The sequence below is a fragment of the Thalassophryne amazonica genome, chromosome 20, assembly GCF_902500255.1.
Source record: "Thalassophryne amazonica chromosome 20, fThaAma1.1, whole genome shotgun sequence".
NCBI classification, from domain to species: domain Eukaryota; kingdom Metazoa; phylum Chordata; class Actinopteri; order Batrachoidiformes; family Batrachoididae; genus Thalassophryne; species Thalassophryne amazonica.
The window spans coordinates 19,254,739-19,538,654 of NC_047122.1; the positions used below are offsets into that span (position 1 = coordinate 19,254,739).

The following is a 283,916-nucleotide window of genomic DNA, read 5'->3' on the forward strand; positions in this document are numbered from 1 at the left end:
TTTTAAACTCAGATAAAACTGAAGTTATTGTACTTGGCCCCACAAATCTTAGAAACATGGTGTCTAACCAGTCCTCGTAGGACGTTGCCTACTCGGGCCCTAATAATAACAAATAATTATGTATGACACATTGTGAGGTAAATTGGCTGAAGCTGAGTTACAGGTAAATCAAATAACTTTTTAACTTAAACTTAGCCTTAAATGCACGGGGTAATGACAAGGTGATGAAGAACAGGTGAGCAGGGGCGGTCCAAAGTGGGGCGTGGAGAACAGAAGGGAACCACCCACCACCAAACACCCAAGTAACAGACAAGAGGAACCAGTGACACAAAACCCCACGCAGAATAAGACAAACACAACCCTAATCCTAATCCTAACCCTAATCCTAACACCATGCAGAGGCCAAGAACAGCTCCCCAAACCAGACAGACAGAAATAACAAATTCACAATACAAGATAAACCCAAACCTGACAGTGGAGACATAAATTTCTGTTATTTTGGAGGGGATATTTTAGGGTAGAAAGCTCAAATATTAAAGTAGTCATGTGTGTAAAATTAATACATGCTTCAATAGAAGAATGACTCATGCTTGCAACAAAATTGTTACAAGTTCAGTTATTATTTATATCCATCATTTGGGTTAATGTTGGGCCTTAACCAACAGAATTTTAATATCTGTAGGTACTTTCAAAGACAAACATTTAATGTTTGCTACAACTCTATTTTGTGACAAAGCACAGTTTAACCAGTCTTAACGAAGTGTCTCAGGCATAGAATTCAAGGCAGTAACCAAGGAGATAATTGTTCCTCCCTGAAAGATAGATTGATAAAGCGTCTAATGACAGACATTTAGCATGTAAGGGCATGTTTATTCAAATTGGCAAGTCATGGATGTTTTGTATAAATTATATTGCAGCCTGCGGTGTTTTGATGTCAAATTTAATTATAATTTCAGGGCACTTCTAAAATGTTAATAATAACAATAATAATAATAATAAAAAAATGACTGTGCAAAATTTTGTGGGTTTTTTGGGGGGGAGGCAATCGGTGGGGGTCTCGCCCGGGGAGTAATTCAGTGTAGAACCGCCACTGATGATCCTGTGAAGTTTGGAGGCAAAATTTCAAAAATTGTGACCAGGAAAGTTGTTTTGATGATTTTACTGTTTGACCTTCCTGTCACCTTGACCTTTGACCTTGATCCTGTGTGCTCCATAGGACTGCTATATGTGAATTTACAAGTATCTGGAATGTAAACTGTTTGCTCCAGAGTGAGCTATAGGTTAAAAAAACAAAACAACAAAAGCAATGATTAGCCCCCCCCCCCCCCCCCCCCCCCCCCCCCAAAAAAGCAAACAAACAAATACTGCTGATCAGATCTTGTCAAAACTCGTTTTGGCATGATAATAAAAGAGACAGAATACTAAATATTTTATATGGAGAGATAATACATGATCTAATTTGTGCTGCACAGAATAAACTCATTAAAAAGTCACTCCGTTGCCGTGTTTTATTTCAGGGCTGCAGTGTAAACACACACCAAAATAATCCCGAACAACATTTGAAATTTAAACCTGCAAACCACTCATAGTCACTTAATTTCAACTCATTTTTCAATGAATCTGCACATTGTCCAGATGTACAAAAACTGCATATTTATTGACATTTAAATGAATTATAATAGTTTTATTAATACAACAATATCAGGATAAATACATTTCAAAGTGCTTTACAAGAACAAATTTACATAAACTACACATCATGAAAACAGACTAAAAACTGGTCCCCAAGAACCTGCACAATTTATATGTAAAATATTATCATCATACAAGTTAAAAATAAATGTTAACTATAAACTACAGAAAAGAAGTGTGTTTTAATATTAGATGTAAAAGACACACCAGGACTGGACTTTCTCACTTTCTGTGGTAGATTATTCCAAAAGATGGAAGCAAGATAATAAAATTGTACGGATGTATTTGTATGTATTTCAAAATCAAAATCAAAATCTATCCATTATTTTATGAGAAAGCAAGAAAAATCACTCCCTCTTCCTAAAGAGAAAAAGAGAGAGAATGGGAAAGAAAAATACCAAAACTTGCAATTCAGCTGTTCCATTATGTTTTGTGGAAATGAATTTAATTAAGTGTATATATTCAGAAAAAAAAAAATCGAATCACAATGTAGGTCATCTGAAAGTGTTGTCCAAGAGCAAGTAGACCACATATTTTTTCAGCAATCGCAAATAAACAAACAGAAAAAAAAAATCATTAATTCCTTGGTGGAGGTAAATAAATGTACAGACCAGGAGTTCATGTAATTTCCAGAATGACTGTACATGTTGTGTTTTACCCCCTGTAACAGATAAAAATTTTCAAAGTTAAGCGTAACCTTTCGGTTTTCACCTGTCATGTGATGGGTTCAGTTTTATTGTTCGTCTGACTCTGGAAAGTCCCAGATTGCCAGCACTTTTTATTATTCTTTCTTTATTTACTAGCGTCATGGTTTTTGGAAAGTTGCCGAACAGGTGTAAAAGCACGGCACTGTGAAAAAAAACAAAACAAAACACCAACACCCTCTGTCGGCACCGAAAGCCCTCACTTCATCCAACAAATGTCGCCATTTCATCTTTGATGTTGCAACCACAAAATGTCGACGTGCATCAGATATGTTGTGTTTTTTTTTTATTTTCGGTACACTTGTAAATAGCTGCAAGTTTTAAAACGACACGATACATCAACAACCCAAGCTGGTTTTTCCAACAGTATCACACATTAGCCTCAAGAAATGATTTAAACATTCTGTGCCGAAATCTGGAAGAACTGATAAATATTCAGTGTAACAGCTGAAAATTAATCCGTCATCACTAAAGAACTGATAAGGTGTGTGTCAGGCACCAGTGAATCGTGGGTAATCCTTCCCGCCTGTTCATGTAAGCCAACATTTCCCTCCATCTTAATGTGTGTCGGTGAAAACCAAATGGTAAAATGGCGGCTCCAGAGTGGACGTGTCGCGGTACGGCATCGTGCGCCACCAGCAGCTGAGCTGGAAAGTCCCTTCACTGTTATTCTTTCACTTTCTTTTGTTTGTGCTGGATGCTTGAAACCAAACCCAAAGCAACTGAAAGCATTTAATCTTTGTTTTTCACAGCTTGCGTGCACGTGCACTCCCTATGTTTACAGCAAATTAATCATCTCATCTCATCTTCAACCGCTTTTCCGGGATCAGGTCGCGGGGGCAAATTAATTATATGTCATTTTATTGTTTCGACATTTAGACTTTTTGCTGATGATTCTCTCCACACTTTGGTTTACGACCTGTTACTGATCCCCCCAAATCAAGCAGATTTTATATTTTAAATTCAGTTCCCTCCTTTCGGTGACATGAGGCTCTTCCAGCCTTTGCTTGCAGATCTGTAGAATGATGAATGCAGCCATGCACAGAACCAGCACACGCTCCCAAATCTGACCTGGGGTGCAAGTGAGAGACAGAAATAAAACTCAGTGTTTGTGCACTATTTTTATTTAAAAGTGAGATCATCTAATTAAAGGCTGACATCTTTTGAAATGGATAGTTTGTGTCAGGTGACGGGTTTACCTTTGGTCTTAATCAGCAATAAACTGAGTCGTCTGGGAATAAAATGAAACAGTCGTGTTACTCCAACGCTGTGAAAGCGTCTGTTCCCCCGTGCAAACCAAAAGTGACCAAATAACTCACGTGACACACAAGAAAACAGAAATTATGAACTTTCTTTTTCTTAGTTCATGTGAGCTGAACTAAAATAAATAAAGCAGAAAATTAAGTAAGAATCTGAAAAAGCAGACCTCCAGGATTTGAGTCCACAGAGAACAAGTGACGTGCTCGGATTCAAACCTGCAGTCGTGTTCAGTTCAGTGTGATGATCATTAACTCACATCAATACCTACCAGAGGCTCCAGACATACAAATATGTACGTACATTTCAAAATGTCCTAATCATAAAGAATCATTTATCCTTAAAATGTTTGTAGTTGCCATTTGTAAGATAAAGTTTAAAGCTCTCTCAGGCACAAGTGGAGGAATAAAACAATGGAACACTGAGTTTATTGTCTGCTATCTGCAGCTGACAGCTGAATGCACCTTACAAATAAAATAAACCTGCTCAACATGCGGTAATGTCTTTTTTTTTTAACTTGCTGTGGCTGCAGCAGATAAAACACGTGATTTCTGGGAAACTGTGGGATTAACAGTCAGACGTTTCACAAACAGCTGAATAACGGCTCTTTACTGCCATCTATAGACTGTAATTAAAAATGCACCGTAAATGCAGAAACCTGTTGGAAGATTTCTGTTTGATTTGACTTTTCCTGCTGACCCTGATGACCTGGTGCACGTGAGCAGCATCGCCCACTGCTTCATTCCTCTTGGTATTTTTGGCTGGGCTGGGTGAGTATCTGACCCGGTTCTCGGGCCGAGCCGGCCGGTCCAGTCAGCCTTGCTCTTGTGCAGTGTTTGTGTCTGTCTGATTCATTATTTGAGGCCTTTCCAGGATTCTGGGGCTGTTTGACGACCGTTAGATCTTCAATTCCAGGAATATCTTAATAGAACATCACTGTTCTATTCAGGTTTTTATGATGGTTGTTTTTCTTGCAGTGTTGAAAATGTTCCTTTATATATAAACTCAAACTTTTTCATTAAACATTATATTTGAAGCTCTGAAAGTCATTTGTGGTTTGTGTGCGGGACCACAGGAAACTGCAAGTGACACCTGAAGTCATGTAATGAATAAACCATTTATTTCACTTCACATGAACACAAACACATTACTTAATAATATTTATTTATTATTTATATTATATTCAATTTTTACAAACATCTGCATTATTCTAAAATTGCTGATGTTGTAGTACAGCATTATCTCCACTTGAGGCAGTCCTTCCCAAACAGTGGGGCGTGCCCCCCTGGGGCTCTTGGGCGGATGGTATGGCTGGCAGAGCCACAAAGTGTGCCGCCTTGGAAAACTGATCCACAATCGTGAGGACCACAGTGTTCCCCTGGGATGTAGGCAATATCGTAACAAAGTCCAGGCAGATGTGGGAATAGGGGCGACTCAGTGTGGGATGCGGGTGAAGAAGCCCAACAGGAGGACGATGTAGAGATGTGCCCCTGTCGCAGATGGTACATGCTTGAACATAGGCGCGCATGTCCGCCTGGACTGAGGACCACCAGAAGTGACGATGTACTAGGTCTAGAGTTCTGGAGATTCCAGGATGGCAAGCGAGCGTGGAGGTATGACAGAAGGTGAGGACTTCTGATCGGCCTTTTGGTGGAATGAAAAACTGCCCGGGAGGTCCTCCTTCAGGATCCGGATGTCTATCTAAGGCCTCCCAGACGACTCTCTAAAATCCCAGGTTAGGGCCCCCACAACCATGGAATGGGGCAGGATAGGGTCCAATATGGAGGGAGGAGCCGAGGTCAAACTGTTGGGATAAGGCATCTGGTTTTCCATTTTTGGTTCCTGGTCGGTAGGTGAGGTTGAAATTGAATCGTCCTAAAAACAGAGACCATCTGGACTGACGTGAGTTGAGTCGTTGAGCTGTTTTGGTGCATTCAAGGTTCTTGTGATCAGTCCAGACAGTGAATGGGATTGCGGCTCACTCCAGCCAGTGTCTCGACTCTGCCAGAGCCTCCTTGACCGCCAGGAGTTCCCAGTTACCAACATTATAGTTTCTCTCCGCAGGGGTCAGCTGTCGTAAAAAGATGGCACATGGATGTAGTTTGTCATCTGTGGCTGCCCTCTGAGACAGAACAATATCAGAATCAGAGGCATCAACTTCCACTACAAACTGGTGATCCGGATCGAGATGGATTAAGATAGGGGCTGTGGAAAACTGGTGTTTGAGGTCCTGCAAGGCTTTGTCAGCTAGCACAGACCACTGAAAAGGACCTTGCGGGGAAGCGAGAGCTGTGAGAGGCAAGGCAGCTTGACTGAAGTTCCAGATGAATCTACGGTAAAAGTTGGCAAAGCATAGAAACTGTTATAACTGCTTTCAGGAGGACGGAACCAGCCACTGAGTAACTGCAGTGATTTTACTGGGATCTGGCTTGATTGAGCTGGGAGAAATAATGAAACAGAGGAAGGAAATGGGAAACTGCTGGAACTCACATTTCTCAGATTTCACAAACAACTGGTTCTCCAACAACCGCTGGAGTACTAGGTGCATGTGCCTGGTGTGTTCACGTCATTGACAAGTGCTTGAAAGGTAGCAGCAGCATTTGTGAGGCCGAACGGCATGACCAGATATTCAAAATGCCCGAGAGGTGTGTTGAAGGCGGTCTTCCATTCATCACCCTCCCTGACCCGGACCAGATGATAAGCATTCCTAAGTTCTAATTTGGAAAAAATAGAGGCCCCTAGCAGGGGATGGAATGCAGAATCCAATAGGGGGAGTGGGTAATGGTTACAGACCATTATGGTGTTCAGTCCCCGGAAATCGATGCAGGGGCACAGGGTGCCGTCCTTCCCGACAAAGAAGAAGCCTGCCCCCAGCGGGGACGAGGAGTCCCGGACACAGGTCTCCATTGCGTCACGTTTCGGTCATGATAGGTTGTAGAGCCGACTGACTGGATACTTCGCGCCCAGGAGCAAGTGAATGGCGCAGTTGTAGGGATGGTGCGGGGAAGTGACAGAGCATGGTCCTTACTGAACACTTCGGCAAGATTGTGATACTCTGTGGTAACTACAGACAAATCAGGAGGTGAAGTGGCCTCCTCCTTAACTATAACACTGGGTGGTACGGAAGATCGAAGACACTCAATTCAATTCAATTTCAATTTTTTTTTTTTTTATATAGCGCCAAATCACAACAAACAGTTGCCCCAAGGCGCTTTATATTGTAAGGCAAGGCCATACAATAATTATGTAAAACCCCAACGGTCAAAACGACCCCCTGTGAGCAAGCACTTGGCTACAGTGGGAAGGAAAAACTCCCTTCTAACAGGAAGAAACCTCCAGCAGAACCAGGCTCAGGGAGGGGCAGTCTTCTGCTGGGACTGGTTGGGGCTGAGGGAGAGAACCAGGAAAAAGACATGCTGTGGAGGGGAGCAGAGATCGATCACTAATGATTAAATGCAGAGTGGTGCATACAGAGCAAAAAGAGAAAGAAACAGTGCATCATGGGAACCCCCCAGCAGTCTACGTCTATAGCAGCATAACTAAGGGATGGTTCAGGGTCACCTGATCCAGCCCTAACTATAAGCTTTAGCAAAAAGGAAAGTTTTAAGCCTAATCTTAAAAGTAGAGAGGGTGTCTGTCTCCCTGATCTGAATTGGGAGCTGGTTCCACAGGAGAGGAGCCTGAAAGCTGAAGGCTCTGCCTCCCATTCTACTCTTACAAACCCTACGAACTACAAGTAAGCCTGCAGTCTGAGAGCGAAGCGCTCTATTGGGGTGATATGGTACTACGAGGTCCCTAAGATAAGATGGGACCTGATTATTCAAAACCTTATAAGTAAGAAGAAGAATTTTAAATTCTATTCTAGAATTAACAGGAAGCCAATGAAGAGAGGCCAATATGGGTGAGATATGCTCTCTCCTTCTAGTCCCAGTCAGTACTCTAGCTGCAGCATTTTGAATTAACTGAAGGCTTTTTAGGGAACTTTTAGGACAACCTGATAATAATGAATTACAATAGTCCAGCCTAGAGGAAATAAATGCATGAATTAGTTTTTCAGCATCACTCTGAGACAAGACCTTTCTGATTTTAGAGATATTGCGTAAATGCAAAAAAGCAGTCCTACATATTTGTTTAATATGCGCTTTGAATGACATATCCTGATCAAAAATGACTCCAAGATTTCTCACAGTATTACTAGAGGTCAGGGTAATGCCATCCAGAGTAAGGATCTGGTTAGACACCATGTTTCTAAGATTTGTGGGGCCAAGTACAATAACTTCAGTTTTATCTGAGTTTAAAAGCAGGAAATTAGAGGTCATCCATGTCTTTATGTCTGTAAGACAATCCTGCAGTTTAGCTAAATGGTGTGTGTCCTCTGGCTTCATGGATAGATAAAGCTGGGTATCATCTGCGTAACAATGAAAATTTAAGCAATACCGTCTAATAATACTGCCTAAGGGAAGCATGTATAAAGTGAATAAAATTGGTCCTAGCACAGAACTTTGTGGAACTCCATAATTAACTTTAGTCTGTGAAGAAGATTCCCCATTTACATGAACAAATTGTAATCTATTAGACAAATATGATTCAAACCACCGCAGCGCAGTGCCTTTAATACCTATGGCATGCTCTAATCTCTGTAATAAAATTTTATGGTCAACAGTATCAAAAGCAGCACTGAGGTCTAACAGAACAAGCACAGAGATGAGTCCACTGTCCGAGGCCATAAGAAGATCATTTGTAACCTTCACTAATGCTGTTTCTGTACTATGATGAATTCTAAAACCTGACTGAAACTCTTCAAATAGACCATTCCTCTGCAGATGATCAGTTAGCTGTTTTACAACTACCCTTTCAAGAATTTTTGAGAGAAAAGGAAGGTTGGAGATTGGCCTATAATTAGCTAAGATAGCTGGGTCAAGTGATGGCTTTTTAAGTAATGGTTTAATTACTGCCACCTTAAAAGCCTGTGGTACATAGCCAACTAACAAAGATAGATTGATCATATTTAAGATCGAAGCATTAAATAATGGTAGGGCTTCCTTGAGCAGCCTGGTAGGAATGGGGTCTAATAAACATGTTGATGGTTTGGATGAAGTAACTAATGAAAATAACTCAGACAGAACAATCGGAGAGAAAGAGTCTAACCAAAAACCGGCATCACTGAAAGCAGCCAAAGATAACGATACGTCTTTGGGATGGTTATGAGTAATTTTTTCTCTAATAGTTAAAATTTTGTTAGCAAAGAAAGTCATGAAGTCATTACTAGTTAAAGTTAATGGAATACTCAGCTCAATAGAGCTCTGACTCTTTGTCAGCCTGGCTACAGTGCTGAAAAGAAACCTGGGGTTGTTCTTATTTTCTTCAATTAGTGATGAGTAGAAAGATGTCCTAGCTTTACGGAGGGCTTTTTTATAGAGCAACAGACTCTTTTTCCAGGCTAAGTGAAGATCTTCTAAATTAGTGAGACGCCATTTCCTCTCCAACTTACGGGTTATCTGCTTTAAGCTACGAGTTTGTGAGTTATACCATGGAGTCAGGCACTTCTGATTTAAAGCTCTCTTTTATAGAGGAGCTACAGCATCCAAAGTTGTCTTCAATGAGGATGTAAAACTATTGACGAGATACTCTATCTCACTTACAGAGTTTAGGTAGCTACTCTGCACTGTGTTGGTATATGGCATTATAGAACATAAAGAAGGAATCATATCCTTAAACCTAGTTACAGTGCTTTCTGAAAGACTTCTAGTGTAATGAAACTTATTCCCCACTGCTGGGTAGTCCATCAGAGTAAATGTAAATGTTATTAAGAAATTATCAGACAGAAGGGAGTTTTCAGGGAATACTGTTAAGTCTTCTATTTCCATACCATAAGTCAGAACAAGATCTAAGATATGATTAAAGTGGTGGGTGGACTCATTTACTTTTTGAGCAAAGCCAATAGAGTCTAATAATAGATTAAATGCAGTGTTGAGGCTGTCATTCTCAGCATCTGTGTGGATGTTAAAATCGCCCACTATAATTATCTTATCTGAGCTAAGCACTAAGTCAGACAAAAGGTCTGAAAATTCACAGAGAAACTCACAGTAACGACCAGGTGGACGATAGATAACAACAAATAAAACTGTTTTTTGGGACTTCCAATTTGGATGGACAAGACTAAGAGTCAAGCTTTCAAATGAATTAAAGCTCTGTCTGGGTTTTTGATTAATTAATAAGCTGGAATGGAAGATTGCTGCTAATCCTCCGCCTCGGCCCGTGCTACGAGCATTCTGACAGTTAGTGTGACTCAGGGGTGTTGACTCATTTAAACTAACATATTCATCCTGCTGTAACCAGGTTTCTGTAAGGCAGAATAAATCAATATGTTGATCAATTATTATATCATTTACCAACAGGGACTTAGAAGAGAGAGACCTAATGTTTAATAGACCACATTTAACTGTTTTAGTCTGTGGTGCAGTTGAAGGTGCTATATTATTTTTTCTTTTTGAATTTTTATGCTTAAATAGATTTTTGCTGGTTATTGGTAGTCTGGGAGCAGGCACCGTCTCTACGGGGATGGGGTAATGAGGGGATGGCAGGGGGAGAGAAGCTGCAGAGAGGTGTGTAAGACTACAACTCTGCTTCCTGGTCCCAACCCTGGATAGTCACGGTTTGGAGGATTTAAGAAAATTGGCCAGATTTCTAGAAATAAGAGCTGCTCCATCCAAAGTGGGATGGATGCCGTCTCTCCTAACAAGCTTTGCCAATTATCTATGAAGCCCACCTCATTTTTTGGACACCACTCAGACAGCCAGCAATTCAAGGAGAACATGCGGCTAAACATGTCACTCCCGGTCTGATTGGGGAGGGGCCCAGAGAAAACTACAGAGTCCGACATTGTTTTTGCAAAGTTACACACCGATTTAATGTTAATTTTAGTGACCTCCGATTGGCGTAACCGGGTGTCATTACTGCCGACGTGAATTACAATCTTACCAAATTTACGCTTAGCCTTAGCCAGCAGTTTCAAATTTCCTTCAATGTCGCCTGCTCTGGCCCCCGGAAGACAATTGACTATGGTTGCTGGTGTCGCTAACTTCACATTTCGCAAAACAGAGTCGCCAATAACCAGAGTTTGATCCTTGGCGGGTGTGTCGTCGAGTGGGGAAAAACGGTTAGAGATGTGAATGGGTTGGCGGTGTACACGGGCCTTCTGTTTAGGGCTACGCTTCCTCCTCACAGTCACCCAGTCAGCCTGCTTTCCCGGCTGCTCGGGATATGCCAGGGGGTAACTAACGGCGGCTAAGCTACCTTGGTCCGCACCGACTACAGGGGCCTGGCTAGCTGTAGAATTTTCCACGGTGCGGAGCCGAGTCTCCAATTCGCCCAGCCTGGCCTCCAAAGCTACGAATAAGCTACACTTATTACAAGTACCGTTACTGCTAAAGGAGGCCGAGGAATAACTAAACATTTCACACCCAGAGCAGAAAAGTGCGGGAGAGACAGGAGAAGCCACCATGCTAAATCAGCTAAGAGCTAGTAGCTACGCTAAGCTAGCGGATTCCTAAAAACACGCAAAGTGAATAATGTGTAAATAATTTAGAGGTGATTCAGCAGAAGGAGTGCTTTAGTTAAGGCACGTAAAGATTACACTGGGAAACAAATCGTAATCTAGATAACTAGATCAATCTAACTGCGCAGATTAAACAGCTAACAGATACAGAAAAACACCGCTGTGCTCCGGAACAGGAAGTGATACAATACCGCAGTGAGAGCCAACCACCAGTCGTGGTGGCAGACTTCGCTCCACTGTGTAACTTCCCCGGTCGGCCAATCAATCCAGGGATTCTGTTTGACTACCCAGGGATGACCTAAAACCAGGGGGGATGTAGAGGAAAAACCAAAGAACTGGATCATCTCTCGGTGGTTCTATGACACCACTAAAGTGACTGGTTCGGTTTGGTGGGTTATAGCTGGAAGTGGAGGGCCATCTAAGGCATGCACAGGGGCATGTCTAGTGCTACCACTGGGATGCAAGAATAGGTTACAATCATGCAATCCAGAAAATTCCCTTCAGTCCCAGTGTTAATTACTGCTGGGATGGAAAGAGAACGGTTATTAAACAAAAGAATACCCGGAATTTGGGTGCGACCGGATTGAACACCCGTGAACGTTATCTGGCTCACCCGTAGCCTGGAGTCTAAGGATGAGCATTGGTTTTTGGCTGCAAGGGGCAGGAACTGATAAATATTCAGTGTAACAGCTGAAAATTAATACGTCATCACTAAAGAACTGATAAGGTATGTATCAGGCGCCAGTGAATCGTGGGTAATCCTTTCCCCCTGTTCACGTAAGCCAACATTTCCCTCCATCTTAATGTGTGTCAGTGAAAACCAAATGGTAAAATGGCGGCTCCAGAGTGGGCGTGTCCTGGTACTCGTGCACCACCAGCAGCCGAGCTGGAAAGTCCCTTCACTGTTATTCTTTCACTTTCTTTGTTTGTGCTGGATGCTTTAAACCAAACCCAAAGCGATTGAAAGCATTTAATCTTTGTTTTCCACAGCTTTCGTGCACGTGCACTCCCTATTTTTACAGCAAATTAATTATATGCCCTTTTATTGTTTCGACATTTAGACTTTTTGCTGATGATTCTCTCCACACTTTGGTTTACGACCTGTTACTGATCCCCCCAAATCAATCATCAATCATCTTTTGAAATGGATAGTTTGTGTCAGGTGACGGGTTTACCTTTGGTCTTAATCAGCAATAAACTGAGTCGTCTGGGAATAAAATGAAACAGTCGTGTTACTCCAACGCTGTGAAAGCGTCTGTTCCCCCGTGCAAACCAAAAGTGACCAAATACCTCACGTGACACACAAGAAAACAGAAATGATGAACTTTCTTTTTCATAGTTCATGTGAGCCGAACTAAAATAAATAAAGCAGAAAATTAAGTAACAATCTGAAAAAGCAGACCTCCAGGATTTGAGTCCACAGAGAACGAGTCACTTGCTCGGATTCAAACCTGCAGTCGTGTTCAGTTCAGTGTGATGATCATTAACTCACATCAAAACTTTTTGCACGCCACAATCTGAACTTTTTATTTTATTTTAAAGGAGGAAACCTGTTTGTACTTCATCATTCCAGTGAGAACGTTTGGAGAAATCGTGTTTGTAAAATGTTGATGGTCCTTTAAGGACATGGACCACAAACTGTCCAACGTCCGTAAGATTAAAGAATGAATGTTTTACTCACTGCTGTTAGACCACATTTTACTCAAACAGTGTTAAAATATCACATGATATTTGGTTTTTGCTTTCTGTACACCTTTAACTGCAGAGATGTCTTGGTGGCTTCCCTCACTCCTCTCCTCGCTCGGTCAGTTATTGAGAACTGCCTCCTTCAGCCAAACAGCACCAGACTGATTGCAAATGTTTGTGTCCATCCTGACGTGTTTACTTTGTCCAAATATTTATGGAAAATGGATCGACTGTATAAAAATGTCTACAGTTCTTAAATGTGATTTTTCTTCGTTTCTGGATGTTGTTGATGTTGACTGGCCTCTACTGGTGGTTGGCTCTCACTGTGGTATTGTATCACTTCCTGTTCCGGAGCACAGCAGTGTTTTGCTGTATCTGTTAGCTGTTTAATCTGCGTAGTTAGATTGATCTAGATAACTAGATAACGATTTGTTTCACAGTGTAATCTTCACGTGCCTTAACTAAAGTACTCCCTCTGCTGAATCACCTCTAAATTATTCACACATTATTCACTTTGTGTGTTTTTAGGAATCCGCTAGCTTAGCGCAGCTATTAGCTCTTAGCCGGTTTAGCATGGTGGCTTCTCCTGTCTCCCCTCCACTTTTCTGCTCTGGGTGTGAAATGTTTAGTTATTCCTCGGCCTCCTTTAGCAGTAATGGTACTTGTAATAAGTGTAGCTTATTCGTAGCTTTGGAGGCCAGGCTGGGCGAATTGGAGACTCAGCTCCACACCTTGGAAAATCCTACAGCTAGTCAGGCCCCTGTAGTTGGTGCGGACCAAGGTAGCTTAGCCGCCGTTAGCTGTCCCCCAGCAGATCCCGAGCAGCCGGGAAAGCAGGCTGGCTGGGTGACTGTGAGGAGGAAGCCTGGTTCTAAACAGAAGCCCCGTGTACACCACCAACCTGTTCACATTTCTAACCGTTTTTCCCCACTCTGTGACACACCCACCGAGGAACAAACTCTGGTTATTGGCGACTCTGTTTTCAGAAATGTGAAGTTAGCGACACCAGCAACCATAGTCAAATGTCTTCCAGAGCCAGAGCAGGCGACATTGAAGGAAATTTGAAACTGCTGGCTAAGGCTAAGCGTAAATTTGGTAAGATTGTAATTCACGTCGGCAGTAATGACACCCGGTTACGCCAATCGGAGGTCACTAAAATTAACATTGAATCGGTGTGTAACTTTGCAAAAACAATGTCGGACTCTGTAGTTTTCTCTGGGCCCCTCCCCAATCGGACCGGGAGTGACATGTTTAGCCGCATGTTCTCCTTGAATTGTTGGCTGTCTGAGTGGTGTCCAAAAAATGAGGTGGGCTTCATAGATAATTGGCAAAGCTTCTGGGGAAAACCTGGTCTTGTTAGGAGAGACGGCATCCATCCCACTTTGGATGGAGCAGCTCTCATTTCTAGAAATCTGGCCAATTTTCTTAAACCCTCCAAATCGTGACTATCCAGGGTTGGGACCAGGAAGCAGAGTTGTAGTCTTACACACCTCTCTGCAGCTTCTCTCCCCCTGCCATCCCCTCATTACCCCATCCCCGTAGAGACGGTGCCTGCTCCCAGACCACCAATAACCAGTAAAAATCTATTTAAGCATAAAAATTCAAAAAGAAAAAATAATATAGCACCTTCAACTGCACCACAGACTAAAACAGTTAAATGTGGTCTATTAAACATTAGATCTCTCTCTTCTAAGTCCCTGTTAGTAAATGATATAATAATTGATCAACATATTGATTTATTCTGCCTTACAGAAACCTGGTTACAGCAGGATGAATATGTTAGTTTAAATGAGTCAACACCCCCGAGTCACACTAACTGTCAGAATGCTCGTAGCACGGGCCGAGGCGGAGGATTAGCAGCAATCTTCCATTCCAGCTTATTAATTAATCAAAAACCCAGACAGAGCTTTAATTCATTTGAAAGCTTGACTCTAAGTCTTGTCCATCCAAATTGGAAGTCCCAAAAACCAGTTTTATTTATTGTTATCTATCGTCCACCTGGTCGTTACTGTGAGTTTCTCTGTGAATTTTCAGACCATTTGTCTGTCTTAGTACTTAGCTCAGATAAGATAATTATAGTGGGCGATTTTAACATCCACATAGATGCTGAGAATGACAGACAACACTGCATTTAATCTACACTCAACAAAAATATAAACGCAACACTTTTGGTTTTGCTCCCATTTTGTATGAGATGAACTCAAAGATCTAAAACTTTTTCCACATACACAATATCACCATTTCCCTCAAATATTGTTCACAAACCAGTCTAAATCTGTGATAGTGAGCACTTCTCCTTTGCTGAGATAATCCATCCCACCTCACAGGTGTGCCATATCAAGATGCTGATTAGACACCATGATTAGTGCACAGGTGTGCCTTAGACTGTCCACAATAAAAGGCCACTCTGAAAGGTGCAGTTTTGTTTTATTGGGGGGGGGGGGATACCAGTCAGTATCTGGTGTGACCACCATTTGCCTCATGCAGTGCAACACATCTCCTTCGCATAGAGTTGATCAGGTTGTCAATTGTGGCCTGTGGAATGTTGGTCCACTCCTCTTCAATGGCTGTGCGAAGTTGCTGGATATTGGCAGGAACTGGTACACGCTGTCGTATACGCCGGTCCAGAGCATCCCAAACATGCTCAATGGGTGACATGTCCAGTGAGTATGCCGGCCATGCAAGAACTGGGACATTTTCAGCTTCCAAGAATTGTGTACAGATACTTGCAACATGGGGCTGTGCATTATCCTGCTGCAACATGAGGTGATGTTCTTGGATGTATGGCACAACAACGGGCCTCAGGATCTCGTCATGGTATCTCTGTGCATTCAAAATGCCATCAATAAAATGCACCTGTGTTCTTCGTCCATAACAGATGCCTGCCCATACCATAACCCCACCGCCACCATGGGCCACTCGATCCACAACATTGACATCAGAAAACCGCTCACCCACACAACGCCACACACGCTGTCTGCCATCTGCCCTGAACAGTGTGAACCGGGATTCATCCGTGAAGAGAGCACCTCTCCAACGTGCCAAATGCCAGCGAATGTGAGCATTTGCCCACTCAAGTCGGTTACGACGACAAACTGGAGTCAGGTCGAGACCCCGATGAGGACGACGAGCATGCAGATAAGCTTCCCTGAGACGGTTTCTGACAGTTTGTGCAGACATTCTTTGGTTATGCAAACTGATTGTTTCAGCAGCTGTCCGAGTGGCTGGTCTCAGAAGGTCTTGGAGGTGAACATGCTGGATGTGGAGGTCCTGGGCTGGTGTGGTTACACGTGGTCTGCGGTTGTGAGGCTGGTTGGATGTACTGCCAAATTCTCTGAAATGCCTTTGGAGACGGCTTATGGTAGAGAAATGAACATTCAATACATGAGCAACAGCTCTGGTTGACATTCCTGCTGTCAGCATGCCAATTGCACGCTCCCTCAAATCTTGCGACATCTGTGGCATTGTGCTGTGTGATAAAACTGCACATTTCAGAGTGGCCTTTTATTGTGGGCAGTCTAAGGCACACCTGTGCACTAATCATGGTGTCTAATCAGCATCTTGATATGGCACACCTGTGAGGTGGGATGGATTATCTCAGCAAAGGAGAAGTGCTCACTATCACAGATTTAGACTGGTTTGTGAACAATATTTGAGAGAAATGGTGATATTGTGTATGTGGAAAAAGTTTTAGATCTTTGAGTTCATCTCATACAAAATGGGAGCAAAACCAAAAGTGTTCCGTTTATATTTTTGTTGAGTGTATTATTAGACTCAGTTGGCTTCGCTCAAAATGTAAATGAGCCCACCCACCATTTTAACCGCACTTTAGATCTTGTTCTGACATATGGCATAGAAATTGAAGACTTAACAGTATTCCCTGAAAACTCGCTGTTGTCTGATCATTTCTTAATAACATTTACTTTTACTTTAATGGACGACCCAGCAGTGGGGAATAAGTTTCATTACAGTAGAAGTCTTTCTGAAAGCGCTGTAACTAGGTTTAAGGATATGATTCCTTCTTTGTTATGTTCTCCAATGCCATATACCAACACAGTGCAGAGTAGCTACCTAAACTCTGTGAGTGAGATAGATTATTTCAGCAATAGCTTTACATCCTCATTGAGCACAACTTTGGATGCTGTAGCTCCTCTGAAAAAGAGAGCCTTAAATCAGAAATGCTTGACCCCGTGGTATAACCCACAAACTCGCACCTTAAAGCAGATAACCCGTAAGCTGGAGAGGAAATGGCATCTCACTAATTTAGAAGATCTTCATTTAGCCTGGAAAAAGAGTCTGTTGCTCTATAAAAAAGCCCTCTGTAAAGCTAGGACATCTTACTATTCATCACTAATTGAAGAAAATAAGAACAACCCCAGGTTTCTTTTCAGCACTGTAGCCAGGCTGACAAAGAGTCAGAGCTCTATTGAGCCGAGTATTCCTTTAACTTTAACTAGTAATGACTTCATGACTTTCTGTACAAATAAAATTTTAACTATTAGAGAAAAAATTATTCATAACCATCCCAAAGACATATCTTTATGTTCAGCTGCTTTCAGTAATGCTGGTATTTGGTTAGACTCTTTCTCTCTGATTGTTCTGTCTGAGTTATTTTCATTAGTTACTTCCTCCAAACCATCAACATGTCTATTAGACCCCATTCCTTCCAGGCTGCTCAAGGAAGCCTTCCATTAATTAATTCTTCAATCTTAAATATGATCAATCTATCTTTATTAGTTGGCTATGTACCACAGGCTTTTAAGGTGGCAGTAATTAAACCATTACTTAAAAAGCCATCACTTGACCCAGGTATCTTAGCTAATTATAGGCCAATCGCCAACCTTCCTTTTCTCTCAAAAATTCTTGAAAGGGTAGTTGTAAAACAGCTAACTGATCATCTGCAGAGGAATGGTCTATTTGAAGAGTTTCAGTCAGGTTTCAGAATTCATCATAGTACAGAAACAGCATTAGTGAAGGTTACAAATGATCTTCTTATGGCCTCAGACAGTGGACTCATCTCTGTGCTTGTCCTGTTAGACCTCAGTGCAGCTTTTGATACTGTTGACCATAAAATTTTATTACAGAGATTAGAGCATGCCATAGGTATTAAAGGCACTGCGCTGCAGTGGTTTGAATCATATTTAGCTAATAGATTACAATTTGTTCATGTAAATGGGGAGTCTTCTTCAAAGACTAAGGTTAATTATGGAGTTCCACAAGGTTCTGTGCTAGGACCAATTTTATTCACTTTATACATGCTTCCCTTAGGCAGTGTTATTAGAAAGCATTGCTTAAATTTTCATTGTTACACAGATGATACCCAGCTTTATCTATCCATGAAGCCAGAGGACACACACCAATTAGTTAAACTGCAGGATTGTCTTTCAGACATAAAGACATGGATGACCTCTAATTTCCTGCTTTTAAATTCAGGTAAAACTGAAGTTATTGTACTTGGCCCCACAAATCTTAGAAACATGGTGTCTAACCAGATCCTTACTCTGGATTGCATTACCCTGACCTCCAGTAATACTGTGAGAAATCTTGGAGTCATTTTTGATCAGGATATGTCCTTCAATGCGCATATTAAGCAAACATGTAGGACTGCTTTTTTGCATTTACGCAATATCTCAGAAATTAGAAAGGTCTTGTCTCAGAGTGATGCTGAAAAGCTAATTCATGCATTTATTTCTTCTAGGCTGGACTACTGTAATTCATTACTATCAGGTTGTCCTAAAAGTTCCCTGAAAAGCCTTCAGTTAATTCAAAATGCTGCAGCTAGAGTACTGACAGGGACTAGAAGGAGAGAGCATATTTCACCTATACTGGCCTCTCTTCATTGGCTCCCTGTTAATTCCAGAATAGAATTTAACCCCTTAACGCCTGAATTTATATAGCTGTATATAAAAAAAAATGTTTTGTGTCTGTTTTTGCCTTTAAGTACATGGTAAATAATGTTGAGATTATTCATTTTTTGCACAAAAAATAAATAGTAATTTTGGTATTTTGGTAATAATTAATGTTATAATGTTATAATAATAATACTGGTATATTGCAAATTTGCGAGAACAGGTATACTGGTCAATTTGGTATGTTGCATATTTGAGTCAAATATTGTAGCATATATGCGACAATAGGCGTTAAGGGGTTAAAATTCTTCTTCTTACATATAAGGTTTTGAATAATCAGGTCCCTTAGTACCATATCACCCCAATAAAGCGCTTCGCTCTCAGACTGCAGGCTTACTTGGAGTTCCTAGGGTTTGTAAGAGTAGAATGAGAGGCAGAGCCTTCAGCTTTCAGGCTCCTCTCCTGTGGAACCAGCTCCCATTTCGGATCAGGGAGACAGACACCCCCTCTACTTTTAAGATTAAGCTTAAAACTTTCCTTTTTGAAAAAGCTTACAGTTAGGGCTGGATCAGGTGACCCTGAACCATCCCTTAGTTATGCTGCTATAGACTTAGACTGCTGGGGGGTTCCCATGATGCACCCAGTGTTTCTTTTATTCACCTGTTTTTGCTCTGTATGCACCACTCTGCATTTAATCATTAGTGATTGATCTCTGCTCTCTTCCACAGCATGTCTTTTTCCTGGTTCTCTCCCTCAGCCCCAACCAGTCCCAGCAGAAGACTGCCCCTCCTTGAGCCTGGTTCTGCTGGAGGTTTCTTCCTGTTAAAAGGGAGTTTTTCCTTCCCACTGTCGCCAAGTGCTTGCTCACAGAGGGTCGTTTTGACTGTTGGGGTTTTTCCGTAATTATTGTATGGCTTTTGCCTTACAATATAAAGCGCCTTGGGGCAACTGTTTGTTATGATTTGGCGCTATATAAATAAAACTGATTTGATTTGATTTGATCAATACCTATACCAGAGGCTCCAGACATACAAATATGTACGTACATTTCAAAATGTCCTAATCATAAAGAATCATTTATCTTTAAAATGTTTGTAGTTGCCATTTGAAAGATAAAGTTTAAAACTCTCTCAGGCACAAGCGGAGGAATAAAACAGTGGAACACTGAGTTTATTGTCTGCTATCTGCAGCCGATAGCTGAATGCACCTTACAAATAAAATAAACCTGCTCAACATGCCGGTAAAATCTACCAAGCAGCCCAATTCCACGGGACAACTGCAAACCTGGCAACAATGATGAGCAAGACAATTTAATTTGAAACTGTTTGAGGATGTGTGTGTGTGTGTGTGTTTGGGGGGGGTCTTAAACAATAACAGCAACAACAACAAAGACCTATACACTGTAAATAAAATAATTTTTTAAATTATATATATATATATATTTGCCCATCAGCCAGGAGCCTGTACACTTGTCAGTTCTGAACAATAGTAACACTCTGTATGTCAGTGTGGAAACAGCGCCCCATGCGGTGATGTCTTTTTTCTTTTTTTTTTTACTTGCTGTGGCTGCAGCAGATAAAACACGTGATTTCTGGTTAACTGTCGGATTAACAGTCAGACGTTTCAAACAGATGAATAACGGCTCTTTACTGCCATCTATAGACTGTGATTAAAAATGCACCGTAAATGCAGAAACCTGTTGGAAGATTTCTGTTTGATTTGACTTTTCCTGCTGACCCTGATGACCTGGTGCACGTGAGCAGCATCGCCCACTGCTTCATTCCTCTTGGTATTTTTGGGTGGGTTTGGTGAGTATCTGACCCGGTTCTCGGGCCGAGCCGGCCGGTCCAGTCAGCCTTGCTCTTGCGCAGTGAAGAAGCCCAACAGGAGGACGATGTAGAGATTTGCCCCTGGCACAGATGGTACATGCTTGAACATAGGCGCGCATGTCCGCCTGGACTGAGGACCACCAGAAGTGACGATGTACTAGGTCTAGAATTCTGGAGATTCCAGGATGGCAAGGGAGCTTGGAGGTATGACAGAAGGTGAGGACTTCTGATCGGCCTTTTGGTGGAATGAATAACTGCCCGGGAGGTCCTCCTCCAGGATCCGGATGTCTATCTAAGGCCTCCCAGACGACTCTCTAAAATCCCAGGTTAGGGCCCCCACAACCATGGAATGGGGCAGGATAGGGTCCAATATGGAGGGAGGAGCCGAGGTCAAACTGTTGGGATAAGGCATCTGGTTTTCCATTTTTGGTTCCTGGTCGGTAGGTGAGGTTGAAATTGAATCGTCCTAAAAACAGAGACCACCTGGACTGACGTGAGTTGAGTCGTTGAGCTGTTTTGGTGCATTCAAGGTTCTTGTGATCAGTCCAGACAGTGAACGGGATTGCGGCTCACTCCAGCCAGTGTCTCCACTCTGCCAGAGCCTCCTTGACCGCCAGGAGTTCCCAGTTACCAACATTATAGTTTCTCTCCGTAGGGGTCAGCTGTCGGGAAAAGAAGGCACATGGATGTAATTTATCATCTGTGGCTGCCCTCTGAGACAGAACAATATCAGAATCAGAGGCATCAACTTCCACTACAAACTGGTGATCCGGATCGAGTTAGATTAAGATAGGGGCTGTGGAAAACTGGTGTTTGAGGTCCTGCAAGGCTTTGTCAGCTAGCACAGACCACTGAAAAGGACCTTGCAGGGAAGCAAGAGCTGTGAGAGGCAAGGCAGCTTGACTGAAGTTCCAGATGAATCTACGGTAAAAGTTGGCAAAGCTTAGAAACTGTTATAACTGCTTTCAGGAGGACGGAACCAGCCACTGAGTAACTGCAGTGATTTTACTGGGATCTGGCTTGATTGAGTTGGGAGAAATAATGAAACAGAGGAAGGAAATGGAAAACTGCTGGAACTCACATTTCTCAGCCTTCACAAACAACTGGTTCTTCAACAACCGCTGGAGTACTAGGTGCATGTGCCTGGTGTGTTCACGTCATTGACAAGTGCTTGAAAGGTAGCAGGAGCATTTGTGAGGCCTAACGGCATGACCAGATATTCAAAATGCCCGAGAGGTGTGTTGAAGGCGGTCTTCCATTCATCACCCTCCCTGACCCGGACCAGATGATAAGCATTCCTAAGTTCTAATTTGGAAAAAATAGAGGCCCCTAGCAGGGGATGGAATGCAGAATCCAATAGGGGGAGTGGGTAATGGTTGCAGACCATTATGGTGTTCAGTCCCCGGAAATCGATGCAGGGGCACAGGGTGCCGTCCTTCCCGACAAAGAAGAAGCCTGCCCCCAGTGGGGACGAGGAGTCCCGGATATAGGTCTCCATTGCGTCGCGTTTCGGACATGATAGGTTGTAGAGCCGACTGACTGGATACTTCGCGCCCGGGAGCAAGTGAATGGCGCAGTTGTAGGGATGGTGCGGGGAAGTGACAGATCATGATCCTTACGGAACACTTCGGCAAGATTGTGATACTCTGTGGTAACTACAGACAAATCAGGAGGTGAAGTGGCCTCCTCCTTAACTATAACACTGGGTGGTACGGAAGATCGAAGACACTCGTGGTGGCAGACTTCGCTCCACTGTGTAACTGCCCCAGTCGGCCAATCAATCCAGGGATTGTGTTTGACTACCCAGGGATGACCTTAAACCAGGGGGGATGTAGAGGAAAAAACAAAGAACTGGATCATCTCCTGGTGGTTCTATGACACCACTAAAGTGACTGGTTTGGTTTGGTGGGTTATAGCTGGAAGTGGAGGGCCATCTAAAGCATGCACAGGGGCATGTCTAGTTCTATCACTGGGATGCAAGAATTGGTTACAATCTTGCAATCCAGAAAATTCCCTTCAGCCTCAGTGTTAATTACTGCTGGGATGGATAGAGAACGGTAACTAAACAAAAGAATACCCGGGATTTGGGTGCGACCGGATTGAACACCCACGAATGTTATCTGGCTCACCCGTAGCCTGGAGTCTAAGGATGAGCATTGGTTTTTGGCCGCAAAGGGCAGGAACTGATAAATCCGTCATCACTAAAGAACTGATAAGGTATGTATCAGGCGCCAGTGAATCGTGGGTAATCCTTTCCCCCTGTTCATGTAAGCCAACATTTCCCTCCATCTTAATGTGTGTCAGTGAAAACCAAATGGCAAAATGGCGGCTCCAGAGTGGGCGTGTCCTGGTACTCGTGCACCACCAGCAGCCGAGCTGGAAAGTCCCTTCACTGTTATTCTTTCACTTTCTTTGTTTGTGCTGGATGCTTGAAACCAAACCCAAAGCGATTGAAAGCATTTAATCTTTGTTTTCCACAGCTTTTGTGCACGTGCACTCCCTATTTTTACAGCAAATTAATTATATGCCATTTTATTGTTTCGACATTTAGACTTTTTGCTGATGATTCTCTCCAGATATTTAAATCACTGAGCACACTTTGGTTTACGACCTGCTACTGATCCCCCCAAATCAAGCAGATTTTATATTTTAAATTCAGTTCCCTCCTCTCGGTGACATGAGGCTCTTCCAGCCTTTGCTTGCAGATCTGTAGAATGATGAATGCAGCCATGCACAGAACCAGCACACGCTCCCAAATCTGACCTGGGGTGCAAGTGAGAGACAGAAATAAAACTCAGTGTTTGTGCACTATTTTTATTTAAAAGTGAGATCATCTAATTAAAGGCTGACATCTTTTGAAATGGATAGTTTGTGTCAGGTGACGTTGTTTGTGCAGTGCAAAGCATCAACCTTTGGTCTTAATCAGCAATAAACTGAGTCGTCTGGAAATAAAATAAAACAGTCGTGTTACTCCAACGCTGTGAAAGCGTCTGTTCCCCCGTGCAAACCAAAAGTGACCAAATAACTCACGTGACACACAAGAAAACAGTTCATGTGAGCTGAACTAAAATAAATGAGGCAGAAAATGAAGTAAGAATCTGAAAAAGCAGACCTCCAGGATTTGAATCCACAGAGAACGAGTGATGTGCTCGGATTCAAACCTGCAGTCGTGTTCAGTTCCGTGTTATGATCATTAACTCACATCAATACCTACCAGAGGCTCCAGACATACAAATATGTACGTACATTTCAAAATGTCCTAATCATAAAGAATCATTTATCCTTAAAATGTTTGTAGTTGCCATTTGTAAGATAAAGTTTAAAGCTCTCTCAGGCACAAGTGGAGGAATAAAACAGTGGAATTATAGTAGAGAAGCTTGAATCTTCGACTGGACTGGGTTGCTTGACGCGAGGACGTTTCACTTCAAATCGCAGAAGCTTCCTCAGCTAAAATTCTTGCTCTGGTAGTCTGACTTCTGTCTGACTCTTGTAGAGAAGAATAAAACAGAAGCCAACAAAAGCTGGAGTTTTAAACCTAACCAGACCCCACCTACCGAGAGGCTGACTGCTATAGGCTAGTGACTAAACAATAGCTCTAATTAGCAACTATTGTGCTGTAGTTAGCACACCTAATGGCAGGACATCTGTCCCTCTAATGATGGGATGGATGCCTTTCTGATGGCTCCCTTGATGACGTGAATGACTCATTACCATGAACAAAAGACTGAAACTCCTTTGACCTGAGTACCCCATTGTAAACAGGGGATAAAGTGTGTCTCAGACCCCCTCCCCGGTTAAGGCTGGGTTTCAAACGTTTCACAAAGAACGCCTCCTTGACCTCTCTCTCAAACCATTTCTTCTCTCTGGCTAATATTTTAACTTCCTTGTCCTCAAACGTGTGGTTAGTGTCTTTAAGGTGGAGGTGAACCGCAGACTGAGGTCCACTGGCGTCCTCTCTGCGGTGCTGGTATAGCCTTTTGTGTAAAGGTTGCTTCGTTTCACCTATGTAGTGTTCGTTACAGTTTTCCTGACATCTGATAGAATACACTACATTGCTCTGTTTGTAACTAGGGATCATGTTCTTAGGGTGAACTAATTTCTGTCTCAAGGTGTTAACCGGTTTAAAGTAAACTGGGATTTTGTGCTGTCTGAAGATCCTCTGTAGTTTTTACTCCTGCTAAATAAGGGAGAGACACTCTTCTTCTTGTCTCTGTCTCCTGTCTATCTGGTCTCTTTGTCATCTGGGACTTCTGCACTTTGTCCAGGGACCATCGTGGGTACCCACATACTGTGAGGGCTTTCCGGACATGTTGTTGTTCTTTAGCCCTTCCCTCTGCAGTTGTGGGCACCTGTAGGGCTCTGTGTTGAAGCATCCTGATCACCCCAAGCTTGTGTTCAAGGGGGTGGTTTGAGCCAAAGAGCAGATATTGGTCAGTGTGAGTTGGTTTTCTGTAAACCCCTGTCTGGAGCTGCCTGTTCTCTCCAATCATAACATCACAGTCCAGGAAGGCTAAGTGGTTGTTTCTGGCATCCTCACGTGTGAACTGGATATTGGTGTCTACCGAGTTGATGTGTTCTGTAAAGTCCTCAACTTGCTGTTGCTTGATTTTGACCCATGTGTCATCAACATATCTGAACCAGTGACTGGGAGAGATGCCCGTGAAAGACATCAAGGCTGTCTTCTCCACTCGCTCCATGTACAGATTGGCCACAATGGGGGATACCGGAGACCCCATCGCACAACCATGAATCTGCCTGTAGTAATTCCCCCTAAACAGGAAATACGTGGTGCTGAGACAGATCTCCAAGAGTTGGCAGATGTGGTCTGGTGTGAGTTTGGTCCTTTCAAGTAGAGACACATCCTCCAGCAATCTCTGCCTCACAGCTGAGACGGCCTCAGCAGTGGGGATGCAGGTGAACAACGATGTCACATCAAATGACACCATAGTTTCATCTGCCTCCAGCTGTAGGTCCTTGATCTTGTTCACAAAATCTTGTGTGTTCTCCACATGGTGGTCTGAGTTACCCACTAGAGGAGCCAAAATCCACTTGAGGTACTTGGCCAAATTGTACGTGATGGAATCTGTGCTACATACAATAGGCCTGAGTGGCACGTCCTGTTTCATAAGTAGCCCGGTTCAATGGGACAACTGCAAACCTGGCAACAATAATGAGCAAGACAATTTAATTTGAGACTTTGTGTAGTTCCTCAGTCCAGCCAAAAATCACGTCAGCTTCTCATCTGAACAGTTCTTCATGCATCCAAATGGCAGACAGCGGAGTGGATTTTGAGTCTGTGTGTATGTGTGTGTTACAAAAATTAGCAGCGTCAGTTAGCTCTTTGTCTCCGCACGCATGCGCACACAGACTCAACCAGGTCGGCGCTTCTGCGCGCGTGTACGACCACGAAAAGACTGTGTACATCCTCAGTGCAGCAAAAAAAAAAAACAAAAACATGTCAGAAATTAGTTCAGCTTTTCATTCCAACTTCCTGCCAACATCCTCCAGACACCACAGTGGATTTGCTTTGTGTGTGCCTGCGTGAGCACGTGGACACATGCACGAGCACGTGTGACGTGTGCATATCCTGCAAATACTGTGGGAAAATACATGAAAGGCTCAAGTGCTTTTGGGAAAAAATACAAGAAATGTGGCAAAGACAACCATTTTGCAGTTACATGCAGAAGCAAGACAGGAGTAAAAGAGCACAAGAAAACAGTTCAAACTATAGCAGAGACCAATTCAGATTCATGCAAGGACATAATGACAGTCACAGCAGTAACGTCAACAGCGGCAGAAGTGAACAAGATAGGAGAGAAACGCAACGGCAAAACTGAGCAACTGTTTGTGGGCATGATGATTCATGACAATATTGTGAACTTCCAGACTGACTGTGGTGCAACCTGCAATGTCATTCCGATCAACCTGTTGAATCCAGATGTGAAATTGGAGCATATGGACAAAGTATTAGTTATGTACAATAAGTCAAAGCTGTGTCCAACAGGCAAGTGCAAAGTTAAAATGACAAATCCAAGGAATCAGAAAAGGTAGAGTCGAGTCTCAAGTTGTGGGAGAAGACTGTAAAACACCTCTACTAGGCCGCAGTGCAAGTGAAGCAATGAAACTCATTCAGGTCCAATACGACAACATTTATGCACTCAACAGTATTGTGAGTAAAGAGCCAGGGACCAGCGACATGTGGCAGTTTTAAGAAATAAAGACTGAGTTTCAAGACATGTTTACAGGTGACAGCTGCTTGCAAGGTGAATATAAACTGGAAATTGACACAACTGTGCAGCCTATCAAACTCCCAAAACAAGAAAGAAAAGTGGACTGAAGTTCAAGTAGGGTTTATTAACTTGAATAAATGTTCATACGGTTATGTTCAGAAAATAAGCAAAACAAATTACTGTATTTTATATTGTTCAGTAACAAAGGATGCAATATTTTGTTTAACTAAGAAAAAAAAATGCACTGTGAACACTGATAGAACATTATGTTTTGTACTATGATGTAAATAAGTAGCAATATATGCTGTTTTGATAGTTCAGGTAAATGGAACAACATTGCTTTGAATAATTACTTACAAAGAATACTTTGTTTTGAAAAGAAAAGGGATGTAGCAATAGGAAATGCTTTTATGTTCTTGGTTGGGACCCGGACGAGTTACACAGGCTGAGGAGTTCTGTGTCGTCGAGCCAGTCTCTGAATAAAAGTTCCTTGTGAGCAGGATTAATGCTCAAACGTCCAGTTTGTAGAGTCATTGACAGACAGATACAAGCTGATATATATATATATATATATATATATGTGTGTGTGTGTATGTAGCGGGATGAAGGTCCCGGGTCCTGATTGAAAAGACGTTCCCGCTAGCTTGGCTAACGGGGACGGGGACTTCCCCTTTGGTTGACCTGGTAGAGGAATGGTCTTTAGTGCGAACCGTCTGGGTTAGATCCCACCGCCGTCCCGGCCACAAAGATCCTGCGGTCACAGGACCCTCTAAACACGCTGTCTGTCAGTGTGGAAACAGCGCCCCATGCGGTGATGTCTTTTTTTTTTTTACTTGGTGTGGCTGCAGCAAATAAGACAGGTGATTTCTGGGAAACTGTCGGATTAACAAAATCAGGCGGTTTATAAACAGCTGAATAACGGCTCTTTACTGCCATCTATAGACTGTGATTAAAACTGCACCGTAAATGCAGAAACCTGTTGGAAGATTTCTGTTTTGACTTTTCCTGCTGACCCTGATGACCTGGTGCATGTGAGCAGCATCGCCTGCTCCTTCATTCCTCTTGGTATTTTTGGCTGGGCTGAGTATCTGACCCGGTTCTCGGGCCGAGCCGGCCGGTCCAGTCAGCCTTGCGCTTCCGCAGTGTTTGTGTCTGTCTGATTCATTATTTGAGGCCTTTCCAGGATTCTGGGGCTCTTTGACGGCCGTTAGATCTTCAATTCCAGGAATATCTTAATAGAATATCACTGTTCTATTAATTTGTAATAGAATATCACTGTTCTATTCAGGTTTTTATAATGGTTGTTTTTCTTGCAGTGTTGAAAATATCCCTTTACATATAAACTGAAACTTTTTCACTAAACATTATATTTGAAGCTCTGAAAGTACAACCCCAGTTCCAATGAAGTTGGGACGTTGTGTAAAATGTAAATAAAAACAGAATGCAATGATTTGCAAATCCTCTTCAACCTATATTCAATTGAATACACCACACTGACAAGATATTTAATGTTCAAACTGATAAACTTTATTGTTTTTGTGCAAATATTTGCTCATTTTGAAATGGATGTCTGCAACACGTTTCAAAAAAGCTGGGACAGTGGTATGTTTACCACTGTGTTACATCACCTTTCCTTCTAACAACATTCAATAAGCGTTTGGGAACTGAGGACACTCATTGCTGAAGCTTTGTAGGTGGAATTCTTTCCCATTCTTGCTTGATGTACGACTTCAGTTGTCCAACAGTCCGGGGTCTGTGTTGTCGTATTTTGCGCTTCATAATGGGCCACACATTTTCAAAGGGCGACAGGTCTGGACTGCAGGCAGGCCAGTCTAGTACCCGCACTCTTTTACTACAAAGCCACGCTGTTGTAACACGTGCAGAATGTAGTTGCAGGGACGTCCCTGAAAAAGATGTTGCTTGGATGGCAGCATGTGCTGCTCCAAAACCTGGTTGTACTTTCCAGCACTGATGGTGCCATCACAGATGTGTAAGTTGCCCATGCCATGGGCACTAAAACACCCCATACCATCACAGATGCTGGCTTTTGAATTTTGCGCTGGTAACAGTCTAGATGGTCTTTTTCCTCTTTTGTCCAGAGGACACGACATCCATGATTTCCAAAAACAATTTGAAATGTGGACTCATCAGACCACAGTGGGCGTGAGTCACATGACATGCTGTCAAACGCCTTTGTCAAGCCAGTGAAGGTGTTGAGAATAACACCAACCATGTACCTTTTACAATGTTTTGAGTTGTACTTGACGCTTTCTTGCAATTGGTGGACAGTGAAGATCATGTCTGTGGTCCCTCTTGCTGGTCAAAAGCCACTTTGGGTTTCAGGAAGGATGTTTCCTGCTAGTCGTCTCAGATAGTTATTGGCAATCTGTGCCAGGAGATGCCACAGTGGTTTCCACAGTCAGACTTGTCTCCTTTCCACTTGTAGATGGTGACAATCATTAATTTATTTCATTTATATAGCGCCAAATCAAAACAAAGCTGCCCACAAGTAAGGTCTAACCTACCAACTCCTAGAGCAAACACACAGGTGACATTGGTAAGAAAAAAAAACTCCCTGTGATGATATGAGGAAGAAACCTCAAGCAGACCAGACTCAAAGGGGTGACCCTCTGCTTGGGCCATGCTACCGACAGGTGACAATACAAATATAGAGGAAATTTTTGGAATTCCATGCGGGCGTACAGGACGGGAGGCTTGCAGAAGAAGACACCCACTCTCACTTCTGGATGGAGCAGCACCTCAAACACAGAAAAAAAAAAAAACAGAATCAGGCGGCAGAAAGACAATAAATAAGATATATTTTGTCAGCATAAGCAACAAGAAAAACAGAAGAAATACTAAGGTGCTCACCGGCCACTAGCCCTAAGCTTCACGAAAAGACCCAGACTTTAGATAAAGTTGAGACTGCGACCCGCTGTGTTTACTAATAAAATGAATTTAAAAGGGTAGAAAGCATCATATCATACTATGCAAGTATGCTAGCGATACGAAAGGGAAAATAAGTGCATCTTAAAGTGTAGGTGACATGATATGTATGTTTTTTTTTTTGTTTTTTTAGTATTTCTGAATAAAATTAACAACAGTTTGAAACTTATCCTTCCCTGGTGCACAGTTATTGAAGAGATAAATATTCGTATTTTGAACTGTGGCCACTAAAATCCAGGAATTTCCTGGTGAGTCCCGACATTGGAGAAGAAGGAGGAAGTGATATCAGCACCGGAACCATGATCTTAATAACCCCATTAATTTATGGATTAATTTATGGATTTTTAACAGGCTACTGACAGCCCCGTTTCCACCAAGTGATTCAGGGTCAGAGCTGCACCATGTTATTGGTGTTAGAATGGTTAATTCTCGCCGGTGTTTGTCCTAAAGTAGTTGTCCCTGTCAGAACTTGCATCCCCTGGCACGGGAGCGCGCACTCAGTGCAGCGCTTACAGACGTTCTGCAGCTCTTACAAACGATTTCCCCTGATCCCAGACAAAAATAACAGCATGTTGGCTGTTCAATACATGACATTAAAAATAAGTTTCATAATCTTTTGATGATGTTTAATGCATGTGTGTCTTCACTTAACACGCACGACACAGAAAACAGGTTGTCCAACAACACACCGTAAGACGTTATTTAAAAACAAAAAACATGCTGTTGGCTAGTTCAAATGACATCAACGTAGAGGGTATTTCAACATGGCGGCGCCCTCGGCATTGAGTGTTGCTGCTAATTTTTTCATCTTTAAATGCCTTTTTTGAAAAGCAGCTCAAAAACGTGGCATAGCCGTGCCCGAAATTATTTCCACGTGTGGGAAAATATTTCCACTGTGTGGCGAAATTATTTCCACTGTGTGGCGAAAATTATTTCCACCGACGCTTTTCGCCACACAGTGGAAATAATTTCGGGCATGGTGGAAAAATTTTTGCAGTCTTGGTAATTTTCTGTGTAGGGTGGGGATGATAAAAACTTAAGTGGCCTCTTTTTGTGTAGCAAACATCATAAAACATTCAAATGCCATGGCAAACAGAAATAATCTCTAAGATTTGTGATTTCCAAAACCTGCAAATTTAAGACAGAATAAAATAAAAAACAAAAGTCCACGTGTATTTATCCTGTTTTTTCTCTGTCATGTCATGTCTGCAAAACCTTCAATCAGTCCACTCCTGAAAATAGTGAATGGTAAAATATGCCAATTTTCAATAATGAAAATCACTACCTATATATAAAACCACACTGTAAGATGTTAATAAAAAAAAACACGCTTTAAGACATTTATGACCACTCCACTGTCAAGATAATTCAATGATTTGCACTCTTTCTTCAGTTCAGTTGGTTTATTTGACATTAAAATATGAACAATTATAAACTGTACACTCTTGTACTTGTCTGTGACTTTTTCTATTTAAAATAAAAGATAAGCAGGCAAACGTGATGTGGGTGGTGGTTTGTTTTGGTTTACAATAAATAAAATTCAGCTTTTACACTGTAAAAAAAAAATCTAGTTTTTACAGAAAAATTCTGGCAGCTGTGGTTGCCAGGGCAAGTCTATCAAAATTAAAATTAATATGTAAATGGTTTTACACATATCGTATATATTTATGTAAATTTTACAGTTTAAATCCGTAATTTTGATGGTCTTTTTCATGTTGAATTGACATGGCCAAACTTTTTTTTTTTTTGCTAAAATTTACACATATATCAAGTCCCTTTGGCTGCTCCCTTGATTTCACTCAGGGTCACCACAGCAAATGCAAGGTGGGTCCGCATGTTGGTTTGGCACAAGCTGTACACCAGATCCCCTTCCTGATGCAACATCAAATTACACAGTGAAATGTGACAGGGATGGGGTTCGAACCAGGAACCTTCAGCACTGAAACCAAGTGGACTAAACACTTGGCCACCTCCTCTAATATCTGTCTGTATCTTATAGATTAATAAGCATGGTGGCTTCGTGGTTAGGTGAATTGGAACCTTTGTAATTGCCCAGGTCTCCCTTGCAAAAGAAATCTTGCTCTCAATGGAACTAGCCTGGTTAAATAAAGGTTAAATTAAAATTACACCCTACCATCAGCTTTTCAACTTCATATATACTTTAGCTCATACCCAATTACTACAGTAAATTTGAGAAAGTTTTGTCTTTATTTAGTACAGCTGCATAGGGGATACATTTTCTGGCAGCCACCATATGTTGGCCTGCCAGAATTTGTATCCCCTATCTTTATACCTGGTATTGCACACTACCATCAGGTGTTTTATCAAATCAAATCAATTTTATTTATATAGCGTCAAATCACAACAAACAGTTGCCCCAAGGCGCTTTATATTGTAAGGCAAAGCCATACAATAATTACGGAAAAACCCCAACGGTCAAAACGACCCCCTGTGAGCAAGCACTTGGCGACAGTGGGAAGGAAAAACTCCCTTTTAACAGGAAGAAACCTCCAGCAGAACCAGGCTCAGGGAGGGGCAGTCTTCTGCTGGGACTGGTTGGGGCTGAGGGAGAGAACCAGGAAAAAGACATGCTGTGGAGGGAAGCAGAGATCAATCACTAATGATTAAATTCAGAGTGGTGCATACAGAGCAAAAAGAGAAAGAAACACTGCATGCATCATGGGAACCCCCCAGAAGTCTAAGTCTATAGCAGCATAACTAAGGGATGGTTCAGGGTCACCTGATCCAGCCCTAACTATAAGCTTTAGCAAAAGGAAAGTTTTAAGCCTAATCTTAAAAGTAGAAAGGGTGTCTGTCTCCCAGATCCGAATTGGAGCTGGTTCCAGAGGAGAGGAGCCTGAAAGCTGAAGGCTCTGCCTCCCATTCTACTCTTAAAAAGCCTAGGAACTACAAGTAAGCCTGCAGTCTGAGAGCGAAGCACTCTATTGGGGTGATATGGTACTATGAGGTCCCTAAGATAAGATGGGACCTGATTATTCAAAACCTTATAAGTAAGAAGAAGAATTTTAAATTCTATTCTAGAATTAACAGGAAGCCAATGAAAGAGGCCAATATGGGTGAGATATGCTCTCTCCTTCTAGTCCCTGTCAGTACTCTAGCTGCAGCATTTTGAATTAACTGAAGGCTTTTCAGGGAACTTTTAGGACAACCTGATAATAATAAATTACAACAGTCCAGCCTAGAGGAAATAAATGCATGAATTAGTTTTTCAGCATCACTCTGAGACAAGACCTTTCTAATTTTAGAGATATTGCGCAAATGCAAAAAAGCAGTCCTACATATTTTTTAATATGCGCATTGAATGACATATCCTGATCAAAAATGACTCCAAGATTTCTCACAGTATTACTAGAGGTCAGGGTAATGCCATCCAGAGTAAGGATCTGGTTAGACACCATGTTTCTAAGATTTGTGGAGCCAAGTACAATACTTCAGTTTTATCTGAGTTTCAAAGCAGGAAATTAGAGGTCATCCATGTCTTTATGTCTGTAAGACAATCCTGCAATTTAGCTAATTGGTGTGTGTCCTCTGGCTTCATGGACAGATAAAGCTGGGTATCATCTGCGTAACAATGAAAATTTAAGCAATGCTGTCTAATAATACAGCCTAAGGGAAGCATGTATAAAGTGAATAAAATTGGTCCTAGCACAGAACCTTGTGGAACTCCATATTTAACCTTAGTCTGTGAAGAAGATTCCCCATTTACATGAACAAACTGTAATCTATTAGATAAATATGGTTCAAACCACCGCAGCGCAGTGCCTTTAACCTATGGCATGCTCTAATCTCTGTAATAAAATTTTATGGTCAACAGTATCAAAAGCAGCACTGAGGTCTAACAGAACAAGCACAGAGATGAGTCCACTGTCTGAGGCCATAAGAATATCATTTGTAACCTTCACTAATGCTGTTTCTGTACTATGAATTCTAAACCCTGACTGAAACTCTTCAAAGACCATTCCTCTGCAGATGATCAGTTAGCTGTTTTACAACTACCCTTTCAAGAATTTTTGAGAGAAAGGAAGGTTGGAGATTGGCCTATAATTAGCTAAGATAGCTGGGTCAAGTGATGGCTTTTTAAGTAATGGTTTAATTATTGCCACCTTAAAAGCCTGTGGTACATAGCCAACTAATAAAGATAGATTGATCATATTTAAGATCGAAGAATTAATTAATGGAAGGCTTCCTTGAGCAGCCTGGTAGGAATGGGGTCTAATAGACATGTTGATGGTTTGGAGGAAGTAACTAATGAAAATACTCAGACAGACAATCAGAGAGAAGAGTCTAACCAAATACCAGCATTACTGAAAGCAGCCGAACATAAAGATATGTCTTTGGGATGGTTATGAATAATTTTTTCTCTAATAGTTAAAATTTTATTTGTACAGAAAGTCATGAAGTCATTACTAGTTAAAGTTAAAGGAACACTCGGCTCAATAGAGCTCTGACTCTTTGTCAGCCTGGCTACAGTGCTGAAAAGAAACCTGGGGTTGTTCTTATTTTCTTCAATTAGTGATGAATAGTAAGATGTCCTAGCTTTACGGAGGGCTTTTTTTATAGAGCAACAGACTCTTTTTCCAGGCTAAATGAAGATCTTCTAAATTAGTGAGACGCCATTTCCTCTCCAGCTTATGGGTTATCTGCTTTAAGCTGCGACTTTGTGAGTTATACCATGGAGTCAGGCACTTCTGATTTAAGGCTCTCTTTTTCAGAGGAGCTACAGCATCCAAAGGTGTCCTCTATTGACTAGATAATCTATCTCACTCACAGAGTTTAGGTAGCTACTCTGCCCTGTTTTGGTATATGGCATTGGAGAACATAAAGAAGGAATCATATCCTTAAACCTAGTTACAACACTTTCTGAAAGACTTCTAGTGTAATGAAACTTATTCCCCACTGCTGGGTAGTCCAGAGTAAATGTAAATGTTATTAAGAAATGATCAGACAGAAGGGGGTTTTCAGGGAATACTGTTAAGTCTTCAATTTCCATACCATAAGTCAGAACAAGATCTAAGCTATGATTAAAGTGGTGGGTGGACTCATTTACTTTTGAGCGAAGCCAATCGAGTCTAACAATAGATTAATGCAGTGTTGAGCTGTCATTCTCAGCATCTCTGTGGATGTTAAAATCGCCCACTATAATTATCTTATTTGAACTAAGCACTAAGTCAGAAAAAGGTCTGAAAATTCACAGAGAAACTCACCGTAAAGACCAGGTAGACGATAGATAACAACAAAAAAACTGGTTTCTGGGACTTCCAATTTGGATGGACAAGACCAAACCAGGTTTCTGTAAGGCAGAATAAATCAATATGTTGATCAATTATTATCATTTACTAACAGGGACTTAGAAGAGAGACCTAATGTTTAATAGACCACATTTAAAGTAGACCTGCATTGAAATAAATGTGGTCAGATATCAGAAGAAACAGCTGTAGTATTTATAAGACCCTTGTGAATGCAGTAAAGTAAATCTGTTAGCCCAAATTTGTAATTCAGCGGAAATCTTCGTTTAAAAATGACATATTTGCAGCTAAAATTTAGCCCTCTGTGAAAACAGTTTGTACAGCCGTATCATTTCCATGACCAGGGACAAGACAACGCGCTCCCGCCTTCAGTCCGATCCACATTGAAATTGATTTTATCTGTTAGCAATGTTACTTATACACGTCCTGGTTTCAACATCCAAAAGTAAGCTGCAATGAATGTGAGATACAGATCTGTGTGCTCAGATCAGCAACGACATCGACAGCAGGCGCCGTTCTTCCTCTCCTGCTCTCTGCCTCCGCTGCGCTTATTAAGTCTGCGGCTCGTTAACGAGCTCGTTAACCGCCAACGGGCCACTCACACCACCGAGCCCCAGAGCTCCATGGACGCTGAGAGAGGTTTATATATTTTTAATGACTGTGATTCTTTGCGGGTCTCGCCTCCATATCCCGCGATGGTACCGGAGGCGAAAAACAGTAAATTTTCAATGCGACACCACTCAATCAAACGGGCGTATGAAAAAGTCCCCCAAAATAATTTTCAAGCACAAATAAAAGAAATGTGTACTCACCAAACGTGCTGCAAAACAATATGAAGTTTTAAAAAAGTACATCCTTCCGTATAAGACAAGAAAAGGTGCAGATGCAAAATGACGTAAATCCACAAATTACAATTGGCGCAATGCATGCTGGGAGAGTGTCTTGTCCGTGACGTCTCGGCAGCGTCCATGATGAGAGGGACAATTTGCGGAGGGCTAAAGTTAGCTGTAAATTTGTCATTTTCAAATGAAGATTTCTCCGTTGAATGACAGATCTGGGCTTGCAGATTTACTTTACTACATTCAGAAGGATCTCGTGTGAATGTAAGTCATTTTTGTTCAAAAAATCTGACTGCATTTTTTCAATGCAGGTCTCCTTTAACTGTTTTAGTCTGTGGTGCAGTTGAAGGTGCTATATATTATTTTTTCTTTTTGAATTTTTATGCTTAAATAGATTTTTGCTGGTTATTGGTGGTCTGGAGCAGACACCGTCTCTACGGGGATGGGGTATTGAGGGGATGGCAGGGGAGAGAAGCTGCAGAGAGGTGTGTAAGACAACTCTGCTTCCTGGTCTCAACCCTGGGTAGTCACGGTTTGGAGGGTTTAATAAAATTGGCCAGATCTCTAGAAATGATAGCTGCTCCATCCAAATGGGATGGATGCCGTCTCTCCTAACAAGACCAGGTTTTCCCCATAAGCTTTGCCAATTATCTATGAAGCCCACCTCATTTTTTGGACACCACTCAGACAGCCAGCAATTCAAGGAGAACATGCGGCTAACATGTCACTCCCGGTCCGATTGGGGAGGGGCCCAGAGAAAACTACAGAGTCCGACATTGTTTTTGCAAAGTTACACACCGATTCAATGTTAATTTTAGTGACCTCCGATTGGCGTAACCGGGTGTCATTACTGCCGACGTGAATTACAATCTTACCAAATTTACGCTTAGCTTTAGCCAGCAGTTTCAAATTTCCTTTGATGTCGCCTGCTCTGGCCCCCGGAAGACATTTGACTATGGTTGCTGGTGTCGCTAACTTCACATTTCTCAAAACAGAGTCGCCAATAACCAGAGTTTGTTCCTCGGCGGGTGTCGCAGAGTGGGTAAAAATGGTTAGAGATGTGAAAGGGTTGGTGGTGTACACGGGGCTTCTCTTTAGGACTACGCTTCCTCCCACAGTCACCCAGCCGGCCTGCTTTCCCGGCTGCTCGGGATCTGCTGGAGGGGAACTAACGGCGGCTAAGCTACCTTGGTCCGCACCGACTACAGAGGCCTGGCTAGCTGTAGGATTTTCCAAGGTGCGGAGCCGAGTCTCCAATTCGCCCAGCCTAGCCTCCAAAGCTACGAATAAGCTACACTTATTACAAGTACCATTACTGCTAAAGGAGGCCGAGGAATAACTAATCATTTCACACCCAGAGCAGAGAAGTGCGGGAGAGACAGGAGAAACCACCATGCTAAACCGGCTAAGAGCTAGTAGCTGCGCTAAGCTAGCGGATTCCTAAAAACACACAAAGTGAATAATGTGTAAATAATTTAGAGGTGATTCAGCAGAGGGAGTGCTTTAGTTAAGGCACGTGAAGATTACACTGTGAAACAAATCGTTATCTAGTTAACTAGATCAATCTAACTGCGCAGATTAAACAGCTAACAGATACAGCAAAACACCGCTGTGCTCCGGAACAGGAAGTGATACAATACCGCAGTGAGAGCCAACCACCAGTAGAAGATATGAAGTTTATCTTCGTATAAACTTTAGCTCATACACAATTACTACAGTAATTTTGAGGAAGTTTTGTCCTTATTTACAACCCCAATTCCAATAAAGTTGGGGTGTTGTGTGAAGTGTAAATAAAAACAGAATACAATGATTTTCAAATTCTCTTCAACCTATATTAAATTGAATACACCACAAAGACAAGATATTTAATGTTCAAACTGATAAACTTTATTGTTTTTGTGCAAATATTGCTCATTTTGAAATGGATGCCTGCAACATGTTTCAAAAAAGCTGGGACAGTGGTATGTTACCACTGTGTTACATCACCTTACCTTCTAACAACATTCAATAAACTGAAGACACTAACTGTGAGTGTCATGATTGGGTATAAAAGGAGCATCCCCAAAAGTCTCAGCTGTTCACAACCTAAGATGGGCAAGGATCACCACTTTGTCATCAACTGCGTGAAAAAATAGTCCAACAGTTTAAGAACAATGTTTCTCAACATTCAATTGCAAGGAATTTAGGGATTCCATCATCTACAGTCCATATATAATCATAAGATTCAGAAAATCTGGAGAACTTTCTACACCTAAGCGGCAAGGCCAAAAATCAACATTGAATGCCGTGACCTTCGATCTCTCAGGTGGCACTGCATTAAAAACCGACATCACTGTGTAAAGAATCTTACCACATGGGCTCAGGAACACTTTAGAAAACCACTGTCAGTTAACACAGTTTGTCGCTACATCTACCATCAGGTGTTTTTCTTCAGATACTTTAGCTCACACACAATTACCACAGTAAATTTGAGGAAGTTTTGTTTTATTTCATAGCGTCCTAACCCAAGAAGGTCATCCTGCTGTACAGGATGACCTTCTTGGGGTTATCAGTCAGTGGACAGATGATGTCACAGACGTCTTTCAGGATATCCAGGTTTTCCAGGACGTATTCAGGCAGTTTGTTCTGGAAAAGATACAAATAGATTACAGTTAAAAGTCCATCAGGTAACTTTCTCACAGACACTCATTAAGTCTCTTTTTAATGATGTGTTGTTTTGTAAAGTCATTTCTTGATCACAGATGCTCTGACTGATGAAGAAGGTAAAAGCAGGTGGAGTGATTCAGAATATCACTTACTTTGTATTTGTCCTGGAAAACCTTCGGCAGCGCCTTGGCCCACAGTCCACGAGGGAACGCCATCAGTAGTTCCTCCAGCTTCAGCTTCAGTTCTGGGCTGAGAGCTGCAGGGGAGGATGGAGGCCTGGAGGAAAAGGATTGGAAAGAATTCATCAGATGATTCTCTCTGTGATACTTTACCATCACTTCACTGTGTGTGACATGAGTTTCATCTCAGCTGCCCTGAAATAATTAATTTTGACAAAGGTCAAGGTAAAAGAATTTGATTTTCAAACCACAATCGGGTCTCTATGCAACCAAAGTAGGGACTGTGTCCAAATTCTTGCCACTTCAGTGGACCTGTTTCTTGTGGCTGTTGGACTGTCGCAGGGCTGTCCCTTGTCAACAATCCTGTTTGTGATTTTTGTTTTTTTCTTATGGACAGGATTTCAAAGCTCAGTCAGAGATTGGAGGGTGTCCAGTTTGGTGACCTCAGAATCACATCTCTGCTTTTTGCAGATGATGTGTTTTTGTGTGGTGTCAGACTGAGACCTCTGATGTGCACTGGGCATGTTTGAGGCCCAACGTGAAGCGACTCGGATGACAATCAGCACCTCCAAATGGTCATGAGCTTTGGGTAGATCATGAATAAAAGGGAAATGAGGTCGCTTTGTACAGTGTTCCAGTCTTACACTCAGGGACAGAGTGAGACGTTTTAACAGCGAGAGAGACTTGGAGTAAAGCCATGGATCTTTCAGCCTGAAAGCATCTACTGAGGATGCCCCCTGGTCATCTCCCCACAAAGTCTTCCAGGCACGCGTGAGGAGGCCGCAGGGAAGACCCAGGACACACTGGAGGGATTTTATCTCCCAGGTGGCTTGGGAACACAGAGGGATTCTCCTGAAGTGGGTTAAAGGTCAGAACAGGGAAGTTTGGGTCGAGCTGCTTAGTCTGCTGACACATGACCAAGACCGAGATAACTGGCAAAATGAATGAATGAATTGAAGCAAATGTGAGTTAGACTCTGGAATCGCCTTGCCTAGGTCACAAGAGGTCAATCATTTGAGTGAAGTCACGGTCAATACGATCAAATGTCAGACTGCCGTAGCTGTTATTGTCTTCATGTCCACAATAAGTCCTCTACTGAGTCATAAAAAACACAAGGAACCAATGCAAGTGTGTAAGTCCAACCCTAAATCACATCATTCACTCACTGTGCTGAAGGCGGGCGTGAGGACCTGCGTTCTGACGGGACCATCCTGATGTCCCTCGTCGTGATGACGCCGACATTCTCTCCGCTGGGGTTGGACGGCCTGCCAGGAGTCAGAGGTTTGTCTGCAGAGAGAAAGAAAGAGAAACAGTCTTCAGCTAAAGTCCAGACCTGCTGAGACAGAGACGTGTGTCTGTCTCACTCAGATCTGCAGAAATCTGCTCCACCAAACACAATAATAATTAAATTCAAGGTGGCAACATAATGGGACACAATAAATGTCCACATCTCTCCTGGACTCAGGACCTGCACACAAACATTTCCTCAGGTTTAAAGTTGTATCAGGTAAATATGGCTCAGGGTTGTTTTATGCAAAGCACCAAAGCAAAAGATTTACAGACTTTTCCAAACTGTCTGAAAACCTTTGTCATGACTTTGTCATTTTGTATTTATTCTAAGACAATGCTGCACATGCAACATTCATACTGTATAAAAATTAAAACATGGATATGAGAATGTTTTGTTTTTTTCCTGAAAAGGGGTTCGATTCTCAGAGTGCCTGACTCAGGAACATCTTGATTGTCTGCTTATTTCTAATCCAGAAATGTCACTTATAGTTCAAATGGAAAGAAAAATGTACAATAAACAAAAGCAGCAGAAACAGCTGGAAAGGAGTTTGTTTTCAGATACGTTAATCTGTTTGTTTGTGAGATTACGCACAACTTTTCAAGAAGTTTCCAGAATCATTCAGAAGAACGAGCCCCTCAGCGACAATCGACTTCTAATTTCTTCGTGCGCAGGAGCGACAGCAAAGCAAAAGGAGGGTGAATTAACGCACAATCATTTCATAAGTTCTTCACATTTCTCCCGTTGTCCTCGGGTCATCACAGCAGATCCACAATGGAGCCGCATGTTGATTCAGTGTTTAAGGCCACATGACATGGAAAACCAGCTGGGGTGGCCTTGAACCAACAACCCTACACACCAGAAACAAGTGCACAAACTGCTTGGCCACCTTCATTTTAAAGAGAATTTTTTGACGTTTACTGACCAGACGTGTCTGATTAGACTTTCCCTGATTTTGTTCTGACATTAAGTGGTTAACTTTGAGCTTTGGGCCCCATACCGTTACATTGTTCCAACTCCACAATGGAACAGTTAAAATCGTTTTTGTCCCAAGTGAAATGTTGAATCTAAAAACGTCTAAAAATAATAATGCTCAGGTTGAAAAAACCCACAGTTCCCCTTTAAAAGATTATATTCCAAAACCAAAATTTACCGTTGAGTACTCACGGTACAGCTGGTCTGACCCTCACGTCGCTGTGGATCTGGTGTGGTTTGTTCATCTTCTTGGAGACCTGCTGAGGGCTTCCCACCTTGACTGTCTGGGGCTCGGTGGAAGAAAAGCACATCATCTGCAAAAGAGTCAAAAACAAACATTGATATGTAAAATCCACGACCAGCAGTAAAATATCAGTATTTGGTGTAATTATATGGATATTGGAAGGTGTCATAATGACACCTATTGTTTTATCAGGGTAAGTTAAAAATCACAAACATTTATTTTCACATGTTGGCTGCAATCTTGCCATGAGACACCAGCTGCTGCATTCAGCACATCAAGTTTATTTGTCAAAATATTTCAGCTACTCTTCATAATTTTATGGTGACAGCCATAGGCGTAGGAGGTAGGGGGTGGCAACCGCCCCCCCGGGCTCGGCAAAATGCTCAAATCCGGGCAGATGGGATGGGAAATTCGGGCATGGGCCATGTTAAGGAAATATGTTTATGTCTAAAAAAACATTCCAAAGGCCAAGAAAAAAAAAATTGATGATGAAATTTTACATGAAAGTGTGACCATCATCAGTGTAGAAGTAGAACAGATGTTTTCAACTCTATAGAGTCTAGTGCCAGGGTCTGCGCTTGTAAATGCCAGCATGAAGCCCACTCCTTCCAGTCCAAAGCCCAAGCAGTGCTGCCTCCTGGTGGAGAGTAAGAGAACTAAAGGCCATCTGTGGACCAACCAAAGAGGTCATATATATGAGTACTACAGGCTGCACTTGCACTGAGCCGTGGACTGCACTGAGCAAGGATGTGGTTGCCATTTTAATTCTGGGCAAATCAGGAGGCAGCACGCATAGAAGTTCAATTAGTCTTGTCAAGAAACAGGCGGAATATGCCGGAAAGCTGTGCATGTTGGCAAAGCCACAAATGGAGGAACAAGGGAGACAATATTTCCTTCCATAAGTAAGTGGTTTGGTTATCCTTGTCATTTTGTCTGTAACATTTGGTTGATAAACCAAACAGAAGTAAACAGTAGTGTTAGGTAAAGCTGAAGAAACCACTTTCAAAGTAGTGTCAGATTTCTACAAGGTTGATCTGAACACACTCTAATGGCTGAAACCAACATTTTTCACAATCTGGAAGGTGCTGAGTTAAAAAATTCCAATCACATTGTGAACTATCTCCAGTCAAATTCCCTATGTGAGACATTGCCACATTTCACTGAGGTGGCAAAAACCCTTGCAGTTATACCTGCTACATCGTGCTCAGCAGACAGGTCATTTTCATGTTTAAGAAGACTGAAAAGCTACCTCAGGTCTACTATGGGTCAGGATCGTCTCTCATCATTAGGACTTCTGTTTATTGAAAGAAGCCACACCAACAAAGTGGACATCAACAGTATTGTTGATGTGTTTGGTAGAAAAGGGGAAGGAACAAAATGTTTTTCTGATTGATTACAATTTAACATTGTCTTACACGATCTTGATACCCTTTGCAGAAGTAGTCACCTGAGGTTGCTTTTGAGTCTTCTCATACAGCTGTATATGATAATTGTCAGGCATATTTTCATTTAATATTGTACTTGATTAGGTTTGCCTTTTCTGGATATGTTATTGGGACTCCGACAAGGACGGTCGCATTCCTCTCCTCCTTTCTGCTCTCTATCTCTGCTCCGACCTTCAAAGTCCCAGCTTCACCAGACTGTGAATTCTTCAAATTATGATTTGGATTAACTATGGAATTGATCAGCTGGTCTCTCAACGCCATTGACACCATTTGTTTTCGACAAGGAGATCAGGGTTGGGGGACGCTGCGTGCCCTGATGTAACCTACCCAGCAGGCTAAGCTCGCAATGCCTGAGAGAATGGAGTGTGACATGTGGCTCCACTCTCTGTGGAAGACGTTGAGGATTCATTCGTATTCGCTTTCATGGTGGGAAGTTTGGTGCTGATTGGTTTGTGCGCTGCCCTGACCCACAGGAATATTAGCAAGATGGCTGCTTCCAGAATTTTGTCCCCTCATCAGTCCATCAATAATTAATGAGTTGGGCAATGCTGTGTAATCTCAGACTGCGTGAACTTTTGAACTCAAACGCAAAATGGATTCAATCTCGGAGCAAATCACTGCATTGCAAAGGATTGTACTGCTGAGGACCAGAGAATATTCTTCATAAATTTGGACTCTCAATGGTCAGGGGTGCAGTAAATAGAATTCTGTATCTCTCCGCCAAGCATCACATGGCAGCCTTATCGGCTCCTGAAGGCCAAATTCCCTGCTCTTCCCCAGAAGGATCTATGGCCTTGGTGAAGGTATTCGGCTCCCCCTTCTCATCTCCCCCCTCCAGCCTGCTGTTGCCTAGCAACATCAGACGTTACACACACACGGACAGAAACTGTCAGACTTTACACACACACACGGACAGAAATTGACAGAAATTAACTCATCTGCACACGACGCATGTCTCCCTCTCTCCATTCCTATTACACCCCCCCCCCCCCCCCCGTGTCTCTCCACTCCCTCACCCTGGCTTCCCCTCTCCCCGCCACCTCGAAGGCAGCACGGTTTTTACTGCTGCAGCCTTCAACCCCCTGGCTGGGCAGCGCAGGCCCCTCCTGCTGCGGCCTTCACCCACTTTGCCTCAATTCAGATGATGGACTGCTTCAAGTTCAGTGCACATAAACAATGTCAAATGTGTGTTGTCTTTAATTTTGATGTGTGCCATTATTATGGTAAACAAGTAATAATTGTGGATTAATTGCTGTATCTTGTCTGAGGTAATTGGAGTGTAAATGTAATTGCCATTTTTTTGGGATCAATAAAGTTGTCTGAAGTCCATTATAAATCTCTTGACAAGTGTTGATACTAAGTTGTGAACAATTTTGTAACAAGTACTTTCATGTGTTGGTCTTGAGGGAGGTCTGTTTTATACACACTCATGGCAATTTATGTGTATGCATGTAGACTCTGAATACAGAATAGAATGAATGACCTAAAATGTTCTCAGGCTTATTTTCGCAATTAATGTAAACAACAAACCACTATTTGGTCACCAATATAAATATAAATATGGGTATATAAATATATGGTAATTTAAAGAGTCATGGGGGTTTCTGAAATTCGGGCAAATTTGGTGTCCCCCCCCCCCCACAAATAGACCCCACCTCTTACGCCTATGGTGCCAGCTGTTTATTTTATGCACCTTGTCTTATAGATATGTTGTGAAACAGAAGCTACAGTCCCAATTTCATCACTTTCCTCTGCGTGAGGTTGGAACCTTCAGCATCTAATGGTTAGTAAGCAAACTGGAAATTTAATTCTGCTGTGAAAAATATTCAACGGGCAGTAAGTGTATAATATAGAAATATGTCCACCATTGGACACATGAAGGTTCTTCAGTCAGTCCGTTTTGTCCTTTCTTTGGTTTTCCTTTAGGATCTCATAAGATCACTTGCTTAATGTGACTGAAGTCTGATTTCTTCCGTTTACGGCGAATCAACCCAACTTCCATCATCTAATAAAGACTTCAGCAATCAGAGGTTTGGTTCAGTTCTTTCAAGAAGAAAATGTAAAAGTGAATTTACAGAGTTTGATACAAGTTTCACTTCAAAACCATGTAGTTTTTGAATCAGATTTGATTTAATCAACCTGAAGTTGCTTACGTTTGACAAGAGACGTGTCAGAAATTATTTTAATCCTCAAATAAAAGGAATGTAATATGCTGCTAAAATTAAGAACATATTATTTATATTGGAGTTTCTGTTTTAGATTTCTGAGTCTCACAATTAATGTTGGTAAAACAAAAGGCAAGAAAAATCTTCACATTTAATAGTAAACACTGGTATACAAATATCTAGAAGTTGTCTGCTTCAGAAATAAAATATGCTATTTATTATGGATTTTGGCATGTTGAATTCAAATATGACAATAACAATGGCTAACTGGCTACTTTTTCCAAGATATACAAGGTTTTACATTTTGCGTCTACATAATTATATTGTATTAACAGTAGAGTTTTCATGAAAAATCATAAACATTTGCCTTTTTATGTTTCCCTGACTGTATAATATGTCACCTGTTCTCTTTTTGTAACAAATCAGCAAAAGGGTATATATAATCCTTAGTAGCATTTCTCAAAACTACAGCCAATCAACAATTTCAAACATTTTCATTCTCCGTGGCCCAAAATTAGGAAAGTTTGACTATCTTTATTTCAGAAATTTTGGCTGTAGATCAGTGAAATCAACCCAGTCTCATGGCAAGTCGTGATTCAGCAGCACGAAATACATTAATCTATTGGTTTGTGATACTGTGACAACAAGTGCCTCATTTTCGTCACGGCAGCACGAATTCATCCTAATTCATTCTGTGATGGCTGCACGAAATTAAAAGTGAAGTGAGGGTGTCGGAGTGGTTAAGGTTAGGGTTGGGGGTAGGAGTAGGGTTAGTAATAGTGAGTAAAAAAAAAAAAAAAAACATCACAAAAATTTGACTCATTTTGTGACGGGAGCACGAAAAAAAAACGTGAGACTGGGCTGGTGAAATTGATCCTTGGGGGTTGATACAAATTCTTCAGTTGTGAATTCTAAAAGTTATTTTGTGTGTGTGTGTGTGTGTGTGTTTGGCAGAAATTTGCCTCTTTAAAAAAGTTCTTTCTTTCTGAAATGTGGCTGACAGACACTGATCAAGTCGACCATTTGATCCAAACAAATCACAAACCTCTCCAAATCGATTCTGCTGCAAGCGGATGATGGAGGGCAGGCTGAGGAGCAGAGACATCAGCGATCTGTGTCCCATGCGCCTGAAGGCGATGTGTTCTCCAGTCAGCAGCTTGTATTCTGACTTAAGTCGCCCCTTGTTCATCTGGAGGATGGCTCGGAGGGTCTTTTGAAAAAGTTCAAGATCTTCCATCTGTGGAAAAACAAATTCAGAGATAAACAAACAAACAAATGAGCTGAAACTTTTATTCATTATTTCCTTTCCTTACCACTGTCGTCTATTTGCTTGCTCTAGGGGCTGTGTGAAGCGGCTTGAGGCAACTTTGTTGTGATTTGCCGCTATATAAATGAAGAAAAAAAACAAACAAATTGAAATCGGAAACTGACAAAGTGAGAGTTGGAGATGGAGAAAGTAAAAATTATCATCTGCGTCACGTCACATATAGAACGTGGCTTTTATGCTCCACTGATGGATAAAGTCAAACTTGAGTAAATCTGCAATTACCTGAATATCACTTTAATTTCTCCAAATTATTTTAACATGACAGAATATTTTTTAAATGTCTCTATGTGACTTTAAATCTAAAACAGATAAAATATTTGACAAATCATTTCCATTCTGTTATTTTAAAAATCTAATGTATAAAATGCTGCTCAATTCAACACATTTTAACCAGCAAACAGTTACAGTATCTGAATAAATGTCCATGTCTGTCTCTGTCTTTATTTACTTGAACAACAGACCCACAGACAATGTCAAGTTACCCAAAACTCAGAGAAAGACACTTTGAATGTTCACAGTAATCAGAAATAAGTATTGAAGGCATCTGCTGTGTTTGATTTATTACTATTTATTTATTTATTAGTTATTTTGAAAGGTTTTATCGGAGTTCACCAATCACAGCTATGTTTTTTCTGGAACTGTAAAAGCAAATAAACAGAAAATAAGCAGATGGTGCGAATATTTTAAAATTTGTTTACTTTGCTGTAGACAGGTGAAAATGCCCAGTTGTTATTGTTGTTCCAAGTGCATCCAACTGCTAACTAGTTGTGTGAACTAACTATTAACCGCTGCTGAGTGAAAAATGACGTTGGTGCGATTTGACGTCAGATGTCACCCATGGCAACCAAACAAAACAAAACGAACAAAACCCCCCTACAACAATAAATAAATAAATAAATAATGGCTATATTAAAATAACTCAGCCACATGGGGTGTGCAGCCAGTACATTCTGAGTGCCGGTCCCAAGCCCGGATAAATGAGGAGGGTTGCGTCAGGAAGGGCATCCGGCGTAAACAAGCCAACCCAACTATGCAAACTAAGAATCGAATTCCCATACCAGATCGGTCGCGGCCCGGGTTAACAACGTCCGCCACCGGTGCTGCTGCTCGACAGGGTGCCGATGGAAATTGGGCTACTGCTGGGCGAAGACGACGAAGAGAGGAGAGGATGTTGCCAGAAACAGCGGGAGAAGAAGAAAACTAGAAGGGTGGAAATGAGAGTGGGGACTTTGAATGTTGGTAGTATGACTGGTAAAGGGAGAGAGCTGGCTGATATGATGGAGAGGAGAAAGGTAGACATATTGTGTGTGCAAGAGACCAAGTGGAAGGGAAGAGCAGGAGCATCGGCGGTGGGTACAAGTTGTTGTACCATGGTGAGGACAGGAAGAGAAATGGTGTTGGGGTCATTTTAAAGGAAGAGTATGTTAAAAGTGTGTTGGAGGTTAAGCGAGTGTCTGACAGGGTGATGAGTGTGAAGTTGGAAACTGAAGGGGTGAAGATGAATATCATCAGTGCATATGCCCCACAGGTAGTTGTGAGATGAAGGAGAAAGATGATTTCTGGAGTGTGTTAGATGAGGTGGTGGAGAGTGTGCCCAAGCATGAAATGGTGATAGGAGCAGACTTCAATGGGCATGTTGGTGAAGGGAACAGAGGTGATGAGGAAGTAATGGGTAGATATGGTATCAAGGATAAATGGGAAGGACAGATGGTAGTTGATTTTGCAAGAAGGATGGAAATGGCTGTGGTGAATACCTACTTTAAGAAAAGGGAGGAGCACAGGGTAACATATAAGAGTGGAGGAAGGTGCACACAGGTGGACTACATTCTTTATAGGAATGCAAGCTAAAAAAATTAGAGACTGTAAGGTGGTGGCAGGAGAAAGTGTCGTTAGACAGCATAGGATGGTTGTTTGTAGGATGACATTAGAGGTAAAGAAGAAGAAGAGAGTGAGAGCTCAACAAAGGATCGATGGTGGAAGCTGAAGGAGGAAGACTGTTGTGTGAAATTTAGCGAGCAGGTGAGAGAAGCACTGGTTGGAGGGGAAGCAATTTTGGACAACTGGAAAAGTACTGCAGATGTGGTGAGGGAGACAGCTAGGACAGTACTGGGTATGACATCTGGACAGTGGAAGGAAGACAAGGAGACTTGGTGGTGGAATGAAGAGGTCCAGGAAACATAAGGAGAAAGAGTTTGGCGAAAGGCTTTGGGATAGTCGGAGAGATGAAGAAAGTAGACAGGAATACAAGGAGATGCGGCGTAAGGCGAAAAGGGAAGTGGCAAAAGCGAAGGAAAAGGCATATTGCAAGCTGTACGAGAAGTTGAATAGTAAGGAAGGAAAAGGACTTGTACCGATTGGCCAGACAAAGGGGCAGAGCTGGAAATGATGTGCAGCAGGTTAGGGTGGTAAAAGATGCACATGGTAATGTGCTGACAAGTGAGGAGTGTGTGCTGAGAAGATGGAGGGAATATTTTGAAGAGCTGATGAATGAAGAAAATGAGCGAGAGAAAAGGCTGGATGATGTGGTGAGAGTAAATCAGGAAGTATAAGAGATTAGCAAGGAAGAAGTGAGGGCTGCTATGAAGAGGATGAAGAGTGGAAAAGCAGTTGGTCCAGATGACATTCCAGTGGAGGCATGGAAATGTCTAGGAAAGATGGCAGTAGAGTTTCTAACCAGATTGTTTAATAAAATCTTGGAAAGTGAGAGGATGCCTGAGGAGTGGAGACGAAGTGTGCTGGTTCCTATTTTCAAGAACAAGGGTGATGTGCAGAGCTGCAGTAACTACAGGGCATAAAGCTGATCAGCCACAGCATGAAGTTATGGGAAAGAGTATAGAAGCTAGGCTTAGAAAACAGGTGAAGATCTGTGAGCAGCAATATGGTTTCATGCCAAGAAAGACCTACAGATGCAATGTTTGCTCTGAGAATACTGTTGGAGAAATACAGAGAAGGACAGAAAGAGTTACATTGTGTGTTTGTGGACTTAGAAAAAGCTTATATAGGGTGCCAAGAGTTTGGTATTGTATGAGGAAGTCTGGAGTGGCAGAGAAGGTCAAGGTGAGGTTTATTTATAAAGCACATTTACAAAACAGTCACACTGACTGCCCCTCCTTGAGCCTGGTTCTGCTGGAGGTTTCTTCCTGTTAAAAGGGAGTTTTTCCTTCCCACTGTCGCCAAGTGCTTGCTCACAGAGGGTCGTTTTGACTGTTGGGGTTTTTCCGTAATTATTGTATGGCTTTTGCCTTACAATATAAAGCGCCTTGGGGCAACTGTTTGTTATGATTTGGCGCTATATAAATAAAACTGATTTGATTTGATTTGATCAATACCTATACCAGAGGCTCCAGACATACAAATATGTACGTACATTTCAAAATGTCCTAATCATAAAGAATCATTTATCTTTAAAATGTTTGTAGTTGCCATTTGAAAGATAAAGTTTAAAACTCTCTCAGGCACAAGCGGAGGAATAAAACAGTGGAACACTGAGTTTATTGTCTGCTATCTGCAGCCGATAGCTGAATGCACCTTACAAATAAAATAAACCTGCTCAACATGCCGGTAAAATCTACCAAGCAGCCCAATTCCACGGGACAACTGCAAACCTGGCAACAATGATGAGCAAGACAATTTAATTTGAAACTGTTTGAGGATGTGTGTGTGTGTGTGTGTTTGGGGGGGTCTTAAACAATAACAGCAACAACACAAAGACCTATACACTGTAAATAAAATAATTTTTTAAATTATATATAATAATATATTTGCCCATCAGCCAGGAGCCTGTACACTTGTCAGTTCTGAACAATAGTAACACTCTGTATGTCAGTGTGGAAACAGCGCCCCATGCGGTGATGTCTTTTTTCTTTTTTTTTTACTTGCTGTGGCTGCAGCAGATAAAACACGTGATTTCTGGTTAACTGTCGGATTAACAGACGTTTCAAACAGATGAATAACGGCTCTTTACTGCCATCTATAGACTGTGATTAAAAATGCACCGTAAATGCAGAAACCTGTTGGAAGATTTCTGTTTGATTTGACTTTTCCTGCTGACCCTGATGACCTGGTGCACGTGAGCAGCATCGCCCACTGCTTCATTCCTCTTGGTATTTTTGGGTGGGTTTGGTGAGTATCTGACCCGGTTCTCGGGCCGAGCCGGCCGGTCCAGTCAGCCTTGCTCTTGCGCAGTGAAGAAGCCCAACAGGAGGACGATGTAGAGATTTGCCCCTGGCACAGATGGTACATGCTTGAACATAGGCGCGCATGTCCGCCTGGACTGAGGACCACCAGAAGTGACGATGTACTAGGTCTAGAATTCTGGAGATTCCAGGATGGCAAGGGCTTGGAGGTATGACAGAAGGTGAGGACTTCTGATCGGCCTTTTGGTGGAATGAATAACTGCCCGGGAGGTCCTCCTCCAGGATCCGGATGTCTATCTAAGGCCTCCCAGACGACTCTCTAAAATCCCAGGTTAGGGCCCCCCAACCATGGAATGGGGCAGGATAGGGTCCAATATGGAGGGAGGAGCCGAGGTCAAACTGTTGGGATAAGGCATCTGGTTTTCCATTTTGGTTCCTGGTCGGTAGGTGAGGTTGAAATTGAATCGTCCTAAAAACAGAGACCACCTGGACTGACGTGAGTTGAGTCGTTGAGCTGTTTTGGTGCATTCAAGGTTCTTGTGATCAGTCCAGACAGTGAACGGGATTGCGGCTCACTCCAGCCAGTGTCTCCACTCTGCCAGAGCCTCCTTGACCGCCAGGAGTTCCCAGTTACCAACATTATAGTTTCTCTCCGTAGGGGTCAGCTGTCGGGAAAAGAAGGCACATGGATGTAATTTATCATCTGTGGCTGCCCTCTGAGACAGAACAATATCAGAATCAGAGGCATCAACTTCCACTACAAACTGGTGATCCGGATCGAGTTAGATTAAGATAGGGGCTGTGGAAAACTGGTGTTTGAGGTCCTGCAAGGCTTTGTCAGCTAGCACAGACCACTGAAAAGGACCTTGCAGGGAAGCAAGAGCTGTGAGAGGCAAGGCAGCTTGACTGAAGTTCCAGATGAATCTACGGTAAAAGTTGGCAAAGCTTAGAAACTGTTATAACTGCTTTCAGGAGGACGGAACCAGCCACTGAGTAACTGCAGTGATTTTACTGGGATCTGGCTTGATTGAGTTGGGAGAAATAATGAAACAGAGGAAGGAAATGGAAAACTGCTGGAACTCACATTTCTCAGCCTTCACAAACAACTGGTTCTTCAACAACCGCTGGAGTACTAGGTGCATGTGCCTGGTGTTCACGTCATTGACAAGTGCTTGAAAGGTAGCAGGAGCATTTGTGAGGCCTAACGGCATGACCAGATATTCAAAATGCCCGAGAGGTGTGTTGAAGGCGGTCTTCCATTCATCACCCTCCCTGACCCGGACCAGATGATAAGCATTCCTAAGTTCTAATTTGGAAAAAATAGAGGCCCCTAGCAGGGATGGAATGCAGAATCCAATAGGGGGAGTGGGTAATGGTTGCAGACCATTATGGTGTTCAGTCCCCGGAAATCGATGCAGGGGCACAGGGTGCCGTCCTTCCCGACAAAGAAGAAGCCTGCCCCCAGTGGGGACGAGGAGTCCGGATATAGGTCTCCATTGCGTCGCGTTTCGGACATGATAGGTTGTAGAGCCGACTGACTGGATACTTCGCGCCCGGGAGCAAGTGAATGGCGCAGTTGTAGGGATGGTGCGGGGAAGTGACAGATCATGATCCTTACGGAACACTTCGGCAAGATTGTGATACTCTGTGGTAACTACAGACAAATCAGGAGGTGAAGTGGCCTCCTCCTTAACTATAACACTGGGTGGTACGGAAGATCGAACACTCGTGGTGGCAGACTTCGCTCCACTGTGTAACTGCCCCAGTCGGCCAATCAATCCAGGGATTGTGTTTGACTACCCAGGGATGACCTTAAACCAGGGGGGATGTAGAGGAAAAAACAAAGAACTGATCATCTCCTGGTGGTTCTATGACACACTAAAGTGACTGGTTTGTTTGGTGGGTTATAGCTGGAAGTGGAGGGCCATCTAAAGCATGCACAGGGGCATGTCTAGTCTATCACTGGGATGCAAGAAATTGGTTACAATCTTGCAATCCAGAAAATTCCCTTCAAGCCTCAGTGTTATTACTGCTGGGATGGATAGAGCACGTGTACTAAACAAAAGGAATACCCGGGATGTGGGTGCGACCGATTGAAAACCCCACGAATGTTATCTGGCTCACCCGTAGCCTGGAGTCTAAGATGAGCATTGGTTTTTGGCCGCAAAGGGCAGGAACTGATAAATCCGTCATCACTAAAGAACTGATAAGGTATGTATCAGGCGCCAGGAATCGGGGTATCCTTTCCCCCTGTCATGTAAGCCAAACATTTCCCCCATCTTAATGTGTGTCAGTGAAACCAATGGCAAAATGGCGGCTCCAGAGTGTGCGTGTCCTGGTACTCGTGCACCACCGCAGCCGAGCTGGAAAGTCCCTCACTGTTATTCTTTCACTTTCTTTGTTTGTGCTGGATGCTTGAAACCAAACCCAAAGCGATTGAAAGCATTTAATCTTGTGTTTCAACAGCTTTTTTGTGCACGTGCACTCCCTATGTTTACAGCAAATTAATTATATGCCATTTATTGTTTCGGACCATTTAGACTTTTTGCTGATGGATCTCTCCAGATATTTAAATCACTGAGCACACTTTGGTTACGACCTGCTACTGATCCCCCCAAATCAAGCAGATTTTATATTTTAAATGCAGTTCCTCCTCTCGGTGACTGAGGCTCTTCCAGCCTTTGCTTGCAGATCTGTAGAATGATGAAGGCAGCCATGCACAGAACCAGCACACGCTCCCAAATCTGACCTGGGTGCAAGTGAGAGACAGAAATAAACTCAGTGTTTGTGCACTATTTTATTAAAAGTGAGATCATCTAATTAAAGGCTGACAATCTTTTGAAATGGATAGTTTGTGTCAGGTGACGTTGTTTGTGCAGTGCAAAGCATCACCTTTGGTCTTAATCAGCAATAACCTGAGTCAGTCTGGAAATAAATAAAACAGCGTGTTACTCCAACGCTGTGAAAGCGTCTGTTCCCCCGTGCAAACCAAAAGTGACCAAATAACTCACGTGACACCAGAAAACAGTTCATGTGAGCTGAACTAAATAAATGAGGCAGAAATGAAGTAAGAATCTGAAAAAGCAGACCTCCAGGATTGAATCCACAGAGAACGAGTGATGTGCTCGGATTCAAACTGCAGTCGTGTTCAGTTCCGTGTTATGATCATTAACCTCACATCAATACCCTACCAGAGGCTCCAGACATACAAATATGTACGTACATTTCAAAATGTCCTAATCATAAAGAACATTTATCCTTAAAAATGTTTGGAGTTGCCCATTTGTAAAGATAAAGTTTTTAAAGCTCTCTCAGGCCAAGTGGAGGAATAAACCAGTGGAATTATAGTAGAGAAGCTTGAATCTTCGACTGGACTGGGTTGCTTGACGCTGAGGACGTTCACTTCAAATCGCAGAAGCTTCACTCTAGCGAAAATTCTTGCGCTGGTAGTTCTGACCTTTCTGTCTGATCGTGTAGAGAAGAATAAACAGAAGCCAACAAAAGCTGGAGTTTTTAACCTAACGACCCCACCTACCGAGAGGCTGACTGCTATAGGCTAGTGACTATAACAATAGCTTCTAATTAGCAAAACTATTGTGCTGTAGTTAGACCACTAAATGCAGGACTCTGTCCCTCTAATGATGGGATGGATGCCTTTCTGATGTGCTCACTTTGATGACGTGAATGACTCATTATCCCATGAACAAAAAGACTGAAACTTCCTTTGGACCTGAGTAACCCCATTGTAAACAGGGGATAAAGTGTGTCTCAGACCCCCTCCCGTTAAGGCTGGGTTTCAAACGTTTCACAAAGAAGCCTCCTTGACCTCTCTCTCAAACCATTTCTTCTCTCTGGCTAATATTTTAACTTCCTTGTCCTCAAACGTGTGGTTAGTGTCTTTAAGGTGGAGGTGAACCGCAGACTGAGGTCCACTGGCGTCCTCTCTGCGGTGCTGGTATAGCCTTTTGTGTAAAGGTTGCTTCGTTTCACCTATGTAGTGTTCGTTAGCAGTTTTCCTGACATCTGATAGAATACACTACATTGCTCTGTTGTAACTAGGGATCATGTTCTTAGGGTGAACTAATTTCTGTCTCAAGGTGTTAACCGGTTTAAAGTAAACTGGGATTTTGTGCTGTCTGAAGATCCTCTGTAGTTTTTACTCCTGCTAAATAAGGGAGAGACACTCTTCTTCTTGTCTCTGTCTCCTGTCTATCTGGTCTCTTTGTCATCTGGGACTTCTGCACTTTGTCCAGGGACCATCGTGGGTACCCACATACTGTGAGGGCTTTCCGGACATGTTGTTGTTCTTTAGCCCTTCCCTCGCAGTTGTGGGCACCTGTAGGGCTCTGTGTTGAAGCATCCTGATCACCCCAAGCTTGTGTTCAAGGGGGTGGTTTGAGCCAAAGAGCAGATATTGGTCAGTGTGAGTGGTTTTCTGAAACCCCTGTCTGGAGCTGCCTGTTCTCTCCAATCATAACATCACAGTCCAGGAAGGTCTAAGTGGTTGTTTCTGGCATCCTCACGTGTGAACTGGATATTGGTGTCTACCGAGTTGATGTGTTCTGTAAAGTCCTCAACTTGCTGTTGCTTGATTTGACCCATGTGTCATCAACATATCTGAACCAGTGACTGGGAGAGATGCCCGTGAAAGACATCAAGGCTGTCTTCTCACTCGCTCCATGTACAGATTGGCCACAATGGGGGATACCGGAGACCCCATCGCACAACCATGAATCTGCCTGTAGTAATTCCCCATAAACAGGAAATACGTGGTGCTGAGACAGATCTCCAAGAGTTGGCAGATGTGGTCTGGGTGAGTTTGGTCCTTTCAAGTAGAGACACATCCTCCAGCAATCTCTGCCTCACAGCTGAGACGGCCTCAGCAGTGGGGATGCAGGTGAACAACGATGTCACATCAAATGACACCATAGTTTCATCTGCCTCCAGCTGTAGGTCCTTGATCTTGTTCACAAAATCTTGTGTGTTCTCCACATGGTGGTCTGAGTTACCCACTAGAGGAGCCAAAATCCACTTGAGGTACTTGGCCAAATTGTACGTGATGGAATCTGTGCTACATACAATAGGCCTGAGTGGCACGTCCTGTTTCATAAGTAGCCCGGTTCAATGGGACAACTGCAAACCTGGCAACAATAATGAGCAAGACAATTTAATTTGAGACTTTGTGTAGTTCCTCAGTCCAGCCAAAAATCACGTCAGCTTCTCATCTGAACAGTCTTCATGCATCCAAATGGCAGGACAGCGGAGTGGATTTTGAGTCTGTGTGTATGTGTGTGTTAACAAAATTAGCAGCGTCAGTTTAAGCTCTTTGTCTCCGCACGCATGCGCACACAGACTCAACCAGGTCGGCGCTTTCTGCGCGCGTGTACGACCACGAAAAGACTGTGTACATCCTCAGTGCAGCAAAAAAAAAACAAAAACATGTCAGAAATTAGTTCAGCTTTTCATTCCAACTTCCTGCCAACACCTCCAGACACCACAGTGGATTTGCTTTGTGTGTGCCTGCGTGAGCACGTGGACACATGCACGAGCACGTGTGACGTGTGCATATCCTGCAAAATACTGTGGAAAATACATGAAAGGCTCAATGCTTTTGGGAAAAAATACAAGACATGTGGCAAAGACAACCATTTTGCAGTTACATGCAGAAGCAAGACAGGAGTAAAAGAGCACAAGAAAACAGTTCAAACATAGCAGAGACCATCAGATGCCATGCAAGGACATAATGACAGTCACAGCAGTAACGTCAACAGCCGGCAGAAGTGAACAAGATAGGAGAGAAACGCAACGGCAAAACTGAGCAACTGTTTGTGGGCATGATGATTCATGACAATATTGTGAACTTCCAGACTGACTGTGGTGCAACCTGCAATGTCATTCCGATCAACCTGTTGAATCCAGATGTGAAATTGGAGCATATGGACAAAGTATTAGTTATGTACAATAAGTCAAAGCTGTGTCCAACAGGCAAGTGCAAAGTTAAATGACAAATCCAAGGAATCAGAAAAGGTAGAGTCGAGTCTCAAGTTGTGGGAGAAGACTGTAAAACACCTCTACTAGGCCGCAGTGCAAGTGAAGCAATGAAACTCATTCAGGTCCAATACGACAACATTTATGCACTCAACAGTATTGTGAGTAAAGAGCCAGGGACCAGCGACATGTGGCAGTTTAAGAAATAAAGGACTGAGTTTCAAGACATGTTTACAGGTGACAGCTGCTTGCAAGGTGAATATAAACTGGAAATTGACACAACTGTGCAGCCTATCAAACTCCCAAAACAAGAAAGAAAGTGGACTGAAGTTCAAGTAGGGTTTATTAACTTGAATAAATGTTCATACGGTTATGTTCAGAAAATAAGCAAAACAAATTACTGTATTTTATATTGTTCAGTAACAAAGGATGCAATATTTTGTTTAACTAAGAAAAAAAAATGCACTGTGAACACTGATAGAACATTATGTTTTGTACTATGATGTAAATAAGTAGCAATATATGCTGTTTTGATAGTTCAGGTAAATGGAACAACATTGCTTTGAATAATTACTTACAAAGAATACTTTGTTTTGAAAGAAAAGGGATGTAGCAATAGGAAATGCTTTTATGTTCTTGGTTGGGACCCGGACGAGTTACACAGGCTGAGGAGTTCTGTGTCGTCGAGCCAGTCTCTGAATAAAGTTCCTTGTGAGCAGGATTAATGCTCAAACGTCCAGTTTGTAGAGTCATTGACAGACAGATACAAGCTGATATATATATATATATATATATATATGGTGTGTGTGTGTATGTAGCGGGATGAAGGTCCCGGGTCCTGATTGAAAAGACGTTCCCGCTAGCTTGGCTAACGGGGACGGGGGACTTCCCCTTTGGTTGACCCTGGTAGAGGAATGGTCTTTAGTGCGAACCGTCTGGGTTAGATCCCACCGCCGTCCCGGCCACAAGATCCTGCGGTCACAGGACCCTCTAAACACGCTGTCTGTCAGTGTGGAAACAGCGCCCCATGCGGTGATGTCTTTTTTTTTTTTACTTGGTGTGCTGCAGCAAATAAGACAGGTGATTTCTGGGAAACTGTCGGATTAACAAAATCAGGCGGTTTATAAACAGCTGAATAACGGCTCTTTACTGCCATCTATAGACTGTGATTAAAACTGCACCGTAAATGCAGAAACCTGTTGGAAGATTTCTGTTTTGACTTTTCCTGCTGACCCTGATGACCTGGTGCATGTGAGCAGCATCGCCTGCTCCTTCATTCCTCTTGGTATTTTTGGCTGGGCTGAGTATCTGACCCGGTTCTCGGGCCGAGCCGGCCGGTCCAGTCAGCCTTGCGCTTCCGCAGTGTTTGTGTCTGTCTGATTCATTATTTGAGGCCTTTCCAGGATTCTGGGGCTCTTTGACGGCCGTTAGATCTTCAATTCCAGGAATATCTTAATAGAATATCACTGTTCTATTAATTTGTAATAGAATATCACTGTTCTATTCAGGTTTTTATAATGGTTGTTTTTCTTGCAGTGTTGAAAATATCCCTTTACATATAAACTGAAACTTTTTCACTAAACATTATATTTGAAGCTCTGAAAGTACAACCCCAGTTCCAATGAAGTTGGGACGTTGTGTAAAATGTAAATAAAAACAGAATGCAATGATTTGCAAATCCTCTTCAACCTATATTCAATTGAATACACCACACTGACAAGATATTTAATGTTCAAACTGATAAACTTATTGTTTTTGTGCAAATATTTGCTCATTTTGAAATGGATGTCTGCAACACGTTTCAAAAAAGCTGGGACAGTGGTATGTTTACCACTGTGTTACATCACCTTTCCTTCTAACAACATTCAATAAGCGTTTGGGAACTGAGGACACTCATTGCTGAAGCTTTGTAGGTGGAATTCTTTCCCATTCTTGCTTGATGTACGACTTCAGTTGTCCAACAGTCCGGGGTCTGTGTTGTCGTATTTTGCGCTTCATAATGGGCCACACATTTTCAAAGGGCGACAGGTCTGGACTGCAGGCAGGCCAGTCTAGTACCCGCACTCTTTTACTACAAAGCCACGCTGTTGTAACACGTGCAGAATGTAGTTGCAGGGACGTCCCTGAAAAAGATGTTGCTTGGATGGCAGCATGTGCTGCTCCAAAACCTGGTTGTACTTTCCAGCACTGATGGTGCCATCACAGATGTGTAAGTTGCCCATGCCATGGGCACTAAAACACCCCATACCATCACAGATGCTGGCTTTTGAATTTTGCGCTGGTAACAGTCTAGATGGTCTTTTTCCTCTTTTGTCCAGAGGACACGACATCCATGATTTCCAAAAACAATTTGAAATGTGGACTCATCAGACCACAGTGGGCGTGAGTCACATGACATGCTGTCAAACGCCTTTGTCAAGCCAGTGAAGGTGTTGAGAATAACACCAACCATTGTACCTTTTACAATGTTTTGAGTTGTACTTGACGCTTTTCTTGCAATTGGTGGACAGTGAAGATCATGTCTGTGGTCCCTCTTGCTGGTCAAAAGCCACTTTGGGTTTCAGGAAGGATGTTTCCTGCTAGTCGTCTCAGATAGTTATTGGCAATCTGTGCCAGGAGATGCCACAGTGGTTTCCACAGTCAGACTTGTCTCCTTTCCACTTGTAGATGGTGACAATCATTAATTTATTTCATTTATATAGCGCCAAATCAAAACAAAGCTGCCCACAAGTAAGGTCTAACCTTACCAACTCCTAGAGCAAACACACAGGTGACATTGGTAAGAAAAAAAACTCCCTGTGATGATATGAGGAAGAAACCTCAAGCAGACCAGACTCAAAGGGGTGACCCTCTGCTTGGGCCATGCTACCGACAGGTGACAATACAAATATAGAGGAAATTTTTGGAATTCCATGCGGGCGTACAGGACGGGAGGCTTGCAGAAGAAGACACCCACTCTCACTTCTGGATGGAGCAGCACCTCAAACACAGAAAAAAAAAAAAACAGAATCAGGCGGCAGAAAGACAATAAATAAGATATATTTTGTCAGCATTAAGCAACAAGAAAAACAGAAGAAATACTAAGGTGCTCACCGGCCACTAGCCCTAAGCTTCACGAAAAGACCCAGACTTTAGATAAAGTTGAGACTGCGACCCGCTGTGTTTACTAATAAAATGAATTTAAAAGGGTAGAAAGCATCATATCATACTATGCAAGTATGCTAGCGATACGAAAGGGAAAATAAGTGCATCTTAAAGTGTAGGTGACATGATATGTAATGTTTTTTTTTTGTTTTTTTAGTATTTCTGAATAAAATTAAACAACAGTTTGAAACTTATCCTTCCCTGGTGCACAGTTATTGAAGAGATAAATATTCGTATTTTGAACTGTGCGCCACTAAAATCCAGGAATTTCCTGGTGAGTCCCGACATTGGAGAAGAAGGAGGAAGTGATATCAGCACCGGAACCATGATCTTAATAACCCCATTAATTTATGGATTAATTTATGGATTTTTACAGGCTACTGACAGCCCCGTTTCCACCAAGTGATTCAGGTCAGAGCTGCACCATGTTATTGGTGTTAGAATGGTTAATTCTCGCCGGTGTTGTCCTAAAGTAGTTGTCCCTGTCAGAACTTGCATCCCCTGGCACGGGAGCGCGCACTCAGTGCAGCGCTTACAGACGTTCTGCAGCTCTTACAAACGATTTCCCCCTGATCCCAGACAAAAATAACAGCATGTTGGCTGTTCAATACATGACATTAAAAAATAAGTTTCATAATCTTTTGATGATGTTTAATGCATGTGTGTCTTCACTTACACGCACAGACACAGAAACAGTTGTCCAACAACACACCGTAAGACGTTTATTTAAAACAAAAAACATGCTGTTGGCTAGTTCAAATGACATCAACGTAGAGGGTATTTCAACATGGCGGCGCCCTCGGCATTGAGTGTTGCTGCTAATTTTTCATCTTTAAATGCCTTTTTTGAAAAGCAGCTCAAAAACGTGGCATAGCCGTGCCCGAAATTATTTCCACTGTGTGGTGAAAAATATTTCCACTGTGTGGCGAAAATTATTTCCACTGTGTGGCGAAAATTATTTCCACCGACGCTTTTCGCCACACAGTGGAAATAATTTCGGGCATGGTGGAAATAATTTTTGCAGTCTTGGTAATTTTCTGTGTAGGGTGGGGATGATAAAAAAACTTAAGTGGCCTCTTTTTGTGTAGCAAACATCATAAAACATTCAAAATGCCATGGCAAACAGAAATAATCTCTAAGATTTGTGATTTCCAAAACCTGCAAATTTAAGACAGAATAAAAGAATAAAAACAAAAGTCCACGTGTATTTATCCTGTTTTTTCTCTGTCAGTGTCATGTCTGCAAAACCTTCAATCAGTCCACTCCTGAAAATAGTGAATGGTAAAATATGCCAATTTTCAATAATGAAAATCACTACCTATATATAAAACCACACTGTAAGATGTTAATAAAAAAAAAAACACGCTTTAAGACATTTATGACCACTCCACTGTCAAGATAATTCAATGATTTGCACTCTTTCTTCAGTTCAGTTGGTTTATTTGACATTAAAATATGAACAATTATAAACTGTACACTCTTGTACTTGTCTGTGACTTTTTCTATTTAAAATAAAAGATAAGCAGGCAAACGTGATGTGGGTGGTGGTTTGTTTTGGTTTACAATAAATAAAATTCAGCTTTTACACTGTAAAAAAAAAAATCTAGTTTTTACAGAAAAATTCTGGCAGCTGTGGTTGCCAGGGGAAGTCTGTCAAAATTAAAATTAATATGTAAATGGTTTTACACATATCGTATATATTTATGTAAATTTTACAGTTTAAATCCGTAATTTTGATGGTCTTTTTCATGTTGAATTGACATGGCCAAACTTTTTTTTTTTTTTTGCTAAAATTTACACATATATCAAGTCCCTTTGGCTGCTCCCTTGATTTCACTCAGGGTCACCACAGCAAATGCAAGGTGGGTCCGCATGTTGGTTTGGCACAAGCTGTACACCAGATCCCCTTCCTGATGCAACATCAAATTACACAGTGAAATGTGACCGGGATGGGGTTCGAACCAGGAACCTTCAGCACTGAAACCAAGTGGACTAAACACTTGGCCACCTCCTCTAATATCTGTCTGTATCTTATAGATTAATAAGCATGGTGGCTTCGTGGTTAGGTGAATTGGAACCTTTGTAATTGCCCAGGTCTCCCTTGCAAAAGAAATCTTGCTCTCAATGGAACTAGCCTGGTTAAATAAAGGTTAAATTAAAATTACACCCTACCATCAGCTTTTCAACTTCATATATACTTTAGCTCATACCCAATTACTACAGTAAATTTGAGAAAGTTTTGTCTTTATTTAGTACAGCTGCATAGGGGATACATTTTCTGGCAGCCACCATATGTTGGCCTGCCAGAATTTGTATCCCCTATCTTTATACCTGGTATTGCACACTACCATCAGGTGTTTTATCAAATCAAATCAATTTTATTTATATAGCGCCAAATCACAACAAACAGTTGCCCCAAGGCGCTTTATATTGTAAGGCAAAGCCATACAATAATTACGTAAAAACCCCAACGGTCAAAACGACCCCCTGTGAGCAAGCACTTGGCGACAGTGGGAAGGAAAAACTCCCTTTTAACAGGAAGAAACCTCCAGCAGAACCAGGCTCAGGGAGGGGCAGTCTTCTGCTGGGACTGGTTGGGGCTGAGGGAGAGAACCAGGAAAAAGACATGCTGTGGAAGAGAGCAGAGATCAATCACTAATGATTAAATTCAGAGTGGTGCATATAGAGCAAAAAGAGAAAGAAACACTCAGTGCATCATGGGAACCCCCCAGAAGTCTAAGTCTATAGCAGCATAACTAAGGGATGGTTCAGGGTCACCTGATCCAGCCCTAACTATAAGCTTTAGCAAAAAGGAAAGTTTTAAGCCTAATCTTAAAAGTAGAAAGGGTGTCTGTCTCCCTGATCCGAATTGGAGCTGGTTCCAGAGGAGAGGAGCCTGAAAGCTGAAGGCTCTGCCTCCCATTCTACTCTTAAAAACCCTAGGAACTACAAGTAAGCCTGCAGTCTGAGAGCGAAGCACTCTATTGGGGTGATATGGTACTATGAGGTCCCTAAGATAAGATGGGACCTGATTATTCAAAACCTTATAAGTAAGAAGAAGAATTTTAAATTCTATTCTAGAATTAACAGGAAGCCAATGAAGAGAGGCCAATATGGGTGAGATATGCTCTCTCCTTCTAGTCCCTGTCAGTACTCTAGCTGCAGCATTTTGAATTAACTGAAGGCTTTTCAGGGAACTTTTAGGACAACCTGATAATAATAAATTACAATAGTCCAGCCTAGAGGAAATAAATGCATGAATTAGTTTTTCAGCATCACTCTGAGACAAGACCTTTCTAATTTTAGAGATATTGCGCAAATGCAAAAAAGCAGTCCTACATATTTGTTTAATATGCGCATTGAATGACATATCCTGATCAAAAATGACTCCAAGATTTCTCACAGTATTACTAGAGGTCAGGGTAATGCCATCCAGAGTAAGGATCTGGTTAGACACCATGTTTCTAAGATTTGTGGAGCCAAGTACAATAACTTCAGTTTTATCTGAGTTTCAAAGCAGGAAATTAGAGGTCATCCATGTCTTTATGTCTGTAAGACAATCCTGCAATTTAGCTAATTGGTGTGTGTCCTCTGGCTTCATGGACAGATAAAGCTGGGTATCATCTGCGTAACAATGAAAATTTAAGCAATGCTGTCTAATAATACAGCCTAAGGGAAGCATGTATAAAGTGAATAAAATTGGTCCTAGCACAGAACCTTGTGGAACTCCATATTTAACCTTAGTCTGTGAAGAAGATTCCCCATTTACATGAACAAACTGTAATCTATTAGATAAATATGGTTCAAACCACCGCAGCGCAGTGCCTTTAATACCTATGGCATGCTCTAATCTCTGTAATAAAATTTTATGGTCAACAGTATCAAAAGCAGCACTGAGGTCTAACAGAACAAGCACAGAGATGAGTCCACTGTCTGAGGCCATAAGAAGATCATTTGTAACCTTCACTAATGCTGTTTCTGTACTATGATGAATTCTAAACCCTGACTGAAACTCTTCAAATAGACCATTCCTCTGCAGATGATCAGTTAGCTGTTTTACAACTACCCTTTCAAGAATTTTTGAGAGAAAAGGAAGGTTGGAGATTGGCCTATAATTAGCTAAGATAGCTGGGTCAAGTGATGGCTTTTTAAGTAATGGTTTAATTATTGCCACCTTAAAAGCCTGTGGTACATAGCCAACTAATAAAGATAGATTGATCATATTTAAGATCGAAGAATTAATTAATGGAAGGCTTCCTTGAGCAGCCTGGTAGGAATGGGGTCTAATAGACATGTTGATGGTTTGGAGGAAGTAACTAATGAAAATAACTCAGACAGAACAATCAGAGAGAAAGAGTCTAACCAAATACCAGCATTACTGAAAGCAGCCGAACATAAAGATATGTCTTTGGGATGGTTATGAATAATTTTTTCTCTAATAGTTAAAATTTTATTTGTACAGAAAGTCATGAAGTCATTACTAGTTAAAGTTAAAGGAACACTCGGCTCAATAGAGCTCTGACTCTTTGTCAGCCTGGCTACAGTGCTGAAAAGAAACCTGGGGTTGTTCTTATTTTCTTCAATTAGTGATGAATAGTAAGATGTCCTAGCTTTACGGAGGGCTTTTTTTTTATAGAGCAACAGACTCTTTTTCCAGGCTAAATGAAGATCTTCTAAATTAGTGAGACGCCATTTCCTCTCCAGCTTACGGGTTATCTGCTTTAAGCTGCGACTTTGTTTGTTATACCATGGAGTCAGGCACTTCTGATTTAAGGCTCTCTTTTTCAGAGGAGCTACAGCATCCAAAGGTGTCCTCTATTGACTAGATAATCTATCTCACTCACAGAGTTTAGGTAGCTACTCTGCCCTGTTTTGGTATATGGCATTGGAGAACATAAAGAAGGAATCATATCCTTAAACCTAGTTACAACGCTTTCTGAAAGACTTCTAGTGTAATGAAACTTATTCCCCACTGCTGGGTAGTCCAGAGTAAATGTAAATGTTATTAAGAAATGATCAGACAGAAGGGGGTTTTCAGGGAATACTGTTAAGTCTTCAATTTCCATACCATAAGTCAGAACAAGATCTAAGCTATGATTAAAGTGGTGGGTGGACTCATTTACTTTTTGAGCAAAGCCAATAGAGTCTAACAATAGATTAAATGCAGTGTTGAGGCTGTCATTCTCAGCATCTGTGTGGATGTTAAAATCGCCCACTATAATTATCTTATTTGAACTAAGCACTAAGTCAGACAAAAGGTCTGAAAATTCACAGAGAAACTCACCGTAAAGACCAGGTAGACGATAGATAACAACAAATAAAACTGGTTTCTGGGACTTCCAATTTGGATGGACAAGACCAAACCAGGTTTCTGTAAGGCAGAATAAATCAATATGTTGATCAATTATTATATCATTTACTAACAGGGACTTAGAAGAGAGAGACCTAATGTTTAATAGACCACATTTAAAGTAGACCTGCATTGAAATAAATGTGGTCAGATATCAGAAGAAACAGCTGTTATGTATTTATAAGACCCTTGTGAATGCAGTAAAGTAAATCTGTTAGCCCAAATTTGTAATTCAGCGGAAATCTTCGTTTAAAAATGACAAATTTGCAGCTAAAATTTAGCCCTCTGTGAAAACAGTTTGTACAGCCGTATCATTTCCATGACCAGGGACAAGACAACGCGCTCCCGCCTTCAGTCCGATCCACATTGAAATTGATTTTATCTGTTAGCAATGTTACTTATACACGTCCTGGTTTCAACATCCAAAAGTAAGCTGCAATGAATGTGAGATACAGATCTGTGTGCTCAGATCAGCAACGACATCGACAGCAGGCGCCGTTCTTCCTCTCCTGCTCTCTGCCTCCGCTGCGCTTATTAAGTCTGCGGCTCGTTAACGAGCTCGTTAACCGCCAACGGGCCACTCACACCACCGAGCCCCAGAGCTCCATGGACGCTGAGAGAGGTTTATATATTTTTAATGACTGTGATTCTTTGCGGGTCTCGCCTCCATATCCCGCGATGGTACCGGAGGCGAAAAACAGTAAATTTTCAATGCGACACCACTCAATCAAACGGGCGTATGAAAAAGTCCCCCAAAATAATTTTCAAGCACAAATAAAAGAAATGTGTACTCACCAAACGTGCTGCAAAACAATATGAAGTTTTAAAAAAGTACATCCTTCCGTATAAGACAAGAAAAAGGTGCAGATGCAAAATGACGTAAATCCACAAATTACAATTGGCGCAATGCATGCTGGGAGAGTGTCTTGTCCGTGACGTCTCGGCAGCGTCCATGATGAGAGGGACAATTTGCGGAGGGCTAAATGTTAGCTGTAAATTTGTCATTTTCAAATGAAGATTTCTCCGTTGAATGACAGATCTGGGCTTGCAGATTTACTTTACTACATTCAGAAGGATCTCGTGTGAATGTAAGTCATTTTTTGTTCAAAAAATCTGACTGCATTTTTTTCAATGCAGGTCTCCTTTAACTGTTTTAGTCTGTGGTGCAGTTGAAGGTGCTATATTATTTTTTCTTTTTGAATTTTTATGCTTAAATAGATTTTTGCTGGTTATTGGTGGTCTGGGAGCAGACACCGTCTCTACGGGGATGGGGTATTGAGGGGATGGCAGGGGGAGAGAAGCTGCAGAGAGGTGTGTAAGACTACAACTCTGCTTCCTGGTCTCAACCCTGGGTAGTCACGGTTTGGAGGGTTTAATAAAATTGGCCAGATCTCTAGAAATGAGAGCTGCTCCATCCAAAGTGGGATGGATGCCGTCTCTCCTAACAAGACCAGGTTTTCCCCAGAAGCTTTGCCAATTATCTATGAAGCCCACCTCATTTTTTGGACACCACTCAGACAGCCAGCAATTCAAGGAGAACATGCGGCTAAACATGTCACTCCCGGTCCGATTGGGGAGGGGCCCAGAGAAAACTACAGAGTCCGACATTGTTTTTGCAAAGTTACACACCGATTCAATGTTAATTTTAGTGACCTCCGATTGGCGTAACCGGGTGTCATTACTGCCGACGTGAATTACAATCTTACCAAATTTACGCTTAGCTTTAGCCAGCAGTTTCAAATTTCCTTTGATGTCGCCTGCTCTGGCCCCCGGAAGACATTTGACTATGGTTGCTGGTGTCGCTAACTTCACATTTCTCAAAACAGAGTCGCCAATAACCAGAGTTTGTTCCTCGGCGGGTGTGTCGCAGAGTGGGTAAAAATGGTTAGAGATGTGAAAGGGTTGGTGGTGTACACGGGGCTTCTCTTTAGGACTACGCTTCCTCCTCACAGTCACCCAGCCGGCCTGCTTTCCCGGCTGCTCGGGATCTGCTGGAGGGGAACTAACGGCGGCTAAGCTACCTTGGTCCGCACCGACTACAGAGGCCTGGCTAGCTGTAGGATTTTCCAAGGTGCGGAGCCGAGTCTCCAATTCGCCCAGCCTAGCCTCCAAAGCTACGAATAAGCTACACTTATTACAAGTACCATTACTGCTAAAGGAGGCCGAGGAATAACTAATCATTTCACACCCAGAGCAGAGAAGTGCGGGAGAGACAGGAGAAACCACCATGCTAAACCGGCTAAGAGCTAGTAGCTGCGCTAAGCTAGCGGATTCCTAAAAACACACAAAGTGAATAATGTGTAAATAATTTAGAGGTGATTCAGCAGAGGGAGTGCTTTAGTTAAGGCACGTGAAGATTACACTGTGAAACAAATCGTTATCTAGTTAACTAGATCAATCTAACTGCGCAGATTAAACAGCTAACAGATACAGCAAAACACCGCTGTGCTCCGGAACAGGAAGTGATACAATACCGCAGTGAGAGCCAACCACCAGTAGAAGATATGAAGTTTATCTTCGTATAAACTTTAGCTCATACACAATTACTACAGTAATTTTGAGGAAGTTTTGTCCTTATTTACAACCCCAATTCCAATAAAGTTGGGGTGTTGTGTGAAGTGTAAATAAAAACAGAATACAATGATTTTCAAATTCTCTTCAACCTATATTAAATTGAATACACCACAAAGACAAGATATTTAATGTTCAAACTGATAAACTTTATTGTTTTTGTGCAAATATTTGCTCATTTTGAAATGGATGCCTGCAACATGTTTCAAAAAAGCTGGGACAGTGGTATGTTTACCACTGTGTTACATCACCTTACCTTCTAACAACATTCAATAAACTGAAGACACTAACTGTGAGTGTCATGATTGGGTATAAAAGGAGCATCCCCAAAAGTCTCAGCTGTTCACAACCTAAGATGGGCAAGGATCACCACTTTGTCATCAACTGCGTGAAAAAATAGTCCAACAGTTTAAGAACAATGTTTCTCAACATTCAATTGCAAGGAATTTAGGGATTCCATCATCTACAGTCCATAATATAATCATAAGATTCAGAAAATCTGGAGAACTTTCTACACCTAAGCGGCAAGGCCAAAAATCAACATTGAATGCCGTGACCTTCGATCTCTCAGGTGGCACTGCATTAAAAACCGACATCACTGTGTAAAGAATCTTACCACATGGGCTCAGGAACACTTTAGAAAACCACTGTCAGTTAACACAGTTTGTCGCTACATCTACCATCAGGTGTTTTATCTTCAGATACTTTAGCTCACACACAATTACCACAGTAAATTTGAGGAAGTTTTGTTTTATTTCATAGCGTCCTAACCCAAGAAGGTCATCCTGCTGTACAGGATGACCTTCTTGGGGTTATCAGTCAGTGGACAGATGATGTCACAGACGTCTTTCAGGATATCCAGGTTTTCCAGGACGTATTCAGGCAGTTTGTTCTGGAAAAGATACAAATAGATTACAGTTAAAAGTCCATCAGGTAACTTTCTCACAGACACTCATTAAGTCTCTTTTTAATGATGTGTTGTTTTGTAAAGTCATTTCTTGATCACAGATGCTCTGACTGATGAAGAAGGTAAAAGCAGGTGGAGTGATTCAGAATATCACTTACTTTGTATTTGTCCTGGAAAACCTTCGGCAGCGCCTTGGCCCACAGTCCACGAGGGAACGCCATCAGTAGTTCCTCCAGCTTCAGCTTCAGTTCTGGGCTGAGAGCTGCAGGGGAGGATGGAGGCCTGGAGGAAAAGGATTGGAAAGAATTCATCAGATGATTCTCTCTGTGATACTTTACCATCACTTCACTGTGTGTGACATGAGTTTCATCTCAGCTGCCCTGAAATAATTAATTTTGACAAAGGTCAAGGTAAAAGAATTTGATTTTCAAACCACAATCGGGTCTCTATGCAACCAAAGTAGGGACTGTGTCCAAATTCTTGCCACTTCAGTGGACCTGTTTCTTGTGGCTGTTGGACTGTCGCAGGGCTGTCCCTTGTCAACAATCCTGTTTGTGATTTTTGTTTTTTTCTTATGGACAGGATTTCAAAGCTCAGTCAGAGATTGGAGGGTGTCCAGTTTGGTGACCTCAGAATCACATCTCTGCTTTTTGCAGATGATGTGTTTTTGTTGGTGTCAGACTGAGACCTCTGATGTGCACTGGGCATGTTTGAGGCCCAACGTGAAGCGACTCGGATGACAATCAGCACCTCCAAATGGTCATGAGCTTTGGGTAGATCATGAATAAAAGGGAAATGAGGTCGCTTTGTACAGTGTTCCAGTCTTACACTCAGGGACAGAGTGAGACGTTTTAACAGCGAGAGAGACTTGGAGTAAAGCCATGGATCTTTCAGACTGAAAGCATCTACTGAGGATGCCCCCTGGTCATCTCCCCCACAAAGTCTTCCAGGCACGCGGTGAGGAGGCCGCAGGGAAGACCCAGGACACACTGGAGGGATTTTATCTCCCAGGTGGCTTGGGAACACAGAGGGATTCTCCTGAAGTGGGTTAAAGGTCAGAACAGGGAAGTTTGGGTCGAGCTGCTTAGTCTGCTGACACATGACCAAGACCGAGATAACTGGCAAAAATGAATGAATGAATCTGAAGCAAATGTGAGTTAGACTCTGGAATCGCCTTGCCTAGGTCAGCAAGAGGTCAATCATTTGAGTGAAGTCACGGTCAATACGATCAAATGTCAGACTGCCGTAGCTGTTATTGTCTTCATGTCCACAATAAGTCCTCTTACTGAGTCATAAAAAAGACACAAGGAACCAATGCAAGTGTGTAAGTCCAACCCTAAATCACATCATTCACTCACTGTGCTGAAGGCGGGCGTGAGGACCTGCGTTCTGACGGGACCATCCTGATGTCCCTCGTCGTGATGACGCCGACATTCTCTCCGCTGGGGTTGGACGGCCTGCCAGGAGTCAGAGGTTTGTCTGCAGAGAGAAAGAAAGAGAAACAGTCTTCAGCTAAAGTCCAGACCTGCTGAGACAGAGACGTGTGTCTGTCTCACTCAGATCTGCAGAAATCTGCTCCACCAAACACAATAATAATTAAATTCAAGGTGGCAACATAATGGGACACAATAAATGTCCACATCTCTCCTGGACTCAGGACCTGCACACAAACATTTCCTCAGGTTTAAAGTTGTATCAGGTAAATATGGCTCAGGGTTGTTTTATGCAAAGCACCAAAGCAAAAGATTTACAGACTTTTCCAAACTGTCTGAAAACCTTTGTCATGACTTTGTCATTTTGTATTTATTCTAAGACAATGCTGCACATGCAACATTCATACTGTATAAAAATTAAAAACATGGATATGAAGAATGTTTTGTTTTTTCCTGAAAAGGGGTTCGATTCTCAGAGTGCCTGACTCAGGAACATCTTGATTGTCTGCTTATTTCTAATCCAGAAATGTCACTTATAGTTCAAATGGAAAGAAAAATGTACAATAAACAAAAAGCAGCAGAAACAGCTGGAAAGGAGTTTGTTTTCAGATACGTTAATCTGTTTGTTTGTGAGATTACGCACAACTTTTCAAGAAGTTTCCAGAATCATTCAGAAGAACGAGCCCCTCAGCGACAATCGACTTCTAATTTCTTCATGCGCAGGAGCGACAGCAAAGCAAAAGGAGGGTGAATTAACGCACAATCATTTCATAAGTTCTTCACATTTCTCCCGTTGTCCTCGGGTCATCACAGCAGATCCACAATGGAGCCGCATGTTGATTCAGTGTTTAAGGCCACATGACATGGAAAACCAGCTGGGGTGGCCTTGAACCAACAACCCTACACGCCAGAAACAAGTGCACAAACTGCTTGGCCACCTTCATTTTAAAGAGAATTTTTTGACGTTTACTGACCAGACGTGTCTGATTAGACTTTCCCTGATTTTGTTCTGACATTAAGTGGTTAACTTTGAGCTTTGGGCCCCATACCGTTACATTGTTCCAACTCCACAATGGAACAGTTAAAATCGTTTTTGTCCCAAGTGAAATGTTGAATCTAAAAACGTCTAAAAATAATAATGCTCAGGTTGAAAAAAACCCACAGTTCCCCTTTAAAAGATTATATTCCAAAACCAAAATTTACCGTTGAGTACTCACGGTACAGCTGGTCTGACCCTCACGTCGCTGTGGATCTGGTGTGGTTTGTTCATCTTCTTGGAGACCTGCTGAGGGCTTCCCACCTTGACTGTCTGGGGCTCTGTGGAAGAAAAGCACATCATCTGCAAAAGAGTCAAAAACAAACATTGATATGTAAAATCCACGACCAGCAGTAAAATAGCAGTATTTGGTGTAATTATATGGATATTGGAAGGTGTCATAATGACACCTATTGTTTTATCAGGGTAAGTTAAAAATCACAAACATTTATTTTCACATGTTGGCTGCAATCTTGCCATGAGACACCAGCTGCTGCATTCAGCACATCAAGTTTATTTGTCAAAATATTTCAGCTACTCTTCATAATTTTATGGTGACAGCCATAGGCGTAGGAGGTAGGGGGTGGCAACCGCCCCCCCCCCCCGGGCTCGGCAAAATGCTCAAATCCGGGCAGATGGGATGGGAAATTCGGGCATGGGCCATGTTAAGGAAAATATGTTTATGTCTAAAAAAAACATTCCAAAGGCCAAGAAAAAAAAAAATTGATGATGAAATTTTACATGAAAGTGTGATGACCATCATCAGTGTAGAAGTAGAACAGATGTTTTCAACTCTATAGAGTCTAGTGCCAGGGTCTGCGCTTGTAAATGCCAGCATGAAGCCCACTCCTTCCAGTCCAAAGCCCAAGCAGTGCTGCCTCCTGGTGGAGAGTAAGAGAACTAAAGGCCATCTGTGGACCAACCAAAGAGGTCATATATATGAGTACTACAGGCTGCACTTGCACTGAGCCGTGGACTGCACTGAGCAAGGAGGTGTGGTTGCCATTTTAATTCTGGGCAAATCAGGAGGCAGCACGCATAGAAGTTCAATTAGTCTTGTCAAGAAACAGGCGGAATATGCCGGAAAGCTGTGCATGTTGGCAAAGCCACAAATGGAGGAACAAGGGAGACAATATTTCCTTCCATAAGTAAGTGGTTTTGGTTATCCTTGTCATTTTGTCTGTAACATTTGGTTGATAAACCAAACAGAAGTAAACAGAAGTAGTGTTAGGTAAAGCTGAAGAAACCACTTTCAAAGTAGTGTCAGATTTCTACAAGGTTGATCTGAACACACTCTAATGGCTGAAACCAACATTTTTCACAATCTGGAAGGTGCTGAGTTAAAAAATTCCAATCACATTGTGAACTATCTCCAGTCAAATTCCCTATGTGAGACATTGCCACATTTCACTGAGGTGGCAAAAACCCTTGCAGTTATACCTGCTACATCGTGCTCAGCAGACAGGTCATTTTCATGTTTAAGAAGACTGAAAAGCTGCCTCAGGTCTACTATGGGTCAGGATCGTCTCTCATCATTAGGACTTCTGTTTATTGAAAGAAGCCACACCAACAAAGTGGACATCAACAGTATTGTTGATGTGTTTGGTAGAAAGAGGGGAAGGAACAAAATGTTTTTCTGATTGATTACAATTTAACATTGTCTTACACGATCTTGATACCCTTTGCAGAAGTAGTCACCTGAGGTTGCTTTTGAGTCTTCTCATACAGCTGTATATGATAATTGTCAGGCATATTTTCATTTAATATTGTACTTGATTAGGTTTGCCTTTTCTGGATATGTTATTGGGACTCCGACAAGGACGGTCGCATTCCTCTCCTCCTTTCTGCTCTCTATCTCTGCTCCGACCTTCAAAGTCCCAGCTTCACCAGACTGTGAATTCTTCAAATTATGATTTGGATTAACTATGGAATTGATCAGCTGGTCTCTCAACGCCATTGACACCATTTGTTTTCGACAAGGAGATCAGGGTTGGGGGACGCTGCGTGCCCTGATGTAACCTACCCAGCAGGCTAAGCTCGCAATGCCTGAGAGAATGGAGTGTGACATGTGGCTCCACTCTCTGTGGAAGACGTTGAGGATTCATTCGTATTCGCTTTCATGGTGGGAAGTTTGGTGCTGATTGGTTTGTGCGCTGCCCTGACCCACAGGAATATTAGCAAGATGGCTGCTTCCAGAATTTTGTCCCCTCATCAGTCCATCAATAATTAATGAGTTGGGCAATGCTGTGTAATCTCAGACTGCGTGAACTTTTGAACTCAAACGCAAAATGGATTCAATCTCGGAGCAAATCACTGCATTGCAAAGGATTGTACTGCTGAGGACCAGAGAATATTCTTCATAAATTTGGACTCTCAATGGTCAGGGGTGCAGTAAATAGAATTCTGTATCTCTCCACCAAGCATCAACATGGCAGCCTTATCGGCTCCTGAAGGCCAAATTCCCTGCTCTTCCCCCAGAAGGATCTATGGCCTTGGTGAAGGTATTCGGCTCCCCCTTCTCATCTATTCCCCCCTCCAGCCTGCTGTTGCCTAGCAACATCAGACGTTACACACACACGGACAGAAACTGTCAGACTTTACACACACACACGGGCAGAAATTGACAGAAATTAACTCATCTGCACACGACGCATGTCTCCCTCTCTCCATTCCTATTACACCCCCCCCCCCCCCCCCGTGTCTCTCCACTCCCCTCACCCTGGCTTCCCCCTTGCCACCTCGAAGGCAGCACGGTTTTTACTGCTGCAGCCTTCAACCCCCTGGCTGGGCAGCGCAGGCCCCTCCTGCTGCGGCCTTCACCCACTTTGCCTCAATTCAGATGATGGACTGCTTCAAGTTCAGTGCACATAAACAATGTCAAATGTGTGTTGTCTTTAATTTTGATGTGTGCCATTATTATGGTAAACAAGTAATAATTGTGGATTAATTGCTGTATCTTGTCTGAGGTAATTGGAGTGTAAATGTAATTGCCATTTTTTTGGGATCAATAAAGTTGTCTGAAGTCCATTATAAATCTCTTGACAAGTGTTGATACTAAGTTGTGAACAATTTTGTAACAAGTACTTTCATGTGTTGGTCTTGAGGGAGGTCTGTTTTATACACACTCATGGCAATTTATGTGTATGCATGTAGACTCTGAATACAGAATAGAATGAATGACCTAAAATGTTCTCAGGCTTATTTTCGCAATTAATGTAAACAACAAACCACTATTTGGTCACCAATATAAATATAAATATGGGTATATAAATATATGGTAATTTAAAGAGTCATGGGGGTTTCTGAAATTCGGGCAAATTTGGTGTTCCCCCCCCCCACAAATAGACCCCACCTCTTACGCCTATGGTGCCAGCTGTTTATTTTATGCACCTTGTCTTATAGATATGTTGTGAAACAGAAGCTGCAGTCCCAATTTCATCACTTTCCTCTGCGTGAGGTTGGAACCTTCAGCATCTAATGGTTAGTAAGCAAACTGGAAATTTAATTCTGCTGTGAAAAATATTCAACGGGCAGTAAGTGTATAATATAGAAATATGTCCACCATTGGACACATGAAGGTTCTTCAGTCAGTCCGTTTTGTCCTTTCTTTGGTTTTCCTTTAGGATCTCATAAGATCACTTGCTTAATGTGACTGAAGTCTGATTTCTTCCGTTTACGGCGAATCAACCCAACTTCCATCATCTAATAAAGACTTCAGCAATCAGAGGTTTGGTTCAGTTCTTTCAAGAAGAAAATGTAAAAGTGAATTTACAGAGTTTGATACAAGTTTCACTTCAAAACCATGTAGTTTTTGAATCAGATTTGATTTAATCAACCTGAAGTTGCTTACGTTTGACAAGAGACGTGTCAGAAATTATTTTAATCCTCAAATAAAAGGAATGTAATATGCTGCTAAAATTAAGAACATATATTATTTATATTGGAGTTTCTGTTTTAGATTTCTGAGTCTCACAATTAATGTTGGTAAAACAAAAGGCAAGAAAAATCTTCACATTTAATAGTAAACACTGGTATACAAATATCTAGAAGTTGTCTGCTTCAGAAATAAAATATGCTATTTATTATGGATTTTGGCATGTTGAATTCAAATATGACAATAACAATGGCTAACTGGCTACTTTTTCCAAGATATACAAGGTTTTACATTTTGCGTCTACATAATTATATTGTATTAACAGTAGAGTTTTCATGAAAAATCATAAACATTTGCCTTTTTATGTTTCCCTGACTGTATAATATGTCACCTGTTCTCTTTTTGTAACAAATCAGCAAAAGGGATATATAATAATCCTTAGTAGCATTTCTCAAAACTACAGCCAATCAACAATTTCAAACATTTTCATTCTCCGTGGCCCAAAATTAGGAAAGTTTGACTATCTTTATTTCAGAAACATTTTGGCTGTAGATCAGTGAAATCAACCCAGTCTCATGGCAAGTCATGATTCAGCAGCACGAAATATACATTAATCTATTGGTTTGTGATACTGTGACAACAAGTGCCTCATTTTCGTCACGGCAGCACGAATTCATCCTAATTCATTCTGTGATGGCTGCACGAAATTAAAAGTGAAGTGAGGGTGTCGGAGTGGTTAAGGTTAGGGTTGGGGGTAGGAGTAGGGTTAGTAATAGTGAGTAAAAAAAAAAAAAAAAAACATCACAAAAATTTGACTCATTTTGTGACGGGAGCACGAAAAAAAAAAACGTGAGACTGGGCTGGTGAAATTGATCCTTGGGGGTTGATACAAATTCTTCAGTTGTGAATTCTAAAAGTTATTTTGTGTGTGTGTGTGTGTGTTTGGCAGAAATTTGCCTCTTTAAAAAAGTTCTTTCTTTCTGAAATGTGGCTGACAGACACTGATCAAGTCGACCATTTGATCCAAACAAATCACAAACCTCTCCAAATCGATTCTGCTGCAAGCGGATGATGGAGGGCAGGCTGAGGAGCAGAGACATCAGCGATCTGTGTCCCATGCGCCTGAAGGCGATGTGTTCTCCAGTCAGCAGCTTGTATTCTGACTTAAGTCGCCCCTTGTTCATCTGGAGGATGGCTCGGAGGGTCTTTTGAAAAAGTTCAAGATCTTCCATCTGTGGAAAAACAAATTCAGAGATAAACAAACAAACAAATGAGCTGAAACTTTTATTCATTATTTCCTTTCCTTACCACTGTCGTCTATTTGCTTGCTCTAGGGGCTGTGTGAAGCGGCTTGAGGCAACTTTGTTGTGATTTGCCGCTATATAAATGAAGAAAAAAAAAACAAACAAATTGAAATCGGAAACTGACAAAGTGAGAGTTGGAGATGGAGAAAGTAAAAATTATCATCTGCGTCACGTCACATATAGAACGTGGCTTTTATGCTCCACTGATGGATAAAGTCAAACTTGAGTAAATCTGCAATTACCTGAATATCACTTTAATTTCTCCAAATTATTTTAACATGACAGAATATTTTTTAAATGTCTCTATGTGACTTTAAATCTAAAACAGATAAAATATTTGACAAATCATTTCCATTCTGTTATTTTAAAAATCTAATGTATAAAATGCTGCTCAATTCAACACATTTTAACCAGCAAACAGTTACAGTATCTGAATAAATGTCCATGTCTGTCTCTGTCTTTATTTACTTGAACAACAGACCCACAGACAATGTCAAGTTACCCAAAACTCAGAGAAAGACACTTTGAATGTTCACAGTAATCAGAAATAAGTATTGAAGGCATCTGCTGTGTTTGATTTATTACTATTTATTTATTTATTTATTAGTTATTTTGAAAGGTTTTATCGGAGTTCACCAATCACAGCTATGTTTTTTCTGGAACTGTAAAAGCAAATAAACAGAAAATAAGCAGATGGTGCGAATATTTTAAAATTTGTTTACTTTGCTGTAGACAGGTGAAAATGCCCAGTTGTTATTGTTGTTCCAAGTGCATCCAACTGCTAACTAGTTGTGTGAACTAACTATTAACCGCTGCTGAGTGAAAAATGACGTTGGTGCGATTTGACGTCAGATGTCACTCATGGCAACCAAACAAAACAAAACGAACAAAACCCCCCTACAACAATAAATAAATAAATAAATAAATAATGGCTATATTAAAATAACTCAGCCACATGGGGTGTGCAGCCAGTACATTCTGAGTGCCGGTCCCAAGCCCGGATAAATGAGGAGGGTTGCGTCAGGAAGGGCATCCGGCGTAAAACAAGCCAACCCAACTATGCAAACTAAGAATCGAATTCCCATACCAGATCGGTCGCGGCCCGGGTTAACAACGTCCGCCACCGGTGCTGCTGCTCGACAGGGTGCCGATGGAAATTGGGCTACTGCTGGGCGAAGACGACGAAGAAGAGGAGGAGAATGTTGCCAGAAACAGCGGGAGAAGAAGAAAACTAGAAGGGTGGAAATGAGAGTGGGGACTTTGAATGTTGGTAGTATGACTGGTAAAGGGAGAGAGCTGGCTGATATGATGGAGAGGAGAAAGGTAGACATATTGTGTGTGCAAGAGACCAAGTGGAAGAGCAGGAGCATCGGCGGTGGGTACAAGTTGTTGTACCATGGTGAGGACAGGAAGAGAAATGGTGTTGGGGTCATTTTAAAGGAAGAGTATGTTAAAAGTGTGTTGGAGGTTAAGCGAGTGTCTGACAGGGTGATGAGTGTGAAGTTGGAAACTGAAGGGGTGAAGATGAATATCATCAGTGCATATGCCCCACAGGTAGGTTGTGAGATGAAGGAGAAAGATGATTTCTGGAGTGTGTTAGATGAGGTGGTGGAGAGTGTGCCCAAGCATGAAAGAGTGGTGATAGGAGCAGACTTCAATGGGCATGTTGGTGAAGGGAACAGAGGTGATGAGGAAGTAATGGGTAGATATGGTATCAAGGATAGGAATGGGGAAGGACAGATGGTAGTTGATTTTGCAAGAAGGATGGAAATGGCTGTGGTGAATACCTACTTTAAGAAAAGGGAGGAGCACAGGGTAACATATAAGAGTGGAGGAAGGTGCACACAGGTGGACTACATTCTTTATAGGAGATGCAAGCTAAAAGAAATTAGAGACTGTAAGGTGGTGGCAGGAGAAAGTGTCGTTAGACAGCATAGGATGGTTGTTTGTAGGATGACATTAGAGGTAAAGAAGAAGAAGAGAGTGAGAGCTCAACAAAGGATCAGATGGTGGAAGCTGAAGGAGGAAGACTGTTGTGTGAAATTTAGCGAGCAGGTGAGAGAAGCACTGGTTGGAGGGGAAGCAATTTTGGACAACTGGAAAAGTACTGCAGATGTGGTGAGGGAGACAGCTAGGACAGTACTGGGTATGACATCTGGACAGTGGAAGGAAGACAAGGAGACTTGGTGGTGGAATGAAGAGGTCCAGGAAAACATAAGGAGAAAGAGTTTGGCGAAAAGGCTTTGGGATAGTCGGAGAGATGAAGAAAGTAGACAGGAATACAAGGAGATGCGGCGTAAGGCGAAAAGGGAAGTGGCAAAAGCGAAGGAAAAGGCATATTGCAAGCTGTACGAGAAGTTGAATAGTAAGGAAGGAGAAAAGGACTTGTACCGATTGGCCAGACAAAGGGGCAGAGCTGGAAATGATGTGCAGCAGGTTAGGGTGGTAAAAGATGCACATGGTAATGTGCTGACAAGTGAGGAGTGTGTGCTGAGAAGGTGGAGGGAATATTTTGAAGAGCTGATGAATGAAGAAAATGAGCGAGAGAAAAGGCTGGATGATGTGGTGAGAGTAAATCAGGAAGTATAAGAGATTAGCAAGGAAGAAGTGAGGGCTGCTATGAAGAGGATGAAGAGTGGAAAAGCAGTTGGTCCAGATGACATTCCAGTGGAGGCATGGAAATGTCTAGGAGAGATGGCAGTAGAGTTTCTAACCAGATTGTTTAATAAAATCTTGGAAAGTGAGAGGATGCCTGAGGAGTGGAGACGAAGTGTGCTGGTTCCTATTTTCAAGAACAAGGGTGATGTGCAGAGCTGCAGTAACTACAGAGGCATAAAGCTGATCAGCCACAACATGAAGTTATGGGAAAGAGTAGTAGAAGCTAGGCTTAGAAAACAGGTGAAGATCTGTGAGCAGCAATATGGTTTCATGCCAAGAAAGAGCACTACAGATGCAATGTTTGCTCTGAGAATACTGTTGGAGAAATACAGAGAAGGACAGAAAGAGTTACATTGTGTGTTTGTGGACTTAGAAAAAGCTTATGATAGGGTGCCAAGAGTTGTGGTATTGTATGAGGAAGTCTGGAGTGGCAGAGAAGGTCAAGGTGAGGTTTATTTATAAAGCACATTTACAAACAGTCAACACTGCCCCAAAGTGCTGTACAATAAAAGGAATTAAAATTATATTTAGTTAAATACAAGAACAAAACAAATCAACAAGACAATAAAAGATGTGGCAGTATTCAGCTCATCTTGTGTTAAAAGCCGGTGCAAAAAGATGTGTCTTTAAAAGAGTCTTAAAAGAGTCAATTGAAGGAGCCAGTCGGACATTCAATGGCAGAGAGTTCCAGCGCTTGGGCCCCGCAACAGCAAAGGCTCTGTCTCCCCTGGTCTTCAGCTTAGACCTGGGACAGACCAGTAAACTCTGGTCCGCGGAGCGCAGAGCTCTTCCTGAATGACAGCATATCAGATAAATAGAATGGGGCTTGACCGTGAATTGATTTAAAAACAAGCAACAAAATCTTAAAATCAATTCTAAAAGCAACAGGTAACCAGTGCAGTGAAGATAAAACAGGAGAAATGTGTTGATGCCATTTGGCTCCAGGGAGCAGACGCGCAGCTGCTTTTTGCACCATCTGGAGGCGATGCAGAGACGACTGATTAAGACCAACATACAGAGAATTGCAGTAGTCTAAACGAGACGTGATCAAGGCGTGCACAACCTGTTCCAGCTGTTTTGGGGGCGCTTGATTTTACTTAAAAGTCTAAGCTGCAAGAAGCTTGTTTTGACCACTGTGTTGATCTGCTTCTCGAATTTAAAAGAACTGTCTATAAAAACACCAAGGGTCTTAGCAGATGAACGACAGTAGGAGGCGAGTGAACCAAGGGCAGAAAGGTCAAGGTCACCAAGGACCACAATCTCTGTTTTGCTTTCATTTAGATTCAAAAAGTTTAAAGACATCCAGTCTTTGACTTCTTGAAAGCAAGTCTGTAGGATGGCAGATGAGTTTGTTTTAAGGTTCGGAGGTAGATAAATCTGCACATCATCAGCAAAGCAGTGAAACTGAATGTTATATTTCTTAAAAATTGATCCTAAAGGAAGCAAATAGAGTGAAAATAGAATTGGCCCTAAAACTGAACCTTGAGGTACTCCACAAGTCAAAGGGGCTTTCTGTGACGCAAAGGGACCAAGGTTTATGGAAAAGCACCGACCAGTCAAATAGGACTTGAACCATTTGAGCACTGTGCCATTTAATCCAATGCACGATTCAAGGCGAGATAATAAGATTTGGTGGTCAACAGTGTCAAAGGCTGCAGTTAAATCTAAAAGCACAAGCACAGCTGAGCTGCCAGAGTCCATGATTAAAAGAAGATCATTAAAAACTTTTAAAAGAGCAGTTTCAGTGCTGTGCAAAGGTTTAAAACCAGACTGGAATTTTTCAGTTATGTCAAATGCAGTAAGGTGCGACTGTAATTGAGTACAGACCACCTTTTCAAGTATTTTAGATAAAAATGGTATCTTAGAAATGGGTCTATAATTAGAAAAAATAGCAGGGTCCGAATTATGTTTATTTAAGAGGGGCTGTATTATGCCCTGTTTAAAGGAACGAGGAACGACACCTGAAGTCACAGAGGCATTAATCAACTGTAAAATACAAGGGCCAACTGAATCAAGGACTTCTTTCAAAAGCTTAGCAGGAAGGAAATCCAGTGCACAGTCTGAAGGCCTTAAACTTTGAACAGTTTTAGATAGGTCACAGAGAAATAGGCTCAAATTGACTAAAAACAGCTGTGCACTCAGGAATGATGCAGGGGTCAATGATGACAGTTGGCAAAGAGGATCGAATGAGTGAGATTTTGTCACCGAAAAATTGACAAAATTTGTCACACAAAGAAACAGAGGGAACAGCACCAGTTGAATCAATAGGGTTAACAATATTGTTCAAAACATTAAAAAGAACCTGGGGTTTGTGAAGATTTGTAGACACAATATTTGCCATATACTCTGATTTTGCAGTCTTAACAGCATCTTGATAATTCGTAAGTGAATGTCTTAAAATCCCCAGTGATACTTGAAGTTGATCTTTCTTCTATTTCCGTTCTGCACGGCAGCATTCCCGTCTGCGTGCGCGCGTGATGTCATTGTGCCATGGCTCTGAGCGTTTTGCACGCTGATTAGTGAAAGGGGCGACAACATTGAGAATCTCTGAGCACGTAGTATTGAACAAGCTAACCAACTCATCAATATCTGTATTAGAATTGTCAGACATAAGTTCAGAAGCATGAAACGCAGCAGAAAAGAGTGGCGCAGTAGCAGGGCAAATAGCGCGCTGCTGGCGCAGCGGAACGCATTGTTTCCTAATGGTGGAGGACGCCGTGACAGAAAAAAGCACAGGAAAATGGTCTGATATGCCTGCGTTACAGATCTCTATGATGTTCACATTTAGACCACTGAATGAGATAAGGCCTAGAGTATGACCCTTGTCATGAGTCGGGACATTTACTGCCTGCTTAAAGAGTCCACAACGTTAAGAAAGTCATTGACCAAGGGCTTGGATGGACAACAAACATGAATATTAAAATCCCCAGCAATTAAAAATGCATTACGATTAAGAGCAATACCTGCCACAAAGTCAGAAAAGTCATTTATAAAATCTTTGTTAAATTTAGGAGGGCGATAGATGAGTGCGCACAAAACAGGTATAACCAAGCTGATTTCAAAGAGCTGTAGCTCAAAGCTCGCATAGACTTTAGTGGGAAGCGGGCAGCAAAGTCAGATTTAAACACTGTCGCCAAACCACCGCCTTTGCCTGAAGTGCGAGGGGAGCTAAAGAAGGAGCAACCCAGGGGAAGTAGCTCCGAGAAGGCCCGAAGTCATGTCTCTGTTAAAAGCATGAAGTCCAGCTCCTGGGATGTAAAAAAGTCATTGAGAATAAAAGTTTTTTTGCTCACAGACCTTGTGTTCATCAGAGATAGATGAAGGGTGAAGTCGTCAGCCGTCTGTGAACATAGTTCTCGGGAAAACAATAGAAGATTCCTAAAATCCACACCGCGGTCTGGAACTCGACATCGCCAAGGAAAGTACTCTAGCGCCGTTGCGCACTGCTCCACAACAGTGCCGTCACAAGCGACGGGAATAATCCAGCGCATTGCTGGAGATGCTTGGTTTGCCCAAAAGAGACAGAAGCGTTGCAGTTCAAAATTATGCCCATGAAGGGACCGAAAGTAAGCCCTTACTCTCACGAGTACTCCACCTCGTTTACCCCGTCTCCTCGGGCGTTTCTTCCGGGGTACAACTGCAGGTGCACACCTCAGGTAATCCGGCACCGCAGAGAGAAAAGGTGGTGGTGGGCATAAAGTAAAATCATAATATACTTGCTTTAAAAATCTCTCATGATCATCACGAATACTTAAAAGTAACTGGCGATCATACACAATGAAAGCTGAAACATTTCATTGCCACAAAAGCAAAAGAAACAGTAATAGAAAACTGAGAGCTGGAAGATGTTTCGTCGTGCACACTGCTGGCGCCATCTTGATCACCAGAGAAGTATGTTAGGGTAGTGCAGCACATGTACAAGAATAGTGTGACAGCGGTGAGATGCGCAGTCGGAGTGACAGGCTCATTCAAGGTGGAGGTGGGATTACACCAAGGATCAGCTCTGAGTCCTTTCTTGTTTTCAGTGGTGATGGACAGATTGACGGAGAGATCAGACAGGAGTCCCCATGGACTATCATGTTTGCAGATGACATTGTGTTCTGTAGTGAGAGTAGAGAGCAGGTTGAGTCTAGTCTGGAGAAGTGGAGATATGCTTTGGAGAGAAGGGGAATGAAAGTCAGTAGACGCAAGACTGAGTACATGTGTGTGAATGAGAGGGAGCCCAGTGGAATAGTGCAGTTACAAGGAGTAGAAGTGGTGAAAGTAGATGAGTTTAAATATTTGGGGTCAACTGTTCAAACTAATGGAGAGTGTAGTAAAGAGGTGAAGAAGAGAGTGCAGGCAGGGTGGAGTGGGTGGAGAAAGATGGCAGGGGTGATTTGTGACTGAAGAATATCAGCAAGCGTGAAGGGGAAAGTTTACAAAACAGTAGTGAGACCAGCTATGTTGTACGGTTTAGAGACGGTGGCACTAACAAAAAGGCAGGAGGCAGACCTGGAAGTGGCAGAGCTGAAGATGTTGAGATTCTCTTTGGGAGTGACAAGAATGGACAAGATTAGGAATTAACAAATCAGAGGGACAGCTCAGGTGGGACGGTTTGGAGACAAAGTCAGAGAGGTGAGATTGAGATGGACATGTGCAGAGGAGGGACCCAGGGTATATAGGGAGAAGGATGCTGAGGATGGAGCCACCAGGCAGGAGGAGAAGAGGGAGGCCAAAGTTTATGGATGTGCTGAGGGAGGACATGCAGGTGGTTGGTGTGACAGAGGAAGATACAGAGGACAGGGTGAGATGGAAACGATTGATCTGCTGTGGTGACCCCTAACGGGAACAGCCGAAAGACAAAGAAGAATGGTTATATTAAAATGTTTATTTTGAAACAATTACTCAGGAAAGAACTGTCGAGTTGGTGCGATTTGACGTCAGATGTCACCCATGGCAACAAAACAAACACCCCCCCCCCCCCCCCAAAAAAATAATAAATAAATAATGGCTATATTAAAATTTTTATTTTGAAACAATTACTCAGGAAAGAATTGTCGAGTTTAACTGTAAAGAAATGTTTACAAAGTGATTTAAGTATAAGAAGAAGCCTTCTTGATTTATTTTTTACTTGAGATATTAAGGTATGATCAGACAAACATCCCCGTTCAAGTGAAACACAAACTGCAACTGATAATTAAAAGTTAAAAACGTAGCTACACCTGATTTTGTAATTTTTATTTATTTTTAAAGGTATGACTGGAGGTTGCAAGTATGATCAAGTAATAAAAGTCATTACATACCCGTAAACAAGTTAGCTGGTCTGAAGATTGTAAAAGTCCTGTAGAAAGTCTTGCTTTGCTGTAAACAGGTCAAGATGTCCAGTTATTAGTGTTGTTCCAAGCGCATCCAACTGCTATCTAGTTGTGTGAACTAAGTGTTAACCGTTGCTGAGTGAAAAATGACGTCGGAGCAATTTTACGTCAGATGTCACCCATGGCAACCTAAACAAACAAATATATGGAGGAATAAGAGTGCCAAAATTAAATAAATAAATACATCATTAAATAATTACTTAAATGTGTCAATGAATTAAATGTATCACTAGTTAATAAAATTGACAATAATGACTTAAATGTCATTAATTAATTAAATATCTCAATTAATTAATTTAAATTGGCGAATAATGACTTAAATGTGTAATAATTAATTAAATGTGTCATTAATTAATTTAAATTGGAAGAGTAAAAGTGCCAAATTTAAATAAATAAATACATAATTAAATAATTACTTGAATGTGTTCATTAATTACTTAAATTTGCCATTAATTAATTACAATTAGAGTTAAATACATAAATAATTATTGCAGTATTTAATTATTGCATGGTCAAAGGCATATATAATTATTTCACTATTTAATTAGTTGTTTCATGGTCCTTGTGTTGCGGTGCATCATGAATTAATTATCTGTCAAACTCGGCCATCAAGTCAGTGGGCAGGTTTCTAACACCTGATTGGTTAACCTGCACATGAAATCATGGCAAATTGATTCCAGATAATGGATTGATGCAGAGCACATTCCTATACACCGGGTGGCGCCATTCGCCCCTACGGTGGTAGATACTCCATCAAAATTAACTTTATTTGTAACCACTAAATGGCAGGGTGCTGTTGACTTCGTACCGCTCTAAGTTCCAGCAAACAAACAAACAAATAAACCTCAGATTTCACTCATTCCTCAGTGACAAAAGTCTCCAAAAGAAACAGGTGCATCAGGTGCTGAGGACGAAGTAAAGCACGGCAGAACACGGCCATTCGGCTCCTCAGCCAGGTGTGTTTTATTTATCTATCTTTGATTGGTCCTAATAATGTCTCAAGATTAGCTTCTTTTATCATAAAAGTATTTTATTCTTTTCTTTTCTTGTATATAATTAATTTACAATAAACCCCTTTCTGTTCTGTTATTTGTTATGTGTAAAGACGTCTCTAAATATATATACACGTGTGTATATATATATATATATATATATATATATATATATATATATATATAGGCAATTCTACGGTAACGGAATTACAATCTGAGCTAATCTGTCGTGGTTAGATGCCATATGTCCAAATTTTGTTGCTGTTGTAATTCCGTTGCCATAGAATTGGCCATATATTAGGGATGTCCCGATCAGGTTTTATTGGCCCCGATCCGATTCCGAGTCATCTGATTTTGAGTATCTGCCGATACCAAGTCCCGATCCTATACTTTAAAAAACTGAATGAACAATGAACAAATGCTAAATATTCGAGGTCTGTCCATAAAGTATAGGTCCTTTTTATTTTTTTCAAAAACTATATGGATTTCATTCATATGTTTTTTTACGTCAGACATGCTTGAACCCTCGTGCGCATGCGTGAGTTTTTCAAACGCCTGTCGGTGATGTCATTCGCCTGTAAGCACTCCTTGTGGGAGGAGTCGTCCAGCCCCTCGTCGGAATTCCTTTGTCTGAGAAGTTGCTGAGAGACTGGCGCTTTGTTTGATCAAACTTTTTTCTAAACCTGTGAGACACATCGAAGTGGACACGGTTCGAAAAATTAAGCTGGTTTTCAGTGAAAATTTTAACGGCTGATGAGAGATTTTGAGGTGATACTGTCGCTTTAAGGACTTCCCACAGTGCGAGACGTCGCGCAGCGATCTCAGGCGCCGTCATCAGCCTGTTTCAAGCTTAAAACCTCCACATTTCAGGCTCTATTGATCCAGGACGTCGTGAGAGAACAGAGAAGTTTCAGAAGAAGTCGGTTTCAGCATTTTATCCGGATATTCCACTGTTAAAGGAGATTTTTTTAATGAAAGACGTGCGGACGGGTCCGCGCGTCGGGACGCAGCCGCTGCGACGCTCCGCCACAGGAAAACACCTCTTTAGGAAGCCTTAAGGACAAGTTGGAACATGTCCAGCTGTTAAACAATTTCTCATATACTCACTCCACTGAAAGCCATCAAAAGCCGCCTGGATTTTACAAATGGTTATCAACACGGAGGTGTTTTTCCTGTGCCGCCGCACCGCGTCGGCTGCGTCCCGACGCGCGGACCCGTCCGCACGTCTTTCATTAAAAAAATCTCCTTTAACAGTGGAATATCCGGATAAAATGCTGAAACCGACTTCTTCTGAAACTTCTCTGTTCTCTCACGACGTCCTGGATCAATAGAGCCTGAAATGTGGAGGTTTTAAGCTTGAAACAGGCTGACGACGGCGCCTGGGAGCGCTGCACGACATCTCGCACTGTGGGAAGTCCTTAAAGCGACAGTATCACCTCAAAATCTCTCATCAGCTGTTAAAATTTTCACTGAAAACCAGCTTAATTTTTCGAACCGTGTCCACTTCGATGTGTCTCACAGGTTTAGAAAAAAATTTTGATCAAACAAAGCGCCAGTCTCTCAGCAACTTCTCAGACAAAGGAATTCAGACGAGGGGCTGGACGACTCCTCCCACAAGGAGTGCTCACAGGCGAATGACGTCACTGACAGGCGTGGAAAAACTCACGCATGCGCACGAGGGTTCATGCATGTCTGACGTAAAAACATATGAATGAAATCCATATAGTTTTTGAAAAAAATTAAAAGGACCTATACTTTATGGACAGCCCTCGTATAATATTTTCATTTTAATCACCTTATTTTATTATTTATCACTTAAACAGTGCACTTCTTCTTGAGGTAGCTTGAACAATCAAGTAATAATCTACCAGACTTAAAAAAAATGTACAGATTTCCATGTTATTTTATTTGTCTAAAAATAAATGTCCGAGGTTCCTTATGTTAAACAAGAAATTATCTAATCTGAAATAACACGTGGTTTTAATTTACGGATGAAAGGTTTCTAAAGAACCATTTATTGATTTAGCTAATTTAATTACAAGTGTTCTAAACTTTTTTTAAAGAGTAATCAGAAATTTTGAGGTAACAAACAACAACAACAACAAAACATTTCCAAGGCCTAACAAGTACTTCATTAACAATGAGCCCAAAAATATTACGAAATATTCTACTAATGTACCTTAGCAATCAAATTAATGCAGGTGAAAAGATAATAACATTCCAGATGAAACCTGAAGTCAGGGTTGAGAGGTGATGTTCCGCATGGCACGATATGTGTTCATCAGCTGTGCATAGCGATGACGCAGCGGTCAGGTGCAGCTTTAACTACATGCTCATCGCCGTGCACGGAGCATGATCTTTTGTTTTTATTTTTCCCCATGTTGCCATTGTTTGAACACACTCATACACCTAATAGGTGGTTTGAGCACATGTGACATTATGTGTTGCGTTGATGCTGGAGGTGCAAACAGCTGAGGAAAGAATTCACTGGCTGTGGGCCATGATCAGCTCCCTCCCTGCTAGATTTCAAATGACATGCAATCCATGATTACATGTCAACCACGGTCCCCTGACAAACGCATCACTGTAGTGGATGTGTGTGTGTGTGTGTGATCATGTCAATCAATACGGACATCACTTCATCGACAAGTGACACACCCACCTTTGCAGTTGAGCAACATGCTCACATTTCCAGGCTGTGGGGTAGTTGAGCTGCCCACGCTGATCTGTCTGTGAGGCTGTCACATGACGGACAGACCGTATGGACGTTGCGATCGTGTGTCACATAATGTGTGTGTCCAGTCAGATGGCACGCTGGTGCTGTGACACGCAGCCGGGCTGGGTTTTTATTTTTATCTCTGTTGTGCTGCGGGATTGGGATATGCCATGGTGTTCCACAGCTGTCAGCTGTTCCATCATGGACATGGCAGCCATCCAGCTGTGCACTGACAGCGATCACACTGCAGCCACTGTTCAAGCCCGTGCAACCTCAGCCACACCTCGACTGTAGGCTTGTGGTCTTGGGGGGGTGGGGGGGTTGCGACACACTCACAGGCCATTTGTGTTGCCCAGTAATGGCACACTTGCAGAGCACTTAGAAAATGTGGAGCCATTTGTGCAGCCAGCTTGAAAGTAGACCACTTTCAAGCTGGCTGCGCGAATGACCCCACCTTTTCCAAGTGCCCCGCGAGTGGTGTTGGATGTTCGTGGGTGGCACCTGGACTCCAGCCAAGAGTGGGTCGAATGGCCACTCGCCTGGCATTCGCCGTCATTCGGCCACTGGTGTGAAGACTGCCTTGATCGTGCCGTTCGGCCAGGGTTTGTTATGGCCAATGATTTCGTGCAGCCTCTCGGCCATCTCACAATATGGCCGACCTGCCGTGTGACTGTTGCGAGCCCGATTAGATGGCAGTGCGACCCCATCTTGCCCGCCATTTGGATTTCCGGCGTGACCAACAGGTGAATATAGAGTGCATGTGCCGTGCCCGAATGGATGTGGCGACTGCTGTACAAGACATTTGAGTGAGACTCCGATTTTAGCATTCGAATCCTCCTTTATGTGCCATTTGACCTCAATCATGTTATGTGTGTTATGGCCCTCATCTGGGTCAGGCCCAAAACTTCTCAATCACCCCTTGTATCAGTGAAACGGAATTAAACCAGATTTCAAGAGCAAAACTTACAAATTGTTAAATTATTGATCATCTCTTTAAAATACTATAAAGGTTTGCAACTAAAAATGTCCATTAGACACAGAGAGAGTCTGTGTTTGTGCACGTTGCCTTAAATGTAACGAGGATTCTGCTCCTCACACCCCCTGTTTTTGAAGCACACAACAGGAGTACAGATAACTTCCATGACATATGTCACAAAATCAAACTGTTCAGGCTAAAGTTCTGCTTACAGCTGGTAGTTTCTACACTGAAAACTTAAGTTTGTAACTTAACTTACAAACAACTTAATTCATTCAGGTTGTACCAACTGCATCGCTTTTTTAAGTCGGTTCAACTACTCTCTTTTTTCAGTGTATAGAGAAGATCTTTTTATTGTGCTGTACTTGCATATACATACAACAAAATTTGTCTTCTGCTTTTTATCCATCCTTGGTTCCCGGAGAAAACCCTATACACAGACATGGAGAGAACATGCAAACTCGTGTGTAATGTAGTTGGTGTTTATAGAAGAATTTTAGTTTGTTTTTGATAAACACATCCCGATAAAACAAACATAATAAAACAACAAACTGATCCAAATAAAGTCCATTTTCCCCAAATTGGCAATTGTATGTAGTTTCTTTACAGTGCAGCAGATGAGAGAATATTTAGAGTGGAATCCTGCAAATGGTGATAAAAGCATCAAATTTTGCAGAAATACTCTCCAGACAATCCTCTTTTGAAAAAAAACGATTGGCCACTTGAATTTTCAGTTGGTGTTCAGGTAGAGGGTCAATTGAAGAATTACACACAGGAGTCAAAATTAAAAGATGCTCCAATCATATTGAAACCTATACCACATTACTTGCCTGATCATAAAGATTCCAAAAAGGTATGGTTTGGACGGTCTGTAACTTAATTCTATGGAGTTATGGGATAAAAACAGCAAGAATGGTGACAAAGGTCAGTGTTAGTTTGTACAGGGGTCAAAAGTTAAAGTTGCTCCAATTTTGGTAAAAAGTGATGCAAATTACTAGTTGAGTTAACACAGTTTTAAAAAGGAATAGTTTGGACCATGTATCATCCTTACTTATCACGTTACGGGGTAACATATGTCACATGTCATAGAATCCAACAGACATTGACCTTGTTTGACCTTTACTTTGGAGACCAAACATTCAACACTGTCAACACTATTCCATTTATTAATCCTATTAGCTCAACCAATAATTTGCATCACTTTTTACCAAAAGTGGAGTAACTTTAACTTTTGACCCCTGTACAAAAAGACACTGAGCTTTGTCACCATTCTTGCTGTTTTTATCCCGTAACTCCATAGAACTCAGTCAGATAGTCCAAACTATACCTTTTTGGAATCTTTATGATCAGGCAAATAATGTGGAATATTTTTCAATATCTTTTATCTTTTAATTTTGACCTCTGTGTAATTCTTCAATTGAACCCTACCTGACCACCGATCAAGTCAAGTGGCCAATTATTTTTTCAAAAGAGGCGTGTCTAAGGAGTATTTCTGCTGAATTTGATGCTTTTATCACCATTTGCATGATTGTTTCAATTATCTGCTGCACTATTACTAAATAAAGTGTTTATTGCTAACTTTATGACAAACAGACAGAGCGTTTCCAGTCGTATAAAGAAATAAAACATTCAGATTACTGCTACTGTATTTTCCAGAGTATGTATATCACAACTGTCAAAACATACCTCTTTATATATATATATATATATATATACATACATACACACACATACATACTTGTACGTTTATTGATAAATAAATATCAAAAATGAGAATTTGGTATTTCAAAAATTTGACAACTTTATTGATCATTATCAACACAATAGAAAAGGACTGAAACAGCAGCAAAGTGAACTGAACGTTCATGTCCAGTCCACAGTTTAAAGGTGCAAGTTTTAGCATCAATATATGTTTACAAAAGATCAACAAGGAAGAAAAAGTTTAATGTCCCTCAAATTATTTATTTATTCAAAAACCAAAGCCTTAACTTTTTACTGATATTCTATGAAAAAGGTGAGAAACTTAATTATCCAACATCCTTCATCAAAATATCTCAAAATAACTGTTTAACACACAGATTAATATAATTATTTATCATTAAAAGTTTAATGAAAAAAAACCCCCAATAAGAATATTTGCACAACTGGAAAATCTGCAGATTGTGTGTCTGTGTAATAATGTGAGTCTGTGTGGAAATGTGTGTTTTTGAAGCAACATCTGTATTTATTACCTCCACCAACGAAGTCAAATAAATGTTTTCACCCGTTTGTTTGTCTGATTCTAAACAGCCTGGAACCCACAATTTTTCATATATCGTTATGAAAGTTTTACAGAGGATTCATATCCTGATAGGCAAGAACTGATTCAATTTTCAAGATCATAGGTCAAAGGTCAGAGTCTGGAAAAATCTTGGAAAAATCCTTATCCTTTAACACTGAATCAATTTCAAAAATTCATAACTCTGTCAAATAAGATTGAATATCTTTCATATTTGACAGCATTATGGAGGATGGTATCCTTTATCCACTGACAAAATTTGGTCTGGATCTGATCCAGATTACAGATTTTATGGCCATTTAATATGGCTCAGTAAATAGACAAAATTTGATACCCATCTGATCCGTATTGTTGATTTAGCATGTTTACTTTTTAATTCTAAAACTGGGATTAATTATTAAAATATTACGCATCAACAACAAATTTACTCCCAGTTTACAGATGAACAGAAGAAGGTAACACGTCTCCTCATATTCCAGTGTGACATTTATCCAAAAGACCTAAAGAGACACAACAAGGGGAAAAAATGGAGTTTAAAACTCAATCGGTAATCAGAATGCTTATGACAAGATTTTTAAAGAATCTAAACTTGAATCAAGCCTCGATATTAATGGTTGTCCGATTGTCTGGAACAACACAGATCACATAGTACAGTTGTGTCCAAAGTATTCCAGAAAAGGGCCGAGAGGGTGCAGGTTTTCTTTACAACCGCACATTTCCACCTGGTGATTTCACTGATTAACATCACTTTGAGCAGACGGAATCAGTTAATCAGATTGTTTTTTAAAAACAACAATCTTCTTTAAAAACAAAAAAGTTAAAGTTATAAACTCAGATCAGTTTTGCACCTTTTCTCTCTTTTGTACTTTTCATGGTTTTGACAAAGGCGATTTTTTTTCCAGTGATACTGTTTATGTTGCAATTAAATCCAACAATTAAGTATTTTAAAACATTCTGTCAATCTTTGGACACCGTGTCGTCATTCAGGACCACAGACAAAAGTTCCTTATTTTCATGACTCATTAAGTTATTGTTAGTGGGGCATCTTTATTATTGGGACAATATCTCAGAATAACTAACTTGTGCTGATATTATTTCAGAGGCTGTAATTCTGAGATGATGTCGACTGTGTGACTTTATTTCTCTATTCAAATACTGAATACTGTCCCTTCGGCTGCTCCCTTGTTTGCATGTGGGGTCGCCACAGCAAATCCAAGGTGGATCTGCATGTTGAATTGGCACAAGTTTTACGCCGGATGCCCTTCCTGACGCAACTCCACATTACATGGAGAAATGTGGCAGGAGTGGGGTTTGAACCCGGAACCTTCTGAACTGAAACCAAGCGCATTAACCACTTGGCCACCACCCCTGCTCGAAATTTTGTATAATAATTTGTCAAATATTGTTTTTCTATTAGTGCAGCTGAATATTGAAGAATCTTAAGTACAACTTGGATGTTTTTACGCCTGTGCACATGTTAGGTCCACCTGGGCACAGATGAATATTACTTACTGGATTGTCACAACTGTTTTTCAGAAAATTTTCAAATCTCAATGAAATTTCTTCAATGTATTGCTCTAAAATGCATTTCAGAGCACAGAGAAGCCTTCAGCCCTATGTATAGTCCTAGGCAGGTCCTAGACCTGAGGTCCTGAGGATTACACAAGGAAGAACAATGTTGTTTCTTAAGCCGCCGTTACCAAACCTGCTGACACGGGACAAGTCAGGATAGCAACAGGACAAGAGGGTTTCTCGTTCTACTTCTACAGGACAAGTCCCTGAAAATGTTTAATGTCTGTGTCTGTTTTATTATCTTGTAATAATCCCATGACCACATTTTAAGAAAATAAATAAATAAACCTGAAGCACATTTGATTTTATTTCAGAAATATTCTCATGTGACAGCAAATTAAACCATGAAAAAGTGAGTAAATCAATTTTCTTCCTTTGACCAAATCAAACAAATTTCATTGTTGATTTGTAGAGTTTGAGTCGTGTTTTTAAATCCACATAAAGTGACTCACAGTGTTCAAGTTTTCATGGCGTCTGGATTCAGGTGCTGTGAGGCCTCAGAGCTGCTGTCAGCTAGAAAATGAGAAAAACAGTCAGTCCATTTATTCTGAACAGCCTTTAAGAAACAACCGACAGAGCAGCAAACATCTGCAACTACAAACCTTCAACAAAATACAACTGAATAAAAAAAATCTGCACTTACGAGACGGAGGACATTTAGCTCCTGAAACAAAAAGACAAGTTCAGTGTCACAGTGTTAAAAATCTGAAGATCTTTAGTTTCTACTGCTGACTGACACAAATTCACCTTTGGAAAAGGTCAGTGGGGTCAAAGGTCAGAATTTAGGTGGGTGAGTTCTGGAATTGACTGAGGTAAAATTTGCCAAAAGTTGATCATTGGGTCAAAGGTCATGTGTGACTCCTCCCAGGTCCTTTTACTGATTTCTAACAAACTTCATATTTCAATGAAGTTTGATCCTGAAACTGACCTTAAAGAATACATTTGGGCAAAGGTAAAAGAAATAGATTTTTAACCAGATTTGGACCAAATGTGTCGCACACTGAGGTGGATTCCAGAATTGTCGTGGCAAAGGTCAGCCAGAGGTCAATCATTAGGGTGAAGGTCACTGGGGTCAAATGTTCTTACTGTCTTCATACTCACGGGTACTATTACCTCATAGTATAAATACAGTACTGATGACAGAAATAGTTGTAGTTGCTGCAGAAATATTTGTTATTATTTTATTGATGCTGAAATGACATAAAATAATAGAGATTATATGAAGACGACTGTGACGTCACTAAAACAGAAATTACAAACTGATCAGATGAACTCTGAAAAACAATCAAATCAAAGTGTTGGAAACTGAAATGAGAAAAACTTTCTGTTTTATTCGCTCACCTTGTTATGTGTCGGACGCAGCTCGGAGAACCGACCAGCGTTTGAAGGACCCAGTATGAAATAAGCAGAGCACGGTTCAAAGGCTAACTGAATTTAATACATAACAGTGATAATATAATAACAAAAGGTGCGGCCTGGCGTGGTGCGCTCCCAGCAGCGCTAACGGTCCGGAGCCAGAAGCTGTTTCGGACCCAAGGACCCCGCCGACACCCCCCAGGTGGCCGCAACAACCGAGTCTGTGAAAGAAGGAACCATTATGTGAGTCCACACTCTACACACAGAACACTTAAAGGTGTACAAACAGCAAACACTTCCTGGCTTGATTACTGATCAGCTTCCCAACCTGCAGGCATGGAACATCCAGTTCACAAAACTCCACTGCAGTGAAAGCTGATACATGACTAACAAACAGCTCAATACAATAAGGTGTGAGGGACACCACATTTACTGACTGTATAAATGTTAGTCACAAAATCTAACGTACCTCAGGAAGTGTGCTGACGAGCGTGAAACCTCACCCCCTCCTCTTTCACAGACTGTGCATCAAACCTGGACGTTCTCAGCATCCGCTGTTGATGAGATGGCTCCCGAGACGACGATCTCACCCGTCTGGTCACAAGGTCGAGTCTCTGGCAAATACACACTGTGCACTCCAGTCTTAAATGCAAACATGTTCCAATCCATCCAGATGCACCTCAGCTGTGAATCCTGATGAGTCGCAGGTGATCAGGGTGAGGTCCTGACAGACTCAGCAAAACAGCCACTCAGTCCCAAACGCACGCCACCTGGGAGGAAAACCAAAAGACAGAAACAAACCGGCAGCCAGGCCCCCCCAGCCATATAACACACCTTTCTTCTTCTTGTAAACTATGAATCCAACGACTGCAGCCACAACAAGTGCAAGAAGAACCACTGCAACAATGACGGGGACGAGGACGTCACTGGGCGTCTCTGTCCAAAAAACAACAACAGCAACAATTCAAACATGCACAGAATCAACATGTCCCATCTGTCCATTTTTAGACAAACACGTCCAGTTAGTGAGGAACTGGTTTCCTGCTGTCCACCAAAATAAGTGTTCCAGATCAAACAGAATCATCTCTGACTTTGAACTGAGTGACTGTAAATATGCATTTAGCAGTTTGACTCTCAAGCAAATGAACTGAGACTGTTGTCTCACCGTGGTTGGTCCAGATGGCGTCTTTGTCCAGTTTGGTGATGATGTCGTCTTTGACACCAGCCAGCTGAAACACACACTCGTACTTGTCCCAGTCTTCAGGTTTGACTGATGAAAGGTTCAGGTCCACACTCATCTGGAAGGTTCCGTCGTGGTTGGGGAGCAGCTCTCCGTGATCCACGTCCTCAAAAAGCTGCTGTCCGTCTTTTCTCCAGAATATGTCGGCTTTATCAGGATAGAAACCTGTAGCATGACAGCAGACTGGAGAGGACGGAGACTTCTGGAGGAGAGACACCGAGGGGAGGTCTGGAGAGAGAGAGAGAGAGAGAGAGATACAGAGAGAGAGAGAGAGACACAGAGAGAGAGAGAGAGACACAGAGAGAGACACACAGAGAGAGCGAGAGAGACAGAGAGAGAGAGAGAGAGACACAGAGAGAGACACACAGAGAGAGAGAGAGAGACAGAGAGAGAGACACAGAGAGAGACACACAGAGAGAGAGAGAGAGACAGAGAGAGAGACACAGAGAGAGAGAGAGAATGTTATTACTGACTATTTCCATATTGACAAAACTGCCAATAATGTTTGCTATTATTTATTCTAAAAAAAAATATATATATATATAATAAAAATTTTGATCAATTTATTATAATTTTATATATAAAATGTTGTCATTTTTTTTTATTAACCCTTAAAAATAAATAAATCACATCGAAGTTTAGAAACCAGTCAAAAGCAGTTTAACAAATTCAGTCAATGTGAATCCAACTTCATTTTTTTTTTATTAATTTAGAGCGATTTAAATGGTTAAAATGTTTTAAACAGAACAGTTTAAAAACAGTTAAAAACTGAAATCAAAAACCAGCTTATCTAAACCAAAAAAAGGAAAATTTCACATTTATGAAACTGAAAAAAGTTAAAATTTGATGTTATTTCCTGTTAAATCACAGAATTAGTTATCAAAGTTGTTTCATTTGTTTTCTGTTAATTGTTGAATCGTTTGAGCTTCATGTTAGTTTTATTGACTTTTCGCTCATATTATCATTCACGTTTGAAAAGAGGTCAAAGGTGAAGCAAGAGATGGACAGAAGTGAGGAGGAAAGAAAGATGAAGAGAAAAAGACAAAGATGGACAGACAAATATACAGATGGAAGAGAAAGAAAAGAGGAGGGAGAGAAAAATCAGTGAGAGACTAAGAAAAAGTGAGACAGAGAGACACCAAGAGATGAAGACAGGTGAGAGAGAAAAAAGTGATGTGTGGACACTGAAAATAAAAAGAGGACAGTTTGATGGACAGTGAGTCTCTACGTGTTGGTTCATGTTCAGAAACATGTTCCTTCATGAACCGTGTGTCAATCAAACCTCATCAGGTCATGTGACTCCACCTGTTCTCAGCAGTTGGCTCCTCCCATAGTTCAGGTACTTCTTCAGCCACTCAGGACAAATCTGGGTGTAGTAGTTCTTTTTATATGCTAAATCAGCTTCGTTATTGTCCCACTTGTGTTTGGTGATGACAGCCTGTGGATTTGGAGCGATCCATGTCATCGTCTTCAGGTCCAGTGATATGAAGTCTTCTCCATCATAACCAAACTGATCATAACCATTAACGTGTCCAGTCTCATCGTCCCATTCACAGCCGAACATCCTCTGGTTAATGTGGACACCTGAGAGAGACACAGAGACGTGAGTGAAGCAGAGTGAGACCTCAGCACAGTCAGCTGTTATCAGCTGATGTCACATCTTGACCACAGAGACACACTGATCCCCAGATCACAGGATCCACATCTCCTGCTGTGATTGTCCCCACTGAAGACACTCACAGCCAAACATCACGTGGACACAGTGGACCAAACAGTGAGACGTCCTGACACAGTCACTGTCACACACTGAAGACCTGTCCTGACCATCAGACGCACATGAAACCTGATCCTGGACTTCACATCACGTCCACTGAAGCCCTGCAGCCAGAGGACCAGGAAGGAACCAGAGAACCAAAGCAGAGCGTCCTGAAGCTGTTCTAGAAGCTTCCACTGAAGGACGCTTTGAGTCCAGGATCAGTGACTGGACTCCACCTGCTCAGTGATGTTCAGCAGAGTCTGACTACAACTGATCAGTGTTGTATAAAGTACCGGAAAATCACACTTAAGTAAAAGTACAGATACCCATCAAAAAATGACTTTGGTAGAAGTTCAAGTAACCGACTGAAATGCTACTAAAGTAAAAGTCTTAAAGTATCTAGTATTTATTGTACTTAAGTGTGACAAGTAATGTACAACTAAATGTACTCAAGTATTCAATCAATCAATCAATTTTTTTTTTATATAGCGCCAAATCACAACAAACAGTTGCCCCAAGGCGCTTTATATTGTAAGGCAAGGCCATACAATAATGATGTAAAACCCCAACGGTCAAAACGACCCCCTGTGAGTAAGCACTTGGCTACAGTGGGAAGGAAAAACTCCCTTTTAACAGGAAGAAACCTCCAGCAGAACCAGGCTCAGGGAGGGGCAGTCTTCTGCTGGGACTGGTTGGGGCTGAGGGAGAAAGTAAAAGTACAAGTAAATGTTAATAATCAACAACGGACTGATTTTTTTTTTATTAAAGTTTATCTAGGCTTGTAAATGACTGGTAGTATTACTCAAAATACTGAAAATTGTGCACATCACACAAAAACACTTCAGAAACAAGGTTTCAAAACCTAAACGGGAGTAGGCTACTCACTAGGTGTTCACAGGAAACAGTTATTTATTTCTATATGTATTTATTTATTTTCATTCTTACATGGTTTTATCTTTTCTGTTGTGTTTTGTTTCATTAGGTTCTTTTTGTCTCTTTCTCTAAAATTGTATTGTAACATTATTAGTCTATTATTATTGACTATTATTGTCTATTATGTAGACTGTTATTGTTGTTGCTATAATATATGGCTAAAAATAAATTTACAAAAAATTACAATTTGACTCTTTTACGACAACGAACACAAAGCAACACAAACGTGCTGATGCGAACAGCTTAATGCTACCTTTAATATTGAAAACGCCGTAGACATGCTAACGCGTTAGCTTCGGTCCCGTTTTTAAGTTATAAAATACATTTATCAATTGTTTCAGAAGACCATAACAGGTTGGTTTAACATAAAAATATTAAATATTACTCACAGACAAATGCTCTTCAGGGTTTTAGCGAGAAAAAAATTAGGATAAAGCGAAATAAAATCCACAAATCGAAGCACTGCTTCGACCTGCGAATCACTGCTTCGATTGGTTCAAGGTTCAAAGCAAAGCCGTGCTGCAGAAAAGTTGATTACAGACCCGCTGCAGGTCTGTAATCAATGTAGAGAAATGATCATTTTCCTGACAAACACCCCACAAGTGCGCAACTGCAAAAAGCCTATCAGACATGCCTCATGACAAACCGGCCTGACTTCGTTGCAGTCACTAGTAATCAGTGGTGTCTCTGGGTGAAAACAGGACTTTTTTCGTGTGCATTTTTTTTTTTGTAACGAGTAACGGCATGGCACATAGAAAATGTATCGGAGTAGAAGTATGCAATTAAGGTCGGAAATAGCGAAGTAAAAGTGAAAGTAAGCTGAATTAAAAAAACTCAAAGTACAAAGTCTCCCAAAACGTACTTAAGTACAGTAGTGACGTATTTTTACTTCGTTACTAAACAACACTGCAACTGGTCCAATGAGACGGAGACCAGCAGGACCTTCATGGAGACCAGGATGCGTCTGTGTGTCCTGATTGGTCTGTCCATCAGCCAATCACAGCACACAGATGTTGGTTTGATGCTGCCTGCTGGACGAAGCAACACGCTGTGGTCAGCAGACTTCATCTAATCTGGACTTCTACTTTCTATCTGAGACTTTAGTGAGGATTCAGGAGTTTTTGCGTCATTGATTCATATTTTCGTTGACCAGAAAACCTGCAGGTCGACACCTGGATGGTTGTCAGTCAGATAATCTTCTGCTTCAGTCAAATATCTCATTTAGAAAAGTGAAAAATGTCTTTTATTAATTTAATGAAGATGTTATGTTGGTCTGCTGATGGATGAACACATGAGAGCAGAGCCGGCCCAAAGGATACTCGAAATATGCGGTCGCTTAGGGCCTCCATGCCACCAGTGGGCCCCCAAGAGCACCACGAAATGATAAGAACTATTTATAATTTTGAATCATTAATAAAATTGAAAAATTCGAATTCATTGATATATCATATATTGAATAATTCAAGTTTTTTGTTGCGGACGGATGATATGATTTAAAAAAATTAAACAAATCAAAGTTTTTTAGCTCCTGCTCCACCACCCCCGCCCTTCCCGGTCCTTCGCACAACAACATGGCTAACGCTACCGAAGAGCGAGTGTTTGGTCAGTGGTTTGGGGTTGCTGTGATAGACGGGGAAGAAGTGACTGTATGCTGCAAAGTTTGTCTAAAGCCTCCTGCAACAAAAGGCAGCAGCACAATAAACTTATTCCAGCATCTACAGCAGTGGCATCCAGCCAGGTGACTAAACTTACGCTACAAGGTGACCAAGAGCACTACAACAAACAAACTCCTGCTAAAAAGCAGCTTACTGTGGTTGAATCATTCACCCAAGTATATTTTTTTAAAACAAAAGAACAGCTATGTTGTGTGGGCCGCCAGAAAAGGAGGTACTGCTGGCCCACCACCAGAAGGCGCCCTGCCTGAAGTGCGGGCTTCAGGCACGAGAGGGCGCTGCCGCCTCAGGAACAAGCCGTGGTGACAGCTGTCACCCATCATCTGTGACAGCTGTCACTAATCTATACATCTGGTATAAAAGCAGGAAGACACCTCCACCAAACTGCCGAGATATCATCTTCATCTGGAGGTACTACTCTCAGCCCTTTTTTGTGAGATTTATAAATCTGTGATTGTGAGTGTTTGCAGGAGTACCGGTCGTTTTTGTGGAGGCTGTGCATGACGGCGCTCCTTTTCCTCTGAGACCACTGCAACGTGTTGAGTGAGAGGTGGAGGTGGCATTCCCACCATTGTTACTGGGTGTTCACACACCCACCCTTTCACTGTCTTTTGCTTTCTGCCAGCAGTACCAGATCCGACACGCCGGAGAGGTGGCCACCTGGGGACTCCGGGACTTGGTGGCTCCAGTATTCCTCGGGTTCAGGTGGTGGTGGAAATCGTGTGGTTCCGGTTCGTTTCCTGATGGGCGTCTCCTATCGTCGAGCCTGCCCACACGACACCTTTATTAATTGACTGTTGCACATTCTGATTCTGCTGTGTTTGGTTGTGACATTCACAACAGTAAAGTGTTATAATTTGACTTCTTCCATTGTCCGTTCATTTACGCCCCCTGTTGTGGGTCCGTGTCACTACACTTTCCCAACAAGCTAGATGAAAAGCGCCTCATTTTCGTCATGGCAGCACAAATTCATTCTAATTCATTCTGTGATGGCGGCACAAAATTAAAAGTGAAGCGGGGGGAGTAAGATTAGGTTATGGTTAAGATTAGGGTGGGGGTAGGACTAGGGTTATGAATAGTGAGTTAAAAAAAAAACCCGCCATGAAAATTTGACTCATTTGTCACAGGAGCACGAAAAAAAAAAAAAAAAAAACGTGAGACTGAGCTGAATAAGAAAAGACAAACACAAACAGACACAGCAACAGTCAGAAGAAAGAAAAATAATCATATGACAGTGTATGGACAATAAATCAATAATTCAATCACACCAATCTAGGCTTCTGACAGTATTTTATTTATTTCTTATTTAAGTATATTTATTTTTATTACAACTGATTATTTTTATATAAGAAGATAATGTAAATGTCATTTGGTTTCATTTTGTCTTGGAAGATTGGGCATTTTGCACATCTGTTCCATATTTTAAAAATAAAATTAATGAAACTGGTTAACTTGTTTACTGTAAATGCAGTGTCTTGTCTGCTGATGTTACTTTCAAATAGTTAATGTAATTATGCCACACGTATGCACCACTCTGCATTTAGAAGTCAATTAGAACATTTTTGGAAGTTTGCTAACCCGTAAGGTTCAAAACAATAGCCAGAATGACACTGGTATGATGTAAGATAATTACAAATCAATCTAATGATAGTGGGTAAGTTACACACAGTGCAGCCTTTGTGTAACGTGATAGTGGGGGGGGGGTCCCCAGATTCTGCTTAGGGCCTCTTAAAGGCTTTGGCCGGCCCTGCATGAGAGCAGAATAACGATTCGTGATGTTTGATTGACAGTTTGGCTTCAGTCCAGTGGATCTGAGCTGTGACACTGTTTCATGGTCTGATCTAAATGAGACATTTACCGTGTCGTCCTGTCAGTCAGGTTGATTTAAACACACCGTTCTTACTGTCACATGTGGACCCAGCAGAAGCAGCCTGCGTCCCATTTACAGCCCTGCCCCGTGCTTTGAGAACCCGTCCAGTCCTGTTCCTCTCTCAGCTGTGTGCTGATAAACTGGTTTGTGGACTAAAGTTATTCTGGATAAAGTGACCGTGGGCCGTTCAGTCGAGTCCTTCTGATCTGATCTAATGGAGATAAACTGTTAATAATCTCTGCTGGTTATTATGGGATGGACACAAACACTGTATCCGGGCAGAACACGGCCTCAGTCACACTGGAAGAAAAAAAAAAACAAAGTGTTGAAACAGTCCATCAGAGTCAAACTTCAGGAATCATCAAAAGCCTCCAGCACTGATTTCTTGCCTTGATTTCAAATCATGGATTCTTCCTGCTGACACTTAGAACACTTGTGGTCCAGTTTAGTGACTTTACTCTGAGCTTCACACACTTTACATTTTTAAATACTCTGACAAGAACTCAGATTTATTATCATCAATATTTACAGCTCACAACTTTATCTCACATTTTAAATTGATCCTCCATAAACTCACAAACACAACATTTATATTTTCCTCAAGTGGAATCTGGACAAAATTAATAAACTGAATGAAACTACGAGAGATTCTGCAGATAAAAAGAGAAAAAATTAGTTTATCTGTTTGTCTAAAGGTATTGTATCACTTCCTGTTCCGGAGCACAGCGGTGTTTTTCTGTATCTGTTAGCTGTTTAATCTGCGCAGTTAGATTGATCTAGTTATCTAGATAACGATTTGTTTCCCAGTGTAATCTTCACGTGCCTTAACTAAAGCACTCCTTCTGCTGAATCACCTCTAAATTATTTACACGTTATTCACTTTGCGTGTTTTTAGGAATCCGCTAGCTTAGCGCAGCTACTAGCTCTTAGCCGGTTTAGCATGGCGGCTTCTCCTGTCTCTCCCGCACTTTTCTGCTCTGGGTGTGAAATGTTTAGTTATTCCTCGGCCTCCTTTAGCAGTAATGGTACTTGTAATAAGTGTAGCTTATTCGTAGCTTTGGAGGCCAGGCTGGGCGAATTGGAGACTCGGCTCCGCACCGTGGAAAATTCTACAGCTAGCCAGGCCCCTGTAGTCGGTGCGGACCAAGGTAGCTTAGCCGCCGTTAGTTTCCCTCTGACAGATCCCGAGCAGCCGAGAAAGCAGGCCGGCTGGGTGACTGTGAGGAGGAAGCGTAGCCCTAAACAGAAGCCCCGTGTACACCACATACCCGTTCACATTTCTAACCGTTTTTCCCCACTTGGCGACACACCCGCCGAGGAACAAACTCTGGTTATTGGCGACTCTGTTTTGAGAAATGTGAAGTTAGCGACACCAGCAACCATAGTCAATTGTCTTCCGGGGGCCAGAGCAGGCGACATTGAAGGAAATTTGAAACTGCTGGCTAAGGCTAAGAGTAAATTTGGTAAGATTGTAATTCACATCGGCAGTAATGACACCCGGTTATGCCAATCGGAGGTCACTAAAATTAACATTGAATCGGTGTGTAACTTTGCAAAAACAATGTCGGACTCTGTAGTTTTCTCTGGGCCCCTCCCCAATCAGACCGGGAGTGACATGTTTAGCCGCATGTTCTCCTTGAATTGCTGTCTGTCTGAGTGGTGTCCAAAAAATGAGGTGGGCTTCATAGATAATTGGCAAAGCTTCTGGGGAAAACCTGGTCTTGTTAGGAGAGACGGCATCCATCCCACTTTGGATGGAGCAGCTCTCATTTCTAGAAATCTGGCCAATTTTCTTAAATCCTCCAAACCGTGACTATCCAGGGTTGGGACCAGGAAGCAGAGTTGTAGTCTTACACACCTCTCTGCAGCTTCTCTCCCCCTGCCATCCCCTCATTACCCCATCCCCGTAGAGACGGTGCCTGCTCCCAGACTACCAATAACCAGCAAAAATCTATTTAAGCATAAAAATTCAAAAAGAAAAAATAATATAGCACCTTCAACTGCACCACAGACTAAAACAGTTAAATGTGGTCTATTAAACATTAGGTCTCTCTCTTCTAAGTCCCTGTTAGTAAATGATATAATAATTGATCAACATATTGATTTATTCTGCCTTACAGAAACCTGGTTACAGCAGGATGGATATGTTAGTTTAAATGAGTCAACACCCCCGAGTCACACTAACTGACAGAACGCTTGTAGCACGGGCCGAGGCGGAGGATTAGCAGCAATCTTCCATTCCAGCTTATTAATTAATCAAAAACCCAGACAGAGCTTTAATTCATTTGAAAGCTTGACTCTTAGTCTTGTCCATGCAAATTGGAAGTCCCAAAAACCAGTTTTATTTGTTGTTATCTATCGTCCTCTTGGTCGTTACTGTGAGTTTCTCTGTGAATTTTCAGAACTTTTGTCTGACTTAGTGCTTAGCTCACATAAGATAATTATAGTGGGCGATTTTAACATCCACACAGATGCTGAGAATGACAGCCTCAAGACTGCATTTAATCTATTATTAGACTCAATTGGCTTTGCTCAAAATGTAAATGAGTCCACCCACCACTTTAATCATATCTTAGATCTTGTTCTGACTTATGGTATGGAAATTGAAGACTTAACAGTATTCCCTGAAAACTCCCTTCTGTCTGATCATTTCTTAATAACATTTACATTTACTCTGATGGACTACCCAGCAGTGGGGAATAAGTTTCATTACACTAGAAGTCTTTCAGAAAGCGCTGTAACTAGGTTTAAGGATATGTTTCCTTCTTTATGTTCCATAATGCCATATACCAACACAGTGCAGAGTAGCTACCTAAACTCTGTAAGTGAGATAGAGTATCTCGTCAATAGTTTTACATCCTCATTGAAGACAACTTTGGATGCTGTAGCTCCTCTGAAAAAGAGAGCTTTAAATCAGAAGTGCCTGACTCCGTGGTATAACTCACAAACTCGCAGCTTAAAGCAGATAACCCGTAAGTTGGAGAGGAAATGGCGTCTCACTAATTTAGAAGATCTTCACTTAGCCTGGAAAAAGAGTCTGTTGCTCTATAAAAAAGCCCTCCGTAAAGCTAGGACATCTTACTACTCATCACTAATTGAAGAAAATAAGAACAACCCCAGGTTTCTTTTCAGCACTGTAGCCAGGCTGACAAAGAGTCAGAGCTCTATTGAGCCGAGTATTCCTTTAACTTTAACTAGTAATGACTTCATGACTTTCTTTGCTAATAAAATTTTAAAAAATTTTAATTTTTAAAAAATTACTCATAACCATCCCAAAGACGTATCGTTATCTTTGGCTGCTTTCAGTGATGCCGGTATTTGGTTAGACTCTTTCTCTCAGATTGTTCTGTCTGAGTTATTTTCATTAGTTACTTCATCCAAACCATCAACATGTCTATTAGACCCCATTCCTACCAGGCTGCTCAAGGAAGCCCTACCATTATTTAATGCTTCGATCTTAAATATGATCAATCTATCTTTATTAGTTGGCTATGTACCACAGGCTTTTAAGGTGGCAGTAATTAAACCATTACTTAAAAAGCCATCACTTGACCCAGCTATCTTAGCTAATTATAGGCCAATCTCCAACCTTCCTTTTCTCTCAAAAATTCTTGAAAGGGTAGTTGTAAAACAGCTAACTGATCATCTGCAGAGGAATGGTCTATTTGAAGAGTTTCAGTCAGGTTTTAGAATTCATCATAGTATAGAAACAGCATTAGTGAAGGTTACAAATGATCTTCTTATGGCCTCAGACAGTGGACTCATCTCTGTGCTTGTTCTGTTAGACCTCAGTGCTGCTTTTGATACTGTTGACCATAAAATTTTATTACAGAGATTAGAGCATGCCATAGGTATTAAAGGCACTGCGCTGCGGTGGTTTGAATCATATTTATCTAATAGATTACAATTTGTTCATGTAAATGGGGAATCTTCTTCACAGACTAAGGTTAATTATGGAGTTCCACAAGGTTCTGTGCTAGGACCAATTTTATTCACTTTATACATGCTTCCCTTAGGCAGTATTATTAGACGGCATTGCTTAAATTTTCATTGTTACGCAGATGATACCCAGCTTTATCTATCCATGAAGCCAGAGGACACACACCAATTAGCTAAACTGCAGGATTGTCTTACAGACATAAGGACATGGATGACCTCTAATTTCCTGCTTTTAAACTCAGATAAAACTGCAGTTATTGTACTTGGCCCCACAAATCTTAGAAACATGGTGTCTAACCAGATCCTTACTCTGGATGGCATTACCCTGACCTCTAGTAATACTGTGAGAAATCTTGGAGTCATTTTTGATCAGGATATGTCATTCAAAGCGCATATTAAACAAGTATGTAAGACTGCTTTTTTGCATTTACGCAATATCTCTAAAATTAGAAAGGTCTTGTCTCAGAGTGATGCTGAAAAACTAATTCATGCATTTATTTCCTCTAGGCTGGACTATTGTAATTCATTATTATCAGGTTGTCCTAAAAATCCCTGAAAAGCCTTCAGTTAATTCAAAATGCTGCAGCTAGAGTACTGACGGGGACTAGAAGGAGAGAGCATATCTCACCCATATTGGCCTCTCTTCATTGGCTTCCTGTTAATTCTAGAATAGAATTTAAAATTCTTCTTCTTACTTATAAGGTTTTGAATAATCAGGTCCCTTCTTATCTTAGGGACCTCATAGTACCATATCACCCCAATAGAGCGCTTCGCTCTCAGACTGCAGGCTTACTTGTAGTTCCTAGGGTTTGTAAGAGTAGAATGGGAGGCAGAGCCTTCAGCTTTCAGGCTCCTCTCCTGTGGAACCAGCTCCCAATTCGGATCAGGGAGACAGACACCCTCTCTACTTTTAAGATTAGGCTTAAAACTTTCCTTTTTGCTAAAGCTTATAGTTAGGGCTGGATCAGGTGACCCTGAACCATCTCTTAGTTATGCTGCTATAGACTTAGACTGCTGGGGGGTTCCCATAATGCACTGAGTGTTTCTTTCTCTTTTTGCTCTGTATGCACACTCTGCATTTAATCATTAGTGATTGATCTCTGCTGTCTTCCACAGCATGTCTTTTTCCTGGTTCTCTCCCTCAGCCCCAACCAGTCCCAGCAGAAGACTGCCCCTCCCTGAGCCTGGTTCTGCTGGAGGTTTCTTCCTGTTAAAAGGGAGTTTTTCCTTCCCACTGTCGCCAAGTGCTTGCTCACAGGGGGTCGTTTTGACCATTGGGGTTTTTACGTAATTATTGTATGGCTTTGCCTTACAATATAAAGTGCCTTGGGGCAACTGTTTGTTGTGATTTGGCGCTATATAAATAAAATTGATTGATTGATTGTTTGTTTCAGGTGTTAATGAGTGAAGATTGATGAATATTAAGAACACAGTCAACACACACACACACACATATAGTTGTGTAGTTTGTGTGCAGTAAAGTGTGTGTGTGTGTGTGTGTGTGTGTGTGTGTGTGTGTGTGTGTGTGTGTGTGTGTGTGTGTGTGTGTGTGTGTGTGTGTGTGTGTGTGTGTGTGTGTGTGTGTGTGTGTGTGTGTGTTTTAGCAGCTACATAATGAAAACACATTTCATCTGTAAAAGTGAAACAAACTCACCTCCAGTTTGGTTGAAGCGACGTTTTGCTATTTCAATGTTGTCCTTTTCGGCCTGCTGGGAGCCCACTAAGTTCCCAGTTTCTGTCTCCCAGTACTGAGGATCATCAGTTGTGACTTTTTCCATCCAGTCCTGTTTGGGTTTTGCTCTCTTGGTGTTACTGTCATAATGACTTATTAAAACATCATCAACATAACCGACAACCACAAACTCTGGAAGATTTGTGACTCCAGAGGAGGAGGTGTAGAAATGCTTCAGACTGTGAGTCACTGTTAAAAAAAGAAAACAAATTTCATGTTTAATAAAAATGTGACAAACTCCTGCAGTAAATTTAAGACATCAGAAACTTCATGATGATAATATGAAGATTTAACTCAGACCTAAATTGAGGAAGAATAATTTCATATTTGATGTTTCAATAAACTCGATACAGAAAAAAAAAATAGACAATACTTTAGAAAACATGCAGACTTTTAGTTTTATTATTTTGTAAGAATGTCCCGAAAATAAACAGTGAATAATTAATGATTCTTTGAAATAAAACGTCATCTTTAAGGACACAAAATGTATGAAATCATTTAAAAAACCTCAGATAAAGTAAAAATAATATAAATATGTGATCGATCAAAAACCTGTTACTGACGCAGGAAAAAATAAAGGCAGAAAACATACAACTATCAGTATTTTAAGAAGTACCTCCTGAAAATACTGACAGAATAATGAACAGTAGAACTTATAAGGGTGATTCTTTAACTACGGGCACTATTGGCCTTGTAAATGTAATTTCCACCACACCATTGCCTTACAATATAAAGCGCCTTGGGGCAACTGTTTGTTGTGATTTGGCGCTATATACATGTGTTCTGATGTCACTGTTTACATTACCATTCATTTTTATCATTGAAGATCAAAAGTCTGGGTATGGGACAAGCACAAAACGGCAATATTTGCATATAATGATGCTGAAAAAAGCTGAAAAAGTCATCATAGACTACTAGAACAAATTTCTTAACACACTTTCATTGTAAAGATAACTATAAAATTGTGAAATTTCCCTTTTTTTTCTGTTTTTCATACAATATGATCAAAGGACATAATAAGTGCCCGTAGTCTAAGAATCACCCATAAATCAAACCTAAAACACAAAATGTCGACATCATTATTATTTAAAAGGCAGTGGATATTTTGCCGAACCCAGCAAACTTACAGCTGGCAATGTTTTGCAGGATCTCCTATCTGATTGGCTAATTCAAATGACATCATCTGTACCAGAACCTGTGATCAAATCAGCTCCGGCAAAGTTGAACTGGACAATATTTCGCTGTATGCGGCACCGGCAAAAGGCGGGTTGCGCTGTTTTGCCGGCCATCTAAATTGGATCGGAATGGAACGGCCGCGGTCGGGGCGGAAACTTAAAGGCGATCTGAGTTTAAGCTCTCCTTATTTCACATTCATGATAGTAGCTCGATGTTGGTGATTTTCATGATTGAAAATTGGCATATTTTATCATTCACTGTTTTCAGGGGTGAACTGATTGAAGGTTTTGCAGACATGACACTGACAGAGAAAAAACAGGATAAACACATGTGCCGACGTGGATTTCTGTATTTTCGTTTTTATTCTGTCTTGAATTTGCAGGTTTTGTTTATCATCCCTGTCCTACACAGAAAATTACCAAGTCTGCAAAAATTATTTCCACCGTGCCCGAAATTATTTCCCTGCGTGGCGAAAAGTGCTGGTGGAAATAAATTGGGGCGTGGCGGTGGAAATATTTTCGGGCACAGTGGAAATAATTTTCTAGGCACTTGGACATTTTTTCAAAGTTGTTTAAATGGCTTTCTGCCTGCAATCAGACGAAAGGACACCAAAAATGCAACAAAATGACACCTCATTTGTCAAAATCGGATAAATAACACCAGAGATATTGAGATTTGAAGGGGTCATTTTCGTGCCCTATTTTCTAAGTTTATTTACATTACAATAGAGGAAAAAATTGTGTCAAATAATAGGAATTTCTGGCTGAAAGGAAAGGTAGATTAGTATGGACACCATTTCTAAGTGCTAAAAGATATTCCAATCAAATTTTGAGGGGGGGGGGGGGGGGGGGTCACTGGATATCTGGAAATTATTTTGCTTTGATCTTTGGGTCAACAAGTGACCCTGATGACCCCAAGGTCAAGGTCAAATTAGTGCAATGTCGACACTAACGGAAATGGTTACCTGAACTAAAATTGAACAGAAACACATTCTGAGTTTACATTCAAAGCACCATTCTCTACAACTATGGATGTAGGAATTCACTAAGACATCATGTCAAGTATTAATTATGCGCCATAATGGCGGCCATATTGGAGGAAAGAACGGCAAATTTTAGCTTGGACCAAAGTATATCATGTAGGGTATCAAAATGGAGCTTAGAATGAGAGGAAACTAAAACTTCACAATCTAACCTGATTTGAAGCTTCTGCTGGGTTATTTTTCAGTCATACTGTATCTAATTCAAAACGAGATCACCCAGGCTGTAGTCTGTCAGGAATTTGAAGAGGGGCATGTGATGGTCCTCAGACTCCTCCTCAGCCTCATCATGGTCTCTCCAGTATGACAAACAAACTGTTGTCACGCCTCTCTTTTCCCACACTCTCAACACCCTTCCACGGTAAAGCACATTGCATGCGTCCTCCTCAGAAAACCAGAAATGGTCAACACAGCAATCAACCAGACCCTTGGGATTTTTCAAAATGTCACAAAGAACCTTTCTCTGCTCTTCACTCAAACTCAGTTCTAATGCCAGCTCATCCCTAAGTTCACCACGTTCTACAGCTGCTTTCAGTTTCTTCTCCACTGCATTCCTCTGTTTGGTTTCCTTCTTTTGCTTCTTCTTCTCTTGTCTGGCATGGTATTCCTTTTCACGTAGTCTTTCCCTTTCCCTTCTTATTCTCCTCACTTGCTTTGCTCTCCCCACAGCAAACATGACAATACGGTTCTGCTCAATAAAGTCTTTCTTCTTTAACCATTCAAGGGTCTTGTTCTGCTTTGCACGCACCTTCCTGTCAATGTACCCTATAGTAGCATTTGGGGCACGGTGATGTTTGCTGTCAACCATGGCAAGGACTCTTTCACTAAATATGTTGTCAACAGGGGCTGATTTAGTCTGCTCTAACCTTGCAGGTGAGGGATTTGACAATAATCCTGAGAGGTATGGCTGTAGCTGCCGAGTTAGCACTGTGACTGTCGCTTTGAAGAGGATGTGAAGAGTCTCTTTCAACTCACCCTGGGACTCATGATGAACTTGCTGAAGACATCTGAGGACATCGGTTTCCATCAATGGATTTTCAAAAACATTCTTCTGGGCAGTGAGGGCGTCAAGCGGCTCTTCTTCCAACTTGGACAGGTTTTCAACAGTGCACTTCAAGAAGGGAACAACCTCAAGGTTCGTCTTGCCAGCCTTGTTACCATAAAAAAGAGACATCCAAGGCCCAGTTACAATCTTCCCCACAAGACCCAGGCCCTGTAAGTGAACAACAATTGAAGAGTTAGTCAGATCCTTGATGAGTGGAATCCTGTGGTACAGCTGCAAAAATGCTGCAGGTAATCCAAAATCTGTGTGCGGTAGCAGAAATATATTCCTGCTAAATGAAACATGACATAAAGTCTGTTGCCCACATATCGAACAGACAGTTTCAGATCAATGCCAACTTTTTTGAGAAATGATTTGAACCCTTTGGGGTCACCTTTCCCCTGCTTGAATCTCATTTTTGAGAGAGCATATATCAAATTGTCTACACAGCAGCCACGACCGAAAAGCTGTCCCACAATCTGTTTTTGTTTCTCCAGCTCCTTCAGAACAGTCCTGGTCTCATTGGCTATACCTTCCAGGGGATGGATGTTACAATTCAGCTGCAACAGTTCAGTGTTGAAATCTTCTTCCAGTTTTTCCCAAACACATTTGTTAACAGCCACTCGATCTGAAATGGTGTTTTTCAGTTTTGAAATGAAAACGTTGCTCACTTCCAAAGAATTTGTATCTGTGAGACTTGCATATGTTTCACTGATGTCACTGAGAGCCTCCTTGATATGGCTTGCATAGTCATCTGTAGTCCCTCCTGCTAATGCATTAATCTGTAACTGAAGTCCCCATGGGCAGGAAGGGGGATCACCTGGAAACATGAGATGAACCTCATTGATGTGCTCTGCAGACAGGGATGTTGCATCCCAACCAAGTGTAAGATCAACACATTTCTCATTAACTACCGCTTCTGCAACCTGTACCTCACTTAACACACCAAGTTCATAAGCAAACTGGGCAACTGTGGAAATATCAGCCTTATCCTCAACCTTATAACCAGTGATATTGTCAACAACCTCTGCTATGAGATTACTAGTCTCCTCAACTGGCACCTGGTGTAGGATGCACGAGTATGCCGCAAGTCTGTAGGATGATGAATAAGTTTTGGAGTCATTCTTCACAGACACAGTATTACAGTCACTTGGAGTTTCACTCTCCAGTAATAATCCCTGCAGTCTGTCATTTTCGATCTCCAGTTCTTTGTTTTTTTTCTCGCACAGTTCAGTTCTGTTCTGACTTTTCCCAACATTTTCCTAAATTTACAGTTATGTTTACATTTCTTCTTCAGCACTTTTGGACTAACCAGTTCAATAGACCTCTTTAATTTTCTGATTTCAGCATTCTTTTGCAATATAGTTTTCTGTAACTCCTGCCTTTTTTGGCGAAGTTTTGATTCTAAGCCTACTTTCCGTTCATAAGCTTGCTTAATTCTTCTTTTCTTATCAGAGGACAAGAGCAAATTGTTAAACTCCTCTTTAAGTTTCCGTTTGCGTGACGCTAATGTCACAAACGAAGCCCTCCTGTTCACACATTTTTTGCAATCACTTTTCAATCGTTTAGGGGAGGGCGCTGTCACATTTGGAGATAGGGTTGCCAACTCTCTGAAAACTAAATAAGGGACACCTCACTGCCAGGGCCGACCGGCCGACTGACCATTGCCTTCACCCTTCCCAGCGTCTGTGTGAAACGATTTTTAACCATTTGACTGACCCTGAATTTAGGTAGATGCATACATGCATTTGTTCTGATCTGAACACATGGAAAACAAATTATTTAGCAATTTATTTTTAGTGCAAAATAAATTTTCACTCACAATTTAAATATGAGCATTCTGTCTTCTTTAAAAATAAATCTCTGTAGTGCTATTGCTTAACTTAAAATTGTATAAATTAACAACAAAAAAAAACAATAGAAAATTTGCATCATCCAAAACAATGTAACAGTGCAAAAGAATGTAACAGTGCACATTTACACATTTAGTGTAATAAAAAGTGCAAAAAATAAATACTGTTCCACCCAGCCATTTTCCTTTTCTCATTCTCCCCTGTATTTTTGCATTCTTTTTTGTTTGTTTGTTTGTTTGGAGGAGTAGTAACGACGTTACAGACATTGCTGTCCGTAGGCATATCTGCAGTGTCGGTGTCTTAATAGATATCAGCCATGCTGCTTTGTTATTGTTGTCCAGCGACCGTCGTCGGCTCATGACGTCGGTATCTTCTTGCGAGCGGATGTCACTCGACCAATGAGATAAGAGTGATTCTGTATCGTCAACTCGTGTCTGTCAGCTCATTGGTGAAAAGCAGGAGAGAGGCTGGGATCAAATTTACCGTAAGTTTCCATATAAAGCGCCAGTCAATTCCATTGACATTTTACAGACTTTTTGATTCTCACAGAAATACGGGACAAACTGCGTCCCGTTTCAGGTCAATACGGAACGCACACTTTTATTTCCAAATAAGGGACGATTCCGTTTTTCAAGGGACGGTTGGCAACCCTATTTGGAGATGACACAACATCTGGAGTAGACAAAGAACTCATACATGTCATAGAAACTGGAGGACAATTAACTGGTCGTTTGACTGGTGTAACAAGAAGAACTGATGAAACTGAAGGCTGGGGGCATGATAGTGAGCTACGGTTGGACACTGCTTCAGAACAAGAACAGTCAATGACAATATCATGAACCTTCCTGACTGGAATATTAAACGTTTCTTTGAGAAGACGAACAATAAGGTGGCCATCCCTTGGTAGATTCGAAGCAGTGGTTCGCAGATTGAAGCAATGCTTCGACCTATTTCTTCGTTTATTCTTTCTTTCTTTCGCTTAATTTTCCCCCGCTAAAACCCTAAAGCGCATACTTCTGTGAGTATTATTTACCTTTTCTATGTTAAACCGACCTGTTATGGTCTTCTGAAACAGTTGATAGATGTATTTTATAACTTAAAAACGGGAGCGATGCTAACGCGTTAGCATGTCTATGGCATTTTCAATGTTACAACTTAGCATTAAGCAATTGCAGCTCGCATCACGTTCGGGTGCATTTGTTTTCAAATTGTAACATTTCTTAAATTTATTTTTGTTTATATATTAATAATCTAATGATTATTATATACAGTTTTAGAGAAAGAGGCAAAAAGAACCTGAATAGAAACACAACAGAAAATATAAAAGCAACTAACAATGAACATACATAAATAAATATGTTGTGTGTTGGGCGGTTTGGCTGGACAATTGGTACAGCTTTTGTGTTTGTGTGCACTCCAGGTGGTTTTTGAGGACACCTCTGAAGATGCAGTGCTGTATTCAGCGTCCCTCACTTTCATCAATCCAACTAGCTGCACCTGATGATCAGCTCACTGCAGATCCAAAGGACTTCCAGCTGAAGGGAATATCCTGATGAAGCACTGCATTTAAGCCATGACTGCTCTGGGCAAAGTTGCCGGGGACTTGACCTTGTTGCTACCGTGTGACGACTGTTTGTTCAACGTTGTGACGCTGAGGATCGCTCCAGGTTTGATGCACCGCGCCTGTTAAGGAGTTGGGTGAGGGTCATGCTCCATCAGCACACTTCAGAGGTAATTGTAGCTCGTAGCTATATTTGAACTGTTGTGACAATTGTATGAATTGCTCCTCACTGCCGTGGCATGCGGATTGATGGTCCTCCACCTGCTGTGAGGAGCTGCCTCTTTAATTTGAGCCTCAATTTGAACCTGAATGTGTTTACTGATGGTGTGTACTTCTGAGTAGAATTTGTGTAAACAGTGTGGACTTACCTCACCTCTTGTCCTTCACAGGCAAAGTCCGGGTCAATAACCACTTGGGGGGTGCCGGCGGGATTTCCTGGGTCCAGAACTATCGGGCTCCAATCCATTTAGCGCTAAGGAGAGTGCGCCGTCCTCCACCTCGCCAGGCCGTTAATTCTGAAGCAGCAGGACCTTCGTGGCCGGGACGACGGTGGGGATCGAACTCACGCGGCTCGCACAAAAGACCGTTTCTCTACCAGGTCAGCCAAAGGGGAACTCCCTGTTAGCCAAGCTAGCGGGAATGTCTTTTCAATTGGGACCTGGGACTTTCATCCCGCTACAATTCATTTATGTTGTAATTAGCACTTGTGGAAAAATAAATCTGTTTTCTGGAACCGCCCTGTGTTTATTTAGCGTTGGGTCGGTCCTGTCAGATGCTGGTTCTGTTCTCAAACCCGCATCCAAACATAACAAAATAGATACATAAATGTTTCCTGTGAACACCTAGTGACTCTTACACCTCCACTTCATCCCTGTCTTAAGTTTAATGACAGTTTGTTTCGGTCAAACCATATTTTTAAACTAGAAAACTGCTGCATCCTAGTAAGAGCAGGATACTACTGGAATGAATTTGAATAAGGAAAGTTGTTTGTGTTTTTTTTTTTTTTTTTTCCCCTTCACTAAATGGATGCTGCACTCACTGCAGTTTATTGTCTGGAATAGTCCCAGATTGCATTTCAGAGGTTCTAGAATTGAAACATTTTTGTGCAGGTGGTGTTGGGGGGTAATTTTGGGTCTTGGGCCACATGTAGAACGAATCAGTTTTTAAATTAAGCTTTCAATTCATATAGTGGCATCTACCTTTTTTAAGGTTATTTTATACTTTAAGTAGGTTTGGGAGCACATACTTTTTCCACTTTTGAGTAAAGAGGTCAAGTTGATACTTCAACTTTTACCAGACTGCTTTTAAATTGCAGTATCTATACTTCTACTTAAGTAACAAATGTGTTTACTTTTGACTCCACTGTGTGTGAGTGAGTAGTGGTGAGGATGGGACATGGAGGAGCCAGTTCCAAAATGAGCACGATCAATTGCTTGGGAGCACTTTAATCTAATAAGCCCCAAAAAGGTCAAGTGCTTGATTTGTGCTCAAGAGGTGAGGTACAGTAACAATACGTCTTCAATGTTGCGACACCTGAGGTCCAAACATCCCGAGACATCAATGGCTGCCGCTCCTGGAGCAGGAATCAGGCCATGTAACCTGTATTTTATCTTTAATCTAAGATTAAAACATACTCAAACAAAAATAGCTAAGCATGTCAGACTGTATTTCCATTAAAGGCAGACAAGCTGATTTGGATGAGGTACTGGTGGACTATGTTGTGGAAGATGCACAACCGTTCAAAATAATGGAGAGCAAAGCCTTCAGGGTTTTACTACAAAGGGTTTGACCCAACATATGCCTACCTCCAGAGAAGACTGGCTCAAATACTGGGCGACACGAGTCGCAGTCTATCCCAGTTTACAGAGAATGGCAAAAAAAATATTTGTCGATGTCAGCAACATCAGTGCCTTGTGAGCGGGTCTTCAACGCTGGAGAGGTAGTGAGGCAGAAGAAGAGCCGATTAAAGCCCAGCACCGTTGAAATTATTCTTTTTTTTTTAATAAAAATTGTTGAAAGTTACACAATCACCGTGTCCTATCCCCTCTATTCTAATTTACAAATTACAGAAACATAAGCACCAGTTGCCGAAGCACATGTCTTCCTCACTTTTCCTGTCACATTTTATCCAAATATAGTTTGAGGAATAACACAAATCTCCATATAGTTTACAATAAAGGCTTTCATAACCATTATGTGTGCATCTGTAGGGACTATTACATTAAAAAGACAATAATACATATGACATTTTTTTATTTTTCAAGAACAAACCACATCAGTCATGAAATGCAAACATTTGTCAGGGCACTCGCTCAAGGTAATTCTCAAAGCAAACCAGCAGATGTCACCCTTCAAACTGTATCAAACGCGTCGAAGCAGTGTGTTGATTTTCAGCCGGTTGTGTTGCAGTGGCTCTTTGGTTCATGAGGCTTCGAAACTGCCATCACAACTGTCCAGTTTCTGGGTATTCTGTGTTCGTCCGCGGCTGACGTGCTTGAAGAATTCCTGCGCAAAAAGTAGTTCCCAGATAATTGCAAATTTAATTGTAAAATTTACCAGAAATAAAATTATAAAAATTTGTTTCAAAAGTGGCCGTAAAAAATATTTAAGAAAGTTAAAGTTAATGAGCAACTTCACCTGTTATTGCTCAAGCACATTGTAAACATTGACAGTGGAGTTTGATGCGGAAGATACGATTGGAATGGCATTATCATTTACAGTTGGCGATGAAAGACTTGGGTGTTAAGTGTTAAATTCTGAACAAGAAGCTGCACTGAAAGAGATCTATCTGGGAAGAGACACATTCTGTGTGTTGTCGGTCCAACGAGAGCGGCTCGCTGAGCAGGTGGAGACAAGATCCGACTTTGTCCTCCGTCTGAGCCAATCATAATTCAGTCTGAGCCCGCGTCACTTGTATCTGGGTAAACCGGATCCACGCAGGTTGTGAATGAAAGTGTTTTTTGTCTTCTTTTAGCCCACAAAACAGTGGTTCTTTTGACCTATGACCCCTTCAAATAAACCAGTGTCGACTCTTCATCACAAGTTTGATTTGTCTGTGAGCTGAGAACAGTCGAGTTCTTCATGGATCCACTTGGATCCTGGTCAAAATCTGTGTGTGAACTCAGGAGTGGATCCATCTGGATCTGAAGCAGTTCCAGTTCTGATTATGTGCTGTGTTATAATTATAAGAGCAGAAATATTGTTTTAACACATCCAGACAGAGAATGTTCAGTTTTGGGTCAAAGGTCATTGAGTCTCTTCTTCAGGAAAATTAGTTGTGTTGTGCTACAACTTATGCAGGTGTGTTTTTAACCTGTGAACTCCTTTAATGATCCCTTCCACCAAAGGATTTTTTTTTTGGTCTTTAAACCTCAAAATGTTCCACTGAATCTTTGTACCAAATCTAAAGAGACAACACAAAGTAAATGTCACAATAAAAATACAAAAAATGACAGAAGTCAGGATAAATTAGATATAAAAACAGTTCTATTGAAAAATGCTTTTAAATGTTATTTCCTGTCACAATCATTTATTTGTGTCCACTCTAATGTAACATGTGACCCACTCAGGGGTCCCAACCCACAAGTTGAAAATCTGCACCAAAGCAAATGAGACATTTGAATCTTTTCATCCCATTTTTTCCACATGTTCACACATTGATGATGATGATAAAATCTACTCTTGTAATATTAATGTTTTTATGTAATTTGGCCAAATATGTTCATTTTCTGGGAGGTTAAAGGCCATCAGCAGATCAACACTGTGCAGACTGTGTGGATGAGACAGTGTTTTGCAATTTGATGGTTTTGATCAGGCTTTAAAAGCAAAAGTAAAAAAAAAAAATATATATATATATATATATATATCATTAATTCAATGACTAAATTTATTAAAATGTGGTAAAGGGCGCCACCTGGTGTTCACTGTGCAGTACAGTTTGTCGAGTATCAAATAAACAAAATTTCTGTCACAATCCAAACTGAAATCCAGACAGATTTTAAATCTGCCTTGGCGAGATTAATGTCAAAATTTTAGTATGGTCTAGACAGATTCTGCCTAGGCCATATTAAAATTTTGATCTCTGGTCTAGGTGAAATCAAAATTTTAATTTCACCTTGGCTGATTTAAAATCTTCCAGGATTTCAGTTTGGCATTTGTGTGACTGTGACACTGTGACATTTTATGTATCTGTGTATATAGAGATAAATCGACAAGGGGCAGTCATAGGGCGTGAGGCGGAGGACTCACATACAGCTCTGTGAGAACACTTTAGACAACAGGAGGTCAGTCTGTCACAGGACCACAGACAGACATATCTTTGTGGCGATGAGTGTTCACTTCCTGTCTTTGGAGAAAGCTGACACGGAATCTTCGCCAAGGGAGCTGGAGGTGTTTGAAGCGAGTGCAGTAGCGACAGTTTAAGTTTCACTTGTTCCCAGTTTTGCCGTGTGTTTTGGCTGGAAGAGCCGCGGACTGGGAAGGATGTCTGCCAGAGGTGGGCGGATCGATCCTAATATCGATATTAGGATCGCAGCTTCATCAAAGTCTACTCTCTGTCTGTAAGAGCAGCGCTGTGTTGTGACACAACATAGAGCAGCGCACCCTCCCCCCTCTGGTCATTTGTTGTTGCGCCGTTACGTGGCTCAGTGGCGCCAGCCAATTTTGTTGTATTGTGGTTTGTCAGCCCTCTACCTCAGGGGATTTTGTTTTAAGTTGTGTTGAGTGATATTTTTTAAACAAAAATGTTGATTGTGATAATAAAGTATTTTGTTGTCACGTACAATGTTTGGCGAAATTCTATCCTAGGTCTTTTTGATCCTTTGAATCTATGAAGCTTAAATATGAAAAAGTATCAGTATTGGTATCGAGATTGGGGATACTGGGCCTGTATTTATTTGGTATCGGATCAATACCCAAATTCCCGGTATCGCCCACCTCTAATGTCTGCGTCGAGTACCGGATGAGTGGAGGTGGTTGGCACCACCTGGACTGTGGGTGGTCAGGAGCGGGGAGCTGGGACTGACGTGTCAGGAAGCGAGGGTGAGGAGATGGAAGGTAGCGGGAGTTCTGAACCATGGATTGAGTTCAGGGGGACTAAATGGAAAAAAGAATCAAACACATCGAGCAAGTGAAGACGTCGAGAGTTCAGGTGGCGGAAAGGAGTGAGGAGTCCAAAGTGTTTGTTAAATTGATGCAGGAAGGAGCCACATTTGCGGATTGGAGTCAGATACGCCTCACGAGAGCGTTATACAAGGAGATTTGGGGAGGTGAAGTGTGCAAAAAACTAAGAAACGGGTGTCTGTTGATAACGTGTACGGACGGGGAACAAAAGAAAGGAATCAAAGTTACTGAACTGAACGGTTCCAAAGTGAAGTGTTCAGTGGTTTTTGACAAAAAGCTGGTGAAGGGTGTGATATCTGACAGACCGTTAAATGAACCAATAGACAGTGTGTTCGACAGCATCACCAATGTGAGAGTAAAAGACGCTAAACAGTTGAAAACACTTCGGAGTGGAGTGTTAACTGACAGTCTCTCACTTGTACTGACATTTGATGAAGCAGAACTTCCTGAGAGGGTCTTCATTGGATGTATGCGTTATCCTGTGAGGGTTTACATCCCACCGCCTCTTCGGTGTTTCAAGTGCCAGAAATTTGGGCACATTGCGGTCGTGTGTAAAGGGAAGCAGCGATGCAGTAAATGTAGCAGTGAACGTGAATGTGGGCAGTGCAGCGCGGAGGCTAAACTGAAGTGCAGCAACTGTGGAGGTGACCACAGCTCAGCGTACTGAGGGTGCAAGGTGAGCAAGAGAATGCAGGAGGTGCAGAGAGTCCGAGCAACTAAGGGTCTATCTTCTGCAGACCTGCTTGTATGGCCTTGCCTTGCAATATAGAGTGCCTTGGGGCAACTGTTTGTTGTGATTTGGCGCTATATAAATAATTTTGATTTGATTTGCAGAGGCTGCAAAGAAGGTCAGTCCTACAAAGGTGGTGCCAGCAGCGGTACTGGTGCCGAAAGCTGGGAACAAGCTGCTGAGTGTAAAAACTGAGATAAATATAAAGAACAAACACTGCTGTGGATAAAAATGCTTTTGTTCTATTCACGGCGGAAGTTATTAACTGTTCAGCGCAGACTACAAGCCGGACTGAAAGAATCCAAATTATAGTCAAGTCAGCTGAGAAGTACTTGGATAGTTTTCGTTGGGAAACAGTGAGGGATGTTTTAAATGATGACGTCCAGCGATCTCAATCTCATGCATGGGTTGGTTCAGCCTGATGGTGTTACTTTTATTGCAGTGGAATGCAAGGAGTCTAATTGCAAATGGACAAGAATTTAAAAAGTATGTGAAGCGTTCAGATGCAAATCTCAGTAAGTTGTATTTTTTTTTTTTCAATGGAGAAAACTGCAGTTGAAAATGGAGATTTAAAGGAAACCATATTGGGAAATGCACAGACTTTCATCAATAAAATGAAAACAGTTTGTTCAAATTCTTTCATATTTTGCACACTGACGGTCCCCTTGACAGCCAAGTACATGTTGGCCTCAACTAAAAATTTATGGTTTTGGAGATACTGGGTTTTGCATTTGAACCATTCATATACAGAATTTAAATGCCCACCCAGATGTCATATGTGTTCAGAAACGTGGTTGATACCAAAGGTGGAGTTTACAATTAAAGGATACACAGCTGTGAGATTGGATAGGAAAGAGGGTAAAGGTTGGGGGGGGGGGGGGGGTGTGATCATCTTCATCCAAAGGGGACTTCAGCACAGGGAAGTGGAGAAAGGGGACGACGTGGATTTTGTTATTGTGGAGGTGTGGCTAACCGGAGGGAATATGACCATTATAAAGTTTGACAATCCATGTAGGAGACTAGAGTTGGAGCAGCTGGAGAAGATGTGGAAGGAAATTCGAGGGAAGGTTGTCTGGTGTGGAGATTTGAATGGCCACAGCACACTGTGGGGAGAGAGGGATGATGGTAATGGGAGAACCTCAGAAGAGTTTATTGAAGACAAAGAGCTCGTCTGTATGAATGATGGAACAGGTACGAGGGTGGATATAGTAAGAGGCACCGAATCAGCTATTGACCTCACTATAGTAACGAAAGACGCTGCTGATAAGTGTGAGTGGGACATACTGAGGGATAGTACTGTTGGGAGTGATCATTATCCAACTGAATCTCAGACAGGAGTCCAGTTTGTATGTGATTCTGGGGTGAGAGCGGAAAAGTGGATTATAGACAAGACGGACTGGGATCAGTTTAAGGTGGTCAGTGAAGAGTTGTTGCTAAGGGTTGATACAAGTCTGGACATTGATAATTTAAGCACAGAGATCATCTGTGGTGTACTTACTGTGGCTGTGCTGACAATCCCACTAAACTAAACGTAAAACGCTGAATAGAATTGAACCATGATGGACAGCTGAGTGTCAGCAGGTTATCAAAGACAGAAATAGAGCTTTTAGACTTTTGGAAAGGACACACAACTTCCAAAACCTGATTAACTATAAGAACTCCCAGGCAATGGTGCAGAAAACTGTTAAGAAAGCTAAAAAGGAGCACTGGAGGAAGTTCTGTAACTCGATCAGCCGAACGACCCCAATGGGGAAAATCTGGGGAATGATCAGGAAAATGAAGGGGAACGGAAAAGCATATGGGTACCCAGTGTTGATGGATGGATAGAATGTGATTACTGACAACAGAGAGAAGGCAGAAGTTATTGCAAGAACATTTGCTAAAGTTCATAGTACAGATAATTTAAACTCAGGAAGAAAAAATGAGTAGAGAGTGCACTGTTAGGTCTTATCGGTTTGAGTTTGGGGATGAAGGTGGGGCAAACGATGCTCTTAATGTGGAGTTCTCCAGATCCAAGCTCAGTAGAGTTCTGAGGAAATTAGGAAACACCAGGAAAGGATGGAATCTGCTGCTCTATGTTGAGAAACATGACTGGTAAAGGAAGGGAGGTGGTGTTAAGCCTGAATAATAAAATTTGGGAGGCAGGAGTGATTCTGGTTGAGGTGAAGACGGCTGTTATTCTTCCAATCAACAAGCCTGGTAAAGATCCTACGAAGCCGTGTAATTATAGTCTCATATGAGGAAAACTATGGAGAAAATAATAAATGACAGACTGACATACTGGATTGAAAGCAACAGTAAACTGGAGAGTTACCAAAGTGGGTTCAGAAAAAGCAGAGGGACAATGGATCTGCTTCTTCATTTAGAGGATGACATCAGAAAGGCACAAGTTCACAGAGAATCTGTGACAGTCGTTTTCCTCGATATAGAAAAAGCAGATGACATGTTGTGGTTGGATGGTCTTCAAATTAAACCAGTTGGGCATTAAGGGGCGAATGTTTCAGTGGGTGAAGGTGTTTCCGTCTGATAGATTAATAACAGTGAAGGTAAATGGGATCTTGAGTAACTGCTATCAAGTAGACAACAGGACTCCACAGGGAAGTATTATCAGTCCATTATTATTTTCTATTATGGTGAACGGAATGTTCGTTCACATTCAAAGATATGTGAGTGTGGCACTGTTTGTGGATGATGGGGCGATCTGGAAAAGGGGGAGAAATGTACCTTACATTATGAAAACGATGCAAGAAGCCATAAATACAGTCCAAGAGTGGACCTTAAATGGGGTTTTAGGATATCGGAGGATAAAACAAAATTTGTATGTTTACTAAGAAAAGAACACTACAGGACCTGAAATTACAACTTGCTGGTAAAGACTTGGAGAAGGTTGAGTCGTTTAAATACCTGGGCCTATGGATGGATAGGACTTTATCATGGACCCTACATGTGAAACAGGTGATTGATAAGTGTAAGAAGGTACTAAATGTGATGAGGTGTTTGTGTGGACTGGGGAGCCAGCAGGTCAGCCCTGAAAGCTATTTATACTGATCTGATCAGGTCAGTGTTGGACTATGGCTGCATGGTGTATGGATCAGCTTCTACAACATCACTGAAACAGCTGGATGTAGTTCAAAATCAAAACCTTCGTCTATGCTCGGAGCCAGAAAAACTACTCCAGTTGCAGCCATCCAGGTTGAGATGGGAGAGACGCCGGTACACCTTAGGACAGATCAACTGGCTGATGGGAGGGTTGGAGTAGCCTGTGTCATTCCTCGGTTAACTATTGTGGTGGCAAAACAAATTACGGACGACCTTGCTGTGTACACAGCAGGTGACTGATCATAACATAAAAATGCAGTAAGAGTATCGGACTCAAGTGCAGCGTTACTCAGCCTTAAAAACATACAGTCTGACACTAGACAAGATCTTGTATATGACATAGTTTCCTTTACAAATCAGGAGCTCTCACAGCGTTTCTATGGGTCCCAGCTCATATAGGGGTCAGAGGAAATGAGCTGGCTGATAAGTTTGACAAACAAGCAGCAGGGACGTCCACTATACGAGGTCTATTAGAAAAGTATCCGACCTTATTTAAAAAAAAAACATATGGATTTGAATCATGTGTGCTTGCGTGAGCCAACCTTGAACCTTCATGCGCATGCGTGATTTTTTTCACGCCTGTCGGTTGCGTCATTCGCCTGTGAGCAGGCTTTGAGTGAGGAGTGGTCCACCCCCCTCGGCGGATTTTCATTGTCAGGGAAATGGCTGAGAGACTGCTGCTTTGCTTGATCAAATTTTTTTTTAGAAACTGTGAGGCACATCCATGTGGACACCATTCGAGAAATTCAGGTGGTTTTTGGTGAAAATTTTATGGGCTTCAAAGACATTAAGGGATGTTACAGTTGCTTTAAGGACGCCCACAGCAGCTGTGGGGCGCGCCGCGCTCCAGCTGCCATCGACAGGCTGAACGACCATTTCATTTCTAAACGGATCGCTCTGTGGATCCGTGACCATCGTGTGCACTTTCTCTGGTTATCACAAGAGCTGGACATCACCCATTTTCCTGCAGATTTCACTTTCGTTCGCGCGAAGCGTCCGCTCCTTTCCACGAAAGTGGAAAGGAGCGGACGCTTCGCGCGTCATGATGGATTCGTTGCTGGAGCGACACAAAACCACCTCCATTTTGGTCTCACAGGACGGCTTTGAGATGGCGTTCAGACAGCTGTCGGTGGTTTTTCAGTCGAGTGATTATCCAAGAAATTGTGGACGAGCCTGCACATGCCAGAACATGTTCTGTGACGCTTCATCACGGCGTTGCTTTGCGTGTCGCGGCACGGCCGCGACGCGTGGAATTCCTTTGCACGTCTGTCTCAATTTGCCGAAAAAGTGCTGATGTCCATGTCTTTTCACAATTCCTGTGCTAGTCCAGACGACGTCCCGGATAAAACACAGCGTCCAGTTTGGAAATGAACGGCACATTCCACTGTTACAAGGAGTTCTTGTCATGGAAAGGAGCGGACGCTTTGCGCGTCACGACAGCAAGCGAGACAAAGAACACCTCTGTTTCGGAGACAAGCTGGGACATGCCTTTCAGTGCTTACCAGTCGAGTGAGTATCAGAGAAATTGTGGAGAGGTGGACATGTCCCAGCTTGTCCTTCTGGCACTCCGAAACGGAGGTGTTCTTTGTCTCGCTTTCTGTCACCTATGGGATGCTGGGCACACAGGGCACCACTTTTATGGTGTTCAGCGTCCTGTTGGCAGGGGACGGTGCACACACAGAAACAAAAGAGAGGAGGATGTGTTCTCCAGACTGAGGTTTGGTCACACAGGACTGAATAGCTCACTGGTTAAGATTAATAAACATGTTGACGGAACCTGTGACTGTGGTGACAATCAGGAGACCGTGGAACATGTTCTTCTACAGAGTCCAAAGTACCAACAGCACAGACAACTACTGTCCAGTCAGCTGCAGGGACACAAGCAGTCATCAGCTTACAGAACATACTTAAGATAGAGTCTGGATCTGCTTCAATTACTTTTAGGAATATCTGAAGATACAGGATTCGACTGCTGTTTTTTTTTTTTGTTTTTTTTTTTTTTGTAGTTTTGTTTTGGGGATGTTCGCCTGCTGACCAACACTGCAGTCCAGTTGGTGGCGGTAATGCTCCACAGAAGCTAGTTGCCAACCGCCATTAGACAAGAAGAGGAAGAAGAGATGCTGTTTAAAGCTATCGAGGAGCTGTTGAGCGAAAATGCTAATGTTTACATTTAAAATTAATAAAAAAATGAAACCTCTTGTTTTACCTTTTAAATCTATTCATATTTTTAATTCATTTTTATATGTAAATAATAGTTTCCAGGTCATGTGATCAGTTGACTCATCCATGTGGAATCACAGTATTCCACTGGCTGCATGAGATACACCTTTTGTTTTTACCTTTTAAATCTATTCATATTTTAATTAGTTTTTATAAATAAATATTAGCCTTTTATCTCAATTGCTTCCAGGTCATGTGATCAATTGACTCAAAATCCATGTGGAACCATAGCGCTCCACTGGCTGCATGAGATACGTGTCTTGTTTTTGCATTTTAAATCGGTTCATATTTTTAATTAATTTTAAATGTAAACAGCATTTTCGCTGAACAGCTCCTCAGTAGCGTTAAACAGCATCTCAAGTTTGAATATCCCGCCTTTTTATTTTGAAAACAGGAAGTTGGTACTCGACGTTGCCGAAAACTATCTCCGCTTGTTTACTGTAATGTCTGCAATACGGGCGCAATTGAAATGTTGGAGCGGTTTGCTCAGAGTCGCTCTGTCGCCGGAGCAAAGAAGAGGGAAAACGGGAGCGAATATCTGTCGAATATCCAACGTAAAACTAACTTCACTGCGGTTCCCTACCGGGTAAATTATTCTTTTAAAAAACCTCATAAATAAGTTTGAGCTCACTGATGTGTGGAGGGTTAAAAACCTTCATAATAACGAGTAAACTTGGAGTAATAAAAATGGCTCCAGAAAGTCCAGATTAGACTACTGGCTTCTCTCAAACCCTCTCAGTAATGAAGTTATCTCAGCCACTATTTTTCAGCCCAAAAAGCTACATATTGGAAATTAAATAGTTCACTTTTAAATCAATATAATTGTGTTAAAACAGAAGTAACTAAATGAATTCAAACGTACTGGGATAAAACCCAAAGGGAGGAAAAGAGAGTTAGAAGAGATAATTGTGGGGAGAACTTCTCCTTCCTCAGCCAAATGAATAGATTTGCAAAACAAGCTTGATGAATTGTACAAGTGAAAAGCGGAGAGAACTTTTATCAGGTCGAGGCAAAAGTGGCTGGAAGAAGACAAACAAATGTCGTCATATTTTTTCAAATTAGAGAAATCACGAGTCAAATATACTCAACAAAAATATAAACGCAACACTTTTGGTTTTGCTCCCATTTTGTATGAGATGAACTCAAAGATCTAAAACTTTTTCCACATACACAATATCACAGTTTCCTTCAAATATTGTTCACAAACCAGTCTAAATCTGTGATAGTGAGCACTTCTCCTTTGCTGAGATAATCCATCCCACCTCACAGGTGTGCCATATCAAGATGCTGATTAGACACCATGATTAGTGCACAGGTGTGCCTTAGACTGTCCACAATAAAAGGCCACTCTGAAAGGTGCAGTTTTATCACACAGCACAATGCCACAGATGTCGCAAGATTTGAGGGAGCGTGTAATTGGCATGCTGACAGCAGGAATGTCAACCAGAGCTGTTGCTCGTGTATTGAATGTTCATTTCTCTACCATAAGCCGTCTCCAAAGGCGTTTCAGAGAATTTGGCAGTACATCCAACCAGCCTCACAACAGCAGATCACGTGTAACCACACCAGCCCAGGACCTCCACATCCAGCATGTTCACCTCCAAGATCGTCTGAGACCAGCCACTCGGACAGCTGCTGAAACAATCGGTTTGCATAACCAAAGAATTTCTGCACAAACTGTCAGAAACCGTCTCAGGGAAGCTTATCTGCATGCTCGTCGTCCTCATCGGGGTCTCGACCTGACTCCAGTTCGTCGTCGTAACCGACTTGAGTGGGCAAATGCTCACATTCGCTGGCGTTTGGCACGTTGGAGAGGTGCTCTCCAACGGTTCACACTGTCCAGGGCAGATGGCAGACAGCGTGTGTGGCATCGTGTGGGTGAACGGTTTTCTGATGTCAATGTTGTGGATCGAGTGGCCCATGGTGGCAGTGGGGTTATGGTATGGGCAGGCATCTGTTATGGACGAAGAACACAGGTGCATTTTATTGATGGCATTTTGAATGCACAGAGATACCGTGACGAGATCCTGAGGCCCATTGTTGTGCCATACATCCAAGAACATCACCTCATGTTGCAGCAGGATAATGCACGGCCCCATGTTGCAAGGATCTGTACACAATTCTTGGAAGCTGAAAATGTCCCAGTTCTTGCATGGCCGGCATACTCACCAGACATGTCACCCACTGAGCATGTTTGGGATGCTCTGGACCGGCGTATACGACAGCGTGTACCAGTTCCTGCCAATATCCAGCAACTTCGCACAGCCATTGAAGAGGAGTGGACCAACATTCCACAGGCCACAATTGACAACCTGATCAACTCTATGCGAAGGAGATGTGTTGCACTGCATGAGGCAAATGGTGGTCACACCAGATACTGACTGGTATCCCCCCCAATAAAACAAAACTGCACCTTTCAGAGTGGCCTTTTATTGTGGGCAGTCTAAGGCACACCTGTGCACTAATCATGGTGTCTAATCAGCATCTTGATATGGCACACCTGTGAGGTGGGATGGATTATCTCAGCAAAGGAGAAGTGCTCACTATCACAGATTTAGACTGGTTTGTGAACAATATTTGAGGGAAATGGTGATATTGTGTATGTGGAAAAAGTTTTAGATCTTTGAGTTCATCTCATACAAAATGGGAGCAAAACCAAAAGTGTTGCGTTTATATTTTTGTTGAGTGTATAATTCCATTCTTGAGTTCAACATTAACGGAGCTGTTACCCCTGACAAGAAAAGTACGATATCTGATTTTTGCTATGATTTTTTTCTTCCTTGTACAAATCTAAATTTAACAACATGCCATGAAGCAATTTTTCAGCAGCTTTCCACCTGTCAGAACAGTTTGTCAAGCAGAAAAAAGCCCGTGATTCCACTATAACCCAGCAAGAGGCCGTAAGACAACTTAAGAATAACAGATCACCAGGTAATGATGGAATTACTGCAGAATTTTATATAGTTTTCTGAATTGATTGATCCTTTTTTATTTAGTGTCTTTACTGAAAGTATTGAAAAGAACGAACTCCCAGCTTCTTTATCACAAGCGCTAATCAATCTCATTCCAAAACCAAAAAATGATCCACTCTATATTGATAATTGGAGACCGATTACTCTTTTAAATAATGATAACTTATTTGCTATTGTTTTTGCTAAGTGGTTTAAAGGGGGGTTAGACTCTGTTATTGATTAAAACCAATCAGGTTTCATGTGTAAAACACATTTTTAATAACATAAGACTTGTGTTAGATCTTATACAACCTGTTAAGGATTTTATATATATATATATATATATGTTATCACTGTTAAACATTTGTACCTTCGTCTTCTTTCTCATGAGAACGGTGTTGTGCTGTTTTGCACCTGTCTTAACCAAGCCTGAGAATTCAATTTTGTTTTAGCACTCTGGGGTCAATCTGAGCTGGGAATGAAGGGCTGGATGTACTTATTATTATAATATAACTTTGTTTTCGCAGCCTCTTAACGACTGGGAGTAAGAGAACGTTTTGACTGTTGTGATGTGGTGCTTAGTGTGAAGGAGTGTGAAGGACAGGACACTTCAGGCAGATGCAGAACAGCTGATAACTGCAACAGACGAACGAGATGTGCTGACCTGTGTAAAAGAAAGTGTTCTTCCTTACAGCTGCACTTATTGACGTATGCGTTTATGTTACGGGAAGAAACTTGTCTTGCGTCATCACCCCCACCCTTAGGACAAGTTTTTGTTTATGTGATGAGGGCGTCTCTTAATAAAAAGAGCGGAAAAGCAGGCCAGACTTTAGTGTAGCCTTGGTGTACAGCCTGGCCGCACTCCGCGCGTAATATTTGACTTTCTGTCTCACTGGTGTTTCTTGACTCTGTTTGTCTTGTTAAAGGTTTTAAAAATGTTTGGAGGAGAAAATACCAAACATTGACTGGGGGCTCGTCCGGGATCTCAACAATACCGGAGGTGTCCAGCGGAGGTCGTCAAGTCCAGACGTAAATCCTTGGCCAAGGTCCGATCGATTGATCGTGTCTGCAATTGTCGGCCACCGTTGGCATCGTCTGGTTGACGAGATTTTCCCGAAGAAGACAGACAGGAAGTCGAGTCAGTGAGTAGAATTTCTTTGTAAACAGTACTGAGTGAGTGGTGATCAGATCACATAAACAGTTAAATTCCGCAAGCGATGATACAGAATCGTCTGTTAATGCAAAGCAGTTAAACTCTGTAAGGAGGGTGCGGACTCCTCTGTTTATATACGCGTACCGGTAGGGGATAAAAGTGATCACATAAAACAGTTAAACTCCGTAAGCGATGATACAGAATCGTCTGTTAATGAAACACAGTTAAACTCTGTAAGGAGGGCGGACTCCTCTACGGTTGCGAGGGACGCAAGTAGTTAAATTCCGGAAGGAGGATACGGACTCCTCTGTTTTAATACGTAAAGGAAATCCCGGGTAGAAATACGTGCACTGTAAAAAAGTAGTTAAATTTGGCAGGGACGGCGGAGTCCCCTAATGCAGGACAGTAGTTAAATTTCACGGGAGGGCGAGCTCCCCTGACATAAGAATACGCGTACGATTATTAAAAGTGTTTCTATGTGTAAATAGTGTTTTGTGTAAGTGTAAATAACTGTGTGAAAGTGTAATACTTTGGACAACGTTAGTGGCAACCGTGCGTGTGGAAGCAGCAGGCAAGTGATTCCGCTTCCTACGGGGAGGTGAAAGGAATCAACCACACGACGGCAAATTAATTGTCACGTCCAAAGAAAGTGTGAAAACTTCAGATTTAGAACACCCTAGGTGTGCCCCCGTCTGAAGTCCAAATTACAACAAGGGATAAAAAATATAATAAAAATGGGGGGTAAGACGTCTAAAAATAAGGAAAATTTATCAACTGACGACTGGAAAGTTATGGAGGCAAAAAATCCAAAAGCAACAAAGAAATTGGAGACCTGGATAAATAAACATGACTTTGACGGATGACTGAACCTGATCAGTATACAGAAGCTAAAGAAGGAGTTAGAACGGGAACATAAAGGTGATGAGAAAAAGATGCAGAAAGTAGGGGCAGATTTAGTGACATTTTGGGAGGAGGAAGCAGAGAACAGACGGAAGGGAGCAGAGAAGCGACGATTAGAGAAAGCAAGGAAAAAGAAAGCTGTAGGTAAGGCAGAAGAAGATGTGATAATTCAGCACAGAGAACCAGAACAGCCTCAACAATCACCGCTGGCTGGATCGTCGGTGACAAAGAGACCTTTATCTCCTCTACCAGAGGATGACGATGTACCGCCACCACAGTATGATTTAGCAGTAAAACCTAAGGTAAAAAGTGAAAACCAGAAAAACCACAAACACGCAGTCAAGCGAAAGTGCCCACAGCCCCTCCCATGGTGGAACACAGTGACCAGGGAGGTGCCTATCCTATGATAGAAGTACCAAATCCTCGTGCAGAAACAGCAGGATATCGATCAACCATGCTCGTATATCGAACATGGAATGCTGATAATATCAAAGCAGCAGTCGAAATGATACCATCGCCACATGTCGATATCGAGGGATTTATGCAGGATATAGAAAACATTAGAAATTCTTACCACCTTAGTGGACCTGAAGTCCAACAGGTGTGGATGAAAGCATGTGGCCCTAAAATGGAGTCAGATACGCGGAGACTGGAATCCTGCAGACCAGGATGGCGTACCATTGCCACATGATGATCCAGTCTTGAAAACAAGAGTGGAAGCTATGATTACACGTGCAAAAGGTGTGTTAGGACCAAAGATAAATTATACTGAAATTACCAGGACAACTCAGAAAGAAGGAGAGCCATGGACAGAGTTTAGATGCAGATTTGAGAGTGTATTTAGAGTCCATAGTGGCATATTGCCAGGAACACCAGTGTATGAAAACAAATTGAAAAATGTTTCACCTGTGAAGCTGACAATGACCGATTTGATTCATGATGGCAACTCAACAGCTGTTATAACAGTAACAGGTGCCACTGAAGATGTTTTAAAATTGAGATTCACAGGTATGCCATTACATGTGTCACTTTGTAAACCATATTTGACAGAATGGCAAGAATTGGGACTGACAGTCATAACAGCTTTGTCAGCCACTGATTGGAGCAGAGTTGGACCACGAACGGAGTTCAGTCCATCAACTAAATTGTATAAAGTGCCAGTTAATGTCTCATTGGTGCTGACAGCTGGAACACACATTGATGTGTCCACTTCACAATCCTGAGTGTTTCAGTTGAGTCCTGAAGAGGATGATCTTCTCTCTTCTGTACCATCAGGATTGTGGACAACAGGTCCTTCAGACGTAGGACTGATAAAAAATGCACAACCTGTAGTTATAAGACCAAAAACAGAATACAGACCATGTGTAAGACAGTATCCATTGAAACCTGATGCAATTGAAGGAATCAGGCCGGTAATAGAGAATTTATTAACAGCAGGAGTAATAGTGCCATGTCCAGATTCACCATGTAACACACCCATATTTCCTGTAAAAAAAGGCTCCGCCCTCAGTGGGATGGAGATAGATTCAAGATCTGCAGGCAGTAAATGCTGCTGTGATTAAAAGAGCACCATGTGTACCAGATCCGCACACACTGTTAAGCTCATTGAGATTAAATTCTAGTTGTTTTTCTGTAATAGATATCAGTAATGCATTTTTTTTTTTTTTTTTCTGTACCAGTACACCCAGATAGTCAATTCTGGTTTGCTTTTACCTTTAAAGGACAACGATATACATTTACCAGATTACCGCAGGGTTACGCAGACAGTCCAACTATTTATTCTCAAGTCATGTCAGCATGTTTAGCCAATTTCGTTCCACCGGCAGATAGCCAACTATTAGTGTATGTTGATGACATTCTGATTGCCTCTGACACACGAGAAAACTGCATAACTGACACAGTAGCATTATTATGTTTCTTATTTGATAATGGCCACAAAGTGAGTAAAAACAAAGTTCAGTTGTGTAGGGATAAAGTAAAATATTTAGGACATGAATTATCAGCCACAGGGCGCACGATCCTGTCTGACAGGAAGGAAGCAATTTTGCACGCTCCAAAACCACAAACCAAAAAGCAGATGATGTCATTTCTTGGACTGACTAATTACTGCAGGGCATGGATTCCCTGTTATGCAGAATTGACTAGTCCACTTTCTGATTTGATGTACAAGGATGATATTTCAATGTCAACCGTGTTGGAATGGAACAAAGAAGCTGAGGAAGCTTTTGTAAAAGTAAAACAAACATTAGTGTCATCCACAGTTTTGGCACTACCAGATTATAGTAAACCATTCATTCAAACAGCTGATTGTAAGAATGAGTCCATGACTAGTGTTTTGGTTCAAGTGTATGGCTCAAAATTGAGGCCAGTTGCCTACTACTCATCTAAATTGGATGCAGTGGCAAGTGCTTTACCACCATGTGTACAGGCTGTTGTTGCAGCCTTTATGGCTGTTCAAAGTAGCAGTAATGTTGTTCTATTCCATCAGTTGACACTGGAAGTTCCACATGCAATTTCTGCACTTCTGTTGCAGACAAAAATGAGCCTTTTGTCCCCAGCAAGACATCTTTCGTGCATGTCCTTGCTATTATCACAACCACACCTTACGGTAGAGCGCTGTACAACATTGAATCCATCCACATTGATACCCTTACCTGAGGATGGTGAGCCGCACAATTGTCTTGATGTAGCTACGGTCTGTACGAAAGCACGCCCAGACCTCCAGGACACACCCATCCCAAACAGTACAATTGTGTATGTGGATGGTTCTTCCACTGACAAAGCTTATGGACAAACACAATCTGGATATGCTGTTGTCACAAATTCAGAAGTATTGGATTCTGCTTCATTGCCATCGTCATTTTCAGCACAAGCAGCTGAATTAGTTGCTTTAACTGCAGCTTGCTATCTGTTTAAAGGTACGGCTGTATCAATTTATACAGACAGCCAGTACGCTTTCAGCACAGTGCATGTGTTTGCAAAACTGTGGGAGGAGCGTGGAATGGTGACATCATCTGGAAAGCCAGTGACTCATGCCACTCTCCTAACTGCCCTACTGCAAGCTGTGAAGTTGCCTCAACAAATTGCTATATGCAAATGTGCGGCTCACACCAAAGGCTCTGACAGTGTTTCAAAAGGAAATGACGTTGCTGACAAAACCGCAAAGGCGGCAACAGCTCTTTCAGTTGGACCTAGTAAAATTGTATATGAGAATAACACCAACACCATCAGGGTTAACACCATTTGAGATACTTTATGGACGACCATATCGTCTACCAATTTTGACATGGATACTAAAACAGCAGATGAGGAACAAACATTAGCAAATTTTATGAAAAAGACATTAACACAGAAAGAGATAACTTAAACACATTTACTGCCGAATAATTTTGATCTTCCACAGGACGGCCTTCCAGTAGTCTAGCCAGGAGACTGGGTGTTCATCAGAGTCCAGTCCTCGTTGGGAAGGTCTATACCAAGTGCTGTTAACAACACCAACTGCAGTAAAGATAGCGGAGAGATCAACGTGGATACATCACTGTAAGATACAGCGTGTGTTGGCTGCCTCCACAGTGGAAGGGGAAGTCTGGCTACAAAGGGAGTCTATTTAATTAGCAATAGATTGTCTCAATGCCAGTGAAGCAGGGAGATCCTTGCACTATTAGGTGAGGTGGTTAACAACACTGTATCCTAGCAATCATGACTGAACTACAGCAGACCCCGGAGCGGCGTGCTCAGCGCCGCCGCTGCCGGACTGTTGGTAGGGCAGCCGGTTGCGTTGTGATCTTAGTGTGTTTCGTGCTCCTCGGATTCCTGGCCTGGTGGAATGGAATTACGTTACTAATTGTTATGTTTGTTCACAGATACCTATATCCTCAACACACCCAGCTCTGACGGCTAAACCGTACCCTGCTAGGGTGACAGAATGTCTTATCATACGGATGCATAATCAAACTGTATTTCGGGGGCAGCAGTTCTCAGCAAATCTGATAAGATGTAACACCACTTGCCTCAGTGCAACCACTTATATGATAGGGATTTCAACAGAGGACGTACAAGCGTGCCCAAGTGCTGCTCCATTGACTAGACTGAAGGGAAATGCAAAAATATCATCACGTTAAATTGTCATCACAACGGCCATTCCCAATTTGCTTTTACGGGACAGGGAATAAAAATGTAGGTAAAATTAAGAAACGTCTGTGTACCCAAACGTATGTTTTATCAAATAATTTAAGCCTAACCAAAACATAATATGTGGATGGTACTTATCTTCATCACATTGGACGGGGATGTAATTATACAGGCTCCTGTCCATGGGGAACGGATGAATCATGTGCTTATGTTAGTAAGTTTTTGCTACCACCTATAAATGGTACTCCGGTGTATGGTGACATCTATTGGCTTTATGGTTCCAGACTGTACATGAGTCTCCCACCAAATTGGGGTGGTGTGTGTGCACCTACCCAGGTGACTGACCATACATATGTGGTAGGACCTCCACAGAGAAGAATGGCAGCACCAGACGGAGGAGATTGATATACCCAGATGTGTTACCACATGATCACATGTGGGGCTCGGATGTACTAAAGGACCAAAAATTGTGGTCTGTAGGAGATAAAATAGCACATTCATTGTTCCCCTGGATAGGAGTGGGAAAAAATTCATTAATGATTGAAACTCTGAATTATCGATTGGGTCTGTTCATGAATGTAACTAAAAAAATAGTAGCAGCTCAAAACACTGAAATAGATGCTTTACGTACCATGGTGATGCAAAATCGCATGGTTTTAGACTTGCTTACTGGTTCACAGGGAGGAGTTTGTGTTCTGCTGAACACAACATGCTGTACTTTCATCCCAGACTCCATTCATTCAGTGGATATGCAGGATGCATTGGAAGAGCTGAATAAACTTCGTGATGCAATGCATAAAGACACCCTAGCCGTGAACCGGTGGAATCCCTGGTCCTGGTTGACTTCAGGACCATGTTGGCAGTTACTATTGAAAATGGTGACACCAGTTATTATAGTCCTAATTCTGATTGGACTTTGCATGTGTTGTGTGATCCCTTATATCAAAACAATGGTTGGCAAAATGGTGTCAAATACATTTGCACAGTGTAATCTGGCCTTCCAACAAACTATGCCAAAATATCAAGCATTGAAACAGTCAGACCTTAGTGGAGAAAACTGTAATGACTGTACTGAGAATTATGATGATATTGAAAAGCTCACAACTCCAGTTCAAGCTTGAACTGTTGACGTGATGAGTTAACACACTCTTAGCCTATGAAGCTTTAGCTGAAAAAGTAATAAGACAAGTGGTGTAGTCGAATAATACAGAAAAAACAGTTCATTTATACCAGTCGGTAGGAGTGATGTATGGTGGTGGTGTGGTGATAACAGAATCTTTGACAGACTGCCACGAAATGTGTCAGGTTATTGTGCATTAATATCATTATTGTTACCCATGACCCCTGAAGACGTTACGACATATGCAGCCTCTCTTATTCCTGAGGATTGGCAGAAAGGCATAGCCAGACATAGAGTAAAAAGAGATTGGAAAGGAGTAGGAAATCCAACATATATTGACGCAATAGGAGTCCCCAGAGGAGTGCCTGACGAGTATAAACTGGTTGATCAAATAGCAGCTGGATTCGAATCTTCCATCTGTTGGTGGTGTTCAATTAATAAAAACGTGGACAGAATAGATTAAGTTAATAAACTAACTAACTAAGCTGGGTGATGCCTACTGTATGTTTAACAGGTGATAAACAGGTGGGAAATGTTAAGGATTTTATATATATATATATATGTTATCACTGTTAAACATTTGTACCTTCGTCTTCTTTCTCATGAGAACGGTGTTGTGCTGTTTTGCACCTGTCTTAACCAAGCCTGAGAATTCAATTTTGTTTTAGCACTCTGGGGTCAATCTGAGCTGGGAATGAAGGGCTGGATGTACTTATTATTATAATATAACTTTGTTTTCGCAGCCTCTTAACGACTGGGAGTAAGAGAACGTTTTGACTGTTGTGATGTGGTGCTTAGTGTGAAGGAGTGTGAAGGACAGGACACTTCAGGCAGATGCAGAACAGCTGATAACTGCAACAGACGAACGAGATGTGCTGACCTGTGTAAAAGAAAGTGTCCTTCCTTACAGCTGCACTTATTGACGTATGCGTTTATGTTACGGGAAGAAACTTGTCTTGCGTCATCACCCCCACCCTTAGGACAAGTTTTTTGTTTATGTGATGAGGGCGTCTCTTAATAAAAAGAGCGGAAAAGCAGGCCAGACTTTAGTGTAGCCTTGGTGTACAGCCTGGCCGCACTCCGCGCGTAAAATTTGACTTTCTGTCTCACTGGTGTTTCTTGACTCTGTTTGTCTTGTTAAAGGTTTTAAAAATGTTTGGAGGAGAAAATACCCAACACAACCCCTGGCAAAAATTATGGAATCACCGGCCTCGGAGGATGTTCATTCAGTTGTTTAATTTTGTAGAAAAAAAGCAGATCACAGACATGACACAAAACTAAAGTCATTTCAAATGGCAACTTTCTGGTTTTAAGAAACACTATAAGAAATCAGAAAAAAAATTGTGGCAGTCAGTAACGGTTACTTTTTTACACCAAGCAGAGGGAAAAAAAATATGGACTCACTCAATTCTGAGGAAAAAATTATGGAATCATGAAAAACAAAAGAACACTCCAACACATCACTAGTATTTTGTTGCACCACCTCTGGCTTTTATAACAGCTTGCAGTCTCTGAGGCATGGACTTAATGAGTGACAAACAGTACTCTTCATCAATCTGGCTCCAAAGTTCTCTGATTGCTGTTGCCAGATCAGCTTTGCAGGTTGGAGCCTTGTCATGGACCATTTTCTTCAACTTCCACCAAAGATTTTCAATTGGATGAAGACTATTTGCAGGCCATGACATTGACCCTATGTGTCTTTTTGCAAGGAATGTTTTCACAGTTTTTGCTCTATGGCAGGATGCATTATCATCTTGAAAAATGATTTCATCATCCCCAAACATCCTTTCAATTAATGGGATAAGAAAAGTATCAAATATCAACGTAAACTTGTGCATTTATTGATGATGTAATAACAGGCATCTCCCCAGTGCCTTTACCTGACATGCAGCCCCATATCATCAATGACTGTGGAAATTTACATGTTCTCTTCAGGCAGTCATCTTTATAAATCTCATTGGAACGGCACCAAACAAAAGTTCCAGCATCATCACCTTGCCCAATGCAGAGTCGAGATTCATCACTGAATATGACTTTCATCCACAGTCCATGATTGCTTTTCCTTAGCCCATTGTAACCTTGTTTTTTTCTGTTTAGGTGTTAATGATGGCTTTCGTTTAGCTTTTCTGTATGTAAATCCCATTTCCTTTAGGAGGTTTCTTACAGTTCGGTCACAGACGTTGACTCCAGTTTCCTCCCATTCGTTCCTCATTTGTTTTGTTGTGCATTTTTGATTTTTGAGACATATTGCTTTAAGTTTTCTGTCTTGACGCTTTGATGTCTTCCTTGGTCTACCAGTATGTTTGCCTTTAACAACCTTCCCATGTTGTTTGTATTTGGTCCAGAGTTTAGACACAGCTGACTGTGAACAACCAACATCTTTTGCAACATTGCATGATGATTTACCCTCTTTTAAGAGTTTGATAATCCTCTCCTTTGTTTCAATTGACATCTCTCGTGTTGGAGCCATGATTCATGTCAGTCCACTTGGTGCAACAGCTCTCCAAGGTGTGATCACTCCTTTTTAGATGCAGACTAACGAGCAGATCTGATTTGATGCAGGTGTTAGTTTTGGGGATGAAAATTTACAGGGTGATTCCATAATTTATTCCTCAGAATTGAGTGAGTCCATATTTTTTCTCTCTGCTTGGTCTAAAAAAGTAACCGTTACTGACTGCCACAATTTTTTTTTTTTTCCTGATTTCTTATAGTGTTTCTTAAAGCCAGAAAGTTGCCATTTGAAATGACTTTAGTTTTGTGTCATGGCTGTGATCTGCTTTTTTCTACAAAATTAAACAACTGAATGAACATCCTCCGAGCCCGGTGATTCCATAATTATTGCCAGGGGTTGTACAGGCGACACCGGATCGTCTGACCACTCACACAGGGGTCCAGGGGTATCGCTTGCTGTATTTGTAGGACAAGGATGATGGGTTTCACAGATGGATCTTGGCTTGTCATGAGTGGTCTCAGAATCACCCAACCTCATCCTCAGCCTACTGGGGATTGATGTGAAAATTCAGACGTCTGACAATGTTGGGTCAAACCAGAACTAAGGATATGAATGGTACATTGTCTGAGATACTGTGTGAGGCGTGGCAGCATGGAATGGTGGTAAATGGTGAATGTTAACATTTGTTTGTTATAGCCCCCAGATACACCAACAAAATCGCCACCCCAATTTTTGGGCGACTCTGCGGTATTACCCATAACCCGCCGCACCTTTGTTACTTTGTACATGTGCTTGGCGTGACGTGGTCGTGTTTGTCTGCAAACGCATGCTCCTTTAGTTAAAACTCAACTATTTCTCAATGTATGACAGTGGAAAACCCAACAGGACATTTATGTGCTTGTCTAAACCAATCAGAAAAAGCAAGATTTTCTCAATCAGAAAAATAACAAAAGTGTTTCTTTTGTTGTTCACTATAAGTAACACAAGTCTCACCATAATACTGAACAAGGAGCTGGGTTTATGGCCTTATTCATGTACAAGTTGCATGTAAATAGACTTTGGCCCTAGAGAGAAAATCCCACTCATATTATCAATTGCATTTAAGTGTGCAGCAGGTAAATACTTAGGAAAACGGATAAGCTCTCGTTTCAATTCTTTTTTTTTTTTGCCATTGAGCTACATGCCCAATGGTCCTATTTTATGCAACTTTATAGTTGTGAATGCCAGTGTAAGTGTTGTACACTGTACAGCAAAGCAGATTATACATTGAACATTAAATGTTTTGGTAGAAAGAGAATACAGTCATGTCACTGACGACTGTATCTTTTGTCAGTAAATGCTGTCCATGCACAAATTTAGTCCGTTTTTGACTGTTGCAGAATCGCAGACTTGATGCCGATACTGCGCATGCTGCCGAGGAACTGTTGAAGTTAAAAGTCGAAGCATGGAAAGCCAGAGATCATCTTTCAGCCTTATCCGGGAAAAGACTGTGTCTTGCCTTTAACAACCTTCCCATGTTGTTTGTATTTGGTCCAGAGTTTAGACACAGCTGACTATGAACAACCAACATCTTTTGCAACATTGCGTGATGATTTACCCTCTTTGAAGAGTTTGATAATCCTCTTCTTTGTTTCAAATGACATCTCTCGTGTTGGAGCCATGATTCATGTCAGTCCACTTGGTGCAACAGCTCTCCAAGGTGTGATCACTCCTTTTTAGATGCAGACTAATGAGCAGATCTGATTTGATGCAGGTTTTAGTTTTGGGGATGAAAATTTACAGGGTGATTCTATAATTTATTCCTCAGAATTGAGTGAGTCCATATTTTTTTCCTCTGCTTGGTCTAAAAAAGTAACCGTTACTGACTGCCACAATCTTTTTTTCTTGATTTCTTACAGTGTTTCTTAAAGCCAGAAAGTTGCCATTTGAAATGACTTTAGTTTTGTGTCATGTCTGTGATCTGCTTTTTTTTCTACAAAATTAAACAACTGAATGAACATCCTCCGAGGCCGGTGTTTCCATAATTTTTGCCAGGGGTTGTAGATTATGTCGACCTAATTGAAGATGATAATTACATTCTTTTTCTTGATTTCTATAAAGTGTTTGACACAGTGGAACATGTATTTATATCTTGCTTTGCCTGGAACAGTTTGGCTTCAGTATTTACGTTTGTAATGTGATAACTCTATAAAAATGGTAACAGCTCTGTAAAGTTAAGTGACAGAACAGGACAGGGGTATCTGACAGGGTCGCCCTGCTTCAGTGTATCTTTTCTTGGTGGTAGCTCAGATTTTCTGGACTCACATTAAGTCTTGTAACCTGGAGGACATCTTATTAAGTCACCTGGCAGATGATACCACATTATTTCTCAGGGATCCCCTTCAAGTAAAACCTGTTATTCAATGTATCAGTCTCTTTTCTCAAACATCAGGTCTGTGCTTAAACTTGGATAAATGTGAACTGTTAGAGCTTAAGAATAATGATGTAACTTCAATTGACAATATCAGTGTTAAGAGTAAGATCAACTATCTTGGTATCATCATCTCTAAAGTCCAGCAGGAGAGATGCTTTCTGAATCTTGACCCCAGGATCAAAAAGGCAGAGAACAGATTCAATTAGGGGCTACAGAGAAACTTATCCTTAAGAGGGTGTGTGCTTTTGGCAAAAGTTGAGGGAATTTTGAGGCTTATTTATACAGCTTCTTCCCTAGCTGTTGATGCTAACATCATGAAACATATTGACTGTATGTTATTTTCTGTGGAAAAATGGAACACACTATATCAGAAAGTCAGTGGTAATTAATACCCGTAAAAATGGAGGCCTGGATTTTCTTGACTTTTCTTCTCTAAATAATGTATTTAAAAGCAACTGGTTGTAATATTAAAAAAAAAAAAATGATACATCATTATGGAACTTTATTCTGAAATTTATTTTTAATCAGATTGGTGGTCTTCCAGTTTTTCTTGAATGCAATTATCAGATTAACAAGATCCCCCTGAAACTGTCAAACTTTCACTAACAGGTTCTTCTTGCTTGGAAGTTGATCTTTAAACACAACTTTTCCCTTCAAAAATATTATATATGGCATAATATGGACATTTTATGAAATAGAAAAAGCGTTTATTTTTGCAATTGGATGGATAAGGACATTTATTTGCTTACACAACTATTAACACCAGAAGGAAAGCTGATGTGCTATAATGACTTTAGAGAATTTTATGATTTTCATGTATCATATGATGAATTTTCCTGTTATTAAGGCCATCTCATCATCTGTTGTACAGCTTTGTCAAAACACTGCTGATCAGAATATTGTAACAATTGTTCATCATCTTAATACTGTGTGTTGTGTGGGCTGCTGAAGAGGAGGTACTGCTGGCCCACTACCACCAGATGGCGCCCTGCTTGGAGTGCGGGCTTCAAGCACGAGAGGGCGTCGGAGCCGCTGGGAGTGACAGCTGTCACTTATCAGCACCAGCTGTCACTCGTTCAACTCATCACCATATAAGCCGGACTGCAACTCCACCTCCTCACCGAGAAATCAGCTACCATTCCAGGTAATCTTTCTCTGCTATGATTTTCTGAGTGTTTAAACATTGTTCTGTGTGCAGCCATTTATCCTGTGGACTCAGTCTGTAACTGGATTGGTGGATAGTGTGACTTGCGACGTCTTCGCCTCACACTCCTTCCAGGGAGAGTGACTGACAGGAGCTGCACGGGTGATTCTGTGTCTGGAGGTGGAGGTTCTCCCTCCCGGAGGAACTAAGCTTTACACGATTGCTGGGTGTGTATTCGCACACCCACCATTAACTGTTTCTGTTCTCTGCCAGCAGTACCGGGTCTGACTGCTGAAGACAGTGGCCACCTGGGGCGCAGGGCTTGGCGGCTCCGGTGTTCTTCAGATCCGTTGGTGGTGGAAGCTGTGTGGGATCCGGCTCTTCTCTCGCCAGACGTCTTCTATCTTCGAGCCCGCCCACACGTCACCTTGTGTATAATTGACAATCCACATTATTGTTGTTGTCTGTATTTCGTTGTGCGATTCACAACATTAAATTGTTATTTTTGGCTTATCCATTGTCCGTTCATTAACGCCCCCTGTTGTGGGTCCGTGTCACGACACCCTCCCAACAGTCTGTGGTCAAGTATGCTTCAGGTTGCACAGAAATAATAGAGCAATTAGGGGGTTGTTCCAAAATTAAATCTCAACAAAACATTACATTACTTCTTACTGGACACAATTCAAGGACAATATTCCATGGGCAAAAGTTTGTTTTTTGCCATGAGTGTAGGAATGACAATCCAGTCCTTCTGTACATGTGGTAACGGGTAGATGAATCAAAATGATATAAAGAGCTGTTCTGGAAGGAAGAATTCACGTTGTAGATCAGTGATCAGCTGGTGGAAATAACCGCACGAGTCAGTGCGCGCGTTCACATGCACTGATTAATTTACTGCTCTGACATATTCAATCATCTTTACACTTATTTATTTTCCCTTTTGACAGTTTTGTTAGAAATAAATATATATAACTTAGAACATAATACTGTGATACAGCAGTGACCACAGCACACTTTTTTTTTTTTTTTGGAGCACGATGGAGCGCGCAGCGTTTTAACAGACAGTGAGGGTTCTGATGATGATGGAGATGATCCCTCTTTTGTTCTGGACGAGGAACCAGAGCAGGTGGTCCACCGACGTGCGCACAGATCTCCACAGCTTCTGTTTGCAGTTTCTCCAGGACTCAGGCGCTATGAGCTCCGTCCCAGCACCAAGTCCTGGAACTCAGAGATGCAGACACACTCTGCTCCAGCTGTGGCTCCAGGCGTGTTTCGTTGAGATCGTGAGCTTCGGTTTTGTTAATTTCCTCTTTCGTCCCTTTTGCGCTCTTGCTTCGCAGACTGTTCGGTGATAAAGCTCTTTCATCCACCTTTTCTCAACGAATTGTGACGTTTTTTGCTTTTTCCCTTTGTTCAGGAATCGTCGTGTGCCATGTGACTGGGCCATAAATTAGTGCTGAAATGACATAAAATAATAGAGATGATATGAAGACGACTGTGACGTCACTAAAGCAGAAATTACAAACTGATCAGATGAACTCTGAAAAACAATCAAATCAAAGTGTTGGAAACTGAAATGAGAAAAACTTTGTTTTATTTGCTCACTTTTCTTCTTCTTCTTCTTCTTGTAAACTATGAATCCAACGACTGCAGCCAGAACAAGTGCAAGAAGAACCGCTGTAACAATGACGGGGACGAGGACGTCACTGGGCGTCTCTGTCCAAAAAACAACAGCAATTCAAACATGCACAGAATCAACATGTCCCATCTGTCCATTTTTAGACAAACACGTCCAGTTAGTGAGGAACTGGTTTCCTGCTGTCCACCAAAATAAGTGTTCCAGATCAAACAGGATCATCTCTGACTTTGAACTGAGTGACTGTAAATATGCATTTAGCAGTTTGACTCTCAAGCAAATGAACTGAGACTGTTGTCTCACCGTGGTTGGTCCAGATGGCGTCTTTGTGCAGTTTGGTGATGATGTCGTCTTTGACACCAGCCAGCTGAAACACGCACTCGTACTTCTCCCAGTCTTCAGGTTTGACTGATGAAAGGTTCAGGTCCACACTCATCTGGAAGGTTCCGTCGTGGTTGGGGAGCAGCTCTCCGTGATCCACGTCCTCAAAAAGCGGCTGTCCGTCTTTTCTCCAGAATATGTCGGCTTCATCAGGATAGAAACCTGTAGCATGACAGCAGACTGGAGAGGACGGAGACTTCTGGAGGAGAGACACCGAGGGGAGGTCTGGAGAGAGAGATACAGAGAGAGAACTGACCATTATCCATATTGACAAAAGTGCCAATAATGTTTTGCTATGAGTTATAGAAAAAAATAAAACATTTGATGAATTTATTATTAGTCATTTTGTGTATAAAATGTTGTAAATGTTTTTTAATTAACCCTTAAAAATTACAAAAATAAATAAATTAATAAAAAAAAATCATCTTGTTCCAAAATTCAAACATCTTTAATCAGTTTATAGAAACCAGTCAAAAACCAGTTTAATCAATCAATCAATCAATTTTTTTATATAGCGCCAAATCACAACAAACAGTTGCCCCAAGGCGCTTTATATTGTAAGGCAAGGCCATACAATAATTATGTAAAACCCCAACGGTCAAAACGACCCCCTGTGAGCAAGCACTTGGCTACAGTGGGAAGGAAAAACTCCCTTTTAACAGGAAGAAACCTCCAGCAGAACCAGGCTCAGGGAGGGGCAGTCTTCTGCTGGGACTGGTTGTCAATGTGAATCCAACTTCATTTTTTAAAATTAATTTACAGCAATTTAAATGGTTAAAATGTATTAAACAGAACAGTTTAAAAACAGTTAAAAACTGAAATAAAAAAACAGCTTATCTAAAACAAAAAAAAGGAAAATTTCACATTTATGAAGCTGAACAAAGTTAAAATATGATGTTATTTCTTGTTAAATCACAGAATTAATTATTAAAGTTGTTTCAGTTGTTTTCTGTTAATTGTTGAATTGTTCTGAGCAGGGGCGGATCTAGAGATAAATTCATGGGGTGGCAAGCAGGGACAGGCACTATTATGTGGGGTGGAAATGTAATGTTTATGTATTATGCTATTATAGGTCAGGAATCTGGTTATAGCATCACGAGTCCAAGTTTCATATAGCCTAGAGTAGCGGCACGCAAGCTTTTTGCGCCACGGACCAATTTTCATGTAACGTTAAAACATTTTTGCAGACCAATATAGAAAAAACTATAAACAATGTGTATAAAAAATGTGAGTGGAATGGTAATTTCAAGCGGGCGTCATAGATCTGTAAATTGTGTTTTCATGATCACAAAACGAACATTGCTGTAGTAGTGCAGCAGATAACCAAAACAATTGTTCAGTTTGTGATAAAAGCATGAAATGTGGCACACATATTCTAAATTAACTAATGTTTATTTTCAGATATGGAGACATCCTGGAGGTGACCTCTAATGAGCTACAGGGGTCAACAAAGAATTACACAGGGGTCAAAATATAAAAATTCTCCAATCATGTTGAAAACTATACCACACTATTTGTGTGATCATAAGGATTCCAAAAATGTATAGTTTGGGCTATCCATGACTGAATGTTCTGGAGTTTTGGGGTAAAAACAGCAAAAATGGTGACAAAGGTCAGTTTCAGTTTGTACAAGGGTGAAAAATTAAAGTTACTTCAGTTTTGGTAAAAAGTGATGCAAATTATTGGTTGAGCGAATAGGATTAATGTCGAATGCTTGTCTCCAAAGTCAAGGTCAAAAAAGGTTGACGTCCATTGGATTCTGACATGTGACATATGTTACCTCGTAACATGATAACTTAGCGTGTCAGATGGTGCAAACTACTCCTTTTTAAAATACTATTAACTAAACCAAGAATTTGCATAATTTTTTACCAAAATTGAAAGTTTAACTTTTGACCCCTGTACAAACTGAAACTGACCTTTGTCACCATATTTGCTGTTTTTACCCCATAACTCCAGAACATTCAGTCATTGATAGTCCAAACTATACCTTTTTGGAAGCTGTGTAATCAGATAAATAATGTGGTATACTTTTCAATATGATTGGAGCATTGTTAAAGTTTGACCCCTGTGTAATTCTTTATTGACCCCTGTAGCTCAATAGAGGTCAGCTCCAGGATGCCTCCATATCTGAAAATAAATATTAGTTCATTTAGAATATTTGTGCCAAATTTCATGCTTTTATCACAAACTGAATGATTGTTATGGAAATTTTAGGGCAATTCTACGGTAACGGAATTACCATCTGACCTAATCTGTAGTCGTTAGATGCAGTATGTCCAGATTTTGCTGCTGTTGTAATTCCGTCACCACAGAACTGTCCTTTAGCTAAGCTGCACCACTATAGTAGAAAACAACAGATTTAATCAAATGACAGCAGAGAAGCTGTATGAGTCTTACCTGAGCTGAAGACTCACAGAAACACACCTCAAAGGTGTATCAGCGCTTGTCCTCTGCTCATCCTTCTGTCCTCTGTCCATCCTTCTGTCCTCTGTCCATCCCTCTGTCCTCTGTCCATCCTTCTGTCCTCTCCTCACACCCTTTTCTCTTGTTTCCAATGTTCCTCTAAATCCACAACAGTGTTTTCTCCCCTCAGCAATAAAAAAGTGTTCCACTGTCGCGTTATGAAATGAAAGTGAAACCTAAAAAGCGTACATTGCCGCACGCGTGCACGGACTTTTGTTAACATAACACGACTTTAAGGTTGGACAAAACATCCCTAATATCTATGAGAGACACGAGTAAAGCTGAAGTTTAGCTACAAAGAAAGTTTTGCCGGCTGATGTGACCAGTGTTGACGTCCGTCCTTGTTTTCAGTTCACCTGAAACGACGAGGGAAACAAGAGGTTCCGCCCTAATAAAAATACCACTGAAAACTTATTCCTCATTGTTTATTAATTTATACTTGGTGAATGTATCAATTTTATATTTCTTTCTCCGCAAAGTTTTTCTGGCAACCGTGTGTGCTTCTGCGTGTCGTCGTGTCTTTTAGGGAAAGTTCGGCGTCACAACAGGTGGGGGGGGGGCAGGGAGAAGGCGAAGCACAGCTTGTGCTGCATTCAAGGGCGCTCAGAGAGCACAGTTTTTTTTTTAAGTCATTCGTGAGGTCCCTTTTTCGAAAAAAATGTCACCCACTTCTGATTGGGGTGGCAAGAGCTATTTTTAGGGTGGCAGTTGCCACTCCATGCCACCCCAGTAGATCCGCCCCTGGTTCTGAGCTTCATTTGATTGTTTTATTGACTGTTTGCTCATATTATCTTTCATGTTTGAAAAGAGGTCAAAGGTGAAGAAAGAGATGGACAGAAGTGAGGAGGAAAGAAAGTGAGATGAAGAGAAAAAGAAATGAAGAGAAAAGAAAGAAGAGGGAGAGAAAAATCAGTGAGACAAAGAAAAAGTGAGACAGAGAAAACTGATGTGTGGACACTGAAAATAAAAAGAGGACAGTTTGATGGACAGTGAGTCTCTACGTGTTGGTTCATGTTCAGAAACATGTTCCTGTGGATCTGACACAGAAGAGCTTCATGAACCGTGTTTCAATAAAACCTCATCAGGTCATGTGACTCCACCTGTTCTCAGCAGTTGGCTCCTCCCATAGTTCAGGTACTTCTTCAGCCACTCAGGACAAATCTGGGTTAAATAGTATTTCTGTCCTGCCATGAAACCTTCGTTATTGTCCCACTTGTGTTTGGTGATGACAGCCTGTGGATTTGGAGCGATCCATGTCATCGTCTTCAGGTCCAGTGATATGAAGTCTTCTCCATCATAACCATACTGCATATAACCATTAACGTGTCCAGTCTCATCGTCCCATTCACAGCCAGACATGAACTGGACAATGTGGACACCTGAGAGAGACACAGAGACCTAAGTGAAGCAGAGTGAGACCTCAGCACAGTCAGCTGTTATCAACTGATGTCACATCTTGACCACAGAGACACACTGATCCACAGACCCCAGATCACAGGATCCACATCTCCTGCTGTGATTGTCCCCACTGAAGACACTCACAGACAAACATCACGTGGACACAGTGGACCAAACAGTGAGACGTCCTGACACAGTCACTGTCACACACTGAAGACCCGTCCTGACCATCAGACACACATGAAACCTGATCCTGGACTTCACATCACGTCCACTGAAGCCCTGCAGCCAGAAGACCAGGAAGGAACCAGAGAACCAGAGCGTCCTGAAGCTGTTCTAGAAGCTTCCATTGAAGGACGCTTTGAGTCCAGGATCAGTCACTGGACTCCACCTGCTCAGTGATGTTCAGCAGAGTCTGACTACAACTGGTCCAATGAGACGGAGACCAGCAGGACCTTCATGGAGACCAGGAGGCGTCTGTGTGTCCTGATTGGTCTGTCCATCAGCCAATCACAGCACACAGATGTTGGTTTGATGCTGCCTGCTGGACAAAGCAACATGCTGTGGTCAGCAGACTTCATCTAATCTGGACTTCTACTTTCTATCTGAGACTTTAGTGAGGATTCAGGAGTTTTTGATTCATTGATTCATATTTTCGTTGACCAGAAAACCTGCAGGTCGACACCTGGATGGTTGTCAGTCAGATGATCTTCTGCTTCAGTCAAACAGAGGAAAGTGGAAAATGTCTTTTATTAGTTTAATGAAGATGTTCTGATGGTCTGCTGATGGATGAACACATGAGAGCAGAATAACGACTCGTGATGTTTGATTGACAGTTTGGCTTCAGTCCAGTGGATCTGAGCTGTGACACTGTTTCATGGTCTGATCTAAATGAGACATTTACCGTGTCGTCCTGTCAGTCAGGTTGATTTAAACACACCGTTCTTACTGTCACATGTGGACCCAGCAGAAGCAGCCTGCGTCCCATTTACAGCGCTGCCCCGTGCTTTGAGAACCCGTCCAGTCCTGTTCCTCTCTCAGCTGTGTGCTGATAAACTGGTTTGTGGACTAAAGTTATTCTGGATAAAGTGACCGTGGGCCGTTCAGTCGAGTCCTTCTGATCTGATCTAGTGGAGATAAACTGTTAATAATCTCTGCTGGTTATTATGGGATGGACACAAACACTGTATCCGGGCAGAACACGGCCTCAGTCACAGTGGAAGAAAAAAAAAAACAAAGTGTTGAAACAGTCCATCAGAGTCAAACTTCAGGAATCATCAAAAGCCTCCAGCACTGATTTCCTGCCTTGATTTCAAATCATGGATTCTTCCTGCTGACACTTAGAACACTTGTGGTCCAGTTTAGTGACTTTACTCTGAGCTTCACACACTTTACATTTTTAAATACGACAAGAACTCAGATTTATTATCATCAATATTTACAGCTCATGACTTTATCTCACATTTTAAATTGATCCTCCATAAACTCACAAACACAACATTTATATTTTCCTCAAGTGGAATCTGGACAAAATTAATAAACTGAATGAAACTACGAGAGATTCTGCAGATAAAAAGAGAAAAAATTAGTTTATCTGTTTCAGGTGTTAATGAGTGAAGATTGATGAATATTAAGAACACAGTCAACACACACACACATATAGTTGTGTAGTTTGTGTGCAGTAAAGTGTGTGTGTGTGTGTTTTAGCAGCTACATAATGAAAAAACTGTCAGTAAAAGAGAAACAAACTCACCTCCAGTTTGGTTGAAGCGACGTTTTGCTGTTTTAATGTTGTTTTTGTCAATATGTTGTTGGAACACAAAGATCTCAGTTTCTCTCTTCCAGTACTGAGGATCATCAGTTGTGACGTTTTCCATCCAGTCCTGTTTGGGTTTTACTCTCTTGGTGTTACTGTCATAATGAACCATCAGAACATCATCAACATAACCGACAACCACAAACTCTGAAAGATTTGTGACTCCAGAGGAGAAGGTTTTGAAATATTTCAGTGTGTGAGTCACTGTAAAAAAAAAAAAAAGAAAACAAATGTCATGTTTAATAAAAATGTGACAAACTCCTGCAGTAAATTTCAGACATCAGAAAGTTCATAATGATACTATGAAGATTTAACTCAGATCTAAATCGAGGAAGAATAATTCCATATTTGACAGATCAATAAAGTCGATACAGGAAAAAAAAATAAATATCGGCGATACTTTAGACCACAAAATGAAAGCGAATAATTAGATTCCTTAAAATAAAACTTCATATTTAAAGACACAAAATGTGTGAAATCATTTTAAACACCTCAGATAAAGTAAAAATAATATAAAAATGTGACAGATCAAAAACTCGTTACTAACGCAGGAAAAAAATAAAGGCAGAAAACATACAAATAACAGTATTTTTAATAAGTACCTCCTGAAAATAGATACAGAATAATGAACAGTAAATCTTATAACAGAGTGGCTATACGCCCAACCATTGGTTAAATAAAGTGAGGTATTGGGTCGGTGCATCGTCTGGCCTCATCTTTGTCTGTTGGCATTTCTTCAAAGTCTATCTCCTAGGATTCTTTTGAAATTTGGCAGACATTTTATGGGGTTTTGCCAGCAAGCTAATAGAGTTTTTTTTTTTTTCCACATTTTACAAAAATAAAAATACAAAATTAAAAAACTAGAGAAATATATTAAATCTCTATTAGTTTGAGGGGACTGGAACACAGAATATCTGTAACAAGTTTCAAGAAATTTTGGTAATCTCAAGCTATTTGAGGGCTATTATAATTGGTAATTGAGAAGTGTAGCTCTGCTCATAACATAGTGATTGTATTCCCCATACGAATGTATCAAGGAATACAATGGATCATCGGTCATTGTGCTGCATAAGCGCCCATCTCAGAGATTTCACCGTTAACAATCTAGGAGTCACAGTTTCTATCCAAATATTTTCAAATTTTGTATGGGCATTAAAGGTGATATAAAGACAAATCCTATTGATTTGGGGCAAAAAAAGGATAACTTTTAAGTTAAATCATCAATTTATTACATAAATTAACTTTTAATGCCTGTCTAATTCACAATGTACTAGTATTTCCAGGACGTTTAAGAAGAAAATGTTCTGGAAAGTCCTGGAAATATTCCAAGGAAATGTCCAGGAATATATACTAGTACTGGAATTTTTGTCCTTTGGAAATGTACGAGCCATGAGTCGTGTGCATAATGCTATAATGCCATGCGCATTGTTAATGACTGACTTGACTATTTCGATGTGGACTCAATTATGTACAACCCCTGGCAAAAATTATGGAATCACCGGCCTCGGAGGATGTTCATTCAGTTGTTTAATTTTGTAGAAAAAAAGCAGATCACAGACATGACACAAAACTAAAGTCATTTCAAATGGCAACTTTCTGGCTTTAAGAAACACTATATGAAATCAGGAAAAAAAATTGTGGCAGTCAGTAACGGTTACTTTTTTAGACCAAGCAGAAATATAGCAAAGATTCGTCCCATCCTGTCTATGGCTGATGCTGAGACCCTGATCCATGCGTTCATCTCTTCTAGATTGAACTACTGCAATGTTCTATTTTCTGGTTTACCGCAGTCTAGCATTAGTGGTCTCCAGTTGGTTCAGAATCCTGTAGCCAGACTTTCGACACGAAGGAGAAAGTTTGACCACATTACACCCATTTTGGCGTCTCTTCACTGGCTTCCTGTCCCAGTGAGATCAGATTTTAAGGTTCTGCTACTAACCTATAAAATTATTCATAGACTGGCACCTCCCTACCTAGCTGACCTAATTAAACCTTATATACCGGCCCGGGCTTTACGTTCTCAGGGTGCAGGACTACTTTGTGTCCCTAAGGTGAATAAGAAATCTGCGGGTCAGAGCTTTCTCTTATCGTGCCCCTGTTCTGTGGAATGATCTCCCTGCGTCAATAAAACAATCAGATTCTGTGGAGACTTTCAAGTCCAGACTTAAGACGCACTTATTTTCCCTTTCATATGGCTAGCATACTGGTACGCTTTTTATTCTTTTAATTCATGTTAGTAGTAATTGGAGCGGGCCGCGGCCTCAACTTCACCTAAATTCTGGGTCTTTTAGTGAAGCTTAGGGCTAGTGGCTGGCGATCAGCTTAGTATTTCTTCTGTTTTTCTTGTTGATTAATGCTGGCAAATTATACAGTATTTTTTTGTCTTTCTGATGCCTGATTCTGTTTTTTCTCTGTTTAAGGTGCAGCTCCATCCAGAGATGGGAGTTGTGTTTGTGTTGGCGATCCTCCTGTCCTGTGCACCAACAGCAATTCTTATATATTCGTCCGTAAATTGTTCTGTGAATTATTTCTTTAATTTATGTTTGTAGCATGGCCCAAGCAGAGGGTCACCCCATTGAGTCTGGTCTGCTTGAGGTTTCTTCCTCAGAGGGAGTTTTTCCTTACCACTGTTGCTCTGGGGGTTGGTAAGGTTAGACCTTACCTCTGTGAAGCGCCTTGAGGCAACTCTGTTGTGATTTGGCGCTATATAAAGGAAATAATTTGAAAAATTGAATTGAAATTGAACGCTCCAACACATCACTAGTATTTTGTTGCACCACCTCTGGCTTTTATAACAGCTTGCAGTCTCTGAGGTATGGACTTAATGAGTGACAAACAGTACTCTTCATCAATCTGGCTCCAACTTTCTCTGATTGCTGTTGCCAGATCAGATTTGTAGGTTGGAGCCTTGTCATGGACCATTATCTTCAACTTCCACCAAAGATTTTCAATTGGATTGAGATCCGGACTATTTGCAGGCCATGACATTGACCCCATGTGTCTTTTTGCAAGGAATGTTTTCACAGTTTTTGCTCTATGGCAAGATGCTCTATGGCTTCCAACGGAGGTGTTTTTCCTGTGGCGGAGCATCGCAGCGGCTGCGAGCCGACGCTGCAATCCATCCGCACATCTTTCAGTTTTTGCTCTATGGCAAGATGCATTATCATCTTGAAAAATGATTTCATTATCCCCAAACATCCTTTCAGTTGATGGGATAAGAAAAGTGCCCAAAATATCAACGTAAACTTGTGCATTTATTGATGATGTAATGACAACCATCTCCCCAATGCCTTTACCTGACATGCAGCCCCATATCATCAATGACTGTGGAAATTTACATGTTCTCTTCAGGCAGTCATCTTTATAAATCTCATTGGAACGGCACCAGACAAAAGTTCCAGCATCATCACCTTGCCCAATGCAGATTTGAGATTCATCACTGAATATAACTTTCATCCAGTCATCCACAGTCCACGATTGCTTTTCCTTAGCCCATTGTAACCTTGTTTTTTTTCTGTTTAGGTGTTAATGATGGCTTTCGTTTAGCTTTTCTGTGTGTAAATCCCATTTCCTTTAGGCGGTTTCTTACAGTTCGGTCACAGACGTTGACTCCAGTTTCCTCCCATTCGTTCCTCATTTGTTTTGTTGTGCATTTTCGATTTTTGAGACATATCGCTTTAAGTTTTCTGTCTTGACGCTTTGATGTCTTCCTTGGTCTACCAGTATGTTTGCCTTTAACAACCTTCCCATGTTGTTTGTATTTGGTCCAGAGTTTAGACACAACTGACTGTGAACAACCAACATCTTTTGCAACATTGCGTGATGATTTACCCTCTTTTAAGAGTTTGATAATCCTCTCCTTTGTTTCAATTGACATCTCTCGTGTTGGAGCCATGATTCATGTCAGTCCACTTGGTGCAACAGCTCTCCAAGGTGTGATCACTCCTTTTTAGATGCAGACTAACGAGCAGATCTGATTTGATGCAGGTGTTAGTTTTGGGGATGGAAATTTACAGGGTGATTCCATAATTTATTCCTCAGAATTGAGTGAGTCCATATTTTTTCCCTCTGCTTGGTCTAAAAAATTAACCGTTACTGACTGCCACAATTTTTTTTTCCTGATTTCTTATAGTGTTTCTTAAAGCCAGAAAGTTGCCATTTGAAATGACTTTAGTTTTGTGTCATGGCTGTGATCTGCTTTTTTCTACAAAATTAAACAACTGAATGAACATCCTCCGAGCCCGGTGATTCCATAATTATTGCCAGGGGTTGTACAGGCAACACCGGATCGTCTGACCACTCACACAGGGGTCCAGGGGTATCGCTTGCTGTATTTGTAGGACAAGGATGATGGGTTTCACAGATGGATCTTGGCTTGTCATGAGTGGTCTCAGAATCACCCAACCTCATCCTCAGCTTACTGGGGATTGATGTGAAAATTCAGACGTCTGACAATGTTGGGTCAAACCAGAACTAAGGATACGAATGGTACATTGTCTGAGATACTGTGTGAGGCGTGGCAGCATGGAATGGTGGTAAATGGTGAATGTTAACATTTGTTCGTTATAGCCCCCAGATACACCAACAAAATCGCCACCCCAATTTTTGGGCGACTCTGCGGTATTACCCATAACCCGCCGCACCTTTGTTACTTTGTACATGTGCTTGGCGTGACACGTGGTCGTGTTTGTCTGCAAACGCATGCTCCTTTAGTTAAAACTCAACTATTTCTCAATGTATGACAGTGGAAAACCCAACAGGACATTTATGTGCTTGTCTAAACCAATCAGAAAAAGCAAGATTTTCTCAATCAGAAAAATAACAAAAGTGTTTCTTTTGTTGTTCACTATAAGTAACACTCACAAGTCTCACCATAATACTGAACAAGGAGCTGGGTTTATGGCCTTATTCATGTACAAGTTGCATGTAAATGGACTTTGGCCCTAGAGAGAAAATCCCACTCATATTATCAATTGCATTTAAGTGTGCAGCAGGTAAATACTTAGGAAAACGGATAATACATTTGCGGACATGGGCAACCAACAGCTCTCGTTTCAATTATTCTTTTTTTTTTTTTTTTTGCCATTGAGCTACATGCCCAATGGTCCTATTTTATGCAACTTTATAGTTGTGAATGCCAGTGTAAGTGTTGTACACTGTACAGCAAAGCAGATTATACATTGAACATTAAATGTTTTGGTAGAAAGAGAATACAGTCATGTCACTGACGACTGTATCTTTTGTCAGTAAATGCTGTCCATGCACAAATTTAGTCCCTGTTTTTGACTGTTGCAGAATCGCAGACTTGATGCCGATACTGCGCATGCTGCCGAGGAACTGTTGAAGTTAAAAGTCAAAGCATGGAAAGCCAGAGATCATCTTTCAGCCTTATCCGGGAAAAGACTGTGCACCAATGATGTTCACAACATCCGCCAAAGAGAAAGAGGTCTAAATTCACAAGACGAAATCCTTGTTACTGTCCTGGAAAAGCTCATCGAACAAAGCAAGGGAACAATTCAATTGATTGTGGTTTCAGATAAAGAAGTGAAGACCATATGTATTCTGGCAGACAGAGGAAATGCGTCACATGCTTGATGCATTTCCAGAAATTCTCATTATGGGTGCCACATATAAAACAAACAACCATAACATGCCTCTTCTTACACTTATGGCAGTGGATGGACATGGCTGTGGTCAGGTGGTTGGGCAAGCATTGGTTGCAACTGAGCAAAGAGATGTGTGAAAGGTTTCTTGGAAACCTTCCTAAACAACAACACTGAATCAGCTGACAAGACGAAGGTCTTCCTCATTGACAAGGATTTCAATGAATTCACATTGATTACGGAACTTTGGCCAGAGGCAAAAGCCAAGTATTGCGTTTTCCATGTCATCAAAGCATTCTACCGGAAAATTCACACTTTGCAGATACCCACTGAACAGAAGGCGAATCTGAAAAAAAGCAATCAAAGCAATTGTGTACTCGAAAGATCATGAGACATTCACTTCTTTGGTCGGTGAACTTGGAAATAGTGCTCCTGCAAAATTTTGTGAGTACTTTTCCAAAAACTGGGAAAACTGCAGTGACATGTGGATTGCGTATATGAGGAATAAGCACCTTCATTTGGGAAACACCACAATAAACAGATTGGAAAGCTACCATCACAAAATAAAAGCCCACCTGAAATCAAACGTGACAGTTGGAGACTGCATATCTGAGCTGCTTAAAATGCACCAGGGAACGTCTGTGGAAACAAGCTTCAAAGAAATACTGGACCAAACCACCATCTGTTACTGCCATAGTGATCAATCAGCCAGTGCAGCTTTGATTCAGGAAATGGCTACACCTTACGCTGCAGATATCATGCTGAAGCAGCAGAAAATAGCAAGATCTCTAAAGTTCAAAAGTGACGTTGAAGAAGAAGGAACATTTCGCATAACAACAAAGGGAGACGAGACCCACACTTAAGGCCACTACTGAACTGACTCAGTCAGGTGCCAGTGTGATGTTTTCAAAACCTTAAATCTTCCATGCCGCCACCTCTTTGCCTTGGACCTAACAAAGAACAACTTCAATGCTACATGGATGCCAAAGCGATGGATGAGAAAGCCACCAGTCGAGAACGATCTCCATTCTATGCCACCAGTCGAGAACAATCATCTCTACTGCTGTAAGGTGCAACAACTCCTTTTTGTGAAGTGATTGATAGTGATGATGATGATGATGATGGTGGTGGTCAAAAACAGCAGAATGCCCATGATTTCAACAGAAGAAAACCTGGATAAACAATTTGTGATATAAATGGCAATGAAATCACCTCTGTTGATGACAAAACTCATGATCAGTGGCACGATAATAAGGCTATGTTTGACTTTGGAAAGCTCAAACTTCCAGTGAAAGTTATTTCAAAGGGAAGGCCAGCAAAGTCCGGAAAGCAATCAAGGAAACAAGCAAGAAGTCCAATGCGCAAATCTCTTAAGATTCCATGCGTGGAATGTGCTTCAAAGAAACAAAACAAAAGGAAAATCTCCAGTGCTGAAATACAAGACCTGTTGCAGTTTGTTGGTATGATGGAAAATCTTGAAGAGATTTACAACTCTTGCCTTCAGGTGCCACCTGCCAAACCTAAAACTCCAGGTGCATTACACGGGATGAGACAAGAGGAAGGACATGCAGCACTTTCTCTTCATGCAGACACATTGAGAATGCATGATGAGAAGTTTGATGCCGTTTCTCAGTGGCTGATTGGAAAAGGGGTAGGCCAGACATGTGACAGCAGGACGAAGATCATAGATGGCACTGCAGTTGCAGCATCAGTTTCCGTCACCACATGGGAGCTACAAGTGCCAGCTCAAGAAGTCCTACCAACAATCAGAGACCTCCCACTTCATGATGATGCCAATTTGGAATCTCTCTGCAACTTGGAAATACCAAAGTCAAACTGCGCATTGGGAATAACAATGTGACCACATCAGATTTGGAGACCCTGCTACCAAAGAAGTGGATCAATGATCAGGTCAGAGTTACAAAATTTATATGCCAATGTTCATGATGTTAATTTGATATGTGTGCTTTTTTTTGTTTTTGTAAAGGTTATTCACACTTACCTAGGTCTACTCGCATGGGAAAGACAGAACGTGTGGGTCTTGCCAAGCTACCTGGCTGTTCTGATGGGAAAGGGTTGCTTCTCCAAATGGCTCTACAAACAGGTACGTTCTGAACATTGAATTTAACAATATCCGATGGAAAATTACCATATGTAAAGATGCATATCTTTCAATTTTTATTCCTAAGCACATTTAACATTTGCCATTTAGAATTAAAAAATGTACATAATTTGGATTTTGTATCCACATTCCTGTTAAAAACAACAAATTTGCATCTGACTAGGGACGGGTATCAGGAACCGGTTCCTTTCAGGTATCGTTAAGAAATGATTCGATCCACCGACATCAATAACCTTTTTGCTTAACGATTCCCTTATCGGTCCTTCAGAGTGGCCGTTGTTTTTGGGGGGTGTTTGTCAGGAAAATGATCATTTCTCTACATTGATTACAGACTAGGGATGGGTATTGATAAGGTTTTATCGATATCGATGCCATTATCAATTCTTCTTATCGATCTGATTCCTTATCGATTCCCTTATCGATACCTCGTGAATTTTGTACTAAAAGTAGGCTTTACAGGTTTTCTATGTATTTCCTTGAGTCTTAAAGTAAATAAATATGAAATTAGTCACTGTATCCTTGATCTCTGGACATAACTAAAAATAAACAAAACTGTGTTTCGCTTTGAAGTTATTAATTCAGACTGAATTCTATCGTTCTATCTTGACTTGTTAGAGAGCCGCGCAACGTTTGGAGCTGTGTGAACAGAACGGAGGATGATTCTCGTTTCTTTCTCGCAACAAGACAGGAGTCCCAGTTAGTAACTTTAATCTGCACAAAAGTGAATCACAACTCATATTCAGGGATGAAAGTGGTGAAAAACAAAAAAAGCTGAAACCCGAAATTACCCCCCAACACCACCTGCACTAAAATGTTTGAATTCTAGAAGTTCTGAAATGCAATCTGGGACTATTCCAGATAATAAACTGGAGTGAGTGCTGAATCCATTTAGGTGAGAAAAAAAAATACAACTTTCCTTATTCAAATTCATTCCAGTAGTATTCTGCTCTTACTAGGATGCAGCAATTTGGCAGATAGTTCTGGAGGAAATCACTGAAGAAATTAACAAACTGAAAATATGGTTTGACCGAAACAAACTGTCATTAAACTTAAATAAGACAGGGATGAAATGGAGGTGTGAGAGTCACTAGGTGGTCACAGGAAACACTTATTTCTGTATTTATTTATGTTAGTTGATATTATATATTTTCTGTTGTGTTTCTATTCAGGTTCTTTTTGTCTCTTTCTCTAAAATTGTATATAATAATCATTAGATTATTAATATATAAGCAAAAATAAATTTAAGGAATATTACAATTTGAAAACAAATGCACCCGAACGTGATGACAGCTGCAATTGCTAAATGCTAACTTTTAACATTGAAAATGCCATAGACATGCTAACGCGTTAGCATCGCTCCCGTTTTTAAGTTAGAAAATACATCTATCAACTGTTTCAGAAGACCATAACAGGTCGGTTTAACATAGAAAAGGTAAATAATACTCACAGACGTATGCTCTTTAAGGTTTTAGCGGGGGAAAATTAAGCGAAAGAAAGAAATAAACGAAGCAATCGACCGAAGCATTGCTTCAATCTGCGAACCACGCTTCGATTGGTTCAAGGTTGAAAGCAAAGCCGCGCTGCAGAAAAGTTGATTAAGGACCCGCTGCAGAGTCTGTAATCAATGTAGAGAAATGATCATTTTCCTGACAAACACCTGCCAAAACAACGGCCACTCTGAAGGACCGATAACAGAATCGTTAAGCACAAAGCTTATTGATGTCGGTGGATCGAATCATTTCTTAACGATACCCGAAAGGAACCGGTTCTCGATACCCATCCCTATTACAGACCCTGCAGTGGGTCTGTAATCAACTGTTTCTGCAGCGCGGCTTTGCTTTGAACCAATCGAAGCAGTGATTCGCAGATTGAAGCAGTGCTTCGATCTACTGTTTCGTTGGTTCATTGTTTTATTTCGCTTTATCTTAATTTTTCCCCACTAAAATCCTAAAGAGCATATGTCTGTGAGTAATATTTACCTTTTTATGTTAAACCAATCTGTTATGGTCTTCTGAAACAGTTGATAAATATATTTTCTAAACTTAAAAACAGGACCAATGCTAACACATTAGCATGTCTATGGTGTTTTCAATGTTAAAGTTAGCATTAAGCTGTTCGAATCTCAGCACATTTGTGTGCATTTGTTTTCTGTATAATAATGGCTCAACGTTCGTTATCGTAAAATAGTAAAATTGTAATTCTTTAAAATGTATTTTTATTCATATACTAATAATAATATAGCAACAACAATAATAGTAATAATAACTTATGCTTGAATACAATTTCAGAGAAAGCAACAAAAAGAACCTGATGAAACAAAACACAACAGAAAAGATAAAACCAACTAACAATGAAAATAAATAAATACATATAGAAATAAATAACCCTTTCCTGTGAACACCTAGTGACTCTTACACCTCCACTTCATCCCTGTCTTATTTAAGTTTAATGACAGTTTGTTTCAGTCAAACCATATTTTCAATGTGTTAATTTCTTCAGTGATTTCCTCCAGAACTATCTGCCAAACTAGAAAACTGCTGCATCCTAGTAAGAGCAGAATACTACTGGAACGATTTTGAATAAGGAAAGTTGTGTTTTTTCTCACCTAAATGGATGCTGCACTCACTGGAGTTTATTGTCTGGAATAGTCCCAGATTGCATTTCAGAGTTTCTAGAATTCAAAACTTTTCGTGCAGGTGGTGTTGGGGGGTAATTTTGGGTTTCAGCTTTTTTTGTTTTTCACCACTTTCATCCCTGAATATGTAAATCATGAGTGACTTTTGTGTGGATTAAAGTCACTAACTGGGACTCCTGTCTTGTTGGGAGAAAGAAACGAGAATCCTCCTCCGTTCTGTTCACACAGCTCCAAACGCTGTGCGGCTCTCTGCAGAGTCGTTAGAACGATAGAGTCCAGTCGCAATTAATAACTTCAAAGTGAAACGCTGTTTAAATCAAATGACACGCTTTCCAAATGTTGTAATACAAATAAACTGCAATCGATCAAAATGTTTTTTCTTCTCAAAACGAGATGTCTTACAGATTTTATTTATGTCCAGAGATCAAGGATCCAGTGACCAATTTAAAATGTTGTTGACATAGAAAACCTGTAAAGCCTACAAGAGGTGTTGATAAGGGAATCGATAAGGAATCGGCTTGATAAGCGGAATCGATAGATAAAATCTTATCAATACCCATCCCTACATCTGACACTGGTCATTTGTAAGTGTTCTTTGTTATATAGATTTCGCTGGATGACTATGAATGGGTGCTGCTTCCGGTGTGTCATGTTGTGTGGGCCGCTGAAGAGGAGGTACTGCTGGCCCACCACCACCAGAGGGCGCCCTGCCTGGAGTGCGGGCTCCAGGCACCAGAGGGCGCTGCCGCCGACGAAGGCTGCCAGGGTGACAGCTGTCACCCATTACTGGACACAGCTGACTGCACTCAGGACGGAGGTATATCAGCAGGACAGCGTCTCCACCTCAGTGCCGAGATATCGCCTTGAGATTAAGGTAACCTTCTCTGCAAGCTCATATTGAAGACTCTGATAAACCTTGGTAAACCTTTTCAGGACAGCTGACTACAGAAAGCTACTTGCTTGGATAAGTACTCACCTTTCCTGCTTCATTGTAACAAGAGGTGGAGGCGGCTTCTCCCCTCTCTGTCTACTGGGTGCTGTCGCACCCATACCTGTGTGTTTGTGCTCTTTCCCGCCAGCAGTACCGGATCCGACGAGCGGAGGCAGTGGCCACCTGGGAATTCGGGACTTGGCGGTTCCAGTACTTCTGGGGTTCGGTGGCAGAGGAAATCTGGGTGGTTCCGGTTCGACTAGGACGGACGCCTCCTACCTTCGAGCCTGCCCACACGACACCAGCAGATTTCGGCTTCAACTCCAAATTATTAATTGTTGTATTGGTTGTGCTCTTTTCACAACAGTAAAACTTGTTATTCACCTTTCTCCATTGTCCGTTCATTGCGCCCCCTGTTGTGGGTCCGTGTACCTACACTTTCACAACAGGATATCTCGGCCAGCGTCATGGACCCCGAGGGGCGTCAACCGGCTGTTGAACGGCCAATGGAAGACCAAGGCGCGGCGGAGGCTTCGGGAGGGGTAATCGGTGAGTTGCAGCGGATCCTCACCGCTTCACCTCTCGGATCGATTTAATGACCGAGCAACACGTTCTCCTAAACCGCAGGGTAGAGGCTCTCGCCGCACAAGTGGAGGCGCGCCCTCCGGGCGCCGCTGCGGCTCTCCCTCCCGAGGACCCTGCGCGTGAAAGTAACGTTCCACTGGTCGTTCAACGGTCCCTTTCTCCGTCCCCAGAAGCATACATAAGCCCTCCAGAACCGTACGACGGCTGTGTGGAGACGTGCGCGGACTTCCTTATGCAATGTTCGCTCGTCTTCGCTCAGCGTCCCGTGATGTACGCAGCTGATGCTAGCAGGGTAGCTTATGTGATAAATCTGCTTCGCGGGGAGGCACGCGCTTGGGCTACAGCGCTCTGGGAGCAGAACTCACGGCTCCTTCAGTCATACGCCGGGTTTGTACGGGAGCTCAGAACGGTGTTCGATCATCCCAACAGAGGAGAGTCCGCTTCAACCGCATTACTGTCCATACGACAGGGACGTCGGAGCGCAGCTGCCTATGCAGTCGCCTTCCGCATCGCGGCAGCGAGATCCGGCTGGAATAGCACTGCCCTCCGCGCTGCCTTTGTAAATGGATTGTCTCTGGTCCTAAAAGAGCACCTGGTGGCTAAAGACGAACCGCGGGATTTAGATGGGCTCATTGATCTGGTCATACGGCTTGACAACCGGTTAGAAGAACGCCGCCGGGAACGAGGCGAAGGGCGTGGTCAGGCACGCGTCGTCCCTCTCCCTTCCGGGTCCGATCGAGCTCCGCCCTCCCCACGCTCCTCTGTTCCTGCGCTCCGTGGGGTCACAGCTCCCCCTACTGACGCAGCTAGGGACACGAGTAGGGCAACATTTAGGGCACCAGATGCACAAAGGAGATGGACCCACGGAGCGTGTCTTGTTTGTGGTTCAATAGAGCACCATGTGAGAGACTGCCCCGAGCGGTCAAACGCCAAACGCCCGCCCTTAGAGACTGGGCCAGGGGTGGGCCAAAACATTCACGTGGGACATACCCACATTGCTACACGACTCCCAGTCACGATCCTGTTTGAGGATTCAACCCTGAAGGCCCCAGCACTGGTGGACACGGGCTCTGAGGGGAATCTGCTAGACAGTAGATGGGCCAGGGAGATAGGGCTCCCTCTGGTGGCTCTTACCTCGCCTGTGCAGGTTCGAGCACTAGATGGCTCCCTACTCCCACCAATCACACACAAGACTCCTCCAGTAACTCTGGTGGTGTCAGGCAACCACCGGGAGGTGATCGAGTTCTTCGTGACTCAGGCCACCTCCCGTGTGGTTTTAGGATTTCCATGGATGCTTAAGCACAATCCCCGGATTGATTGGCCGTCCGGGGTGGTGGTTCAGTGGAGCGAAACCTGCCATCGGGAGTGTCTCGGTTCCTCGGTTCCTCCCGGCTCCCAAGCTAAGGAGGAGGTCCGAGTCCCGCCCAATCTGAAGGCGGTGCCAGCGGAGTACCATGACCTTGCGGACGTGTTCAGCAAGGATCTGGCTCTCACGCTTCCTCCCCACCGCCCGTACGATTGTGCCATTGATTTGGTTCCAGGCAGTGAGTTCCCGTCCAGTAGGCTGTACAACCTCTCACGGCCGGAGCGTGAGTCAATGGAGACCTACATCCGGGACTCATTAGCCGCCGGGTTGATCCGGAATTCCACCTCACCGATGGGCGCTGGTTTCTTTTTTGTGGGTAAAAAAGATGGCGGACTTCGTCCATGCATTGATTACAGGGGGTTGAATGAGATCACGGTTCGCAACCGATACCCGTTGCCCTTGTTGGATTCAGTGTTCACCCCCTTGCATGGAGCCAGAATCTTCACCAAGCTGGATCTTAGGAACGCGTACCATTTGGTTCGGATTCGGAAGGGAGACGAATGGAAGACGGCATTTAACACCCCCTTAGGTCATTTTGAGTACCTGGTCATGCCGTTCGGTCTCACTAATGCTCCCGCGACCTTCCAAGCGTTGGTAAACGATGTCTTGCGGGACTTCCTGCACCGGTTCGTCTTCGTATATCTAGACGATATACTCATCTTTTCTCCGGATCCTGAGACCCATGTCAAGCATGTACGTCAGGTCCTACAGCGGTTGTTGGAGAACCGTCTGTTTGTGAAGGGAGAGAAGTGTGAGTTCCACCGCACTTCTTTGTCCTTCCTGGGGTTTATCATCTCCTCTAACTCCGTCGCCCCGGACCCGGCCAAGGTTGCGGCGGTGAGAGACTGGCCCCAACCCACAAGCCGTAGGAAGCTGCAACAGTTCCTCGGCTTTGCTAATTTCTACAGGAGGTTCATCAAGGGCTACAGTCAGGTAGTTAGCCCCCTGACAGCCCTGACCTCTCCAAAAGTTCCCTTCACCTGGTCGGACCGGTGCGAGGCCGCGTTCAAGGAGTTGAAACGGCGCTTCTCGTCTGCACCAGTTTTGGTGCAGCCCGATCCTAGCCGCCAGTTAGTGGTTGAAGTGGATGCCTCGGACTCAGGGATAGGAGCGGTGCTCTCCCAGAGCGGGAAGACCGATAAGGTCCTTCACCCGTGTGCCTATTTTTCCCGCAGGTTGACCCCCGCTGAACGGAACTATGACGTCGGCAATCGGGAACTCCTTGCTGTGAAAGAGGCCCTCGAAGAGTGGAGACATCTGTTGGAGGGAACAGCCGTGCCATTCACGGTTTTCACTGACCATCGGAACCTGGAGTACATCAGGACCGCTAAGCGTCTGAACCCCAGGCAAGCCCGCTGGTCATTGTTCTTTGGCCGTTTTGACTTCCGGATTACCTACCGCCCCGGGACCAAGAACCAGAGATCGGATGCATTATCCCGGGTGCACGAAGATGAGGTCAAAACGGAACCGTCGGATCCCCCGGATCCCATCATCCCGGAGTCCGCTATCGTGGCCGCCCTCACCTGGGACGTGGAGAAGACCGTCCGGGAGGCCCTGACCCGTGTCCCGGACCCCGGAAACGGACCAAAGAACAAACTATACGTCCCACCAGAGGCCAGGGCCGCAGTCCTAGACTTCTGTCACGGTTCCAAGCTCTCCTGTCACCCAGGGGTGCGAAGGACCGTGGCAGTCGTCCGGCAACGCTTCTGGTGGGCATCCCTGGAGACCGACGTCCGGGACTACGTCCAGGCTTGTACCACCTGCGCCAGGGGCAAGGCCAATCACCAGAAGACCTCAGGGCAGCTACAGCCACTGCCCGTGCCTCATCGCCCCTGGTCCCACATCGGCCTGGACTTCGTCACGGGTCTCCCGCCGTCCCAGGGAAACACCGTCGTCTTCACGATAGTGGACCGTTTCTCCAAGGCGGCCCACTTCGTGGCCCTCCCGAAGCTCCCTACGGCCCAGGAGACAGCGGACCTCCTGGTCCACCACGTCGTCCGTCTGCATGGCATACCATCAGACATCGTCTCCGATCGCGGTCCCCAGTTCACCTCACATGTCTGGAGGAGCTTCTGCCGGGAACTGGGGGCCTCGGTCAGCCTTTCGTCCGGGTACCACCCCCAGACCAACGGGCAAGCAGAGCGGGCCAACCAAGAATTGGAGCAGACACTACGCTGTGTGACAGCCGCGCACCCGACGGCCTGGAGTACCCACCTGGCCTGGATCGAGTACGCCCACAACAGCCAAGTGTCATCAGCCACCGGCCTCTCCCCGTTTGAGGTGTGCTTGGGGTATCAGCCCCCCTTGTTTCCGGTGGTCGAGGGAGAGGTCGGTGTGCCCTCGGTCCAGGCCCACCTACGGAAGTGCCGTCGGGTGTGGCGTGCTGCCCGCTCTGCTTTGTTGAAGGCCCGGACGAGGGCGAAGAAACATGCAGACCGGCGGCGGGCCCCGGCTCCCACGTATCGTCCTGGGCAGGAAGTGTGGTTGTCCACCAAGGACATTCCCCTTCAAGTGGACTCCCCCAAGCTCCAAGAACGATACATCGGTCCCTTCAAGGTCCTCAAAGTCATCAATCCCGCCGCAGTGAGGCTTCAGCTTCCGGCCTCACTGCGGATTCACCCAGTGTTTCACGTCTCCCGGATAAAACCCCATCACACCTCACCCCTCTGCACCCCGGGTCCGGCACCACCTCCTGCCCGGATCATCGACGGGGAACCGGCTTGGACCGTGCGCCGGCTCCTCGATGTCCGTCGAATGGGCCGGGGTTTTCAGTACCTGGTGGACTGGGAGGGGTACGGCCCCGAGGAGCGCTCCTGGGTGAAGAAGGGCTTCATCCTGGACCCGGCCCTCCTGGCCGACTTCTACCGACGCCATCCGGACAAGCCCGGTCGTGCGCCAGGAGGCGCCCGTTGAGGGGGGGGGTCCTGTTGTGTGGGCCGCTGAAGAGGAGGTACTGCTGGCCCACCACCACCAGAGGGCGCCCTGCCTGGAGTGCGGGCTCCAGGCACCAGAGGGCTCTGCCGCCGACGAAGGCTGCCAGGGTGACAGCTGTCACCCATTACTGGACACAGCTGACTGCACTCAGGACGGAGGTATATCGGCAGGACAGCGTCTCCACCTCAGTGCCGAGATATCGCCTTGAGATTAAGGTAACCTTCTCTGCAAGCTCATATTGAAGACTCTGATAAACCTTGGTAAACCTTTTCAGGACAGCTGACTACAGAAAGCTACTTGCTTGGATAAGTACTCACCTTTCCTGCTTCATTGTAACAAGAGGTGGAGGCGGCTTCTCCCCTCTCTGTCTACTGGGTGCTGTCGCACCCATACCTGTGTGTTTGTGCTCTTTCCCGCCAGCAGTACCGGATCCGACGAGCGGAGGCAGTGGCCACCTGGGAATTCGGGACTTGGCGGTTCCAGTACTTCTGGGGTTCGGTGGCAGAGGAAATCTGGGTGGTTCCGGTTCGACTAGGACGGACGCCTCCTACCTTCGAGCCTGCCCACACGACACCAGCAGATTTCGGCTTCAACTCCAAATTATTAATTGTTGTATTGGTTGTGCTCTTTTCACAACAGTAAAACTTGTTATTCACCTTTCTCCATTGTCCGTTCATTGCGCCCCCTGTTGTGGGTCCGTGTACCTACACTTTCACAACATGTCACACCAATCACTGGTTCCTTCTGGCAGAAAATGTTTCCGAGAAGACGATACACGTGCTGGATTCCATGCCAAACAAGAAGAGAAACGAAACATGTACATTTCCTTTTGGAGGTACTTGCATTTAGTGTAGTATCCACACATTATACAATTCTAAGGATTTAAGTGACATAAAAAAACAGTATGACATTGTGTACATATATTAAATGTATTTGTATAAAACTAGGTGCACTAGTATGTAATGCAATAAGTTGAAATTGACAAGAAGTATGTACATGATTCATTGATACTTGTAGATAACCCTCTGTTTTAGCGTAAGATTGTCTTACAGCTGTTCAGAGAACAGCTCTGTAAACAGAGAAGTCTGACAGAGCAAGCTGTTTTCATTGTTCGGTAAGTTCATTATACTATTGTAGTGTGGTACATGTATGTTTTTGGTATCTTTTTTTTTTTTTTACACATCACCAGCCAATATGCCAATGAGTTATTGCCATGGGGTTGCGTTCATTAGCCATTAGGGAATCCACTATGTCAGTTGTACATGGATATCTTGTGTAGTTTTACATTCAGAGCTTAGGTGTGAATTGTTGACTATGAGGAGTTCCCATATGGGCTTTCTGATAGTCAGGTCCAAAGTGACCTGGATAGGTCACACTCAAGGTCATGACATATGACTGGTCTTTATCTTGCCTTGTATTGCATTAAGAGGTTCGGTCATATATATATATATATATATATATATATATATATATATATAGTAATCTAATCTAATGTACGTGTTAATTTGTCTTTGTTCATATTCGTGATTATAAATCTATTTTGCTGGTGAGCTACAGGGCCCATGGCCCTATTTATGGATATCACCTTGAACCATTAATGTGTTATTCTGGCCAATTTTCAATTTTTTTTGAAAAGTGGTTATCAGATTCTGATTAAAAACAATTTTGTTAAAAAGATTAAAAACACTGCCATGTCCATCAAAGACAACTAAAATATCACCAGAGTCATGTACTGTGCATGGAGCAAGGAACTGTTTGCGGGGTGTTTAGTGATGAATATCTTCAATTAGAATAAAATGTACATAGTGTCATGAGTATTAGATGAATCCAGGTCAGACCATCTACAGGCACAATATGGTTGCTTTTTGTTTTTCAAAATGTTTGTTTCACAGATGTGTGTATGGATACATAATGTAGATTACTGCTCACAATGTATCAAAAAAAAAAAAATCAAAATCAATTTTATTTATATAGCGCCAAATCACAACAAACAGTTTCCCCAAGGCGCTTTATATTGTAAGGCAAAGCCATACAATAATTACGGAAAAACCCCAACAGTCAAAACGACCCCCTATGAGCAAGCACTTGGCGATAGTGGGAAGGACAATGTACAATGTATTTTGGTCATCAGGAACTAAACTGTTTTCAATATGTGTATGTACCACCAGTATTTCAGAAACAAACTCACTCATCACTCACTCATCTTGAACCGCTTTTCCGGGTTCGGGTCGTAGGGGCAACAGCTCCAGCACGGGACCCCAGACTTCCCTTTCACGTGCCACATTAGCCACCTCTGACTGGGGGATCCCGGGGCGTTCCCAGGCTATTGTAGAGATATAATCTCTCCATTTAGTCTGCATCTTCCCCAGGGTCTCCTCCCAGATGGACGTGCCTGGAACACCTCCCTTGGGAGGCACCCAGGAGGCATTCTTATTAGATCCCCGAACCACCTCAGCTGGCACCAACGCGAAGGAGCAGCGACTCTACTCCGAGCTCCCCACAGATGACCAAACTTCTCACCCTATCTCTAAGGGAGACACCAGCCACCCTCCTGATGAAGCCCATTTCGGCCGTTTGTACCCGCAATCTAGTTCTTTCGATCATGACCCAACACTCATGACCATAGGTGAGAGTAGGAATGAAGACTGGCCAGTAGATCGAGAGCTTCACCTTTTGGGTCAGCTCCCTTTTTGTTACAACAGCAGAGTGAATGCAATACCACCCCTGCTGCGCCAATTCTCCAGCCAATCTCACGCTCCATCGTACCCTCACTCGTAAACAATACCCCGAGGTACTTGAACTCCTTCACTTGGGGCAAGGCCGTATTCCCTACCCAGAGTAGGCAATCCATCGGTTTCCTGCTGAGAACCATGGCCTCAGATTTAGAGGTACTGATCCTCATCCCATCCGCTTCACACTCGGCTGCGAATCGATCCAGTGAGTGTTGGAGGTCACAAGCCGATGAAGCCAACAGGACCACATCATCTGCAAAAAGCAGTGATGAGACCCTAAGCCCACCAAACCGGAAACCCTCCTCCCCCCGACTACGCCTTTTGAAACATGTACATTTTGTGTTGTTTGCAGCTACTCTAGTTAAAATTTTGTGCAGTGTATTCATTCTCTATATATTCATGATCTATTTATGCAAAGTATACATCTGCACATATTCTGTTTTACAATGTTAGAATGTTGTTGGCAATTAAATAAGTGACAACCATTAAGAAAAATAGGATCAATGACGGTTGGGTGTATAAGACATTATATTTATCTGCCCAACGGTTGGGCGAATAGCCTTTGCCATCTTATATATCAAACATAAATCGCAAAATGTCGACACTTCGGGAAAGCTAGAAAGATATTCACAGATTCCAAGTTCACGGCTCAATATATCTGAAGAGAAATGTTGTAGAAAAATAAACAACAATAGTTTCTAACCTCAGGAAGGTAGACAACGAGCTACAACCTTATTTTTATCCATATAAGCCGTCCTCTGAGCTGAAAAAATAACACTGATCTGAACGGGCAGGCGGCAGAGAAACGGAAGTTTAGGTCCCTAAGCTTCCGTTTCTCCAAATTTTTTTTATTACTTTTTCCAAACTGAGTGCTGTTGTGTGCAGTAAATTCTGTGTGACTACACCTTATGACTTTGATGCCTCTGAAAATTTAAACAATAAAAAATTCTCCAAAATGTTTTAAAATGACTTTTTTTCCCCAAATTGAGTGCTGTAGTATAATCAGCAGGACCCCACTGTTGTGTGCAGTAAATTTTGTGTCACTACGCCTTATGGCTTTGATGCTATTGAAAATTCATCCATCCATCCATTTTCTTCCGCTTATCCTAGGTCGGGTCGCGGGGGCAGAAGCTCGATCCGTCTATCGATCTCACGCTCCATCCGTCCCTCACTCGTGAACAAGACCCCGAGATACTTAAACTCCTCCACCTGAGGCAAGTTGGGACTGTTGGGACGTGCTATTGAAAATTCAAACAATGAAAAATTCTCTACATTTTTTTGAAAATTACTTTTTTCCAAATTGAGTGCTGTTGTGTGCAGTAAATTTTGTGTCACTACACCTTATGACATTGACCTTCTTCTTCTTTGTCTTTCGGCTGTTCCCATTAGGGGTCGCCACAGCAGATCAATCGTTTAAATCTCAGCCTGTCCTCTGTATCTTCCTCTGTTACACCAACCGCCTGCATGTCCTCTCTCAGCACATCCATAAACCTCCTCTTTGGCCTCCCTCTTCTCCTCCTGCCTGGTGGCTCCATCCTCAGCATCCTTCTCCCTATATACCCTGGGTCCCTCCTCTGCACATGTCCAAACCATCTCAATCTCACCTCTCTGACTTTGTCTCCAAACCTTCCCACCTGAGCTGTCCCACTGATATGTTCATTCCTAATCTTGTCCATTCTTGTCACTCCCAAAGAGAATCTCTACATCTTCAGCTCTGCCACCTCCAGGTCTGCCTCCTGCCTTTTTGTTAGTGCCACCGTCTCTAAACCGTACAACATAGCTGGTCTCACTACTGTTTTGTAAACTTTCCCCTTCACTCTTGCTGATGTTCTTCGGTCACAAATCACTCCTACCACCTTTCTCCACCCACTCCACCCTGCCTGCACTCTCTTCTTCACCTCTTTACCACACTCTCCATTACTTTGAACAGTTGACCCCAAATATTTAAACTCATCTACTTTCGCCACTTCTACTCCTTGTAACTGCATTATTCCACTGGGCTCCCTCCCATTCACACACATGTACTCAGTCTTGCTTCTACTGACTTTCATTCCCCTTCTCTCCAAAGCATATCTCCACCTCTCCAGACTAGACTCAACCTGCTCTCTATGCTCACTACAGATCACAATGTCATCTGCAAACATCATAGTCCATGGGGACTCCTGTCTGATTTAATTCGTCAACCTGTCCATCACCACTGCAAACAAGAAAGGACTCAGAGCTGATCCTTGGTGTAATCCCACCTCCACCTTGAATGAGTCTGTAATTCCGACTGAGCATCTCACCACTGTCACACTATTCTTGTACATGTCCTGCATAGGGATGGGTATTGATAAGATTTTATCTATCGATGCCATTATCAATTCTTCTTATCGATCTGATTCCTTATCGATTCCCTTATCGATACCTCGTGAATTTTGTACTAAAAGTAGGCTTTACAGATTTTCTATGTATTTCATTGAGTCGTAAAGTAAATAAATATGAAATTGGTCACTGTATCCTTGATCTCTGGACATAAATAAAAATAAACAAAACGGTGTTTCACTTTGAAGTTATTAATTCCGACTGGATTCTATCATTCTAACTTGACTCAGCAGAGAGCCGCGCAGAGTTAGGAGCTGTGTGAACAGAACGGAGGACGATTCTCGTTTCTTTCTCCCAACAAGACAGGAGTCCCAGCTAGTAACTTTAATCCGCACAAAAGTGACTCACGATTTCACATATTCGGGGATGAAAGTGGTGAAAAACAAAAAAGCTGAAACCCAAAATTACCCCCCAACACCACGTGCACGAAAATGTTTGAATTCTAGATGCTCTGAAATGCAATCTGGGACTATTCCAGACAATAAACTGCAGTGAGTGCAGCATCCATTTAGTGAGAAAAAACTTTCCTTATTCAAAATCATTCCAGTAGTATTCTGCTCTTACAAGGATGTAGCAGTTTTCTAACTTGGCAGATAGTTCTGGAGGAAATCACTGAAGAAATTAACACACTGAAAATATGGTTTGACTGAAACAAACTGTCATTAAACTTAAATAAAACAGGGATGAAATGGAGGTGTAAGAGTCACTAGGTGTTCACAGGAAACATTTATTTCTGTATGTTCATTGTTAGTTGGTTTTATATTTTTTCTGTTGTGTTTTTATTCAGGTTCTTTTTGTCTCTTTCTCTAAAATTGTATATAATCATTAGATTAGTTATTATTACTATTATTGTTGTGCTTGCTATTATTAATAATTTATAAACAAAAATAAATTAAAAAAATACCGGTACTACAATTTGTAATACATTTGACTCTTACAACAACAAACGCTTGATAGCGGCAACTGCTTAATGCTAACTTAACATTGAAAATGCCATAGACATGCTAATGTGTTAGCATTGGTCCCGTTTTTAAGTTATAAAATACATCTATCAACTGTTTCAGAAGACCATAACAGGTCGGTTTAACATAAAAAAGGTAAATAAAGGCCATATGCTCTTTAGGGTTTTAGTGGGAGAAAGCGAAAGAAAAAAAATTAATCAACAAAGCAATGATCGAAGCACTGGTTCGATCTGCGAATCACTGCTTGATTACAGACCCACTGCAGGGTCTATAATCAATGTGGAGAAATGATAATTTTCCTGACAAACACCCCCAAAAACAACAGCCACTCTGAAGGACCAATAAGGGAATCGTTAAGTAAAAAGGTTATTGATGTCGGTGGATCGAACCATTTCTTAACGATACCCGAAAGGAACCGGTTCTCGATACCCATCCCTAGTCCTGCATTACCCTAACATACTTCTCTGCCACTCCAGACACCTTATGACATTGATGCTATTGAAAATTTAAACAATGAAAAATTCTCCAAAATGTTTTAAAATTATTTTTTTCCCCCAAACTGAGTGCTGTAGTACACCCCCTGGCAAAAATTATGGAATCACCGGCCTCAGAGGATGTTCATTCAGTTGTTTAATTTTGTAGAAAAAAAGCAGATCACAGACATGACACAAAACTAAAGTCATTTCAAATGGCAACTTTCTGGCTTTAAGAAACACTATAAGAAATCAATAAAAAAAGATTGTGGCAGTCAGTAACGGTTACTTTTTTAGACCAAGCAGAGGAAAAAAATATGGACTCACTCAATTCTGAGGAAAAAATTATGGAATCACCCTGTAAATTTTCATCCCCCAAATTAACACCTGCATCAAATCAGATCTGCTCATTGACATTGACCCTATGCCATGACATTGACCCTATGTGTCTTTTTGCAAGGAATGTTTTTGCAGGTTTTGCTCTATGGCAAGATGCATTATCATCTTGAAAAATGATATCATCCCCAAACATCCTTTCAATTGTCCAAAATATCAACATAAACTTGTGCATTTATTGATGATGTAATGACAGCCATCTCCCCAGTGCCTTTACCTGACATGCAGCCCCATATCATCAATGACTGTGGAAATTTACATGTTCTCTTCAGGCAGTCATCTTTATAAATCTCATTGGAAAGGCACCAAACAAAAGTTCCAGCATCATCACCTTGCCCAATGCAGATTTGAGATTCATCACTGAATATGACTTTCATCCAGTCATCCACAGTCCACGATTGCTTTTCCTTAGCCCATTGTAACCTTGTTTTTTTCTGTTTAGGTGTTAATGATGCCTTTCGTTTAGCTTTTCTGTATGTAAATCCCATTTCCTTTAGGCGGTTTCTTATAGTTCGGTCACAGACGTTGACTCCAGTTTCCTCCCATTCGTTCCTCATTTGTTTTGTTGTACATTTTTCGATTTTTGAGACATATTGCTTTAAGTTTTCTGTCTTGACGCTTTGATGTATTCCTTGGTCTACCAGTATGTTTGCCTTTAACAACCTTCCCATGTTGTTTGTATTTGGTCCAGAGTTTAGACACAGCTGACTGTGAACAACCAACATCTTTTGCAACATTGCGTGATGATTTACTCTCTTTTAAGAGTTTGATAATCCTCTCCTTTGTTTCAATTGACATCTCTCGTGTTGGAGCCATGATTCATGTCAGTCCACTTGGTGAAACAGCTCTCCAAGGTGTGTTCACTCCTTTTTAGATGCAGACTAACGAGCAGATCTGATATGATGCAGGTGTTAGTTTTGGGGATGAAAATTTAAAGGGTGATTCCATAATTTTTTCCTCAGAATTGAGTGATTCCATATTTTTTTCCTCTGCTTGGTCTAAAAAAAAGTAACCGTTACTGACTGCCACAATCTTTTTTTCTTGATTTCTTATAGTGTTTCTTAAAGCCAGAAAGTTGCCATTTGAAATGACTTTAGTTTTGTGTCATGTCTGTGATCTGCTTTTTTATCGTGATCTGCCAGGGGTTGTATAATCAGCAGCACCCCACTGTTGTGTGCAGTAAATTTTGTGTCACTAAACCTTATGACTTTGATGCTATTGAAAATTTAAACCATAAAAATTCTCCAAAATGTGTTAAATTTTTCCAAACTGAGTGATGTAGTATAATCAGGACCAGTGTTGTATAGTAACGAAGTAAAAACACGTCACTACTGTACTTAAGCACGTTTTGGGAGACTTTGTACTTTACTTGTTTTTTTAAATTCAGCTTACTTTCACTTTTACTTCACTACATTTCCGACCTTAATTGCATACTTCTACTCTGATACATTTTCTATGCGCCATGCCGTTATTCGTTACAAAAACAACCCACACACGAAAAAAGTTGTGTTTTCACCCAGAGACACCACTGATTACTAGTGACTGCAACGAAGTCAGGCCGATTTGTCATGAGGCATGTCTGATAGGCTTTTTTACAGTTGTGCACTTCCGCACTTGTTTGTCAGGAAAATGATCATTTCTCTACATTGATTACAGACCTCCAGCGGGTCTGTAATCAACTATTCTGCAGCGCGGCTTTGTTTGAACCTGGAACCAATCAAAGCAGTGCTTCGATCTATGATTCGTGGATTCATTGTTTTATTTCACTTTATCCTAATTTTTCCCTGCTAAAACCCTTAAGAGCATATGTCTGTGAGTAATATTTTATATTTTTATGTTAAACCGACCTGTTATGGTCTTCTGAAACAGTTGATGTATTTTATAACTTAAAAGCGGGGCCGATGCTAACGCGTTAGCATGTCTATGGCGTTTTCAATGTTAAAGTTAGCATTAAGGTGTTCGCATCAGCACGTTTGTGTTGATGTGTTTTCTGTATAATTAATGGCTCAGCGTTGTCGTAAAAGAGTCAAATCGTAATTTTTTTAAATTTATTTTTATTCATATATTACTAATAATAGCAACAACCACAATAGTCTACATAATAATAATAGTCAATAATAATAGACTAATAATGTTACAATACAATTTTGGAGAAAGACAAAAAGAATCTAATGAAACAAAACACAACAGAAAAGATAAAACCATGTAACAATGAAAATAAATAAATACATACAGAAATAAAAAACTGTTTCCTGTGAACACCTAGTGAGTAGCCTACTCTTGTTTAGGTTTTGAAACCTTGTTTCTGAAGTGTTTTTGTGTGATGTGCACAATTTTCAGTACTTTGACTAATACCACCAGTCATTTACAAGCCTAGATAAACTTTGTAATATATATATAAAAAAATTAAATCAGTCCGTTTTTAATTAACATTTACTTGTACTTTTACTTTCAATACTTGAGTACATTTAGTTGTACATTACTTGTCATACGTAAGTACAATAAATACTAGATACTTTTACTTTTACTTGAGTAGCATTTCAGTCACTGACTTGAACTTCTACCAAAGTCATTTTTTAATGGGTATCTGTACTTCTACTTAAGTATGATTTTCCAGTACTTTATACAACACTGATCAGGACACCACTGTTGTGTGCAGTGACTTTGATTACATCTTACCTTATAACATTGATGCTATTGAAAATTTAAAAAATAAAAAAATTCTCCAAAGTTTTTCCATAATGACATTCTCCCAAACTGAGCTCTGTAGTATAATAAGCAGAACCCCACTGATGCGTGCAGTGAATCTGGTGATATCAATCCTTATTACAATGATTTATTCAATAATTTTCTGGTGTTTTTTTCATGTATGCACTTTGTAGAGTAGACGGTCCCTAATGGTGCGTTTACACGAGCAAGATGCGTTACAAATGTCATTTTTCTGTCATTCGTGACACATTCCTGACATTCTTAACGTGACTTAACCCATCTGAATAGGTTTCTTAATAGTGCGTGTTGGTGCGTGATATTCTTGATATTCGTGGAGCATGTTTTTGCCTGTCAAAAAATCTTCCACGAATGTCACACACCACCCTCATTTCGTCTCACGTCGTGGAGGTCGCAACTGAGCGTGTTGATCCATCTTGATGAGTACTGATCCTTAACAGAACGTGACAACGTTCGTAGTGGTTCCTGTGATGGTTCTTGGAGCCCAAACTGTCATGCATTATTACAAAGTGACACGGAAACTGTCAAGTTTTGCCACGACTTGTAACGCGGCGTCACATTTCACTGTGCGCCACGACGAATCAGTTTTCTGTCACGTGCGCACAATTAAACTCAGCTCCACAGTGTTCAGTTTGACACAGTATGCCAAAGAGGAACAGTGACGCGAAGTCAGCCAAGTGTCGTTCCACAGTTCCTGCTGAAGCTCCTCAGGACGCTCCTGCAGGTGTTCCACCTGCTGTTGTAACCGATGAGCGGGAGAACGAGTCTGACCAGAGGAACCAGAGGAGCGAGAGGAGCCTCACGTGCAGCCAGACATCTCTGCACCTCCTCCAGTCCGGCGGAGGAAGAAGCGCACACACAATTAAACCCTGCTGCACCGCATTCAGTTTGATTGCTGCCACCAAGTCGGCTGAAAGTCTCATTTCAGTGCTCTTCAGTGTGCTCCTGCAGGTGTTCCACCTGCTGCATGTGCCTGATGTTTGGGAAAATGCGCGAGACGAGAGCCGCATGAAGCCACACATCTGGCTCTGTCCTCCTCTCTGCGCCACTCCATGGCACAGAGCACAACTAACTTAGGTAAAGTTAGAAAGATATTCACAGATTCAAAGTTCACGGCTCAATAGATCTTAAGAGAAACGTTGTAGAAAGACAAACACCACTAGATTCTAACCTCAGGAAGGTAGACAACGAGCTACAACCTTATTTTTATCCATATGAGCCATCCTCTGAGCTGAAAAAAATAACACTGATCTGAACGGGCAGGCGGCAGAGAAACGGAAGCTACAAAGTGCATACATGGAAAAAAAAAAAGACACCAGAAAATTATTGAATAAATCACTGTAATAAGGAGTGATATCACCAAATTCACTGCACACATCAGTGGGGTCCTGCTAATTATACTACAGAGCTCAGTTTGGAAAAATGCCATTATGAAAAACTTTGCAGAATTTTTTATTTTGAAAATTTTTAATAGCATCAAAGTCACAAGGTGTGGTGTCACCAAATTCACTGCACACAACAGCCATGTCCTGTTGATTATACTACAGCACTCAGTTTGGAAAAAAGTAATTTTAAAAAAATGTGTAGAATTTTTCATTGATTATGTTTTCAATAGCATCAAAGTCATAAGGTGCAGTGACACAAAAATTTACTGCACACAACAGTGGTGTCCTGCTGATTATACAACAACACTCACTTTGGGAAAAAGTCATTTTCAAAACTTTGGGAGAATTTTTTATTGTTTAAAATTTCAATAGCATCAAAGTCATAAGGTGTAGTGACACAAAATTCACTGCACACAACAGTGGTGTCCTGCTGATTATACTACAACACTCAGTTTTGGAAAAAGTCTTTTTGAAAAATTTTGCAGAATTTTTTATTGTTTAAATTTTCAATAGCTTCAAAGTCACAAGATGTGGTGTCGCCAAATTCACTGCACACAACAGCCATGTCCTGCTGATTATACTACAACACTCACTTTGGGAAAAAGTCATTTAAAAAAAAATTGGAGAATATCTTTTTATTTTCAATAGCATCAAAGTCATAAGGTGTGGTGTCGCCAAATTCACCGCATGCAACAGTGGTGTCCTGCCGATTATACTACAACACTCACTTTGGGAAAGTCATTTTAAATTTAAACAACAAAACAATTCTCAAATTTTAAACAATGACATTTTTCCAAACTGAATACTGTAGTATAACTAGCAGGACACCACTGATGTGTGCAGTAAATTTTGGGTCACTACACTTTATGCCTTTGATGCTATTGAAAATATAAACAATCAAAAATTCTCCAGTAATTTTTTTAAATTACTTTTTCCCAAAGTAAGTGTTGTAGTATAATCGGCAGGACACCACTGTTGTGTGCAGTGAATTTGGCGACACCACACCTTATGACTTTGATGCTGTTGAAAATTAACAATAAAAAAATTCTCCAAAAAATTTTTAAATGACTTTTTCCCAAAGTGAGTGTTGTAGTATAATTGGTAGGACACCACTGTTGTGTGCAGTGAATTTTGTGTCACTACACCTTGTGACTTTGATGCTATTGAAAATATAATCAATGAAAAATTCTCCAAAAAATTTTTAAATGACTTTTTCCCAAAGTGAGTGTTGTAGTATAATCAGCGGGACACCACTGTTGTGTGCAGTGAATTTTGTGACACTACACCTTATGACTTTGATGCTATTGAAAATAAAAAATCAAAAATTCTCCTAAATTTTTTAAAATGACTTTTTCCCAAAGTGAGTGTTGTAGTATAATCAGCAGGACACCACTGTTGTGTGCAGTAAATTTTGTGTCACTACATCTTATGACATTGATGCTATTGAAAATTTAAACAATGAAAAATTCTCCAGATTTTTTTTTAAATGACTTTTTCCCAAAGTGAGTGTTGTAGTATAATCAGCAGGACACCACTGTTGTGTGCAGTGAATTTGGCGACACCACATCTTGTGACTTTGATGCTATTGAAAATTTAAACAATAAAAAATTCTCCAAATTTTTGAAAATGACTTTTTTCCAGAGTGTTGTAGTATAATCAGCAGGACACGGCTGTTGTCTGCAGTAAATTTTGTGTCACTACACCTTATGACTTTGATGCTATTGAAAATATAATCAATGAAAAATTCTCCAAATTTTTTTTAAAATTACTTTTTTCCAAACTGAGTGCTGTAGTATAATCAACAGGACACGGCTGTTGTCTGCAGTGAATTTGGTGACACCACATCTTGTGACTTTGATGCTATTGAAAATAAAAAAAAAAAAAACAATTCTGCAAAGTTTTTCATAATGGCATTTTTCCAAACTGAGCTCTGTAGTATACGTAATTAGCAGGACCCCACTGATGTGTGCAGTGAATTTGGTGATATCAGTCCTTATTAGTTCCCCCCTGGCAGATCCCGAGCAGCCGGGAAAGCAGGCCGACTGGGTGACTGTGAGGAGGAAGCGTAGTTCTAAACAGAAGCCCCGTGTACACCGCCAACCCGTTCACATCTCTAACCGTTTTTCCCCACTCGACGACACACCCGCCGAGGAACAAACTCTGGTTATTGGCGACTCTGTTTTGCGAAATGTGAAGTTAGCGACACCAGCAACCATAGTCAATTGTCTTCCGGGTGCCAGAGCAGGCGACATTGAAGGAAATTTGAAACTGCTGGCTAAGGCGGTAAGATTGTAATTCACGTCGGCAGTAATGACACCCGGTTACGCCAATCGGAGGTCACTAAAATTAACATTAAATCGGTGTGTAACTTTGCAAAAACAATGTCGGACTCTGTAGTTTTCTCTGGGCCCTCCCCAATCAGACCGGGAGTGACATGTTTAGCCGCATGTTTCCTTGAATTGCTGGCTGTCTGAGTGGTGTCCAAAAAATGAGGTGGGCTTCATAGATAATTCGCAAAGCTTCTGGGGAAAACCTGGTCTTGTTAGGAGAGACGGCATCCATCCCACTTTGGATGGAGCAGCTCTCATTTCTAGAAATCTGGCCAATTTTCTTAAATCCTCCAAACCGTGACTATCCAGGGTTGGGACCAGGAAGCAGAGTTGTAGTCTTACACACCTCTCTGCAGCTTCTCTCCCCCTGCCATCCCCTCATTACCCCATCCCCGTAGAGACGGTGCCTGCTCCCAGACCACCAATAACCAGCAAAAATCTATTTAAGCATAAAAATTCAAAAGAAAAATAATATAGCACCTTCAACTGCACCACAGACTAAAACAGTTAAATGTGGTCTATTAAACATTAGGTCTCTCTCTTCTAAGTCCCTGTTGGTAAATGATATAATAATTGATCAACATATTGATTTATTCTGCCTTACAGAAACCTGGTTACAGCAGGATGAATATGTTAGTTTAAATGAGTCAACACCCCAGAGTTACACTAACTGTCAGAATGCTCGTAGCACGGGCCGGGGCGGAGGATTAGCAGCAATCTTCCATTCCAGCTTATTAATGAATCAAAAACCCAGACAGAGCTTTAATTCATTTGAAAGCTTGACTCTTAGTCTTGTCCATCCAAATTGGAAGTCCCAAAAACCAGTTTTATTTGTTGTTATCTATCGTCCACCTGGTCGTTACTGTGAGTTTCTCTGTGAATTTTCAGACCTTTTGTCTGACTTAGTGCTTAGCTCAGATAAGATAATTATAGTGGGCGATTTTAACATCCACACAGATGCTGAGAATGACAGCCTCAACACTGCATTTTAATCTATTATTAGACTCTATGGCTTTGCTCAAAAAGTAAATGAGTCCACCCACCACTTTAATCATATCTTAGATCTTGTTCTGACTTATGGTATGGAAATAGAAGACTTAACAGTATTCCCTGAAAACTCCCTTCTGTCTGATCATTTCTTAATAACATTTACATTTACTCTGATGGACTACCCAGCAGTGGGGAATAAGTTTCATACACTAGAAGTCTTTCAGAAAGCGCTGTAATAGGTTTAAGGATATGATTCCTTCTTTATGTTCTCTAATGCCATATACCAACACAGTGCAGAGTAGCTACCTAAACTCTGTAAGTGAGATAGAGTATCTCGTCAATAGTTTTACATCCTCACTGAAGACAACTTGGATGCTGTAGCTCCTCTAAAAAAGAGAGCTTTAAATCAGAAGTGCCTGACTCCGTGGTATAACTCACAAATCGTAGCTTAAAGAGATAACCGTAAGTTGGAGAGGAAATGGCGTCTCACTAATTTAGAAGATCTTCACTTAGCCTGGAAAAGAGTCTGTTGCTCTATAAAAAAGCCCTCCATAAAGCTAGGACATCTTTCTACTCATCACTAATTGAAGAAAATACGAACAACCCAGGATCTTTTCAGCACTGTAGCCAAGCTGACAAAGAGTCAGAGCTCTATTGAGCTGAGTATTCCATTAACTTTAACTAGTAATGACTTCATGACTTTCTTGCTAACAAAATTTAACTATTAGAGAAAAAATTACTCATAACCATCCCAAAGACGTATCGTTATCTTTGGCTGCTTTCAGTGATGCCAGTATTTGGTTAGACTCTTTCTCTCTGATTGTTCTGTCTGAGTTATTTTCATTAGTTACTTCATCCAAACCATCAACATGTTTATTAGACCCCATTCCTACCAGGCTGCTCAAGGAAGCCCTACCATTATTTAATGCTTCGATCTTAAATATGATCAATCTATCTTTGTTAGTTGGCTATGTACCACAGGCTTTTAAGGTGGCAGTAATTAAACCATTACTTAAAAAGCCATCACTTGACCCAGCTATCTTAGCTAATTATAGGCCAATCTCCAACCTTCCTTTTCTCTCAAAAATTCTTGAAAGGGTAGTTGTAAAACAGCTAACTGATCATCTGCAGAGGAATGGTCTATTTGAAGAGTTTCAGTCAGGTTTTAGAATTCATCATAGTACAGAAACAGCATTAGTGAAGGTTACAAATGATCTTCTTATGGCCTCGGACAGTGGACTCATCTCTGTGCTTGTTCTGTTAGACCGCAGTGCTGCTTTTGATACTGTTGACCATAAAATTTTATTACAGAGATTAGAGCATGCCATAGGTATTAAAGGCACTGCGCTGCTGTGGTTTGAATCATATTTGTCTAATAGATTACAATTTGTTCATGTAAATGGGGAATCTTCTTCACAGACTAAAGTTAATTATGGAGTTCCACAAGGTTCTGTGCTAGGACCAATTTTATTCACTTTATACATGCTTCCCTTAGGCAGTATTATTAGACGGTATTGCTTAAATTTTCATTGTTACGCAGATGATACCCAGCTTTATCTATCCATGAAGCCAGAGGACACACACCAATTAGCTAAACTGCAGGATTGTCTTACAGACATAAAGACATGGATGACCTCTAATTTCCTGCTTTTAAACTCAGATAAAACTGAAGTTATTGTACTTGGCCCCACAAATCTTAGAAACATGGTGTCTAACCAGATCCTTACTCTGGATGGCATTACCCTGACCTCTAGTAATACTGTGAGAAATCTTGGAGTCATTTTGATCAGGATATGTCATTCAAAGCGCATATTAAACAAATATGTAGGACTGCTTTTTTGCATTTACGCAATATCTCTAAAATCAGAAAGGTCTTGTCTCAGAGTGATGCTGAAAAACTAATTCATGCATTTATTTCCTCTAGGCTGGACTATTGTAATTCATTATTATCAGGTTGTCCTAAAAGTTCCCTAAAAGCCTTCAGTTAATTCAAAATGCTGCAGCTAGAGTACTGACGGGGACTAGAAGGAGAGAGCATATCTCACCCATATTGGCCTCTCTTCATTGGCTTCCTGTTAATTCTAGAATAGAATTTAAAATTCTTCTTCTTACTTATAAGGTTTTGAATAATCAGGTCCCATCTTATCTTAGGGACCTCGTAGTACCATATCACCCCAATAAAGCGCTTCGCTCTCAGACTGCAAGCTTACTTGTAGTTCCTAGGGTTTGTAAGAGTAGAATGGGAGGCAGAGCCTTCAGCTTTCAGGCTCCTCTCCTGTGGAACCAGCTCCCAATTCAGATCAGGGAGACAGACACACTCTCTACTTTTAAGATTAGGCTTAAAACTTTCCTTTTTGCTAAAGCTTATAGTTAGGGCTGGATCAGGTGACCCTGAACCATCCCTTAGTTATGCTGCTATAGACTTAGACTGCTGGGGGGTTCCCATGATGCACTGAGTGTTTCTTTCTCTTTTTGCTCTGTATGCACCAATCTGCATTTAATCATTAGTGATTGATCTCTGCTCCCCTCCACAGCATGTCTTTTTCCTGGTTCTCTCCCTCAGCCCCAACCAGTCCCAGCAGAAGACTGCCCCTCCCTGAGCCTGGTTCTGCTGGAGGTTTCTTCCTGTTAAAAGGGAGTTTTTCCTTCCCACTGTAGCCAAGTGCTTGCTCACAGGGGGTCGTTTTGACCGTTGGGGTTTTACATAATTATTGTATGGCCTTGCCTTACAATATAAAGCGCCTTGGGGCAACTGTTTGTTGTGATTTGGCGCTATATAAAAAAATTGATTGATTGATTATTACAATGATTTATTCAATAATTTTCTGGTGTCTTTTTTTTCCGTGTTTGCACTTTGTAGACGGTCCCTAAGCTTCCGTTTCTCTGCCACCTGCCCGTTCAGATCAGTGTTATTTTTTCAGCTCAGAGGACGGCTCATATGGATAAAAATAAGGTTGTAGCTTATTGTCTACCTTCCTGAGGTTAGAAACTAGTGGTGTTTGTCTTTCTACAACGTTTCTCTTTAGATCTATTAAGCCGTGAACTTCGAATCTGTGAATATCTTTCTAACTTTACCTAAGTGCCCAACTACGCATGCAGTCACAAAGTTCTTCTGAAAAACTGGAGTGATCTGAATTCGGTTGGATGAAAATGGGTGTGTATGTGGAGACAAGTCACCTCGTTCACAACGTGACAAAACTTAACAATGCGCTGTTACGCGCAATTACGGAAGCGTATTGCATTCACTGGATAAAAACATTTTTGACCACTGATCTCGTAATTATGAGATCTTTTCTCGTAATTACGACATCAGGATCTCATAATTATGAGGAAATATCTCATAATTATGAGATCTTTTCTCGTAATTACGAGATCCTGATCAGGTGTCTAAATAGTTTTATGTATATACTTCCGTACTTCCAGTCCCTCAGCACAGACGTGAGCTGAGCTCAGCCGATGATAACACACTATAATCAAACACAAAGTGTGGATTTTCCCCCCGAAGTGCTCCCGGATGAATGTCCAGGGAGGAGCACGGGGCGACTTCCAGCTTTCACTAACACAGACCCACCGACCACTGAGGGACACAGCGGGGCTCACTCCCACCCGGGCACCAGTCTGTGTGCCCGAGCTGTGCCTCGCCTCGCTGGAGGAGTTTCATTCATCCAGCAACAGTTTAGTGGGAAATCCACACTTTGTGCGCGCCGTGGTGTGGATCACAATGCAGTGTCGGAGGTTACAAATTGGCCTATTTTCGATTATGACTCGGGCATTCTCACGCTTGGACTGGAAGTACGGAAGCGATTACACACACACACACACACACACACACACACACAGAAAATAAATAAATAAAAACAATAGCTTGATCTCATAATTACGGCGACGTGGAGCATAATTTCTTCTTATAACGTGATAATTTCTCGTTATAACGTGAAAATACCGCATCATGAAATAACATAATTTCATTTGACGAAATAACGTGATAAGTATCACGTTATAACGTGATAAATATCACGTTATAACATGAAACTTTTCACGTAATTGCATGATACTGAGCCAAATATATATTAGGGCGAGATCAGGAGGCACCTGATCTCATAATGACGAGATCCCGATCTCGTCATTACGAGATCTTTTCTCGTAATGATGAGATCCCGATGTCATAATTACGAGAAAAGATCTCGTAATGACGAGATCCCGATGTCGTCATTACGAGAAAAGATCTCGTAATTATGAGATCTTTTACGAGATCAGTGGTCTATTTTTTTTTTTTTTTTTTTTATCCAGTGAATGCAATACGCTTCCGTACAGCCCGCAACAACGCGGAACATTATTCTTGACCGTGCGTAATGGTTCCTGATAATTCTCCAGCAACACGTACCATTAATCGTAACTGAGGACACCTGACGCCTCTGCCCCGAATCATCACATTCGTGAACAGCAGCCAAGAATGTGTACTTCGTGGCATTCGTGACTTGTCATTATGTGTAAACGCAGCATAACCTTCCGTTTCTCTGCCGCCCGTCCGTTCAGATCAGTAATGTTTTCAGCTCAGAGGACGGCTCATATGGCTAAAAATAAGGTTGTAGCTCGTTGTCTACCTTCATGAGGTTAGAAATTAGTGTTGTTTGTTTTTTACAACGTTTCTCTTCAGATCTATTGAGCCGTGAACTTCGAATCTGTGAATAGCTTTCTGACTTTTCAATTCAATTCAATTTTTTTATATAGCGCCAAATCACAACAAACAGTTGCCCCAAGGCGCTTTATATTGTAAGGCAAGGCCATACAATAATTACGTAAAAACCCCAACGGTCAAAACGACCCCCTGTGAGCAAGCACTTGGCGACAGTGGGAAGGAAAAACTCCCTTTTAACAGGAAGAAACCTCCAGCAGAACCAGGCTCAGGGAGGGGCAGTCTTCTGCTGGGACTGGTTGGGGCTGAGGGAGAGAACCAGGAAAAAGACATGCTGTGGAGGGGAGCAGAGATCAATCACTAATGATTAAATGCAGATTGGTGCATACAGAGCAAAAAGAGAAAGTGCATCATGGGAACCCCCCAGCAGTCTAAGTCTATAGCAGCATAACTAAGGGATGGTTCAGGGTCACCTGATCCAGCCCTAACTATAAGCTTTAGCAAAAAGGAAAGTTTTAAGCCTAATCTTAAAAGTAGAGAGGGTGTCTGTCTCCCTGATCCGAATTGGGAGCTGGTTCCACAGGAGAGGAGCCTGAAAGCTGAAGGCTCTGCCTCCCATTCTACTCTTACAAACCCTAGGAACTACAAGTAGCCTGCAGTCTGAGAGCGAAGCGCTCTATTGGGGTGATATGGTACTACAAGGTCCCTAAGATAAGAAGGGACCTGATTATTCAAAACCTTAAAGTAAGAAGAAGAATTTTAAATTCTATTCTAGAATTAACAGAAAGCCAATGAAGAGAGGCCAATATGGGTGAGATATGCTCTCTCCTTCTAGTCCCCGTCAGTACTCTAGCTGCAGCATTTTGAATTAACTGAAGGCTTTTTAGGGAACTTTTAGGACAACCTGATAATAATGAATTACAATAGTCCAGCCTAGAGGAAATAAATGCATGAATTAGTTTTTCAGCATCACTCTGAGACAAGACCTTTCTAATTTTAGAGATATTGCGTAAATGCAAAAAAGCAGTCCTACATATTTGTTTAATATGTGCTTTGAATGACATATCCTGATCAAAAATGACTCCAAGATTTCTCACAGTATTACTGGGGGTCAGGGTAATGCCATCCAGAGTAAGGATCTGGTTAGACTCCATGTTTCTAAGATGTGTGGGGCCAAGTACGGTCATCCACTTTACGGAAGTAATGGCCACATCATTATTTTTACATTATCTAAATATTGTTTATACTCACCAGCTGCAGCTCTTTGTGCTACAAGGAGAAACAGAACAAAGATTATGTTCATTTTTCGCTCTGACACGAAGCTTTGACAGACTGACGAAGAGAGTTTTGGATTTTGAAATTAAATAAACAAAATCCGCAGCACAACCGACGACGATCAGAAGAAAGTCAGAGAAGAGTCCGACTTTGTCCTCCGTCTGAGCCAATCACAATTCAGTCTGAGCCCTGCGTCACTTGTATCTGGGTAAACCGGATCCACACAGGTTGTGAGTGAAAAGGCGCTTTTCCACTTCACAAAAGTAGCACTACTCGGCTCGACTCTACTCGGTTTTTTCGCTTTTCCATTAGGGTAGTTTTTAGTACCGGGTAGATTTTTTTAGTACCTGGTCGGGAGCGGTTCCAAGCGAGCCGAGCCGATAATAAAATGTGACGTCAACAGGCTGCCGGCCACTGATTGGTCAGAGAACGTCGTCACTGGATGAGTCATGAGTGCGCCGTCCGGGAGGAAAATCAAAACCCGCCATTTTTAAAAAGTCACAGCGGCGTTACAGCGACCGTAGTTTTCTTTCGTTTCACGGCGAGTTATTTTTTTTTTTTTTACTCGCACAAAACCACACCGTGGTCTGTGGATGAGCTGAGGACGTTTATGTTTGGTGGCGGAGGAGAAAATACAGAGTGGATGAAGCGATCCGAAATGAGGCCGCACTCGGTTCACCGGACATTACAGCAACTCAGAGAACAGCTGAAAAAGCTTAAAAGTGATTAAAGGACCACCATGACCGGAGTAGGTCGGACCGTAAAAGGGCTGGAAACGGTACGACCGCAGGAACGCTGTTTACGGACACCGACCGGCGAGCAACGGGAGGCAGAATGACCGCGACTCGGCTTGGAAGCGACGGATGGTAAGTGTTTTTGTGACTGTAGTCTGCTTGAAAGCACCGTTTAACGTTCCTTTTCCCATTGGTGGGAAGCAAACTTTAACAACCGAAGATTGTGAATCTAAACGTGTTAAAGTAACATCGTTGTCTCATGTACGCGGACACAGTGAGCTAGCTGACTGCTAACTAGCGAGCTAGCTAACCCCGTGCTCCGCTTTAAAGTATTAACTTCTGACAGAAAAACACCTCAAGTCAGCAAGACAACAAACGTGTACATTTGTCTCATTTAGTGCCATTACGGTGATTTTTTTTTTTTTTTTTTGGCATGTTGCCATTTTGTGTTTTTGTTGAAGAATCCAGTTTAAGTGAGGAGGGTTCGAACACAAGCTTCAACATCTGTATCAACGTCCAGCACCACACAGCAACGTGTCATCACAGGTAAGAATAACGTGTCTCACATCACCTTAACTTTCCCAAATACGATATATATACAGGGTGACCCCCCCCCCCTTCACAAAAAAAAAAAAAAAAAAATCCAGAACCCATAAATATTGTCATAAATCCCACAAAGATCCAGCAAATGTTGCTGGACCTTCCCAAAGTTTCAGTTATCTTGATCGCTTTGCATAAAAGTCATGTTCTTTCAAAATGATGCTCCAAATGATCTGATTTGTTGGAGGATAAGTTTGAAAGAACATTTTTATGCAAAGTGACCAAGATAACTGCAACTCTGGGGAATGATCATACAGAGATTGAAAGGTTTTTTTTTTTTTTTTTGTTACTGGTTTCAGTGTGATCGACACATCCGACTGATCCTTGAGGAAGCAACGGTGGTGGAAGCTGCATTTAATCAGGCATATCTTGGCATGCTGGGTGACCTTGTGCACGCGATGCATGACCGCATGTGACCTGCGCCCCCAACCCAGACTACAGACACATGAAACTTTTGTATAGTTTGTTGCTTTTTTATGTGTGTGTATTTGCTCTTTTTTTGTTGCAGTAAACAATTTGACTCATGTGACTGTATCATAATTTGTCATTTCATTCTGAGTCAACAGTAAAAAACATTTTGGTTCATTTCTAAGAATTTTTAATTTGGGTTTTAGCCTCTCCAGAAGACACTGCACACGACACCTGGCTGAATCTTTACACAGATGCTGGAATAATCATGTCTAAACTGAGATTTTACCAAATGGTATTTAACATAAACAAAAAGGTTTACTCCAGTGAAGGCACCATTACATCAAGGAATTTAACAACCAGTTTTACTGTCTGTTACATTTACATTTATGACCCCATTAAATGTAAAACTTATTTTACTACTGGATTATGCTTAAACAGCTTTTCAAACTGTTAGCCTTTAAATCAGTAAACCTTTGTAACTTTTACAAATCAAACTGATGTTACACAAAAGTGGAGACATTTTAGCAAAAAGTACAATAATTTATTCAAACTTCACAGTGAAACATAACTGGTGTATAACATGATGATGACAAAGGTGTCCCATTCTGTGGCATGAACCTCTGCAGCGGTGACTCTGAGAAAACCATCTGAAACACACACACATACAGCATACATATTTTAATTAGTGCTGTCAGGTTATTAAAAAATGTGATTACAAGGTTTGTGATTAGTTAATCTAAATGAATCATTTATTTGCAGGTATATTAAAAAAAACTCAGATCTGTGTGTTTGGGACATTTAATAATTAGGTAAAAAATGATCAGGGTTATTTTTGTTACATATCAAGGAGGTATTAAACAAGCTGTAAATTGGTCTTAAATTGGGAGAACTGTCTAAGTGTAATTTGGATGGGTTAAATGCAGGCAAATTTCATTGTATTTGTGTACAATGACAAAAGGATATAAAGAATGTCTACACAACTGTGGGAGTTTGGAGGCTGATTCTTTCTGCACAATGACTCCTTTAATAATTATCTTATTAGATTTCATATTTTAAATTTGTCCATTGAACATTAAAATCTGGATGAAAAACAAACGTTTTTAATGTTTTAAGCCTGTTCGAGTTCAGTGACGACGTTAATTAACGGTCATTAAAACCGAATCAACATTTTGTGCGTGAACGTCAGTAAATGCACAAACTCCCACATTTGAGATTTAACAATAAGTTATCAAAGCAAGTTACTTTGGTTAAAAAAAAGTATTGACATTAACACGTTTATTGCTCAGAAACGCGTCTTTATTCACAGACCAAGTCACTGACGTCAAAACAAAATGGAGCAACGTGTGACTGAAGGCCTGAGAGGTATTGTAAATAATCTAAATTAACGCTTTATTTTGACAGCCACAATTTTAATAGTTAATAGCGACTGCCTGCAGTTATTATTTACGAGCTACTTAGGAAGCTAACGATTAGCTTACCGTCATGCTTTGCCTTTTCATCTCTAGCAGCTTGTATCTTCTCGTCTTCATATGAATTCCCAAAGTCTTCTGTACGTCTCAAGCGTGTTTTTCTCGCCGCCAGCAACTTTCTCTTAAAAACACACACAGCAGTAAACACACGGAGTTCGCCATTGTTTATGTTTGTGTCGCGTATAAAACGACGTCACTGCAGTTTGCTCTGCTGACCCCGCCCAGGTTGAAGAGGTACCATTTGCAGTGGAAAAGCTCGCGCTTGGAACCAGACCGAGTAGAGCCGAGTAGTGCTGGAGCTTTGTAGTGGGAAAAGTGGCTAAAGAGAAAGTGTGTTTTTGTCTTCTTTTCGCCCTCAAAAATGGTTCTTTTGACCAGTGACTCTTTCAAATAAACCAGTGTCGACTCTTCGTCACAAGTTTGATTTGTCTGTGAGCTGAGAACAGTCGAGTTCTTCATGGATCTACTCGGATCCTGGTCAAAATCTGTGTGAACGCAGGAGTGGATCCAACTGGATCCAAAGCACTTCCAGTTCTGATTATGTGCTGTGTTATAAGAGAAGAAATATTGTTTTAGCACATCCAGACGGAGAATGTTCAGTTTTGGGTCAAAGGTCACTGGTTTCTTCAGGAAAATTATTTTTGTGTTGTGCTACAACTTATGCAGGTGTTTTTAAACCTGTGCACTCCTTTAAAGAGTTCTTTTTTTTGGGGGGGGGGGGGGGGGGGGTGTCTTTAAACCTCAAAATGTTTCACTGAATCTTTGTACCAAATCTAAAGAGATAAAAACAAAGTCAATCTGTCACAAGAAAAACACAAAAAATTATAGGAGTCAGGATAAAATAGATATAAAAACAGTTCTGCTGAAAATTGCTTTTAAATTTTCTTTCCTGTCATAATCATTTATTTGTGGCCACTCTAATGTAACGTGACCCACTCAGGGGTCCCAACCCACAAGTTGAAAATTTGCACCAAAGCAAATGAGACATTTGAATCGTTTCGTGCCATTTTTTCCACATGTTCACACACTGATGATCATATGTTACATCAAATATGTTAATTTTGTGAGAGGTTAAAGGTCATCAAGAGATCAACACTGTGCTGTGCAGACTGTGTGGATGAGACAGTGTTTTGCATTTTGATGGTTTTGATCTGGTTTTAATAACAAAAGTAATGAAAAAAAAATCTGTAATGCAACGACTAAATTTATTAAAATGTAATAAAGTGCGCCACCTGGTGTTCACTGTGGAGTACAGTTTGTCGAGTGTCAAATAAATCAAATTTGTCACAATCCAAACTGAAATGCAGGCAGATTTTAATCAGCCTAGGCCAGATTAATGTCAGAATTTTAATATGACCAATAAAATGACCAAAACCTCTCAATGTCACAACCTCAATGACACAAGAATTATTGAGTCCAAAAACATATTCAGTGTCATGGAAATATTCCTCTATTCACCTTCTGACTTATCTCATGAAAACATGCTGAAAACTGATGATCTGCTTTCAAAAACCAAATTAATAGTATTGATAATGACTTTAATTGTTCAAAGAGATCATTTGACAAAATAAAATAATTAATAAACCTGTAAGAAAAAACACATTCATTCATTTTTCTGCTGCTTATTCAAGTCCGGGTTGTGGTGGCAGCTCATCCCACATTTCCCTGTCCTCAGCCGAGACCTTTGACTCTTCCAGAAAGAACAAAAAAAACAAGAAAAATATTTGTTTAATTGTGCCAAACGTCAAACACAAAAATCATAAGTAAACGGAAATCTGGAACATTACTTTAAATGACGTAGTCAAAAAAACACAGATATCATAAATGAAATTTAGTGAAATTTGTCCTGTTAATGTCTTTCATGCAAACACAATGTGACAAAAAGAGGAGTGTTAGCGCCCCCCAGTGGTCTGATAATACACGTCCCTGTCCTGGTTCTGGGAAATCACGTGATTTATACACGAGACGTTTGTTGTTTTTGGCACAAGCATGAAGAAGAAACACGTTCTCAGGCTAATGACGTTTATTGTAATTTAATTCAATTCATTCTGCATATTTCTCTGGACTATTTATGTTACAAATGCAGTTATTTTCTAAAAAGACGAACATATATCAAGCAAGACGTGTCTGAGTGTCTGAATGCGGCTCGTATGTCTCTCTGACCGTGTCAGATCGACCTCAGTTTTCGGATATAATTTGCGCATGGCACGATGATGTGCATCCTTTATTATGAAAATTTGGGGGATTAATTTTTAAAACCTTTATTTTGAAATCATTGTCACCCGCCAGCTTCACAAAGATCATCGACAAAGATGAGTCACTCTCTGCTTTAAACAGGTGTCTATCTTTAATGTAAAAAAAAAAATAAATAAAAAAAGAGAATGAGACACGGAAAAAATAAATGAATAATACAGAAACTGAGATATCCGAGCCGCAGACACACAGACGCTTCTTCCTTTTTTTTAATCACAAGGCAGAACGTTCTCAGCACCAGCTTTGACAAAGTTCGTCGACAAAGATAAGTCGCTCTCTGCCTTAATAACAATAATAATAATAATAATGATTGTATTCCAGACTCAGGAGTACATGTAACATCCATAACCAGTGGGTCCTGATCCTGGACCTATATTTTAAGATGTTAAGAATGGCACACATGATGGGATTCACAGACTAGTCTAAATGAACCGATAGACCAAATTCCTGATTACAACCAGACAACACTGTATGTTAGTGTGCAGAGTGTACCTGTACTCTCATATCTGGAGAATCCAATGAATAATTTAAAATGTTATGATAGGACACATACAGTTTGTTTATAGATGATTTCTTGTTGTTCCACTAAAGTTGAGCTGTGTACAGAGGAGAGCAGTATGAACAAAACAAGGTTAATTTAACATCAAGATTGAACATATGAAATTTGTGTAGGATCATATTCCTTTGAGCATAGTCATGAGTCAGCTTCTTTCAGTCCTTCACCGTCACACTGTTAAATCTACCCTGTTTAGACAGCTGGCCCTAAAGGACATTACAGCACTCTTCTTGGGGTTGTATAGTACACAGTGGTTGTCACCAAACAGCTCACATACTTTCAACAGTTTGATGAGTTCTGCCACTGAGGGCGCAATTAGCATCAAGTCATCTGCATACAGTACATAAATTAGGTTCATTAGTATATGACACTATAATAGCAACTAACATGACAAATATTTAGCCTGTGGCTCAGGTCATCATGTAGATATTAAATAAATGAGGGGACAAAATGCCACCCTGTCTGACACCATTAAATACTCCAAAGATCATCCCCCACCTGATACACATTTTCTGGTTACCGTACCATACCTGCACTGTATGGTTGGTGTTACGATCATAACGAGGGCCTTCAAGTTCATGTATTTGTTTCATTTCTTCTGTTCTCTCAGAGTCAAACCTCCCATGTCCATTTTCTTCACACTAATTTCACCAGATTTAAAGTCTCATTTAATATGTTGTGACAAACTGTAATTATAGGCGCCAGAGCCCAAGTAATAAATAAATAAATAAACAAACATACAAATGAGACTGAAGTGACCTTTAAAAACGTCCAAACCGGGAATAACTCGGTTTTTACTGGACAAAGTGCGCCATCTACAGGTCGATTTAGAGAAGTTCTGAGGTCACAGTTTAATCGATTTAATCAAGCATTTAACTTTTTATCATTTAAAAAAAAAAAAAGCTTTTTCATCTGTCTCGATATACATGCTCTTTTAAATTTTAGTAATTTAACTGGCAATAGTCACATAACTTTACTCTTTACGCCGCTGTGTGACGTAGGTTTATTTTGAAATCGCGACCAGAATGCGTCGTAATTTCTTTTGGCTAACTTGACAGACCGAGTAGGTGAAAGTGAAACTAAATATTTGAGTTTCAGGGGAAATCCACCGATTTAAACACGACTTTCGTCTGCGATAACTGGGTAGAAGAGCGAATTATTCACAGGACAGAAGAAGGACAACATGAGCGACTTTTCTACCATTTATAAACTGTCTGTGGTTGCTGCAGTTTTCTGCTTCGTACAAGGTAAAAAAACAAAACAAACACGTTATTTTACTGTCATCATGTTCATCTGGTTTAATCATTTATACGCTTATTGAACAATAGTTGACTTATTCTTAAATGAAGCCTATTTTGAATTCTTCATGGTCGTTTTCATGTGACGTCATATCATTTTTACGTCATTCAAAAGTTGAATTTAGTGGAAAATAGAAATGATGTTTGCAGTCAGCATCATTGATCTGACCTCTGCTTTTTTTCTAGCAGTGTTTGAATGTTCGACTGGATATAAAGATATTTAAACTATTTATCACTTCGTAAATGATTTGTTGCCAACATTTCAAAAAGTGAGAATATTAGCTTGACAAAGATACAAAATGAGATCAAATCAGCAAATAATCACATTTACAAAACTGTCACCATGATGATGATTATCGATGTTTATGTTTCATGAATTACATTAAAATATGAATTCATTAATTATAGAAGAAATGTTGATTTATCAAATCATTTCAGGTGAATCTGAGAATTATGCAGTTATATTTTAAGATTTGTGTGTGTGTGTGTGTGTGTGTGTGTGTGTGTGTGTGTGTGTGTGTGTGTGTGTGTGTGTGTGTGTGTGTGTGTTTAGTCACTTATTTCCAAATAAAGTTGATTCAGTTTCTGGGTTTTATAAATTTCTGATATTATATTGTTGTTTGTGTCTTTGTTGTTTGTAAGTGAGCAGCAGCAGCAGTGTCTGTCCCGTCCTGGAGTGCTGGTTTGTGCAGGACAGAGTGGGTCGAGGAGGAGGTTTAGCTGGAGGTACGACTCAGGAAACGTCTCTGCTGTACGTCAGGAGGGACGCGTTCGGTCCCAGTGCAGAGTCCCAGCAGCAGCATCCGTCCGATGTCAACCCCGATAGAGTTTACTACGTTACAGGTCAGGACACAGCACGAGGACGAAACGTGTGTGTGTGTGTGTGTGTGTGTGTGTGTGTGTGTGTGTGTGTGTGTGTGTGTGTGTGCGCGCACGGACACTGCTGAGCACTGGAGGTGTGTTTCTGCACGTGACCTGTGACCTGATAATAAAAACACTCCAGCAGCAGTTTGTTTTTGCAGAGTCCATGTCCATATTTCAGTGTTAATCAGTTGCAGCGAAAACAGTTTGCAGTCGATCTGAGGCTGAAACTTCCAGTTATTAGAATTTGTGTGAAATCTCTCAATTATTTTGCATCATTTACTGATAAATCAGTTTGTGCAGCAAATATGGAAAATGGCAAAAGTGAACATCAGCATTGTCCAAGATTTCCAAGTGTTCAGTTTTATATTAATTTAGAATTCTTTAAATAAGTTCATTAACAATTAATAGGTTTGAAACTATTTGCAGTCCAGTTTACATGAGCTGGAAACTCTTTAAACCAGTTTGTCCTCAGTGTTCAAACCAGATTACAGTTGATGTTGACAAGTTAAATCAAGTTTAAACCATTTTTATTGGTTCATAGATGTTTAGAAACCACTGAAAATTGAAGAAACATCATAATTTAATCACTTTGAAACATTTTAAAAGCATTTTAAAGTGCCTTCAAAAATTATTTTAAAAAGCACTTTAAAGCAATAAATTAGTTTAAAACAGAAAATAAGGAAATATTCACATTTGATCATCTTGGACTAGTGTAAAATTAGATTTTTTTTCAGCCAGTTGACTCATAAATTAAAAAGTAATTGCTTAAAATGACCCACTTCTTCCCTGAATAATGTTAATTTTTTTTTTTTTTTGGACTGTCTGCAGACCCAGACGGCACTCTCTGCCACCCGTCCCTCAACCCTCGCAGAGGCTCGATCCATAAGCCCCTGTGTGAGGTCAACCCCTTCCTGCCGCAGCCGTCGTCCCTCAGATGGGTTGCCTCGCTCACTGACTCCACCTTCAGCCCTGTATATCTGCAAGCTGATTGGTTTTCAACTGCCATTCACGGGCTGAACCAGCGGCTGGTGGTTTCCAGCATCACGCGCGCTCCCACAGCCGCCAAACAGCACGACGGTAGCCCTTCTTGTACAATCTACTTATCCGCGTCACCTGACCTGTTTCGTGCGCCTCACTGCCGTTTGTCTCCTCAGTGATCCTCACTGTGTCTAGTCAAACCGTGTCGCTGAAGTCCAGACTCGGAGAACCACTGGTGCTGGACTGTGGGTTCTGGGTGGACCCGTCTTCTCCTCTGTCCAGGTCGGGTTTCGCCGTCGAGTGGCGCTACCAGTTCCGAGGTGACGGACGATTGGTTCTGGCTTACGATGGGAAGACGGACCGGGTGGCGGATGAACAGGAGGAAGGGGCCACACTAGACTTTGAGAATTTGTTCAAGAACAGAAACGTGTCCCTGATCCTGCAGGAAGCCAAAGTGCAGCACTCGGGCACTTACATCTGTTCGGTGTATCTGCCGTACGTCATGGCTCAGGTGGCGATGCAGCTGGAGGTCATAAGTGAGTAAAAAAATCACCATGTTAAAACACATCTTTGACCTTGAATGTTTAATATCTGCATTTATTTTGGTCGTGACTCGACTCTATTCCCAGAATCACCGTCCGTGTCCATCCACCCGTCCCCGCTGCCGCTTGCCGTTCCCGGCCAGAAGCTAACGGTCCAGTGTGATGTGTCCGGATTCGTCCCGCTCTCACTGGAGCTGAGCTGGGAGTTTAAAGGTGCTGACGGGACGTCCAGGGTTCTGGGTTCGGGAAGGCTGACGGGCCACAGGCAGGCCTGGGACGGCACCTACAGTCAGAGCAGTCACCTGGAGCTGGACCCGTCACAGCTGGACCTGGGCAGAGGAGGCCAGCTCAGCTGTGTGGCCGTCCATCCGGCAGGGACGGGACGGGCCGCCGTGACCCTCAACGTGATCGGTAACGCATCAGGATCAGGTTTTTGATTGAAAAATGTCCCAACATAGAAAACTTGACACACTCAAGACAAACAGGACAAAAATAACCAAATAACCAAAGTCTCTTCTTCATTTGTACACAGTAAAGTCACCAGTGTAAAACTAATATTGACAGTGTTAGTTTTACACTGGTGATTTTACTGTGTGGAAAATTTTGGGGGGTGTCCAAAAGTTTCACTAAATATAATGTTGTAGGGGGGAAAAAAAAATCCGTTTTGACAAAATTAAAACAAGCAGTGATCCTGTTTTTGGCAAAATTTTGCATCTTTTAAAAAGAACACTTGTTTTTGAGTTGTGTGCTGTGATGCATTTTTAAAACAGCAGCTGTGCAGATTATGTTCTGAGGCAAAAAAAAAAAAATCTAATTTGATTAACCGAAGCTTGTCGACGTTTTAAGAAAACGTAAAGATACAGCTGTTCCAGTACCCAGTGTTAATTTGACACTGTAAAACTGACTGTGCAGCGGATGAAGTCGTGACTTTTTTCTCTCTCCTGCAGGCTTCGGGGTGCCCTCCATTGAGGACTCCATGGCGCTGGTTGGGGTAGCGCTGGTTCTCTACGGTCTGATCAAGTTTGTCTCCTGGACCTTCTCCAGCTCAGGTAGCACAAAATAACAAACTGTCTGTCATGCAACATGTTTCCATTCAGTCCACGACTCCATATGATTATTATTATTTATTATTGTTGTTTAAATCTGCAGATGAGGCTGAAAAACAAGAGAAGGTAAGTTTTAATCTATTTGCTCATATCATTTATTGACCTTCAGGCTGCTTGTTTGTAATGATTTTCCACTTATTACGTTTTTAGAAAGAGAAGTGAAGATGAAAAACCTCACTGCAGTGGAAGAGTGAATTTAAACCCCAGAAATCATCGGCCTGTTTGAGCTCATATTCTGGATTCCTCACAAATCTTTTTTTTTTTAAATTATTATTATTATTTTCTGTCGTAATGCACCAGACCTAGAGTGGGTTTGGGCTGCCCGGGTACCAGGGAGAGGTTTCTTCTAACATTTCCTGACTACTTCTGCGTAAAAACGATCCAGTCTTCATGTCATGTTGATCAGATGATGCTGTATTTTATTGTGAACACTGGATAATCCATTTTCTATACCTGCTTACTCCAGTTAAGGCTCATGGGGGGCTGGAGCCTATCCCAGCAGTCATAGGGTGTGAGGCGGGGTTCACCCTGGACAGGACACCAGTCTGTCACAGGGTCACATATAAACAAACACACAGTCACACCTGCACACACACCTACGGACAATTAATTCACCTAATCTGCATGTCTTTGGATGTGGGAGGAAGCCGGAGCACCCGGAGGGAACAATGGATAATGCAAAAAAAAAAAAGTGGTCAAATTTAAATAAAATCCTTGACTAAATAGGAAGGTATTAGAGTGTGCACTTGTGCTGGAGCAGAAAATATTCCATCTTGCCAAATACTTGAAATTTCCCACTCTATGGTTTATTGGCTGCTTTTCCACATCAGAATTCTGAAATTCAGTTTTATTCTTTTTTTTTTTCTTTTTTTTTGTAGCCGAGGTAACAGTCAGACCGATGCAGATGAAGATATTGACTCTTTTGTAGAACCCACAAGTAAATGTAAAGGCTGGAATTTAAAAAAAGAGAGTTTAATGGAAATACTTTCTGCAAACACTGATCCATGTCAGCGTGTGCTGTGGTGCACTTTACAATACTTTAGCGTTCCTGTAAATTCAAATTTGACATGTGGACAAAACTGTCCAAACTGATGTCTTTTTTTAAAAGAAGATACAATCAATTAAGTACTTTTTTTTTTTTTTACTTTTTCCATGTATGTGTTTAAATGTTAGTTGCTCACATCATAATCTGCTTTAATTTATTTGTATGTTGTTCGGTTTGTGGTTGCAGTGATGATCTCTGTTCATCTCTGAATTCAATGCAATGTGAAATTAATTCTTCACTTTTTTCATAAACTTGCTGCATGGTGGCCACTTTGTCGAGAACTTTGGTGAAAAGATGAATGTGTATATTAGAGTTTTGTTTAAGAAGGACCTAATGTTACTGTACGAGGTCTATTAGAAAACTAACCGGCAGTTTTATAAAAAAAAAAAAAAAAACTATATGGATTTGAATCACGTGAATCACCAGACATGCTTGAACCCTCGTGCGCATGCGTGAGTTTTTTCACACGTGTCGGTGACGTCATTCGCCTGTGGGCAGGCTTTGAGTGAGCACTAGTCCAGCCCTCTCGGCTGAAATCCTTTGTCTGAGACGCTGCTGGAGACACTATTCAAGAAATTCAGCTGGTTTTCGGTGAAAAGTTTAACGGCTGATGAGAGGTTGTGGAGTTTCTTTCGCTTTAAGTACAGCTCACAAAGCGGATCGGCGCGTTCGTCTGGCTGTTTCGAGCTGAAAACATCCTAATTTAAGGCTCTGTTCACCCCAGGACGTCGTCAGAGAACAGAAGTTTCAGAAGAAGTTGGCATGAGGAGTTTATGCGGACGTTCCACTGTTAAAGGAGATTTTGTAATGAAAGAACGTGCGGGCAAATTCGCAGAGTCGGTTCCGTGACGACGCCTCAAATCCATCTGCGCCGCGACAGGAAAAACACCTCCGTGTTGAAAACCATTTGTAAAATTCAGGCGGCTTTTGATGGCTTTCAACAAGTGAGTATCTGAGAAATTGTTTAACAGCTTGGGCATGTTCCAACTTGTCCGTTAAGGTTTCCAATGGAGGTGTTTTTCCTGTCGCGACCCCCCGCGGTCGGGTCCGGCCCGACATGCGAATCTGCCTGCATGTTCTTTCATTACAAAATGTCCGTTAACAATGGAATGTCCGAATAAACTCCTCATGCCGACTTCTTCTGAAAGTTCTCTGTTCTCTGACGACGACCTGGGTGAACAGAGCCTGAAATGTGGAAGTTTTCAGCTTGAAACAGCAAGACGACTCCGCCTCGGAGCGCAGATCGCCGTCAGGCGCCGTGGGCTGTCCTTAAAGCGACACTAACAGACCAAAATCAGCAGTCTCTGAGCCATTCCTAAACAATGAAAAAAAACGACGAGAGGGTGGGCCACTCCTCACTCAAAGACTGCCCACAGGCGAGTGACGTAACCGACAGGCTTGAAAAAACTCTCGCATGCCCACGAGGTTTCAAGCATGTCTATGTAATCACACGTGATTCAAATCCATATGGTTTTTGAAAAAAATAATAAGGTCGGATACTTTTCTAACAGACCTCGTAAGTGCTACTTTTTGAGGCTTATGATAATTTGATTATTTTGTTTGTAATTAGTTATACTCTGCATGGACGCTAGGGGCAGAATGTTTTGTGTGCTGTGTGTTTTCTTCTTTTGTTTTGTTGCTGTAATAAAGATGGATGGAGCAACACGGTGGTTTTACCACAAGTATGTGCGCCGTGTGTGTACAAGTGCGTAAAACATTTCTGATGTCCATTATTGCTAGAGGTGGTTACATAAGGAAACAAAATGAAGCTACACTTACTGAAATTATGAGGCGTTTAGCAGGCTGATATCTTTGAACTGGTGGATGGCACAGTTTTGCAGCCAGCAAGGTTTTAGTTTTATTGATAACTAGCCCTCTTTCTAGGGTCGCCATGGTTTGCTGATGCCAGATGACCTTCACCCTACTGAGGAAGGCGCCGCCATCTTATCTGCAAACATAGAGTTCTACAGGGAGGGTAACATTAGGACTCTACAGCAGGCTACAGAGCAGGTGATTAGAGAACCTGCAGGGGCTACTATTCATGTGGGTGTAGAATCCATTTAGCCTAGCAGGGAAAATACTGCAGGAAATCCACTATGGTGGCAGCTTAGTTTATGTGCCAGGGAGGGAAATTTTTAAAATTTTACGCCTGTTTCTGCAGACGTACCCATAAAAAGCATAGGGGGATATGTTTTGCAAACTTAGTGCAAATTGCTGGATAGCACTAAAGCTGAGGTGGGTACCCATGATGGTCCCTGGACAAAGTGCAGAAGTCCCAGAGAACAAAGAGACCAGATAGATGGGAGACGGAGACAAGAAGAAGAGTGTCTCTCCCTTATTTAGCAGGAGTAGGGGAAAACTACAGAGGATCTTCAGACAGCACAAAATCCCAGTTTACTTTAAACCGGTTAACACCTTGAGACAGAAATTAGTTCACCCTAAGGACAGGATCCCTAGTTACAAACAGCAATGTAGTGTATTCTATCAGATGTCAGGAAAACTGTAACGAACACTACATAGGTGAGACTAAGCAACCTTTACACAAAAGGCTATACCAGCACCACAGAGAGGGCACCAGTGGACCTCAGTCTGCAGTTCATCTCCACCTTAAAGACACTAACCACACGTTTGAGGACAAGGAAGTTAAAGTCTTAGCCAGAGAGAAGAAATGGTTTGAGAGAGGGGTCAAGGAGGCATTCTATGTGAAACAGTTGCCCACAAAATCAGTGTTGATAAATGATCTGATTATGGAACACCACTTACATATGGTCGGTGTATGTGAAACCTGTCTGAAACTTGCCGTTGTCCTCCCCTTAAACGAAACCTGTCCACCAGCGTACACATTTGGTTACGTCCCTCGCGATACAAAGTAAGGCAGAGGTGTTGCTTTTATTCATAAATCTGGGTTTAGTTTACTGGCTCCTGGGGGCCTAAAATGTAACTCGTTTGAACATTTGACTCTGCTTTGCTCAGGATGCTAAGTATAGTGAAGGTCAGATGAATAGAACTCAAACATATTAAGGCCCAGACAGCACTTAATGAATGCAACGAAGCCCAAACGAAACAAGAAATCTGGACTTTCTTTGACTTCTGTTGGCATCATTTATCCTTTGTGCAGCTTCGTTCCTGCAGCTATTCTAGCATCCCTGTGGAAGTTGGGGGTATTGAACCAGCATGGGCAATGTTCAAAGCTTCCATTGCTGAAGCTACAGGTTCAGCTTAGCTACAGCTTAGCTAGTTCAGCTACAGCTTAGGTGCCTCAAGGGGCGGCAACCCTTGGTGGACAGAGGTGGTCAGGGAAGCTGTCAAACTAAAGGAATCCGTCTGGGATCTGTTATCTTGGAGGGTTTTCTTCTTCTAATAACTGTTGAGGTCTAAGGTTGTAAAAACATTCTGGACTCACACACCATTCCAACTCATTATAGAAACTTTGCATAATTTATTACCACCCTTGAAAAATGTCATTGTTTATGATTGGAACTACGACGGTATCTGATTGTCTTTGAACCTCCAACTTTCGTTCTTGATTAATGAAAACATTGTTGGAAAATGCTTTCGTTTTCGTCCGTCTTGTGCCGGTCCAAGAATTTCACGTCTAACGACACAATACGAATACCCCCGGCCGTCCCTCTTAATCATTGCCCCAGTTCAGAGAAAGAAAACCCACAAAATAGAACCGGAGTCCTATTCCATTATTCCTACCTGGGGTATTCAGGCGCCAGGTCTGCTTTGAACACTCACAATTTTTTCAAAGTAAACGCTTCGGACCCCTTGGGACATTCAGTTAAGAGTATCAAGGGGGCAGCGAGAGGCAGGGGCTGGGACAGACAGCACCTCACTTCGTGGCGGGCCGTCAGCTTGATCCCGAGATCCAATCAATCAATCAATTTTTTTTATATAGCGCCAAATCACAACAAACAGTTGCCCCAAGGCGCTTTATATTGTAAGGCAAGGCCATACAATAATTATGTAAAACCCCAACGGTCAAAACGACCCCCTGTGAGCAAGCACTTGGCTGTGGGAAGGAAAAACTCCCTTTTAACAGGAAGAAACCTCCAGCAGAACCAGGCTCAGGGAGGGGCAGTCTTCTGCTGGGACTGGTTGGGGCTGATGGAGAGAACCAGGAAAAAGACATGCTGTGGAGGGGAGCAGAGATCGATCACTAATGATTAAATGCAGAGTGGTGCATACAGAGCAAAAAGAGAAAGAAACAGTGCATCATGGGAACCCCCCAGCAGTCTACGTCTATAGCAGCATAACTAAGGGATGGTTCAGGGTCACCTGATCCAGCCCTAACTATAAGCTTTAGCAAAAAGGAAAGTTTTAAGCCTAATCTTAAAAGTAGAGAGGGTGTCTGTCTCCCTGATCTGAATTGGGAGCTGGTTCCACAGGAGAGGAGCCTGAAAGCTGAAGGCTCTGCCTCCCATTCTACTCTTACAAACCTTAGGAACTACAAGTAAGCCTGCAGTCTGAGAGCGAAGCGCTCTATTGGGGTGATATGGTACTACGAGGTCCCTAAGATAAGATGGGACCTGATTATTCAAAACCTTATAAATAATAAGAAGAATTTTAAATTCTATTCTAGAATTAACAGGAAGCCAATGAAGAGAGGCCAATATGGGTGAGATATGCTCTCTCCTTCTAGTCCCCGTCAGTACTCTAGCTGCAGCATTTTGAATTAACTGAAGGCTTTTTAGGGAACTTTTAGGACAACCTGATAATAATGAATTACAATAGTCCAGCCTAGAGGAAATAAATGCATGAATTAGTTTTTCAGCATCAGGAAGGTTGGAGATTGGCCTATAATTAGCTAAGATAGCTGGGTCAAGTGATGGCTTTTTAAGTAATGGTTTAATTACTGCCACCTTAAAAGCCTGTGGTACATAGCCAACTAACAAAGATAGATTGATCATATTTAAGATCGAAGCATTAAATAATGGTAGGGCTTCCTTGAGCAGCCTGGTAGGAATGGGGTCTAATAAACATGTTGATGGTTTGGATGAAGTAACTAATGAAAATAACTCAGACAGAACAATCGGAGAGAAAGAGTCTAACCAAATACCAGCATCACTGAAAGCAGCCAAAGATAACGATATGTCTTTGGGATGGTTATGAGTAATTTTTTCTCTAATAGTTAAAATTTTGTTAGCAAAGAAAGTCATGAAGTCATTACTAGTTAAAGTTAATGGAATACTCAGCTCAATAGAGCTCTGACTCTTTGTCAGCCTGGCTACAGTGCTGAAAAGAAACATGGGGTTGTTCTTATTTTCTTCAATTAGTGATGAGTAGAAAGATGTCCTAGCTTTACGGGGGGCTTTTTTTATAGAGCAACAGACTCTTTTTCCAGGCTAAGTGAAGATCTTCTAAATTAGTGAGACGCCATTTCCTCTCCAACTTACGGGTTATCTGCTTTAAGCTACGAGTTTGTGAGTTATACCACGGAGTCAGACACTTCTGATTTAAAGCTCTCTTTTTCAGAGGAGCTACAGCATCCAAAGTTGTCTTCAATGAGGATGTAAAACTATTGACGAGATACTCTATCTCCCTTACAGAGTTTAGGTAGCTACTCTGCACTGTGTTGGTATATGGCATTAGAGAACATAAAGAAGGAATCATATCCTTAAACCTAGTTACAGCGCTTTCTGAAAGACTTCTAGTGTAATGAAACTTATTCCCCACTGCTGGGTAGTCCATCAGAGTAAATGTAAATGTTATTAAGAAATGATCAGACAGAAGGGAGTTTTCAGGGAATACTGTTAAGTCTTCTATTTCCATACCATAAGTCAGAACAAGATCTAAAATATGATTAAAGTGGTGGGTGGACTCATTTACTTTTTGAGCAAAGCCAATAGAGTCTAATAATAGATTAAATGCAGTGTTGAGGCTGTCATTCTCAGCATCTGTGTGGATGTTAAAATCGCCCACTATAATTATCTTATCTGAGCTAAGCACTAAGTCAGACAAAAGGTCTGAAAATTCACAGAGAAACTCACAGTAACGACCAGGTGGACGATAGATAATAACAAATAAAACTGGTTTTTGGGACTTCCAATTTGGATGGACAAGACTAAGAGACAAGCTTTCAATGAATTAAAGCTCTGTCTGGGTTTTTGATTAATTAATAAGCTGGAATGGAAGATTGCTGCTAATCCTCCGCCTCGGCCCGTACTACGAGCATTCTGACAGTTAGTGTGACTCGGGGGTGTTGACTCATTTAAACTAACATATTCATCCTGCTGTAACCAGGTTTCTGTTAGGCAGAATAAATCAATATGTTGATCAATTATTATATCATTTACCAACAGGGACTTAGAAGAGAGAGACCTAATGTTTAATAGACCACATTTAACTGTTTTAGTCTGTGGTGTAGTTGAAGGTGCTATATTATTTTTTCTTTTTGAATTTTTATGCTTAAATAGATTTTTGCTGGTTATTGGTGGTCTGGGAGCAGGCACCGTCTCTACAGGGATGGGGTAATGAGGGGATGGCAGGGGGAGAGAAGCTGCAGAGAAGTGTGTAAGACTACAACTCTGCTTCCTGGTCCCAACCCTGGATAGTCACGGTTTGGAGGATTTAAGAAAATTGGCCAGATTTCTAGAAATGAGAGCTGCTCCATCCAAAGTGGGATGGATGCCGTCTCTCCTAACAAGACCAGGTTTTCCCCAGAAGCTTTGCCAATTATCTATGAAGCCCACCTCATTTTTTGGACACCACTCAGACAGCCAGCAATTCAAGGAGAACAACTACAACAATCCAACTACAAGCCTTTTAACTGCGGCAGCTTTAACATTAACTGCAGTAACTTTTGCACACCTTTCAAGGCTCTCCACATACTCATACACCATTTGACATGACCAAATCAGCAGACCTTTGCAAATAAACAGCGGGAAAGACGACTATATCAACAATGGTTGAGTGCGCGTACAGTTTGTTTTCAGCAGCGAACCAAAATGGCTGCTGTAACTAAGTGGAAGTGAAGTAGGCCGACTGTACCTATATAGAGGAATTTCAGTGTGTAAGGGCAAGAGTACAAGCCTAAGCTGAACACCTGTGATCTCTGATCCCTCAGACAGCACTGCTTCAAAAACTGGTGTCGCAGACCGAACGGTCTTCCCTCTCTTGCGCCTCTCTTTACTGTGCATGCGTCATTTCGGAGCTCAGCAGCTCGTCTGAGACAGACTCTCTTCACCCAAAGTGATCAAATGGATTAATGTGATTATTAACCATCACTTTACAAGTTAAAACCTCTTAAATCCTTCTAAAATCAGTTTTAAGCAGAAACAAGGTGATAATCTGGGACGCTTTAAAATGATGGCGGCGCAGTGAATGCAACAGCTAGCAGCTCCTGCTGCTGCGGCGCTCTGATCGCTTCCTCCATCTTTTATGATGAAATAATGCTGAATTTATGTGGAAATGATTGTTGTACAAAAGCTTCAGATATTTGTCGCTGAGATAGATGATGACTGCAGTCTGAAGCAGAAACAAAGTGATAATCGGTGAACTGCAGCTAATGACGCATGCGCAGTGAAGGCAGGGTGGACCGATTTGTAGGGTGGACCATCATTCATCAGTAGCTGATATATACACATAGGCAAGGGATTACTTTGGATAACTTTTGTCAAGCACTACAATACAAAGTTACATTCACAAATGCTGCTTAAATCTTCGCTGTGGAAAAAAGAACCCTTATGTTAACCTTGTGTAGAAGCAGAGTCATGTGAGGAGGACCTGGGAAATGACGGCACCTCAGACTCACTCCTCTCTGATTACACCCAAAGCGATCAAAGGGAATAATGTGATTATTAACCATCAGATGACAAAGTAAAACCTCTTAAATCATTCTAAAGTCAGTTTTAAGCAGAAACTAGACAGTTTTAAGCAGAAACTAGACAGTTTTAAGCAGAAATGACACAATAATCGGTGAATCGCTGCTGACGCTCCGAAATGACACATGTGCAGTGAAGGCAGGGAAGACCGATGTTTAAAATGAAAAAATTAACCGCTGTCTCAGTGAGAAAAAGTGGTGTAGCAATTGGCATGCAATTTTTTAAAGTTATTTCAACTTAACTAAAGAAGTCTGTTGAAAGCTGAAATAATTTTTATATTGTTATATAATTATATAATTGTTATATCAGTTTTTCTCACTGAAAAAGCAGTTCCTTTTTTAGAGTGTGGTTTAATGGTTAGCACTGTTGCCTCAGAGCAAGAAGGTCATGGGATTGATTCCCACCTGTAGCCTTTCTGTGTGGAGTTTGCATGTTCTCTCCATGTTTGCGTGGGTTTCCTCCGGGTACTTCGGCTTCCTCCCACATTTAAAGACATGCAGGTTAGGTGGACTGGAAACTTTGAATTGTCCATATGTAGCGGCTGCACTCTGCGTTGTGTTATGACTCCGCCTAGTCGCTTCCCTCGGGACGCGAACTCACGATCTCCAGCATGGGAGCCGGACTCTTTAACCTGAAGGCTAAAATTTAGGGCCCTGGCCTTGTCACCAGAGAATCCTTTTGAGCTGTTGGGAGTGAGGTTTACTAACTACATATGCACACAGCGACACCTGCTGGCCTCCAATGCACATACAGTGAGGAAAATAAGTATTTGAACACCCTGCGATTTTGCAAGTTCTCCCACTTAGAAATCATGGAGGTTCTGAAATTTTCATCTTAGGTGCACGTCCACTGTGAGAGACATAATCTTAAAAAAAAAAAAATCCAGAAGTCACAATGTATGATTTTTACTCAAATAAGTATTTGAACACCTACCAACCAGCAAGAATTCTGGCTCACACAGAATTGTTCATATTTCTTTAAGAAGCCCTCTTATTCTGCACTCTTTACCTGTATTAATTTCACCTGTTTGAACTTGTTACCTGTATAAAAGACACCTGTTCACACACTCAATCAATCACACTCCAACCTGTCCACCATAGCCAAGACCAAAGAGCTGTCTAAGGACACCAGGGACAAAACTGTAGACCTGCACAAGGCTGGGATGGACTACAGGACAACAGGCAAGCAGCTTGGTAGAAGACAACAACTGTTATGATTATTTATTAGAAAGTGGAAGAAACACAAGATGACTGTCAGTCTCCCTCGGTCTGGGATTCCATGCAAGATCTCAGTTTGTGGGGTAAGGACAATTCTGAGAAAGCCCAGAACTACACTGGAGGACCTGGTCAGTGACCTGAAGAGAGGTTAGACCACAGTCACAAAGATTACATTAGTAACACATGATGCTGTCATGGTTTAAAATCCCGCAGGGCAGTAAGATCCCCCTGCTCGAGCCAGCACATGTCCAGGCCTGTTTGAAGTTCAACAGTGACAATCTGGATGATCCAGAGGAGGCATGGGAGACGGTCATGTGGTCAGATGAGACCAGAGTAGAGCTTTTTGGAATCATCTCCACTTACTATGTTTAGAGGATGAGAACAACCCCAAGAAAACCATCCCAACGTGAAGCATGGGGGTAGAAACATCATACTCTGGGGGTGCTCTTCTGCAAAGGGGACAGGATGACTGCACCATATTGAAGGGAGGATGGATGTGGTCATGTATTGTGAGATTTTGGCAAACAGCCTCCTTCCCTCAGTAAGAGCATTGAAGATGGGTCATGGCTGGGTCTTCCAGCATGACAATGACCCCAAACACAAAGCCAGGGCAACTAAGGAGGGGCTCCGTAAGAAGTATTTCAAGGTCCTGGAGTGGCCTGGGCAGTCTCCAGACCTGAACTCAATAGAAAATCTTTGGAGGGAGCTGAAACTCCAAACCTGAAAGATCTAGAGAAGATCTGTATGGAGGAGTGGACCAAAATCCCTGCTGCAGTGTGTGAAAACCTGGTGAAAAACTACAGGAAACATTTGACCTCTGTAACTGCAAACAAAAGCTACTGTACCAAATATTAACATTGATTTTCACAGGTATAGAAATAGTTATTTGCAGCACTAACATACAAATAAATTATTAAAAAATCATACATTGTGATTTCCGGATTTTTTATTTATTTATTTATTTATTTTTAGATTATGTCTCTCACAGTGGACATGCACCTAAGATGAAAATTTCAGACCCCTCCCTGATTTCTAAGCGGGAGAACTTGCAAAATCGCAGGGTGTTCAAATACTTATTTTCCTCACTGTAGGTGTGGGTGTAAACCTCTTTGTTTGTCTATATATGGCCCCTGTGACAGACTGGCGTCCCGTCCAGGGTGTCTCCTGCCTCACGCCCAGTGACTGCTGGGATAGGCTCCAGCCCTTGTCCTTGTCCAGGGTGCCTCGCATCAAAAAGTAGTTTGATGTGTCATTATTTAACACGGATAGTGTTGGGGAATAACACAATTTAGTGTCAAGAAGAACACTTTTATGTGTCATAAATGAAAACTAAAAGTATTTGATTTTCAACACTTTTGAAAGTGTAAATTTAACTTGGAATCAGTGAGAACTATACACTGAGAAAGTGTTAAATATAACACCATGGGACTTAAATCAACACTGACAATTTTGCTGTGCAACTAACTCCATATCTGTGATGTCAGACATTATTGAAAGATTTGGTAAAGTTTGTGGTTCCTGTGTCAATTGGTCCAAATCAGAAGCCATGCTGATGTTCCAAACCTGTTCCCATAACTGACTATCTGTCTTCTGTATGGAATCTGAACCCATCAGTCATCCTTTGTGACAATCATGAGCTATTTTCATCCTCACTCTGGGCATCAAGAATCAGTGACAGTGCTTGTGCAGCTGTAAATCTTGCAATTCTAGGTTTGTTGGCCATGCTTCCATACAAAGCAGTAAAATATAATGATTAAAGTTGGCAAATTATAACACCATGTGTGATGGTCCGGATCCGTATTTTTAGAGTCAGTGGGTTTGAGAGCATTGGAGGCTAGGACAATTAGCCAGGAAGTGCACGGCTGCTCAGGTTCGGGTTTCCACAATGCTCGCCTTTATTACAAACGCAAAATATAAACATACAATGCCAGGTTATACAGCTACTTAACATACGAACCAAGTACGAATCCATACATCACTTGTGAGTCGAGTGGCAAAATACAAGGTCTGTCAATAAAGTATAGGTCCTTTTTATTTTTTTCAAAAACTATATGGATTTCATTCATATGTTTTTACGTCAGACATGCTTGAACCCTCGTGCGCATGCGTGAGTTTTTCCACGCCTGTCGGTGACGTCATTCGCCTGTGAGCACTCCTTGTGGGAGGAGTCGTCCAGCCCCTCGTCGGAATTCCTTTGTCTGAGAAGTTGCTGAGAGACTGGCGCTTTGTTTGATCAAAATTTTTTCTAAACCTGAGAGACACATCGAAGTGGACATGGTTCGAAAAATTAAGCTGGTTTTCGCTGAAAATTTTAACAGCTGATGAGAGATTTTGAGGTGATACTGTCGCTTTAAGGACTTCCAACACAGCGGGACGTCGCGCAGCGCTCTCAGGCACCATCGTCAGCCTGTTTCAAGCTGAAAACCTCCACATTTCAGGCTGTATTGATCCAGGACGTCGTGAGAGAACAGAGAAGTTTCAGAAGAAGTCGGTTTCAGCATTTTATCCGGATATTCCACTGTTAAAGGAGATTTTTTTAATGAAAGACGTGTGGGCGGATTGCAGCGTCAGCTCGCAGCCGCCGCGACGCTCCGCCACAGGAAAAACACCTCTGTTGGAAGACTTAAAGACAAGTTGGAACATGTCCAGCTGTTAAACAATTTCTCATATACTCACTCCACTGAAAGCCATCAAAAGCCGCCTGGATTTTACAAATGGTTATCAACACGGAGGTGTTTTTCCTGTGCCGCCGCACCGCGCCGGCTGCGTCCCGACGTGCGGACCCGTCCGCACGTCTTTCATTAAAAAAATCTCCTTTAACAGTGGAATATCCGGATAAAATGCTGAAACCGACTTCTTCTGAAACTTCTGTTCTCTCACGACGTCCTGAATCAATAGAGCCTGAAATGTGGAGGTTTTCAGCTTGAAACAGGCTGACGACAGCGCCTGGGAGCGCTGCGCGACGTCTTGCTCCGTGGGAAGTCCTTAAAGCGACAGTATCACCTCAAAATCTCTCATCAGCTGTTAAAATTTTCAGCGAAAACCAGCTTAATTTTTTGAACCGTGTCCACTTCGATGTGTCTCTCAGGTTTAGAAAAAATTTTGATCAAACAAAGCGCCAGTCTCTCAGCAACTTCTCAGACAAAGGAATTCCGACGAGGGGCTGGACGACTCCTCCCACAAGGAGTGCTCACAGGCGAATGACGTCACCGACAGGCGTGGAAAAACTCACGCATGCGCACGAGGGTTCAAGCATGTCTGACGTAAAAACATATGAATGAAATCCATATAGTTTTTGAAAAAATAAAAAGGACCTATACTTTATTGACAGCCCTCGTATGAAGATGGGAGCTCGGCTTAAAACATACATCCATAATTAGAGTGCCACATAGACTGGCAAATAATATTAACTGTTGCGTCCTCTGGTGGCGTGGCATAGTCTCTCTTAAAGGTACGTCACACGATCTTGACTGTTACATATTCCCCCCTGGTAAGACAAAGGCTGACCTCAGCCATCCGCTCTGAGACAGTCCATACTTAAAATACTTCCATACATGGTAAAGCACTTAAGGTGTCCAAACCAAACAGGGTTGTACTCTGTGAAGCACCACAGTATCTGACATACATGTCAGCACTGAATACCGTGTAAGTCCATTAAGTTGTCGCAAGCGGAAAAAAAAATGTAAATAAACATGTTTAATACAGGCGACTAAAGTGAATTTACCCACCCCTTTTTTAACATGCAAATCTCCAACAAAACAAATCTTTAACTCAACACAAATCAGGCAGTGGGCTCAAAACAAAACAACATCCACTAACTCCCTAGTATGTTGCAAAAAAACTAAATCGGTGATATTATTGTAGAAGCACAACACACGAACATATGATGAAGAACCCCAAAAGAGTTACTTCAAGTCAAGTCGGTCGGTGTGGAAAGTGTTGGTCCACCTGGTGTCTGACCATCCCAAGGTTACTTGGGGGACATGTCTTGGTCTCAAGTTGTAGTGTTCAGTAGGCACAGGAACCAAGTCAGTCAATATGAAGTCGTCGGTTTGAGAGTTATGAGTCGCTGTGGCAGCCTCATTCACAGGAGTCAGTGTAGAGTGGGTCTGGTCAGAGTCAGTGTTACAGACAGATTCATCGTCATGGAGAGACATGGGGACAGCAGATGTTGAAGAGACGTCGATGTTCGAACTGCTCGGTTCTGGTAAATCCAGGTCAGGAGGCATGTCGTTGGTCGCGGAATCAGGGCTCTGGCAAACAGCAGGCACGTGACTTGTCTGTTGGGGAGAGGCTGTGTTCCATGTGTGAAATGGCAGCAGGTTCACCACATGAAAAACTCCTGCATCTGCTCCGGTGTCAATTCTGGTAAGTCTGTAGTTCACGTCTGACAACTTCTGGGAGATGCGGTAGGGGCCAGTGTAGAGTGGGGCTAACTTTGCAGTAAAGTTTCTCAGTGCATCAGATCTGTGGTGGGACTTAGCTCTAACGAGATCACTGATGTTGTAGGAGGCATGGCAGCATTTCAGATCGTAATAGCGTTTCTGACGTTTGTGGTTCTCAGTCAGCACAGCTCGAGCGTGATCATGTGCTTCCTGAAGCGAGGTCCTCAGGCCTTCAGGATAAGGGACTCCAGGGTCATCAACACCGTCACAGGAGGGTTGAATGACCAGGTCAAGGGGTGTGTCCAAATCTTGACCGTACAGCATCATAGATGGACTTAGACCTGTGCTTTCATGATGTGCAGTGCGTAGAGCAAAACAGATTTGGGGAATGTACTTGTCCCATGCAGTATGTTTGGCTCCCACATATGCACGAATGACTGTTTTGAGAGTTCTGTTCACTTGTTCAGTGGCGTTTGTTTGTGGATGATAAGCTGTCGTGAGTCTGTGCTCGGTACCAAGCGTAGAAACAACATGCTCAAAGAGTTCACCAACAAATGGTGCTCCCCTGTCAGAGATGAGGAACGAGGGGGCCCCATGTCTAGCAAAGGCATCACTGATGAACTTGTTAGCTGCTACTTGTGCCGTAGCTTCTCTCACTGCACTTACTTCAATCCATTTCGAGAAGTAATCCACGAACAAAATGATGTAGGCATTACCACTTGCTGTGCATGGCAGAGGGCCAACATAGTGAACGCCAGTGTACTCCCATGGTCTTTGCAGTTGGATCGGGACCATGAAGCCAGCTGGCTTTCTTTGGCTTGGCTTAGTGGTCTGGCACACTGAACAAGAGACCACATACCTTTTGACATCAGAGGCCATGTTTGGCCAGAAGAACCTGAGTCTCAGGCGAGCCAGTGTTTTTGAGGCATGCAGGTGCCCTGCTGTCGGGTGGTCATGGTAATACCTCAGCAGACTCCCGTGGATGGCAGTGAGGGTGTAAAGCTTCATTTGCTTGAATGGATGCAGACCACATTTAGTTTTTGGGTCATGAAAGTAAAGCAGCCTGCCCAGAGCAGCATACTGGGAGAGGTCGCTATTGTCTTCATTCTGGCTACATTCCTCCATTTTACTGAGCAACTTTCCAGTTACAGGGTCATCTAGTTGCACCTGCTCATCAGTGATTTTTTTTTTTTTTTTTTTTTTTTTTTTTTTTACGGGTGAAGTGCGGTAGGGAGCGAGATTGACAGGTTTTGCTTCCCCTGTATCAGTAACATGTTCAACTAATGACGTGCAGCCCAAGTGACCATCAAACAGACCACTGTAGCTCTCGGGCAATCTTAAGAGTTCAGCTTTTTCCTCTCTTACTAAACAAGCATCCTCTACTTTGTCACTCAGAGCCGATGGTGAAACATCATAGTTCCACCTTCAAAGTCACAGGCATCCAACCTGTCAACCTCAAGGTCATCAGGGAAGGGTTGGTTCTCGTCCATCATTATTGTTCTGGTAGCTACATGTATGGACAGGGAGGTACGTATCATAAAGTCCATTCCCAGAACAATAGGGGAGAGGAGAGCTCAGAGATTACAATGAATCTCTGGTAGACACGCTTGCCCATAAATCCGATGGTAAACCAGGTGACTGACTCCCAGTGGATTACAGTATGTGTTATATGTGAGGAGAAGAGGCAAACCTGACCAGGCTGTAGTAATAGGTTGATCTTGGTTGTCCTCTGAAATAAAGTCCGCCCTCACAGCTGAAAGTGAGGCTTCTGTGTCAAGTGTGGCGTCCAGTGCTGCACCTTTAAAGTTCACTTTGACTTTAAATGGGGTGTTTCATGAAGACAGCGGTTACATCCTCAACGTGAGCACAGACTGCTCATCTAGGACAGGAGAGAGTGGGGGAGGCAGAGTTAATGTCTGGGGGGAGGGTTGCCTCTACGAAATGACCTCCCCCCTTGGAAGTTTCCCTGCATCCTACCAGGGGGCCTCGGCTCTGATGCTGAGCCACCCCCAGCAGTGCTGTACCATCAGTGTTGAAGTTTAGACCTTGAGGCTCAGTTTGTTGGAGTTCAGGTGTGGACTTGGGAGGACTCGGGGCACCCCTCTGAGTGATAGAGCAGTTAAGGCATGTGCGGGATGTAAAACCAGGCATGGAGCATTTGAAGACGTGAGTGCCCCCATCATTTCTACGTTTTGCTTGAAAGCGGGGAATTTGCATGATATTGGGGCCAAGGACAGAATGGAGATCATGTGCTCTCAGCATTAGGTCAATGACTGAATTGGCAGGTGTGCCAAAAATAGCAACTCTGTATTTCTCCTGAGCGTGCTTACAGATCAGCTCTATCTACTCTGTCTCAGATGGGGGATTCCTCAGTTTCTTGAACTCACCAAGCATGTGGGCTACGAATGTGGGTAGGGGCTCCTCAGGACCCTGGAAGCAGTCAAGAATGCCTCTCATTACACGCTCTTGGTTATCAGAGGGGAGGAAGACTGTCCTGAATAGCACACAAAAATCGCTCCAACTGGCAACATTGTTATTAAGCACACTGAACTATTTCTTTGCTTCACCAGACAGAAAGCGTGGCAGCTCCCTGAGGATTTGAGCATCTGACAGTTCAAAGGAAGACCTGTAAGTACTAACAGATTGTAGCCAGTCTTCTGGGTGGATTACACCAGTGCCAGGAAACACAGGAGGCTCGAGTTTTGCTTGGTGTAACGCAGCTGCTAGAACCCTTGTAAGTTCAAGAGAATATGACTGGTGATGTTTCGTATCCGCCGCAGCTTTAGCATGTGATGGCGTCGCCACATTGGAGTATGTAGTTCTCCTGGAAAGAGGAGCAGGCACAAATGGGGTCGAGGTAGCCACTGAGATGTGGTTAGGGGGGTCAGCAGGGGGACATGCAGTGGCTAACTTGTCATCTCTGTCCCAATGTTCCAGAATTTTTCCTTGTAGATTAAGGGATTCATGTAGGCACTGATGAAGCATGTCGACTGTGGTCTGTAAGTTCACTACTTTGCGTTCAATGTCCACATTTTCGTGTGTGGGAGCAGACAGTCTTGGGAGAGCTGCAAAGTCAGTGTCATCGTGGGGGTCTTCAAAGTCGAAGTACTCAGGATACTTAGCCATGGTTATAACTCAACAACTCAGTTTGAAGTCTCTAAAACTTTTCCTTTTCTCAAATATGTCATCTTATAACCAAGTTTAAAGGAAAACTGAAATTTGACTCAATATGCACTGTAGCAGGTAAGACAAAATGAAAATCTTTTGAGTGAAAGAAACTGTAAGTCTTATAATCATCTGCAGAGACAAACAAAGAGTACATCTGAAACAATATATATCAACAAAAGGTATGCAGGTGCTGCATGCAGTAGAATGTGGCCACAGGGTAGTAATAGACGTCACAATTTTTTTCTTTTATTTATTTATTTATTTACTGTGCTGATCACTTTCAATTCTCAAATAGCTGTGAGATTAAATATGCAGTCCCTTATAGTTATTGTTCACAGTCCACAAGTGACTCTCTTTTGTGCTGTTTCTCCCCTGATCACGACAGGCACCGATCCACATTTCAGTTCAGTTTCAAGAATCTTCACGGTCTCATGGTTTATCTAAAGCCGGTAACAGCGGAGCAAGAATGCAGGATGTGAATCCACACTTATTCAAACGTGTCCGTCTGGACCTTTGATGTTGCCAACACGCACGGCTAACCAGCGTGGGCTGCTAACCACTCCACGGTGCTTATCCACTTGTTGAGTTCTGATAACGGCTCGTAGACTCCAGTTTTGCAGGACGGTCCAAGGAAAAGTTGTTCGGGCGCCAATTGTGATGGTCCGGATCTGTATTTTTAGAGTCAGTGGGTTTGAGAGCATTGGAGGCTAGGACAATTAGCCAGGAAGTGCACGGCTGCTCAGGTTCAGGTTTCCACAATGCTCGCCTTTATTACAAATGCAAAATATAACCATACAATGCCAGGTTACACGGCTACTTAACATACGAACCAAGTACGAATACATCACTTGTAAGTCGAGTGGCAAAATATGAAGATGGGAGCTCGGCTTAAGACATACGTCCATAACAAGAGTGCCACATAGACTGGCAAATAATATTAACTGTTGCGCCCTCTGGTGGTGTGGCATAGTCTCTCTTAAAGGTACATCACATGATCTTGACTGTTACACATGTCGAGAATCTCATAGATTTTCCCAAGGTCATAAGTGACTCTGCACAAGTTTGGATTATACTTACCGGACGGATCAACCGATCCTTGCAAAATTCTCTGAACAAATGCAGGACAAATAGATTGACAAATTCATGGTAGGAAAAATGGTTGTGATTAAAATTAGAAAAATGGTGCACAAAAATATATGCCTGGGGTCATAAATGATCGCTTGGTCGCTTGAGGGTTAATATGTGTTTGCAGGAAGAATGGGGCAAAATAACACCGAAACACTTCAATTCTTGGTATCCTCAATGCCAGAATGTCTTTTAAGTTTTGTGAGAAGGAATGGAAACTTTACAAACGACTGTAAAACGCAGAACTTGCAGTGCTGCACAATTTCTACAATCAAAGCCACATAAATTTATATGGTAACTTCTTCAGATGTCTATGTGTCTTGGTGGCTTCCCTCACTTGTCTCCTTCTTGCATAGTCACCTAGTTTTTGAGAATTGCCTGCTCCAGACAGATTTACTGTACAGTACCATACTGTTTGTATTTCTGTACATGAGAGATCTCTGTCCAGAAGAGTGCAGTCAGAGGAACAGCTGTGGAACGTCTTTTCAATCCGGACTTCATCTTGCTACACCATTGTGACCGGAGGACCTTTGTGGCCGGGACGGCAGTGGGATCGAACTCTGGACTGCTCAAACTAAAGACCAGAAATCTACCAGGTTAGCCAAAGTAGAATTCCCCGTTAGCCAAGCCAGCGGGAACATCCTCCCAATCTGGACTTCACCTTGCTACATATCTCCCCACCATTTTTGACTTCGTCCCGAAGTCACAGGTACCTTTAAGCATGTTCTGTGACTACTCACATCCTGCCACAACGGCAGTTGTGACCGGAGGACCTTTGTGGCCAGGGCGGCATTGGGATCGAACCCCGGACTGATCACACTAAAGACCAGAACTCTACCAGGTCAGCCAAAGGGGAATTCCCCATTAGCCAAGCTAGCGGGAACGTCTTTTCAATCCGGACTTCACCTTGCTACATATGCAATTGGTTCTTGCAAGACAGACAGCATGTAGTTTGAGTGAAAGTGGTGTGCATGTGTGACCTTCACCAGCCCTTCCTGATCAGCCTACAAAATTTGATTTAAAGCTAACAGGTAACTTCTATCAGGAAGGGCTGACCACCAAAACAACATGAAGACAGAACGAAAGACAAGTGGTGACAGTAATAACTATGAGGTGATGAAAAATGTGAGACACCAAAGAGGCAGAACCCCAACAATACAACATACCAGGACAAACAACCACACATAAACAAGCAGTGATGGCAACAGACTGTTGTCTATTTAGTGGGCATCCATACCCTATTGTAGGACACCAGAGTCTTGATCCTTTTGGGAACACCTAAAACTGAATTGTGGTGACGGCCACAAACACCTAACGATCCACACACAGAGACCCAGATCACAGCTAAATATCTGATCACTACTGTGGCTGGTGTGTTGGGCCAAGACAAAAGTACAGAACCTCAGCATGTCACGTGGACCACTCTGGCATGCCAGGAGTCACACGGGTGATTGCATGTACCTCAATGGAAAGGGGTCCAGGATGCAGAGCCCCAGGAAAAACAAGGAGAAAAAGGACACTAGAAGGGCCCAGAGGCCAGGAAGGGCACCCACCAAGGCCAATGGGGCAGCCTGACGAACCGCCAGGGGAACGGCCAAAGCGGAGCCAGAACGCACTCCCCACAGTGCACCTCCCCCTCATGGAGGCACACGAAACAAAACCACACACAAGGGGAAGCACACAGGGTGCTGGCAAAGGGCCCACAAAAAGGGATGCCCCAAAATCGCACAACATGGGCCACAACCCCCCAAGGGAGGAGCGAGCAGCGGCAGGGATCACAGAGCCAATGAGGGTGAGATCCGGCCCCCAGACAAGGGGCACGTTCAAAACCTTCAAGCCAGAAATCACCTGAACCTCCCCCAACACAGCCAGCACGACCCCTATGACCCCATCCCAGCCCCTCCCCCACCCCCCTCCCCCAACCAGACCCAACCCCAAATACCAAAGACCAAGATCAGGAGGCCACCCAAGTGAGAGCGGGACCAACCCCCCCCCCCCCCCCCCCCCCCCCACACACACACACACAGAGAACACAGCTCCCATCCCTCCAGCAGCCATTCACCCCCCAGTGTCACCATACACGCCCCACCACAACACAACACCCACCTCCCCAATGGGCCGTAGCACCCTGGGCCCCACAAGCCCTAGCGTAAGGCCTCAAGACCAGGGCAGAACAGGACAGACAACCCACCCACCACACCAGATAACCCACCCACCACACGTCCCCAGCCACACAGGGCCGACCCCACATGCCACACTGACCCTACCTAACAAACCCACCCTTGTTATTATAATTAATTTCCCTTGATGTGTGCAACCCCCTAAGTGAGCAAGGGTAAAGTGATGCATTAAAAGCAGGGCAGGAGCGGCAGGTGGCAGACTGCCATGGGAGGCTGCTGCACACTGCTGTACAGCCTGCCCTGCAAACCCACCACTGCCTAGTGACCCAGACTCTAGACTGGTGAATGTGTTTCCTAAATGTGTAGAAATAAAGTCTATGCATTAATGCACTTCACTGGCTTAGTACTTGCATGCACATTATATTGGGTTTTAAGTAGCACATTATAGGGTTCATATAGGTTCGGGGTCAAGTGTTGATGTTAGGTTTGCCGGGCAGTCTGTGGTGCAGCAGTGCACTGCAGCATTGCACTGCAGTCACCATCTGCCGCTCCTGCCCTGACATTTTAAAAGGGTATGACACATGAGGCCAAACCCAAGCAGCCGGTGGAAGGGAGAGGCACTGTGCAGGGAGTGGGTCACACACCCCAGCCCCACCAGATCCCGCAACCCACTCCCAGACCCAAGTGAGGCGCCAGGGCAACCACGAGATGGGGAGGTGGTGAGCAGTCCCGGAGGGGCACTAGAAAGTGAGAACCATCCAACAGGGGGACAGGGGTCCAGGTAGCTGGAGAAGGATGAGCCACCCCGCAGGGCAGTCCCACAACTAGGGAATGCGTGAGATAAGGCCCAAGAGTGGCAGGGACAACCACGGAGCTGGAGGGAGACTGTCGGGCCCCACTGACCCCAAGGGAGAGGCATGGCAATGGAAGGCCACGCATGTGCAGCGCTCCAGGGAGAGGCACCCACCCCTGGCCCAGGCACCAGACCCTAGCCCTCCCACGGCAGAGTAGGCAAAACTGCCACCCGAAAAGGAACGATGGCTGTCCAATTACCAAATAAATTAGGAGATAAAGGAATTCTGTATCCCAAGATGGAGGACAATTTTTCAGTGTTTTTTGACCAAAAAACCTGGACAGGTGAGCAGAGCCAAAGGGCATGAAAGTAGGTGTCAGTGGTGTTTAGCTTACACTGTGAATGAAGATCAGAGTCTGAGAAGCCCAATTTATACATCTTATATTTTGTGTAAAGTGTGTTCTTACATCACTTTGAGCAGATGGAATCAGTTAATCAGTGAAATCACCTGGTGGAAGCGGGTTATTGCAACAAAAACCTGCACCCTCTTGGCCCTTTCTGGAATGAGTTGAATACCCCTGGACTATTGCCTGGAGGTTTTTGGTGGTAGCGCGTCTTGGGCAAAAAAAGAAATTTTTTTCACTCACGTCTTTGTTCGCAGTTGTTGTTGGCAGTTTCCTCGCTTGCGAGGATAGTGGGAAGGCCTTTTTTTTTTTTTGTTTATTTTCTACAAGCCCTCTGGTGGCTGAAAAGTCCGATGCGGGATGCACAAGACCTGTTACACTTGGGGCAAATGAACACTTGAGTAGGCTGGGCTTGTGCTGCTGCCCGCTCTTTCTGTCTTTTACGCTTCTGGCGTGAGGCCTCACTTCTTTCTGCCTCAAACTTCAGGCTGGCAGATTTGATGCTGGAACGCCAGCTGAGTCTATCTGTAGCTAGATGCTGCCATGAGTGATGCTGAATGCCTGCAAAGGAGAGCTGTTTCTTCAGCTGGTCCTTATAGCACTTTTTGGGGGCCCCTTGGTTTCGTCTCCCTTCCTTGAGCTTACCAAAGAGAATTAATTTCGGCATGCATGTATCATCCATTCTGGCTACGTGGCCTGCCCAATGAAGCTGTTGTTTGAGTATAATAGACTCCATGCTGGGCAATTTGGCTCTGGTAAGGATCTCCTCATTTGAGACGTAGTCCTGCCACTTGATCCCGAAGATGTTCGGAGACAACGCTGATGAAAGCGTTCCAGTAATCTGATCTGCTGGCGATACAGAACCCAGGTTTCAGCTCCATACAGGAGGGTAGGGACCACAATGGCTCTGTAGACCTGCACTTTTGTGGAAAGGTGCAGTGCATGATTCTGCCAGACTTTCTTTGAGAGTCGACCAAAAGAACGCTGGCCTTGGCAAGGCGACTGTCTAGGTCCTTGGCAACAGATGCGTCGTTTGAGATAACACTACCGAGATACGTGAAGTGCTCTACTGCATTCAGGCTGGTACCCTCAATGTTGATTTGGGGTGGGGTATATGCTGTATGGGGGACCGGTTGATATAGCACTTCTGTCTTTCTCAGGCTGATGGTGAGGCAGAAGGCTCTTGCTGCTTCAGCAAGACAGTTGACAATGTGCTGCAAGGCTTGCTCCGTATGGGCGATGAGGGCGCAGTCATCTGCGAAGAGCAGCTCCATGATTGGCTGTTCTGTGATCTTAGTGTGGGACAGAAGGTGCCGCAAGTTAAACAGACTTCCGTCGGTTCTGAAGCGGATATAGATGCCGTCTGTCAAGTCTTCTTTGGCCTCACGAAGCATCATGCTGAAGAAGATAGAGAACAGAGTGGCACGAGGATGCAACCTTGTTTGACACCATTTGAGATGGGGAAGCTGCCGGACAGAGTCCCATTGTACTTCACTTGTCCCATCTGGCCTTCATGCAGCTGGCGGATGATGGTGAGGAGCTTTGGAGGGCAGCCAAGGCGTGCAAGAATCTTCCACAAACCCTCACGACTGACCGTGTCAAAAGCCTTGGTTAGGTCTATGAAGGCTGCATAAAGGGCCATGTTCTGTTCTCTGCACTTCTCCTGGATCTGTCTCAGGATGAAGATCATGTCGGTGGTTCCCCTGTTGGCCCGAAATCCGCACTGACTCTCTGGAGTATTTTCATGCGCTATGGTAGGGGTAAGCCTGTTGAGCAGCACTCGAGCCAAAATCTTACCTGCTATTGAGAGGAGAGTGATGCCCCGGTAATTAGAACAGCCGGACTTGTCGCCCTTGTTCTTGTACAGGGAGACAATGACCGCATCCTGAAGGTCATGTGGAACCATTTCCTTTTCCCAGCAACTGGAGAAGAGAATCTGAAGCTTGTCGAGGACTGCCTCACCTCCATTTTGGTACACCTCTGCTGGGATGCCATCTATGCCAGGAGACTTCCCTGAATTCAGCTGCGTGGTGGCCTTTCGGATCTCTTCAAGTTTTGGGGGTCATCAAGTTCCCATTTCACCTCCACCTGAGGAATCTTCTCGATTGATGACTCTTGCACAGTGCGCTTGTCACTGAAGAGGTTTTCAAAGTGTTCTGACCAACGCTGCATAATGGTTTCCTTGTCCGTCAGAAGGGTGGAGCCGTCTGAGGAGCGCAGGGGTGCTTGCACTTGATGTGCTGGCCCATGGATGGTCTTAAGGGCTTCATAAAAGGAGCGCATGTCTCTGGCATCGGCATGTTGTTGTGTCTTCTCCGCAAAAGCTAGCCACCAGTCGTTCTGCAGTATGCGGAGCTTGCTTTGCCGTGTGGAGCAGGCATTTCTGTAAGCTGTCTTGGCAGAGTGGTCATCAGGTTTAGCTAAAAGAGTCTTGTGGCATGCACGTTTCTTTTCTAGTAGTTCCTGGATCTCTGCATCAGACTCATCAAACCAGTCTTTATTTTTCCTGGCTGAGAAGCCCACTACTTCTGCTGCCGTCTCCTGAAGAATGGTCTTTAATCTCATCCACTGTTGTTCAGGGTCGTCAGGCAGGCCTTCTTCTCCACCCAGTCTCTCCTCTAGTTTGGCCTGGAACTCCATTTTTGTGTCTGTCTTGCAGCTTGTGGACTTGTAGCTTCTTAAACTGTGGGCCTTTCTTCTTAGGAGGGGGCTTGAAAGTGAAAGCAATCTTGGAACGGACCAAGCGATGATCCGTATAGCAATCCGCGCTAGGCATCACCTTGGTATGTAGTACGTCTCTTCTATCATGCTGTCGCGTCAGAACGTAGTCCAGAAGGTGCCAGTGTTTGGAGCGTGGGTGTCTCCAGGTTGCTTTGAATCTCTCTTTCTGTTGGAACAGGCTGTTGGTGATTGTCAAGTCATGTGCAGAGCAGAACTCCAGCAGCAGGCGGCCATTGTCATTACAGTTACCTATGCCATGTTTCCCTAGCACGTCCTTCCATACATCAGAGTCGTGGCCCACCCTGGCATTGAAATCTCCCATGATGAGGAGCTTGTCCTGGGTGTCGACGCGCTGTAGAAGGTTGTGCAGATCGCTATAGAAAGCCTCCTTAACTCCGATGTCGGCCTGCATGGTTGGGGCATACACACTAACAATAGTGGCAAAATCCTTGTTGTTGATGGGGAGCCGGAGTGACATGAGTCGGTCAGAATGTCCAACTGGCAAACTGTGTAACCTATGTGCTATGGCGCTCTTAATCATGAACCCGACCCCTGAGAGTCGACGATCTTCTTTAGTCTTCCCTGACCAGAACAGTGTGTAGCCTGTACCTTCCTCGGTGAGTGACCCTTGGTCTGCAAAGCGCAGATAATTAGGCTTACGTATTTTGATTAAAAGCCTGACCTTGAATAGGGGCCTGCCTCATTTAATAACCAGGTCAAAAATTTGTCTGAAAAAATAAACGTCTACCTTAAATAAACACCAGGCATTATGTGCATTAACAAATTACATTTTGGTTAAGTCACTGTTTTTTCTAAGTCCACTGTGAAGTAGTACCTTAAAATCCTAAAGCCTGATTTTATGCAACTCTGTAACTCTGTGACCATGCAATGACGTTGACAGGCGCATTACCCTTATTACCCCTTTAAAGTTCTCCGTCGTGTCTTTATGCAATTTACAGCAGGAACAGCAGCTTTTTCTGGATTAATTTGTCCCTCAACGAGTGCCACTTCTTTATACAATCATCAACCTCCAAACCAACTACATGGTACGTACAATCTCCTCCATGAATTGTGGGTCATTTAAAAGTCTTTTTCTGACTCCGTGTTGTGAAGATGGTAATATTTGTGGACTTTTCTGCCAAACATATTTTATCCATGATTGTAATGTAATCAGCATGCGCACTGCAAAACTTTTTAAAATGTGATGGGAGACGAAAGAGTGAAAACATAAAACTGACAAATCACAGCCTTTTGCGGTCTCTATAGCAGGTGCGCATCAGGCTCCGGAGAGCCACGCAGAGGGCTGTGATCTAAAGCGGTTTGGTTGGTCACACACTGGATATGTGTGAAACTTAAGACCATATTACAGTGCAGGCAATGAGCAGCATTTTGTTAATAATCACCGGCGTTGAATTATGCCCTGCCTCCTTTAGGTCTCGTGTCTGAGCACGGTTTGAAAAAAATGAATGGCCGGTCTTTTAATCATGGAAATACGGTACCCACTTTCCTCCAATTCGCGAGCGTCAGTGCTGAACTCTGAACATCTCTGCTGAACTGCTGAACATCTCATACCTCTGTTCCTGGGTACGTCCAGACTGCTCTGTCATTTACATGTGAGGGGTTTTTAATGGAAATACATCATGATGGGACGGGATCTTTTGTCCGATGTGAACGAGGTGTATACGGTGTTTATTACATGGAAAACCATACAAAAGCATTGGGACTTTTGCATTTTGTCTTTGACTGCATTTTGCCTGTATCTGTCTCAGCAGCAGCTTCAGGTGGAGAAGTCATCTGACTGACTTGATTGCATCATTGCCTTGTTGGGGGCGTGTCCCGGAGAGGCAGCCGCAGCAGATAGCATGATATGCCCGTTCATCAACATCTTTCATTGACAATCAAAGCTTCCGTGCCCTGTGATGTTTGTGGGAGTGTGGAGCACAAAACTCACTTTAGATCCAGTCATCTGTGCCTCAGCTGCTATGCATCCAATCATATGTGGGCTGAGTGTACCAGCGCTGTGACGGCCACGTCTAGCAGCCAAAGTCCTGCAGCTCAGCTAGAGGGGAACTAGCTGGCCTGCGTGTGGAGGGGGGGAAGTGCTGTAGGCCTGAGTGTGAGCCCTGTGAGGTTTGTGGCAATGACGATATGTAGTTGATCTACCAGTGTGTGAATGATGAAAGTGAGTTGGGCCACAGACCAGAACATCCAGAACATTCAAAGACTGAAATCACATGAACTATTTTATGAAAGTGTGACACTTGTTTGACAGTGGCTAAATGACGTGTACATTGATCTCAAGTGTTATGCCAGAACACTTACAAAAGACAGTTTTACAGTCCCCCAATGTGGAACCTACTGAGTTTGTTTTGATTGGTTGTGGTGACTCAAAGATGAAACCCTCAGGTCTGTGTGGGAAATCTGCAGCTGCAGAATGATTGTACCCACACTTGTGGTTAATGGTCAAAATAGTGACCACATCATTGGCAGCAACCTCCTGAGGTATCTTGTTCATCACCTGAACCTTGGGAAAGATGTGCTGGACCAGTGTTGTATAGTAACGAAGTAAAAATACTTCACTACTGTACTTAAGTACGTTTTGGGAGACTTTGTACTTTGAGGTTTTTTTTTATTCAGCTTACTTTCACTTTTACTTCACTATATTTCCGACCTTAATTGCATACTTCTACTCCGATGCATTTTCTATGCACATGCAGTTACTCGTTACAAAAAAAAAAAACACACACACACACACACACACACACACACATACACGAAAAAAAGTCGTGTTTCACCCAGAGACACTACTGATTACTAGTGACTGCAACAAAGTCAGGCCAATTTGTCATGAGGCATGTCTGATAGGCTTTTTTGCAGTTGCGCACTTGTGGGGTGTTGGTCAGGAAAATGATAATTTCTCTACATTGATTACAGACCTGCAGCGGGTCTGTAATCAACTTTTCTGTAGCACGGCTTTGCTTTGAACTTTGAACCAATCGAAGCAGTGATTCGCAGATCAAAGCAGTGCTTCAATCTACTGCTTCATTGGTTCATTGTTTTATTTCGTTTCATCTTAATTTTCCCCGCTAAAACCCTAAAGAGCATATGTCTGTGAGTAATATTTTATATTTTTATGTTAAACCGACCTGTTATGGTCTTCTGAAACAGTTGATAGATGTATTTTATAACTTAAAAGCAGGACTGAGGCTAACGCGTTAGCATGTCTATGGCGTTTTCGATGTTAAAGTTAGCATTAAACTGTTCGTATCAGCATGTTTGTGTTGATTTGTTTTCTGTATAATTAAAGGCTCAGCGTTCGTTGTCGTAAAAGAGTCAAATTGCAATTTTTTAAATTTATTTTTATTCATATGTTAATAATAATAGCAACAACAATAATAGTCTACATAATAGACAATAATAGTCAATAATAATAGACTAATAATGTTACAATACAATTTTAGAGAAAGAGACAAAAAGAACCTAATGAATGAAAACACAACAGAAAAGATAAAACCATGTAAGAATGAAAATAAATAAATACATATAGAAATAAATACCTGTTTCCTGTGAACACCTAGTGAGTAGCCTCATTTAGGTTTTGAAACCTTGTTTCTGAAGTGTTTTTGTGTGATGTGCACAATTTTCAGTATTTTGACTAATACTACCAGTCATTTACAAGCCTAGATAAACTTTGTAATATAAAAAAAAATCATTCCGTTTTTGATTATTAACATTTACGTACTTGTACTTTTACTTTCAACACTTGAGTACATTTAGTTGTACATTACTTGTCATACTTAAGTACAATAAATACTAGATACTTTAAGACTTATACTTGAGTAGCATTTCAATCAGTGACTTGAACTTCTACCAAAGTAATTTTTTAATGGGTATCTGTACTTTTACTTAAGTGTGATTTTCCGGTACTTTATACAACACTGTGCTGGACTTAGATTTTGCCACACCCGGCATTAGTCATGACAGTAAAGAACAGTTACTGAGTTTGATGGCTGGGGTAGAAGAGTGTACAAATAGTGTCACCAAATGCTTCCCCAAACATTTGCAGTCTGACCAAGGGGTCAATTTTGAGAGCGCCTTGATAGCTGAGCTGCTGAGTGCGGCTGGTGTCCAAAAGTCCCATACGACCCCCCTATCATCTGATGGGAAATAGTTCCTGTGAGAGGATGAACAGGACATTAAGGAACATATGTGCACTACCTCCAAGAGCAAACCGAACACTCCATTTTAATACAATAGTAAAGTTAATGTAACTCAAACTTTGAAAAAGTTATAATTACTCATTTCCATTAATTAAGCTAACTCAAAAATGAATTGTTGTCATAACAACTCAGTTCCTTTTAGTGCATTTAATGTTTTGGGGCATTTAAGTGTTGGTGATGTATTTCCAGTGCATTCCATTCACTCATTTTAATTGAGTTTATGTAATGGAGGCCAGCAGGTGTCGCTGTGCAGATGTAGTTAGTAAACCTCACTCCCAACAGCTCAAAAGAACTCTCTGGTCACAAGGCCAGAGCCCTGGTTTTTACCTTTCTGGTTAGAGAGAACGACTTCCATGCCGGAGATCGTGAGTTCGCATCCAGAGGGGAGCGAATGGGCGGAGTTATAATAACACAACGCAGAGTCAACAAGTAAACCAAAGAATGCATCAAAAAATCAAATCCAAAATGTAATGCAAATTTTTTAGGCAGAAATTTATTTGTCACTTTTTTATTTAAAAACATAAACTACATTTACATAAGTTTAATAAACTATAAATGGTTAAGTTACTAAAACTTTAACAATTCATTTTTTGAAAATTATTTTATTTAAGTTGGCAAACTCAAATGGTTTAAGGCAATCGGTTTCCTCAAATGATTTGAGTTCAACTAACTCATTGAGTTTTACAGTGAAAACAGGTGGCCAGATGCTTTGGAACATCTTACATTTGCCTACAATTGCAGTCCACAAAACAACAGGCTAGGCGCCATTTTTGGTTATGTTTGGCAGAGTGCCAGGACTTCCCATTCATATCATCTTCAGCCCAGTCATTGATGACCCAGAGATCGCAGACTATGACCGATATGTTCAGTCACTTTGAAAAGATTTGAAAGAAGCCACGGCTGTAGCTCAGTCGATAGCATCCATGCAGCTGCAACATCACACTCATCTATACAACCGAAAGGTGCGTTAGGCGCCAGTGGAAGTGGCAGATCGTGTATTGCTAGCCAGCAAAGGGGAGTGTGGCAAGAGGAAGCTGGCTGACCGCTGGGAGGGTACCGTCTATATGTTGTGGTCAGGACACAAGATGAGAGTCACACTTTTAAGATCCAGCATGCTTCCTCTGGTCAAGAGAAGATTGTACATCACAACCTGTAAACTTTCTCCCCTGGTCAATCCTGCTCCTTCAGATGATGTGATGGTGTCTTCTGTATCCAGCTTTGTGCATCTCCATGATGTGAGGGAGGAAGTTGATGCCTCCATCGAGTCTGCTGGTTACAGGACCAGAGTGTGGGTGTCAGGTCTCTCAGCTGTGGCTCCCAGCATGGAGCATCAGGATGATGCTGCTCAGGTGGAGGACACTGATATTGGTCCACATCATCTGGATGCAGCTCCTTACACATCTGCTGGTATGACGGATGCACCTGCTGTTCAGTCGTCTCATGTTCCAGCACAACCTGATGTCTCCACGACTAAAGTCTCAATGTCCAGTGGTGGTTTAGATGAAAACTCTGGAGACTTGGAGCCTCAGACTGACCTGTTGTCAACAACCTCCCAGATCTCACTTCATGTGCACGGGTTCAGACCACAGCTGGCGTGACTTCACATGACAGTGTAGCACTTACTGGGCGAGGAGACGTTAAAGACAGAACAAAGTCCAAACGGTCGGGGAGACTTTTGGAACCTGTGACCAGACTTACTGAGATTATGCATCAGAAAATGAAGCTAGTGTCATAAATGTTGCCTTTTCTGAGTAGATTGTTCAAGAGGTTATAATAATGATTATAAGTGCAGTTCAAAGTACTTAAGAAATATGAGGGAACATTGTTTTCTCTCTCTGTCCCTCTTCTGTTCAATTATTGTTTGTAGGGGTAGAGATCAGTTTAAGGAGATCTCTTTTTTAACATTTCTGTACTGAGGTATTTTGCAGTCGCAGCCTGCATGTTGAATTGGCACAAGTTTTACGCCGGATGCATTTCTGATGCAACTCCACATCACATGGAGAAATGTGGCAGTGGTGGGATTTGAACCAGGAACCTTCCTCACTGAAACCACTTGTTAGTGTACCACTACCCCTGTCTGTTTAAGAAATATGTAACAAGCATATTCTTCTCGATGTGTGGTGATGGGGTCTGGTCAACTTCTTTTCATACTGGCTCTTGTAGAGAGTAAATTTTTTACCTCAACAGATGTTATAGTGCAAAATAATGTTGAACATGTGGACATGTCTGTTCTAGTGAGTTGTACTGGTCAGGATATGTTTTTTCTGTGATGCACAAGTGGTATTTAGCAGGGTGGGGTGTAACGGAATTGATATTGTATGTTAATTCCACTTGCAATTATTTATTTTATTTTATGAAGCATTTGTGCAATTGTGGTTCCAGGGCGCCCTCTAGTAACCAGAGTATATAAGTACAACTGGCCTCCTGCAACCGAGTGGTAGCTTGAGTGCGGTCTGAAGCGTCTTCGACTGCAGCGCTGACCAGTACTCACTCTGTTCCATACAGAATAAACTTCCCGGCACAAAGACCATCCCTCCTCCTGCTCACCTCTTAAAAAATACACAACACAGAGTCAAAGGGTTGCTTGATCCAGCCAGTTGTAGTACAACTGAGCCCCGGTTACACCTATGTCACTCCCCGTATGTCAAAGTATATCTGTACCAAGTTTGGCTTAATTCTTCAGCACAAAAGTGTCTCTCCCCTTAATGACTACTATGAGTAGTAATAAATTACATTTGCTTACTTACTGCTACTAGTAGTAGCAGTAGTAGTAGCATAGCTGTAGTACTACAGCAAAGCAGAAACGCAAACTCACAGAATAGTACAGGAAATGAAAAGATCAGGGGTCTGGAAAGGCCAGAGAATACAAATGGGTTTTTAGCCAAGATGTAAAGGCAGAAATGGAGGAGGTACATCTGACATCTGGAGGCAGCTGATCCCACAGTTGTGGGGCAGCTACCACCACTACTACTACTACTACTACTACTACTACTACTACTAAAGTACTCAATAGCTTATGTCACTTCCCGTATGTCAAAGTATGCCTTTGCCACATTTGGCTCAATTCTGCAGCACAAAAGTGTCTCTGCCCTTAACAACTACAACTACTACGTACTACCAAGTTTGGCTTAGGTCTGCATTGCCGCATGCTCACACTAGCGGCGCTTGGCTTAAAAAGAAACAGCAGCTCGACACAGTGCGCTGACTCGCTAGATAATGGACGGGAAGGCTGGATGCTTGAGTATGAGGTCAGGCGGCAATGTCCTGAGAAAGGAGTGTTTGCCAGAGGAAGAGGTGTACAGGCTGGGTTGGTTGTGGGGGGGGGGCACTGGGGCACAACAGCCTCCGTCAGATGACACCTGGGTGAGACAGGGCATCTTGGTCTCACTACCAAGCATTAGCAGAAACCATAGGACTGGGAAGGGCAGAAGTCCCTTTTCTCTGGTTTATAAAATAATAAAATATCAAATGTCAAGGATCTATTTTAGGTAAATGGTATGTGTAAATGGACTGCATTTATATAGCGTGTTTCCATCTGCATCAGATGCTCAAAGCGCTTTACAATTATGCCTCACATTCACCCCGATGTCAGGGTGCTGCCATACAAGGCGCTCACTACACACTGGGAGCAATAGGGGATTAAAGGCCTTGCCCAAGGGCCCTTAGTGATTTTACAGTTAGGTGGGGATTTGAACCCATGATCTTCTAGACTCAAGCCCAACACCTTAACCACTAGACCATCACCTCCCCTAGGTGATGTTCTAGGTGCTATATAAAACAAATAATGAATGTTTTAAAGGACAGAGACACTTTTGTGTTGCACCTCGTTGAATGGAACATTTCATCTTTCACCAAATGAAATATTCTTTCCATTCCACAAATGAAAAAACATTCATTATTTGTATACTACTACTACGACTACTACTACCATCAAAGTGCTCAATAGCCTGTCACTCCCTGTATGTCAAAGTAGAATGTAGAGTATATGTGGGCCACGTTTGGCTTGATGATGATCCATGGTATTAAATGCAGCACTGAGATCTAAAAACCAAAAACCGTAGTGGTGTCTGAGTCCATTGCTCGCAGAAGATCATTCACAACTTTAGTGAGCGCTGTCTCTGTGGAGTGATATTTCCTAAAAGCAGACTGCAGCAGCTCAAAAAGATCATTCTCAGTGAGGTGGTCCACGAGCTGCCGTAAAACCACCTTTTCTAAAATTTTGGAACAAACTGATAGATTTGATATCGGCCTGTAATTTTTCCAATACACTAGGGTCAAGATTAGATTTCTTAAGTAATGGTTTAATCACTGCAGATTTAAAACAAACATTCTGCGATCATGTTCAATTTTCAAGAGTCAATAATTCAAAAACCCTTCAAGTCATGACCACAATGTTTTACACACATATAACTAGTACCCCAGATATGTGTATTCTACAATATGAAGATTATCCATTGAATCCCTTCTTTAGTACAGCTCTTTGAATTTTTTTGCGGGAATGGACAAACTGCCATTTTTGTGATGGAATGAATGAAAAATTAGCTCTGTATCCCATTTTTGAAATTTACTGCTGTATCTGGGGTGTCCAAATGGGGTGTATACTAAATTTGAGCTTTATATCTGCCCTTTTAGCTGAGATAATGCCTTTTAAAAATGAAAAAAAAAAAAGCTCAAAATGCATTTGCGAGTGAAAAATAGGATTGTGGGTACCCTGATTAAAAAAATTATATCTAAAAAAAACTACTTGGAATTAAGCAGAAATGTTTTGTATGTGTTCTTCAGACATATGTAAGTACTTGCAAAAATAATAATAATGAGAATCCAAGTCGGTGACCTGAGAGGCACCTGATGATTTCACACAGAATGACCCTCTTGTTTCATTTTCTTGCCCAACTTTACTGATTTTAATCTTTGACCACAATCACCATATCCTGTGTATCAGCTCCATCACTTTTGAACTTTCGGCAGGAGAAAGCCCACCTCCACTGACAGGGGCCTTGTCATGTCTGCTCTCTGACTTGTTGAGTTTGAAGTCTCTCCACTCGGGTTACTCACAGTTTGCATGTATACATAATTAAGCAGCTGTTGTTTTCCTGCAGTGAGACAGTCCCTTTGTTTAAAACATGCTGTCCCCAAGCCCTGGAGTTTCCCTGGTCCTCCCCTCATATTATGGAGCCTGAAGATGTCATCAGTTTCAAAGAGGCTTACAAAACAATACTGATTTGATATCAGTGCTGATCTAAAACATGACATTTGAAACACTTTTGAGTAAGATGTGAAAACAAACGTATCTTAAGATACAACATGGTGAGTTAAGGAAAAAGAAAAAGACCACTCTGAGAGCAATGTTTTATTCTGAGAAACGATTACTGTTGTGGCCTCGGTGGCCACCAGACCTCAGCTTTAGAACGAAAGTGAAAAACAAGATTGTTTCAGTCTTCATGTGACTTCCAGACTGCACTTATGTTGAGAGGCAAAGAGAGAAAGAACGTCTGCTTCGGCTACACTGAGACAAAATATTGACCTCAGGGTAGTTTGGATTTGTGACTATCAGTTTTATGTAACTGCTGTTATTTTTCTGTTTTAGTATTTCAGGGGGGAACTGTCTCTGACCTGCTGACCTCACTCTCTTTCTTCTTCTTCTTTCACATGTATTATTATTATCAAGGAGCTTCACCAATGCCCCAAAATCTTGATTGTTATTTTTTCAGCATTTGTTTGTTTGTTTGTTTGTTTGTCAGTGGGTTAATCTTGAGTGTCTTGAATTGTTTTCATTTATGGCTTGTAGATAAATGAATCTCTAATTAGATTTGTGAGGGCTGAAAGACCAAAAATTGATCACAGATCACATCAGGATTTGCTGGATCTCTCACAATAACCATTAGACTCACGTCTCTCCACTCTGCAAATGTTCATTAAAGTTTGTCATATTTTAGGGGATTCTGCTGACAAATGAAAAATCCTAATCAAAACATGACCTCTTTTTTTTATCAGTGTTTGGTATTTATTCACTTTTGCACAGACACAAACTTTTCATGATGCATGCATTCTTGAGCTCATATTATATTTTGTTTTTATGCTTGCAGAGTCAAAAAACAGCAATTTACATCAGTAGCATGACACAAAAGCAAACCATGCAGGTGCATTTGGAATACAGATTTGTGCATGCAGACAAATGAAAACAGATGGAAATTCAGAGATCAGTGTGCCACCAGCGAACACTATTTTTTTAAGAAATAAACAGAGCTCATATAAGGTTTGATGATAGGATATGATGAAAAACAATATAAATTCAAACACATTTTCAGTGACTGTTTCTGCTTTATGTATGCATCAAGTGAGAATTTTCAAATAAATCACTGGAGTCAACAATCCAAAAAGTACTGTGCAGTCACCATCCAGCTGCTTGAAGCTGCAAAGATTCAGTTTTTACTCTACAGTTTATTTATAATGACAAGCGTGCAGAAATCTGCAGCGTTGCAGCTGGTTTGTTGCAGATATCTAAAATACTTTGGAAAACTGTAACTCGGGACTGTGACATTATGGACAAATTACTTCCCTAGCAACTGTTTCTAGAATGATTAGCATCATGTGACAAGATCAGTAAAACAGGGAGGGGCGTGACTGAGGGTGACTCAGACGAGGCTGATGTAATCTGACAGCCACGCCCTCTGATTTGTACATTCAGGTCAGATCTGTTTCTCCACAACATGTGAAATACAGTTGGATCTCCTTTTAGGCCGTACAACCTCTAACTAGGCCTGCAGCTAAATATTATTATCATCAATATAAATGGGTTTCTTTTAGGCAACAGCTCTGGTGAACATTCTTGCAGTCAGCATGCCAATTGCACGCTCCCTCAAAACTTGCAACATCAGTGGCATTGTGCTGTGTGATAAAACTGAACATTTTAGAGTGGCCTTTTATTGTGGCCAGCCTAAGGCACACCTGTGCAATAATCATGCTGTCTAATCAGCATCTTGATATGTCACACCTGCGACGTATGGGATGGACTATCTCCAAGGGCACAATTTAGAACTAGAAATTGGGGGGGGGGGGGGGGGGGGGGGGGACAAAGTGCGAGGCCCGCAGGGCCGAAGCCCATAGGCCGGGGGACTGGGGGCCGCTTTAGGCCCCCCAGAAGCCAACGGTTTCTAGATAAGCTCAGATGCATTCTGAGCATCCAGAACAGTAATTTTAATGTTTTGAGAAGACCATAAAGTGGACACCATTTGACTTATGCAGTTTGAAACTGTGGATATAAGTACTTTATTCTGAGAATAGCCAGCATTGATTTTCTTAACATCCTGGTGTAAATAAGGTATCACCACATGTGTAGAACTCAAAAAGAATGATAGGTTGAGTTTTCATTCAAAAAAAACTGCAATGTGGTAAAATGTATTCATAAATATGAAATAACAGGCTCTTAATAATTATTAACTATCACATACTGTAATTTTTTTTTCTCAAGATTTGTTTTTGCACAAGTTTGAAAAAACAACAGATCATAAGTTTAGGATAAATTACTTATTATGAATTTAATTTTTGAAGTGGCACTAATGACAACACTCATACTGAACATAATTTTGCTTGCATAGACTGATTTTGGAGATCAAGCAATAATTGCAGATGGGCTTTCTGAGGTCCCAGATAGCTTTTCTGATTTCCTTTTCTAACTTTCAGAATTTAGTAAATTAGCATATGGTCCATTGATACTTATGTGTAGACACTAGTCCCTAGAGGCAACTATTTTTGGTTTCAAATCTGGGCAAATGCAGTCCCAGAAAATTCCAAATGTGACAAACAAGAAACAGGTGTTGTAAACAAGTCAATGCTGCTAAAAATACAAACTTGCAGAAACAAAGATATTATTCTGACATGGCTTTGCACATAAGACTTGTATAGCATGTTTCAAGTACACACGTCAGAAGGTGGGGGGGGGACATGTTTCCTCTATCCCCCACCAAATTGCGCCCATGACTATCTCAGCAAAGAAATGCTCACCAACACAGATTTTTGAACAATATTTGAGCCAAATAGGTGTTTTGTGTATATAGAAAAAGAAAAAGTTTTAGAACTTTGAGTTCAGCTCATGACACATGGGAGCAAAAACAAACATGTTTGGTTTATATTTGTGTTCAATGTAGTATGTTGTCTGCAGATGAATGGAGAGACACACGCATACCACATATTCTCCCCAATCTTCTGTCATTAAAAAGTAAATAAAAAGTATGATGCAAAATTTTGCAAATGATAATATTAAAGAGAATCAAGAACACTATTCGTATACAATTATGTAATCATGCTTAAGTAAAACAGGCATACGTGTGTAAAGATCAGCTGACTGATCACATTATGTCCCTGCAGAAAATTGTGATGACACCCTGATCAGCATGCAAACAGTCACGTTACATTACTTAAAAATGAAGTTCAGTTGATTCAAATGGTGTTATTATGCATTGGTTAAACACAGTGCTGATACATTTTAACTCTAAAAGCGTATCCACCTCACAGTGTGAAGTTGGAGATAGACTGCAGCAGGAAGGAGATGGTTTGGTCCCATCAGGTCACTCAGTCTAAGTTCTCAGTCAGTGTGGCCTTTAATGCGACATCACAGTCGACCCACATGCACAATAATTATACTTTCAGAAAGTATAACCTGGTGGAGGATCTTATCTTGACAGCGTTTTGTGCATATGAATGGAGATGTCCAAATAAATGAAAAGGAATTTGCACGTTGATGGAGTTTTTGTGCACCCTGTTGCACACCCTGCTGCACAAACACTCCATGTCAGTATGCTAGCGATTTCAAACTTGTAGAGTAGATATAGTGATACAGAATACATGAATGAACAACCATGTGCCCTCACCACCACCATCTCCCCAGGCACCTACATATACTCAACAAAAATATAAACGCAACACTTTTGGTTTTGCTCCCATTTTGTATGAGATGAACTCAAAGATCTAAAACTTTTTCCACATACACAATATCACCATTTCCCTCAAATATTGTTCACAAACCAGTCTAAATCTGTGATAGTGAGCACTTCTCCTTTGCTGAGATAATCCATCCCACCTCACAGGTGTACTATATCAAGATGCTGATTAGACACCATGATTAGTGCACTGGTGTGCCTTAGACTGCCCACAATAAAAGGCCACTCTGAAAGGTGCAGTTTTATCACACAGCACAATGCCACAGATGTCGCAAGATTTGAAGGAGCGTGCAATTGGCATGCTGACAGCAGGAATGTCAACCAGAGCTGTTGCTTGTGTATTGAATGTTAATTTCTCTACCATAAGCCGTCTCCAAAGGCGTTTCAGAGAATTTGGCAGTACATCCAACCAGCCTCACAACCACAGACCACGTGTAACCACACCAGCCCAGGACCTCCACATCCAGCATGTTCAACTCCAAGATCGTCTGAGACCAGCCACTCGGACAGCTGCTGAAACAATCGGTTTGCATAACCAAAGAATTTCTGCACAAACTGTCAGAAACCGTCTCAGGGAAGCTCATCTCCATGCTCGTTGTCCTCATCGGGGTCTCGACCTGACTCCAGTTTGTCGTCGTAACCGACTTGAGTGTTCAAATGCTCACATTCGCTGGCATTTGGCACGTTGGAGAGGTGTTCTCTTCACGGATGAATCCCGGTTCACACTGTCCAGGGCAGATGGCAGACAGCGTGTGTGGCGTCGTGTGGGTGAGCGGTTTTCTGATGTCAGTGTTGTGGATCGAGTGGCCCATGGTGGCGGTGGGGTTATGGTATGGGCAGGCGTCTGTTATGGACGAAGAACACAGGTGCATTTTATTGATGGCATTTTGAATGCACAGAGATACCGTGACAAGATCCTGAGGCCCATTGTTGTGCCATACATCCAAGAACATCACCTCATGTTGCAGCAGGATAATGCACGGCCCCATGTTGCAAGGATCTGTACACAATTCTTGGAAGCTGAAAATGTCCCAGTTCTTGCATGGCCGGCATACTCACCGGACATGTCACCCATTGAGCATGTTTGGGATGCTCTGGACCGGCGTATACGACAGCGTGTACCAGTTCCTGCCAATATCCAGGGTATTGGCAGGGTATTGCAGCATTTTTCTAGAAAATGCTGCAATTTGGTCCCCCAGACCCCCAACTCAATATTGTTCCCCCAACTTTAAAAAGGGTTCTGACTCCCAGGTGTGATCTAAGGTATACATGATGTAGACCTGGTTTGACTATGTATTAGAAATTTGGTGTTTCCGTTGATAAAAAAAAGAGCACAACAGTGTGTGTGTGTTATCAATATATATGGCTAAAATGTTATCAATATATATGGCTATGATGAACCAGTGACATGATAGGATGATAAAGTTTCGTATCATCTTCAAAAATGTTACATTGTGTGGTGATGACTGCTGGTAAATCATTTATAAACACTAAAAATAGCACCAGTCCTAAGACAGAGCCCTGCACTGCAGGACTCCACTAAGCACAATACATCAAATAGTAACCCATCGTCATAAAGTCTGGTCCACTCTTCCAAAGTGCAAAATAGATTGGTTAAATATGATCTATATTGTTGGTCACACATAATGTTATTTTCCATAAAATCAACTACTTTTTAAATATATTTTTTCATAAAGTTTACTTAACTATGAGGTTAAACTAACTAGTCTATAATTTTCTGCTAACATTTTGTTTCCCTTTTTGAAAATTGGTGTAACATGCGCTACTTGCCAAATGTCAGGGAACACACAGCCTCATTGAACATAATCTATTAACTCTTTTAAAACTCTTGGGCGTATATCATCAGGGTCCATGGCCTTGTTAACACTGACAGCACCAATTCAATTCCTAACATCAAGTGATGTGGTGATGGTCTAGTGGTTAAGCATTCCTCAGTTCAAACCCCAGCCTGACTGGAAAATCACTAAGGACCCTTGGACAAGGTCCCAGTGTGTAGTGAGCCTTGCATGGCATCACCTGGACATCGGTGTGCAAATGTTTTTGTGTGAATGGGTGAATGTGAGGCATAATTGTAAAGTGTTTTGAGCCTCTGACGCAGACGGAAAAACGCTATATAAATGCAGTTTATGTGAAAAATACATCTTCAACAGGAATATTGCTAGGAACACCAACATAGTTGAAAGGTTGTGGAGCACCATTATCAAATACACAATGTACAGAATCATTGAAAAATCAACTCCTTGTCATCTTCACAAACAGACTGGAAGAATCTATTTAACTCCTCTGCAGTTTCAATGTCGTTGATTAAGGTACCTTTCTCGCCTTTCAAGGGAGATGCTGAGGACTTACATTTTGTCTACTGTTTATATACATGTAAAAAAAAGCTTTAGAATTTTAGTTGGAGGCTCAAATGTCGTCTGGAAACTCTTCGTCACAGCGAAACTGCTTCCAGATCAGCTGTTTGTTCGCTGCATCGTTCGTCGTTCAGTGAAACTGCTCCCAGATCAGCTGCTTGTTCTCTGTGCTGTGTTGGCAGGGCGTATTCGCGCATGCGCAGTGCGCCGTTTGCGTTCTTCTACACGGACCTCGAAATTGTTCGCAACTGCAACTTGTTTTTCTGAAGGAACCTGGAACTTCTTAAGACCTCTTACTGAAGTATATAATGACGAGCAGCGAAGGATCCTGTCGCGTTCTCGTACGGATTTTAGTAGAAGAACGTTGACTACAAGCTATAAATACTGAAATCGATCTCCGTCACGTGGGCAGGATTGACCAATCGCAGCGAGGGAAAGCATGGCTAAACTAAGCTGTTTGTTTGGATATTTTTCCGATTTCTTTTCTCAACAACATCCACAAGTCATAGAATTTGGACCTGGTTCGTCGTTTTGGGGACACGGGACGCACCGAGGATCAGTTTTTTTTTAAGTCTATTCTTGCCCCGGAATGCCACGTGTTTTTTGAGACTGGGTGTAATCACATGACTCCCCTCCCCCACCACACTGAATGGGGAGGAAGGCGGACATGTTTGAGGCGAAACGTGTTGGTTAAAAAGTATCGACGTGGAAGACAAGAAGATTATTTGAACAACGGTTTCGTGTTATTCTGGGATTTATTATTCGACGGTTTTAATATTTAATACGACGAATTTCAGGCGTGTTTTTTTTTCCAAATATATTAGTGATTTTTTTCCCTCCTTTAAATTTGCTTTTTTTTTTTTTTTTTTACAGTGAGAGTTTTGTATTTGGAGAACTTTAATACTCTAATCTGAGTGTTATTGTAGGGGGTTTCCAACCTTGGTGTGGGGGATGGGCTGGTGCCTCTTATGTAATCATTTTGTGCAGTTCGATTTATTCGTTACAGTCTAATATTTTTTTTTTTTTTTTTTTTTTTTACTTTCTAATTGTACAGCCATGTTTTTTTTTATTTTGAAGTTACGGGTTTTTCCCTTTAAAGTATCCTAGTATTACGTATTTTGAAAGCCGGGGTGGGCCCTTTTGTTTTTTTGTTGTTTGTTTTTATTTTTTAACCTATAGTTCTATTAATTTATTATTATGATTGGTCAGTTAAGGTGATTATAGGTGTTATCGGATGTAGTCTGGGATCATGAGGGGAAACTGCTGTCATTCAGTGGAACGGGTAGTTCTTGTTTAACTAGGTGTGGTCGTGTTTTTTAAATTCTAAAACTAGTATCACGTTGCTATCTGAATCTTATTTTGTTAATGTTTTATTGTCCTATTTTTGTTGTGTGTGTGAGACGGAGGCCTTTGTTAAATGTAGGATCTGTAAAGAACTTGGATGGCCACTTTTTATTAGATGGCGTTTGTGAGCGCTGTGTGCGGTTCTTTGTGTTTGGGGTTTTGTGTGTGTGTGTGTGTGTGTGTGTGTGTGTGTGTGTGTGTGTGTGTGTGTGTGTGTGTGTGTAACATCGGTTGTTGAGTATTCTGCTTGTTTAGTTAATGGTCAAAGATGGCGACTGTGCACCACTTCGAGGACAGTGTTGCGAATGTTCTGGTGAGGGGGCGGAGATTCTTGTCTCTTGTGGGATGTGCGTGAGTGGGCAGAACAACCAATCGACGTCTTCGTCTTTTCACTGAAAGCCCGCGTTATGGTCTAACTGGCCAATCCGTGCCGTCGTTCTAGATAAATTGACGTAATGCAGCGCGTTGAGGAGGAGGGCGTCTTTGCTTCTCTTGGATTTTGTTGGAGGATTATGTGGTGGAGCCAGTTAGAAATGACTTCTGTGAAACTGACTGGTTTGGACCAATAGCGTTGTGAAATATTCTTGACGGACAAGAAGAATTTGCGAATAGGCTTGCGTGGAAACTTGTCCGTGATGCTTAGGTATCATGGGGTGGGGCCATTCTGATTGACGTCGTCGGCAGTCGATAGAAACTTGGAGGCGGGCACGTCCTAGAGGAGTCTGTCCAATTGGGTAAAGGGTCGGTCTATAAAATAAGCGAGTGGAGGAGTATAGTCGCCATTTCACCGAAGCGGAATCGGAGGTTTCACCGTGGAGGGTAACGAAAAACACAGACGACCAGAGTCGGATCCTGGTTTTAACTATCGGTCGAAAGTGAATCCGGATCCATCGTGATGGATATGGCTCTTAACCCGACCCTTGACAGGTATCTATCGGTGAAATTGACTTAGGGTTTCATCGGAGGAAATATTGTAAAATAGTGACAGCTAATGTGCATTATATATATATTTTTTTTTCGCATGGACAGACGTGGACTGACGTTTCTACTGGAATTATTTTGTGGCGTTGCAGGATAAACGTTAAGAATGAAACTCTTGAAGGAAATGAATTGAGTAGGTCCGCCGGCGCCATCTTCGGAGCGCCTCTGCCGCTGGCCGCGCTCTCTCTCCCGCTGCCTGCCAGTGGGCGCTAGCCTCGTTAGCATTAGCTTCTCCAACAGGCGCCTAATGTCGCTGCAGCGGTGACCCCACTACTTCAGTTTAGATGCCCTCCTGTTCAGTGGCTTGACTCTTGTGTATCTTGGCGACAGACACTCGAGTCCCGGGTATTTTGAAGACTAAAGAAGCGGATGAGTTTAAGACTCGGGACTAGCCGGCGTTTCTGCTTGTTTAAGTGGCACGTGAGAGCCGGTTTGTTGTGATCGCAGACAGCACTGCAGCTGCATCAATTTCGTTATCGATGCAGTGTGTAGGCAGGCTAGCCTGAAATATTTAGGCTATGCATGGTCTGGCTTGCCAGTAAGTTTTATAAAGCATAATTATTTACTCGCTTCTCTTGTTTCCTTGGTTACAACAAGCTTCGTTTCAGTGTGGCCCCTACAGTGTTATTTGGATTCACTCCACTGTTTGCCTAGTCGGCTATGATGTTTTTGTTTAGTAATGTTATGTATATGAATATTTTCTATAATAAAGTGAATTAACTGTCAAATGGGTTTCTTAGTTGTATCATTCAAAGGTTTACTTCTTCTGGCTCTGCATTAATTATTTTGAAGCAAAATAAATAAATAGAATAGAAATATTCTTAAACTGTTTATTTGCTATTTTGTTAAGAATTAAAACTGACAATAGGGGTATTTTCAACCCTCTAAATCTGCTGTGAATGCATTGTTTCTGTAACCCATGGTGCAGGAAATGAAGGCACCAGGTAGTCAGGTGAGATTTGTAGTAACTTGAACCTGAAAAAAATAAACAGGGATTCTACTAGTATTCACATTGTCTTCAGAACAAACAAATGTATTACTATCCTTTAAATGTTGTCCCAACAATGCAAATATACACAAGGAGACAAAATTAGTCTTTGATAAGAGACTTGCACAAAATGATGCCAAATGGTCCTTCGTGCATGTGGTCAGCAGATCAACGCAGATGTGCCCTGATGTTCGCGACTGAAGGAGAGGATGCTGCTGGGATTCCACATTCAATAATATGCTGAAGCAGTCCTGGAGTGGTTTTAATAGTGCTACATTTAGTCAAAAGTGACTTAGGAAGTACAAGTGTCCCTGCTCAACAACTGTGCTAAACCTTAGCAAATTACTGGTGTATGTTATCACTGGACTTCCTGAATACTTTAAAGTACTTGATTTTGCAGCATTATATAAGTGAATTAAAATCTTTTATGGGATGCTGGAACCTTGTGTAGGTAAGTTTGCCAAGTGGCATCTTTTGTTGCTTAGTTTTTACAGGTGAAAATGTTGAGCTGCTGTTCAACAGTATCGGCCAACAATAATTGCACGTTTGTATTTGTTTAATTTCCCTTATGGCTTTGGTGTTTATACATAGACTAGTGGTTGTGAAAGATATAAGGACTAGTTAAACTAGTCTGTGGTCTATTACGACTGCAGCACTTTTGTAAGGTGGTGAGATGAGGTGCAGAATGTCTTCTGCTGGTAATCAGTGCAGGCTATAGAATACTGACTAAGTGCTTGGGTCAAAAGTAGCTCTTTTTGTATAATGTATATTTGGACAAAACCTCAGTGCTGCAAAGTGAGGGGTTGTAATGTGATGTCAGCAGAAGGTGGTCAGTTTAAATTTGAATAAATACCTTTTTTGGGGTGGGGGTACTTCAACCCAGTTACTGTACCATTGTAACAGTAATCCTCTCCTTTGGAAGATGAGTTTTTCTGGGGAAGTAAGGCTGGAATTTGGATTTGTGTAATGTCAGAGAAAAAGGAAGGTGGGCAGGTCTGCTGGTTCTCTGTTTACATAAGTGCTGATTTGGCGGAAGTATGATCCAGGTGAGCCCACTGTGGTTAATGGGTAATCTTTGGAATGTGTGCATGATGCATCAATACAACAGCTACATAAGCCAGGTGGTGAGGATTTTTACCATACAGATGATGCTAATGGGTGTGGCAGGACCGATTCTTACAGGATGCTGTGCATGCCAACACAGACACTGTGGCACGACTCAATAATACCCCATGTTAACCTCAGGATTTAAACGGCAGGCAATCATGCAGTCATAATTTTAAATGTTCTGACATTGAGCAGCTGCAATTAATCTGTTACCGTTTAATAAATCAGCTATTTTGATAATAGAATAATTCTATTGCGTTGCTTTAAAAAAATAGTTCAGCTTCTTAAATGTGAATTTGGGTTTCTTCCAATAGTTTCTTCTGATTGAAAACTGAATATGCTTGGTTTGTAGACAAAACAAGACATTTAGGGTCATTGATTTTGTGGGAAAATTGTTTTTTTTTTTTTACCCCTTTCAGGTCAAACAGTAACTCAAAGTATAACTGACAGATTAGCTGATGGCAATGAGTTACTTGTAGCTATACTGAGTTACTGGCGCATAAGTGTCAAGTGTTATAAAATGTTTATAAGTTGAGTTTAAAAATCCACACTGGTGGCTTCAGTGTGTGGCACATCCTAGCAGATCAGACAGCGTGTAGTCTGTCAGGCAAAAAGTGCAATGCCTTCACAATTCTGCACGATCCTCGTGTTACATTTAAAATTAAAAGCCAAACACTACAGGTACTACAACAAAATAGCCAATGATGTTGTCTACATCTGAGATCTGTAAATTTGCTGTAGATGCAAGCAGTCTGGTAACGTGCTATTTCTTGATGTTGCCAGATTCACCACCTTATAAACTGCTTTATATTTCGGCAGTCAGACAAAATTTAATCCAAGCCATAATTTTCAAAAGTAAGCAGGTGCTATGTGGGCGTCTTTGCCTTGTTCAGTCCATGGGGTCCTCAGTGGTCAGGTACTTATACTGCGTGCAATTCAGCATTATGTTATTATGTCTATCCAACAGTATTTATAAGTTAAAGCTATAGTCACCATACATACTGTGACATAATCAGTTTTGGAATAATTTACTGGCATTTGTCTTAATGACTTGTTGGTTTTTCATCTGTCATTTCTGCAGCTCTCATGGGGTTGAGGTAAGCATAATGGGAGTCACGTCAACTGACCCTGGTTCCAGCACAGCTGGAAAACGTATCCGGAAACCCTCACTGCTTTATGAAGGTTTTGAGAGCCCAGGGATGCCTGCATTCACAATGTTGACCCCCTCGGGACCCCCACAGCCCCCAGTGAAAGATCCTAGCCGACAGGGGAGGGTCACCAACCAGCTCCAGTTTCTACAAAAAGTATTGCTCAAGTCCCTGTGGAGGCACCACTTTGCCTGGCCCTTCCACGAGCCTGTAGATGCAGTCAAGTTGAACCTACCTGTGAGTCCTGCTGTTTTTTATTTAAACTTTAGGTTAGGAAAGTATCAACATATTGTATTTCATTTGTTTATCATTTATTTTGACAGTTACTACAGCGATGGAGGTCTTTCTAAATATGTTAAACTGTAAAAATACAATGCCGAGTATTTGACAGTTTGCGTTTTTGTTCTTCCAGGACTACCATAAGATCATTAAAAATCCCATGGACATGGGCACTATTAAGAAGAGACTAGAGAATAACTACTACCGCAGTGCCAGTGAATGCATGCAGGACTTCAACACCATGTTTACCAATTGTTACATTTATAACAAGGTGAGTCAGCCACAGTGCTTCCATTTTTCCACATTTTATGTTAACAGCCTTATTCCCCTCAAAATTCTATTCACAACACCAATGAGAGTTGTGTTTCAAATTTTTAGCTATATACATTTTATAACCAGTTTGTGTTTGACTCCTGCAGCCTACAGATGACATTGTGCTGATGGCACAGTCTCTTGAAAAGGCTTTCCTGCAGAAAGTTGCACAAATGCCCCAGGAAGAAATAGAGCTGCCTCCTCCACCTCCAAGGAGCAAAGTGGGCAGATATGGAAGAAAAGGCATCGGAAGTGCATGTGAGTAGTGGGTATACATAGACTGGAAAGTGTGTACCGATCATATAATAAGGCGCGTTTGTGTTAATTCTTCCTGTGCTTCTCTGTCCGCTCGTAGTCTCCGGAGGAGTAACGACTGCTCATCAGGTCCCAGCTGTCTCACAGTCGATGTACTCTCCTCCCACCCCAGAAACACCTGATTCCTACCACTCCACTCTTTCGCAGACATTAGTGTCCCATAGTGTGGTCCATACTTTGTCAATGGAACAGAGTGCCCCTACTATTGCAAGTCTGCCTCCCACACAGCCAATTGCTAAGGTAATGGTTAAAAGGATTGAGAGAAGTGTGAGATATAAAAACTTAAAATTGCTTGAGCTAGTTGAGTTAGAATTTGGCGGTAATTTAAATAAAAATTAACCACAGCAATAACTGAACCTCTGTTTTCTTCAACAACAGAAAAAAGGTGTAAAGCGGAAAGCAGACACGACTACCCCGACCACCGTGGCCATGCCAGTCATGAGCACCATGGGCATTAGTGGCATCAGTACGGGGTTGGGTGGCGGTGATAACTCCCCTCTTACACTCACATCTCTGGGAATAGACCATAACTCCAGTCTGGGGCTGAACCAGAGCCTTGGCCAGGGGATGGGGATGGGAATGGGTGTTGGTATAAGCATGGGCCATGGAGCAATGTTGATGGGTACTAATACTGCAGCAGGGGGCAGACGAGGGGTGAGTGGACGACCCATCAAGCCTCCAAAGAAGGACTTACCAGATTCCATGCTGCCACCACCTGTGCGACGCAGCAAGTTGAGTCCGCAGCTGCGCTACTGCAATGGCATCCTGAAGGAGATGCTGTCCAAGAAGCATGCGGCCTATGCCTGGCCTTTTTACAAACCTGTCGATGTCACTTCACTTGGTCTCCATGACTACTACGACATCATTAAGCAGCCCATGGACCTTAGCACTGTCAAGGTACATGTCACACCTCCACACAGCAAAATGTTTAGTGTAACTGCAAGACTAATGGAATGTTTTGAAAGGAAGTCATTCAGAAACCTTGTGGGTCCAAAATAGTAATAGTTTAAGTGCAAGTCCTTCAAAAGTGGTTCATGAATTTCAGTGAAAATTCACACAATGCTGTCACAGTATATGAGGATGTGCACGAATGAAAATAAATCTGGTCCGAAGTCTTGGAAGAGGAGCTGCGTTGACTGTTCAGTATTTGGTTAAAATATATAATTCTGTTTGTCTGCAGCGGAAGATGGACAGCAGAGAGTATCACGATGCTCAACAGTTTTCAGCAGACATCAGACTGATGTTTTCAAACTGCTACAAGTATAATCCACCAGAGCATGATGTGGTAGCCATGGCCAGGAAACTCCAGGTGACAGAAGCTTAAAAGATGGTTTTACTGGAAGATTATCTTTCCTACATCACCCTCTGCCTTCCTTAAATCACAGCTGTGTTCCTGCATTTGAACTGGTTTGCACCCGTTCTCTCCCACCAGGATGTCTTTGAGTTCTGTTTTGCCAAGATGCCAGATGAACCTCCTGCACCCCCCAGCTCCTCCTCATCATCATTTTCCTCTTCATCGTCTTCATCCTCCTCTTCATCGTCCTCTGAGAGTGAGCTCAGCAGTGAAAGTGATGAGGAGAGCAAGAGCACGACCAGCTCAGACTCTGAGGAGGACAGAGCGAACCGCCTGGCGGAGCTGCAGGAGCAGGTTTGTGCTTTACACAAGGTATCAGAAATTCAAATTTGAATGACTTCACCATCGCTAATCACATCTCTGTTTTACTGCCTTTGTTCAGCTCAAAGCTGTACATGAGCAGCTTACCGCACTCTCCCAGGGTCCCATTGTCAAGCCCAAGAAAAAGAAGGAGAAGAAAGACAAGAAAAAGAAGAAGAAACTAGACAAAGAGAAGCATCGGAGGGTAGATGATGACCTAACAACTATGAGGCCAACAAAGATGCCCAGACCCCCCAAGATTCCCAAAAACAAGAGCAACAGAGGGATAGGATGCCCTGTGATGTCAATTAAAAAGACACAGAGCAAGAAAAAGAACAACAAAAGCAAGTGAGTACTGACACCTGTTGGGCAATTTTGGAATTGTTTACTGTGTGGAACATGGTTTTGTTAAACAGTATTTTTTTTTTTTTGTCTACATTGTCACTTATTGTATGTCGTGATTTAGTCAGTTTTCATAATCTCTTTCTACCGCTGTACATTCTATCATCCATCAGATCCAAAAAGGGGAACATGATGTTCAGCATGCCCGAGATGGTGCAAGACTCCTTTATGCATCATTTTGACTCTGATGAGGAGGAAGACACTGCACCAATGACGTACGATGAGAAGCGTCAGCTCAGCCTGGACATAAACAAGCTGCCTGGTGAGAAGCTGGGCCGTGTCGTTTACATCATCCAGTCCCGTGAACCGTCACTCAGAGACACCAACCCCGAGGAGATTGAGATAGACTTTGAGACACTGAAGCCATCAACCCTACGAGAACTGGAGCGATACGTCATGACATGTCTGAGGAAGAAGCCAAGAAAGCCATATGGTATGTGGAATCTTAGGGAGTCACTAATGTTTAGGTGGCACCCTTTTCTGGACCCATAACCAGGTCTTACTTACAGTAGTGTTCAGAATAATAGTAGTGCTATGTGACTAAAAAGATTAATCCAGGTTTTGAGTATATTTCTTACTGTTACATGGGAAACAAGGTACCAGTAGATTCTCACAAATCCAGCAAGACCAAGCATTCATGATATGCACATGCTTAACGCCTAGTTTACACATAGACGGTTTTGTCGGCGGGCAGTACGTAGACAAGTTCGCGGTAGTTCTGGCTGTTTTCGTGGTGGAAAGGGGTGGAGCATTTCGCCAGCGTTTTGGCCGCCGTACTATCCGCAGATACGCGGATAAAACGCCACTAAATCCGCCGAATAAAGTGGCGTTTTGACGCCGTTTTTTCCGGCACACGTCAGGCAACGGGGGTTAATACCCAGTTCTATCCTTTACAATCGCAGGTTAAGGCACGCGTGAGAACGGCGGTGTTCTGCTGCCGCCGATAATGCCCTGTGTACCGCTGGATTTATCCAGGCAAATCCTGTGTTACTCCAGGAACTTTTGCATATAGGCACCGCCCCCAGAGTATAATAGGCTGAAGCAGCAGGAATACATGCCTCTGTCACTGCAGGGGGAGGGAGATCATCCTCAGCCTTTTATTCTCCTTCCTTTTACCCTCCTCAACATGTTGCTCCGTCTCCACCACAGGGCTACCCTCTGCTTCTGAACCAGACCTCTTGGTAAGTCCTTGCTGCTGCCAATTTTCTTTTAAGAGGCATACTGGAGCTTCTCTGCAAAAATATCTGGAGCTGGCCGCGAGTGAGAGGCCTGCATGCAGCGCGCTAGCGTTTTTATATTGACCGCCGCCTATCGGCCGTTTGGAACACCGTTAGGAGGTGGCGTTTAGAACGGCGTACTGTCCGCTAGCGCCGCCATTTTGTCTGCCTCTGTCGCCGGTTAAAACGCCCTTGAGGACGCCGATGTGGGCTCTATCGCCATTTTACACGCCGTTGATTAGGGATACAACACCGGCTGCCAATTACGGCGGTGTAAACTGCTGCACTACAGGAAGGGGCAGGATGAAACGGCGATTAAAAAGTATCAAACGCCGTTGTTCGTGTTGTCTCTGTCGTCACGCGAATTCTCCGGGAGCGCTTCCGGAATTATTCAACATGTTGAATAATTTTTCCGACAATTCCCGGTAAAGCCGGAACTAAGCCACGCCCCCTAGTGCCGGCGTTAACAACAGCGTGTGATCCTTAAGACGGCCAAAAACTCTTCCGGGACGCTTCCAGGAGCTCTTACCGTCTATGTGTAAACGGGGCTTAAGGCTATGAAATTGGGCTATTAGTAAAAAAAAAAAGAAGAAAAGGGGGAGTTCACAATAATAGTAGTGTGGCATTCGGTCAGTGAGTTTGTCAATTTTGTGGAACAAACAGGTGTGAATCAGGTGTCCCCTGTTTAAGGATGAAGCCAGCACCTGTTGAACATGCTTTTCTCTTTGAAAGCCTGAGGAAAATGGGACGTTCAAGACATTGTTCAGAAGAACAGCGTAGTTTGATTAAAAAGTTGATTGAAGAGGGGAAAACCTATACGCAGGTGCAAAAAATTATAGGCTGTTCATCTACAATGATCTCCAATGCTTTAAAATGGACACAAAAAAAGACGCGTGGAAGAAAACGGAAAACAACCATCAAAATGGATAGAAGAATAACCAGAATGGCAAAGGCTCACCCATTGTTCAGCTCCAGGATGATCAAAGACAGTCAGCGTATTCTAACTGCTGTGACAGTTAGAAGACACCTGTGTGAAGCTAATTTATTTGCAAGAATCCCCCGCAAAGTCCCTCTGTTAAATAAAAGACATGTGCAGAAGAGGTTACAATTTGCCAAAGAACACATCAACTGGCCTAAAGAGAAATGGAGGAATATTTTGTGGACTGATGAGAGTAAAACTGTTCTTTTTGGGTCCAAGGGCCACAGACAGTTTGTGAGATGACCTCCAAACTCTGAATTCAAGCCACAGTGAAGACAGTGAAGCATGGTGGTGCAAGCATCATGATATGGGCATGTTTCTCCTACTATGGTGTTGGGCCTATATATCGCATACCAGGTAGCATGGATCAGTTTGGATATGTCAAAATACTTGAAGAGGTCATGTTGCCTTATGCTGAAGAGGACATGCCCTTGAAATGGGTGTTTCAACAAGACAATGACCCCAAGCACACTAGTAAACAAGCAAAATCTTGGTTCCAAACCACCAAAATGAATGCGTTGCAGATGTGAAGAAATCATGAAAAACTGTGGTTATACAACTAAATACTAGTTTAGTGATTCACAGGATTGCTAAAAAAGCAGTTTGAACATAATAGTTTTGAGTTTGTAGCGTCAACTGCAGATGCTACTATTATTGTGAACACCCCCTTTTCTACTTTTTTTTACTAATAGCCCAGTTTCATAGCCTTAAGAGTGCATATAATGAGTGCTTGGTCTTGTTGGATTTGTGACAATCTACTGGTACCTTGTTTCCCATGTAACAATAAGAAATATACTCAAAACCTGGATTAATCGTTTTAGTCACATAGCACTACTATTATTCTGAACACTACTGTATTTAGCTTTAAAATAAGTGCCTGAAGAATATTTGCATATTGAGTCCTGGGTTCCTCCTCTAAGAATGTGTCTATTTTTGTGTAGCAAGTAAAAAGAACAGTGCTGGAAAGTCGAGAGAAGAACTTGCTCTGGAGAAACAAATGGAGCTGGAGAGACGACTCATGGATGTCAGCGGACAGCTCAACTCTGGAAAGAAACCTCCAAAAGCCAAACGTAAGTCCCCTGAACTCGTATTTGTATGAGTCACTGACTTGTGGTCCATGGTGTAATTAAACATTATTCTTACTGTATGTATATAATAGTACTTAATCATTAACTGTCTTTGCTTTATGCAGCAGAGAAACCTGCAGCGGAGTCCCACACCCAGCCGTCACGTCTGAGCGCCAGCAGCAGTTCATCAGACTCCTCTTCCTCATCATCGTCCTCATCATCCTCTGACACAAGTGAATCAGACTCTAGCTGAGAGGCGAGGCTTTACCAAGTCACATGACAGGCTCTGGCATTATTGCTTCCTGACAAGTGGAGTGAAATGTAGTAAAAGCTGTTTGTGATCAGAGAACATTGCAAAGTTGGAACTGATCCAGCTGATAACTGTCGTTCTTCAAGTCCTGTCTTGGCTGCAGAAACATTCACGTTAGATGGAGTGAAAGAAACCTTGGACATCTGGTCCGGTTCAGAGATGTACACTCCACCTCCGACAGTTACAGAAGCCTGAAGCATGCGTTTTAAAGCCAGAATCCTTTATCTGTTGTTGTCTTTGTGGGGATGGATTCCGTTGAAACCGTGCTCCCTGTCTTTGTGATGTAAAGACTGGGCTTGATGTTAACACCTGCCTGTGTGCTTGAGGCCGGGGAGTTGATTTCTCGGAGAGGCGATTTTTGTACCTGGCAATATTTATGTCTGTCATGCAGGCAAATAAGTCCAACGGATCAAACATTTTGATGGGTGAACGATTATTTTGAAATTGTGATTTGAATGTGTGGTTATTGAAATCGCAAAAGCTGCAGTTATTCATGCTAACACTGATTTTTCAGCTTGTCCAACATAAAACACCTTTTAGTTTCTTTGCTCTCTCACCTCCTTCACACCGGAGCTGAGTACATTTACCACAGTCAATCCACATGCTACAGAGATGTTATATTTTTTGGATTTATTGCGTATAAGTTTTGCATCTTTTTTGTTGATAACAAAAATGTCCATTTTTCCCTCACTGTCCTGTACTGAAATTCATCACTATTGATGTTTGGCTTAAGTCATTTTGCTCTATTTTCTCCATTTGGTTGTGGTTCAGTTTCAACACCTGACCATAGTCGTGACTTCATCCACTCTGCTTCTTTCTCCCTGTAGTACAACGCACAAGCATAATTCCTCCCCCACCGGTTTGGCCAAAGTGATGCTATTGTGCACACTGTCGTGCACGCCAGCCTTCAGCCAAAGGTGGTTACACCGAGCTGGCTGAGGTGGTCACACTGTACTTCAGGAGCATAAACAGCTTGTTAATTTGGAGGCAGTCGTCCGAGGCTTCCAGTTAAACTTCTTTCCACTCTTTGAAGTTCAAACTCTAAAAGCTTCAACTTTATTTCCGTTATCGAGATTTGTCTGTGTTGTAGCAGCAATGTTTACAAGTTTAATGCGCTTTGTTCATGTCTAATGACTGACTTTCACTCTGTGCTGACTTTTCATTTATAGCTGTATATGTACCTGTTGGAAATAACCGTCACTTTTGAATGTCATGCATTCATTTGGAAATAAGTGAGCTGCACTCATCTGTGTTCAGTACGTTCATTCCGGTTGAATTTTCTGGCTGGCATGTATGTAAAAAAAACAAAAACAAACTGGAAGGAATTGAACAATTTGTTTTGGAGGGGCAGGTTCCTTGAGATAAAATTGTTCAACATTAGGTGCTTTCTTTATAGGGGATGTCTGTGGCTACCCGCCCTGTGGCAGACTTTTCCTAAAGTTAATGTATAGCCCTGAGAGAGCAGATGTACAGTTATAAATCTTTCTTTTATAAAGAAGCATTTTACAGCATCAGTTTATTCCCTCATTCTGGGAAGGGTGGTATTGTTGTAGTTATTTTATTTTTGAGTGACACACGGGGACAGTGTGGAAAAATTTGCGTGAATGCATCTTGTATATTTGTATGTTCGAGTGAGATGTGACACCGCAAGTGTAGCCTTGTGAAAAGTGTCGCTGCAGACGAGGAGTCGGTCTGTGCGTAGAAGCACCTTGGTTCCACGCATGCAATGCGGGCGAGCGCATTGTGCATCCTCTGAGATGCTCGGCCGCTGTACAGAAATATCACGCCTCAATTTGTTCGTAACCCATTTTGGCTGTTACGGTTTGTTTGTAAACTTCTTGTGACCAATCTGCTAATAAATTGTGAGGTTGCGTCTTGTCCGCGCTCATTTGTGTTCAGATACCACCTTCGTTCGTTTTCTGTGTCCATGTCTGGTCGAACATATGATGAAAGTTTTTTGTTGTTTCTTACACGTGATATTTTCTTGAGCAGCAGGAGAAGCCTCTGCAGTTTTGGGGTCGTTTCTGACAGGCCATCACTTCAACACAAAAGTGTTTTTTCTTTGAAACAATTTGGCCTTCAACAACTAAGGCAGCTGAAAGTTTTAATTTCTGTATTTGTCTTGTGTTTGTGCAAGTTTGTTTTGTGGCTTCAAGTTAAGTCATACCAGGCTGGTTACGTTTGCTGTTCTGAGTCACACAAGTATTTTCTAAAAAAGAAAAAATGTTCATTATTGCTTAATGGAAATATACAATTGGCATTTGGGGGGGGGCATCAGCAATAGACAAATTGACAGCTTCGTCTTGAGTAGTACAGATGCACTGTTTGGTTTGGTGGTACTACTAAATTTTGTGGTTTAGTTACGTGTGTGTTCTTTTAAAATCTGCCTCTGGTTTGAGATTGAACTGTGATATGTGATTTATTTATTTAAGAGGAAATGAGATAGGATTTTTTTTTTTCTTTCAATGTTTTGAAATATGCACATGTTAAAGTAACAGTCAGGATTGTAGAAATGTACATATTTAACAGTCACAAGTTTTCGGCATGTTTCTGTTTCTCTGCAAGTTTGCAGCATTTTTTGGCTACTAAAGTCAAAATGCTCTGGAATTTCAGTCTTAGAAGTTTCAAAGATCTTCATGCCTCTGTTCTTGACTCCATTGTTCTATCTGAACATCTGGCTGTACATAAATAAATAGAAAATGTTTTCACTAACTGGTGACTTTATTTGGCTGATATTGAGAAGAATATCAAGTGATGTCTGTTAAAAACTGAAATCTTACTGTTGTAGAAACTTAAATCTGACTTGTAGGAATTTTTCCCCCATGAAAGTTAAATAATTTCTCCAGTACTGAATAACGTATAGAGTAGTTGGTCACACTTTACTTGAAGGTATCGTATGTATGACTCGTAGGTATGACTGCTGTCATTAAGTGTCATTTGATTTTTATAATGACAAGTTGACATTTTTGGGGGGGGGTTCGTCTTGATTATAACAACTTGACTTTTAATCAAAGTGACGTGAGCAGAAGTTGTCTTTGACCTTTTTGGTCTTTGGCTGTATGGCAACTTGTCATGGCAAAAATTGAATGACAATGACAGCAGTCATAAACATTTATGACACTGATAATGTTCATGACTGTCATGTAACAGTTATGACAGTGTTATGTCATTATTATGACAATACCTTCAAGTAAAGTATTGTCAGTGTTTTTAAAAACAAAGGCTTCTAAAACATGTAAATGCATTTTTTTTTTTTCTTTTCAGCATTTTCACAAAGTTATCAAGTTTTAAAATTGTAGTTTTGAAGTGTGGTTGTCATGATATGGTGGAAACCAGAATTCTTTGTTTTACAGGGCCATTAATCGATGGAGGTTCACAGGCCCCCCAAAACAAATAATGCATACAATTTAAAACAATTTTTAGGGAAAATCACACCTTTATTGTAATCAAAGCACAATTCTGCAGTAGTAATTAGTTTGCAGAGGGTTTGTCAAACGCTATCATGAGCCAAAACAAAGTGCAGGTCTAATGTAGCCCACAGGACCTACAGTGGGCCACCCTGATGCACATTACTTGTGTGTGTATTGCTGTGAGGTAAATTCTGTTCTAATTTGGTGTTCTGTAAATAAATTTAATATTTAAAGTCCGTCAGTTAAATAATCTATCAAATACCTAAGATAACCAATCACAGGGTGTGAGGCCAGAGCATTTAGCTTCACAAAAGTAACAAAAAAATAATTGGTACCTCTGAATACTTGTTTTTATGTGTGTATAAAAAGTAAACAATGGAAAAAATGTGAAATTCAGCATATTCCCGACAAAAAATAAAAAAGCCCGTGCCCTGTGATAGACTGGTGTCCTGTCCAGGGTCTGCCCTGCGTCACGACCTATGACTGCTGAGATAGACTCCAGTGCCACCGTGACTCTTAATTGGAGTTAAGTTGGTGTCACCTAATGAGATGACATCTGTACCAGATTTGCATATTTGCTATCTGCGCATGCGTAAAAACGGGAAGTTTGTTCTGTACTGAGTTTACCTTTACTGTGTGTGGAAAAGACGGAGGCCTGGTTTCAACTTACAGACAGCACGGTGGATTAGTGGTTAGCACTGTTGCCTCACAGCAAGAAGATCACTGGCTTGATTCTCACCTGTGGCCTTTCTGTGTGGAGTTCGCATGTTCTCCCTGTGTTTGGGCTTCCTCCAGGTGTTCCGGTTTCCTCCCACATTTAAAGACATGCAGCTTAGGTGAACTGGAAACTTTATAATGGTCCAGGTCTCCCTTGCAAAAAAAGGTCTCGCTCTCAATGGGACTAACCACTAAAAGCAAGTCCCTTCGGCTGCTCCCTTGTTTTGTACTCGGGGTCGCCACAGCAAATCCAAGGTGGATCTGCATGTTGAATTGGCACAAATTTTACGCCGGATGCCCTTCCTGACGCAACTCCACATTACATGGAGAAATGTGGTAGGGGTGGGATTCAAACCGGGAACCTACCGCACTGAAACCAAGTGCATTAACCACTGGGCCACCACCCCTACCTCAACAGGACTAACCACTAACCTGGTTAAATAAAAGATTAAATTAAATGGAGAAAAATAACGTCTGTAAACCTGATTTTGGTGCACACACAGAAAGGGTAAAGTTGATACAGAACAAACTTTCCGTGTTTCGCGCATGTGCAGATTGGAATCTTCATCACAGAAGGGGGAGGATACAGCTTTCATGGAGTGGAACAAAACTGCTGATAAAAGCCAACACTTTTAAACTTTTGTGTATGATAAGTGGAGCTAGAGGAGGGAATATTTTGCACGGGTAGCGTCCGATGGCCTGTATGGGTCAGGTATACAATACTCTCGCTGGTATTCCTTACTCTTAGGAATGGCAGGAGAACAGGGAGAGTAGTTGGAATGTGGATGATTTGGAAGAGGAAAATAGTACTTGGGTGTCGGGGGGTAAATAAGGAATCCAAGAGGGCAATGAATGAGGGATCAGAGAGTGAAGAACAGTTTGCCTTTGTAAAGGCCCCCTGACATGAGCATGCCTTTGACTCATGCACTAGCACGACCTGTGTCGTGCTGGAGCATAAACTCGTCTTTAACTGGTGCAGACAGGACGCCAGAGGGGCGCCCGTGCGTGCTATTGCGCACAGAAAATTTTGACGTTCAAAAAATCTTTCACGCATAGATGCCGTGCTACGTGGTGTGATCTAATCACCAACATGACCGATGTGCAACTCGTCAAGTGGAGTAAAGAAGTGAACAGAGCGAGTGGTGACGTCAGCGGATCGCATCAGAGCGCAGCTTGTCTGAACGATTATAACAAGATGTTAAATCTATCACAAACATACTTTAACAGCTGCACACAAGAAGGAAAGAACACACAACTGTTTTACCAAGCCATGACAATGTAAACCTGACAAATAATTACCTTTTTAGATGGCTCAAAATGCTTTTTGCAGCTTGTTAGGCACATGCGTGCGTGAACGGGTGAAGCTGGAGCGGTCCTCTGTAATTCAGGGAGTGATTATAGTTGTTTTCAGCGGCCAATTTGCAGAGAAAATGATTAATCTGACATGACATAATTATTTTATATACACAGCGTCCAGCGCCGAGTGCGTGGCAGCCGATAGAAGAAAGAACGGCGTCCAGCTGGGATCACAGCGAGTAGGATCATCATGATGACGTGCGTGCTACTGCATGAATCAAAGACATGCTTGTGTCAGGGGGCCTTAAGCTTTGAAGGGGAAGGAATAGTTAAAAACTTTGACCCATTAAAGCTTGCAAAATAATTATTTAAAAAAAAAAAAATCTGGGTTGTAGGTTTTGCTAGAGTTTTGAATGATGGAAACTTGTTAACTAGATGCAATTCAGAGGAATAGAGTGGTAAATTGAGCAGCACTGTGGATCAGTGGTTAGCACTGTTGCCTCAAAACAAGAAGTTCATGGGATTGATTCCAGGGAGACGCGGGGCCCACAGACTGACATGTGCCTGGCAGCCTACTCCCAGGGGATGTCCAGAGTTTTGCCTTTTGCAGATGATGTGGCTCTGTTGGCTTCAGACATTGACCTCCGATGGGCACTGAGCAGGTTTGAGACCGACTGTGAGGTGACTGGGATGAAAATCAGCACCTCTAAGTCTGAGACCATGGTCCTCTGACAGAAAAGGGTGGATTGGCCCCACTGGGTCAGGGGAGTGATTGCCCCAAGTGGAGTTTAAATATCTCAGGGTCTTGTTCAGGAGTGTGTGTAAGTTGGAGTGTTAGATTGATAGATGGATTGGGGCAACGTCTGATGTTTTGCAAACGCTGTACCAGACCCTTGTGGTGAAGAAGAAGCTGAGCCAGAAGGTGAGATACTCAATTCACCAGTTGATTTATGCTTCTATCCTCACATATGGTCATGAACGTTGGGTAATAACCGAAAGAAAAACGCTGAGGACACAAGTGGTGGAAATAAAATTCCTCCATCGGGTATCTGGGCTTACACTCAGGGGCAGGGTGAGAAGCTCGACTATTTGGCAGGGACTCAGAGTAGAGCTGCTACTTCTTCACATCAAAAGGAGCCAGCTGAGATGGTTTGGGCATCTCGGTGAGGATGCCCCCTGGTTGTCTCCCTAGGGCTTTCCAGGCATTGGCATCTGTTGAAACTTTCATGTCAGTAGCACCTTCAGAAATATATTTACTGAGAAAAATGTGACATGTTCAATACTCATTTTACCTGCTGCTGTATCATAGAAATGATAAGGGGGACTTTTGGAAATATCTTCAATTACACCATTATTCTAATAAAATGGAAATTTGCCTTGATACAAGGACTGGACCGAGTTCCTGACAGGTACATCCTCTTATGAATACAGCCAAAGTGAAATATTCTGTCTAAATGGCGTAGCTTCTTGAGATACATTAATGATGTCATGTGTATAAAATATATGAATCACAAACATGTTTTCAGAATATAAGTTTAATCAAAATGTTATTTGACTGAGTCTCTGAAAATTTGGATTCCAATCCTGATCAACAGGAACACCCAAAAAATGGCTGTCATACGATGTCAACGCAGTCCTGAGGGCTGACAGGAATTCAGGGTGAGAGGTCAATGACTGATGTCATCCTAATTGCACGTAGAGCAACAATTGAATCTCAGCAGCCCGATGTCCGCTCAGCCAGCACAAAATTAGAAATCAGACTCAATAACCATAAAAAAAATAAACTTCCACAGAAACAAATAAATGTATTTTCAGTAAAGTCAAAACTACCTGAGTCCACAATTTTGGCAGGTGTGAACACCAGGTGGTGTCCCGTGTTGATGTGCACCCGGTTGGACGTGGTACGGATGCTACCACCGGCCAAGTGCTGCGAACGGTAAACGGGTTGAGATCCTCTGTCCCAGGCCACTGCCAGGTTGGGTCACGCCCCGGGACAGCCCAGGGTCAGGACGTGCTCAGCCGAGCGGGCCAGATAATACACCGGCAGTCCCGCTGGCTCGGAGGAGGAACTGCAAGAGAGAAAAGAGAAATGTATCAAATTCTTTACACATTCAGCTCGTACTGAAACATGTAATGTACACAACAGGAATTTTTATTATAGTGCAACAGAATTTTGAAAATAGCTGCACTGCTGGTATATTGACTGTTACTTAAGGAAGTCAACGTCCTAAAAAGCAATATGGCGGCAACACCACAAATCTTTCATGATGATGAATTTAGGTTGTTTTAGGGCAGGTTTTATACCTCAGTTTTAATTATTACGTCCACCAAGGACATAATAAAATCATTGTTTATTTATTTGTCTGTTAGCAGGATTACGTAAAAACAACTGCACGGATTTTGACGAAATTTTCACCAGATAGATATTAGGGGACGGAAGACTCCATTCAATTTTGAAGGTGATCCAGATCCGTATTCTGCAACAAGATTTTACTTTATATACGTTTTGAAGGATCACATAAAAAAAAAAAAAACTACTTCACGGACAGGCTTGGGGAGTAACGGAATACATGTAACGGCGTTACGTAATTAGGATACAAAAAAAGGTAACTGTATTCCGCTACAGTTACAGAAAAAAAAGACGTCAGATTACAGGTATATTTAGTAAAAATAGGGATTACTTCGCAGGATTACAATTTTAATGCATTTTATGATATTATCCAGGGTTCTAGCTAGCGCAAACTTGCGTTACGGCCCGTTACGCTATAATTTTGGACCGTTACGATTTTCAATACAGCGTCTGTAATCAACCGTTTCTGCAGCGCGACTCCAGTTTGAAGCGTGAATCGAAGCAATGCCAATGGCTCGTGGCTCTCTGATACGCTGCTCTGGTAAGTCCGTTTCTTAACCCCTCTGAAAGCCATTAAAATATCATGAGTCACTTTTGTGTGGATTAAAGTCACTAACTGGGACTCTGGTCTTGTTGCAGTCGAGAAACGAGAATCGGCCTCCGTTTTGTCACAGCTTCAAATGCTCGGAATTAATAACTTCAAAACGAATCGCCGCTTTAAATAAAATGACACCTCTTACAAACGTTGCAAAACAGACAATAACGTACAATCGACTAAAACGTTTTTTCCTCCCAAAATGAGACGTCCGGCATTCTTTATAAGCCTGACCTGCAGCACATCTGCAAGAGCTCAGCTCAGATTTATGGAAATACATTCATGCCAATAATAATGTCTGAAAGGAAATGCTTTTGACAAAAACTAACAGATTTTATTTCTGTTTATGTCCAGAGATCAAGGATCCACCATGTAGAGTTTATTATGTCCAGATTTAAGGATCCAGTAACCAATTTCATATTTATTTACTTTAAGACTCAATAAAATGTTGTTCAATTTAGTCATCTTATAAAGCGCCAAATTACAACAAAAGCCGTCTCAAGGTGCCTCACGCAGAACAGTTCAACATAAAAAATTAAAATAAATAAATACAAATTAAAAAAAAATCAAATACCTAATTAAAAACAGAAGTAAAAGAATAAAACATAAAATAAAAAATACTCATAAGAAAGAGAATAAAAATAGGTTTTAAGTCTTGACTTAAAAATGTCCACGGACTCCGATTGCCTCACTGAGGACCATGTACTGGCTAACCCAGAATGAGATTGCCCAGTCAACAAACCCCAGCCTTATGGACATGATGAAGGGACTTGGGCTGTCGTACCTGCCGCCCCCCCGGTCGCTTCGCTCCCTCGACATTACCACTACACTAAAATTTTATCCTAGCTAGAACCCTGTTATCTGTATATAATTTTTTTTTCTTTGAAACGAAAACGTCCCTTCATGGACAGCGACATGACGTCTCCTAACCGGGCAAAATATTGATGAAGTACCTGGATGTTAATGCATTTTCAATGGAGATCTGCGACTGAACACACTCAGAAAAATGCTCGCAAAATACATGTTAAAAAAATTACCTGGATATCGAGCCAGTAAAATTAAATTACATTAAATTATGTCAGGAAAGTATTAAACTTACTCTGACACACATGCATTCCCAAATATTAGTGTTGAAAGTTACACGGATCTGCGCTGTTCGTCCTGAAGCTGCTGCTCAACGCAGCTCCTAAAACCATTACAATACATTTATATACATATTATATTTTTACACAATTTTCCTTTATTGACCGAGTTTCATTCATGAAGTCAGTGGTGTGTGTACACATCTCTCTGTGTGGGTGTGACTGTGAGCGGCACAGCGCGGGTCATTATACTCTCATTATTTTAAGGTGCAAATTAAAAAAAATCCCCAGTCTTGTCGAACAATTTTAATCACTAACGACAAGTATTTTAACTAGACATTGGTCTAGCAGTGGAAAATATGAACTCGACATAAGTGAAGAGTTAATGGTCCGTGTCATCGGGCAACACGGCAGGAAACATACAGCTGTTTATCATCCAAATATCACAAAGTGACAAGAAGAACCAAAACCACTTACTTATGGAAGGAAATATTGTCTCCCTTGTTCCTCCGTTTGTGGCTTTGCCAACATGCGCAGCTTTCCGGCATATTCCACCTGTTTCTTGAACTTCTATGCACGCAAATCACTAACTTGCCCGGAATTAAAATGGTGACCACGCCTCCTTAATGACAGGATTTACTTAATGGTTTTCATTATAGGGCAGCACAGTGCTTAGTGGTTAGCACTGTTGCCTCACAGTGAGAAGGTTGTGGGTTCACTTCCCGTGGCCTTTCTGTGTGGAGTTTGCATGTTCTCCCCGTGTTTGCGTGGGTTTCCTCCGGTGCTCTGGTTTCCTCCCACATCCAAAGACATGCGGATTAGGTGGATTGGAATCTTTAAAATTGTCCGTAGGTGTGTGTGTGGGTGTGTCTGTGTTTGTTTGTCTATTTGTGGCTCTGCGACAGACTGGCGTCCTGTCCTGGGTGTACCCCGCCTCGCGCTCTATGACTGCTGGGATAGGCTCCAGCCCCCCGCGACCCTTAATTGGACTAAGAGGTAGAAGATGGATGGATGGATGGGTTTTCATTATGCTTTTGTTCTTATTTTGAAAGTTCAATAAGTGGACTGATATGTCAAACATGGTGCGAATTTACTGTAACAAGTAGTAGACTCTTTTTGGTTTTATATTTTGTTCTGCAAGCCACTTTTAATTACAAATTGATTCGCACACGCCTGAGTTTTCATTATCCTTCATTTGTTTGGCATTTTTTGTTGAAAATTTAGCAGGTGAACACTGGGTGTGTTTAAAACAATATTGTGGCGCTCTTAATTCATAATGTGAAGTAAAACAGAGTATGCCATGTAACAGAAACAATTTATTTTTGCTTAATAAACTGTACTATGTAGTCAAGACTATTTCTATTTAGTTTCTTTTCTCTGTATTAACATATTTGATATTGGAGTAATCCAGAAGTAATTGAAAGTAATCAAATTACATTACTTTAATATTATGGTACTTGGATTACGTTACTGATTACATTTTTCAACAGGTAACTAGTAACTGTATTGGAATACATTTTTAAAGTAACCCTCCCAACCCTGTTCACGAATTCTCACCCACTTTTTTACCACAGATAGACATTAGGGCATGGAAGACTCCACTGCACTTTGGAGGTGATCTGGATCCGGATTCGCGGATGTCAGAAATCTTGGATTGCTTGTTTTATCTGTGTTTTATCTGTGTCTCTGTCATGCATTGCTCTGCAGCTGCTGTTACACTTTTTCCCCAAGAAAAAATTTTCCCTGCAGGGGCAATAAAGAATATTTGATTTGATTGATTGATTTGATGGCCACCAGATTTACGGGTGGCCATGTGGTCACACATGTTTGTTTTAACACCACAGTTGCTGTGCTCCAGGTCAACCTTCCTGTTAGATTCACAAAGAGATATTTTACTGACGGCTGCCACAGTGCTGCTGACACAGTGCTGCTGAGCCAAATGAATGAAATCCTGCAGGAAACGTCCTCTGATTTTGGAGCTTCGCTAAAGCTACAAAGATTTACAGTCCAGATGTGCCCCCAGGGTGGTAGTTTGAATCCCTTGTTTAATCATTCTTCTCAGCATCAGCATGTTCTCTGTAAACTTACCTGTAACCAATAATTGACATGACAGTTTGTAGTTTAGAGGGTGTAGCAGGCTGAGGTGGACAGGACACTTAACAGCTTCTGACCTCCATCTCAGCTCCGCCATTGTCCTGCTTCAACTGGCTAAAGGTCTTGGGCACCACCCCCGAGCCACACGAGGTGTATTTGTGGTCGATCCGTCTGTGGCGTGCAAGCAGGTAGTCAGAGTCCACGTAGCACAGACCCACATGAAACTGCTTGCCTGGAAACGCCACAGCGGTCACACACCGTCCAGGGCTGGTTGTAGAGCTGAGTGGAGGTTCTTGCTTCATGACCCGGCAGCACCGTGCCCTCTTCCTTTGGACTGCAAGCACAAAAGCATCATGGGAACCAGTTAAACAGCTTCAACTGACAAATCTGTGAATTTATTTTATTTTATCAGAGAAGCTTAAGTAGAAGAGAACTCATTAGAACACATTCTCCCACCAAAGCCCCCATAATTCTGTGCAGTTACCCAGTTTTGCAGTAAATTATCAAGGCTTTTGTCTTATGGTCACCTTGAAAAGAAGCTGAGCTTTCTTGCCTCCTGGATGTCCACATCATAGGCAAAGAAATAGTCCTTTTGGGCAGAACCACAGATATATATGCCAGAATCATCAGGCCCCGCCCTGAAAATCAGAAGACTGAACAGATTGATGGAGGTTCGGCTTTGCAGGTTGTCGCTGTGAGGGACCTGACTGCTGTCCAGATGGTTGATGCCACGGTGATCCATCAGCACTCTGGTGTCCTCAGAGCTGCCGGAGTGCTTCTGATAGAACCACACCACTGTGCAGACCTGGAAACACAGATTAAGTAAATCTGATGATCAATGCAGTCATTTAGCTAATCAATAAAAGTTACTGATCAGTTTAGCCAAGAGAAAATGTGGCCTTCTGTTATTATTGTTGTTGGGTATTTTCTCCTCCAAACATTTTTAAAACCTTTAACAAGACAAACAGAGTCAAGAAACACCAGTGAGACAGAAAGTCAAATATTACGCGCGGAGTGCGGCCAGGCTGTACACCAAGGCTACACTAAAGTCTGGCCTGCTTTTCCGCTCTTTTTATTAAGAGACGCCCTCATCACATAAACAAGAAACTTGTCCTAAGGGTGGGGGTAATGACGCAAGACAAGTTTCTTCCCATAACATAAACGCATACGTCAATAAGTGCAGCTGTAAGGAAGAACACTTCAGGTCAGCACATCTCGTTCGTCTGTTGCAGGTATCAGCTGTTCTGCATCTGCCTGAAGTGTCCTGTCTTCCACACTCCTTCACACTAAACACCACATCACAAACGTCAAAACAAAATTGAATTCTCAGGATTGCATTAAGACAGGTGCAAAACAGCACATCTCCGTTCTCATGAGAAAGAAGACAAAGCTAAACAAGGTTGAATAACACGTACGTTCTCAGGGTGAAGTGCAAAACAGCACAACACCGTTCTCATGAGAAAGAAGACAAAGCTAAAAAAGGTTGAATAACACGTACGTTCTCAGGGTGAAGTGCAAAACAGCACAACACCGTTCTCATGAGAAAGAAGGCAAATGTACAAACGTTTAACAGTGATAACATATATACAAAATCTCTAACATTCCCCTCCTGTTTATCGCCTGTTAAAACGTACAGTAGGCATCACTCAGCTTAGCACTTCTTTTTGAGATTTTCACTAAGAGGTTCATCATGGTATGTTTTCTCTAGGCTTACACCCCAGAGGTGATGTCATCATTGTCACCATCATCGGTGTCTGGGTCATCATACTTCCATTGGTCTGGGTACAGGTCAGGAGAGCCATCGTCCTCCTTGTCGTCATCTGTCCCCAGAAGTGGATATGATGCTGGACCCCCTCCTGGTCCTGGACTTATTGCTGTGGTTATCATTCTATTTACAAGGCCTCGGAGACATGGAATACAACAACATCCACACAATGTTAGAATTGCAGCAAATACTGCTATAGACACTAATAGTGAAGAAATCAAAGACCTCCATTTTCCCATCCCTTCCAGCCACCAATCCCAGCCTTCGGTGTTTACTCCACTGTGCTCTTTCATCTTCCTGTTCAACGTCCTCAGCCCGTCAATGGCTTGAGTGAGACTGCCGTCTGCAGCTGTGTTGTTGGGAATGAATGTGCAGCATTGTTCTCCGAACATGGCACAAACACCTCCTTTCTCTGCCAACAACATATCCAGAGCAATGCGATTCTGGAAGGCCATAAGGGACGTGGCTTCTAACTGTGAATGGACAGCCTTAAATCCTTCCTCAGTCCAATTTCCTAATTTCTGTACATTGTAGTGGATGTAGTTTATTCTGTCCACGTTTTTATTAATTGAGCACCACCAACAGATGGAAGATTCGAATCCAGCTGCTATTTGATTAACCAGTTTATACTCGTCAGGCACTCCCCTGGGGACTCCTATTGCGTCAATATATGTTGGATTTCCCACTCCTTTCCAATCTCTTTTCACTCTATGTCTGGCTACGCCTTTCTGCCAATCTTCAGGAATAAGAGAGGCTGCATATGTCGTAACGTCTTCAGGGGTCATGGGTATGGCTTCAACTGGTAACAATAATGATATTAATGCACAATAACCTGACACATTTCGTGGCAGTCTGTCAAAGATTCTGTTATCCCCACACCACCACCATACGTCACTCCTCCCGACAGGTTTGAATGTGGGAGTACTATGGACCACATTCTTACACCAGGCGGTGTGGTTTAAGCTACCCAAAGTCTTACTTGTCCCTGTCAAGTGTACACATGTATGGTTAGCATGCCCAACTTTGCTTGAGAATAAAGGTTTAATCTTAGTCAATTTGGTCACTGGATAGATCTTGTCCCACTTAGAACATTTGTTGTTTGCCGCAATGTATGTCTGTGTCATAGCAGTCAGTAGACAGTCTTTGGGTAATGCTGCCGGTATTACCTGTAATATAGGTCTGGGTCCCATACATACAACACAGTCCTTCTTTGCTGCTAGTCCTGCTTGTTCTGCCATTAAAAGCCAATTGTTATTTTGTCCACTAATTCCAGTAGTTACTAGGAACCAGTCATCTGCCTTCATGTCTTTTGTGCCTTGTACAGACACCCCCTTTGCTTGTATGGACACCCCCTTTGCTTGTATGGACACCCCTTTGACGTACTTAATTCGGTCAATATTGGTTGCTGTACTCTATCTGTTTCACAGAGGAAGAAATGGAAATACGGATCTTTTCCTTGTTTGTATACCCAAAGGAGGAACAACCAACAGTCTCCCTCTATATCAGGTGGGAATATGGTTCCTTTTTCTGTGGTATTCACCACTATAGACAGCTTATCATCTGTTTGATACATTTTGAGACTTTGACTCTGGTACTTAGCCCACTCGGTTTGTGCCCATCTTGGTGTCCATCTACTCCATTCATCGGCTACCAACGTTTCCCATCTCCTATCTTGTTGATCGTTGGTCATATACCATGAGAAACTATTTCCGTAATTAGTCCCTCTGTCACCATCCGGCATTCCATGGGTAAGAGCACTATATGGTACAGAGATGATCACAGAAGTATTTCTAGGAATGCAGGCCTGTACACCAAATCGGTATGCATTATTCCCATCACAGCTATGTACTGTGGCATTAATTATCGGACTGGGGTCTTTGTTACTTCTTTTTGGTCTCTGCAATCTGCGGATGTGATCCTTATTATCATGTCCCGTGCTCATGGCTTTTAATAATACTCCCAATTCAAAAAAGAAAAGTAGCATAACAAGGACTGTCCGTGGGGTCCAGAAACCCCCGTTCTTTTATTTTTTTCTTTCGCCATTTCTGCACACTACAGCACACCTATGTTCAGAACAGTGGCTTCTTAATGTCTTCTGCTAGCTTTCGTGTCTAACCTGGATCTCAACACCAAGCTCACACACTATTACTAGTCTTGTCCTACTGTTCTTACTGTTTGTCTGTGTCTGCAGAAATGACTTTCTTACAGTGAGTTAAATGAATCCATGTACTTCTTTCCCCAATTTTCAAAGCTGTGGGTGTTGTGAGTAGTACTTGATAGGGCCCTTCCCATTTAGGTGAATGCCAGTGTTTTCTCTTGATGCTTCTTATCAACACCCAGTCTCCAGGTACCACTTTAGGGTCCTCCTGTGGAGAAATGGGATCATCAGTGTTTGGAACTCTCCCTCGTTGTCCTTCTAACATTTTTCTCATGTAATCCGCCAAATTGGCTTCCTCAGGTACATCCCAAATTTGTCCATAATATGGCAATCGATATTTTCTGCCAAACAATGTTTCATACGGTGTCAACCCCATGGTACTAGTTATGTTTATATACATTTTTACCAAATCTACACAATGTGTCCATGGTCTGCCTGTTTCCTCCATTGTCTTTCTAAGTCTGTTTTTTACTGTTCCATTCATCCTTTCCACTAATCCGGCACTTTGTGGATGATAAGAACAATGATTTTGAGATTAACCTGTAGTGCTTCTCCTACGTATTGCACTATTGCATTAACAAAATGCGCTCCATTATCTGAATAGACTGCTTCTGGTATTCCAAATCGTGGGATGATGTCTTGCATAATGCTTTAGCCACTGTAAGTGAATCTGCATGTTTTGTAGGGAACAATTCTACCCATTTTGAGAAGGCATCAATTATGACTAAACAAAATTCCTTCCCTTCATGTTTACTCAGCTGTATATAATCCATATGAATCACTTGAAAGGGATATTGTGGTGTTGGAAATTTACCTCTTTGGGGTCTCAAATTGCCTTGTGAGTTGTGTTTTGCACATATCATGCATGCTCTACAATGCTGTTTTGCATATGCTTCGAACCCATAAAGACAAAAAATAGATTGCAATTGCGATATCATACCCCCTGATGAGACATGCGTCACGCCATGGCTCATAATAGCTGCCCATTTAAACATATTTTTTGGCAATATGGGTTTCTTTTGTGGTCATACGCACAAGCCATTCGCATACGTAGCTCCTTTAGCTATCCACATTTGTTTCTCTCTGTCAGTTGCCTGCTGTTGCATGTCAGCAAGCAGTGTATGACCTAAATGCAACTCTGGGGTAGTTTCCTGTACAACAAAAATAGAAGGAGCTGCTGCTGCCTCTTTTGCTGCTCTGTCAGCAAAATCATTTCCTTTTGAAACACTGTCAGAGCCATTGGTGTGAGCCGCACATTTGCATATAGCAATTTGTTGAGGCAACTTCACAGCTTGCAGTAGGGCAGTTAGGAGAGTGGCATGAGTCACTGGCTTTCCAGACGTCACCATTCCACGCTCCTCCCACAGTTTTGCAAACACATGCACTGTGCTAAAAGCGTACTGGCTGTCTGTATAAATTGTTACAGCCGTACCTTCAAACAGATAGCAAGCTGCAGTTAAAGCAACTAATTCAGCTGCTTGTGCTGAAAATGACGATGGCAATGAAGCAGAATCTAATACTTCTGAATTTGTGACGACAGCATATCCAGATTGCGTTTGTCCATAAGCATTTTTGGTGGAAGAACCATCCACATACACGATTGTACTGTTTGGGATGGGTGTGTCCCGGAGGTCTGGGCGTGCTTTTGTACAAACTGTTGCTACATCAAGACAATTGTGCGGCTCACCATCCTCAGGTAAAGGTATCAATGTGGAGGGATTCAATGTTGTACATCGCTCTATCGTAAGGTGTGGCTGTGATAATAGCAAGGACATGCACGAAAGATGTCTTGCTGGGGACAAAAGGCTCATGTTTGTCTGCAACAAAAGTGCAGAGACTGCATGTGGAACTTTCAATGTCAACTGATGGAATAGAACAACATTACTGCTACTTTGAACAGCCATAGAGGCCGCAACAACAGCCTGTACGCATGGTGGTAAAGCACTTGCTACTGCATCCAATTTAGATGAGTAGTAGGCAACTGGCCTCAATTTTGAGCCATACACTTGAACCAAAACACTAGTCATGAACTTATTCTTACAATCAACTGTTTGAATGAATGGTTTACTATAATCTGGTAGTGCCAAAACTGTGGATGACACTCATGTTTGCTTTACTTTTACAAAGGCTTCCTCAGCATCTTTGTTCCATTCCAACACGGTTGACATTGAAATATCATCTTTGTACATCAAATCAGAAAGTGGACTAGTCAACTCTGCATAGCAAGGAATCCATGCCCTGCAGTAATTTGTCAATCCAAGAAATGACATCATCTGCTTTTTGGTTTGTGGTTTTGGAGCGTGCAAAATTGCTTCCTTCCTGTCAGACAGGATCGTGCGCCCTGTGGCTGATAACTCATGTCCTAAATATTTTACTTTATCCCTACACAACTGAACTTTGTTTTTACTCACTTTGTGGCCATTATCAAATAAGAAACATAATAATGCTACTGTGTCAGTTATGCAGTTTTCTCGTGTGTCAGAGGCAATCAAAATGTCATCAACATACACTAATAGTTGGCTATCTGCCGGTGGAACAAAATTGGCTAAACATGCTGACATGACTTGAGAATAAATAGTTGGACTCTCTGCGTAACCCTGCGGTAATCTGGTGAATGTATATCATTGTCCTTTAAAGGTAAAAGCAAACCAGAATTGACTATCTGGATGCACTGGCACAGAGAAAAATGCATTACTTATGTCAATTACTGAGAAACTATTAGAATTTGGTCTCAGCGAATTTAACAAGGTATGTGGATCTGGGACACATGGTGCTCTTTTAATCACAGCAGCATTTACTGCCTGCAGATCTTGAATCATTCTCCACCCCACTGAGGGCGGAGCCTTTTTCACAGGAAATATGGGTGTGTTACATGGTGAATCTGGACATGGCACTATTACTCCTGCTGTTAATAAATCCTCTATTACTGGCCTGATTCCGTCAATTGCATCAGGTTTCAATGGATACTGTCTTACACATGGTCTGTATTCTGTTTTTGGCCTTATAACTACAGGTTGTGCATTTTTAATCAGTCCTACGTCTGAAGGACCTGTTGTCCACAATCCTGATGGTACTGAAGAGAGAAGAGCATCCTCTTCAGGACTCAACTGAAACACTCAGGATTGTGAAGTGGACGCATCAATGTGTGTTCCAGCTGTCAGCACCAATGAGACATTAACTAGCACTTTATACAACTTGGTTGATGGACTGAACTCCGTTCGTGGGCCAACTCTACTCCAATCAGAGGCTGACAAAGCTGTTATGACTGTCAGTCCCAATTCTTGCCATTCTGTCAAATATGGCTTACAAAGTGACATATGTAATGGCATACCTGTGAATTTCAATTTTGATACATCTTCAGTGGCGCCTGTTACTGTTATGACGGCTATTGAGTTGCCATCATGAATCAAATCGGTCATTGTCAGTTTCACAGGTGAAACATTTTTCAATTTAGTTTCATAGTCACCATCCGGACCTGGAGGATCTTTATGCCACATTGTGACATGCAGGTCAGGTGGTGACATCTGTTGTTCAGGATTTTTTAGTAGGGCTGTCGCTTGCAAGACGACATCTTTACCCCATCCTGCAGCATCTTCTTCTGAGATGTCAAATGTATAGTAATAGTGGAATGTGGGGTCAGCGCTTTCTTCTCTTACCATGTTAACGCCTCCTGTGCGTTCAACAACTAATTTCCCTTGTTCCACAATTATGGACAAGCCCAATGCAGTCAATCCGTCTCGTCCTAGGAGGTTAACTGGACATTGTGGCATGCTTAACACTGACATAGTACACGTCAGGCCAAATGGATCTGTCAACGTTATGGGTTTGGTGATAGGGACGTCTGATGTTTGTCCATTTGCAGAGCGAACCCTAAAGAGTTCGTTGCTTAATTGATGGACAGGTATGTTGTCATTACATGTGGTTCTACATGCTCCTGTATCACAAAGGAATGTCACTGGTCGTCCATTTACCAACAAAGTCACTTCTGGTTTTGGTACCGGATTTCCCAGCAAGGCACACAGATCCATACATACAGATTCAGACTGCCTATCTGATATGGAATCATGGATTATGGATTCTAGTCATTGTGGATACTGTGGCTGCGGAGGATTATTCCGTTGTGGAATTCTCCCTGCTGCTCCCTCAGTAGGTGGATTTGGACAATTTCTATACATATGTCCCTCTCTTCCACAGTTCCAACAAATCAGGGGACCACGTGGTGGCCCTCCCTGCTGTTGTGGTTGCCATGGTCCTTGACGTTGTGGCTGTCCACCTTGTCTATTTTGCCATGGCTTTTTGGGGCGTTTGCACTGCTTCTGCTGTCTTAAGTTGCCCTGCTGGTAATATATTTCATCATCTCCATGTGCTACATACACTCCTTTGTCGCTGTTTCTTGTCTTTTTCTGTTTTAAGACTTCTTCTGCATGACAGCAGTGTGTATGTGTGTCTTCCAATGTGCCTGTAGGCAATCCAATCCAGTGTTTCTGTATCCAAGCTTTTATATCCTTATTGGAATGTTGGATCAGAGCGTTTTTCAATTGTTGTTCATACACAGGTGTTTCTGGCAATATGCCACTATGGACCCTAAACACATTCTCAAATCTGCACCTAAACTCTGTCCATGGCTCTCCTTCTTTCTGAGTTGTCCTGGTAATTTCAGTATAATTTATCTTTGGTCCTAACACTCCTTTTGCACGTGTAATCATAGCTTCCACTCTTGTTTTCAAGACTAGATCATCATGTGTCAGTGGTACGCCTTGTTGATCTGCAGGATTCCAGTCTCCGCGTACCTGACTCCATTTAGGGCCACATGCTTTCATCCACACCTGTTGGACTTCAGGTCCATTAAGGTGGTAAGATGTTCTAATGTTTTCTATATCCTGCATAAATCCCTCAATATCGACATGTGGCGATGGTATCATGTCGACTGCTGCTTTGATATCATCAGCATTCCATGTCCGATAAACGAGCATGGTTGGTAGCTGTCCTGCTGTTCCTGCACGAGGATTTGGTACTTCTATCATAGGATAGGCACCTCCCTGATCACTATGTTCCACCATGGGAGGGGCTGTAGGCACTTTCGCTTGACTGCGTGTTTGTGGTTTTTCTGGTTTTTCTCTTTTTACCTTAGGTTTTACCGCCAAATCATACTGTGGTGGCGGTACATCGTCATCCTCTGGTAGAGGAGATAAAGGTCTCTTTGTCACCGACGATCCAGCCGGCGGTGATTGTTGAGGCTGTTCTGGCTCTCTGTGCTGAATTATCACATCTTCTTCTGCCTTACCTACAGCTTTCTTTTTCCTTGCTTTCTCTAATCGTCGCTTCTCTGCTCCTTTCTGTCTGTTCTCTGCTTCTTCCTCCCAAAATGCCACTAAATCTGCCCCTACTTTCTGCATCTTTTTCTCATCACCTTTATGTTCCCGTTCTAACTCCTTCTTTAGCTTCTGTATGCTGATCAGGTTCAGTCGTCCGTCAAAGTCATGTTTATTTATCCAGGTCTCCAATTTCTTTGTTGCTTTTGGATTTTTTGCTTCCATAAATTTCCAGTCGTCAGTTGATAAATTTTCCTTATTTTTAGACGTCTTACCCCCCATTTTTATTATCCCTTGTTATAATTTGGACTTCAGACGGGGGCACACCTAGGGTGTTCTAAATCTGAAGTTTTCACACTTTCTTTGGACGTGACAATTAATTTGCCGTCGTGTGGTTGATTCCTTTCACCTCCCCGTAGGAAGCGGAATCACTTGCCTGCTGCTTCCACACGCACGGTTGTCACTAACGTTGTCCAAAGTATTACACTTTCACACAGTTATTTACACTTGCGCAAAACACTATTTACACATAGAAACACTCCTAATAATCATACGCGTATTCTTATGTCAGGGGAGCTCGCCCTCCCGTGAAATTTAACTAATGTCCTGCCTTAGGGGACTCCGCCGTCCCTGCCAAATTTAACTGCCTTTTTACAGTGCACATATTTCTACCCGGGATTTCCTGTACGTATTAAAACAGAGGAGTCCGTATCCTCCTTCCGGAATTTAACTACGCGCGTCCCTCGCAACCGTAGAGGAGTCCGTCCTCCTTACAGAGTTTAACTGTGTTTCATTAACAGACGATTCTGTATCATCGCTTACGGAGTTTAACTGTTTTATGTGATCACTTTTATCCCCTACCGGTACGCGTATATAAACAGAGGAGTCCGCCCTCCTTACAGAGTTTAACTGCTTTGCATTAACAGGCGATTCTGTATCATCGCTTGCGGAATTTAACTGTTTTATGTGATCTGATCACCACTCACTCAGTACTGTTTACAAAGAAATTTTACTCACTGACTCGACTTCCTGTCTGTCTTCTTCGGGAAAATCTCGTCAACCAGACGATGCCAACGGTGGTCGACAATTGCAGACACGATCAATCGATCGATCAGACCTTGGCCAAGGATTTACGTCTGGACTTGACGACCTCCGCCGGACACCTCCGGTGTTGTTGAGATCCCGGACGAGCCCCCAGTCAGTGTTGGGTATTTTCTCCTCCAAACATTTTTAAAACCTTTAACAAGACAAACAGAGTCAAGAAACACCAGTGAGACAGAAAGTCAAATATTACGCGCGGAGTGCGGCCAGGCTGTACACCAAGGCTACACTAAAGTCTGGCCTGCTTTTCCGCTCTTTTTATTAAGAGACGCCCTCATCACATAAACAAGAAACTTGTCCTAAGGGTGGGGGTAATGACGCAAGACAAGTTTCTTCCCATAACATAAACGCATACGTCAATAAGTGCAGCTGTAAGGAAGAACACTTCAGGTCAGCACATCTCGTTCGTCTGTTGCAGGTATCAGCTGTTCTGCATCTGCCTGAAGTGTCCTGTCTTCCACACTCCTTCACACTAAACACCACATCACAAACGTCAAAACAAAATTGAATTCTCAGGATTGCATTAAGACAGGTGCAAAACAGCACATCTCCGTTCTCATGAGAAAGAAGACAAAGCTAAACAAGGTTGAATAACACGTACGTTCTCAGGGTGAAGTGCAAAACAGCACAACACCGTTCTCATGAGAAAGAAGACAAAGCTAAAAAAGGTTGAATAACACGTGCGTTCTCAGGGTGAAGTGCAAAACAGCACAACACCGTTCTCATGAGAAAGAAGGCAAATGTACAAACGTTTAACAGTGATAACATATATACAAAATCTCTAACAATTGTTATTCTCCAAGGCATCTCTCATCAACCTGATTATCTTCACAAGGACCTACGATGGGATAGAAATGTATTTATGAGTTCAAAGAAATCACGAGTTGAAACGCACCAAACTAAACTTTGTCCTAATTTTCATAAAATTCAGCAAAAATGTCCATACTAGTGTAGACTGCAAAAATTCAAAGGATAAATCAACTTTCTCAAAGTGTTGACAGATTTACATTGGAAGGTGCATGCACACACGCGCACACACACACACGCACACACACAAGGATTTATGGCATCTGCTGGCTGCCAGAACAGTCAGAATTCTGACTTTTATTCCCACCAGACTGCAATAACATCATGAGGTCAGAGTGCCACAATACAAGATGAAAAGAAATGCGAACAACAAAACTCTTGTCTGAGTCAAGAACACTCTCGCAACAAAATTTCCTGTCATCTGTCCATCACTTTTTGACATCTTCAGTCTGTAAACACAACTAACTTAAAACATCATCTCTGTCACCCTCTGTTGTTAGTGGACATAACTACAAGGGCAGGGGACACCACTCTGATGCAGGTTACCTCCCCTACTCAAGGCTTGTATCCATTTACAGCTGGGTGGACTGAGAGTGCAGATGAAATGTCATGTACATGGATACAGACAGGAGCATGACCAGGAATGAAACCCGGTGTCACTGACCAAACGGTCCCCCCTAAAAATCGGTCCACCCTGCTGTCACTGCGCATGTGTCATTTCGGAGCATCAGCAACGATTCACCAATTATCACCTCGTTTCTGCTTAAACTGCACTCCAGTCCAGTGTTGCAACAGTTACTTTGAAAAACTAATCCAATTACTGATTACTCCTTGAAAAAGTAACTTAGTTACTTTACCGATTACTCAATTTTAAAAGTAACTAAGTTAGATTACTAGTTACGAGTTACTTTATTAGTTACTTTCAGGATCTGCCGACAAACCCCCCCGCCACCTCAATATGAAAATGATAACTAGTTTTGTCAGTTTACTCACTTTATATTCACCCTTTCTTGACTTCAGTGAACATAAATACTTGTTTTATAAAAAAAATAGACATCTTTCTTGACCTCATGTAACAGTAAAACTTGAAATTTATAATCTACATTGTTTATAAATGTACTGTAACTACTAAATTCTTTCAAACATTTTTCTAACATTTAAATTCTTTCTCAACATTTTATTTATTAAAATTCTTTTAATTATAATAGTAGTAGTAGTAGTAGTAGTAGTATGAAAAATTGTTTTAAAAAGTGGGCCTCTAATCTACGGGTGTTGTGCAAGGGCCATGGTACCCCACGTTCAACACCCCCCCCCCCCTTCTGTCTGGATTCGCCCCTGGATGGTCATCTAAGCAGGAAGAATTGACGTGTATTTATGGAAAAAGCACAACCAGATTAACAGGTAGGAAATGTTTTTACATTCATCAGCATTTTTTTAACATCATGTCATCCTCAGAAAGAGACTTTAGGTACATTTGGGTGGAAAAAAACAAGCATTTGTTAATGTGTGCGGATCAGCTGTTTTTAGCGAGGACACACACGGAGCAGCACAGAGTTTAAAGGAAAAAAGAATAAAAATGTATTTATTATTATTATTTAAATTAAAAATGTATTTATAAAAATTTATGTATTCATAAAGCTCAGTGCAGTGCTGCCATCACCGCACTTTGAGAGAGGTCAGCTGTTCTTTCAACTTGGACCTGCACTGCAGAAAACAGATGAAAAGCTTGCAGCATTAAACGCTTTGTAGCCAAAGTGGGCCGTCGAACTGCGACCGCCTACCCATGAGCTGCTGCAATCGACCCTCAATACAAAAATAACAGTAACGCACAGTGACTTGGAGAAGTAACTTTAATCAGATTACTGATTTGGAAAAATTAACGCATTAGATTACTTGTTACTGAAATAATTATAATAATTTGTAATCAATGAAAACATTGGTTCATGATGAGGACTTGTCATGGAAAAATGGAATGGGTGGATGTAAAATGGAAGGGGGGGTTATGATCCATTCATTCCAACAAGATGGAAGCAGCTGTGGAGTCACTGTTGTCAAGGTAAGCCGAAAACAATGTTTTCATTATGTGAGATAGAAATTTTTCTTGTGAAAGATAATGTGAACCATATAGTGTGAATAGAAATAAAAGTTTGTTAAATAGTGATCATGAGTGTATGTAATTTATTATATGCTCCCCCCATTAATGTTGTAAGTATCTGCATTTGATGTTGTTTAGATGGCAGAAGCCCTGATAAAGGTGTTCCCAGTCATCCCTGACATGGACTTCTACACATCAAGAAAAAAAAATGGAGGAGAGGAGAGATCTGGCTCTTGAAATCCTAGAGGCCTCCAGTAAACGTAAATTAAGCATGCAAATCAAAAAATAGTTGGTAGTAGTAGGCATACTTAAATAAAAGTTTTTTTTTGTTGTTTTTGTTTTTTTATTAACAAAATCATTGCGCAATGTGTGTTACCTTCAAGGCACTAGGACCAGGAACTGCCATTGTACAATGATTGAGTAATTGAAAAACAGGTATAGACATGTTGACTTATTACATGTTGACTTGTTCAGCTTCTCAAGAGCTTTAAACACAATATATCTGGTTTGATTATTACACATTTTTATTTTGAAAACAAGAAGTCAGTACACAGCGTAGCCGTCTTCTCACACTCTCACGAGCGCCACTGGCTTAGCTTATGACAAGCTAAAAGTGAACACTCTCGTTATGGCCGAACAACTGTCCAGTTTCTGGGTATTCTGTGTTAGTACGTGCCCGCGGCCAACGTGCTTCATGAATTCCTGCGCAAAACGTAGTTCCCAGATAATGAGTATATGTCATCTAAATTAATTCCAGAATTTACCACTAATAAAATTATAAAGATAACTGAACTTTTAAGAGTGGGCGTAATAAATATTTAAGAAACTTAAAGTTTATGAGCAACTTCACCTGTTATTGCTCAAGCACATTGTAAACATTGACACGATGGAGTTTGATGAGGAAGAGCATACTTTCATGAGCGCCACTAGCTTAGTTTATGGCAACAGCGGTACTCTGAGCAGAGCGTCCACGTTTAGCTTGCCATAAACTAAGCTAGTGGCACTCGTGAGAGTGTGGCGAAAGTAGTCCGGCGAGCTCAATCTGTGGGCGCGAGCTATCCCACAAGTCCAAAATAGCAGAGATGTCGGTGCAGTGACAGCAGATATCTGAGCAGGGTGCCGTCGTCTACCGCTGGGTGTTCACTGTAAAGTCTGCAATACGGATGCACTTGAAATGTTGGCTATCCAACAACTAAGTAGTCTACTATGTTGTCTACAACTAGGGGAGGTGATGGTCTAGTGCAGGGGTGGGCAATGAGGGACGAGACACTGCTGGTTTTCCTTGCAACCAATCACCTCAGGAGGTGGGTTGTTGATGAGCTTCTCCCCTGAACATAAACACCTGGTCATCAATGAAATCACCTGCTGAGGTGATTGGCAGGAAGGAAAACCTGCAGTGTCTTGGCCCTTCATGGCACATGATTGCCCACCCCTGGTCTAGTGGTTAAGGCATTGGGCTTGAGACCAGAAGATCTTTGGTTCAAATCCCAGCCTCACTGGGATCACTAAGGGCCCTTGGGCAAGGTCGTTAATCCCCTAGTTGCTCCCTCACTTTGAGCGTCTGATGCAGATGGAAAAGTGCTATATAAATGCAGTCCATTTACTATTTAGTCTCTCTCTCTCTCTCTCTCGCTCTCTGTGTGTGTGTGTCTCAGTTAAATGGTCTATCTCACAATATTAAACTGTTCATTTTCATTATTCCATTTTGTGTTTTCTGCAGTTTGAAACAGCGAGTTAATGATTTGAAGTGAACTGGTTCATTTACGGTTTCAAGTGTGAAGCACTGGATAGTAATTTCAGCCCAGTCTCACGTTTATTTTTTGTGCCCCTGAAAAATAAAAACGTGTCACGAAAAGCACCTAGTTTTCATGACACGTTTTTTATTTAGCTATTTATAATCTCCTAACTCGCACTCTATGACTGCTGGGATAGGCTCCGCCCCCCCCGCGACCCTTAAATGGACTAAGCAGTTGAAGATGTGTGTGTGTGTGTGTGTGTGTGTGTGTGTGTGTGTGTGTGTGTGTGTGTGTGTGTGTGTGTGTGTGTGTGTAATCTCCTAATTCTAACCATAACCTCCCCCAGACCCTCCCCCTCCGTCACCCCACATTACGTGCCCCGTCACGAAATTAATTCATTCCCCAGTCATGAAAAGTGCCCCATTTTCGTACCCCGGCACAAACCCATAGATTAATGTACTTTTCGTAACCCAGTCTCACGAACTGCCGTCAGACTGAGTTGAGTAATTGAGCGGTTTGAGTCCAACAGCCCTGTTTCTGCCTGTTTCACTGTGTATAGAATTATTCAGGAGGGGGGATTAAACTTCACATTCCACCTGCTGTTTACGCCTGTGTTTGAACCATGTTTCAGGTTGAACTCAGCACACAGTCATTTGGTCACTCAGAATTAACCAGACAAAACTGTGTTTATTTCTAACTGTAGAACCACTTTGTGAAATGATTTCACACTGAAAACTATTATTTTATTTTATTTAGTTTTATTTATAACTATTATTATCACCTGTTTGTGATGACAAATCAATGTTTGGATTAACAGCTGGTGATGGTGATGGTTCATCTAAAACATTGACAAACTTCAGCCTTTTTTCTTTCTTTTTCTGTGGTAGGAGCAGGTGGCAGATAAATAATAATAAATAACTTTTGTATTTTACCTCCGATGAACTCAGAACTGAGGCTGGAGTCAGTGCGCGGACATGTCCAGGAAATGGGTGACAAGCGTTCCAGTGCACCACAGTCAATGTCAGAAGTTTCTTACCTGGCCTAAGGAGAAGAAGAACAAGACCATTGCTCAGAAGTCCAAAGTCCTCTTTCCAGATGAAAGCCAATTTTGCATTTAATTTGGAAATTATGATCCCAGAGTGTGGAGGAAGAGTGGAAAGGCCTCGAATCCAAGTTGCTTGAAGTCAAGTGTCGACGTGTGTGTGAAGAATAAGCGACTGGTCCACACTTAAAACCACTTCTGGCTTTTATTGAACACCCCGCAGCAAACACACAGCACCTGTACGAGAAAACCCACAAGCTAGAACCTGACACCGAGCAGGAAGCCACTGCGCATTCAGTCTGGTTACAGTGTCTGATAAGGTTCATACTGAACTCCAGAATGGGCTCCATCCTCCCCTTTTAGCTGGTGCTTCTATGGGGAAACAAACGTGTTTACACATTAACATACAAATATGAATAATTCCTAACATGGCTGCTTTAACTAGCCAATAGGCTGATCACTCCCCGTATGAATAAGATGAAAATGAAAATCAAACAGGTCAAGTACATTGATAGTAACTGTGAATATTTCAGTTTGAGAGCGATGGAGTGTAAAACTCTTTTCCAAAGTTTCTTTTTTTTAAGAACAACCTTTACAACATAACGCAACAAAGTCTCCCCCTCTCTTTGTTTTCCTACATGAACACAACATTTACACATAACAGACCCTTAGAGTCCAAAGTACTTCTCTGTCCCACTCTTGAAGGTGGTCTCTAGTCTGTGGACTGTCAATGCCAGTGTTCATTGTCTATACTTTGGGTTGGGCTTGCAAATTCGACCTGCTCGTGTCACATACGAGGTCTATTAATCTAATCAAAGCAATTTTATTTATATAGCGCCAAATCACAACAAACAGTTGCCCCAAGGCGCTTTATATTGTAAGGCAAAGCCATACATCCTTTTAACAGGAAGAAACCTCCAGCAGAACCAGGCTCAGGGAGGGGCAGTCTTCTGCTGGGACTGGTTGGGGCTGAGGGAGAGAACCAGGAAAAAGACATGCTGTGGAAGAGAGCAGAGATCAATCACTAATGATTAAATGCAGAGTGGTGCATGCAGAGCAAAAAGAGAAAGAAACACTCAGTGCATCATGGGAACCCCCCAGCAGTCTAAGTCTATAGCAGCATAACTAAGGGATGGTTCAGGGTCACCTGATCCAGCCCTAACTATAAGCTTTAGCAAAAAGGAAAGTTTTAAGCCTAATCTTAAAAGTAGAGAGGGTGTCTGTCTCCCTGATCCGAATTGGGAGCTGGTTCCAGAGGAGAGGAGCCTGAAAGCTGAAGGCTCTGCCTCCCATTCTACTCTTAAAAACCCTAGGAACTACAAGTAAGCCTGCAGTCTGAGAGCAAAGCGCTCTATTGGGGTGATATCGTACAATGAGGTCCCTAAGATAAGATGGGACCTGATTATTCAAAACCTTATAAGTAAGAAGAATTTTAAATTCTATTCTAGAATTAACAGGAAGCCAATGAAGAGAGGCCAATATGGGTGAAATATGCTCTCTCCTTCTAGTTCCCGTCAGTACTCTAGCTGCAGCATTTTGAATTAACTGAAGGCTTTTCAGGGAACTTTTAGGACAACCTGATAATAATGAATTACAATAATCCAGCCTAGAAAGTATCCGACTTTTAGAAAAGTATCCGACCTTATTATTTTTTTCAAAAACCATATGGATTTGAATCACGTGTGATTGCGTCAGACAAGCTTGAACCCTTGTGCGCATGCGTGAGTTTTCCACGCCTGTCGGTTGCGTCATTCGCCTGTGAGCAGGCTTTGAGTGAGGAGTGGTCCAGCCCCCTCGTCGTTGTTTCATTGCCAGGAAATGGTGGAATGATTTGGGCTTTTTTTCCGTCAGAATTTTTTCAGAAACTGTTACAGACTGGCAGCTGGAAACCATTAGAAAAATTTATCTGGCTTTCGGTGAAAATGTTATGGGCTTGGTAGAGAATAAGGAGTGTTACTGTAGCTTTAAGGATAGCCCCCAGCGGCTGTGGGGCATGCCGCGCTCCGAAGCCGCCATCGACAGGCTGAACGACCATTTCATTTCTAAACGGATGGCTGTCTGGATCCGTGACCATTGTGTGCCATTTCTCTGGTTATCACAAGAGCTGGACATCAACCATTTTCCGTCAGATTTCACTTTTAACAAGAGATTTTGTCATGGAAAGCCGAGCGGAGGCTTTGCGCGTCATGATGGATTCGCTACTGGAGCGAGACAAAACCACCTCCGTTTTGGTCTCACAGGACGGCTTTGAGATGGCGTTCAGACAGCTGTTGGTGGTTTTTCCATCGAGTGATTATCCGAGAAATTGTGGATGTGCCTGGACATGCCAGAACATGTCCCGTGAGGCTTCATCACGGCGTTGCTTTGCGCCATGCGGCACCGCCACGACGCGCGGAATTCCTCCGCACGTCTGTCTCAATGTGCCGAAAAAGTGCTGATGTCCACATCTTTTCACAATTCCTGTGCTAGTCAGACGATGTCCCGGATAAAACACAGCGTCCAGTTTGGAAATGAACAGCACATTCCACTGTTACAGGAAAGAGGAGCGGTAACAGTAGCAGCATTCTTTGCATGCGTGCGGGAGCTGTGTGGATCAACTTCTCTAAGATTGTGGCGAGAGGTTGGTGATCAGTTTCGACGACCAGTGCTTTCCCATAGATATAGTCCCTGAACTTGGTGCATGCAAACACTACAGCCAGCAGCTCCTTCTCAATCTGAGCATAACGGGTTTCTGTGTCTGTGAGCGTTCGAGACATATAAGCTACCGGTTTGTCATCCTGTAGGCATGCACCTCCGAGGCCTAAGCGTGATGCATCACAGGTCAGTGTGACTGCTTTTCTCACATTGTAGTAGGATAGAACAGGAGGGCTGGATAAGCATGATTTGAGGTGGTCAAACACTTGCTGGTGCTGTGGAAGCCAACTCCATGCGGTATCTCTGTGTGTGAGCTGTCTCAGAGGTGCTGCTAGGTCACTGAGTTTTGGGATAAATTTCCGGAGATAGTTCACCATACTGAGGAACCGCTGCATGGCGGGGACGTCCTCAGGGACCGGCATTTTTGTGATCACTTCTGTCTTTGCGGGATCCGCCTTCAGCCCCTCTTTTGTGAGCACATGACCCACCTGGTCAAGGCGAAACCTGCACTTGAGAGGATTTAGTCTGAGTCCGATGTCTTGTGCTCAGTCGAGCACCATTTTTAAATTGGCATCATGCTCTGCACCATCACAACCCCTAATGATTATGTCATCAACTATGATGGCACACGGATATCCTGCAAACAGCTGCTCCATTGAGCGTTGGAAGACTTCCCTTGTTGAACTTGTGCCAAATGGCATGTGGAGGAATCGGTAGCGACCAAAGGGTGCGGAATGTGGTGAGCACGCATGACTTGTGATCAAGCTTTATCTGCCAGAATGAGCTCTTTGCATCAAGCACAGAGAACAGTGCTGCACCTGACATATTGGTGGCAACTTCTTCTAGACTACACATTGGGTAGTGGCATCTCTTTAAGGCATTGTTAAGATCTTTAGGGTTAATGCACAACCTTATTTCCTGTTTATCCTTTTTGTGTGCGGCGACCATGGACAAAACCCAGTCTGTAGGCTCAGACACCGTGGATATGACACCTTTGTGTGTCTGTCAAGCTCTGCTTTGACTCGTGCTTGCATCACCAAGGGGATGCAGTGTGCCGGGCGGACAACAGGCTGTGCAGCCGGATGTAGGGTCATGGAATATGTGATCGAGATTTCTCCAAGCTCATTAATGAACACGTCTTTATACTGGTCAAAAATGTTTTTGGTCAACATTGGTTTCTGTGCCGATCCAGTGAACGTGTGGGCTCAATGTGACAAGTTCACTGGATCGGCACAGAAACCACACATGCACGAAATCCCAGCAGCGGTACCACATCACGTTCCCTTAGAAAAAAAAAGAAAGCATGTGTTGCTGTCCATCTAGACAACAAGGCAGTGTGACTAAACCAGCAGTCTGTATTCTGCTGCCGTAAGTAAGCCGCTAGGTTGGTGTTTTTGCTGCATTTCACTATTTGCCCCTTTGAGAGTTGTTTGAAAGTCTCTTTTGATATTACATTGCATTTTGCTCCTGTGTCTGCTTTCATCTCAACTGGCTTGTTGTGTACTAGCAATGTAACAAATCCTTCATCTCGTTCCTCCGCCCGAGGATTGACAGTGCCCAACAAACATCAATTAACTCCACGCCGTCCACATAGAAAGTGTCATCAGCTGCACTGTGTTCTGGCTCTTCTACCTCTAGCTGGTGCACCGGTTGCCTGTATTGGTTTCTCTTTACACATCTATTCAATTCATGAGCTTGACCATGTGGGGTGGATTTGCAGCATTTCCTGTAATGATTCCATTTGTTGAGGTTATGGCATTGCTGGACAAATGCAGGACATTTATCTCTCTATGCGACATGACAATTGCCGCAACTCACAATAGTCTTGGCGGTTTGTTTACTTGCTTGGGGTCTGTGTATTGTCTTGTTATGTGCCTGATAGGAGCCTGGTTGTACTGCATCAACAGTAGTGGCAGTGGTCTGATGTTTGGCTGGGGCCTTGGTGTTCTCCTCAGTCATCTCATATATTGGGCAGATTGATACAGCTTTAGCTAAGGTTAAGTCATTTTCTCATAGCAGAGTCTTTCTTATACTGTCATTACTGATTCCACACACTATCCTGTCACAAACCAGTTCAGGTCTCCTTTGTTTGTCTATATGTGGCCCTGAAGCATACTGGTGTCCTGTCCAGGGTGAATCCTGCCTCATGCTCCATGACTGCTGGGATAGGCTCCAGCCCCCCTATGACCCTTAATTGGAATAAGTGGTTGAAGATGAGTGAGTGAAAGTGAAGACTGACATGGAGGGATCATATCAGGAAAGTGGATGACAAATACAAAAAGGTGATGAACATAATGAGGTGTCTTGCTGGAGCGGGTGGGGAGCAGATATGGCATCCTTAAAGCAAATATATGTATTTGATAAGATCGAGAATGGAATATGGTAGTTTGGTGTATGAATCTGCCTCCAAGTCAGTTTAGTCTTGGTTGGATCTAATTCAAGCTCAGGCTCTCAGGACATGTATAAGAGCGGTGCAGTGTGTGCTCTGCAGGTTGAAGCAGGAGAAATGTCACTGAATCTGATGGGTCAGAGAGACAATCACCCGGTTAAAGTAATGATTCAGTCAAGCTGGGAGAGAGAAGCGGCAAAATTGTTAAGCTTTGCATAGTCAGGACAAGTAGTAGCAAAGGAACTAACATTGGATGACAAAGTCTTCTTTCCAGGGGTTTTGTGGCCTCCTGTTCCTTTGTGGCAGGTTGAGCTAGTATTACTTGAACTTAAGATAGAGAATAATAATAGAGTTCTGGTCAATACATTTCATGACCATGTGACAGAGAGATACATGTTTACTTTTTACTGACGGGTCAAAGGATCCAGAAACAGGTGCTACTGGAGCTGCTTTTATAATCCAAAGATGGAATATTAAGTTATACAAGAGAACCTCAAATTTCCTTAATATATGACAGTGGATTTATTCACTATTCTAAGGGAAGTGCAATGAACAGCACAGATAGATTAATATAAAGTGTTGGTATGCTGTGACTCGGGATTACCATGCATCCACAAAGTATTCACAGCGCTTCACTTTTTCCATATTTTTTTAAGTTACAGCCTTATTCCAAAATGGAGTAAATTCATTTTTCCCCTCACAATTCTACTCACAACACCCCATAATGACAACATGAAAAAGTTTTTTGTTTTTTTTTCTTTTGCAAATTTATTAAAAACAAAAAAAAAAAAACTAAGAAATCACATGTACATAAGTAGTCACACCCTTTGCTCAATACTTTGTTGAGCCTCCTTTGTCAGCAATTACAGCCTCAAGTCTTCTTGAATATGATGCCACAGGCTTGGTGCACCTATCTCTGGGCAATTTTGCCCATTCTTCTTTGCAGCACCTGGGCTCTGGCTGGGCCTCTCAAGGACATTCACAGAGTTGTCCTGAAGCCACTCCTTTGATATCTTGGCTGTGCACTTAGGGTCATTGTCCTGCTGAAAGATAAACCGTTGCCCCAATCTGAGATCAAGAGTGCTGTGCAGCAGGTTTTCATCCAGGATGTCTCTGTACATTGCTGCATTCATCTTTTCCTCAGTCCTGACTAGTCTCCCAGTTCCTGCTGCTGAAAAACATCCCCACAGCATGATGCTGCAACCATCATGCTTCACTGTAGGGATGGTGCCTGGTTTCCTCCAAACATGATGCCTGGTATTCACACCAAAGAGTTCAATCTTTGTCTCATCAGAGCAGAGAATTTTGTTCCTCATGGTCTGAGAGTCCTTCAGGTGTCTTTTGGCAAACCTCCAGGTGGGCTGCCATGTGCCTTTTACTAAGGAGTGGCTTCCGTCTGGCCACTCTACCATACAGGCCTGATTGGTGGTTTGCTGCAGAGATGGTTATCCTTCTTGAAGGTTCTCCTTTCTCCACAGAGGAATGCTGGAGCTCTGACAGAGTGACTATCGGGTTCTTGGTCACCTCCCTGACTAAGGCCCTTCTCCCCGATCACTCAGTTTAGACGGGTGGCCAGCTTTAGGAAGAGTCTTGGTGGATTCAAACTTCTTCCATTTACATATGATGGAAGCCATTGTGCTCATTGGGACCTTCAAAGCAGCAGAAATATTTCTGTACCCTTCCCCAGATTTGTGTTTTGAGACAATCCAGTCTCGGTGGTCTACAGACAATTCCATTGACTTCGTGCTTGGTTTGTGCTCTAACATACACTGTCAATTGTGGGACCTTATATGTAGACAGGTGTGTGTCTTTCCAAATCATGTCCAATCAATTCAATTTACCCCAGATGGACTCCAGTTGAGCTGTAGAAACATCTCAAGGATAATCAGTGGAAACAGGATGCACCTGAGCTCAGTTTTGAGCTTCATGGCAAAGGCTGTGAATACTTAGGTACATCCTTAGGGATTTATTTTTAATAAATTAATATAATTTAAAAAAAATTAAATTCTCATTATGGGGTATTGTGTGTAGCATTTTGAGGAAAACAATTAATTTCACCAATTTTGGAATAACATAAGAAAATGTGGGAAAACTGAAGTGCTGTTAATACTTTCCGGATGCACTGTAGGCATCAGTTGTACTGGGACAGGTTCATCCAGGAGCTGGCAAGACCTCATTTTTAACATTCTTTTGGCAGTTAGGGATGTGGCAGTAAAAGGGTGGAGATAACATTGATGTGGGTTCTAGTGCATATAGTGGTCCCAAAAACTGAGAAGGTAGATGTGTTGGCTAAAAAGCCTGTGACAAAAGAAAACACAGAAGTCAATACCAATCTTTCCAAAGCAGAGGGCAAGTGTATGTATGGAGGGAAACTAACTTAAAATAGCAAAAATGCTGAGAACAGGAGACTGCTTTGTCCCAGTGCTGAAGACGCCGCAGTCTATTGGTTCCTCTGACTACAGACCGGTGGCACTGATGTCACACATAATGAAGACTAATGAAGTGAGTGAGCTGACAGCGATGCAGGTGGTGCAATTTTTACGGCCAAATAAGTGTCTGGACTGGACTAGAAAGAAATTCAGACAAATATTTACAATCTCAATCCGATTTTCAATGGTACTGCCATATTTTTGCCCAAAACCTATTACTTGTGTCTTTGGACCAAATGAATTCCATTCTGACCAAAAAAAAATATAAATAAATTAAAAAAAAAAAAAAATCAGCCTAATAAGTGTCTGGGCTGAACTGTACAGAAATTAGACATTTGCAATTTTCAAATAAATAAATAAATAAATAAAAATGTTTTTTGCAGAATAAGTGTCTGGGCTGAACTGTACAGAAATTAGACATTTGCAATTTTCAAATAAATAAATAAATAAAAATGTTTTTTGCAGAATAAGTGTCTGGGCTGAACTG

At 42.0% G+C, this 283,916-nt stretch overlaps 3 protein-coding genes, 2 long non-coding RNA genes and 1 pseudogene across 12 annotated transcripts; 4 read left to right on the forward strand and 2 right to left on the reverse strand.

The window, feature by feature from the left end:
- Positions 1-91,215: 91,215 nt before the first annotated feature.
- LOC117501656 (class I histocompatibility antigen, F10 alpha chain-like) lies at positions 91,216-185,285 on the reverse strand. Of its 5 annotated transcripts, none has more exons than XM_034160589.1 (8): positions 185,142-185,285; positions 148,657-148,923; positions 146,606-146,884; positions 142,962-143,264; positions 142,639-142,738; positions 93,062-93,084; positions 92,869-92,931; positions 91,216-91,343 (listed from the first exon to the last, which is right to left on the reverse strand). In XM_034160589.1, exons 1-7 carry the CDS (start codon positions 185,191-185,193, stop codon positions 92,876-92,878), a joined length of 1,080 nt encoding a protein of 359 aa, XP_034016480.1. In that variant the 5' UTR covers positions 185,194-185,285; the 3' UTR covers positions 91,216-91,343; positions 92,869-92,875. The 5 variants fall into 5 exon arrangements, with proteins under 5 accessions (XP_034016480.1, XP_034016479.1, XP_034016478.1 ...); XM_034160588.1 differs by lacking the exons at positions 142,639-142,738; positions 142,962-143,264; positions 146,606-146,884 and adding exons at positions 94,609-94,710; positions 94,940-95,242; positions 96,320-96,598 and having other exon boundaries at positions 93,062-93,082; positions 185,142-185,269; XM_034160587.1 differs by lacking the exons at positions 142,639-142,738; positions 142,962-143,264; positions 146,606-146,884; positions 148,657-148,923 and adding exons at positions 94,609-94,710; positions 94,940-95,242; positions 96,320-96,598; positions 106,840-107,106 and having other exon boundaries at positions 93,062-93,082; positions 185,142-185,256.
- On the forward strand, positions 113,006-114,125 carry LOC117501658. The gene is made up of 3 exons (XR_004558057.1): positions 113,006-113,045; positions 113,448-113,758; positions 113,978-114,125. It is a non-coding gene; the product is annotated as an uncharacterized LOC117501658 (long non-coding RNA).
- A 6,952-nt stretch (positions 185,286-192,237) lies between the features above and the next one.
- On the forward strand, positions 192,238-196,526 carry LOC117502002 (tapasin-like). Its single transcript, XM_034160982.1, has 8 exons — positions 192,238-192,435; positions 193,129-193,329; positions 194,179-194,427; positions 194,505-194,864; positions 194,958-195,281; positions 195,818-195,919; positions 196,020-196,042; positions 196,127-196,526. Exons 1-8 carry the CDS (start codon positions 192,372-192,374, stop codon positions 196,136-196,138), a joined length of 1,335 nt encoding a protein of 444 aa, XP_034016873.1. The 5' UTR covers positions 192,238-192,371; the 3' UTR covers positions 196,139-196,526.
- A 1,896-nt stretch (positions 196,527-198,422) lies between these two features.
- Positions 198,423-215,803, forward strand: LOC117502003. The gene is made up of 3 exons (XR_004558156.1): positions 198,423-198,746; positions 210,358-210,362; positions 215,792-215,803. It is a non-coding gene; the product is annotated as an uncharacterized LOC117502003 (long non-coding RNA).
- Positions 215,804-236,507: 20,704 nt separating this feature from the next.
- Positions 236,508-251,129, forward strand: brd2a (bromodomain containing 2a). 4 transcript variants are annotated; one of them, XM_034161464.1, is made up of 12 exons: positions 236,508-237,284; positions 241,816-242,119; positions 242,295-242,432; positions 242,581-242,731; positions 242,829-243,028; positions 243,167-243,685; positions 243,969-244,097; positions 244,221-244,436; positions 244,525-244,790; positions 244,958-245,277; positions 247,982-248,110; positions 248,233-251,129. In XM_034161464.1, the coding sequence occupies exons 2-12, from the start codon at positions 241,841-241,843 to the stop codon at positions 248,358-248,360; spliced, it is 2,475 nt and encodes an 824-aa protein (XP_034017355.1). In that variant the 5' UTR covers positions 236,508-237,284; positions 241,816-241,840; the 3' UTR covers positions 248,361-251,129. The 4 variants fall into 4 exon arrangements, with proteins under 4 accessions (XP_034017355.1, XP_034017356.1, XP_034017353.1 ...); XM_034161465.1 differs by lacking the exon at positions 236,508-237,284 and adding an exon at positions 237,359-237,596; XM_034161462.1 differs by lacking the exon at positions 236,508-237,284 and adding an exon at positions 237,889-238,585.
- Positions 251,130-254,412: 3,283 nt separating this feature from the next.
- On the reverse strand, positions 254,413-279,033 carry LOC117501455 (annotated as a pseudogene).
- Positions 279,034-283,916: the final 4,883 nt, after the last annotated feature.

Coding starts and splice junctions, on each gene's coding strand:
- LOC117501656 (XM_034160589.1), bottom strand. CDS start 185,193: ATGAACATAATCTTTGTTCTGTTTCTCCTTGTAGCACAAAGAGCTGCA. Junction 148,924..185,141: donor AGCACAAAGAGCTGCAGCTG/GTGAGTATAAAC, acceptor TTTTTTTTACAG/TGACTCACACACTGAAATAT. Junction 142,739..142,961: donor CGCCATCTGGACCAACCACG/GTGAGACAACAG, acceptor TTTTTTGGACAG/AGACGCCCAGTGACGTCCTC.
- LOC117502002 (XM_034160982.1), top strand. CDS start 192,372: ATGAGCGACTTTTCTACCATTTATAAACTGTCTGTGGTTGCTGCAGTT. Junction 192,436..193,128: donor AGTTTTCTGCTTCGTACAAG/GTAAAAAAACAA, acceptor GTTGTTTGTAAG/TGAGCAGCAGCAGCAGTGTC. Junction 194,865..194,957: donor GATGCAGCTGGAGGTCATAA/GTGAGTAAAAAA, acceptor CTCTATTCCCAG/AATCACCGTCCGTGTCCATC.
- brd2a (XM_034161462.1), top strand. CDS start 238,554: ATGGATATGGCTCTTAACCCGACCCTTGACAG. Junction 238,586..241,815: donor CTTAACCCGACCCTTGACAG/GTATCTATCGGT, acceptor TCATTTCTGCAG/CTCTCATGGGGTTGAGGTAA. Junction 244,791..244,957: donor AAAAAGAACAACAAAAGCAA/GTGAGTACTGAC, acceptor ATCATCCATCAG/ATCCAAAAAGGGGAACATGA.